General features: G+C 40.5%; 3 protein-coding genes across 10 annotated transcripts in view; 2 read left to right on the forward strand and 1 right to left on the reverse strand.

The window, feature by feature from the left end:
• The first annotated feature begins 43,508 nt into the window (after positions 1-43,508).
• GRIA3 (glutamate ionotropic receptor AMPA type subunit 3) lies at positions 43,509-187,694 on the forward strand. 3 transcript variants are annotated; one of them, XR_007777610.1, is made up of 16 exons: positions 43,509-43,852; positions 44,706-44,864; positions 77,482-77,721; positions 107,029-107,216; positions 123,457-123,510; positions 124,979-125,140; positions 128,954-129,121; positions 131,987-132,091; positions 133,361-133,468; positions 134,638-134,844; positions 144,383-144,759; positions 151,668-151,866; positions 165,905-166,152; positions 166,706-166,820; positions 182,214-182,328; positions 184,482-184,621. XR_007777610.1 is itself a non-coding variant. In XM_009090359.4 (16 exons), exons 1-15 carry the CDS (start codon positions 43,762-43,764, stop codon positions 184,725-184,727), a joined length of 2,667 nt encoding a protein of 888 aa, XP_009088607.1. In that variant the 5' UTR covers positions 43,509-43,761; the 3' UTR covers positions 184,728-184,729; positions 185,340-187,694. The 3 variants fall into 3 exon arrangements, 2 of the variants coding, with proteins under 2 accessions (XP_009088607.1, XP_050830431.1); XM_009090359.4 differs by lacking the exon at positions 182,214-182,328 and adding an exon at positions 185,340-187,694 and having other exon boundaries at positions 184,482-184,729; XM_050974474.1 differs by lacking the exon at positions 166,706-166,820 and adding an exon at positions 185,340-187,694 and having other exon boundaries at positions 184,482-184,729.
• A 7,043-nt stretch (positions 187,695-194,737) lies between these two features.
• Positions 194,738-242,860, reverse strand: THOC2 (THO complex subunit 2). 3 transcript variants are annotated; one of them, XM_050974552.1, is made up of 39 exons: positions 242,666-242,856; positions 236,802-236,857; positions 235,528-235,619; positions 234,445-234,496; positions 232,330-232,400; positions 231,537-231,658; positions 230,645-230,778; positions 229,385-229,551; positions 228,628-228,720; positions 226,216-226,371; positions 223,511-223,683; positions 223,174-223,369; positions 220,695-220,736; positions 219,544-219,674; positions 219,356-219,457; positions 218,060-218,144; positions 216,963-217,056; positions 216,442-216,522; positions 216,075-216,171; positions 214,246-214,363; positions 213,565-213,744; positions 212,789-212,953; positions 211,856-212,131; positions 211,272-211,413; positions 208,785-208,942; positions 207,819-207,947; positions 207,236-207,367; positions 206,971-207,155; positions 206,058-206,242; positions 205,662-205,764; positions 204,858-205,294; positions 203,916-203,974; positions 202,376-202,411; positions 199,149-199,286; positions 198,733-198,802; positions 198,497-198,654; positions 197,823-197,899; positions 197,675-197,722; positions 194,738-195,594 (listed from the first exon to the last, which is right to left on the reverse strand). In XM_050974552.1, exons 1-38 carry the CDS (start codon positions 242,725-242,727, stop codon positions 197,695-197,697), a joined length of 4,782 nt encoding a protein of 1,593 aa, XP_050830509.1. In that variant the 5' UTR covers positions 242,728-242,856; the 3' UTR covers positions 194,738-195,594; positions 197,675-197,694. The 3 variants fall into 3 exon arrangements, with proteins under 3 accessions (XP_050830509.1, XP_050830508.1, XP_050830510.1); XM_050974551.1 differs by having other exon boundaries at positions 205,662-205,767; XM_050974553.1 differs by lacking the exons at positions 194,738-195,594; positions 197,675-197,722; positions 197,823-197,899; ... (2 more) ...; positions 199,149-199,286; positions 202,376-202,411 and having other exon boundaries at positions 203,780-203,974; positions 205,662-205,767; positions 242,666-242,860.
• Positions 242,861-249,685: 6,825 nt separating this feature from the next.
• XIAP (X-linked inhibitor of apoptosis) overlaps positions 249,686-253,706 on the forward strand; it is a 17,213-nt gene continuing 13,192 nt past the window's right edge. The window contains exons 1-2 of one of the 4 annotated variants that reach the window (XM_018914349.3): positions 249,686-249,816; positions 251,824-251,947. The gene's annotated coding sequence lies outside the window, so the exon portion shown is untranslated. Of the gene's footprint in view, positions 249,817-250,139; positions 250,246-250,512; positions 250,572-251,823; positions 251,948-253,706 lie in introns of those variants that run through there. The other 3 variants (XM_009090358.4, XM_018914352.3, XM_050974554.1) reach the window with 3 other exon arrangements.

Genomic DNA, 253,706 nt, shown 5'->3' on the forward strand with positions numbered 1-253,706 from the left:
AGTGCTATTACTGTCTCACTTATGGTCACTGCTGGAACCTAGATGAGTATTACATGAATATTTGACAAACCAGAGTATGGACTCTGCAATTGTTTTTTGCCAGTGTCTCTTGAAGAAAGTATTATTTTGATGAAACTTTAAACCAAAACTCTTGGCTGGGAAATTATAAATTACCTGTTCAGAGCTCACCTGTAAGCTGAATAATACAAGAATCTCCTTGCTCTTAGATTTCTTGTCTCTTAGTAAAATCTCTGAACAAATATCAGTTAATCTAAATGAAATTTGGTAATTTGGGGTAGTGCATGAGGTGCTAAAATACAGAAGAGATGGGTATGTGTGCCTATGACCACAGCTCAAGCTTGCTTCAATTTATTTCCAAATGTACTCTAATTTTCTAGTCTTATTATAGATAGAATTACAGATTTTTAACATTTCTGATATTGAGTCTGGCTATCTAATTTTCTTTGATGCATTTTCAAAATATATACTCTTCTTATTGCAGCCAGAAATACTGCTTTACTTTGTACTCAAGAAAGTAATTTAGGTTTTCTCTTCTATTCCTGTGTATATACATAGTAAATTTTTAAAATATGATTATACTGCACTTAAAATCTCCTTCTGGATACTTGGGATAGGATTTAAGCAGGAGCTAATAAAATTATTGGAAATCACTTGGGCATGAATTCATGCACACTCCAGTTTGTCCTCTTAAGAGCCTCTCTGTCTTCACTGGAATTTCAGGCATATTACTGAGTCTGTAGGTTTGGACAAATTATCTCTCTTTTTCAGAACTCTCCAATTACTGAATGAGCATCAGCACTATAACATTGCATAACCTCTGTGCTTTATTACTGGCCTTTCTTAAAAGCTAAGAAAATAGGAAATTTCAGCAAAATTATCAAATATCCTCCTCAACTCTAAAACATACTTCTGAAAAAGTAATTTTGATTAACTATTTTGATCCAATTCTTCATTTTAGTACAGTTATAACTTTCAGGTATTTAGTAGCTTAATAATGAGAGAATGAAAAAGAGGTCAGCAGCTGAACCTAGGTCAGCTTCATAACAACAAAAGTTTCTTCTCTTTCCTACTTCAACTAGAGAACATATTCTCAGATCTGTGGCATTTAGTTCTTTCATTATTGCAGTTTAAGTGTGATTACATGTTTTACACACCTGTGAAGTCATCTTATTTCTAGTTTTAAGAGTTCTTTTATATCAGCCTGTGAATTGAGAAATCTCTCCTTTATCCTATGTTCTCTTTCTCTTTTCCAAACCTAACTACTTGCAGGTATAATTGGAAGACCTCTCCACCTTTCTGCTCCTCTGGAAGAAATTTAGAGTAGGAATAAATCTGTCAAAACTCCCATTGGATGAAATAATAAATTTGCTCATTTACTTTTTGATTCTGTGCTCAGAATATATAGAGCAGAGACTCTACTGCATAATATCTTCTCTGGAGACAGGCCATTGTAATTATATTAGCAATACTATTCCATTGTAGTTGAGCTCATGCATACAAATAAAAAAATAATTTAGGTAAATTTCTCATATTTTTTCTTTTTTTTTAAAGAGGCATTAGGCTACAACCCTCTAAATGAGTTTTTCTCAAACATAAATATAAAGCTCTGAAGTGTGAATTGGGCCTTAGTCTTGCAAGACTCCATTATCCCATGATCACTTGACACTTGTACTGCAAGTGGTGTTGTTTTGAAAAGGTTTTGTTGTCTGTTGGATTATAATTGCAGGGCTTCCACAAAAAGGTAATTTGGAAGGATTTTTAAACGAAAGCAAATATGCAAAGTTTGTGTGATCCCTGTGTTTTCCTTTCTGTTTCCCATGCACAGTAAGCTGGGAACAGGATGGCTCTCTGTAGAGAGTAGCAAACGGGGCTTGTGAGAAGGATCACAGATGTCTTTTCCTCAAGAGGAGAGAGGGTGCCAGGCATCAGCTGGCATGTATGTTGAGACCATCTGGGATGTGAACAGGGCCCCGGGTGGATCCCACATCCTTGACACAAAGACGAAGAGGGAAGGTCAGTCACTAGGAGTATAAGGAAGTCTGTACACAGAAGGAGCATGAGGAACTAAGTGCTTCCTCCTCCCTTGCTCAAAGGAGGTTCAACAAGAAGCACAGACTCTTCCCTGTGCCCCACAACAATCCTCAGATTTGAGGGCAAACTCACTAAACATGCAGATTTTCTAACACCTGGAGAAACAGGCTGAAGAAGGAAAGAATTTCCATCTTTCGCTGTAGCACAGAAAATGCTGTCTTGGTATGTGTGAACCATATGTATAGTTCTGGGGTAGGAGGCAAGTAATTTTCCTTCTACAGACAAAAACGGGAACCCCCCTGCCTGACTGGTGTATTTGTCACGGGGGGAGATCAAACTGCAGCTGCAGAAAGGGCTGGCAAATGTGAGCAGTCAAGAGCAGAGATGACTGAGATCCACTCTTGTTGCCCACAAGTGCAAAGTGGTTACATGGCTGCTGCTGAACTGCTGTTGGTTCTGCTCAGGTGCCTTTTCCAGAGTTAATGCAAAGTGAGAGGATCAGGTCATGTCTGCTGTGCATCCCAGGAGGCCCCGATGCAGGTGCAGGGCTCTGGGCTGGCTGCAGCAGCAGCACAGCTCTTCCCCTGGCCCAGGGCTCTAGTGGGAGAGCTGACAAGGCTGGGCATGCACAGGGGGCTCACCAGCTGGTGCAGCTCTGTTCGTTAATATGGCAAAAGGTGAACTGAAGCATGTAGTTCACTGCTTTCCACATCTTTGCAAATACTGTTGGGCCAGTGCACAGTAAAAACACAGAGGGAAATCTGACAGAAACAACCAGCTATTCTCTTCGTCAAGTGAAAAAAGGAGGATTCTCTTTAAAAGTGTCAGTTTTGCTGAACTACAGAGTTTGCCTGAAGTGCAAGCAGCGAGGAGAAGCCAGTAATGAACTGGGACATGGTTTTATTCAGCCTACTGACTTCAGAAGCCAGGGCTCAAATCAATGAAATCAATAGAAGCCCTTTCTTTGACTGCAATGTTCTTCACTGTGGAACTCCAGTGATATTTGAAGTATGTCTGTATTATTGAGACACTTTTCATTTGCTGTGCACATTTACTGGACATGTGATCTCCTTGTTAGCCTAAATAAGCTTATAATGCTCCTTTGAAAGAAGGAAAGAAAGCAAAAATAGAGAAAGATCAAAGGCCAGCAAACTAGCAACTTTACCTCTTATAGGGGATGAGCAATAAAGTACAAAGTGATCTGCAAAGAGTTAGTCAACACAGGCATTGAAATTTTACCATTATAATGGAAATATCTTATTTGCAAGTAGAAAGAAGACTTATTTTGCTGTAATTCCAAATATCTTAGTAATGACCCAAAACAAATCACAGCTACGCCAGACAGGGAATTTTCAATGGTATCACTGAAGAAAACAAACAGTAGTTCACATGCATTATTGCCCTTGGAAGTCTAAGTGCATTATTACCCACAATAGTTCTCCTAGTAGCCACCAAACTCTTATTTGGTAGAGGAAGCAAAGAAATCAAACAACACATTAGATCCAGAATGGACAGAGAGGTCCCCCAGAACACAAACTGGAATTCAAAATGCACCGATTTTAATTCTAATGGCAATCATTTCAACAGGTATTTCTAAGGCATGTAGCAGTAGGGCCATTTTCAGCAAGACTTATCACCCTCCACCACATCTTTATCTTCCTTTTCACATATATCCAGCACTGTTTTGAAGATGGTGCACTGTTTAGAAGATAGTGTACTGTATTGATTTTCCTTCTTAGTTACCTCAATGCTTAATAATAAAAAGAAACAGAAAATAATTACATCTGCTATGATATTAAAAACACTTCACACTCTGCTCTGTTTTAGTCCCAGAATTTCTGTTCTTTTCTTTAGAGTGACCCCAGCTCATTATGTGGGAGCCAAGGCAAGAGGGAGCTTTTATTAAGCTTTTTATCTGAAACTATTCATTTTGATTTAAGAGCATCTTTTTGTAACACAAAATTCATTAGGACTTTTCTGTGTTCTGAGACAGGTATGGGAGTCTGAAAAAGTGTCTTGCTGCAATAATTCTATTTCATGTGCTCTGTATGTGCAAATGAAGTCAGACTAGTAATGAAAGAAGTAAAGAGGAGAATTAACTGAAATATCCATAGATTACTCAAAGAGAATATGGATATTAATCTACCCAGCTGAACATTCTGAAAGCCAGCCTGAGACAACAAAGCTGTTGTATCAGAGTGTTGCAAATAAGCTGAAGAACATTTTCTGCAGAGACTGCAGCTGGATGGATCAACACTTTACAAATGTCATGGCTGGTGGAAGATGTCCCTCGTCTTCACCTCACTGGCCTCTCTCAGTGCTCTGAAATGCAGAAGCAATGTGATGATGGGAAAGTAAAGAGTGCTGTGCACCTGATTCAGCAGGACTTGCTTCTTTGAGTGGTAAATAAAAGCTAATCCAGTTTGTGCAAGTGCATCAAAGAGATGTAAGTGCTACAACCAAACAGATGCAAAGTGCCCCCCTCCACAGACACCCAAGAACTAATGTGCCACCTAATGAGGTCAGACACTGCAAGGCCAAGAGAAACCTCTGTGCTCTTATTATCTAGAGTGTTACACATCTAGGAACTTACTCTTCTTTGAACTGGAGTTCTAAGAAAAACATCTACTTTTGATTTTCAAATTATCATTGATAGAATTCTTCTCAACCTGGATTAAATTGTTGCAAGATCTCCTGCTGTTAAAACTGTGAATCCTATTTTTAGCCTGAATGTATCAGGCATTCATATCTAACCACTGAGCCTTTGTTAATGCTTTGTTTGCAGACTGAAGATACCATAGCAGAGTGGTTCTCTCTGCATTGATCCTTATATGCAGTTGCCTCCTTTCTCCTTCATCTTTTCATCAGTAAACTGAACAGAATAAGCCTTTTAAGCATTCCTGCATCTCTCCATAATCAAGCAAAAGCATTTTTAATTGTGCTTTTCCAGTATAGGCCTTACCAGTAGCAAATAAAGAAATAATATTTCCTCCTAATCCCTATTTCCATATCTGTATATTCAAAGACTAATCCATTTGGTCTCAGCATGACACTGTGATGGCTATCTACCAGGATCAGACAGCTTTTTTACAGAGCTTCCATGTCAGTCATTTATCTTGTAAATATGGTGTGACTGTATATGTCTTGACTTCTGTTTGCACTATATTGTTTGTGCTCCTATAGACATCCTAGGATGTGATCCAGTGCACTCAGATAAATAATCTATGTAGGCTATACATATCAGGAATTTTTTCCACTTCATTTTTAATCACCATTAGAATATGTTCAATTTTTGTTAGGTTTTAACAGTTCAAAAATGCTGCCTTAATTCCTGAAGTTATTCCACAGAGGGTAATTGCTAAGGAGTCACAGTTTTCAGAGTTAACAGTCAAGGGACAAGACTCACAGGAAAGGAGAAGAGAAACCATGAGGAAACTGCCTTGATAATCACAGACAGTTTATCTAATTTAAATATATTGTGTCACATTGACCTTAAAAAGTCATGGCACCTTATCTCCTAGCTGGTTCTCCTCAAACCACTGTGCTGGTAGTGAGCACCCTGAGCTGATAGTGAGCACCCTGAGCTCCTCAATTGCCAGGCTCTGAAATCAACAAGTGATCAGGCAAGGCTCAAGGCTGAATGCATATCTTTCACTGTACATAAAGAAGTTTTAATATATAATAAGTGATCTCTGCTTTATGATTTTGTTTTTCTTTTGATTTCAATAAACAATTCATGGTGTGAAGTGATCACCTGCATCAGTGTGCAGCTCCTTGGTCCACTGCATAAAAAAGACTGCAGAAAAGATTTTTCTCTTTAGTTATAGAGTGTAGAAGTTTTACTGTGATCCATAACAGCTCTCCTGACACATCATCTATTCTCCCAATTAATGTTATTTTGCCTCCTAGTCATTCTCCTGTAAAGGTTGCTTGCTGGCAAATCCTCTTCATGTGGACTTTTAAACTTGCAGCCAAAGTCATTCCTACACAAATATCTGATTTCAAGGATTCATGTGTTTGCTAAGCTTTCACTGGCATTATGCAAAGATCATAACATTATCCTGGATAATCTGATGAGGAACACATTTGATATAGCCCAAAAAATGAAGAAAAATATTGTGTGGTGTATTTATCACTTGTAGAAGTTTTCTGACCATAAATGTTCTTGTCTGTCAACACTTCATGAGGTTAGTTGCTAGAATAGAAAGGCAGCTGGGCCAAGGACATAATGTGGAAACAGGAAATCAAAATAAGACATAGAAGATGAGGTTTCCCCATTGCACTGGTCCTGTGCAAGGTCATGTTAAGTATCTTCTTTCACCTGGTTGGCTTTAAAAGCCCTGCTTGGCACGAAACAGTTAAATAAGCTTTATGTTAAACAGGAATGTGTGTACAGGGGGTAGGAACAGGCTTTTATATGGCAGCATGTGATTTAGGGATTTTTAAGGCTGCAGTGTCAGAGACTCTTAAATCATAACAGAGCTTTATGTTAAATTTCATAGGGCTGAGTTCTGTGCTTCTGGGTAGTTTTTCTTAATTGTGCTTCTTAAAATGTACTTTAGAGTAACACATCTCTGACTTTGATTTATGGGTATAGATCTTACTTCTGCTCATAAATAAGAGACTGTGCATCATCCCTTCAGCTGCCTGACCCATGAGATACCTGTAAAGGTGCACTGTCCCAGCCAGGCCTTAGCTCATTCCCTGAAGGTCATTACCAGTTCTCTCAGTCTGCCTGGTTTGGGGGTTTTGTCTGATCTCTTGTCATTCTGATTATGCAGTAAATTAGCTTTCCATGAGGAGGCCCTCAGCACTTTTTGTGGTCAGCTTTTCAGGTGTTCTGCCTCAGGCCTGACCCTAACTAACAGTCAACAAAATATGTACCAACCTGAATTTTAACCTTCTGCCTAGATTTACATCCTCCTGAGGCTCCATTTAAAGTTCACCTTCTCCTTGTTGTTACCAAAAGAGCTCAAACTACAAGCCAGCCTTCATAAATTTGGCATATAAAGCCTCATGAACATCAGTCTTGACACCTTCCTTCAGCTCAGATGAAAACCAAGCACTATTCTCATTTGCTCTGGTAAAATAGGAGAGATCTTTTGAATTCCTTTCCTGTAGAATTTATTCTTTTAGTATGTTACTGCAAGTAGTCTCTAGTGGTTTCTCTTTTTTCACTGAGTGGAGTGAATCTTGCCTGATGTGTCATTTTTCTTAAATACTCAGAACTCCAACAGAAGTTTCATAATAGAATATGTGCTCACTAGGACATTTTGTGAAACCTCTAGACTTTCTTTGGGAAACCTTCTTCATTAAATATGCCACAGATGCAAGTTTTCTAAGCAACATTTGGCTAGTAAATGTTATATTTTTACCAATACAGGAGAACTACATCTAGTTGTCCCTTCTTAAGCCTCTGTTGCTCAGAAGTTTAACAAATTAAGCAAAGAAGCTGCTACTAACTAACTCACTTGTTAGTTAGTTAGTTAGTTTGTTTGTTCATTTGTTTTAGAAGACAATTTGTTTTCTCTGAGATGTTTACATGTTATAGCATTTTATTGCTCCTGGTCATGCATGCACACATCCATGGTAGGCCACTCTGAAGTGCTGCTGCTCCCAGTTTGATTGGAGAGGTGAGGCACAAGGACAAAAAGGCAGCTCTGAGCAGCAGGCAAATGCAGAGATGCTGCTCGATCTGATGGTACAGCAGAAGGAGGAGCTGCACAGGCTCAGGTGCAAGAGGCAGGACTGAAACTCTGCCCTTCAGAGCCAGCAGGCTCAGCAGCAGCTCTGGATTTCTGCAGGTCATTGAGTCACCAAATACAGGTGTGCTGAGTGGGATTCCTCTCAGGTTGCACAGAAGCAAATCCAGGGCTCCTGTGATAACAGTGACCACAAGACCATCCTTTCTCCTGGTTTTTATCTGCTGGGTGTGCAGTTCTTGCTGCAGGGACTAAGTGCTCTAAAGCTTTGCAAGCTTGTAGCTGGCAGGGAAATAGAGATACCAACCCTGCAAAATGTACCAGAGAGGAGTGGAAGAAAGGATATCACTTACACAACACTGCTGTAACCATCAGCCTATACTGTTTCAAAAATATATTATTCTTTAGTCTGTGTCTATTTATAGTTTTAGCTGCAGAATATGTAAATTCTTGGCTTTTATTTTCAAAGATCCATATTCTTCAGTTCTAGTAAATGTCTTTGAAATATTTCCCTTAAATGAAAACTTACATATAAATATTCAATGAGTTCTGCTGACCAGAATAGATGTGCTCATTTATCCTTCAGGCAGACATTTTGGAGAGTCAGGAACAGTTATGCTTACATGGGGTTTGGTGCAGGAAGTACCTTTTAGTGTCAAGCTTTTCTTTTGCTGTGAGCTCAGTATCCACTCCACACGTGTGATGCTGATGCAAAATAACAGATATGAATCCTATCATATACACTTCAATCTTTTTTCATTCCTTTCACCATGCTGAAGAGATCATCCCTGTTCATGGCAGAGGGGTTGGACTAGAAAACTTTTAGAGGTCCTTTCCAACCCAAACTATTCTATGATTCTATAATTTCTCCCTCCTTTCAGCCCCCTCTCATGTTTCTCAACTTGGTTTCACATTTCCACAGCCCCTGGGGTTTTTTTGCTTTGCTCACAGGCTGTGTTTTCTAGGCTTGTTTTAGCATCTCTTTTTTGAGCAGATTGGCCAAGGCCTGTAAGGAAGTTAGTGCCAAGAATCCAGGACATAATATTATTTGATAAAGGATTCAGCACAGCTGTAGTTAATAAGAACTGGAGATTTAGGAAGCCTGTTTATCTTGCTTTTATTGAATGATAAATGTATGGTAATATGCAAAAGAGCAGTTAATAGCATGTGTAATGCCAGGAAAAGACAGACTAAAAAGGGACCAAGTCAGATTTATCTCAAACCAAACCTGTAAAACAGCAGTGGATGGTAGATCTTTACAGAATACAGCATAAAATTAAATAAACCAGGTTACAGGCATTTCTGTATTCAGCTCCTGTAGCTGCAATCCTTGTTTAGTTCCACCATTTTTTTCCTGAATTTCTCCATAAATACTGTTATCCTAGATAAAATTTGTTTTAATCAGAATTAGTTCCATTACTAAGGGGATTCTGACCCCTGTTCTATCTCAGTTCATACAACATAGCCCTTTCATGCATATTAACACAGGCTGGCAAAATTGCCTTCCAACATGACCAGGTTTTGCCTGTAGCTTGCCTGGGTATGAAGTATAACAGAGCAAATATCTTCCATGTTATTGAAAAGACCTTACATATCTGTGATCAATTCAGCTTTTACAAGAGCTTACTACATTTAGTATTTGCACAGGTACCCTGAAATTGCTTAACTGTAATGAGCAATGAATATCAATTATGTGATTACTAATGAAAATGTAATCTAGCCTAAGCACAATTTATTTCTGTTGAAATCTGACCTCTCAAAATGTAAATTGACTTGGCTCTGTTTTAATGGAAAGACTTTTTTTTAACGTTAATATTTTAACAAGCCATGTCAATTTGATATAACAGGGTGTCCAGCTGCAAAAGCTTTCTCTTTCATTTGCAGATGCATACATCTTGGAAAGTTAATACACTATATGTAATGAGAAATCCCTCCACAGTGATTTAAAGCACAGAAAACTGTTTGTACCCAAAGGCCTCATCTTAAAAGATGTGTACATACTGATCCTAATACCCCAGGTACACTCTGTAAGTCAAAAGGCTTGATCCTTCAAGCTTCTGACGAATTACTTCATCTGATGTCCTTATCAAGATCCCTCTAAAGGAGGGCAGCCTTTCCTCTGAGGTATTGCAAAGACCCCTGCCAAGAGAGAGGACCAGGAGCAGGGGAACATCTGAGTCAGTGCCTGTGGAACTGAGGTATTGGTGCTATAAATCCCCCTTCCAGACATGACAAGGATTGGAGCTGCCCTTCCTGTTGATTTGCCTGGTCTGTTTGCATGGTCCTCAAGAGCTCAAAATATGTGAAATAGGTGACAATGAAGAGGTTTGTTCATTTGTCTCAACTGCCAGTGGATGAATTACATTTCAGTAGTGCCGTTGTACCAAAATATCTGAGAAGACTTGGGGCTATTTCTGAGATTAGAACTGAATTTTAAAATGTGCTTGCCACACTGAGCTTAGTGGAAAATGTTTTCCCTGGAAAGTTTCATTTCCTATCAAGCCATTATGAGAGAAGCAAAGGAAATGAGACATTACAGGAATTGCCAATCACTGCTCATCTTTTACAGGTGATAGTTCCAGCATTTCAGCTGAACAGGGCAAACCTGGTTCAAATCTCTTGAAAGGGGCTTGGCTCCAAAGTCTGGATAAATGTTCTGATCTCCCAGTTCTGAAGTCTCTCTCAGTTATCTCTTCCAGGTCAGTGAGCAGTGGATAGAGCTCCTTCTGCAGAGGAAGGCTGAGGATGCTGCTCTGGCTCAGCAAACACAGCCCAGTTCAGGACAGCCTAGGACAGTGGCCAGGCAGCAGTGCCCCCCAGGTTCCCAGAGCCCCAGTGCCTTGTGCTAGCCACTGGACCACTGAAGGACTACTAGCTAGCTGTAAATCTACCATTTGCATCTTCCAACTTCAGATCATTTGTTGCATGCTAATTAAATTTGAGGATTTTGATCAGCAGCAATAGCCAGCAGTTCAGCAATGGATGGGAATTCAGTGGTACCTGTTTCAGAATGTTTGTTCATTTTTGTGCTTGACTTTAACTGATTACCTCACTTTGAAGGGAGCTCTGAAAATAAGTGCAGTTAATAAATACCAGTATTAAGCTCCATAGTTGTTTGTTTTGAAATCCATTGTTTTAAATCAGAATTTTGATGCTCAGACATGCTACAAAGTAGGATCATTGTAAATTTTAACACAGCATTCTTTTATTGCAGCAAACAGCCATAAATTTCCAGAGGTTAGTAGATGTTTTTACTTGAAGGTTCTTTATTATTGATTTAAAAGCTGTTAGTCAGAAGGCTCGGTGACATCAAGCTTTTGTTGTTTTATTTTTTTACAGTGAGGAAAGCTGGTCAGGATTCTGAGTCTTCACACACTGGTAATATGCATAATATTATGTGCAGCCTTTTAATAATACAGCAAAAGGATATGCAAATATACCAATTTCATTTACAGAGTTGAAATCTACTTCAACAATTCTTGTGAGATAAGAAGAGATAAACTATATATACTCATTTGCATCAAAAGCCTATTGACAGCCAGATTTTAGGAATAATTCTGGTGCTTCCTTTGTCCTAAAGTGCAAGCTGGAATTTCTATTTTCTCATAGAAACAGGATATTCAAGTGAAAATGGGCTATTATATACTGGATACTTTCTAGACAAGTCAGCCTGCACTGATGTCTAGCTAGACATCTATCATGCATCTTCTTCAAGAGCCTAGAGAAAATACTTTCCTTACTAGCCATTATCCAGGTAGTCCTTCTCCTACATCTATCAGCCAGTTTGGAAGTAGCAGTCAATGTCATATACTGGAGATTATAACCTATGTATTTAAAATAAGCAATTTAACTGAGTGTTCTTCATGAAGGTGATCCCAAATAATGACTGAAGTGCAATTTGTACTGAGGTAAGCTGCCCCAATATAGTGAGATGCTCCTTCAAAAATCTTTGACTCCTTCAAGATGATCCCCTCAAAAGTACATTCTTATAAAGCAGATGTGTTATGTAAATCTCAAGAAACTGTAACAAAGATATTTGGCACAAAATGGACAATAAACAACTCTCTGATGCACATATTAAATGACCTCAACTGTTAGCATTCAAAAGGCTTTTAGCAGTAAAAAGAACAGAGTATTAGTCCTTTTCTGAGTAGCTTAAGGTTGTTCAGGGACACAAAGGGTATTTTTGTTGTAAGTGATTCAGCCTAACTTTGCCAGTCTAGAGATAACCAGAAAATGTATAGGACACTTTTAGCCAATTTCCTGGAATTGATCTGATTATTCTCCAGGGTGTAAGTGTACCACCACTCTCATGAGTAGATGTCAGCTTTGCAAGCTGGTGTAACAGCCCTGGTGTGATTAGTCTGTTCAAGGTGGTCTGGGGATGTCAGCACAGCAGAGATTCAGAGGGGCCACTTGCATTGCTGTGGTGGGGACTGTGAATCCCAGGTCTCCACTGGGTTGGAGATCAAAGGAGAGGCAGTGCTTGCTTGTCTTGTCAGCTCTGATGCAGCCAAGGTGCACAGGCTCTCTCAGACAGACAAATCTCTCTAGGCAATAAGAAGGCTTGATTTAGTCTTGTGGGGGTTTTTTATTGCAAGCAGAGCGTTCTTCATTAACTCTGATCTGCTATTTTCGAAAGCAAAAAATATTTCTAATGTTAAAAATCTGCTAGAAACTGCCTGTACATATTCATGATCAAGGACTAGCAGAGGCTAAACCACCTATCATTAGTTTCTTTAGGTGTCATAATGGTACAATTTCCTTAGGTAACCAGTCAAAAAATTCCTAATGTCATCGGTCTTTACCATCCAACCACACAGCTGGCCATGCACTGTATGATACAAATGGCTCTGGCTGGGCTCTTTGTCTGGGGAAGGATCCTGAAAGTGACATTTGCTAGATATTTCCTTGTAAATGTAAGAGAAAGCGGGAGGGGGGAAACAGTAGATTGCAATGCCTTTGTAGGTACTGTCATTTTCATTCTGAAAAAAAAAAAACAGTGACTGATTTAAGGGGAAGCCATGAAGTTTAGCAGATTCTGCCTAGGTTTATTGCTGAAGCTGCATAAAATATTTAAAAGTACTGTAAGAGGCCTAGAGTAAAGTACCTCTAATGCAGCTGTTCAAATCTCAGTTTATGAAGAATTAACACCTGGTAAAACTGTCAAAAGAGAGGGGGCAATTAATAGCAGATAGAAACATAAGATTTTTTCTTGACCTAGTTCTGACTGAAATCTTTAATTCCCATCCTATTAAAGATAAACGGTAGAACAACAGGAGCACAGAGAAGAGTGAGTTATCTGGACTTGATCCTGTAGTTAAAATAACATGAGGAAGATGTTCAAATTAGTGCCTCAGCTTTCTGTATTCATCCTGAGACAAAAATGAGCATATAAAATAGTATTTGCTGAAGATCCTGACTGACTGAGAGTCACAGTGAATTATTTGATGAACTGGCTTCCTTTCTCATAGCAAGGATCCTTCCTTTGAAGCCTTTAAAACTCAGTATGCTCTGAATAATGCGAGAACCCTGACACATGTTGCTGTAACAATTAAAACTACAATTATTTTGTGTGCCGTCACTACAAATTAGCACTTTCTTTAGAAGAATACAGAGGGAGCATTGGCCTTGCCAGTGCCTGTCTTAGATCAACCTTAACATAAATGGCAATGGATCTAGTTGGTCCTGAACTGAAGCAGTTGCAACACGTGTCTGTGATTGACCACTATGTCAGCAAAATACCATGAGTGGGCTGCTGGGAAAAAATGCTTTCTTAAACTCGTTCAAAGAAATGATCCAGAGCTCAGATCATTGCCTGCTTTTAATGCTTAGTATCTGTTCCAGGGTTATCTAATGCCAAATGTTGGGTTATCACGTTCACATTTCATCCTTTACAAAGCAAGACTCATTCCTAGACACCATTAAACAAAAAAGCTTCTGGGAAAACTCCATGATGGATCAAAATGTGGGTTTTCTTTTCACTCTTCTACCTCCCCACATTGGCAGTGATCCTTCAACTGATTTCAGGGAGGGATAGCTTCAAATAAATATATCCTCTATATATAAACATCTTATTATATGCACATTTTAAATGAATATTCCCTGCAGGTCTTACTTGAGAATTGACAATGCACCAATTTGGGCTATATTTAAGCAATAATGACGGATGGAAAGGCTGTTTCTTTTCAGCTAAATGTGCCAATACTCAGCTTATCTGGTAATTAACTGCTGGGAAAGGCCTCCCTGTCAGTCATTGCTGCTTAAATAAGTATTAGATAGGGGGGAGGGGAGGAAAGCTTGTCATTAATCACCAGGAAATTTCAGACAGCCGCTGTTTTGCTGTAATAGAACATGCAAGTATTAAGAAAAATCACCAACAGTTACCTTTCAAGGTATTATAATTATACATAGGCCTGCAAGTTGTCTTAGGTATGGCTCATTTATATAAAGCATTTAGACATCAGCCCAATAACTGGTAAGAAAATAGGACTATAAAAAATTTTTAATTTGCAGTACACTTTCTGTTGCACTTGATTGCTTTCAGTGTGCTTTCAAGTGAAAAAACAACAGCATTTGCTTAGGGACAGCCATGCATCAACTTTCAGAGACTGGAAAGAGCCAAAGTCATCAGCTTCAGGTGCAGGCAATCAAGAGACTGTTCAAGGATGATCCCTTGGTATTTCTGTATAGTATTGTGCTTCATTGCATTATAAATATGAAGTATAATAAATAAGAAATATGGTCATAATTACAAATTAATAAAAACAAATATACATTTCATATTTTATAAACACATCTTTCTTAAAAGTAAAGCAAAATTTAATTTCTATCAATGACTGTCACTTTTATAAATATGTCAAAATATAACAACAAATAAATTTAACCTACCACATAAACAAAATATGGTGAAATATCTTATATTTCCACATAGGCAAAAGAAAGCTCAATTCATAACTGTCTGGTAGTACTTTAGCTCCAACTTGCTCAGAAGCAATTGCATGGAACCCTTCTCATGTCTACAACCCATGCTCTCCTACTGGGCTGTTAAGATAGAGCTCAACTTTCTCCAGCCCCGAGATGCCCTGTAGAGATTCTTCTGAGAGCACTGTGCTAACCCACATGTTGTCCTGTCCCTGAATTATTTTGGTCCTACTGTGAAACTGATATGAGCCACTGCCAACTGATCTCAAGTGAAGCATCCCTAAACACTCTTCTACACTCAGTCAAGTGTCCCTTCACCTGAGATTAAAAGGGACATTGACTCCATCTGGTGCTCTGTGTACACGTGCCTGTCTCAGGAAGGGGTAAAACTGACCCTCATCTTTGCACCAGGAAGCACAGACAGGAGGTGGCTGCTGTGCCTGGGGGATTTTGGGCTCTGCCTGGCACATATTAGAGACTTGCATGCAGGTTCCAATACCTTCACATGAGGAACTGACAGTCACACAAAGGCTTTTCTCCATCTCAGCAAAAGGGTGGCTCAAGTCCTTCCCCTTTATAGCAGAAATATTCAGTACAATGAACCTTCACAGCAATACATTCCAGGATGAACAGTCAGCTAGTATAGTTTCCCATGGATGTTATAAATATTACCAGCTTTAAATGCTGGTACCCCTATGGACTGAAATCCTCACCTTACTGAAAAAGGTGGGAGCTTTGCCAGTCACTACACTGTGATCAAGATTTCACACTCTGTACCTAAAAATGTAGAATACCACCATGTATGATGCGTTCAACCCCCCACCCCACCTATTTGCTCTACCTTTGGCAGTTATTCTGAATAAAAAACGTCAAGATCATTTTTGCACTGCTTGCTTTTCTGAAATTTCAGTGGAGTTACATGTATTGATGGCATTCAGATGAGAGTAGCTGCTTCTAGGTATACTGCCAAATACATCTAGTTTGAATCTTAAGATTTCAGGACAAGAGATCTAATAAGGCTAATCAGAGAGTATAATAGCATAGCAGGCTGCCCTGGGGCAAGTAACAGCTAATGAAGCCCCAGGATTGATATGTTAGCCCAGACACAAAGCATAGTTGATCATATGATACAGATACATTCACCTCTGCAGCAGAGTTGATGAGCTTGCCTATTTTGCAGCATTTGTACACAGCACATCACAGAGCTCCCTACAGAGCAAATCAGCCCGGGTGTAACACTGTGTAATACCCACAGCAAGATTGGGCCTGGCTGGAAGGAACACCCTAGCACAGAAACAGGAACAGGAGAACACTTCATAGAAACCCATGTCACATAGAGGAGAAGATGGGATCAGTGACTCAGAACTTTGTTTTCCAGCACTAAAGACTGAACCTAAGTCAAGTAAAACAAAAGAGTACATTTGTTTATAGGACACATGAATTGGAAGGCATGAATTTTTTCTAGTAACCACAAATTGTAATTTAGGCTTAACAAGAAAGGAGAGAATGGAACATTTTAATTGAGGTATTTCATATATTACTTAGTATTTCATGTGATTTTTAAAATAACTTTAGACACTTTGAGATTTATGCATATTAATATACATCATGCTTCACCCTGGTTTCTATGCTCTGTGGGTGGAAATGCAGAGCCTTGTTGGGCACTGCCAGCAGCTCCAGAGGGGATCTGCTCCACTGGTAGTGCTGCTGTCTCTGTTTCAGCTGCTCCATTACCTCTCTTGCCTCTGCTTCTGCACCTGGTGGCCCCTAACATGAAAGTTTTTGCTTTCTTTGTGAGTTCAGCAAGGGAGTAAATTAGAGAGGCAGCCATCAGCCCAACTCTCCTCACTAGGCAGCACCTCTAACAGCTCAAGACTGGGTGTATCTCTTTGGGATGTTATTATTTCTGAAGTAGCTTCAAATTGCCTGAGAATGTCACAATAAGCAAATGAAAGACAAATGAACTCAATTAAAGATAAAGGGGGAAGGAGGAGCTGGATTTTCAAAGCTGCTTGTATGATTTAGAGCTGTAACTCCTGTCATAACTCCCAATTCACTGAGAATTGACTGCCTAAATCTTTCAAGCTCTTTTGAAACCACCACCCAATAATTTTTCCCTGGGCAGATATCACTAGCTATTGCTTTTCCCCAGTGAGATAACTGTATCATAAATAACATTCAGCAAAATAACTCCATAATACACAGGTTTTATACACTTTTAATACACTTTCACAAGGGTAAAATACTGTCTGTATAAAAAGTTAAAGTGGTTTAGTTCTGCCATGGATTAATACATATTTAAACTGTAAAATATCGATTCCTTGCCAAATCTCATCTGGGGTAGTGCTTTCCAAGTCTTTCTTCCATTTCACTTTGGTTTAAAGGATCAAAGAAGTTCCACTGCCCAATAAGCCAATCTTAGATTAAAAATGAAATGCATCTAAAGGCTAAAAATTGTGTTATGTTTGAGGTAGGTAAAAGCCGTAATAATGCATTCACTTCACTGAAATGAAACCCAAGCCCCACCTTTGTGTCTTGCAAAGTTAATTTTTCAGTGCACATGAACATGAGATGCTGAAGTGTTTTGGAACTCAAATTAATCCTTATGTTACCAATAGAAGCAAGAAAGTTGATATTCCCTCAGTAACCACATTCTGTGATCTGTCAATAGGCCAGTAATCCACCCAAGGTGTCCCATTTTACATTGCCATTATAAGCATTTTAAAATCAAAACTTGATGTGGTACTAAGTTAAATGCCTTGAAGAATTCTGTACCCTACATCAAGAGAGCAGCCATTGTCAACCAGGCACATACTTCTGCCAAAATAACAGGATATGCCTTCTAGGAATGCTGACTGGCTCTCCTCGTGTTTTTAGGTTCAGGTGCTTTGCTGACATAGTCCTGAATGAACTGTTTATTATTTCAGTCAGAAATGTCAGACTAACCCATCTGTTATTCTCATCTTTCTCATACATCGAGATCATGTTGGCAATCACCAGCTGTTGGATAACATCTCAGATTGTCAAAGTGTATAAACATTAGTATTTTAACTTGTGACCTCAGTCAACTTTAAGGCTCCTGGGCCGGAGCTATACATGAAGGTTAGCCTGAAAACATTTTTGGTTTCAATATTTAAAAGATGCTTTGCAACATCTTAGTTTGTTTCATTTAATAAACTTTCCTGAATACTTTTGCCTTTCACATATATTTTGTGAGATATTGCTGTCTTACTCAAGACTAGAGGATGTATTTTGAGTCCTTCCTTAAGAAATCCTGTAATCCTGTACATTGTTTGCATTTCTCATTGGGATAAATTAATTTCAGTGAATTGGAAGCATAAATATGAGAAGCATTTGATCAAGATTTCATTGCATTTCCAGAACAAATAGTACCCAGTTAGAAAAGGACATGGTTTATCCATGAGCAGTCTCCAGTTTATAGATGGATATACACAGGGCTTTAATCTGATATCAAACACAGTAGTGAGGCACTGGCACAGGTTGCCAAAGAACCTGTGGATGCCCCATTCATGGAAGTGTTCAAGGCCAGATTGGATGGGGCTTGGGGCAACTTGGTCTAGTGGAAGGTGTCCCTGCCATGGAGTCACTGTAATTGGATGATCTGTCAGATCCCTTCCAACCCAAACCATTCTAAGATTCCATTAACCTTTGCCACAGATGGGTTACATTATCCATTTTAGTATCTGATCTTCCTTATATCTAAATATATTTTAACAAGGCCAAGTTTTCATTTGTACCAACAAAAAACGTCTTACCAGCTCTCTGTTCTTATCTTCTCTGCAGGAAAAATATGAATGTACATAAATATATATATACAACAAAAACTAAATCAACAAAGGGAAGAGGGAGAGTGTTGCATTGGCCAAAGCAGATTGTGGAATTCCAGGGATGATTAGAAATTTTAGAAAGAGAAAATAATCAAAATTCAATCTCACATTAGGACACATTTGCAGAATAGTCCAATACCTCTGGCCATAAGGCAAAGCAGGTGTTTTGAGGATGTAAGAATGTTCTCATGTTCTCAGAGTGGATGCAGATTTCTCATGTGTCATCATTATTGCTTGTCACACTTAGCACAAGACTAAGGGAGAAAGCAGCAGGATCAGAAATAAGAATTTTCCAGTTTGAGCATAATAGTTGCCAAATGATACTGTAAGATTTACATGTGTACAATGACAAACCAAATACGTCTGCTCAGTCATGAGAAAAGAATATTAGAAAGCTTGATATATTGTTGTTATTACAAAATACAGAGTGGAAATACATCTGAAAGTAATTTTTTCCCATTTCATTATAGCTTACAATATGCACGCTCAATAGTAGCCATTAGCTCTGTAAACTATGACATAATGACTTCCTACCTAATCCTAAACAGTGCCATTATAAGCAATTTTAGCATATTTTATTAGATCAGTGAAAATTTTATTCTCTGAAAGACTGTAAGAGAATGAAGTGCTTTATGAAAAACACCACAGAGTACCATGTGTAGCCTGGAGCTAATCCGCCACCAGTGAGATTCCCTGGCTTTAATCAATGCCCTCAGTTCAGAAGCCAAGTGCTTCTCCTCTGTGTGTAGGTGGCTAGCTCATACACAGCAGTCAAGAATGCCTCTCTGGTGACACTGGCAGACCTGTTGTCAAAGTTCATGGTCTCCAGGAACCTCAAAACAGAGAGGTTCTTCTGCTGCTGAGTATTTTCAAGCCGATTAACTTGATAGCTCCCACTGAGTAAACTGCTACTTGCTGGTGAGTATTTCCCTGTCCAGTACCTCAATCATAGGAAGGAAGAAAGAAAGTGCTATGGAGAGCTTAAGTCTTTTCCATTTGAAGACTCAAGACACTAGGAGTTCCATCTTCCTAGATTGAAGGTGAATGCTATGTAACAAGAAGGAAGATGATGTGTTAATGGCTGATTGAGGGGCTGTAGTGGGCGTGTGCTGCTCTAAGACACCTGCAGGGCTTCTCTGAGCATGGGATCCCATGGTGTGGGAAACCTGGAGCTTCTGCACTTGGCTGGCTCTTCTCTATTCCTTGTCACAGCCTTCGAGTGGAAAGAGTCTGGGACAAGACTGGTGTGTGAGCCTGTGAAGCAGTAACCAGACATGTCAGCTGATGTGTCTCCAGGTATAATAAATCACAGGCTTGATTGTGGCAACCCATATACAGTGATTTTCAAGCTTTTTTAATATAGAGGCCCTAAACACTTTCCAAAGGAAAGGTAAGGTAAAATTAAGGCTTGTGGGTTTTTTTCCCTTAGTTACTTTTCTTGGATCCCTTACAGGAAATGACCCTCTGGGGCTCACAGACCGTAGACTAAAAACTGCTGCTGTAAACACAATAATCAAGCAGTGACACTAATATTATTTATAGGCTGTCGTTCACTTCATGTTTGTTTTGACTGTCTGGACTGCAAGCTTTTCAGGGCAGGAACTGCCATTTTCCATCTATAGTGCCCAACAGAGCAAGAACTTGATTTCAGGTGACAATACTGAAAGCCAACAATGAACAACAATAATGAATGAACACAATGATTGTTCCCTAGTGTCAGGAAAGATTCTTCCATGGAAACCAGCAAGCCAAAGACCTGAGTACTGTGAGGCAGAGGAGATGAAAGAAGTTTTACTTCCCACTACTGAATCTATCATTTACTTATTTTTGCAACTATTTTGTTGATGTTGGGGGTATTGGGTATTTCTTCCTATAGCTATTGTACTTGCAAAAACGTGCAGTTAAAGTGTATAAAACATTGTAACATGCTTGCTGTCTTACAAGTGGCTGTCCAAACACTGACACAAATATTGTACCCATGCTGCTCATTCTAGAAAAGTGACATTTTAAAAGATGAGGCCAAATGTGTTTACAGATATATTTCTGAGTTTATTCAAGCTGAAAGGTACTTCTCATCTTTTGAAATGTCAGACTGCTGCTCCAAGAAAAATGAGTACAAGAGATAGGGCCACTGTTGCACAGCTCCATTTTTAAATGAGCAATATCTGGTTGAAGATCCCAGGATTCATACAGTTCAGAGTTTTGCTGTGATGTATTGCCTGCACTGGCAAAAAGGAGTTGAGTGCACTGATTATTTGCTTCCATTGAGTGCCCACAGCAATCCCCAAATTCTAGTATCCTTTACCACCCTTATATCTGTTTAAATATCTGTGATATCACCTGAGGGGCTGTACTTTCTAAATGAGAGATTTAATAAGCTGCAGGGCACAGGTTCACTAAAGAGCTGCTCTGCAGATAGGAAAGAGAGGCACAAGGGGAGGACAATGAAGTGAAAAGTCTTACTGTGAATCTGCAGTGAGCTGGTTCTCTGTGTGTTTTGGGAGCAGGTGGGGAATGGCAGGACTGAGAATATCAGAAAAATCATGATCTATGACTCCTGGTTCAACTCCCACTACCTATACCTCTCCTAAAACTTATCTTGACCTGCTCTCTATTTTAGAGCCCTCTACTAAAATTAATGTGTAGTACCAGCCCTAATACCATACTGTTCCATATATATGTACCTTCCTACATATGCTGGCTGGAGATAATTTTGTGTAAAGCATATCTTAAGGGTATGGAATGTGCAATTTTCTTTTCATCATAGGTGAACTCAATACGTAATTTTGAGTATTTACCTCAAAATTGCTTGGATAAAAAGAATACAGCACACCAGGAAATCAAAGAGAGCAGAACATTATAAATCGTTAATAAATCATTTGACTGTTACAAAACCCTATTTTTGTTCCTCTGGTAGTATTGGAATTGTGTTAAGAGCTTGCTGCAAGATAGTAATGTGTATTTGCTACTGCTGTTGGAACCTCAATTAAATCCCAGTGCCAAATTGCCCAGTCTACTCTTAGCAGAGGAACCACTTTGACCCAGCTCTCTGCTAGAGCAAGATGACTTGTTTAGTTTAATATTGTTCAGTGTAAAATTAAAGGTTAGATTATCTGTAGCAGCTGCAAGGTTTAAGTGTGGCAAAAGCACTGTAAAGGATCAGGTCAGCCAGCTTCCATTATAGAAGTAAAAGATGAAGCAGCTTGGAAAATTTGCCTGCAATTCTTCGATGTTTATCTTTTAGGATTCTCTTTCCCACAGTGAAAGTGTGTTGTTGATGCTTATTACAAACCTCTCTGCTTGGCACAAACTGGTTTATTTTCACTGCCTTTTCATACAATTTCATCACAATCTCTCTTCTTTTTTTCCCATATGATACCTTTCTATGAGAACAAATATTGACAGATATTTTCTGCTTGTACAGAGAATAGACATATAATAATAATTAGATGGCTTTTAAGTAAAACTAATACTATTACTTCAGAGGAGGCAAGCATACACATGGAATTTGTCCTAAGGAATCTATTCCATGGGGAATTTTACCAGATAAGATTTGTGTAAACAGTATGTAAATAATATCTGGCTATAAATAATAACAATCCCTAAATAGCACTTAGGGAAAAAAAAATCACAAGATCAGTCCAAATCAAGGAGAGTAAGATCTATAAGAAATCCATGATCACGTCCAGTACGTATAGGACAAGGAACTCAGCTTTCTATCACTCTGCTCTCATGGTACATCTCAATGAAGACTGAATTTTTCCAGCATCTTCTACATATCTGTCCTCAGATGTCTTCCTTCTGGAGACACCCATGAAACATGCTGGAAAGTTCAGCTGTGTGTAACATGGTGCTTTAAAGGGATGCTAGAGAAAGCAAACCCATTGTTCCCTCTCTGCCTTGACTTTGTAAAGCCATACAGAGAGAGAGGGTGAAGGCTGTTACAGAGGCAGGTGGTGTTGCCTCGTAGTCCAATAATTTTCTGTCCAAAGCAGCAAACAATATTCTCTTTAATGAACAATTTAAGTGACAGTGTGGTGCCCAGTACTTCTGAAAAGGCTCCAGACTCTGGTATGTGACCTACCACAAAGCCAGGCAGGAAAGTTCAAGCCTTCCAGCCACCTTCCAGGTAATACAGCCAGGTGTTTAACTGGTTCAGATGATGCTTACTAATGGGTACTTGTGGTCTCATGTTGAGATAGTTGTAACAAATACTAAATATGAAAAATTTATTTTAATTAAGGACAGCATATAAAGAAGGGAGTTAAAGTGCAGAGATCTCAGTGCAGTATCAATGTCTAATAAGATTTTTCTAGTGCATTTTTTGTTAACAGAAACTGTTAGAGTTTCATGTAAGTTGGAATAAGTTTGCTAAGTGCAATAAGTCTGATATCAGATAGGATTTGGACAAACACTCCCCTACACACAACCTCTCTGGGGAAGTCAGTGTCACACATTTATAAAGCTGTGTGTGGTAGATTGAGTCTATATTTGCTGCTGCAGCAAACATTTACACCTAATGATGACAAGTGTATCCTCTTTATGCCACAAACAATTGATTTTGAAGCAAAGATAAGAGAATTATATATTATGTATTTCATCTGTAAAATTAATTAACTCCTTTGATTTAGCTGAGAAAGGTGATGTTTTCTGAAGTTCAGCTTTACTGAAAATTGACCTTTCCATCTACAAACGTACCATTTAATTTACAACAGAAACAAAGCCTTCGAAATTATATTTACTCAGTAACTTTAATAAAGGTCAACCCTTTTCAGAAACAATTGTAAATGTGGCATTTAGCTTTCATATTTTGGAAAGTGTTACTTGAATCTACACATCCAAATAGAACATTGCCTTTGGATTAAAAACAGCTAAATAAATAAGAACAAAGAAATTTTAGAAAATTGTCTAGATCTCAGGTGTTCTAATTAGCCTTTAGCCTTTAGTCATGGTTTGAAGGACAAGTGTTTGCCAGCAAAGGCAGGAACCTCCCTTGGAATGGAAAATGTGAATCCCTTCCCTCTGAATTATTATAACTTTGAAATTTCGAGGCTTTCAGGCAAAGGAATGGGGAAAGGAGCAGCATTTCTTCCCTGGGCTGTGTGTGTGCATCCCCACCGTGCCCCCCGTGTGCCCGTGTGTGCCCCTGCCGAGAGCCGAGCGCGGGCCAGCCCCAGCTCCCCCCGCTGCAGCTCCGGGCACGGCCGGCAGGGGCGCTGCTGGCTCCCGGCCGGCGGGGGGGCAGAGAAAACAAAACTAAACAAAACAAAATGTAACAGAAACTGTGCAGCCTTAGCGGGAGCTTCAGGGTTGGGCGGACAAGGAGTGCAGGGTTAAAGTGTAGTGAAAAACCCAAAGCAGCAGCAGAAAACAGCAAGGCTAGGCAAAGGCAGCCGGGCTTCTGCAGGAGGCTGCCGCACACAGCTGGGAGATGTGCCCTCCAGGAAGGGGGAGAGGGTCTTGGTTGCATTCCCAGTGAGCTCAGGTGTTGGAAAGGTCCCAGTTCAACAACTGCCCTTGTGAGGATGAGGACTCCTCTGGCGCAGCAACAGTCCAGCACCAAGAACCACACCTCTCCACTCCCATCCCAAGAGCCAGAGAGAGAGGAGCCAAGGCCAGCCCTTCAGCCACCAGCCAGCCGAAATCTCAGTTTTTCTGCCTTTCCTAAGAGAAAACTCCCCAGGTAACAGGGTAGCCAGCAGTACCCTCCCTCCCACCTCTGCCACTTCTTTTGTCTCTTAAGTACCATCATTCTCATCTCTTAGGCAACTAATGAGACAAAATTCCCTGAGAGAAAGAAAAAAACCCAGGAAAAATCCTAACCTCCAACACCTTTATACTTCTACAGGACTGTATTCTTGAGTCTTCTGTGACTAAGGTCAACTAATGTTCAATACCTTCAGTACACAGACTAAGAATGAATATAATATGGTTTAAAAGGTTCACCAAGTTCAGCAGGAAATAGAACAGGTTTTTTCTTTGACCTTTAAGAAGGAAACTTGGAAAATTCATTGAAGAAAAGCCTATTCATCTGAGATACACAGGCCCCAGCAAAGCAATTTAGTGTATGGTTGATCTCAAGTGTGAGTAGCCCCACTGCAGTCTGTGGGTCCATCCTATACCTGAAGGCAGCATTAGTTATTGATTATGTGTGTTGTGGTTAAGCCCTGGGGTGTCAAGCTGGAGCACAGCCCTGCTGTGTAATGAACTAAAAAACAATCAAACAACAACAACAAACTCCAAAACAAAACCAAAACAAAATATCCACAACAAAACAAAAAAACCCCAACCAAACAACCAAACAAAAGCACCAAAACACACACACACACACAAAACCACAAATCCTTAATAAAAAAAACCCCAATGCAAGAGATTATGCTAAAAGGCTGAAATTTTCAGGGTGGGTTCATTGTTCATTAAGACCTGTCTAAAATCAAAGTATCTAATTGCCTGGTGTCCAGGTATGGAAAGTGGCATCCAGGTATGGAAAATACCATCCAGACAGAATTTCCTTGTTCTTTCTGTCTCAACTGTATAACTGGAAGGACTGACAATTTTAAATCCGACAATTCTCAAATAGAAACTATAACAAGTGGAGGCCATGTGCATGAGAACACCTTGGAGTTTTCACAATCTAAAGAGGAAATAACCAAACAAGAGAGATAAGAAGGGATTTAAATCGTTTTTATTTTTTCATTCCTGATTTTTCTCTGAAAGAACATTCTTTCTTAAGGCTAGAGCCAGATAGAAAGCTTTCTGCCATCTCACATGATGCTGTAATAGGAGAAAGGTTTGGAAGTCTCTGACTTTCTGAAGAAAACCCCATCTCTTACAAGGAATTTATTATGTGTTTCAATGTGTGGATCCCATAAGCAACTGCAGAACCCTTCCAACAGCTTCAGTGAAGAAAGGATTTACATAAATCCAATAAAAAAGCTTACATTTGTCATCATATGATAACATTGCAAACTAGCATGTGGAAAATGCAGCCTAATAGAATTAACCAGAGAATTGGATGGCTCAGGACATTTCAGTCAGATTAATACTAATCTTACAATGATTTATAGTATGAGAAAACTTTCTCTACAAAATAAACAGACTGGAGTCAGTTAAAAAATGTCATAATTGTTGACTTCAACAATTATTACACCTGGAATGTATTAAAATTGTCTTTGCAAGAGCCCTCTTCTATAGTTTTTAACTATTAGTCCTATTGCCTTTAAGATCCTAAATTAGTTGTGAATGAATCCAAAATTACTGTTTCTTTGATCTTCTTCAGAATTGAATGCTAGTTCTGTGTTTTGTGGACTGAGCGCTGTGGGCTAAAATTTAAGTTTGAGAGCTGCTGAAGCAATAAATTGTTTTGCAGTGGCAGCATAAAAAAGCATCTAAAACAAACTCAGTGTACAACATACAGCAGGGCTAAGCCAGAAATATCTTTCTAGATGCAGAAACTGCTCTGGACTGCTGAAGCTCCTTGTGGGTTCAGCAATAGATAAATTCAAAAAGCTTCTTTTCTGTAAAACATTTGACCAAAGATGAATCAGCTTCCAGCATTATTCATTCAAGAGAATCATCATAGTCTTCAACCTTGACATCAGCATCTGACCTAAACCTCTGTATCCCTGAATCTCTTGAAACATCTCCATTCAGAAGCATTTAAGCCCTGCAAGTCCAATGCATTACCTTGTGTAAGTGGCACTGACATAACTCTTCACCCCACTACACTGAGCAATCCTGAGGAATGAAACACATGAGCGGAAAGGATCCCACTTCAAAGAACTTGGCAAATAAAGCAGCTAAAATTAATATAAGTAAAAATATTATTATGTCCATTGTAACAAAATGAAACACAGCTAGACTGCTTCGGGAGAATTTCTAGCAGCTTTTCACAGGAAGGCCAATTGCATTTTGTCACAAGTATGAGCACCTTCACCAGGCTGCCAGGCAGCTGCTCAGATCTTGGAGGCACACTCTCAGTGTAGGTGGACAATCCAGAGCCATGACAGATGCAAAAGAACAACTCCTGTTTCCTGGTGCATGATGCCTCATCCCACAGAAAGAGGAAGGGATGCACATTCATCTTTCCCTTTGCTTCTGGAGAGTAAGAACAGCTTGGTGTTCTTGCAGCAAAGTGAAAGTTCCATGCTTTCCGTGTTTTGAATTTTCTATTCTTAATTAAGGTTACATTCTTGGAATTCAGTTGGTCCCTAGAATATTCGTGAGCCTTCACCAGCTGCAGCAGACAGTCTCACCACATTAATTGTGTTAGATATGGTAAGACCTCCAGGACAGAGCAGAAATAAGGTCCTGTTTTGTTGGCTCCTTGAAAACAGAGCTACATAAGTGTGTGGACAAGACAAACTGGAAGAAAGTAAAGACACAACACACAAAGTAAAGAATGCCAGTGCAAAACCAGACAGGTTATAAGTTTTGTTTTGTTTAGCTTTGGGCTGGGGAAAAGGGACAAGCTATGAAAAAAATTACCTCAGAACCCTTAAGGTTGGAAAAGACCTCCGAGGCCGTTGAGTCCAACCTTTGAAACCATCATGTCAAGTAAGTACTAAACAATCCCTGAATAACCAAGGGTCCTTTATTTCAGCTGCTCTATACCTGCTTTATTTACCTGAATTTTCCAGAGAACTCTCTCACAGATTTGATAAAAGCTACACACAAAGAAAGAGTATTTGTTGCGCCTTATCCCACCCTAACTCTGTATGGTTTTGCACAAATGATTTAGGTGTCTTGGTTTGAACTGAAATACTGCAAATATTACTGTACTAATTCCAGTTTTATTGTCTCAGTACTACTAAAAACTGTTATCACTTCAGCCATAAAAGGCGTTTGATTCTGTATGAATTAACAGCTCCAATAATGAAAAGGACTTGTTGGAAGTAGTTGACAGGTTTTTTTACTGTAGAGGAGATTAGTAACATTTTGGCTACATGAATTATTTATCTCACTACCAAAAGAATCTGAATTCATCGTGAAATGGACCTGAAAATATGGGTTAAAAATACAAGTCCCCTTGATCTTTCTCATGCTCACAGTAATGCTTGCTTCACCTTCATAAACTGACTGTATTCTCTCAATTCTTTCAGGGCCCTTTGCAGCATTGCCACTAAAGCTTCAATCTCACTCAACACAGTAATTAATCTCAAAGCTTGCTAGAGAACTCTTTGCAATGTATTTTAAGTGACACTTCTGTCTTGTCATTTAGACAGTAATAAAATGGCAGTGGCTGGCACAAAACTAGAAGGACCAGACAATATATATTGGATCAGACAATATATACATATATAATATTACTATAATGCTAGCAATAAGGCAAAACAATTTGTTCCAGTCAAGTTTTGAAAGTCCTTTAGTATATCCTTTCCCTCTTCCAGAACAAATTCCCTTCTCGGCTCAAAAGAGGAAATGTTGATGTTTGAAAGTCTCATTGCTTTGAAGATGAAATATGGTTTAGTTTAAACATCAGAAGAAAATAAAAAGAAATACGTGCATGTGGACTATAGGTTAATAAAAATAAATGTTAAGTCAATAGATGTGATTATCTAAAAGAAATATTAATAATTGCTACTGTCTTACTTTGAGTCTGAAAACAGCTTTCACTGTTAACGAATACAATTTGGTGCAATTTACTATGTTAAGATAACATATTTAGCAATATGCACAGCCATGAACTAAATAGTAAAAGCAATCTGCAAGTGAATACTAAAAAGGTTCTTGTACTAATGAAGAAATCTCCTTAACATAAAATTTCAAGAGACAAATATATCCACTGTCAAGCACCAGCTGTTCTAGAATTTTGTGTTTATCTTATAGAGGCTGTAGGTATTAAAAACGTGCCCTTCACCCTTTCAGACTGGGCATAAATATTTCAGTAAAGAGAATTCTGAACATACTTATTCTGTATTTTGAAAAAAGGGTATGAAAAATCCTGTATGTGTTTGTGTAAATACACTCAAACACTGCAACAGTATTTGTTGCTTGTAATGGTATTTTTGAATGGGATTGGTCTTTGAAAACTTAGTCACAAGGGACTGCAGCTACTGCACTTGCAAATGTTAATGCTTCTGGCTGCCGTTCCAACCTTCCAGCAGCCTGCCAAAGGGTGATTGGGAAGCAGTTGGCTTGCTGCACTATCTAGCTCTGATCACATTCCCTCATATTCTCCTTCCTCCTTCTCTCCCTCCTTGGTTGACACAATTTTCCACTAGCAGTTTAGAAATTGAAGAGAAAATATAACAAGTTTCCATTTATTTCTTAATATTCAGAAGTCCCACTGATACTTCAGTAGGAGGTTTGCATATGAAAGGATGACAAGGTTGGGTTGTAACCAAAATTCATATTTGAAAAATGGCAAAATACTCTCTAAGCTTTAGAGAGTATTAGAATGCAGCAACCCCAGGTTTCTGTTCACCTGCTACTGTAATCCAGGCAACCAGACAGCATAAAGTTATGCAAAATAGACCAAAAGTGTCCTATTAAAACCACAGTCTTGCTTAAAAGGTATTTATTTCCACATTCCTTCAAAAGAAATAAGCAATAAAGACACCATCCTACCTAAGAAAAGCATGCAAAAGGCAACAAAAACCTGTAGCCAGTTATTGATATCTCAGATGCCCTATTTTGGTGCTCAAGTATTTTGTATCCCATTTGTGGTTTCTATGCTGCCTCACACTCCTTGTTAACATTTGATTAAGACATCACAGAGTGACTTGAAGGTGATATGGCAGCTGCCTCCAGGCAATTTAAATCAAAAAAATTGAGGTGTGATTGTGCCCACACACATATGGACTGTATTGACTTACACAGAACTGTCCTCTGAGACTGGTGACAGAAAGCCAATGAGTCTGGGGCATCATCTGTGCCCTGAGAGATGCTGCTGTGACTAAAGATTCTGCTGCCTTGTTTGGAGCAGTCTATTAACTCTCGCATAAACTGCCTGCACACACTTCTCTATTTTAAATGCGCTTCATTCTTTCATGGTTTTGTGAGCCTCTGTTTGATGACAAAGTAGCTCTTCGCTTGTCAAAGGCTGAATGCCACTTCTGTACAGCGCTGGAGCTTTTTGTGCCTAGCTATCAGTGCATGCCAGTGTTCAACAGCAAAGTGATGAATTCATAAAATGTGCTAGCTGCTCAGCATTAAACATTCTGCACCACTAGGATGTGATAATCATACTGACTTTTGAGAAAATGTTTTGGGGTTTGGGATTACAAATAGTCTTTGTGTCTCGGAGTTGATGCTCTAACCCTTACTAGTAAGAGGAGACTTCTGCAGTATCCCCTCTATGCCCCCCACATCCCCCTCCACTAAAGAGTGTCCTTGCTGATGTGCTCAACTTTCATCTAGAAGGGCTAGAGAAGGATTCCTTTCCCTTTTTACAGATGCCAGCAACAGAATAAATGTTCTTTCCCTCAAGACTGTTTTTGGAAAACAAGGTATCACAAGCATTTCATCAGACGAGCATTCTCACTGAAAGTATTTGCACAGCTGTTTTCTAAGTGTTTGCAAAGTGTTTGCAAACCATTCAGGTACGGATCAGGAACAATGATGCATGATGGAGGTGACCAGTAACACTTCAAAAACTCGGAGAGCCGAGACTTTATTCATTCCATATCTAAGGAAGATGAACAGCTCTCCTGCCTTTAATTCCTCTGGAGGGTTTTTCACATGAATATGTATATGCAGGCCCTGTTGTTCTCTTTATAGATTAAGTTTTGGAAAACTGAAAGAGGTTCTTATTAATGCTGAAGCTAGAAGGTGAAAGCACAGCCATTGACTATATGTGGTTACAAAGTATATATTTTTCTACACGTAGGCATTAACTTACTTACATCTCTGAATATAGTGCTAAACAGTTGCTCTTAGCAGTTTCTCACGTTTATTTGAGCACCTCGTTGAAGTGATGGACTCCTGGAGGCAGAGCATTTTATGTCAGAGAAATGAGAAGAGCTGCCCTGAGTATACAGCACACAAAATTCTCTAATCTAGACCAGCTTACATATAGGCTCCTGCATCTGTATTTCACACAAAGTCACCAAGCTTCTGAGACTTACAGAGCTTCTGCTGCTTTCACTGATTTATATTGTTTTCAGGTACCTAAATTAGAAACTTGATTTCAGGAGGTATTATTCACAGTTTAAATGTAATGCAAAATGCAGCTATTCTGCGCAGATATAGTGACTGCTTTAAAACCGTGTTCAGGTGTAGAGTCAGTTGCTTAACTGGGGAATCAGAGGTTGTTTGTCATCTCTCTATTTCAGTTTCTTTACATCAGTCAGCCACCCCTGGCTGTGCAAACACAAAACTGCTAAGCCTTTCTTTAAAAAAAGTGTATCACATAATGTGTTCTTTTAGTGTTTGAGCCTGTGCCCATTGAGGTCAATGACAAAGCTTCTATTGACATCATGATACAGAATCAGGCCCCAAGGCTCAAAGAATTGGTGCATTGTTAATCTCTTGGTGCTAGTGGGCAAAAGGGCTTGTAGATGCATATCCCACTGCCAATAAAGGAATGCCAGGCAGTCAGAATTTCTTGCACCCAAAGAATACATACTTCATATCCATATAGGTTTTTAGAAGTCTAAATGAAGTACAGACCCTCTCTAGGCTCCCAAAGCTAATTTCTTTACCTTTGGATTCAAGCATCATTAACGAACAACCCAAATTTTGCTGAATTAATCAGACCAAACATAAATCTAGAATATTTTTGTATGGAAGAGAGGTAGTCTGTTTGTTCTATTATCTCCTCTGTCATCGATCCTGTACAGTACATTTTACAGGGTAAAGTTTTGAAACGATTAACTGCCCTGTTCCCCCATAGTACTTCACACATTTGATCGATTTCTAGTCATTTCATTCAGCCCTGACCTTGCTGTGTTACAGTCATTTCTATGGTTCCAAATCCAGTTAATCTGTGCTCAGTGTCTGAATTTACAGCTGAACAACCAAAATATTTAAATATTAACTAACCTTTGCTTCTTTCTAAATTCTTTTTGGCTTCCTAAATTGTTATGGTATGATCTCACTACTTTTCATGTGAACTGTAGGGACATATCCTGAGGCCTGTAATTCTTTCTTTGCAAAAACTCTACTGAAGATGGAAGTGCACTCCCAAAATCTGCAAGGCTATTAACTCAATCTCCCATTTTTTTCAGGAAGCAGACTATTTAGAGAATACCTATTGATGTCTTTGAAACACTGAAAAGCATTAAGCAAGGGGGATATGGATTGGCAAGGATGTAGCCAGTTTTCTAATAATCTGAATCTAAAGATAAGGAATATTATTATGTTTATGTGAAACACCTTTCCTTTTAATGCTGCTCCTGGAATAAAAGAGATGCTTTTGAGACCAAACTACTTTGATCAATCAATTTTTGATTTAAAGTAGAAATTTTAGCATCACAGAATGGTTTGGGCTGGAAGGGACATTAAAGATCACCCACTTCCAACCCACCTACCATGGGCAGGAATAGCTTCCACTAGACCAACTTGCACAGGGCCCCATCCAACCTGGCTTTGGACACTTCCAGGGATGGGACAGCCACAGCTTCTCTGGGCAATCTGTCCCAGGGCCTCACCACACCCACAAGAAAGAATTTTTTCCTAACATCTAATCTGGATCTACCTCCTTTCATTCCTCCTTTACCCATCATCACAAGCCATTGTAAAAAGTTCCTCTCCAGCTCTCTTGTACTCTACCAAGCAGAATCCCAAAGAGGCCAACTCTGCTCTGCTGAAGTCCAGGGGAGTGAGCTTTCTGTGTGCCCTCCTTGCTGCCCTAAGGATCTAGAACTCCACCACATCATGGTCACTTCATGTCCCTCCACTTAGCTGATGGAATCATGGGCTCTACTGAATAGAAGGAAAAGCCATTGAGCTGAAATACACACTAAGCCCCACGTGAGCAGTACTGCCCTGAGTGGAAAATGTATTCCTTTCACACAGCCTCTTACCAGCACTGCTCACATTTTTAAGAATCAGTTTTGCTGCTTTTGTGACAAAAATAGGCTTTCATTTCTCTCTTGCTTCTGTTTCAGAATAAGCTTTGTTTTTCAGAAAGAGCCAACACAGCTTCCACATGCACATCAGATTCTTATCAGCAACTTCAACAGGACTGTAAGTTTCAGAAGTTGCAGTGTGTTACTCTTGATAAACCTCACTGACAAGTTCCAGGCTGCAAGGATGTCACTGGGGGTGCAATTAGAAGGCAGTGGTATCACACAGGAACCATTGAAGGCCTTGTTTGGCCTTTAAAGGCTGTACTTGCTCGTGACAAGGGAGAGAATATGACTTGACTCTCTCAGGGCCCCAGACAAGCTGGCAGAACTAAGAGCTTGAAAGTGCATTTTTAATCTTAAAAGGAATATGTTTGCTACAAGTAATCAAGAGATACATAGGATTCCACAATTCTGTTTTCACAAAGCTGCTGTGAAATATTTATTTCTGGGTCAGTTGGAAGTACTCAACCTTCTGAATTAGAAATATATTTCCTTTGTGGGGAATGTACACACACATGTACTGCATTGTTTTTTTACATGTGATGATCATGGCCTAATCAAAATAAAATTAGAATAGTATTTCCTCTTTTTTGTGTTTGACATGTAATGACTTGGAGTCCAGGCTGATGTCAGTGATGGTTTCTAATTCACTGTACAGGGGACCAGAACTTTATCTCAAGCTTCCTTTATATTACTTACTTTATATAAATTTTTATAGACTTATCAATCAGATCTAGCCTGATGACCTTGAGACAGTCTCTGCACTTTGAAAAATGCTGTTGCTACTAAGAGCTGCCATTCAGCTTCCTGTTGGCTTGAGTAGTCTAAGTGATCCTGTATGTTCCAAAAACCTCACTAATTCAGCAAAAGTCTTTTGATGAACACGAACTAAATTGAGAGGATAGATCTTCCCTGATGAACCAATTTTGGAAATTTTAGTTATGTTTTGTCATCAAAATGAGTGCTGCTGACGGATGTGAGAAGTGCTGTCAGCTGATCTTTGTGGTTTTAGCTTACAGCTACAGTTCTAACAAAATTATTTTCATGTATCTATTTTAGAAGATCATTATCACCTTATTTGAAACATAACATAATCAAGGCATATGTGAGCGCAAAGTTATGGGGACCAATGACTATTTGTAAATATGAGAGCTATAGGAATAATCTGTTATGAAAAACTGGCATCTATATTCCATCCTGAAATATGCAGAAATTTGTTGACTTTTGGTTCATTATTGTGCAAAGTATGGAAAATGTATTCACTGAGAACAAGTTAAACAGCTGGATTCTGGTCTTGATTTAAGTACCAATCTCAGCACTTACTAACTTCCCAATGTCATCTCCAATGTGAAATACCTCTTTTAGCCTGTGCAAAGCTCATGCTGCAGTCAAGGAGGCTGTGGCCTGAACTAAAACAGCAGAACATGATCACACTCACACAGCACTGTGCCTATGTGGACATGTCCATCATGGCCCAGTGTTTCCTTGGATTGACAGTAGTTCTGCAGGGATGTTTCTCAGGCTGCTAATTGTCAGTAACTGGAGTTTCTTTAAGCATTGACTCATGGACTGTTCTAGAACAATTTCTGCCTTTTCGGAATTGTTTTCATCCTCTGAATTACAGTGTCATCCCTGAGTCTCTTTTTCTGAGTTAGGCAGGTTCTTCTCCCCAGAAATTGTATGTGAACTGCCCTGTTAGAGAAACACCACTGCCACTGACTGCTGGCTGAACAGGAGTTGAGACAACTCCTGGCACTCTGAGCCATATTTCACACCTACCTATTGTTGTATTTACAACAATGCAGCTGGCTGATGTGACATCTCTCAGCATTCTTCTGCAGAGGGACAGAGCATGTGGGACAAAGGTCATCTACTGAGCAGAGGTATATATGCTGGCAGGTGGCTTCTAGCTGGAGCCAAGTGGGAGATAAATGATTCAGAAACTACAGGGCCCAGGAGATGCAAATCTTGAAAAAACCCCTAGTCATTATGGTTCAATTCACAAAGAATTATAATAATGTCCTGTTTCTTCCTTACTTAGCAGAGATACTTGTTTTTCATGATCTCAACACATTAGTAAATCCATAACAAAGAATATTTATCCTCCCAGCTGAATCCATAATCCAATCAGATGTGTACAGCAAACACATGACTTCATGTGTGCCTTGAAGCAAAACTCCCCCGCTGAAAACTTTTGGAGTGCTGCTCTACTTCGAAGTTGAATTCAGCTGCAAGAGCAAAGACAGGTTCAAGGTTCATGTATATTTAGGCATAAGGGTTGTGTGAAATTGATGCAATGGGGTAGACCTAAAGCTATGAATGAGCTTGCACTGAGAACATACCCTTTGGTGCTGCTGTCATTGGATTCCACCTTTGACAGCAGAATTTTTTTCCCTAAAGAATAACAGAAACAAATGCTTTCCAAAAGATTTCCAGTATGTCACATTTCATATCTACTTAATACTTCAAAACCTTATAACAGGACTCCAGAAATTTACAGCAGCAAAGGGATCTATTTAGCGATGCCTTTCCAGTAATCTGTGTTTTTTGGGGTTTTTTCCTTCAACAGCATAATTATGTTAGAAATAAGGAAAGCAACTGTGTATTCATGGTCCAATTTAATAGGCCCCAGAACTTTGCTAAAGCACTGCAGTGGATCAGTTGGAGTTAATTATTATACAAGATTACACTGCAAATAACAACAGTATGTCAAAGTAATGCATAATGTCTGCTTTGCAACACATAAGAGAGAAATTTCAAATTTAAATCTAAAATTATGTCTTTGCATTTCCTCACCTCACTACATAACACTTAAAGTATTAGAGCCCCAAAGAAACCTTGAGTAAGACTGGCCACTTCTTAGCTAACCCTTATGTGATAACTGCCTACAGCTGATTAACAAGAAGATCTTAAGGACAACCCTGAAATGTCTTGCTTTGGGGAATTAATTAACTGGTTGATCACTGTGAAAGGAATTGTGGAGGTGGATGCTGCTCCAAGTCAGTGTCATAACTTAGGTGCAGGAGGCAGAGCTGTTGTTTCTGAAAAGGAGCGATTTTTATATAAACAGGTTTCAAGGTAGAGCTACAAGGTGACCTCTCTGCCCCTTCCTTCTTCCAAAAAAAAAAAAAAATCCATGCTCTTGTTTTTTATACTTTCTAATGTATAATGAAGAATAGTTTATGAATTATTTTAAACATAAAAATTCTAGTCCTTACTTTCCTGCTGTTCCCAAGCCTCCCTTGTATCTCAACACTATGGATATATAGGAACAAAATGGGCTATTAGCTTTATTCAAAGACCATTGAAGTCAATAGAATGCTGCTTAATGAGTGTAATGGTTTTTAGATTAAACTCTAGGTTTCTGCATCACAAGTACCAAGGAAATAGCATCTGACTCATGGAAAGGAAGGACTTGACTTGATTTGCATTCATTGTTTTGTATTTGCTAAAAGACATAAATTATTATCTGAGATTGAGCATCTGTTATGGTTTGATGTTCTAAACAGTTCTAAACAGTTCTCTGTAGCACCAGAGCCTCCATTAGCAAGGGGAACAATCACATTTGATATCCCTAATATTTAGAATGCAATATAACAGGTACAACAGTATTTTGAAGCAAGAATTTTTTTTTTAATTTTTTAGTCTTTAAACAGGGTTCTTCATGGGGTACATATGTAAGTAAGCTAAATAGTGAAAACAAATGTTAAATTGAAGATTTGGGAATTATTTTTAAGTGAAAGGAACTAAAGCCTAAACTTTTAGCTCATGGAAGTTAAATCTGATACATAGATTACTCAAGGGTGTTCAGCCCTGATCAGAATTTTTGTGCCATGAAAAATATATTTACTCTATTTACACTGCAGAAAAGTTGAACAGATACCATTTGCCCTACTCCACAGCAGTATTTATTTCATTGATCAAAGGTGCTTTACACTGGATTAGGATTTGATCCAGTATATTTTGAAAAGCAAGAGAAAGAACTGTGGGACTGTGAACACCAAACAGATGGGTGCCCCTTCCTTGACTTTGCCTGAGCCACTTACACTGTGAAATCTGCTTTCAAACTTACTGAAATCAATGGTTGTATAAACAACAGAGCTTCACCATCAAAAGTAGGGTGCTTTAGCAGCATCATGAGTTAGACTAAGTTCCTAAAAATAGACATTCAGTGATACCTTCACGTTAGTGTTTGAGTGCTTAGCTGTTATTGAGTGTTTATGAGGACCCAGGAGAACTCAAAAGAGGGCTCTAGCAGTTCACATGTTCAAGAGAAATTCTGGGTTAAACTGCTACTAAAACAACATCTAACAGATGAAAATAAATAAATATCTCTTTTCCTGTAAATCAGGTCTTTAGGCTCCTTGGGACTTTTCTGGTCTACTTCTGAAAAGTCCACAAAAGGTAATTGAGGAGAGTAAATCCACTGCCAGTCAACTTCGGTTTGCTATATAAGGAGCACTGCATATCTTCTGGAAAATGCTTAAGACTCTTCAAACTATATAAGGTGAGAATTTCTATTACAAAACCCTTCTGCAACTGTGGGGGTTTCTTTGCTTCTTATGCCTTCTGTTGTGCTGAAAGAGCAATCAAACAGGCAGTCAGTTTTATGCTGTAATTATCAAGACCCAGAACAATTGCTACAAGGTGTGACTTACAAAACCAAACAACTTTTAATTAGGGATGGAAGTTTCATAAAGCATGAGAACACTTCTGTTAACATTGGCTATATTGTTAATATCAGAACTATTCAAATAATAAGCTACTGGGTTTCTGAGTGGCTTAGGGTTTCTGAAGGATTAGCTTTTCTCCCAAACACTGCAGATTATTAGAATCATGTTGTTGTTCACAAAAACCTAAGTGTAAAACTGTAGCCATCTTGTACTGTCAGTTCACCCCACTGAAATCAATGAAACAAATCATGCTGGATGAAATTCAGTTCTGTGCAGATGGACAACATAAGTCCTTCACAATGTGACAAAGTATGATTTTGTTGGGGGTTAGGTTTCTTGCCTTTTGTTCCTTTTTACTCCTTGAATTTCTTCCCATAAGTTGCTAGGAAGCACGAATTACTTGTACCTAAGAAAGAAAAGAAATGACCAAGCTCAGGAGAGGAGGGTATCTGGTCACACTTCTCTTCTCTGGGAGTTCCTCTCTGAGGGGAGAGATACGAAACTGGGAGAATTAGGCAGGTAAAGGAGGGGGGCTGGGGCAGCTGTTAGCTCTCTTTTCCTTACCCTGTAAATTCCCTGTATTGACTCTCATCCTTGGTGGTTTTCTTCCATTTCTTACCCTGTTAGATCTCAAGCTGTTGGAATTGCATGGTAGGCAGGTCTCCAAGTAAGAGGGATAAAAAGGTCTTAAATTACCAGAGCCACCCATTCTTACCATACATGCTGTATGGACCTCTTTCTTCTAAGTAAATGGTTTCTTTTCATAGCAGTTACATAAGAAAATCTTTTCACATTCAAAGTAGTATTTCTTGGGCAGTGACAAAGTAAGGGAGAGACCAATATCCCACAAACACTATGTTCCCCAGGACTAAAGAAAACAAAGTTCATTTTCTGTCTAATTTTCTTACCATATTAACTTAATAATACCTTATTTATATTAATTAAATGAATTCTAAATAAAAAGATAATTGATTCCATACCCTAGTTCTGCAAAGGCTCACACCAAAAGTAAAACGGATTCTTTGAAATTAGAAGAGAACTGAATGTCAGTTTTTTGCACAACTCTGAAAATTTTATAACTACCTGCTGGCTTAGGGGAGGATAGGAATATCTGTCTGATCAAGTGGATGAGAAAAATCAGAAGTTCTTAAACCTCTAGTGAAAATTTTAATTTTTTTTGTCTAAGTATCTATGTCTAAGACTCTATGTGCTGTTTTCCAAGACGTTTTAATTAGAAGACACTTCTGCAGATTTGAACTGAGATGTGGTAAATTATGGTAATATACAAATGCACACAGGTAGGAAAACAGAATTTTGATTGTCAAACAGTCAAATGAAGTGATTATTCACTACTTGGATCTAAACTAGATTCTCTTTGAGAAGAATATATTTCTGTAATTATGTACAAAAATTAAATATCCAGTGGTCAGATGTTTCACAATTGATATGGGTATGAATTGAAGATAATGCCCAAGATTTCTTGAAAACTGTATTCATAGGTATAAAATAAAAAGAGAGTATCCACTTTATTAATATTATATAAGGGATACAACCACATTTTTATTTGATTTACTGCTTCCTGATGTAATAAATATAGATGAGCCCAGCAAAGTACAGGTTTAAGTAAGGATTGCAGGGCTGTGTTATGGCAGCAGTGCCTAGTGTACAGTTAATCGAAAGCAGAAGGTAATATAAATTGTTTCTGACATTATGGCGCTATAATAACACTACATTTCCAGCACAGCTCTGTAGCTCTTAGAATTAGAAGTATGTATCCTAAAGATACCACAAACCCAAGAAATATGAAGATATTTGTCCATAGTGACTGCTTCCACGTTTGTGTCTTAGTTGTGCAATTGTAATTGATATGTTATTACTGTTACAGTCTGTGTACACTTCTGATAAAAGTTGCTGGACTAATTTGCTTCAGCTACCTAAAGTTGAAATAGAGTCCAGTAATGGAGAAATTACTTTTATTTATGAACAAGTTTCCTCTTTGACCCTCTTCCTATGCAAATCTTGATCATCCTTCCATGTTCTTATGATCATATTCTTATGTGCCAGACCCAATTATTCTGCCAGGATGTATTTGGTACAATCTTAACTCCAATGATAGGGGTAATAAACCTACTACACATCTCTGTGGTTTTAGGATTTCACCTGTTAACTGCTCTTTGGAGAAACGAATAACAACAAATCAATGATTCAAGTAGTCTCTGAACCTGTCTCTAAAACTAACCAGCAAAAAGTAACTTTCAGAGAACTCCAGACATACTGTAAACTCTCATCATGACTAAGAGGAGTAAGTCTTTCTTGAGGCAGCAAGGAACAGCTTTTTACAATGAATTCTGAATATTAATCCCTACAGTGTTTTACTAGATAGTCTAATGCATTTGCTCTGCCACTTCACATAAAATTTCCAACTTTTAAAACAATTATTTTGGCAAGAATATTGTGTAGAAGACAACTTTATAGATTAGCTGTAAACCGCACAGCAGAATATTTGTTAAACTGTCTCTCATCTGCAGCTTTCTAATTTCATTTTATGTCTCTGTTATTGCCTGGTAATGAAAGGTAAACAGGAGAGCTTCAATAGTTTGTTCTATGGCCACTCATAATCAAATCTTAACTAGATGTCCTTTTGACCTGTTTTCCAAAATGAAGACGTAAGGTCTGTACTCATTTTCCCTTTTGATACTGTACTTTCCCCTTGACTCCTTCTATCTGTAGTTTCATCTTGTCCCTGAATCCCTTCTCATCTTTGCCTCTGTCTCTCCCCACTATTACTCTATCTGTTAACTGTCTACTGTAGAATTAATCAGTTTAGCTAATCAAAATGCTGACATTGACATAAAGACTGGTTAGTTGTGTGTCCTTTGCTTTTATGAAGAAATAACTGGTTTAAGACAAGCAAACAAAAAAGGTGTAAGACACATTTGATAATACATTTATTAGCAATTATGACACCATTTGGTTCTCACCGGGAGAAACACAATATTTGTTAGAATCTCTCTGCCTGAGCTTCTCTCTTGCAATTAGAAATAGGAATGACAAAAGTGATAAAGTCTGCTTAGTGCAGTTAGGGTGAAGCTTCAGCAACAGAATCCTGGAGAGTCTGCCATGACTTTATGCTAACACTACGGGTTTAGCCTAGTAACATCAGAAAGCACAGTGAGAACGCTGTGTCCCAAATTCCACAGCATTTTTCTAATTCACTATTAGACATTACAATGAAAACACATTAGCTAATTATAAATCATTACCTTCTCCTTCTCAGGTAGATACTCTGAATCCCCAGTGTCCCAGAACACTATAAATCATCTAAACATGAAGCTTGATTATCCTCTAAAATCTTGGTTGTATTTAGTAAGGGAAGGTTTGGGAAAGCTTCTGGTATGGCCTCAGTTACCACAGAACTCATTAATTCAAGTCACTGAGCATCCCTAGCAAAGTATATAAAATATTTCCATGCCATTGATATCCACATAAAGGCAAGTAATCTACCATTTTGTCTCAGGACACACTGGGTTCACTGTAAGAAAGATAAACTGGGATGAGGTCTCTGGGTTTCTCCAAAATCCATATGGAATGGCCGTTGTGCCATTTGTACCTGCTAATCATGCCATAAGGCTAACTGCATAAGCAAAAAAGCAAACTGCACATTCCAAATGCTAATGAGAATAATAACAACAACATGTGAGGGGCTTCAGAAGGTAGAATGTGGGTGATAATGGAAATTTGTCTCTCAGCACAGATAGATTTTGGATCACCACAAGACTGTCCATTTGTAGATTAGACTGTGAAGCACCATTTTATTGGAGACAAGGTACCCACCCTGCTGGCAGTGTGTGAAACTGACACATGCCACATTCACTCATGGCTGTTTTATCTCCTCCCTTGTTCTAACATCTATAATGTTATACATAATTTCTTTCAATAATTTTTCCAGTGCACTATCAGCTGTCAGTGTGGCAGGTGGCCATCAGCCTGCAATCCTTAGCTGCAGAGATGGAGAGAACTTTGCAAGAGCAAGTGAACAGGAAGAAAGTAGGGTTAGCAAAGCACACCAAAAAAAAGAGGACAGCAGGACTTTGTAGAGAATACATTAGAAATAGGCTGGAGGTGTGTAGAATAAGAAAAGGTAAGTAGTTTGGAACAAGACAGAGAAATAATTTGCTAAGAGGAACATGCTTCTGACAACTGACCTTAAAGTCTAAACTTCCTGTACCTCTCTGTAGCTTTCAGATCTGCTGTCCTTACCAAAAGACATTTGTGAGCAGAGAGCGCTACAGCAAAGCCAGGCTGCTGCTCAAGATCCTAATTCTGGGTCTGAAACTTCCTGGTTAGGTGAGTTGGGCCAGTGGCTCCCCCTGATTTTTAAATTTTTATATATTTTATATAAAAGGAGAATATAATCATGCCTCATGGGGATGGTTACAGGAATTGATAGGTAATATCTATAAGGACTTTGAACTTGAGGAGTGCTACAAATATAATCATGGACCTTATACCCCACCTGTCCATACAGAAAACCATTTTTTTCAAAAGAGAGATAAAGTGACAACTGCTATCTCAATCTAAATAGGGAGCATTACCATCCACCCTGCAGCCTGATCCCTACTCTGTCTGAACTGGAACAGTCTCCATCTTCTGGGAATGATTCTCATAAAGGAACACAACATGAACCAACCAAAGCATGCACCTTGGAGTGAGCAGGTGTCACACATGTCACTAAAAGCATGTGTTATACTCCTGCATCATGACTGTGGTGCCCTGCTCTTCACTTCTACCTCTAGCTTCCTTCAAAACTAATGGTTTGAATCTCTGATGTTGTTCATCAGCATTTGTGCAGTAATCTGCAGCAATGTTCAATCTTACACCTTGACTACTTACATCATGCTCCAGCCAGTGGCACTGGTTGATTATTTTACAAATGCAAAGCCAACTGCATTTAATATTATCCCTAACTGAACTGAACATCAACCCAAATAATCCCACAGTCTAAGACTAAGAAAAAAAAAAAGAAGCAGAGCACAAGGCACCAAGGTAAAGTGACCTGCTGAAATCTGAGGAAAAGCAAATATTAAGGGAAGAACAGTCTTTGCTAGGCCTATGAGATGGACAACTCCACCTAGTATTGCTTTTATGTCTCCATTTTGTACAGTTTTGTGAGCCCTAAAGCAGCAAAAAGATCACTGTAGGATCCATACAGCGAAGTGTCAAGGAGGTGCGTGAAAGACCACAGAGAAACTGACTCAGGCAGACACAGCAGCTCCCTGTGGATATGAGGGGTGTCTCAGGGCTTGTGTTCAAGACACACGGGATGTCTGCCACCCATCCCCTTGCTCCCCTGCGACCACTAGGTTGGCCCTGCCGTGTGCGCTTGCTGGGGCAGCTCATCAGCTGACACAAATGTTATGTCTTTTTCCAGCATCAAGGATGAAACGAGGAGACTTTATTTCAGTTCCTTCCTTTAGAGGAGGTTGGGAAGGACCTAACATTCCCTCGTGTGGGATTCAACTCTTCTTGTCTTTCTTCACAGCACTGTGGGCGGATGATGCTTCCCTGCTGATGCGCTGGCACTGGAGGAGGGATGGGGAGAACTCGGGCGCAGGGCCGGCAGCCCCTTCGGGAGACGCACGGTCCCTCGGCATCCCTTGCTGTGGCCCCTTGCAGCCCTCCCTCGGTAGTCCCTGCGCTCACGTCTCTCCCCAGCCCGTTCCCCTCAGGAGGGGCCCAGCGGAACCCGCCTGCCCCGGCCATCGCCAGGCCTGACGCCCCCGGCCCCGAGCCGCCTCTGCTGCCTCCCGGCCCGCAAGTTCTGGGGCGCCCGCACCGCCCACCGGGCACTGGCACCGGGCACGGGCAGGACGCGGCCACCTCGCCACCACCCCCGGCCTCCTTGGCCGGCCCCGGCTCGGCTCGGCTCGGCTCCCTGCCCCTCCTTCCTTTCCCCGCTCCCTCCCCCGCCCGCCCACAGGCGCACGCACCGCACTCTCTCTCACATACACACACACATATCGAGCCGATGCAGCTTTAAAGGGGCAGCTGCAGGCCGGGGGCCGCCCCACGTGAGGCCGGTGCGCTCCCGCCGACCGCAGCCCCGAGCGCTGAGCCGCGGCCGGAGCCGCCGGGGCTGGGCGGGCGGGCCGAGCCGAGCCGAGCGGAGCGGAGCGGAGCGGCTGCCAGCCCGCCTCACGCCAAGTTTGATCGATAACCCCCTCCCGGCCCGGGCGGAGCAGCCTCGGCGGCTCCGCTACCCACCATCTTTGGGGGAAGTCCCTGCGTTGGGGGGGGGGGGGGAGCTGCTGGCGACGGGGGAGAAAGGCAATCTCGCAGCCAATGAGCCCTGCTAGACTGGGGTGAAGACGAGAGCAGAGGGATTTGGGGAAGGAAAGAATAAAAAAAAGAGACGAAAGGAGGGGGACCATCCTCCCCACCACCTCCGCCAGCATCGCCACCACCGTTGACACCGCTCCGAGTCTCCAGTTGCGCCCATGCCTGTGCCGCCAGTTTCGGTTTAGGGGCTGAACCGCAGGGGCTGAAGAAAATGGGGCAGAGCGCGACCCGGACCCTCCTGCTGCTGCTGGCGGGGCTGCTGGGGGAGGCTCTGGCGGGGTTCCCCAACACCATCAGTATAGGTAAGCGCCCGCCGCGGCACCGCGACCCGCGCCTTCCCCGCCAGCCGGGGGGAAGTTGTGAGGAGGGGAGCGGGGGGCGAGCCCGGGCGCAGCGGGGAAGGAGCCAGCCCTGCTCCGCTTCGTTCCCCTGTTTGGGGGGCGAGAGGCAGCGGCGGTGCCCGGGCTGCGCCGACGGGCGGCTGCGAGCGGCGCCGGGCTGCCCGCACCCCTCCGAGCGGCGGGGATCGGGTCCGCGCTCTGCGGAACCGTGCCCTGGAGCAGCGCATCCCGTGGAGCACAAAATGTGAGAGAGTCGTGGCGTGAATCTGTAGCGACGTGCCCGAAAGCCGGGACCGAGCGAGCCGGGAGGCTCAGGGCAGCGAGTGCAGTGGGGGCTGTTCCCTGCCGTCCCTCGGAGCATCATTTCCCTCGGCCGCGCTATCGCTCCACCAGACCGTGAAACCGCACGTTTGCCACGCCGCACGCCGCCGTGTCCCCGCACATAACTACAGTGCCGATATTTCGGGAGTCTGGACAAGATTTAGGTGCCACGGTTCCCCAAGTTAGACTTTTAAATCTCTGCGTGGGCATCCGTTTAGAAGTGGCCTGGTTTTCAAGGTGCACCTGCAGCTCCAAGCGACTCTCATTGCTCAGGGGGCACCTGGATGTGGTTTGTGGCTTTAAAAGCCCAACTTTGGACTTGGAATATGTATTTCATATAGGTGCTCTGTCAGAGTTAAGGGCTCACGTTCAGGCTGCTCCTGCTCCTGCAGTGTGCAGCAAGCAAATATAACTTATTGCCATTGTTTCTCCTCAGAACTAATTCTGAAATACCTTTTTCCTTTTTTCCCTTTTTTTTTTTCTCCTCACCTAGGTGGACTTTTCATGAGGAACACTGTTCAGGAGCACAGTGCATTTCGATTTGCTGTGCAGCTATACAACACAAACCAAAATACCACAGAAAAGCCCTTCCATTTGAACTATCACGTAGATCACTTGGACTCTTCCAACAGTTTTTCAGTGACTAATGCTTGTAAGTAAATACCTGGTTTTAAAAAATATATTAATTTGTTATCTATCCTGCGTTCGGTTCCTTCCTGGTAGCCTAGAGTTCTTGGTCATACAATATAGTGCAACAAATGTGTGTAGTGACTGGAGGTTTAATAGATTTGCAGCATTATATGGAATACCTTGGGAAAAGTTCTCTTACCACCTCCTTCCCTTAGTTTTGTGTTTCAGGAAAACAACCATGTTGTTGATATAGCAGTGCTGTGTAGCTGCAATCAGTGAATTGCTGCTGAAGTAAGATCCCTTTTCATTTGAGGCTACAACCTAGCTGTGTGAAAAGGCATAATTTGCAAATAATATACTATGTAGGGAAAAACCAGAAACCACTGTTTAGAAGTGACCTTAAGAGGGAGAAGGCTAGAGGGGCTTACTTGCCTCATCTGCCTTGAAATACTGAGTTGTTTTCTTACAGTGAGAGTCCTGTGAAAAGCTGAGGAGACTGTAAACTGACACATAGTGTTGGAGCTGAGGGGAGAGAAAATGGAATCAGAACACTTGGCATTAGGAGAAATAGCTCTGCACAAGCAGTGCACACATACAATTTGAGCTTTTATTAACAGAAGATGCAAAATAGAACTTTGAGTATTGCTAATGTAGTGTTAAGATGCAAAATCTCTTTCAGAGAGACTTGTGCGTGTTCTGCATTTTAAAAAGCATTCCTTTTCCAATAGTAGTTCCTGGATGTTTGTTTTACTGCTGTATCCAAATTTGATTCTATACCAGTTTCATTGTAAATTATTGAAAATGAAAGGAGACCTCTTCCAAGGTAACTAATGCACTTTGCAATGTGGAGATACATGTCTGCACATGATCTAATGGACTGCTGAATGCAATGTACTAACTTCATATTATGAACGGGTTACTCGTCACAGTTTGCAGGTTTATACTCACAGTGTAAAATGGTCAAAGAGGAAGCATTGTACTGAAATAATGAAGTACTGGAGTTCAGAAAAATAGTATTTTTTGCTTTAAAACCATTATGTGTTTTGAATAACTTATTTATTTTTTTATTTGCAGGAGATAGAATAGTTCTTACATTCCTGTCCCACTGTATATTCTGAGAAAGTTGATGGTTAAAAAATATACAGTATGGAAATATTTGGACAAATTTTGGATTGATATTCTAACATATCCCCCATGTGACTGCTTCTTGGTAGTGCAGTGTTACACTCTCCAAAGGACTTTGAAGTCGAACCTTTAAAACTTTTTCAGGGGGGTTAATTATGTAATGTACAATAAAAATACTTGGTAAAGTGGGAAAAAAATGGTACATAAAATCGTGTCTCTACTTTGCATCTTATTTTACTAATCCTATCCAATTTCAACAGCTCTTACAACAAACATCAGACTATTAATCCTTAATCAGTGTAATCCCTTCAAGAGGCTGCATCTCAAGCACAGTTTCCTAAATATCAATTATATGGATTTAAACTAAATACATTGAACTGCTTGGGTGATTAATTATTAATTGTTTTTTTAAAGTTGTTACTGGCTCTTCTCCCACCAACAGAAGTGATCCACACACTTGTTTAGGGCAGTCAGTATATTTAGTCAGTGTTCTACTCATCTTCTGACATCTAATGATTTTTGTCAATGCTTATTAAAAGCTGTGGCAATTTTGGTAAAGTGGGATGGTTTTCTGTAGTGCAGGCCTGCTTGTTCCAACGCCCATATTACCAGTGTAGTAAAATTAGGAAAACTTAAATCTCTGGAGAAACTGTAGACCAAAGAAGATGTACCTACAGTAACCTATTTAAAAGCAGAAGATGTGAAAAAAGAAACAGACGAAAGAAAATGAAAAGGTGACCTTGTCTGTACTGTGTCAGCCATCTCATAATACTGTTGATAAGAAAAGAAAACGGTGAGTCCAAGTCACCAGTCAGCAGCTCAAAATACAAAAAACCCCATCAGAACAGTTATTCTTTTGAATCTGGTACCAATTATCTTTGAAAGTCAGAACACTTATGTGTATCAATGCATTAGGATGAATTAATAGCTCCTCACACTACCTGACCAAAATTCCAGCCTTTACCCATATCCTCATTTTCTATGGGAGTGGCAGATAATTTCAGTATGCTGCCATATCCACGAAGGAATTCTTTCCACAACATTTTTACCTCTCTTGGAGATAAGCATACATTGTCTCCAGTGCTGTCACACAGCCGTTTGATCAATATTTGCAATTGGCAGGGTTCCACAGGAGAGAAACCTGCAGTGACTCTGCCCCCACTGGGGAGGGAGGCTGAGGCTGACTTTGTGGTGGGATAGGTACAGGAGCTGAGAGGAAATAAGAAAAGAGCATGTGTAGCCTAAGCCTAGTGCCTGTACTAGTCAGTATCCATAACATAATACTTTTCATTCTCTTTTGCATTGATTTGTATGATAATGACTGTAGTAAGTGTTCCTGTGTGCAGGGATTGAGGGGGCTCAGCTCAGAAAGACTTAGGTTCTTACTGTGCAGCTGCACATCCCGTTTGATGCAATCTGGTGCATTCCAGAGGAGAAAAAAAACCTCTTCTGAAGTATTCTCATGAGCCTGAGAAAAATAGCCCACCTCTGCTACGGCAGATTTGGCAATATCCCAACCTGGGAACAAACTTGTTTAGAAGCAGAAGAAAATTCCTGTCCTATGCCCCTCCCTCTCATTGCTTTTTCAGTTAAATGATGCATAATCTGATTTATGTACGTGTATTCCCTGCTTCACTGCTAGCGCCAAGCCTCTCTCTGTATATTTAATTTACACACATTCATACAGTATTTATCTACTCTGTATTTATCTGCCCACTTATTTATTTAGCTGTATGATATCTTAACAGAGAACAAATGCAAACACAGATGAAAATTCCAGTGTATTTAAAGGTGAATTGAAGTTTATCAGTTTGCTCTAGGGAAATTATAACATTTCTTAAAATATGCAGCTTTTTGCTATCAGTAGAAACAGAAAGCAAGCTGACTTGACCTATGAATTTATAAAATCAAAATCAGGTTATATTTTCTTTAAAAATGCTCATGTAGTGAGTGAGCTAGCTTTTTCAGAATAATATGAATATGACAACTCAAATATATAAATTTGTCACTGAAGCAATATCTCCTATGCATTTCTCATAATCTGATGAAGGATGTTGGTGTTAATGTTGAATTGTGTGTATAGTTCTGTGGATTACATTCCCTAGAAATAGCCCACGTCTGTCATTCTGCTCTGCACTTGTAGTGCACTATACTAACACTGCTCCAGCCTCTGCAGTGTCAGCTCATTAGCACACAGATCTCATATTCCCTCTCTGCACTGTCATTGCAAAAAATTGCTGTTGTACACCTTTACAGCCAACAAATGTGCACTTGCCTTATGTACAATTTTCAAGAAATATTTAGAAAAGTAAACTAAACCTTATGTATAGTCTCTTTTGAATTTCTCAAAGCATTTTTAATGAAAAGCTTAGTTTTCATTAAAATCTGTTGATCATGTAATGACAGTGGTGGGATGTGTGCAGATGAAAAGGGGCTGTGATTGTAGAATCTAATTAATCTACAGATAGATTCCATCTCTCAGCTAAATCTAACCTATCAGCTGCAAATTCTTGTCCCATTAATTTTTCTGAGATTTTTTTCTTATGTATCTTCTAAATCCAGAAAGCTTTTTGTATTTTACCAAACATAGGTGTGTAGTGATTTGTTTTGATTTTTTTATGAGCATTCATTTTTTCAAGAGACAAAAAAAAAGAGGGAAGATGCAAAGACACGCTAACCTTAGGTTGCTAAAATCCTGTAGGTGGTTGTATCGGCACTTTCTTGAAGGGGTCTGATTTCAGACTTATAAAAATTTACTTTAGCATCCTTGCAGTCCTTGTGTTTAATCCTCAAAATTCAACTTGGAAGATTTTAATGGGAAAAGTGCATATTCATTGTTGTGAGGGTGTTGCAGAAAATGATACCTCCGGACTAGTAGCAGGCAGTTTTTGCAGTTTAACCGAGTGCTCCCTGTCCCACGGCCCAGCTGGGGGGTGTGTGAGCTCACACGCACCCTCACTTGCACTCGCACGCACGTGCACAGGCCCACGTTTTCTTAGGTGCTGTTCAGCATTTCTTTGTGCCACTGGGCAGATAATTTGCTTCCCTTGCATCTGTGTGCTCTTTGGCCAGCTGGCAAAGGACACTGATGCTGCAAGTGGTCAGCTCCCTTCTGCCAAAAGCATAAGCATGTGTTGCTGAAAGCATTGCCAAGTTTGGGCCGGGTGCTGCTGGTTCTGCGGGAGCAGCGGGCACAGGGGAGATGCCTGAACTCTCCCCATATGGAATATACTCTGTTTTCTCCAGTGTTCTGTGGGAAAACACCTGGAAATGTGCTTTCTGCACAGCTCTACTCATTATAGACCACTGAAAATGCCTTTCATGCTGCAAAATGCACTCAAGTATTGTGTGTAACTGCTGTATGACCAAGAAAAGCAGCTGGCTTGTGTTTAGGGGTCAAAGCTTTTGCATTATTTGGTCTAGGTTGAAATGTGAAAGGTGTGTTCCAACTAATGTTTGTTTCCACTTCATGGTAAAGCAGATGATTTGTCATTAAACTTAATGTGAACTTACTGTTAGCAGAAGGAACCATACCACTTTCAAACTATGTTCTATTATTTCCTAAATTAATTTCAGAATAAGCTTACTCCCCTCTGCTGTGTACATTACATTGATGTACTGTTCAGATGCTAGGGTTCCATTATGTGGATGGACACTTTTTTGAGAAACTCTGAGTTCACCAAATGAATAAAGAGTAAAGCATGGTAAAGACTGCCATTTACTTGTTTAGTTTTGGAAGGATTTTGTGCAGATGCAGATATGAATTTGTTCAGTTTTCCTATATAGCACTGGGCCTGGAGGACCCATGGGGGTATTAGGGCAGGTTGGAGAGCTACTGATTAACTACCCCTTCCCATGAAATGTGTAACAGCTGGAGTTTATCTCTGGGAGGAAATGGAGGTGCCATGATGGGAAACTAGCCTGTGACAGAAGCTTTTAACAACCACAGAAAAAGCCCCACAGTTTTGTTGAAGGCTGATTCGGGATCTTGTCCAAGAGCTGCAGAAAACAGTGGATTTCTTTCCTCTGGGTTCACTGTGTTCAGTGTCTGGGAGGTGGGAGGCCATCCTACTGCCAGTGTAGGACTGTTATGCAAGAAGGTGTGAAATGAGAGCTGATGTATTTTCAGTGTTTCTTTATTGTCACAAACCATCGATTGAACATTTTCCATTTAAAGTACGTACTTTGTCATTACCAGTTTTAGAATGCTAATTTTGATTTAGTTCGGCATCCTTAAAATGTTTTAGACTATGTTATTTTTGAACCATCAACAGTGTGTTTTCATCATTCATTTCAAACCAAGCTAACCCATATAAATGAAATCCTGTCCTCATTTATTGTGAGAAAGGTGTTATGTGAATTGGTTTTGGGCATTTAAGTTACAATCTGGGAGCAGTACTTTCTACGCTGCTGGAGAGCAGAGATCACTGGAAGGCCATCACTCCTTTTCTAAGGAAACTCATAAGGCAGCCTAAAAGCTCTGTACCTGTTGTCAGGAGGTTTGCTATGTGAAGGCTTGTACTTCCACTGGAACAACGTGGTGATCTAAAGCCAAAAATTATAAATGATTGATGTAGATAAAACACTTTCTGTGAAGCTGTGATGATCACAGCAGTGAAGCAATTTCCAAATTTCACCCATGGAGATTCTTTTCTTCTAAATATGTATGCATTAAATTTCCTGTCAGAGCCAGAGGCTTCCCTCTGTTGTATCACCTGCTTTATATTATTGTTGATCTTCAGAGTATCAGATGCCTTTTAAACTTCAAATTTGAAATCATCTTGGAGTCTTCATGTGCAGCCATCTGATGGAGACTCCAGGGTAGACACTCCTGCTCTGCTGCTTGTAGCCATTGCAGCTGGGCACTAATAACTACCACACAGCCTCACAGTGCACACTCTGGCTTGGCTCTGTTGGGAAGTTTGGAGATACTTGTATATCAGCAGATATGGAATGCAGAGTTCATTTTATTAGTGCACAGCAATGTGTGAAATATTCAAAGGCAGTGAGTACCTTTTCAGTTGGTCTCACAAAGATGTGTTAGTGGTGATCCTATTGTATATGCACAGAGCAAGAGAGAAACAGGTGATAGGGTTTCTGTGTAAAGAGCAAGAGTGAATGTGGGAAGGAGTTATGTCAGTGAATCCACTGAGCAATCATTCCTGCATATCCTTGCCATTGTGTCTGAGGCTCTGGATCTGTTTTATCATCTTAACTGTTTCTAAAATAGCGAATGGCAATGTGCAGCCCTGACACAAACACCACACAGGAGGCACAGAAGCCCTTAATGCGTGAGGATCAATCTGCAGAGACACAGTGCTGTGGTTAACTTGCCCAGGCACTTGTAGAAAGGATGAATTGCTTTCCTGGAATAGATAATAGTGCAGGTGAGCACTCTTCTGCTGGAATGGAGTGACCCGTCTGGTCACTTGTCTGTAATTATTTTGCTAGACTGATTGGATGTTTCAGATCTGATGAAAGTTTTTTTGCTTGGTTTGTTTCAAGTGCAATTTACATGTTTGCTTTCAGTCCACTTATGACTTAAGTGATTTGCTTTGAATGCTTGGTCCTGCCCTTGTGTTGGGCTGATATTTCCTGGAGCTTATTCAAATGTAATGTTTCAAATTCTGGTCAAAAACTTAAAAAATATGTAGGGCTGTATGGGTGCTTCAATAGCTTGAGAGTTTTTTAGCAAAAGAACTGGCTTTAAAATTATATTCAGCTATCCTGAGAGTTTTTGAAGGACTGTCTTTGAAATTATATGCAGCTGTCTGGGTAAGAGATAGCTAGTGTCTGATGGTGTATAGTCTGTGCACAGTCACTCATTTTGTGCATACATTATTTTCACACATCTTTCTCCTGGGCTGATGTGTGGAATTGTGCTTGCTCATTTCACCATGGCTAGTTTTGTCACATGCAAACATCAAGCATTTGGGCCTATCCTATCTGGTAAAGGGACTGAACCTGAGAAATGGTGGAATCCTCTGGTGGCTCATAGCATGATTTGTAGTAATTTGGATTGTCCTTTAATAGCACAGTTTTGCTCTCTCTCATACAAGAATAGTAAAATTTACCTCTGTCTCAGAGGTACTGCAAGGCTGTTTCCAGTAAAACCCTGGAGAGCTTAGGCTAACAGCATCTTCTTCAATTTATTGATCACTTCTTCCACTTCCTAAAAAAGACAAACCCAAAAACAAAAAACAACCAACAAAATGAAAAAAAAAAAAAAAGAAGAAAAAAAATCCTCACCAAAATCCAGCCTACTTTTGATCCTGTTGAAAATGAATTGAAATTGGCAATTACAAATTTGCTGTCCTCGCTGTAAGAAGATGTTCATTCCCACTGATGGACCTGGGAGAACATGTGTCACAGCCGTACAGCAAGCCAATCTATCACTTGGCTAAGGAGGAGTTTTCAGCTCTTTACCTGAAATAAGAAAAGCTGTTGGAGAGAAAAAATATTTGATACTGGAAAATTTTTTGTCTGCTATGCCCTTTGGGTCTTTATAATAGGTCTGGTCCATACTACTGCAGCACAGCAAATGCCCACTTCTTGCCTACCTGACCCCACACTCTGACTGTTTATTTGAGTGATGGGAGAGAGACCTGTCTTTACCAGAAGTGCTGCTGTCTGTTGATTCTCCCAGTGAGGAGTGCTGTAATCAGTATCTCACAGCTGCTAGCTTTTCCAAGAGATGTGCAGCAGTGCATTTCAGGGGTGGCTGCCTCCCATTTCTTTGCTCATTTCCATTTCAGAGATCTTAGTCTGATATGGGTGCTGCAGCCCACTTAGCGAACATGGATCAGGTTGTGTGGATCACAGGGTTGCTGCATCATGATACACATCCTGATTTGTCTTTGTACTCTGCTGTGCATGCTAAATTCCCTAAAACTTGGTGGTGGTTGTCACTGCTGTAATTTGTGGTTTTCTGCTGAGGGGGTCCTGCAAGGGGGAAGATGGCCTGGGGTGAAGTAGTAATGGGAAAGTTTTTTCAGGTGATGAACTTTTTGTAGTCTTTCTACAGGAGAGCATGGTGAAACACTGTTTTTTACCAGTTACAGAGGTTTTGTCTTCTTAGACTTTACCTCCTCTGTCACCAAGTTTGAATTCTAATGAATTCTGCTGGTCAGAAAACTCAAGTTCATGCGTTCTTTTTTTTCCCAGCAGTTAGATGAGAGCTAATTAGTGTCTATTGATTTGCAAAGGACTGACCCCAACTCTAACCCTGGATTGACTCAAACCTGTTTGGGGGATTCTAAATTATCTAGCAAGTTTAATGTACTCACCCATCTTTCTCTGAAGTGTTTGTGCAGTAGTCAAGTAGCATCTCCAGGGTGGCTTCACCACTGTTGAGGAATATGTGAAAAGCACTTGAACCAAAGGAAGTGCTGAATGAGCAAACATTCTGCATAATACCTACTATCCAACTCTGAATTTCTTTTTTAAAACATTGCTTTTTGTGCCTATTTGCTTATGACTTCTTGATGAATAGAAAATGGGCTAAAGAGAAAAAAGGTACATGTTCATAATGTGCCAGCTAATCCTATTTCTTTCCTATTTCAGCCATGTCAGCAGAGTGATTCTCATGACTAATGATAGTTTTTATATATTTATATTGAATGCCTCGGCCAGCTCAGACCTACTTCCTCTATAGAACCATTATCCCACTGTTCTATGCATCCCAGAAACTAATTGTATATCCCAGAATATCATGATTGAAATGATGGGAGCTATGTGACTTGCTAATCTTTCATTTCAGATGTAGTTCCAAAAAGGTTTTAAAGATTTAGATTGGGATCAACTAGAAAATGTGAGAATGAAAAATAAAAGCTTTTTAAAATAGTTTCAGACCTAAAAAATATTACTCAGTTTCAGTTCAAGTCAAATGTTTTGTTTTGGAAGTGATGATTTCTGTTTTGTGCAATTTTTTTCCTGGTTGAAACAATTTGGTAAAGCACATCCAAGTTAGCAAAATGTTTCTGCAGGCATGAATCTGCCTTTTTCAGTGTAAAAGCACCTGTTCTCTCCAATTTTTATAACAACATATAGAATACAGATGTGAATATAAAATTGTGTGTGATTTGGAAGAAATCCTGATTTTTTCAGGGTAAATTGTTCAAACTGCTTGTGATGGATTTCATGGATAGACGACTTTTGTCAGTCAAAGTATGTATAGCATGTCTTTCCACCCCATCTACAGGCAATTTACTTTATTACCTGGAGAGGCACTGAGATAAGCCCAAAATTTATCAAAATGAGACCAGTTAACCCTCCTGAACTTTTCCACTACTCCAGTTTGGCAGTCCAGGTGCAGAAGCTGCTCTAAAGCATGGATCAGTGTAGCTTTCTACATGCAGTAGTAAATGTTGTGAAGGTTTCTACAACTGCAGTGTCCTTTTACAAAGGTGTGTGTTGATATGTGTCAGGTGTGCTTTACTGACAGTTTTTTTTTTTGTTCTATATAACACAGAAAGAAATTGCAAATGGTGATACTTAGTAGTGCATATCTGCAGTGGCCGCTGGGATCTAGTGTTCAGTGCTTTATTGTTCTACCCTCAAAAAAAGAAGAAAAAAAAAAGCCTCTGAATCCCATTAGAATAGATAGGGGCAGTCAGTGTGGGCACACAGTTTGTGCTACTTGGGAGTGGGGCTGAGCCCCATCCCCAGTGGGCACAGCTGTGAGCAGCAGGTGAGCAGCATTGATACAAGGAGCCATGGAGTGCCCAGGGGCACTGACCGACCCCCAAAGGGAACAGAGGGCACACGGGTGCAGGGCATCAACAGTGAGGGGCACACGGGTGCAGGGCATCAACAGGAGGGGTGTAAAAGGCTGGGCTAAAGAACAAGAAGGGCAGATGCTTGCACCCTTCTGAAGTGAGCTGGTGTTGCGCTGTATGGGCAGGTGCCTGAAGCCTTCTGAGGAGGTAAGGTGTTACTCTGGGTGAGTGCTTAAAGCCTTCTGAAATTGTGTGGTGACACTCTGTGTGTTGTGGCCATCTCAACTGTGACATATGTTGTGACAGTCAAGATAGATGATGGGGGTCTTCCTCTGATGTGATTTACACCAGGGTAGGTTTGGAGTAGTTCTGTGAAATCAGTAAATTCTAAAAGCAGAATGGTCCCTCCTGGGGTTTTCCTGGATCTAAGTAGGGACTGTGGGTCCAGGACAGCCAATGGATTCTTCAGGGGAGACCCTGAACATCTTAATAGCACACCCTCTCTCCAGGGCTGTGCAGGTTGGCCAGACTCTTGACTTTAGCAATTAACTGAATACACCCTTGTGTTGCATTGCATGTTATTTTCTTCTGGAACTTTGGGAAATTTAGCAAAATGATCACGTCCAGCAGTAGTAAGTGTCCCTTTATAAATGATGCTGGGTATCTCAGAAGCATCTGTAATAGACTCTGTAGAGCAGAATCTGCCAAGGAAAGATTTCGTTTTTCAGTTGAAACAAAATAGTGTAAATCAAATAGTCTCCAGTGGAAAGTGCTGACCCTACTTTTAGCAGAAGTCACTTATACCATATCCACTTTCAGATTTGCTTTTTTCCCCCCCCTTTCCCAACTACAGCTATGTATTTTGTAGCTGTGAGGCTACTACTTTTCTCTGCATCAGTTTATGTATTTTGCAATTCTTTTATGAATAGAGGCTGTGTGACATTAAAGACCATAGACTCTTCGGTGAATTTTAACTCCTTGTGTCTCTTAGGTGCTTGCATGAATAGTGATAGTCTTGACTGAAAAACATTGCACATTTTTCTGAGTCATTCTATAGATAATTCAAGAACATGTCTCTGGTAGAATGGGGTCTTTTGACAGAAGCATAAAGCTAGCATTTTAATTTATTTTCATGTGTAAAAACACGCTGTAGTTTTTCATAAATGGGGAACCAATTGTGGGTAGTGATGCTAACTCCTGCATCCTGGTCAGGTTCCAGCTTGGATCAGTATCAACATAAATCAGTTATTCTCCTGAAAGCTTTATTTAGATAAATTATCTGCACTTCCTGTCTCAAATTCTTATTGTGTTGTTCTGCAGTGCTAGCCCCTGCTTCACAGAAGATGCATTTGAGATTTGAGGCAATCTCTGCATACGCTGGAGGATACAATTTGATATTAAAGTATATTTTCCTTGCGGGCTTTTCTGCAGAGATTCTGTGCTTCCTCGGTACTGTCTGGAGATTCTCTGTGTTAATAAGAATTGTTTAGTTAATTGATTCCAGAATCTGCTGCACTGCAATAGTCTGCCTTAGTCAGGATCTCCACATGAATTTTAAAATGGCATCTTTCTGGACAAAATTCTACTTTCTACTATGTTGTCTCCAAAACTGATTATTTCAGTTTATTTCTTGTATATGCTGGGTTGATTTCAGTTTACAGCAAAATTCTCTATAGGGGGATTAAAATCAAAATTAATTGTGTTTTCAAGAAGCCTGGGTAAAATTGTGTATGAGATATGAATCATTTCAGTTTCTCAGAGATTCAGCTCTGTAACTGAATGTGCATGGAGTACACTTGAAAAACTATCTGAAAACTCCAAAAACAGGAGACCTTCTGCAAAATGGGTGTGAGAAGGGCAAAAGTAGCATGACCGTCTCCCCTGCTATCCTGGCTGCCTCATTCCTGGATGAAAGCAGCTGTAGAAGTGTAGAGCATTAAGATCAAACCTCCTGGATAATCAGGACTGTGACTTTGTTCTGCGTGACAGAGAAGGGCCTGTGGTTCCTGCTGCTGCTGCCTTTTCCACTGAGCCTGCCAGCAAAAGGATCAATTAGTGCCAGCTGCAGGAGTGCAGCTCCCTTACAAAGGCCTGTGTCCACTTAGAACTGTTCATTTAAGCTCTCATTATGAACTTCAGGTTAATAACAGTGCATGCTGCTACCTCATCATCTACCTGGAACTGAGAGGCTATTTTACCAGTTTAGCCATCTTCCTACCTAGTTCAGGTGCTTATTGCAACTGAGTCCAACTTTAAATCTCCAGGAGAAGTGGATCATGTTGTGCTGTGATAATTACAGTTACAGTGTGTACAGATTTATTGGCAATATAGAATAAAAAGTAGTAACTTAAAAATATTGATGATCAAAGACGTGCAGCTTGATAAATTCACCCATTCTTAAAAGCTGGCTTTTCTTTATTGTTAAAGTAAAATTGTCTGCAGGCATTCATAAAATCAGGGCTTTCATTTTAAAACAGCCACAACCTGCTTAATTTCTCAGAGGTGTAGAGGTTGTGGGGGTTCCCCTGTTTGTCCACTGGTGAGTGTTCCCTTTTCAGAGAAGCTGGTGCCATTAATCCTTTTGCTGTTGGTGGTTATGCTGAAAACATCCCACTGCAATGCTGCCTTAGTGTGGCTGGGCATGCTGATTGTCAGTAAACTAGCAATAAGCTTGTAAATTGGATAATGCTACAAGTTGAAGATTATTTTAATTGCCAGGATATAAATTTTCTGAGCAACTGGTTTTAAGGCTGAAAAGTGATTTTTGGATGTCGATGGAACAATGTGACTTTTGAAGCTTGGTGCAGCAGCAGTTTGATTACCTGGGTAATTAAACAGATCAACACACACAGATGTGCTGTTACTTCCTGCTCAGCCTGTGTTCAGAGGGCTTGGGCACTTCTGCAGAGCTCATCTGATGGATTTTCTTTGGAGCATTACACTCCATGCCAAGGAGCTGGGGTGATGGCCTTGGCTCCCATTTATGGTTCCTGCAGAAAAGAATTGCTGCAGTCTAGTGGTGTATTGAGCTCTCTGCAGTGGTGGCTCATGGCACCACAAATCCTGCCTGGAAGCCAAGGAGTGCCAACCTCTAGGTTCTTGGGAGAACTGGTCTTTCTTTTTTCCCTAGAGCACACACCAGGCGTCTTGTAATTCTTACAGTGAAATAGGGTTGAAAACCTGTAAGAATTCCTGGTGGTTAGAAGATTTTCCTGCAGGAGCAGGAGATACGTGCCTCAGCCCAGGGCTGGTGACCCACCAGTGTACAGGGTCACATGCTAGGCAGCAGTGGTGTTGCAGTACCTTGCCCACAGCCCTGCAAGGCTGCCAGGGAGGGACTCACTGAAACCACAGCAACTGTATCTTTTTCACCTCAGGGCTTTGGAAGCTTTCTTTGGGATCTGTACTCCACAGAGACGAGGTTTTTCCCTTTAGTCAGCTGTCTTTATTCCTTTTTCTATGTTCTCTGTTCTTGCTTTGCTTTTATAGATAGGAGCATAATTTAAAAATAAATTTTAAAAAGAGCTATTTCACTTTCCAGAGACAGTGAACAGGACTGTGAATGGCGCCTTCTGTTCCCCGTCTGCCTGGGTTCACCTCGAGCCCATCAGCCTTGGCATTAGTCTCACTCACATGGAGCTGTTGGGTTTGTTTTCCTCTCAATAACTCTTTTGAGAGTGGGCAAGTTTCACACTGAAGTAGTTAAAAACCCAAACTTGGTCACATTTCCTTGAAAGTGACATTAGTGTAAGTCACCACCCAGGCTGGGTTTGCTCAGATCACTGGAGCTTTCTATGAATCCCGTGTGACTTTTGAGGTGTTTACCAGTCCTTGAGATCGTGTGAGTTTCCTGCAAAGCTGGAACTGCTGAAGCACTGGAGGGATCCTGGAGCTTTCAGCGGGGCCTGTATGTAAATACAGTAACTGTGTGAATGAAAAACCAACAGTAAAATTCATCAGCATTTCTTTAGTTTCTTGAAGGCTACCATGCCTTCTGCACTGATATGAACTTCTGCAGCTCCCAGTGATGAACCCCCTGAAACAAATGACTGAGATTAGTATTATTTATAGATAACCACAGAGATCATTCATCCTTCTCAAGCTGTTTATTTTTGGGCAGCCCAGTGAAACTGATGAAATTGCCAGTTGTCTGAAATGCTGCTGCCGGTTGTTTGAATGAACGGTATTGATTATAGTTACAGGACTATTCATCTCATACTGGCACGCATACAATACATGGATTATAAAAATGTTGTCTCTGTTGACAGCTGGATTATGAAATGATACACTGAATTATATGTCCTTGCAGGCAGTGTCTGCATTGACTTTTCTTACCCTAATTCAAAAGTATTAAAAGTTACTTGAAGGAAGACAGAATGGAGCATTAGACTCTGAAAATATTTTTTTTGTACCTTTTGTCAGCAATAACGAGTTGACAAGTTTATGTTGAAATGAGGTGACAGCAAAACTCCAATGAGTATGAACTGGTTTATAGAATCTTCTGCTGTGGAGGTGAAGAACATTTGTTTTATTAAATGAATAAAGGACTTGGAAGTTGCAGATAGAAAAGAGACTATTTAAGTGTACTCTATTACCACAGTTTTGTTATAAAAAACAAGAGAGATGAGCCCTGTTTGCAAGGCATACAGTAATAGTCTAGTGGCTTCAGAGCAAATATCTTCATCTTTTTCTTTTTTTTTTTGTTTAAAAAAAATGCATTGATGCAGTGATTGTTTGTCTACAGTTACCTCAAAAGTTTTCCTTTCTTCATTCTGTCTCTTACTTAATGGTGTCTATCCCAGTTGCCTGGGTCGTTCCATCACGAGGTCTTTTGCCATGGGATTCACTGGAGACAAGGTCAGCAGATGGCCTGTTGGCTGTGGAACAAGCTGTTCTTCTAACTTGAATGAGTTAATACCCCAAAAGTTGAAATAAAAGTCCCTCTCATGTTTTAGAGAATGTGCTCTCTCATTGATACATTGTAGTATATTTGAAGGATTGATATTTTGAAAAAGTATGATCATTAAATAAAGATTAGATGGATTTTTAAGTACTGTGCTTGAACATTTCCATTGTCTTACTCTGTAGCCATGAGTGACTGAAAAGATTTAGGATTTTACATTTAACTGCTCAGAGCTTTTCAGAGCATTTTTATTTTAGTTTTACTCGTGCTTACTTGTTTATATCTGAAATAACACCACTGCCTCCAGCTGCTGTCCTGAGAGCAGACTTTCCCTATGTTTGCCTGAACTAGTTGGTACAATGAGCACAACTTCAGTAGTACACAGCAGTGACAGAAGTAACTGCAGCATGCTAGGGTGCATTTTAAAATGTGTTTGTAATTGTAGCCCATTGTTAAATAATTGCATTTAAAGTTTCATTAAATACCTAAGTCCAAGTCACTCCAGCTGGAGGTGATTGACTTAGCATGCCTCATGAAAGTAGGTCTATGTCACTATGGTTCTTAAAATTGTATTTAGCAGCTCTTTTTGGCAGTACAGGTTTACAGATTTGCTATGAACTTGTGTGTTGTTTGGTTACCAAAGGATCATGTTCTTCCACAGCTTGCATTACTTGTGATAGCTTTCAAGTGGAATATTTTTACCATAATCCCAGGTTTTTCACAGCATGATCTACCAATTTCCTGAATAGGATTTTTTTCCTCTTGTTCTTTCTTTTCCTTCATTGTCTGAGATTTTTTTTAATCTGTAAAATTTGTGATGAGAAACTAATCTTGCTCTTCATTTGAGTGTCTCTTGTCATTGGTTTTTCAGATCCTAGCAAGCCACTTATTCTTTCTGCTTCCTTCTGCTTGCCTTTCCTTTGTTTCAGTCTCTGCAGTGAAGCTGTTCTAATACCACCACTTTATTGATGATGTTTTATTCTTGAATTCTTTCTCCAAAAGAACAAACTCCTCTTATGAGATGGGATATGCTCAATCTCTATACAAGTGGATGAGTTAGCAGAATAAATATCCTATGGGTTCCTGGGAGAATAGACACCCCCATGCCCATGCTGTCAGCAGAGAGAGATGGATTCTGTTGATAATTTGTGTGGTGCAGTGATACAGTAGCAAGGATAAAACACTAGCGACTGCACTTGGCAAAATTTAGTGGTCTCTTCAGCTGTGAATGGGTCTGCTTAATTGTTCCCCTGCTGAAACCATGCATCAGAGCAGCACAAGCTGAGCACTTGCGATGGCTGAACTTGCTCCTGCTGCTCATGAACCAGACAGACTGTAAATGCAAACAGTAGGTGCTCCCCTTACCTCTAATTAAAGCACGGATGTGGTTTTGACTGTTCAGCTGCAGTGTCAAGTTACTCACAAAGCCAGCTTGGGAGGTGATAAGCAGGTATTTTTACTAGATACCTTTGCCTTTCTGGCTTCCTTCGGCGGAAAGGACAGCCTGAGGGTGAAGAAATGTACAGTGATGAATCTCTCCTTTTTTTTTTTTCTTTTTTAATTATGGAAAACTGTGACATTTCTACAGTTCACTTTAGTGTAAGGAGGAAAATGTCTTGTGAATCCTAAGAAAAGGTGTCCCTCCCTAAGCAGAATTGTCTCATTCTTCTGTGGAGCTGCAATATGACTTCTTCTGTCCTATTTGCTTAAAGATTCAAGATCAGTTGTGGTAATAATGATTACCTGTGATGGCTATCTGAGTTCTTGAGAAAAAAAAATGGCAGAGGAAGAAAGAAGAAAGGGTGATAATGTTGCTTGTGTAGGCCTTATAGCTAAACCACCTTATTTAGTATTCTTCAGTGTTCTGTGCTCTTGTCCATAAGGGCATTAACACCTTGTTGGGGAGTTTGGATGTTGAAACTGAACACCCTAATGTCCAAACTTGCCTTTCAACAGTCTGCTCAGCTGTATAAAACACTGTGTGGATATCTAATTCAGGCCCCAGCTTTGTTCTATGTCAGTAGCAACATCTATTGCAAGAGGCAATCTCTGTAATCTCTGTTAGATGTCAGTTGGGGTGAGTTGTGTTGTCTTTCAAGAGAATGAGAACGTGTGGGCTTGTTTAAGTTAAATAACTGGTTATTTTTCAGATCTAGTTAATCACAAGCCCAAGTTCTTTGCCTGAACCCTCCTTCCAGAGTCATCCATTCAGGTAGCCTTTTCTAATCTTGAGCAGAAATGACATTTTTAAACTCTGATTATGCTGTTTTAGAGGAAGAACCCTTCCTCTTGTGTTTGGCAATTCTTATTTTTAATAACTCTTGGGTTTTGTTTATATTTTTCATTTGATTCAAACTTGGTTTTATTCTTTTTCCCTGCAGTTGTGTCATGGACTAAATGCACGTCTTCTGCTCGTACAAACAATATCTGCTGATATCAAGGACATAGGTTTTAAAATTATGTGTACAGCAGCATCTTTGTGTAATTGTACTGTGATCAGTGCTGTTTCTTAATAAGCAACACCATATTATTGCTCCATTCCTGGGGAGAGTCTCACAAAGATGAGTTAAGTTTTCCAGAGTGAGATTAATTTCTCACTTGCTCCCCCCTAGTCTCCCAAAACTGGTATTCAGAAATAAATCTTTTAGGAGAAGAATTTAATTATCTTGCATTTCCCACATTGTTGCCTCTAATTAGCTGACTGTGCTGTGGATTCCAGCCCTCACTTGGGGAAGTTTGAATGGACACTGTAGATAAAAGAGTTTTAGAAAGAGACTTCAGAATGTGGTTTGTCAGGAGGCTATAGCTCTGTAGAGCATGATTAGTTTCACTTATTGGCTTGACCCAGCACATTTATTCTGCTTAGCTGAAGTAATGAAAATCCTAGATACTGAATTTATTTACATTTTTTTGAACCATCCTTCTGGTAATAGCAAATATTTTTATTGTGACATTTCCATGGTTTGTTTTATTTGCAGTGGCACTCTCCCTCTTATGTTTTTATTCAATGTTAATTGTGTGATAGCAGGGTATATTTTATTTGAGAATGGGTTTGGGGGTTGGGAGAGAGGAAGAACAGGACCAAGGAAGTGAAGGGTGTCTGCAGTTTGGAAAAGGATGTGGAGCCAAGAGTTAAATTGCACTTCTTTCTAAGATGTGAAATGGCTTGAAAATCCTTCTAGGGGACAACCTTGGTGTTTTTGCTGTCTAGAAAGGTTTTTAATTACTGTATCATGGGTAGATTTCAAGGAAGGGGAAGAACAGAAATGAAATCATTTAGAACTAGTGTTTAGCCCATATATTCATGGCTACTAAATTATCCTGTTACTGTCAATCTCTCTTTCTATTCCTATAGTAACTCAACAAAGTAAGATGAAAGATTCAGTGTACTTCTGTTTTGATTCCCCCAGAGTGAAGAGGAGGCTCCCAGCAGATGGCTACCACTGAATCCTTGTGTGGCCCAATAATTTAGATGGAATGAAATATTACTATTAAACATAGATTAAAACAATAAAATCCCAAAGGTTCTGTGCTTAAAGAGAAAGGGTAAATTTATGAATTCTGTATACTATGTGTAAAGTTATTTCCTGCTGTCCTTTCTCTTAGCACCCACATGACAGTCAACCAGAAGGGAAAAAACATTTTTTTTTCTCTCATTTTTGTAAGTGGCAGCATTTGCTGACTTGTTACATGATTACATTTCTCTGTTTTAGTCCCATCACTTTGTCTTCTTTTTATTTATACAATAACAAGAAAAGATAATTGTATGAAAAAGTGTACTGCTAAATCCATTCAAAATTTTGAGCAGTCCATGATTTTTCAACCCATGGAGTTCATAATTTAGTTTCTTTGATATGGTTTCTGTAGGTCTCAGGACTTCTTGAAATACTGGAATATACTGACAGTGCTTAACTGAAACTGGTGATAGCCTGTGTATGCATTTCTGGCAATGTTTTTGTAGACTTTTCTTGATTTACTGAAAAACCATAAAGGTCAGTAACTTGCTGTATGTCCATATGGTAACTTCAGGGTTCAGAACCATGATCCTAACCAGAAGGGGTGTTACAAGTGTATTATTCTAATGAGAAAGATTAGAAACAAATCAGAATATTTTTAAATGTGTCACATTTACTTAAAGCAGATTCAACAGTGAGTTTAGCCCCAGAGGGAAAGGATAGCATAATAGAGGGACTTGAATGCCTACTTTTCTTTTATAGGTGATATCTGTAGAACAGGAGGTAAGAAATATTGTCTGGGCTTCTTTGGGAAGCTTGGAGAAGCTGATGAATTCATCAATCCCTTTTATGCAGCTCTTCTGGAGGATTTAAATCTTCCTGTCTTCAACTTATTAAATTATTATGAGAAAGTCATTCTATTGTTATCAAATTCATTTTTCTTATGCAAGTTTCTGTGCTATTTTTGTTATAGAAAGGTATTGTCTCACTGATAACATTGCCAGTGGGAAGGAGGGCTTGGACTTGCTCATGCAAATGGAAAATACACGGAGAAAATTGGAGTTCAAAGAAGTCTTCTCTGCCTATAGCTGGCATTTCTTAGAAAATTAGGTCTCTTAAGCCTCCTATTATGGTCTGGAGAGACACTTCACTTAGTCCATTAATCCACCTGGAAAGCTTTACTACCTGAGTTCAACAAATAAATCTATTCAAGGCCTACAAAATTTTCAAGTCCAAAAATAGTCTGTTGATGGGACACTTTGAAAAGCTTGACTCTGTCAGGGAGTTGGTTTGAGAATCAGAATTGGAAAATTCAGTAGTAGCAGCCCAACATCAGCTCCTACAATGCATCAGTTTAATCAAATATAAGGGCACATTACCATAGCCCTTACAGCTGTCTGCTGCTTAGGCAGTGTAGGATTACATGAGATGCATTTGTGTGTGATGCAGAGAAAGGTTCCAAACCAGGAAACCTCTCTTTGTGATGAGCTGCTTTTTTGCTGAATGATGTGAATGCTTCTCTGGACTATTACACAGGTTCTAACAAGAGACAAATATTTTTAATTTACTTTGAAATTGGCAGTGGAATTTTCAGGTTAAAATTCAGAATCATTAATCTGTAAAAACTGGAGAATATTGTGTTACTTTATAAGAAATTAGTAAAGCAGGAATTTAATAAGTTTTTATTTGGTAGAACATGGGTATATTTAAATTAAAGTAAGCATTATTTACAGTCTCTAACTGTAGTCACGTATCAGTTCCTATTCTATTGTGCATAGCAAGCTGATTTTTTTAAAAGCTTTTTTGACAGGCAGCTGAAAAATTAATCGAGTTCATTGAGTTCATGAAATGGTTCCTCCCATGGCTGTGTCTGCTGTGAGTAAGGGCTGCCCTGCTCCTGAGCCTGGTCATGTCACCCAGGGCTGGCAGTGACTCTCTCCAGTCTCATCTCTCACTAAGGCTCTCCCTGTCCTTAGCAGGTTTTGTTCCATGGTTGACCTCCCAGAACAGGTGCTGCTGCAAGCAAGGGATAAGCAGCAGTGGGGGCAGGCCTTCAGGGTGATGATGGTCTTCTGGATAGAGCTCATCCTGCAGCTCACTGCAGAGCTTGAGGAATGGTACAGCCCTGTGGGAAATTGCCTTAGGCAGAGAAATTTATTGCCATCTGTCATCCAAAGTGCTGCAGTTGAGCTGTTTGGTAAATTGGATGTCAGACCTACTGTCCTAAAGATACACACTGCCCTTTTGAGACTGTTTCCCCCAACTCTGTGCTGATTTGGGTGTTGCACAGTTGTATTTTAGACACTGGTGAGACTAATCTTCCTTGGCTGAAAAAATATCCCCTAAACGGGAGAATTCCTCATGGTTTATCAAAGACTGATTGAGAGCTGAAGTGTCTAACTGAAGGAAGGATCCACAGTCCTTTGTTCTTTAGAAATGCATACTTACTTTCTTCCATAAGGATTAGCATTCTTATTCCCAAAACCAGAAAAGGCTTGGGTAGTGTTGCAGCAACGTTGTTGCTTTGGGCTTCTCCCCTGCTTTATTTTTCCTCTCCCTTCTAAGCTTACTCAGTTTTGCAGGATGCTTGGAATTTATTGGGGTATACAAGCAGAGTCCCTATCAGATTTAGGGATTCTTGTAAAATGCCAAAGAGCATTTTTTGATACTTCTAATCGAGTATCAGAATATTTTCAGAAGAAAGCTTATGTTTACATTTCCTCCCTACTGTAAATATGGTTAGCACTGGCAATAACGTAATCCAGATTTTTTTTTTAAGTATCTGTGGTTCTACATTCATTTGTATTCATGCTGATGAGACCACAAACATGGAAAGATCACAGGAGGATTCTCTGACCTGCATGATGTTTGCAAATAAGAGTTTCTAACTCTTAGGAATGAAAGTTACAGGAATCTTCTCATTTTCTGTCAACTCTGCTAATAAGGGAGAGGAAAGGAGGGGGGCTGTACTTTGAAGGCATGAATTTGCAAGTGTTTTACTGCTAGGAGAGATTTTACTAAATATTAGTAGAGACCAAGGAAGTGTGGAAGTGTAATGGTGTAAATCAGACAAAAATCATCTGACAACCCCTCATACAGCTCAACTGTGATGCCTCGTGGAAGGGGCCCACCAGAGTGAGCACCATGGTAATTTGACCCTCAGCTCTGATTTAGTGTTGTGAGCTTCAGTCTGTCTGTCCATCAAAACATGGAAGCATGTTCTTAAATTTTCCCACAGAGCTTTGGGATGTAGAACATTAAGTAAAACCCTGTGTGCATGTAGAGCAGGGTGAACTCAGCTGTAGTTCTTCAGGTGTGTGTTCTAGAGAAAGTCAAGTGGTGCCCCACACTGCAACTGTCTCATGATACACCCAGCGTTCTGGGGAGGACTTCCAGGATCTCTTGGTCCTAGAACCAAAGGGCTGCTAATCTGGCCTTGATATGAGGCAGTTAGCTCTTGTTGGTCAAGGGAAGATGTGGGAAGAGCCCCACTTCTCTGTAAGCATCACTCATACCTCTGCTGACCACAGTCTCATGCTGCTGCTAATCATTAATGAGATTATTCTCTGCATATGAATGTAGCAGCATCTTGTGGAGCACAAAAAATGCATGGTGCACCATGTTAACATTTCTCTATGCAGGTGGCTGAGAACAGACATTAAACCAGTATTTAAATTGTGCCCAAACCCCTTGAGATTTACAAATAATTCCAAACTAGGTCTGTCTCTCTTGGCCTCCTCTTCCCCCTCTGAAAGGGCAGCAATCACTTAAGAATTAACATGTAGCAATGTGATTTTTCTTTCACAATCAGGCTTTTGCTGTACCATTTCCATCAATTTTGGCTTCCACATTATTCAGCTGTGCACCAGACAACTCTTTTGTTATGTGCCAATTAACCCAGCTTGATAAATAGTGATTATGCATAATTCATAAAGAATAATATTCTTGTTGTTTCCTGTAAATAAGGCACTGGCTTAGCTGAGGGTACTGGTCTGTGAAATACTGTCAGATGTGATCATGAAGGTCCAGGAGGCTGATAGCAAGAAGAACTCTGAGGGCTAAGGCAGATAGAAATAATATCAACAAAAATAGATGGGAGGATGTTTTGCAAGGGCAGTTGGGATTCTGTAGTTTGCACTTTCAGTGTGAATAAATCTTTCAGTTCTAGTCCAGCTTTCACTGAATTCCATGTGAAGTTCTCCTGTGGTACTGGTGGGTGCTTTATTGGACCCATAAGGAGCACCTTCAAATAATTCCCTGGCTTCTGAAGCCAGTTTTCACAGACATCCTGCTTCTGCATTAATGGATCTGAAGCCTCTCAGACTGATAGCTGACAGCAGTGGAACACAAGGGTGAGAGCTGCATAGCCCCATGAACTTTGAGTAGAACAGGGGAGGAGCTCTAGAAATATGAAATCCAGTCCTCTGGTCCAAGATGTACTTACAGTGACAGTGCTTGCTGGAATACCATTGCAGAGCCTCCAGGAAAGTGTGAGGAGCTGTTGCTTTGGGTAAGCTGGACTGTCTGTCAGCCAGCACTGTGCTCTGCAAACATAGAGCCAACTGGAAACCCTCCAGAGCTGGAGGCTGCTTGCACAGCTGCTGTTTTGGCATTTGCATCCCCTTTCTCCTTGAACGACCTTAATCATGACCTTCACCTCCTGGTGAATTTTACCCAGCTCCGTGCTTCAGGTGTGTTGGCCACTTTACCTCTTCTCTCATCCTCTGTAATCTATCCCCACAGGCCTATAAATGGCACCACCTCAGCAGACTCAGCTCATCTTTCATCACACTGCCAGAGCCTTGTTTTGATTTATTGCCTCTCACCACAGTGGCCCAGAATGAAGTCAACTTCTGAAATCACTTAGGAAAGGATCTGCTGAACAAGCATACATTTAATAAATGCCTCTGCCTTTTTACTTCCTCCACACTGAGATGTTCCAGGGATATAAGAAATCCCTTCAGAGTACTGGGGTGCTGGAGATGGCAGCTGCTGATTCACGGCTCTGAGGCACAGCATTGCCTTCAGCTGCTGCTCCTTGATTCAGCCCTACGTTCTGCCTAATATCCTCAGCTACAAAATGCTGCCCTTTTCTGATGGGTATGATTTATTTTTTTCTTCATACCACAAAGCTCTTGCTTTCCTTTAGCCTTTTGTTTAAAGTATTAAGATAATCTCTGAAGAAGGTAACAATAGTGAAGTGGGTACTCCCTAGTCTACCACATCTTGTCAAGTTCTTCTTAAAGACACTTTTTTGAGCATGTCTTTTTGTTCCAAGGCAGAGTGCTTAATGGCCTGTGGAACTCTTATTACTTTGAATATATTTACAGAAACATTTGTGTAACTGTGTTTATTAGAATATGCTTGTTATTAGAATATATTGCCTGCCTGTAAATAAATGGCTACAAAATTTTCTAGTGTGTTAAAAGTGGACAATTTTTCAAAGAACAGAGGTTTTCATATTTTCCTCCCACCAACATTTTTAGAACAATTGCTTTGGAAAATAAGAGGTACAGTTACAATCCAAAGTGATCAGAGCAAGCAAGCATGACACCATATTAAATTAAAAGCATTTCAAATGGTGCAACAGATGGAAACAAGTTATTTCACTTGAGTGAGTGTTACATATTTGTGTTGCGTGCACGCTGTCCGTGTTTCTGCAGAGATTAGTCACGAAGCAGGAGCTGGATATTGGATGTGAGGAACACAAATGATTGTTGTTTGCTGTGAATATATTTAGACTCTCCTGCAGAAAGCTTTGACAGGTTCTCTGGCTCCCTCACACAGGTGTTAGCTCAACTCCCATGGTTCATGGAGAGAGGAGTGTGTGGTTATGTGTATAGGATTGGCTAAGGCTTTCATGAAGGTCAGAGCTCAGTGAACTGCTTTACATCCACTCATTAAATCCCTAACACTCTCTGAACCTGAGGGAGACCTGTGCCATAAATCTTAAGCATCCAGGCTGGTGGAGCTGCAATCAGGAGCAGAGTGTTGGCATTGCACATTCTGCTGCTGTTGGCAAGGCATTGATTATCCTGGAGGAGCTGAGCAGAAACATCTCTTCAGCAGGGTATGAAAGGCAGATACCAATGCCTTTCCTTTTCTCTCCAGCAGTGACTTTAACTGTCTACTAAGAGAAGCCTCTTGTGCTTCTCCTGCAAACACTACTTTGGTGTCAAGATCACCATAGTCAGAAAGCAGAAGAGGTCACAAATAACATAAAAGCATTCCACAACATTCACATTTGACTTCTACAGCAGTGTTACAAAGTCTTCTTTCTAAAAGCTCTTTGTTTTAAACTGTGTGGTATGTTTTAATAAATCCTTTAATAAAATAAATCCTTCTTGTCAGAAGCTTGTAGGGATGGTGGGATCAAGATGAAAAATGTTAACAGTAGATTGTGAATGACCAGGATGGGTTTAAGAATAGAAAGCTTGGCTGTGTCTGTAGTGCCTGGTCTGGGAGCTTGAACTCCATCTTGTACAGGCACAAGCAGGATAATGTAGTATTCTGATCAGCACATACCTAAGTATAGTCCTTAAGTACCTAACATGTTCTTTAAATCATCTTTCAAAAATACCAGTTGATTTTTGTGGCATATATAGATATCCTTTCTCCCTTTTAATCCATTTTAAACTTAAACCCCTATTTTATTTCTTTCAAACTCCAATGGTTTATACTTCAGAATGAGTCATGATTATCTGACTCACAGCCTTTCAAATGTTCTAATAGTACTCATAATCAATGGTATATTAAAAAAATCAGTATGTAACAGGGATTCTAGGTAAATAAAATCCTTTCATATTGTGGTCCTGAGAAGAGGCTGATGCTTCCTGGCAACTGGCTGGACTGACTCCTGGGTTTCTTCCACCATCAGAAATGTATCATAATTACAGAGATTCTGAATAGCCAGTGATTTTTCTTCTTTTTTTTTTTTTTTAATGAAAACCATGCATTATAATTTGTTAGGTTTGTGGGACAAAACTCATTTTGTGCTTGAGTTTTAACAATATTTTACAGAAAAAACAAAGATATTTGGTGGAGGTTTTTTTAGCTTTGTGGTCAGTAACCTGAACACAGAGTTAGTTCAGACTCTACACCATCTTAAGTTTGGAAGTAGCTTGGGAGCTAAATGGAAGTGAGTAGAAAATAACAGTACAATAGCACTGACTTTCTGTCTGTTCCCAGCTGCTCAGGATACCTGCAGTACCTTCTCAGACTAGAGCAGTTTTCAGAAAGTTAACCTTGATTTTACTGAGAAAGCTGTGCTTATGTTCAGCCTGTTTTACATTTTGGTACTAAAGGTTGCCCTTTTTTATTTTTTTTCACATATTAAACATATTAGGTAGGTTTTTTTTAATACCAAAATACTTTAATTTGCATATATATCAAATGGGCAGTTTGGGCCAGAGGGGTTTTATTCTTTTATTTTTATTTACTTTTATTTGACTGAAGCTGTGCTAATGGCCAAATACCCCCATTGTGGCATGTGTAAGGCTTGGGGCTGCTGGTGTTCCCACTTGCACTGTTACAGCCCAAGTGGCTTCTGTTTGTCATTGCCAGCTGGCATTTTTCATACACTCATAAAATTCACACAAACATTTCAGTTTGAAGAGAAGATCCTGCACACAACAAATTCATGCGCATTGTTAGGATTTTATTTGACCACAGTCATATATATAAAAGCCAGAATGTGTAAAGTTTAATGAGTCAAGTATGTCATAAGCAATTGGGCACACTGAAAGAAACCAAGATTGTGGTGATGGGTGTGTACAGCACTCAGTACCAAGGAACTGTAATTATGATTGGGATTCTAAAGTCATCTTGAAAAGCAGATAAGAAATAAAACCTTCTTTAACAGTGTGTGATGGAGTTAGGAAATGGTGACTGAAGTAATCTTGAACAGAATCTTGACCAGAGAGTCTTCAAGGATGCTTGGATCTGAACATGTGTTTGGAATTGCTTTTCAGTAAATGGTTTGTAAAATATGAATGGATTAATCCTCATGCCTTTCATTTGCTATTTAATAATATTCCCTCCTGCTGCCAGAACATGCTGCTTTTATTTTATTTGCTCTCCTAAAATGAAATGCAAACTGAAGTGTGTATATTTGAAGAAGACATTAGGTAGAACAAAGCAAACCAAGTAGTTCTTTGTAAAAAGAACTAGATAAAACATTGCAATTTCATCATTGAGAAAACTGATGCCGTAAGTGAAGTAACAGGAGTAAATGATGGTTTTGTTTAGTGTTTTGCTGTGAGGTTTTGGGTTGAGGTTTTTTTGTTTTCAGGGAATATTTGTTTGTTTGTGAGGGCATACCTTTTTCTAGGTAGGATGAGAAGTTATGTTTTAGCCAGTATCTCAGGAAGGTTCGTGTCCAATTTCAAGTTGTAGCTTCCTTGGTTCCCTCCTGTCCCCAGGAATTTTCACTGTTAACTGTTCCAAGAATAGCTGCTTTCAGAAATGAATCTCTCCTCACCTGAATTTTAAACAATATTTTCTCCATGACAGAATTCAGTCTTAATTAAAATGAAAAAGATGGTTTTATTGGTTATAGGTAAATGCAGTTCACTTAATTTTACATTTTTAATATGATGGGCTTGTCTTTAAAGGAAGTTCTCAAGTCTGATTGCCTGGAGCCCCCTGAAAGTAGCTCATTCTGCATTCAGGGGCACTGCTGTGCTGATCTCCTCAGGGCTCAAGGTAGAGAGAGTTGTTGCTTTTCATCCTGTGTATTAAAATGAAAGCAAAAGAAAGTAATAGAGGCATTGTCTGTCTCTCTAAGAGGAAGGCTGTATTCTTACTGTAAGAGGTAATGTTAATGGTAGCCTTTGCTTTATTACAACAAGAAGGTCAGGATGGAGCCCTAGAAAATGGCAACTGCTCTGAGTTAGGCTGCACATTATTCCATTGTAAAGTAGTCCCATTAGTCTGTTGGCTGAAGCTGGCAGTGAGAGTTGTCTGGAATCCAATACAATTGGCAAAAGGAAGTGGAGGGAATAAAATTATTTCACAGCTGAGGGAAACACAGAACACTAAGGAAGCAGTTTGAGCAGCATGCTGTAATCTCAGCTGAGCCAGAGCTCCTATGGTGCCTTCCCTCCCAAGAGCTGGGGGAGTACCACTGAAACAGGTTGACAGTGCCCTGTGACACAGGGTGACCTTGTCACACCTACTTTATAAGAAATTGGTATGGACAAAGGGGAAATTACTTGCTCATAAAAAGAGTAATGAAGGAGGAATAGTGTCTGAGGTATTGAAACCTCCAAACCCTGACTCCAAAACTGCCAGGCTGTTGCATCTGGGGCTGAAGTGCACTGGATACCACACCTGGGAGAATCCTGCTGACTTTTACAATTCAGTCATTAATGATATCACCCAGTGGAAAAGCATGTATTATGTTCCACCAGTAACATACCTCTTTTGTTAGCTTTATGCATCTTCTATTTAAACAAACAAAATCCAAACCTACTTGTATATGTTCCTAGTAACGCTTCAGTTGTTTATAGTAAGAACTGGAAGGGAAAAAAAAAGGTGTCAGAAGTTTTGACTTTAGCTTCTAGGCAGTAGACAGTAGAAATGTCAGGTCTTATACAACCTTGTTGTGTCAGGAATACTCACAGTCACTAAAGCATGGAAAAACTAAATACCATTAGAAAGCAAAAATAAATTTTGAAAATACATAAAACATCTAATAATTTGTGTGAAGTGGGGTGTCTTTTGAGATTCTGGCCTGCAGCCTTCCTGGGATCTGAGTGCAAAAAAAACCAAACTTATCTGGTTAAACTTAGCAAGTTTCAGTGGTGGGCCTGATTTGGCTGGAGGGAGGATGGAAATGCAAGTAAAACAGACGTCTGGGTTCACTGGGTTCCACTGATGCTCAGGATGGCTCAGCTGCTATTCAGTGTCAAAACTAAGATTTCTATTTATTTGGCTTCAGTCGTTGCACTTTGGTTGGTTGATTTTGGGGTTTGTGTTTTTTAGGATTTGGTTTTGGTTTTTTTGCTTGGTTGGTTTAGTTTGTGGGTTTTTTTTTGGTTTGGGGGTTTTTTGGTGTGGTGTTGGTGGCTTTTTGGATTTTTTAAATTTTTTTTTTAAGTAAATTCTGCTTACTGCTGTTATCACTCTGCCTCTGAGCATTTTCCTTCCTTGGCAGGAAACACCAGTCTGTCATGACCTGAAAGTTTCTTATCTTCTTTTGACATGCTTGAGAATTCACAGATTTCTGTCATACCATCACTTTCTCTCCTGGACACAATGGCATGTGGCAGCTCACTTTGAGAATAAGTCCAATGTTAAATCTCCATTAATAAATACTCACCTTGCACCTAATGCCAAAATAATGGCTTATCATGATCTCCCATTGGAAAACTGCTGCTCAGGATCCCTCTCCCTTGTTTGTAGACATTGAAAGTTTTTCAGATCAGGTTATAAAGCAATTTGATTATGTGCTGTCCTTGGAAACAGATGTGCATCCACATAATTAAGAGAAGTTTCATAGCTCAGCAAAAAAACTGTTTTTTCTTGAAGAATGAGGTTGAACTAGGGCTTGTCTAAATAATCTCTTTAACAGCCAAAGTATATGTTTGACCATGTGTATTTTTCAAATAGGGAAAAACCCCCAATAAATCAAGTGTGATTAATTAAGGAAAAATACCAAAATTCTTACTCAAACATGAAGGTTGTTCTGATTGTCAGTAGAAAGTAGCTTGTAAAAAGAGCTTAAGGCTAAGGCTTAGTTACTCTTTTTAAATTTTTTTTTGTGGCTCAGTGATGTTAGAATAATAGTGTAATTAAAATGAATGTAATTACACATTTGTTTTTTGGAAAACAAGTGAAAATACGACTTTGGTTCATGGATATTCTATAGGTTTGTCTGATTACAGAGGAGATTAGGTCACAAACTGTATGGAAGACCTAATGCTACAAAATTTCAACAAAACTGTGAGTTTAAAAAATGCAAATGAACATTGAGGACAAGATAATTGGCCTTTTAGCTTTTCCTTATAAAAACAAAGTTTTATTTGCCTTTTAAATAGGCTGGTAAAACTAAATTGGCATCCTACAGTGCATGCAGAATAGATAGGAATAATATGCTAATAGTAGATGACAGTCTGTCAAAGGGTTAATCTTTAAAATCTGCTGTGAATACAAACCTGAACCAGGAGAAATAAGAGTGGGCAGGCAGTTGCATTTGTTAGAATTTATTTTTGGTGATCCTCCAAAATCAGGAGGAAAAATAATTGCAAATACTGTGAGGACCAAATCAGAGCTCTCCCCTCCATGCAAGCAGCAGCTTCATGTTGGCTCTGAGGTGTTATCTGGAGAACATCCTGCTTAGTCAGGTTGTTCACAGACTGGTTTACTCTCAGATTATTCATTAATGGATGATGGGCACTTTGCATAAATGAGCACAATCTGCTGTGAAAATAAAGTTTAACTCAGCTGAGTCACAGTTCAGAAGTATTCGTTAGTCTTACACCTTATAAGAAATAATGGCTGAATCCAGGACTCTTTGAAATGCTCTTGGTTTGTAGGATCAGGAGATCTTTGGGAGTGTTTATTTACATTGCAAGAAGGGATGATTCCTGAAATACTTGGTTTTCTCTGCAATACAGAATCTACATAAAAACTATGCCATTAATATATACGTGAAAGAAGCTTGATCTGTGAGGTACAGGCTCAGTGTATGTGAGGACACTTTCTCCATTAATCCCACTTCACTGATTATTCCTATGGAATTAGAGAGTTTACACACCATTTCAATGATTTGTGGACTGCCAGACTTTCTAATGTAATTTTTGTTTTTCCCTTTTTTCCATCTGTAAGTTAATGCTTTTTATTTGTTACTTCAGCAGATAATTTTTTATGGTAGATTTTCTGCTTTATATCCTGCTGGTATGTAGTTTAACAAAATGCCTTTTTAAACAGTGTATTTAATTCCTCAGTCATGCCTCTGGGAATAAATTCTTACTGTATTATAACTTCTTTTATATCTTTTCTTTTCTGTGGTTGATAACCTCTGCAAACTTTCCTTTCAGAAATTACCACCCCCTTTCTATGTCTCACCAGCTGCTATTTGCTGCTGGTCATGTCCTGTTACAGCAGCTTAAATACTTAAAGAAATTCCCTAACAATGTTTCTAGTTATTGCATCTAGAGCTTCAGGAAGAAAATCAAATTTTCACAGCTGACTGCTGATTTTAGATGTTCTTCATGATGCTGTTTCAATGAGCTGATATTGTGGAGAGTCCTTTTTAAAATTACTCTTCCAGTTTTTAGTGATCCTGAATGGTAGCATTTATGGTGGATGATGTGGTGGTATTTCAGAAGTAGAAATACTGTGCATTTCTGTGTAGAAGTCATGTCCTCCTTATTGGTAATTGCTTGGTTTTTTACAAAGCTAAATATGCAGTGTTTTTGCAGAAGTGTTCAATGGATGTCTTGGTTTAGAGACAAGTTTGAGGAGAAAAAGCCCTGAAATGAATGTTTCCTCTAAAGAGAAGGGAGTTTGCCAATGAGAGCAATGAATACCAATGGGTGAAAGTGAAATAAACCCACACTGCCTTTTAACCAAAAGAAGGGTGCACACAAGGCACAGAAAAGGATTGAATAAATACTGGAAATTGAAATTTCAAAACCTTAATCCCCACTCCTGCCAGGCCTGTGGCCAGGGGGCAGAGATGGCAGCTGTCCCTTTGTTTCAGGGAAGGAGAGGCACAGGAGCTCACGCAGCTGCTCGGGCAGAATAGATGGGAACCTCTCTGGTGTTGGTCCCCTCCTCACAGCAGGCAAAGCTGCTGGGTTTTGGTGCCCTTTCCTCTGCTGGCTTGGTCTCTCCTTGGCCTGAACTGTCTGGCACAACTCTCACAGGCTCCCAAGAGTGGAGGGGGGGAAAGAAAGGAAAAAATCCAAGCCAAAACAGTTCAAGGGGAAAAAAAAACACACAAAAAAAACCAAAAACAAAACCAAAAAAACCCCCATACACACAACCAAAAAACCTCAAGGATCTCTGCTGGAGTCCAGAGAAAAAGGTGGGAAAATAAAAAAAAAAAGCTTCTTGCCTAAGCAAGCAAAACTAATCCAACAAAGGAGTAGTGTAACGTCCTGGTCCATGGTGCACGGAGCACACCCTGTGAAGAGAATTCCAACAGAGCCTCCACCTGGTGCTCCCAGGCTCCAGCCCCACCCTCTGGTTCATATTAAATCTACAGCAGCCATTCCTGGGCATAAAGCAGAGGATTAGGGAATAGAGTATTACCATAAAATCACCCCAAGACAATGGGGCTGGTTGTAAATTGTTGTTAAATCCAATTCTGGACAATTGAAATTGGTAATGAATGAATATTTTTTTCTGGGAAATCTCTTTTCATTACAAATGGGCCTTGCTCATCCCTGTTCAGCAGTGGTATGATTAGAAGTGCTGCTGTGCTGTATTGTAGTGCAGTTGTAGAGTCTTTTCATAATCCAGAGCCCCAGCACCTCACAGATCAGGCTCCCTCTCTATCTGTGACGCAGACTCCCTCCATGGAAAGAACCCAGGGTCACAAGAACTTTGTGCCTTTCCTACAGAACTGAACAACAAAGAAATTCTTTTTCCTGCAATGACCATAAAGCTGGCCATGTTTACAAATTGAAATACTTTCTTTTTTCTCTAAAATGGTAATTGCTCAATCTCTATAAAGGATGGGAAATAATGAAGTCTTTTCCCAGATAAGTACATTTTGAAAAAAAACCATCTTTGTCTGCATTTTGATTTTTTTTCTGATACAAGATAAGTTCATCAGGACAGCAGAATAGGTAATGAATAAGAGCCTTCAGCTTAAGGGATATCAGCTTTAGTCCCATGAAGCAATAGGTGTGCCTCATTTGTGTTGTCATATAGTAAGTCACAGACTTTATTACTCTGAAAGATTTTAACACTCTGTTAAGAAGCCACCATAATTCCTTACTGAAGAAGACCACACAGAGATTTCAGAGTTGTAGACTATAAATGAATAAAACATCCAGATTTCTTTGAATCAGATCTGAATCAATTTTGGATACCAGGAAAAAATATCCCTTAACATTCTGACTTTAAGGCAGTACTGACATTTGTCATGTAGCTCTTCACAGAGCTCTCACAGTGCTACTCAAGGAAGGAAAGTTTTTTTCCAGACAGGTTTATTTTTAAAGAATAAAGAGAGATTACTGGGTCGTAGCAACACAGGACAAAACATAACCAAAAATAAATGTGTTCAGGTCAGTTTAAGTGCTACAAATTTGGTACAATTGATTGCTACACTGAAATTAGTATATATTATCTCATTAATTCACTCCATCTGCTGCATCATACAGAATAATTTCAGGAATGGTTGGAAGGCTTACCTCCAATATACTTTGAAAGCTTCATTGTATTCATTATATATCAGATTTTAACACCCTTGTCTGTCTGTCTTAGTCTGTTCACAGTTTTCCAGAGGAGTTTATGCCATCTTTGGATTCTATGACCAGATGTCCATGAACACCCTGACGTCGTTCTGCGGCGCCCTCCACACGTCCTTCATCACCCCGAGCTTCCCGACGGATGCAGATGTGCAGTTCGTCATCCAGATGCGGCCAGCCTTGAAAGGAGCCATCCTGAGTCTCTTGACTTACTATAAGTGGGAAAAGTTTGTGTACCTCTATGACACAGAGCGGGGTAAGCACTATCATTTTGACTGATTTTCTGTTTCACAGCTTGCTCTGGGTACTGCCAGCATCACGATGTGCAGCCCAGTTTTCTTTGGGATGTAAGTAGAACTTTCTGAGGGTCCTAGAAAATGAGTTTGTTCTGAAGGAGCTAAAATGAATGGATAAATGGCAAGGAGGCATCTTCATGTTACTGATAACGTTTAAGGAGATTGTCTGAGAATGGTGTTAGCAGAGTAAGTATTGAGTTGACATGCCTGGTTTCCACAGAACTGCAGACTCCACACTTGCCAGGGCGTTTCAGTCCTTGCTAAATAAATAAGGTCAACACTATGAAAAAGGCTGATAAGCAGGACCTTCCACTGTGCGTGACATTGCAAATCCCACACCACTTTACATAAATGCACATTTCTCCTGTCACTGGACAAAGGCAATCCATGCTAAGATACACTCTGGAGATGTCTGAGCATTAATAATGGTCTAAGCATATATTGCGTAATATCTCTGCTACAGTCCAGAGAAAAAGGTGGGGAAAGAAAAAGCAGAAGCTTCTCGCCTAAGCAAGCAAATGCTAATCCAGCAACAGGAGCAATGTAACTCAGTGGTGCTGGGCTGGAGAAAAGATGCTCTGGAGATGGCTCACATTCCAGAGATAAATTGAGATACATGCCAAGAATGACCAGAGTTATGTTTAACTAAGTGGAAACATATTAAAACCAGTGTGTTCACACTTAAGCCAATTGCTAACTACTCGTAAGCAGGAAATGCAGGGAAAAAATCTGTCAAAAAAATCTGAAAAATCTGTCAAAAAGAGATCTAGACATAGAAATAATTTTCTGTGAGAAATCTTTCAGCTGCCACCTGCACAGAATGTATTGAATTTGCTGAATTTCTTCTGTTACGGACTTCACCTGGGTAGCATTTTTTATATCAAATAGATGTGCCACTGCCCTTCTTACCAGGTTTATGATTTTCGACTTCAAGAAATTTTTCAGATCAAAGGGATCTCAGTAGAGACAAAGAAGCTTAGATTCTGTTCCTGGCTCCCATGACAATATTTCCTTAGGCTACTGCATATTGTTAAGGATCAAGTCTTCAGTAGCTGTGCTTTTCAAGCTGAAGAATAGTAGCATCACCCAACTAAGAACCCAACTGAAACCTAAAAAATCATGTAAAAAGTAAAGTCATGTAAAAATCATTGAAAAAGTAATTTTTAGTCTAATTTAAGTGAATGCCAAGCATTTCAAATTTTCTGAGTGATTTGGAGGTGTTAACTATTTCTAACATTGAAAAACCCTAGCTGTGAGATTGAGTAGGAAAATATGGAGAAGTTAAGAATACCATTACTTCCAAAATCTTGTAAAATCCTTACCCATAAATCTCTTTCTCTGGCATAGTCCACTTTTAAATGAAAGCTCATGTGAAAAAGCAGTTTGTCTGAGTAAGAAAGGCTTGTTTGATGTGGCCAAATACAATGAACTTACAGTGTGCAATGAAGTAAAATGCCATTAGTTCTTCCAGGACTGATGAAACTTACCATGATTAAGGCTAAGAAAGTTTGCTGTGGACAGAGTTTCACCAGTCATTCAAGAAATTTGGCACTTTAGACTGGAAAAATCATCCAAAACAAAGTTTCACTAGAACTTGTCTAGATGACATAACTGTCATCTAAGTGAGATAATAATGGGAGTCAGGATGAGGGGAGACTTGCAACCTCAAACTTGCATTTATTTGCAGTTCTCAGTGTGTACAATCTTTAGGCACAGTCTGAGCTTGCTGTCATGGCTAATCCCTTTGGAACACTCTAGTCATAATCTTACAGTGACTAACCAAAATCCTGTTGTGAACCTCCAGCATCTCACAAAGATGATGTCTTATTGTTAATTTCAGTTGATAAACTTATTCTTCCATGAAGAAACATAAATTTAGGAGAAATACCAAATCACATTTCTCTTCTAGTACCACCAGGAAAAACCCAAAACATGCTTTGCAGAGAGCACTGATGCCTTGGGAAATGGCTGCTAAGGGAAGAAGGGACATTAAGGGGCTTGTAGAAGAAACAATCATATGCTCACTCCATGCCACATGCTTTTAGTTCATGTGAAAGGGAAAGGCAGGGATGATTTCTCTTTGTGTGAACTCACATCACTAAGTTGACGCTGTTGGTTGCTGTGATGTGTGCACAATATCTGATTAATTGTATGGTGCTAACTGCCTCAGTGGGCTTCTCTGCAGTAGGACTAGGGCTAATTAAGATTATGTCAGGATGGGATGAGGTGAGGTTATGTACAGAAAGCTATTAAGAATTTAGGTAGCACTTTTCAGGAAAGCCACCTTTTGTATCTCATGCTGAGGATTATGTTTCATCAAAACCCTCAGGTTTACTTTGTCTTCAGCTCTGTCTCTTCTGTTGGTTTACTTTAAATCAGATGTTGTTCCACTGAGTTCAGTGAACTGAAGTAACATGGGTGTGAATGTGTGCAGAGGGAAACTTGTGGCTTTCATAATCATCTTATTGTTGCTTGAACGTGGGAAATACTTCTTAAGTATAAAAATGATATGGTGAGCTGTAATACTGAAGCTTTTGTTTATTTAAATTTTTATAATGTTAAGTAACATTTTGGTTTATTTTTGCCAGAGAAACACAGTTTTGTACAGATTGTTTGCTTTCCATCTGTCAGTGTAACACGGATGTTTTTCCCTAAGTTATTTTGATTTGTCATACCTACTGTGCACAAAGACACTTATTTCTGCCAGGCAGATCATTTAAACAAAACCACACCAAGTGATTTCTGTGATTTGCATCAAGTCTTCATCTTCAGGTCAGAGGAGTCATTACAAGTCAGGAAAGTGGCCAACTGTACAGGACAGCTGTGTCTTTAGCATTTTGCACAGTGCCTTCCTGCTCAATGGCAGCTCAGTCTAGACAGGGGTATAGAGACAGCCCAGGTTTCTTGTGGCATTGTAACCAAGCCCCTCACTAAATCTGAAGTCATTCTGTCATTTGGTTTTTATTTAGTCTATCAGTAGATACCTAGCAAGACCTAAAGTCAAGGAAAAAAAGCCTTAATTAAAAAAAGCCTTAATAAATATGGTTATTGTTGGGTAATTTTTTTTTCCTTGGCTAGCAGTAGCTAGATGAAGGCTGAGGCAAGGAAGTGTTAATATAATGCCCTGGGTTATTTGGCTAAGGAGAGCTGAAAATGTCTGCTTTAAAAGCAATTACATCTTTAATCCTTACTGCTAGAAAAAGACAAACATTTGACTTGAATGTAATGGATAGGTAAGGAAATAGAAGGCCTCAAAATATAGGTTCAGAAAATATGGCCAGTCCTATTTCTTCTAAATATAAAACCTCCTGGTACTCTGTTGCATGAAGAAATGCCAGGTGAGAAGAGTGGGGAGGAAAAAAAAGGTACAACTGAAAGCTTTTCAATGATCATGTGTAAGACATCAAATTGCCTTAAAATGGGTTCAGTACAAGGCAATGAGGTCTGATTCCCTGCTTCTGCTGAAGACAAAGAACAACTCTGTTGAGTTCTGCTTTTACAAAATGAGGTTAGTTATCTATTGCTATCAAAGGACAAGACACTTCTGTACTGCTTTCCCTGGAGAATGGGAGATTGGAGCTGATAAAAGAAGTGGTATGTAGAACCAGGCTCATTATAGCTTCCACAGAATTAAATTGATGGATTTATATTTTTTTTTAATTAAGAGTTTCATTGAAAGCTACTCATATGTAGAATGTAACTTTTTTTTTTCCCAAAACATGGGGTAGGATTAATTTTTGTGGAATCTAAAAGAACTGTGCTTTAGTACTTGGTAGATTCCTGGAGATTTTAGCGTGTTGGGTTCTGGTGGACCAACTCTCCCCTGAAAACAGCAATGAAGAATGTAAACTGAGAGAGTGACTGACTCCTGTTTTATAAGCACCTTCCATCAGCAGAGAGGTGCAAAAGAACTCCTCCTTCCTCATAGCTCATTTCTTAGACTCTGTGTTATCTTTCTGCATGTGAGAAAGTTTTATTTTATTAGAAAGATCATTCTTCAATGAAGGAAAAATAAAAATAATGGTAGTAGCTACATCAGCATTAGTAAACCCTGAATTCAGCACCTGCTGTTCAGTCAAATGTCAAAAGAATTGATAGCTTAGCTGTTCATTAGCATGTTTATTCTTCAGAGCAGGGGAGTTATCCCACTAGCTGAAAAACTTCTCTTAATCCCTTACATAAAGAAAAAAGAAATTAACGCCAGCTTCCATTTTTCTCAGAATTAAACATGGTCTTGGTCCATTTTAAAATTATAATTCTTGTTTGGTAGTATGTCTATACCTGCTTAATTCTTCTCATTTGTGCCTGTGAGGTTGATGCATTGAATTTTGCTTACACTTTGAAAAGTATGAAAGGTTCTAAAATTTTGACATTTTCTTCTGTAGGTATCCGTGTCTGATGAAGAATAAAGCAAAGCTTTATTTTTTTCCACATACAAAGCTTGTTTGGGAGCCTGTAAAATAAAAGTGACCTATAAAAAAGTGACCACAAAAGGGAGGGTTACTACAAACTTTGATTCTTCTGAGTTTTTTGGCTCTTTGCAGGAGTGTTTTGGGCAGCAGTCCAGGATCATGGCACTGACATGGAGACAGTATCAATTGCTGGCATTTAGGTAGCTGTGTAGATAAGCTGTCTCATTCTCCTTTCCCACTTTACATGGTGTGGAGTCCAATCTTGTCAAGACCTCCCATGTCACAGGACCAGGTTTCACAGGTCTCTACATTTTAAGACTTATGTGCCCCAGTAACTGCCATGCAGAAATTTTCTTCTAGGTCAAAAACAACTTGCAGCATGGCCACAAAATGTGGCACCTTTTGCATGGCTTTGCTTGAAAGGATGTGGTGTAGTCTCAGGTTTCCATGCTCTGCTACAAGAGAGAACACACACAGTGTAAAGATCCTTGTGATAGAATATCCATAATTTAGATTTAAAGAACAATCATACTCACTGTAACTACATGCAATAGGAAAATGATCTGTTTCTTTCACCATCAGTCTTTTGGGCATGAGTGATTTTACCATCTTCTAATACCTAGAATTCATATTTGTATAGGGTTTAAAGTCATAGATACTGCTTAGAGATGTTTGTATAAAATATAAGTCATTTAACCTCACAAGGAGGCAAACCTTGACATACTTATTTAGGGCATATTGTTTCATTGCTTTCAACAGTATAATGTATCAACCAAAGCTCTGTTCAGGAAACAAGCCAGGACTTTACTTGAAATATTTCAGGATTACTTGACTGTTTGATTTTACTGCCTAAATATGTTCAGGAATAATCTGAGTCTGAACAGTTAAATCTAGCTTTTGATGACCACTTTCCATTTAGTTCTGAAGTCTCTGAAGTCTCATACCAACTCCTTTTATCTTGGTCTCTGTGGTACACAGATAGAGAAGAAAGCCCTTTCACAGATCCTTGCCCAAACAAACATTGAGACCCTGTGTGGGAGAATGGATGTTGGCTGGGTTTTGGGTGGACTGAGAGCCTTAAGCATTTTCTCCTGATCTTTCCCATTAGCTGCTATTTGTTTAGCTTACCCCTGGTAATCACTTAAATCGTTTTACTAGCTTAGGAACAAAAGGAATGGATCAGCTTTGAAAGTCATCCAGCATGAGATGTGTCATGCTGGCAAGATGCAGCTTAAGACCAACAGCTCAGGGTTCATGGGGGTATTCTGGATGGCAGCTTTGTGCCTCTTTACAACAGTTGTGTACACACAGTGGGCTCAGTTTGGTGTGGAGATGCCTGGGCCCCATGCCTGAGCATCCCTTGAAGCTGTTGGAACACACTGTCAGCAGTGTTTTCCAACAAGAGGAGTAACTGCACATGTACAATATATTTGTGTCTTGCTCCATGGAGCCTTGGAGAATAAGGAAGTGTGTCAGCCCATTCATAAAGAAAAGGGTATTACAGTATCCTGGTATCCACATTCACACTGGGTGTGAGTCCTGTTGTGTTTGAGAAAGTGCCAGAATCTGTCTTGACCTTATGTGAAAGCAGGTCATAAACCTGAGGCAGGACATTCTGGATACAGAGTAGGAATGGGCAGGTTCAGGATAAATGATGTCTGGAAGTCTAAAGCAGTAGGTGTCCGTCTTTTTGCTCCTAATAAAAACAACCAGAACCCTCAGGATCATGAACTGAGTCCATGAATATCTTCTGTATTTTACAGGAAAACCAGCAGCATTGCTACTTACCAATGTCCTGCAGAGATAAGTCTGCAAATTATTGTATTTATAAACTGAGCTGGGTAAATGCATGTCTTTAAATATTTATCTTTTCATAAATATGCATGTTTTTATCAACTTTTGGAAGAGCCGTAACATTTGATTTTTTTCATTGTGTGCACAACTAATTTAAGTGGCAGATGCTTTTGTTCTCAGTTGATTTTATGGCTGGAACAGCAAGGCTTAAATGGTCAGAATCTTGCTTTTCCAGATTTCCTGAAAAAAAAGCCAAAGTTTCAACAGTTTCCAAGTGGAGGTAGAGTGGGGAGGGGCTGAAAAGATACATGAGAAGCATTGTTGGCCCTTTTGCTATGAGGCAAAGGCAAGGACTTGACAAAAAGCCAAGCCTTAGAGGTGATGAACAGGCTTTGCTTGGAACCAGAAGAGACAAGGTGGAATTTGTGGATCGTGGGAAGGAGAGAGGACTTTTTAGACTAGAAAGGAAGTCTGTTGAAAAGAAAACCTGTATGCAAAAGACTGAGGGTAAATTTGTATCAAATCCATTTATTTAGTCCGTCTCACCCAACAGATCTAGGAGCGCCTGAAAGTTATTTTCTTGTGTTCATTATTTTGCAGCTGTATGTGAAGCTCAGCTTTAAAAGCTGAAAGTCTTTGGTGTCTTTAGCTTAGGGACTCTCCAAGAAAGGCAGGCTGGCTTCACCTGGGGACTTGGGCTGATTCTATCCATAGAAGTAAACTGTCTTGCTGACTTAAAATCTCCATAAGGCAGCCAGTACTCTCAGTGGGACTGAAGAAAGCAGCACTATTTAATACAAAGTCAAGATGAAGCCATTTTCAAGTGTGTACCAAAAAGAGATGTATAACATTGCATTAGTGTGTGAACTTGCCTACTTCAGTGGAGTAGAATGTTCTGGTTATCACAAGTTTTCCAAAGGAAGGACATTTTGACACCTTGCCCCTTAGTGCATTTAAGGTGGCAGTTATTTAGCATGTTAGTATTCTTTCAAGTTTGCAAATGTCATCACCTTTCTCTTGATCTTGACTGTGTGTTTGCTCTTCCTGTGCATCTTTCTTCACCTGCAAATTGGTCTTTCTTAGCCTGAGTGACAACTGCTGCTGGTGGCCCATAGTATTTATGGAAGAAGGATTGTTTCTTATTCACAACAAGGGAACAGGTTCCCAGCGTACACTGGGAGAGACTACACACCTCTTTGAGCTTGGTGAGATGGTAAGATGGTTTTCAGCCCAGGCAAATGAGCCATTCACCGGGTGAAGAGCTTCTGGGGAGTAGTGAGCACAGGCTGTTGTAGCTTAATAGAATGACTGTAATAGTTGGAAGTAGTAGAAAACACCAAACACAAAGGAGATTTCTCCAGTGCTTGAGAAATATATGAGTAAAATGGAGTATCTCAATGAGTTAGTGAATCAAAGCTTCTCCTTCCACAGAGTGGCCTCAGATGCTCCAAAACAGCTTCTCACATGAGCAATGATATGCACGTTCTTTTCTCACTGCTAAAAGAGAGACTTCATATGCAGTTTGAATTTCTTTTGATACAGAACTATACCATGCTGGGTGAATGGTGTGTAAGAATTTAGCTTTGTTAAAGCCTTTGTGCTTTTGAAGGCAGTTTTCATTTGATGATCTCAAAGAGCAATGAGAGAATGTTGTATGCAAGGGGTTCCAGTCCCATTTTTCAGATAGAAGATTTTATGCACTGATCAGCAGGTTAACAACCCAGTCTTCATCTGCTTGCATGTATGGAAATACCTTTGGGTTGAAAGCACTGTGAGCTTTGACTTGAGATGTGCAGAATGTTGTGCAGGAAGTCAGTGGCCATGGTTGCTAATGAAAAGCAGATTTCATGATGCTGCACAAGAATTCCCTTAAATTTTACCATTAATTTCCCTTTTCACCTAGAAAAATACTTGAACCTTTTGAAGAAAGTCATAATAGATTACTTAGAAGCTTTGTATTTAAGGTAATTATTTAAAGATGTTTGCCATGGAGTTTATATGAACAAATCCATTGGCTATGTCTTCAGTACTTTCCTTCATCTTTGACATTTGGCCAATTTAGATGTAGGCTCTTCCTTCAGGCTTCAGAGAATTTACCAAACTAGTTTGACCACATGCCTTTTTTTTTCCAGAAAATATCAGCTGTTTTACTAAGCATAAAAATTACTTGAGTGCTTTGTTGAAGGAGAATAAATGTGAATGCATTTGTGACAAATCCACTCAGCTAGCAGGTAAAATGACCTCATCTTGTATTTAGGTTAAGGAGTTTTTAAAGGTTTTTTTCCTCCTGCAGAGATAGATTTTTTTTTTTTTTCCACTCCCCTTGCAATTCAGAGTAGGACAGCACTGTGAGCCTGTATTTCAGGAGGTATATAAGATATGGTAGTACAGTGGGATGAAAAATAGTTCCATAAAGTGATTAAGTATTAATCTCTAAAGAAAAAAAGTTAAAATTTCCTGACATGAATTTTATACTCAATAACAAGTAATTATTCATTTCTTCAACTCAAGATGCATAGCTTTTCCTGACCACCTCTTTTGCTTTGATTCATGATGCAAAGAATCATTGGGAGGGAAAGGTGACCTGAGGTTTTATTCCTCCTCAGCCTGAGCTCATCGTGTTCACAGGCTGTTGCTTTGCACTTATAAGTATTTCTGACTTACCTTGGTTGTCAGCAGCCCAAGGAAACAAATCAGCAGTCAATGATTTGCACAGCTTAGCAGCATTATTCAGGGCCCCTCTTCAGTTTGTTAAACTGAGCAGAGTTGTCATCTCTTTCAGCAGCAAAGTATCCCTGTTAATGCTGAAGTGTTTCTCCTTCAGTACTAAGGGCCAGGTTCCCCACGCACCATCCACGGTGCAGGTGAGCCCTGAGTGTGGATTTGCACATGGAGTACATCTGTCCCATCTGTCCATCTGTGCTCCTTCCAGGTGCATGGGATAGAGCCTGAGTAAGGTGCTTTTGCCAAGGTCATAGCTTAGTGAGCCCACCAGTGTGGGCTGGTGGGACACACCTGAGAGTGAAGTATTTCATAAGGCAGAGCTGTGGCTGCTGGAACACAGCTGGAGTCTGTCCTGTGCCCCAGCACAGTGACTGATGCTGGAGCTGTGAGTGCTTGGGAGGCTCTGAGCATCCCAGAGCTGGCATGTACCAGCAGCAGTCTGCACAGGTTAGCACAGACAAGAAGTGGTTGGTGAGGTTTCTTAGGAGCTTCTGAGGTGTTGTTTGATCAGGAGATATTTTTGTCAATGCTGATAGTAATAATTACATGCAGTGAGTTGTCAGGGCTGTGCATATATTAGGTGTAAGAGGGCTGCTCCTATTTCCATAAAGTGCTAATATCTTTATAATATTTCTTCTGTTGTTTATGAAGTTATGAGTTATTTCTCCATTCTCTATTCATGTTCAGAAGAGCAGTAATTCATTTTTGGTAACTCACATTTTGATTATCTGTCCAACTGTACTTGAGAATGGGTTATAAAGGAGCAGGACCCCTCTGCCCAGTGCATTGAACCCTCCTGCCCAGGGCCTAATACACATCCAAATTGCTTTGTTCAGTTGTGGCATTTTTTAATCAGCACTTATGTGTTGTGAGCGTTTAACTGGGGCTTCTTTCCCCTTTGCAAAGTGAAAGAGACTTCTGGCTATTCTGTCTTAGCCTAATGAAAGGCTGTTCAGTGAAAAGCCCTCTTGCTCCTTTCCTGTTCTTCTGGCACAGTGTACAAAGCAGACTAAACAGTGGCTCTGAGCTGTTCTTTGGCTGTCTAGATCTCATAGTCATAGTTAAGAGGACTTTTCCAGAGAAGAAAATGCATGACAATGGTCATTAAATATTTTCTGAGGGTGCCTTAGAATATTTTAGACACTCTGAAGCCATATAATAAGTATGGCAAATAATGCAGACATCTTCAAGTGTCTTTTTTTATCAAAAAGTGTTTCATGCTGGCTACTCTGAGAACATAATACTGTAATTTCTGTAGCTATTTATGGCTTTGCACATTCATACTAGGATCCCCTTGGTGATATAAAAATAATGATGTAGTCTCAGAATTAACATGGGAAAGGATTTGTTGAAACCCCTGGGTCCCTTCAATTGGAGTGGAGTATATAATATAGAAGTATGTGTGGTTCTAATGGATGAATGCATCAAATAAACTAAAATGTTGGATGGAGGTGTGATATAAACAATATCTTTCCTCTGTTGAATGTAATTTTCAGTTACATTATGTCCTGCTGAGCCACCTAAAATATTTCAAAGAATCCATAATTGTCGCTCATTTTTACAAAATGCCAGAGTCACATACTACATTGACCTCAGTCTATGTGCATTCATTCATCAAAAATTTAATTTGATGAGTTTAAGTCAGAACTGCAGTATGAAATCCTTTCAGTGCAATTTATTTGTTTTGCCAACATTATAAATACATAGCTTTATCATAGACTGGATTCTGTCATGATCTGCTGCTACGACTGAAGATACTGTAAATGTGTTTCTAGATCAAAGAGTGCTATTTGCTGCAATCTTAGTTCTTACTGGCTTTTTTCCCCCTGCTTAAAAAAGGAGATATGATTTCAGGAGCCAATATTAGTCTACAGTTTGTGTAGTTTAGCACATCTTTTATTAGCAAGATAAGGCTTTCTTCTTCTTCAAGGGGAAAGAAAAAGAAAACAATGAACAAAAATAAGGATATGAAAAATAAGGAAGCCAGTCTCCTGGCATTGTTTGGCTCAGCAAGATCAAGCCTTTCAGCTGACTACACCAGTGTCAGTAATTGCTCTGTAGATAGAATTGTCTATTGCTCAGTAGGGCTGGCATTATTGATCAGCTGGGTTAGTCCATGAACTGACAGTGATAATCTCAAATTAGATCAAGTTTTTATTAAAGGAATAAAATCAAATTATGCCTGACTGTAGACAAATAATAATGAGTTACATAAACACATAATTATTGCAGTACCATTTTTGCAGAGATTTCTTGAAAGTAAAACACCCTGGGTTTTTTTCCTGCCATTTGTTACACGGTTCCCTGGGCAGGCCTGTGGATTTTTAATGGCTTTGTAACGGTTGCCACAAGGAGGTGGAGAGGTGGGGGTGGGAGTGGAGAGCTTCTCTTTGAAAGGGGAGGTGTTTGAGGGGGAATACAAGATGCATAAGTTATTGCAGCCTCAAGGCAGCAGTAATTTATGCACTGACAGTTTGAGTTTCATGCTATGCTATTTTAAAAAGCCTTACAATGAACTGTCTCTGTTACACAAGTGTCTGTGGTACTTTAAGAGATGTTCCACATCATGGAGACAGTTTGAAGAAAAACTTTTGGAACACATTCATTACAATGTTGTAGTCCTGTTTCAGTAAGAAAAAAAGAGTCATAAGATTTTCCACAACTTAACATGGGTTTGGGTGCCCTGAAATATTTTGCAGGGTTGTCTCACTGCTTATTTGTCTGGTTTTAGATGTGTTGATGTAAGTGAAAATTGTCTGCATCTATAGCATTTTAGTGTAGTTATTATTGTAGTCATGCTCCCTGGAACCACTTTGCTACACTTTTCAAAGAAAACAAAAAAATGGATGTGAATGGCAGGTATTTAATAGTGACCCATTTGGTTTTCATGTTTTCCTTATGCTGCAAATCAGAGGAGAGTATAACTGCACATAGCACATGACCAAGCAATGTTTCCCTTTTGATGTGACCATATAGTAATGTCAATGTTTTAAAGCACCATTTCCTTATGGGAAAGTATTCAGCTTGGTTGTTTGATTATGAATTTTCAATTATATTGTAGTAATTTTCATTATTTTAGTAAATTATCATGAAACTACACATGTGAAAGCATAAATATAAACAGTCACTTCAAAATTTGGAGGGGTATAGAACTACACTGAGCTTTCATTAATAATATAACATACTGGGTGTAAGCAGCTGTAGACCATTACAATTTAGATTCAATTTATGTAATCTCTGGGTTGACCTTCTTCAAAAACTGGCCACAGTAGGCAATGTAAGCACATCATTGTTTGTCTCATAGTGAATTTTAGATGCCAGCTGCATCCTCATAAGATTTTATTGGGTCTCCTATGAAAATTATGGATAAAAAGATAACGTGAGCAATGATGTTATTTGTTCTTAAGCTTTCAGCCTATTCATATTGCATAGCTATCTTCTTGCTTTATGGGATATTAATTTGCATTTTTCTGCAGATAGTGATTCTTTGACTTTAGTGACCTCCCTCTGACTCAAAAGCTGGGTTGTGTCAAAATGTTTTTAACATTAAAACTTTTACTGCAGGGAATTCAGACTGCTACTGGATGTAACCAAGTTAGCTGAGTTGTGTAGAAATCAGCATATGCCTCAGAGCATAGCAAAAGCCATTCATTGCATTTCTTTGAAGTGAAGCTATGCAGACTTGCACAGGTGAAGATTTGACCTAATGTATTTAAAAATAATTTCTTTACGTGTCCATTTCAAACAACAGAGTTGTAACACAGAGATAAGAACTTGTACAAAACCATTCTTATAAAAGATTTTAAAGTCTGCCATTTTTTGATATTCAAATGTGCTCTTTTTTCTAAATCCCAGATAGGTAATCTTTCGTACTCCACATGAATAATGGATGCCATTTAAAATGTTTGCTTAAGAACAATGAGTTCATTGTATCAATAATGAGAAGTTCTGCTGTGGACCACTTTGTAATGTTTTGATTGTCGTGATTTATACCACTCTTGAGGTCAGATGGTAGAACTTCACTTAATTACTGTATTTAACCTGCAGTCATTACTGAAGGTGGGGAGGGAATTCATTTTAGCTTGGTTCTGCAATGTCTGTCACAACGGGGATACTTGAGAACTACTTTAAACAAATAATTGCAGATTATTACAGTGGAGTGGAGGGAGATGGGGAGGCTTCAGTGGACATTTTGCTAGAAAATTGAGAATTAGCTTCAGTTTTATTACTTGAGGTATGTTTATGGGAGTTACAGTAAGGAGAATCACGGCCTCAATTGTCACACAGAGACCAGAGTCTAGGAGCAATAAAAGGGGAAATTGCTGTGTCACAAGGGAAACTGGTTTTCTGTAAACTAATAAAAATGATGTTATAATGATTTCTCTGTGATCCCTCAGGGATTTTTAGGGACATATATGTTAAAGAAACCTGAAAGCTATTGTATTTCCCTGGTTTTAGGTTTTCTTAATGGCTGTCCTATACAGAACATTCCTTGGTGCAGTGTCTTCTTCGCAAGTAACTCTTCACAGTCTTTTCTCATTTCCTTTCCAGGAATTTATGATTTATTCTGTGATAACATAGCACTAGGCTCTTCAACATAAGTAAAAACTGTATATTTTCTTTCCTGCCTGACAGAATTAAAGTTTAGAAAGAATAACTTAAAGTCAAGTGGAACCTGAGAAGGAGTGGGAAATGTTGAGTGAAACAGAAATTGCAAAATTCATTTTGGACCAAGCTGAAAAATGTCAGTTTTTCTGCAAGACATCTGGTCCATGCTATTTCAAGCCTAACTTTCAGTTTAATCTTTGTTCAGTTTTGAAAGTAAGCGTCATTAACTTTCATTTCAAAAAATATTTTCTTTCCTTTTCTTCAGCCTGAGTTATAATTTCAGTTTGGCCTGCATTAATTTATCATTGTGGTGCCTTTCACTCCTAAAGGTCTGTTCTTCCAATGAATGTAATGTCATTTGAAAAAAAAGTCACCGGCTTTGTTACTGAATTAAAGAAGCTATAATTGCTAATTGAAGCTTTTCACAAACAGTGAGTGAAGTTATAACCCCACATATGTATGCAGGGTATCAAAAATTTGAGTGTGGCCACTGACCACATTTACAGAAGGAAACGAGACAACAAAGAACATGCTGCTTTTATTGCTGAAGAGAAATTTATCAGGACTTTAGTAATATCCCCATATTATTCAAATACATTATCATATTATTTTGTCCAAGAATAAAACTTTACTGAGACTAGAATTACTTGCATACCTGCCTGTAGTTGTTATCATCCACACTTGGTTTTATTGTATTAATGACTATTTAAAAATAAGTTAAGACATTATAAACATATTTACAATATGTTCCTGTATTAAAATTTGTCAGAAGCAAATCAGGTATTCAGTTATGATTTTTATTTCATTAAATTATGGAATTATTGCCCTTCTGCATTATATAAAATTATTTGAAATTAGTTTATCATTTATGTATATTTATTAACATATCCTAAATAAAAAGCATGAAATTATCCTCAGGGTGTTTTGCTACCACAAATATAGCAAACTTTGGTTACAGTTGTTTAGGTGCAGAGCAAACTTTTTCCATTTTATTTTCTGTTCACTGTCATCCCTTGTTCCCATAACATTTCCATGCTGTTTTAATAGTGATGATCATGCATTATCTTTATAGATGTCTTAAATGTTGTTTTATTGGTGTGAATGAGAGATGCTTTCCCTTTGCCCCAAGTGTTAGTTTGTATTTTTGTTAGGAATTATCACTAACTTGCCAGAACCATGTCTATTTGTAAGGCCTACTGGAGAGGCACGGGTGCTGGGTTGTAGGTTCTAGCCAGACAAAAGAACCACCAGACAGTGAGCGGTCACATTTGTTTGCTGTCGTATTTCTTGCCTGTTCCTTTCCAGACAAGCAGCCTAAGTTATGTTACTTTTTCTTGCCTCATACAGACGGTGAATGGTACTTGTGGTACCATAGGAGTCAAATGAAGCCACGGTACAAAGTTGCATCCTCTAGTGTGGGAGTGTTTTTGCAGATGGAGTAGATCACCTAGACAAAATGGAGTGTTAAGACTCTTATCTGTAGTCCTGGTGGCATGTATTGTTCATTCTCACACTAGCCCTTACAAATACCAGGATGAAAATCCTATTAAAACTGAGACCTTTTCCATCATCATATTCAGTTTTCAAAGCAAAAACCCTAGGCAACAGGAAAGAGTCTCCAAAATCCATTAAGCTACATAACAAAAAATTGCCCTGCTAGGAAAGCAAGCTTGTTTTATTTCTTGTGGGGAATGGAGGCGTTGATGTCTCTACCATCAGCTGTGGCTCTGATCATAAAGGACCACTGCACACTAATATGTTCTAGCAGCCAGTTCTACCACAGTGTTATACAAAGGCCCCTTCCAGGCCTCTAGTCTTTTTAGAGAACTCAAACCACAAGGTAATCCACTTTTCTTCTGAAATTAATAGAAATATGTAGTTTAAAAGGCAAGTCTGTGTACATTGGGGTCATGTTTTCTAATGGTGCCTGGAAGAGAGTTTATGCATGAACTGTGCTTGTTTCACTAATTGGATTGTTGCACTCAGCTGCTGTGAGTTGCTTTGACAATACCCAGTGGAGCCTCTGCATTTTGTGAGCGAGGGTACAATCATGGTGCATCAGTTTCACCACAACTGTAGCTGTTTTAAAACCATCACATTTGGTGGCCACTCAATAAAGGTCATTCTGTTTGTGACAGAACAAGCCAGCCAGAAAAGAATTACATGGCTTCTGGCCAAAAAAAAAAAAAAGTGCACCAGAGAAATATTTTATCTTTAAAGATGTCTCCCTTTCTATTATTTTTTTTCCTTGGGATTTTATCCAAAGAAATGAAGTGTATTATTCATGTGGCTTTTGGGAGAAAGAGTATTTGAAATAGCCTTTTAGCAATGCATCACTGAGGTCAATATGTGTATGTCAGATACAGGTGTTGCAGTTTTATTTACTAGGCAGTGTATAGGGATGCAGTCTGATCCATCAAAGTAAGAAGCTGGCTTCCACCACATTGCACCTGAGTGTGGAACAGCTGCTTTAATGCAGTCTGAGTGTTGCTACATCAGTCTTCATCTCCCACCTTTCTTTGTGCTGGTAATGTTATTCTGGAACACTTAGGAGAAAAGGCACAATTTTGGTCTTCACATGCCAAGTGAAAATTTAAGTCATTCTTTCAAAGACAGCTGCTGGTGCAGAACCTCCCTGAGTATTTCAAAGCAATCCCACGGCACTGGAGTGTTAAAGTGGGTCCAGGAGTGTTTGAAGGTCATGCTCAGTGTTGTTGCTCTGAGAAACTCTGTGAAGGACACAGGAACTGAAGCTTCAGTAGGGAGTGAAATCTTTCTCAATTTGTCAAAAATCTATTTTATTTAAGAGGAAAATCATTGAAGAAAATACAAATAATAGGAAGACCTTTCCTGTGCCACACCAGATGTGCAGCTCCATTCAGAATTCCTAGAGGACTCAGTGGGGGGTATGTCCAGTGTATTAGCCTTTTCCATACTGCTTGAATATCATGTCAGTTGACCATGAATTCATCTCTGCAACTTTCTAAAATGTGATAATTTGGATTCAAATTTACACTTTCTCCCTTCTTTGGCCATTATAGTTTATATATTTTAAATTTCGAATGGCAAAGGGTCTTTCCCGTCATTCGGGTTTAGATGCTTAGATCTAAACTGAGTATTTTTGTAAACTCCTTCTGGAATAATGCACACCAATCTCTTTGGAAATCTGGCTGGAACAATTGCAAATGATCTCTGAATTCCCACAAAAATTCCACGTGGCTTTAGCTGAAGCATATTTAGGCTAATATTAGTTGTCAGTGTTTTAAAACTCCTGGCAGGGAATGGGCAAGATCTAGAACATGCACGATTTAGCTCTCTTCCTGCTTCACTCCCAAGGTGTTATAGTTCCAGGGTGTAAGAGGGAGAATAAAATACTACTATATGTGGAAAATGAGGTGGGAGTATGATGTGGAAGGCTGAGGAATTAGAAAGTCAAGTTATTTCTCTTGTGCTGTTCAGGATAGATAATGTGACAAATCCACTCATCTCCAAGTCCTGAGTACAGAGAGCATTTGGGAGTGTGCTTATGATGGGCTGAAGGCCTGAAGTGGTTTATGCAAGAGTACCTGGACCACTGATGTAACAAAATCAATGGGGGTGTAGAAGGGATGTGCTTCACTGCATGCCTGTAGGACCATGGTCTCAGCCCTTTGTGTTTCACAATGCCTTTATTTTGAATCATCCCTCAGTCCCACATCATCCACAGTGCCAGAGGTAAATCACAACGGGGAAGTAAATGGAGTGGAAGCCATGAAGTGTAGCAGAGGAGGACAACAGTGCTATTTCTGAAAGACAGGAGTGAAGACAACAAGGCTTCTGTTACAGGAGAGACAAAAGGGATATCCAAAGAAGGAGGACAGAGGTGCAAAGTGTAGACTTATTAAAACAGGGACAAAAATTTTGCTGCATTAAAAAGAATAAAAAGAAAAGGAATCAATGAAGTGATGGCTGTGCTCCAAACAGTGAGCAAGAATATCTGGCACCGGGAGCCAAGACCTTAGTGGGAGCTGTTAAACAGCAGTACAGCTGGAATGAGATTCTAGACCTCTTTTACACTATTTTACATAGCACAGTCATAAACCAGTCTTTAAAGAATATACTTTATAAATGTTTGTGCTTTTATTGCCCTTTTTTTTTCAGAAACAACAGTAACAGAACTTTTTGCTGTAAAAAGAAAGATGTTGCCTTGATATTTCACTGCAGGGAGAGTGTTGAGTACAATCAGGAGGGACCAGCTCCCTGGAGTTAGCACAGGCATCATATTTTGAGCCTAGAACATCTGTACATTAATAATTAGTAAGGTTAGATGGAAATTTCTTATTGAAGTCAACTCCATTTGCTTGCAGGCGTGACCGACCTGATTTTAACTTGTATTTCATACCTGCACAGAGATAACTACAGTGGCAGGAAGTGTTAAAGAAATCTTTCTTTGTTTACTTGGGGGTAAAAAACAGAAGTAGGCAAGAAGTGTCATCCTATTGCAGGAGGGCAGTGATGGAATCAGAGCCCTTTGGTTTACAGTATTGATTTGCACAAAACACAACATTTCCACTCTTCATACCAGGAACCTCCATTGTTCTGTGAAATCTTGCTTTGCTTGAATGACTACAGTTAATGCTCAACTGGGAGATCAGAAGAACTCTCAGTGCTTGGGCCTCTAGCTGTGTGTGCAGTTACTGTATATTTTCTCCTTCAGACTAGTTAATGCTAAAGTTCTTGCATATTTTAGTTTGCTAACTATTGTAGTTTGCTAAACATGCAATCAGATTTGTGAGGCTTTCTATTCATGGAAGAGTAGTCATGCATCAGTATAATATCAAAGCAAATGGAATAAAAGAGTTCTTTTGTTTCACTGAATATCAGATTGAATATTCAAATAATATATAAGTATTTTAAATAATAATAAACATTTGGCAGCATAATTGTGTGTAAAGCCCAACATAACTGGAGTACTGAGCCTGTTTGGTCTCAAGGATGTGTTTGCTATAGCTGCCTAATTTTGCAAAGCAATTCTGAGAAAACACTGAGAACAATTTAGTTTGAACCTATGAAAACAGGGAGTACGTGGTTTACATGCAGCCCCTTCCTTGTAATAGTTAATCTACTGCTTTGCAGTAGATTGGAGTGGAATTTTCTATCTTCCTTTTCTTCTTCATGCTAACAATTGATAGTCTGTCTCAGATATATGGGCATCCTATTTAGTCAGACAGTCCTTATCAGTGCACTTGTTGAACATGTTACAGTGAAATAACTAATTAACAGCATAATCTGTAGAGAATTCTGTGCCACTTTTTAAGCAGGCCACAGAGTACATATCTGAGATGCAGATACCCTATTTTGGTAAGTGATTTCCAAAGGCACACAGGACAGGTCTTTCAGAGGTATTTAGGCTTTCAACACACCGAGAATGACATTGTGAAAAGCACGTCAATGAGAACTATGTGTGGCTGTCATTGAAGGCAGTGGAATCCAGGTACCTCACCTGCTGAGGTTCTTCAGAATTTGCATCTTAATTGCCTTTGAAAACCTGCTCCCACCATCCTACCCAAGTTGCTTTTGGGCATGAAAGACAGATATCTGTGAAAATGTTGCCTCTACTGTACTGTGAAGTGAGTCCATTCCTGAGAGAGTCATAGGCAAAAGTATTTGTTGTTTCAAATTCTCTGGTTATTGCCATTTCTAGATCATTTAACAGAATCTTTACAATTTACCAAGTACACATGCAAGAACAAGATTTTTATTCTATATTTATTTATAATATAAAACTGAGACACAGTTTTACATGTTCAGTGATTTTACTGCAGCATCATGCATAGATATGAGTCTGTAGTTCAGCAGCAGTTAACAAAGATCTAGAGGACATAAAATTCATGAAGAATGCATGACCTTTTGCTGATACCACTCTATCATGGTGATCCATCAGTGTACACTTCCATTATGCTAATTTTTGGACAAATTTTGAGGGCATATGCGTGCCTGTCAAAAGGTTCTTTATATGCAGAACCAAGTTTTGCCCAAGGTAAGGTAAGGTTGAAATTCTGCTGAAGTTGTCTCTGAAGTCATATATGTCACCTGAGTCCACTTTCCCTGTGAAGCCTGTCATACTGGTATTTCTAATTGTCAGTTATTAGAGCACTAAATTAGAAAAATTCCACCTATGCCTAAGCAACATTACCTTTTTTTTTTTCTTATTTTTTAAAGTATCTTGTGCTGTAGAAAAGTCTGGATCTGAAGCCCAGACCTTGCTGATTTGTGGGGCCAACTCCAAGAATGCCTCTCTGCTTCCTTCCCCAACTGAGCACATGGAAACTTGGAGAGATGAAGCCAGAGCTAAATGCTTGAATCTATCCCTGTCTCTGTTTGGTGGATCCTTATGCTGAAATGCTTGCACGTTTCTATATAATACAGCCTAATGTTTTATGTGAGCTGCCCTCCTGGGCTAAACTGGGAGCAGCATGTGCCACAACTGCCCAGAGATCTGACGCTCCTGGGGTATCTTCCCCCATCTGAGCTTATTGTCTCCAACCCCTGTATTTAGAATGTGCAAAATAACACATTGCAGCCAAAAGATATTCTGTGTGTTAGGAGAGAAGGAATATCTGATGCTAAATGTCTTGATTTTTGGTGCAATGAAAAAGACTTCCACTAGCCAAATGGTGCTGCGAGGTTGGATAATAAAAGCAAGGCATTGTTTCCCCTTTCATCTCTTCCTTGAGTAGCAGGTGAAGCCAAAGGGATTTCCTGACTGGGAGGCAGTGGGAAGTCTCTGATCTGCAGGTTACATGAGCCTGTTGTGTGTCACCAGCCTGCAGAATACACCAGGTTATTTTTGAGACACAGAGCATTGTGCTGCAAGGAGGGGAGTTAGGTCACTGATAGAGAGCACTGAGCCAGTCCAGCCTGGTTCTGCCGCCTCAGCTGGGTGAAATGTTCTGGAAGGTAACTTGTTACCCCCAAGCTTTGTGCTGGGTCAGGTGTTGCCTATTGGTGCCATGTGAATTCTCCTGTAACTTTGTAAATTGTCATCCTGTGGCATCACTACAGGAGGAATCAGTATAAAGCAGGTCAGATCATACATTCAGTGCTCTGCTCAATGCAGGTGAACTATATTTGTACGTTCAAGCTCAATTCAGACCAAACCTGTATTACCAAGTAGTTAGCCAGTATACAGACTGGTTTAGAATTATTGTGAGGCCTTGTAATTAACAAACACATCATTGTTATGAAGAGAAACATACTGAAAAAATATAGGAAATAGTGATATATAAAAGGTCCATATTGCCAGCTATTAGCAAAAACAAGGCAGAAATACCAGTTGAGTGACAAAAATGAAACACATATGCAGACTGTGAATATGGATCCATAAATTATCATTTATATTACCATAAAATCTCATTTAAATTTCAGAATACTTTTAAGCTCAGTAGTCACCCTTTGATTGCTTTTTTTTTTGCTTTTTTTTTTGTGTTCAGAATAAATAAAAGGAAATTAACTTATGGGTTGAGATATGAAACACATTCCAGCTGCAAGGGCAATTAAAAGGCTGGCTACTAAAGGGTGAGATGTTGATGAGGAGAGACTTTGAAAGGCTGATAGCATCTGTTAATGAAAATTCTCAGAGGCATAAGATCTGTTTGCTCAGGTAGTTTGGAAACTGAAAGTGTAGATAAAGGTTAGGAAGTGGAATAAATATTTTTCTAACATGATTGACTGAAGGTCAGATAGAATAATTTTGCTATGTCTGAGGATAATTCAGCTAGCATTATTTTTTTTCCAAGACATTTATCTGAGGTGAATCCAGAGGTTCTTTTGTGATGAATATGTATTTCAATTCATAGTCTGATTACCATAATCTCCTGTGATTGTTTCTTCAAAGGAACAATATTTAGCACTTTTTAGACTCAGCAGTTCCAAACAAGTTACTAGAAGGCAGACAGCAATAATGCACACTTATGCTAAGAACCCTAATGTATCATGATAAAGAGTTAACTTGTATTACCAATGTTTTCAAGCTTACAGCATACTTTGAAATTATGTTTTTCTCTCTTTGAATATATGAAGCCAAGTTTTAGGTATTTTCAAAATCCTATGCTGTTGATAATCAAGTTTCCTTTTTTCAGAACATTTACTGCCTTTAACAGAATAAAGGCAGTGATTCTCCCTTTTAGCTAAAAAAGTTATTTAATTTTTAAAAGAATTAATTTTTATTTCCTTTCTCAGATGGCATTTCCACACAATACTTTCCTTTTTAACTCTATTTGTAATTGTATCACAATTATGCAACTTTACCTGGAATTATAAATAATGGTTTACATCAGTATCCCACCTCACTGGCAGCCTGTAGCTATTCAGCTTGCTCTAGTAAATAAGAGAAAAATGTATTCTGAAATGCCACATGGATGGAACATGGCTTTTCTTGGAGTGTAAAGACAGGTTGTCTTTTCTAGACTGATAATTGTTAACTCTGTGGTTCCTAATTAGAATTGTTCTTTTTCTGAGATAAATATGCAAACAAAATTAGGTCTCTACTTTTAACATGCAGTAAATCAGTCTCATTGGCTGAGTGTTAATCAACACATTGGGATTTTTGTTCTGGTTTTGTTTTTCAATTGCAGGTAGAGGTTGTGAGTGATACCTGATGATGATGCTTTACACAACTTTGTTCTTTTGTATGTTTTCTTCCATTTATTTCCATGCATGTTTCAAACACAGAAAATTTACATGGCATCTCTCTCTCTCCTGACTAGAGAGAGAATATAAGAGACTGTCATCCAAATGTGCCTGAAGTTAAGGACAGATGAATTCCACTTAGGCCTCGTTATGGTCAGCTCACTGTGTCTGATGGCAGGAGGATTATGGCTGAGATACTTTCTATCCATGGTGATTAGATCTGGTTTTTTCAGTAACCTATTCACAGGGGTAATGCAAAAAAACCAACAAAAAACCCCCCTCTCTGGTGGGTCTGAAGGAAAGAGTTGGTAATATCTGTGTATCTTGGTTTCTTCTAGTTTTACCCTAAGAAACTTCTGATGTGATGATATTCAAATGCTTTTCAGCTGAAGGCTGGTCTGTTGCAAGGAGCAAGAGTTCTTGCTTGCTCCATGCAAGAGGCAGTGAGGCTGTAAAACCATGGTTGTGACCTTGAAGAGATCGAAGGTGAAGAACACAAGGGAAAGCTGCATTTGTCAGGGCTGTGATATTGTATTAAAGTTATGGTGTTAGCTTCCTGATACCAGTAGGATGCAGGAGACTCAGCTAATGGTTTATTCTGGTTTTGCTGATGGCACTTGGATTCTCCTTGCTGGAGAATTCAGGGCACTCAGGGAAATTGGTGTCAGTGATAAATACCATAGGAATTTCACTCCTTAGATTTGTATCTCACTGCATCTGTAACAGCACTATGCTTACTGCCTAGTTTTAGGGTTTGGGCTGGACAGACAAAGCCCTGGACTCTGTAGAGCTTCCCTGGTGAAGTATCTGTACTTAGCCATTTCAATTAATTTTTTTTTTTTTTTTTTTTTTTTTTGTTATTCAGCTATTCTAAAGCTTGGAAGTTAATTGCTTTTAATGCTAATGTAGTTTTACAGTTTTGCGATTTGCATGTAAAAAGTTTTCACTTTGGAAGAGCTCTCCACTACTCCTAGACCCATGTCTGCCACATCTCAGCACTGTCTGGTGACAGAGTGCCCCCACAACTCTGGTAGCATCAGTGTCAGCAGTTTCATCAGCATCAGTGCAGAGGATACCCTACTGCCCATATCACTGCATAACACAGTGCTCTTCACCTTCTGTCATTTCTCAAAACTCATTATTCCTTTTTCTGATTTTCAGTGCTAATTGTTTATCTGTTATGTTTTCATCAAGTGGAATCTACTCTGATTTTGATGTGATTCCATCTTTTCTGTTCTGTTACCAATCTGTATCGAGAAGCTGTTCACTCAATTATTATTCCTATGAAAGTTATTTAATTTAAGATTTACATAGCAAAGCTAAAACTAGAACACAGCTCTTTTTGATAAACTTTGGATCATATCCTTGTACTGAGGTATCCCTATCTGTCCTGCACCAGCAGATTTGCCCACAACATTGTGAAAGTCATATGAATAAGTCCCCCTGTGGAAGTGACAGCATTGCTTACGACATCTTTTTGTCTTGTCCTTGGTTATTGAACTCTTTGATCCCTTACTACATTGCTCTCATTTTACACTGGCACAGCTTCATTCAAAAACAGTGTAGTTGCACTGACCTAAAACTTGAGTAAAATGAGAGGCAAGTTAGATGCAAGGTTGTTATGAAAGAATAGATCAAGGTGAAGTGGATTCAGAGAGAACCATTTAGGGGGAAAAACAGGTATTTTACTTGCATTCAGCAGCTCTGAATTTCTGCAGTTTTAGCTGTATCCTATCCCTAACAAACATGAACCAGATGGTTCCTGTAAATTCTCCTTTAGAGCCAGGCAAGTTCACATTCACTCAACCAAGCTGTCATAGCTATTTGTGTATATTTCTCTGTTTATGGATGACAGGTTGCAGTACTGTAGAGTATGTACAGAGTAAGCTAGGGGTTTACAGAACAGAAAAAGCAGAAATTAAAAAAAATCATTACAATGTGTTTGCTACTTGGTCTACAAGGTTGTCTGCTGCCAGAGTAGTGGAGTGTAACACTTTACATGTTGGTTACCAGCTGGAAGTGATCAGGTCAAAACCAGATGGGTTGCACTGACTCTATTTTATTTAATAATTTGAACATGTGTGAGACTGAAGGAACATTCCAGGGTCATCATTTGAATTGCTTCCTGGTGCCTCGTTTAGTAGCTTGTTCCTTGCTGCTTCTCCTACTGATGAAGTTGTTAAGCAGACCTGGATTAAGCAAAGCATACTTGCCCCACCAACATGTTGGGATTTTGGATGATGGGGAATTTTGAGGTTGGCTAGTTGTTTTTGAACTCGTCCTAACATGGTGATCTGTTAGCTTTCAAATTAGTGTTAGGTTCAGTGCCAAACACACAGAATATCCAAGTATATCTCAACTTACCAACCTCTGGTACACTTGAAGTGTAAGCTGGTGTCCTAGCAATTGTGTTTGTCATGGGGGATCACTTGCCTGGATGGCCTCTTTTTTGGTGAGTTCCTTGTGCCCTTGACAAACACAGCTCAGACTTAAATCCCTGAAGTTCCCTCATGGGCCAGGAGCGTAGATCTCGGTACGGTGTCCCAGATCCATAGCTCAAAGCACAGGTATTCAGATCAGAGCTGATGTTCATTCATGTGGCACAAGCATGCTGGGTGTCAGGAAAATCCACCCCTCATGGATTGCTGCTATTCAGCAAGGCAAGGGCAAGTGCTCTTGCATTTCTGTAGGAGGCTAAAGGTCCAAGGTCTTAGCAAGAATGTTCAGAAAAGGGATTTACATAAGTGGTAACTTTTTGCAGTAAGCACTTCGGTGCCAGCCACAAGGGCTCATGTGATACTACAGATGTTCCAGTGTGATCATTTAGTCATGTCACATTAATGATTGCAGTTATTTAAACAAGAGTAAGTTCAGTGATGTAGCACATGGAATTTCATATGGCTGAGCAAACTGCTGACATGAATTTTGCCTATGTGAATGTGGGAGAAGTTTTGTGAGCTTTCAGAGATGCAAAAGAGTGAAACTTCCTCTTCGCTTGTGTTATTAGAGTCAGTGGAGAGAGGTTTTTATCAAAGGAATAACCAAAAGAGGCACAAACTTTACTTCCCTGGCAGAAGTAGCAAGGTGCTGGCTGAGTTTGTTTCTTAGTCCAGCTTCATTCCATCTGCATTGTTCGAAGTACAGAGATAGCATTGCAACAAAAAATATTTTCACTGCTTTACAAGAAATTTATTTGGAATGCTTTCCTTCTTTGTAAGCTTCAGTCTGCAAAACTCAAAATACTTGCTTCAGCTCACTGGGAGGCAAGGTGGGCATTTGTTTGGTTTTAGTTTTATTTCTATGTTTACCTTCAGCCCAATCATTTTGAAGGCTGTTTAAATGAGAGCTAGCTAGTTGAATTTATCAATATTTTTAAAATAAGGCAGACAATGGCATATTTGAATGTTAAGGCCAGGATCATCTAAGCTTTTAGTGCTGCTGATGAAATTGACCTGTGAGATTGCACTCAAAGATGACAGGAGTGACCTGGCAAGTATGGCCACAGCCCTCAAGTGACCGGACTATTCTTAAATCTGTAATGCCAGCTTGTTAATAACACAGTGCAGAGAAGGGATGTGCTGCCTTCAGATGAACTGACCTCAGAAACAGTGCTTCCAGAAAAATGCCTGCCTTTCATCCTACTATTTTTCATGTCCAAGGTATGACTAAAAAAAAGAGGTTGAAAGATCAGATCGGGGACTAAATAATTTTTTCTTGTGGTCTGCATTGGTGTTAATGACTACAGAATGAGCAGCCACTGAATTTTGGTGATGATGTTATGTCCCAGTTTCAAGATAATCTCAAGTTTTTCTTGCCTTAACTAATATTTTTTGGCTGTCTTGACAGAAGTAGTATAAACTGACAACAGTATTGATGAAATCCCTTCCTGCACAACTTCTCCACAGACCTGTGGTGAATTATCAGTTCTTGAGTGTTTTGGAGTAAATGTGGTGCACACCAGACAAAGACTTCAGACCAGAGATAGTTGCTATGGCTGGCTGTTGCTTTCTCCTTTAGGGGGAACGAGATGAGAGTTACCTGTAAGAGTTCAGCACCTCCAGGGTGCAGAGGGGTGAGCATTTATGTGTGTCCTGAGGGCAGGGTGTGGGCAAGCACCAAGTGCAGGCCTGGTCACTGCAGTGCACATAACACAGGAAATCATTTCCCCCCTCTATTACCCAGGCAGTGCTCCCAAAATGACACAGCTGGCATGGTTATGCTAGAAAGAAAAGTTTACATTGCAAGATAAAATGGTCCTTTTAGTTAAACAATCACACTGCTTATGTAACAGCTCTTTTAATGGTAAAGTACAGCTGGAGCCTGGAACATGTTGTTTACAGAAATACCAGGTAAGGGTAATGATGGGAAATGTGGTAAATGGTGCTGGAGGCATTAGACATGAGGAGAGACCTGAGACTGGAACAGTGAGGATGCAGGTGCCACTGTCCTGTGAGAGCAGGAGGTTTGAACCAAGCTTTAGTAAACCAGAATGGGCTCTACAAAGGTCACCAGAGGACTGACTGGTCTAATGAGCTGCTGCAGGAAGGGCAAATGGTTCTTCTCAAAGCAAGGATGGGAGAGGGCCCAAGAGAGAGGAGCTGGCACAGCACAGACGGTGCCCATAGGGAGGATTTCAAGAACTGGCAGGGGTAGAGGGGACTATGATGGTGAATATTTGATGTGACAAGGAGAAAGAGGAGGCAGAGAAGCCAGAAATTACAAAGCTCTGGAACTTTTTGGTTTTAGTTTACTGTAATTGTATTTTCATGCATAGGAGAAAGAGCAAGATTACTCAGCAGCCTTTCTTGAAATGGTAACCACTGACTAATACACATGCATACAAAAATACACATATACTCACACCCACACAAACATGCAATTGCACAAAATTAGGAAAATTGCCCAACTTTCTTCTGAGATAGACAAGGTTTGACAAAGCAAATTCTGACTCAGTGTTAGCTGAAACTGGGATGCAATGGCATCTTCACTCCAGCATATTCATTTTCCTTCTTTCCTTGAGATAGTTCACGAGCTTTGTATGTGTCATTAGCAAAAAACAGAGCTACAGATATGTTTCAAGTGTCATTTTTTCATAATATTTTGAACTAATTTGTTCAATTTGGAGTAAAAAAACCTGGACTTACGGACTGTTGTTTACAGCAAGCTCAGGGATCATACTTAGATGTTATATGAATGATGAAACAAAGTTGCAAATATTTATTACTGACTGGAATAATGTATTTTCAAAAGCACATCTTTGTACACAGAGCATTTGTAAATCCCCATTAGCAGTATTTGTTTCCACATAAAAATTCCTCATTTGCAGCCAACTAAGTATCTTAGGCTTAGATCTTCCTGCTACATGTAATGCAATCACAATGCTGTCACAGACATCACAACCATTTTTGTAAAATATGATGTTAAGGAAGATTGAGTTCATTGTGCTATACATATGTAAATGCCTCTCTTTCAGTAGTCTCAGAGGAAAGAAGATGCCAGAAAGAATTCTCAACCAGTGTACATATTAATTGTCACCACCTTTCATGGGATAGTAAAGTGCATTAGTACAAAGAAAAGCATTAAGAATCAAGGAGGCTGCACAGGGAAAGTGAGGGCATTTGAGTGAGGCCTAAGGAAGTCACACGGTAAATTATGATAATCTAATTGTAATCCAGAAAATCATTCTTCCCTTGTTTCTGTCTGTAATGAGGTAATGGTGCAGCTTTTCTGGTTCACACAGCCACTACAAATTTACAGCAGGCTGTGGAAGATCAGGCTGCAGCACAAGTTCTTTGTTATTGTGGTACCTCTGCAGGGATGTCTGAGTTCACAATAGCTATGGGTGTAATTTGCAGCAGTGAACATAGTGTTCCTCTGTAGCTCAAACTCCTTTCAGTTTCAGAGACCTGGTTATCACAGAGCACGATTAAGTGGTTGTTGATCCTGTATGTTTATGTGGTTGTATGTAAGCTTTTCAAATCTGGCTGTGGATAAGAAATCCACAGTATGACTAAATAATTGGACTGAGAGTTTTGCAAATATATTATCTGGACAGAAACATCACTCATATGGACATGCTTCGGTACAATAGAACTCTACTGAAAACCACTAGGTGTGCTTGAAGTAGATGACTTCTGTCTCTGATTGGCATCTGCTCAGAATTGAAACAATTAGAACTATGCACAAAGTTAAATTTTCTGAATGAAAACAGCTTCCCAGCTACATACTAAAATAAAGGGATGCAAATCAGTATCTGGTGATTTCTACATAGGCATGACTTGACAGAGATTCTGTCTTTAGTTCCACCACTTTTCACTTAGGGACTTGATTTGGGTTCTGCCTTTTGCCGAGGCACGGCTGTTCACAAGAAATTGAGCTGCTGCTTGCCTCTGTAATTTCCCACTGTGTGGTCCTTGGTCGTTCTGTGCTGCTTCTCTCCTGCATAGAGGATGTTAACTGAGTTGGTATTACCTTAATGAACACATTGAAAGTGTGGGTAATGCTGCTAGACTCCATATTTAAAAACATTTTTTGAAATCAGAGTGAGTGTCAGTACAGTACTCTCCCGTGGTTGTGGCTCCAGTGACCGGTGCAATGACTTAATTGACATTCTTGTGCAGTGCTTGGATCCCTGCCAGTTAATGACCCATTGCTGCAGTCTGCACAGGCAAATCACCCCTTTTGTCCTGCTCCTCAGGCTGATGGACCTCTGCCCAAATAATGGCTGCAGACTCCTATTCTCAGCTGGCACAGACCCCAGCATGACCATAAACATCCCTGAAAGGATCATAATCTGGTATGTTGGACAGATTCTGATAGGCCTAGCAGTGATATACAGCCAAGACGTTCTGATGAAGTTGGTGACTTTGCCAGTGGCATAGCTGAAAGGAGAAACTGGTCCCTACACTGTTGTTTTCTCAAGCAGTGAAGCACTTGCAGGCTCTCAGCTAGTCTCTGTCCCTTTAGATGATGCAAGTTTTTGTGAACCCTTTGTCAAACATTCAAAACAGCTTTTATTTTTGTTCTGCTTTAATGGTTGTATTGTCTCTTCCCCCACAGGATTTTCCATTCTTCAGGCAATTATGGAAGCAGCAGTACAGAACAACTGGCAAGTGACAGCCAGATCTGTAGGAAGCATAAAAGATGTTCAAGAGTTCAGAAGAATTATAGAGGAGATGGACAGACGGCAAGAAAAAAGATACTTAATTGACTGTGAAGTAGACAGAATCAACACCATCTTGGAACAGGTATCTGCTTTCAGAAATTGTGATCTTTCTGTGACAGACATCATCACTATTTCCAGAATTGCTTATTTCTAGAGATTATTAAGTATCCTCTGAGATGTGAGTCCCAACAACTGGCCAGTTACCTAGTAAAATTAAAATGTCACACTGATGCTCATAATTGGTGGCAGCACTTACACGTAACCTACCAGGAAACATCATTGTGTTATTTTTTCCCAAATGTTAATAATGAATAATTTTTAGGTAGATAAAGAGCCTAGAACCTCAGCTGCCAGAGTAATATCTCTGGAATCAAAATCACTTGTAAGGATGTAAAACTGGTGCAGTTTTTTAAGTGGAACGTGAAACAAGAAATAAAAAGCCAGTGAAGTATCACAAAATCATAAAGAATTCCCAGAAGGAAATCCTGCTAATGAAAAATTCAGCTGCTAGACCAGACAATTCATTAGTACATTTTGATACATAAAGTCCTCCCCTCTGCACAGCTGGGGCTGTTGACAGGCTTAAATTGTGGGTGATGCAGTCTAAGCACCTTGTGGGGCAAAATGCATTTGGAGTGACTGTTTTGCTCTTGCATGGCTTTCCCAGTGATTGCTTTGCCCCAGAGTAATGGCCATACTCTCTGGCCATCCCAGGGTATTGCCCACTCTGCCTGTGTCAGGGGCTGTGCTCTGCAATATGCTTGAAGAGGTTTAGTAAGAAATACAAACTGTCAGAAGCAGACACAGGACAGTTCCCTGCTGCCTGGGCTCACAGTAAAGCTGGTGCTGGTGTGGTACCAAATCTGTGCTGCTTGGTTAGTCACAGGCATGTAGGAATTCTCTTGCTTTAAGACTGAAAAACCTTCTGATTACTGCCACTTCATAAATTTAACTGTGGCTTCATAGGATGGAATAGATCAATAACATTTAAATTTCATGAAGCATTAGCATATCTCTTGGAAATGTTGTATTGTAAACTACCAACTGACCTCACTGCCATAAATACTGGGAAACATGAAAAATATATTCACTGTGTTCCTTCTCAAAATATTCAGTTCCTGTCAGGCCTTGAGGTGTATCACAGAGGGTCAGTCTGTGGGCACTGACTGCCAGGTGCCCACAGCTGCTACTTACAGAGCAAGGAAAGAGGTGCTCAAGAGAGCAGGGCACAAGCTGTGCTGGCCCCTAACTCTGACAACTGCTGTGGTTGTGGTGCTAATACACAGCATTGCATTTTATGCTGTATTTTTAGGCAATATGGTGTGTGCTGTCTTTACTGAAATTCATACTGAAAAGTGTAAGAAACTTCTCATTTGTTTTTCTTTCGGTTGCTCGTGTTCTTGGAAAAGATGCAAAACACCATACCTACCCACAGCCCACTCTTTTGAAAATGCTGCAGGAGAGCACTCCTGAGCCAAGCTTAAAGAGCTCTGTGGGCCCCCTCTCAGCTGAGAAGCAAGCCTTTTGTTTGATCTGACTTCATTTACATTTTTCTCATTTTTTCTTCTATTGTCCAAGTAAGAGAAAAATAAGTCAAACCACTTCAGTGCCTACAAGGAAAGCTATATACCAAGCAAACCATGTAGCAAAAAAACCTGGTGACTCTTTTTTCTGCTACTGTTCTAAATTCAACTCTAGTGAAGTCTCAGTTTTGTTAAGTGTATGATTTGGTCTTCTGTCAGTGTTATTGGCATCTGTTAAGTAAAAATTTGCTGCTGGGGCCTCCAGGTTTCCCCAAACTCTACAGTACATGCTCGTACCCCTGATGCTAAAAATATTTTTTGTCAACAATTTCCAGAGGTTTTTTAATTGGATACTGAAAAGCAGTGACTTAAATTTCTGCAGGGAAAGTCAGTAATGGTGGATGGACCCTAGGCTGATAGTTGAACAGTTATTGTTTGTAGGCTTTTCCTTCCATCTCCTCTGCTTACCCTGTTATCTTCTCATAAAGTAGTTAAAAGTTTCCACAAACATGTGTTGTATTAAATCCATCTATCCAGTTTGCTCAAGGGAATGGAGAGTTGCCTTTTTTCAGCCAAGTGTGTTTGCTGATAGCATAATATTGCGGGGAGAGATAAGTCTGGATTTGCATATTTCAAATCTAGCGTTTTATTGCAGTTTAAAAAGTCAGTTCAGTGCTATGTGTGGAGTTTAGGAAGGCTGCTCAGCTGAGAAGCAGTAACATCTGAGCCTGGTACCACTTGCTGATGCACCTTTGCAGATGGTTTTTTTTTTTCCCAGTGAGAACAAAAGGAAGCCAAGACACCCTACCTGTCTGAGCTGCTGTGTCAGAGCACTGATGGACAGACAAACTGTGTGCCTCAGAGGGCTGGTACAGGCTGCCTCTACCCAGCTGCCTCTCCATCCCTCCCTTTTTTGTCCTCCTAGGAGCAAAGCTCCAAAGGTCAACCCTCCCTTTAGCTTCTGGGAGTGCTGCCTCCCTCCAGAGAGGGGGTTTGTGTGGTTGCTGTGTGGCACCTGCTATTTCACTCTGAGTCAGCAGCAGCACTTGCCAGTGACCCTGGATTTCAGAGGCTTAAATAGAACTTATTCAAGAAGAAAAGTCATAGCAGAAATAAACAGACTGTAAACCACTAAACAGTCTACACACGCACTGAGTTTGCTATCAGACTTTTGGGCTCTTGGCCAGCCCATTCAGCAAGCTTGTCAGTGCTCTGCTCCAGGAGCCATGTATCATGGCTTTGTGTTAGTGCTTGGATTCAGTGAGAGTGACCTCTTTTCCTGTATCAGGCTGGTCAGTGTGTGCACTTCTCTTCCTTTGATCCTTTTTGCAACCAGTTCAGACCAGGGTATGCATCTCTCCCAAAAATTCAGGCTCATCCAAAGACAATTACACATCTGGGGATTTTCTTCTGAGACTTCAGGTCATTCTGGAATATTCTGTACCTTCCTCCAGTGAGTCAATGACCTTGAGTATTCTGTGTGCCTTTAGCATATGGCACATGTGTGTATGTCCCTACATTTCCAAGACCTGTCATATGAAGTATTTCTCTTCTCAGGGCTGTCTGTACCTGATCTTCCCAGCTGTGAATAAAGGTCAGGGAAAGAGGCACCTCAGCTCCTACTCTGCCTGAGTAACCTCTTTTTGTGCCAAATTTCATCCTGTAGGCTGATTTGTTTTCATTCCCCATTCAGAAGATTTTGTGATGGGCCTTATATTTTGTCCTGGAGGTAGATACCCTGCCCAAATTTCTTCAGCTGTAGAATAGAGGGAAGCAGAGAAATCAGTAGTTATTCTGTAAGTTGCCATCTGTTTGTTCACCTGCCCTGTAGTTCTATAACCACTGAGCATGTGGATCTGTATCCCCCTTGCACAACAAAACTATATCCAATTCAATCATCTACTGGCCTCTCAGGCATACAGATAGCAACACTTATATCATGCAAAATTCATAAGCTCCCCACACTTCTTGTTCCTTGATGCTAAAATATTCCGTATTTCTTCACAGATAGATATAAAATTTTGTTCTCATAAACAGAAGAACATTTTCTTTTGAGAGCTAACAGTAAGCCTTAGCCTGTTCAACCATGTATTTAGAGACATGTTTTTGAGTTCAGAAATATGTTTTTCTTATTCCCAGAATAATAAGCTGTATTTCAGACCAGAGTGGCTTTATGTCCACTTAGAAGAAAATCTCCTGAGGGCAAATGAGGAGGAAGAAACTCCATTCAGAATCAAAATGGTGAAACTTTATAAAAGACCTATTTATCCCAGAGACTGCATGCTTTTATTGAAAGGATGCTATCTCCAAACTTAGTCATGAAGGTTAGGCTCCAAGGCAGTGTCTGTATTAAGTGAAGGCATCTCACAAAGCAAAAGTAATATTACAGTAGAGAATGCAGTCCCCAAAGTTTTACAATGACAGCCAGACTGTCAAAGACAACTGAAAGTGAATCCTCTCTAGGATTAAGAGGGGTAATCTGATTGACTGAACTCTGTCCTGTGCTCCCACTGACTATGACGACCTTCGAGTCTGAAATTCTGAGATTAGGATGGAGGTGGGCAGGTTTGCAGTACGGCCCCAGCTGCATCTCCCTGCAGAGCTGCTCAGATCTCAGAGTGAGCTCACTGCACAGCAGCTTTCACATTTAGGGTATCATAAGAATTAACACAGAACTGCAGTATTGTGTTGATGAACAGTCATTAAAAATAACAATAGTGAAAACAGTAATTGAAAAAAGTCAAGACCACTGTCATGTAAACTTCCTGGTTTATGTGTTCCATTATAAACAGATGGTCTGGTGGGGGTTTGCCTGTGTTCTCCACAGCAATCTAAAATACAATTGCCTACAAATCCAGAGGGCCCCTTGAAGCAGAGCCATGAGTAGCTTCAGCCTCTGCTTTGCTTTTAAAGCCCAGCAATGCCATGTCCTCTGAAGGCACTGCACTGCTCGGAGCAGACCCTCCAGAGCAGTGTGCCTGTCACCTTCTCCAGGGCTCAGGGCCACAGCTGTGTCACAGCCTGATTTTATCCTCTGTCTGGAGCTGTGTGAAGCAGTAGGGTTCAGCTAAGGCACCAAGAGAGTATCTGCTTTGTAGACTGTTGTGTAACATCACACTGAAACTGGTACAGGTCATTTTTACATTTCCAATGAACTAGAAACTTAAAATTTAGGACATTTCTTCATTAGATACCCATGAGTATTGTTGAAACCAGGTTGTAAAGGAGAATGAAAGGTCACTTCTTTCCCTTCACACCCAGCAAGTTTCAGCAGCTCCCAAGTCTGTGCGGGAATATGGGGAGGAAAGGGGAATTACTTAGGTCAGGCACCCTCAGGAGGTGGCCAGCAGAAGAGTAAGAATGGGGATAAGTCAAAAGTGACAGCTCTATCTGCCTTAAAGGGCCTGCTCCTGTCAGCAGAAACTCATAAAGGGCAGGAGATGAATTGCTAAAGCAGAGGGAGTAATGTCTTGGGTTAATTGCCCCACATACAGCACATTTCACACATACCTGAGGAAAGAATCTCTAGCTTGTAAAAAGGAATGTCTCTCCAAAGCCATCATCCAGATTTCATAAAACAAACCAGGTTCTAAATGACAGGAATTTATCAGAGCATTATTAGTCATCCTGCAGAATGATTGAAGTAATGGCACACAAAGTTTAAAAATGTTCAAAAGACATTAAAGCAGTTTTAAATGTATCTGATCAGTAGTAATAATAATTAATCCAGAAACATCTCACTGTGAATGTGGAAGCTTTTGTATGTAGAAGATTGCTGCCAAGCAACTATTGTTTCTTGTGCCAGTGGTGTATGAACCTGAAGTCACCATTAGTTTTTATTTTTCTGTGATTGTAGCAGCTGCTCATTTTATGTTTGATGATAATTTATGCACACACTGATGCACACACATGCATCTGCTTTTAATACTTTGCATATTTTTACCACAATATTTGTAGTATTCTGTTATGCTGTTACAGTCATGCTTACATGGTAACCTCTGCATTGCCATTAAATGTACAGAGAACCAAAATCTTTGTTTAGTTATGCTGTTGCAAGTACAGAGTCAACCGTTATCCTGAGGATGATATTTAAATTGATAACCCTGTGCTCATACAGAGATTGTATTTGCTTTGAACTTCAGTTAATAGGTAGCTGTAAAAGCTCAATTTGTTGCATAGCTCACCTTTCTGTGCAGCTTTTCAGGGCACAGAAATGGTGCATGTGTTTGCCCTGAGCCCTCTGAGGGTCCCACTCACTGTTGAGCCTGTGTCCACACTGTCTGAGCTGCTCATGTTGTTCCCCTTGTTACCCTGAGGGCCATTGGCCCTCACCTTTCCCAGCTTTGGGAGCAGATGGACTCATGGATGATTCTTGTGCCATACCTGAACTGGAGGAGGGGATTTGGTCTTTAATTAGTTCTGCAGATAGTTTTCAAAAACAGCATTCACAAGAAGTGTTTTAAAGACACGGAGTATTTGAGGAAAAGGGAGAGCTGGCTATAATTTGTTCAACATATGATTCCCTGAGATTTTTCTTTCCCTATTTGTCCATCTCTCCATCTCTAATAGCTTTGGGAATCTTTGTCACCTCTTCTAAGCTCCTGACTGATTTTGAAAACCCTCGCTCAGTCATCTCCTCCAGGTTTTAAAAATCAGTTTGTATATTTGTTGCTTTGTTTCAGTCCTGGCATTTAAATGTGGTTCTTTCTCCTTATACTAAAGGATGAGCCCTTTCATCTTAGCAGACATTACCTTAATTTCTGCATCTGTCTCTCAAATAGTTTAATGCTTGAAACTCTGCTTCTAACCAAAGCCTTTCCTTAATTAGTTTCCAAGGCAACCAACCATCCTGGCGACAATTCAGATGAACCAACTGCAGGGAGAGGAAGGAAACACACTATCAAAATGAATAGTAATAGCACAGTACCACTGTGCAAACGGGCCTTGTACATCACCAGAGACAGCACGATAGTTCTGGTGTCTCATCAGTTCATTTACAAGGAAAGAAGTAAAAGAAAAGCTGCACAAGAGTGTGAGTCTTTTGTTCAGAGCTCACTAAGCTGGGATCAATGGCGTCAGTGTGAGATGGATCACGTATCTGGGGGAGGAGGAGAACCACTGGGGCTTTCCAGGGCCCCTCGTGGACCAAGGTGTTCCCAAGTGCACCTCATAGAGAACAGTTGCAGTGCAGTTTAGAGAGCAAGATTTTCAGAATGGGGGCCACCCCCCTGGGCTTTCTGAGCCCAGGTGCTGGTGGTGCACTGTGGACCACCCTGAGATTTCATAGCTAGTCTTGTGGGGAGACATCCCCAGTAGTGAGGTCCAGAGGTGTGATCCAGAGCTGTGCTGTGTTTGCTGCAGGCTTCAGATGGGTTTGGGTCAGGCATTCTATGGCAAAGTACATCCCAGTCCATTCTCTCACTGCTGTAATTATACATTCATATGGGATTCCTGTCTCTTATCCTCTCATACCTGTGCAATTCCGCCTGCCTCTGGGGAGCAGATTGAAGACCTCAGGGGGAACTTGGACTATTTTTATATAGAATCAGGCCCTATCAATCAACCCAACTCAAATACAAACTTACCCCACAAAATCCAACCAGTGAGCTGGAAAGCAGTGTAATAATTTTAGAGAAAGCTAATGTTCCATGGCTTAAAAAAAGCCCATGTTACTAAATTAAATTTGTTCGTGTCACACCATAGGCAAGCATGTGGAGGTATAATGGTGCATGTATTATTGGAAGCTCTGTCTTCCAAAATGTGTAATAAATAAAATTATCAACTATATACATAGACACTTAAAAAATACCTTAAGTATCTTCTATCCGGGGAAAATGCATGTAGAGAATCAGAAAAGAAAAATATTGCTGTATCTCTGTTACCTCACATGAGTAAAACAGGAGGCCCTGCTGCATAAAAATCTAGTAAAATAAATTAACTCTTCATAATCTTTTTCAGTTCATGGTTTATGCACCAAGTTATATGGGACTATTGCAGAGTGCTGCTTATAGTGAGGCAGAATAAACCTTTCAGACTCTTTGAAAGCATTGAAAAAAGCAAATTGAGTGCAATTCCAGTCACAGTAAAATGCTATTTGTAATAAAAAAATAAGAAAAAGTAACCTTGTCTTTCCTAGAGGAGATTGCACTATTTTTTCTAAATTTTTTAGGGCATTTGAAAAGGAAAGGAAATGCTTAAAAAGGAAAAAAAAAAAAAAAAAAAAAAAAAGAATGGCTACTATTCAGTATTTTTGGTCTGCTTGAAAGCAGTGCTCTGCAGTACAGAACCCCTTCCAAAAAATTCCCGTGTGAGCACTGGGACTGAATTACTGCGACACTTCTGGGTTATATCCAAATAATAGTTTGAAGTGATCCTGACATGCAGTAATAGTTTATATAAGCAGAATTCTTTTTCCAAGGACTCTTGTCCAATCCCAGGGAATAACACTGGGATTTTACTCTGATGTGCTGATGGGAAGTACGGAGAAAATGGGAAATTTGTGTGTTTTTACAATGAAAACTCTGTGACTCAGTTTACCTAATTTCTTCCCCCAGTGAATATAGATCCGTTTATATTTTGAGCAGCCAAGACTGAAGAAGTTTATGCTGTGGGATATGAAAAGAAGAAATGAGCATTGTTTATGTGTGTCTGTGATTGCAAGGGTGTGCTCTGAAGGGTGTTGGAGTTACAGTTTCATGGAACTGAAAGCCAAAAGGGACAGTTGGATGTCTCCTGTGCCACAGAGTTTGGGCACATGGTCCAAAGGGCACTGAAGAGCTGCCTGTTAGTGATGTGGATACACCATCAAACTGTGGGACAGTCCTGAAGCTCTCCTGGCTTCTACAGAAGGTTTGAGCAATTGAGAATAAATGTAATATTGCTGTTATTAGCAATCTTTGTGAAAGTGACTTCAGAAGTTGTGGTATTTAGGGAGGCACGCTAAGCTAGAAGTCAGCTTTGGTAGTGGTGGTTTTGATCTACCAGATATGGACTTGTAGGTCTGCAAGAGCTGTTGAGGAGCCAGGAGGCAGCAAGAGGAAAGAGGGGGCATGGGAAGCTGGAAATGGGGATGTTGGGACCATGTTACACGGACTGGAGCTGGCTGCACTGTAGATTGAAGGAAATGTAACTACAAATGTTGCTAGGAAAGCAACTTATCTGTGATTTCTCTGAGATCTAAAGCCTCCATGGGAAATTTTAGGTGAAATTTAAATTTCAGAAGAACTCAGGATTTTACAGAGACTTGAAAAAGTACTGGAACTTCCTTGAATGTTAAATCATCTTTCATGATCATTTCTCAAAGGAGGATATTTCTCAAAAAATATACCAGAACAGCATAGACAATTTAAATATTATCTCCTTAAAATTACCTGTGTGTGAAAACCACTGCTGCAGAGTAACACATGTAATAACTCATTTGCTTGTCGTAAATACAGCTGCAAAAACTCCTCCAGAACACAACTGGATTTTTAGTTCATCATCCTTACTTAGGGATCTAAAGAATTGACTGTTTAAAAACGTCTATGACACATCCTTCAAAGAAGCTGTCTGGGAACAAGTGCCTTTTTGTGAAGGTGTCTTGGCAAAATAAGGGGGAAAGGTCTCAGCAATTTTGAGTATCCTTTTCATTTGGCACAAAGAATTTTAGTTTTGGTTGTAACAGCCCCTTGTATCTGATCATGTTTTTAGTGAACTAGCTTCAAGTGAAGAAAGGTAGTTTAAGTTTTGATTATTTTTGACATCAAGGTCTTTATACTGAAGGCTGTGAATTGTAAAGAGAGATGAAGTCCTGAGAGATATAACATTGGTTTTGTCTGCATGAACAAAGAAGAAATTTTGATAGAAAGTTTATTTCATGAATTTTATTCTGTTTAAAGAGTAAATAATTGTGATTATGAATGGCAGTTACCAGAGATCATAAAACTCTTCATCCAGTGTTGGATGCTCTGATCCAGTGTTTTGCAGTCAAATGTGTCCTTTAACAATGATTCTGCCAACAGATTAATTAATCTGACAATATTGCTAAATCATATCAAGGAAAATTAGTTTAAGAAAATTTTTTCAGGGCACAGAAGATTTTGTCAGCACAGTGAAAGAAATTAGAGGAAAGCCCTCAGAACCAAAGTTGCAGTTCGTAATTTTTTTTCTGAAATAATTTCTGATGTAACCTTTTATGCACAAATTAAATGTGTATTCCACTACACAGCCTTCAATCAGCAAATGTCAGATTAGTTATGGGAAAAGAAGTTGTAGCCATATGGAGGGAGAATGGAGCACAACACAGCTTTCAGATGTTGCATTTCATTACCCTCCAAGGACTAACATGTACAACCATCATCTCTCTGGAGATGGCCTAAAAGCAGAATTTCATTCTTGATGTGACTATCATGAAAAGAGAGGCAAGGCAAGGAAGGACACAAGAAGGGGGCCAGAGGGGGAAAACCTAATGAAGTGCTTCAGAGGCATCAATTCCCTGCTTCCTCCAAGCACATTTTTGTCCTCTCCTTCCAGGAGATTCCGGTTCTCTAGGAGAGGATCTCCCGTGAGAGATTCGCTGCGGAACAGCCAAAAGCTGTTTGAAGAATGTTTTATATGCCCAAACAAATGATCTTGATATTGTGCTGTAGAGAAAAGTGAGGATTTGGTTATAAAATGTAGGCACAAATGTATAAGGGGGCAGTAGCATGGAAATAAAATTCTTAGGTCCATGTACTGCACAAAACCACAAAGTACATCAGTTGGGACTCTGTGGATTTGTGACATTCTCTAAAGGGCAGGAAGGCTCTGAAATGGTGGATGAATTAATCTCAAATATATATTCAGTTATTTTTATCTGCAACAAATGATATGTGTGTGGAATCTTCATCTTAATATTTAACACATTCTTCATTTAATATTTAACTCAAATTTAATATAGTACTCATTCTTCATATAAATGAAATCATTGTTTACTGCATATTTTACAGCATCACTATCCCTGGTGGCCAGATTCCTGTCCCATTAATACCAAGTGAGGAGATAAATTGCCTTCCCTGGGTTTGCACTACAGTTACAGTCACAAGGTTTTGACCCTTTGTGTGAGGGAAGCAGCTCCTGCAGAATGTGGAAATGGTTTTCTCTCTGCAGAATTAAAGGCAGGACAGGCATCACTTGACCACCAGTAGCTGGGATGTATCTTTTGTCACCATGAGATTGTGGTTCCTGTGGAACCTCATATATCCACACTGGTGGTGTTGGTGTAATAGAAAGAGTCAAAATCGTAACACCAAAAAAAGCCCTTTTTTATAAATATACTGAGAGGAGATTGAACCTTGTCTAGTGTTTATAATCCTCAAAGGGAATATGGTCTTCCTTCAGAGGCTTGTGTGTAAATTGAAAAACAGGTGAGTGGCCTCTGCCTGCTTTCAGTAAAATTGAGCTACTGGGGTTACAAGGGATCTTATTTTTACTGTGATATCTGGTTACATGAGGAAAGTCCTGTTCCCACAGAAGAAGTTGTTTTTTTTTTTTTTTTGTTCTCCTGTTTTTCCTAGTCCTGTCTGGAAAGTTTGTGTGACAAGGAGTGACCTGTGCAGAGCAAACCCAGGGAGGAATGGTGATGTACTGCTGTGCATTGCTCTCATGGTAACGCTCCAGGAGGTGACTCCTGCATTGCTCTTTGCAGTGCACTGAGGCAGAGAACTGCAGTGCCATGGCTGCAGACCCCACAGGCAGCTCCCCCAGTGCAGGAAGGATCCACAGGAGTGGGCAGGAGGCCAGGGAGAGGACTCTGCAGTGCTTCAGAAGTTCCTCCTGTTGCTGAGGGGTAGGAGCAGAGCTGAGGTGCAGTACTTGCAAATGGCACTCAAGAGAGGTTAAACATCTTGCTAACATCCTGACAACGTCTTGGGCCTTGCCTTCAGTTTCTATTAAACTAATTGGATGGTCACCCTGATACTCTGTTCCTCTCCTTTCTTCATTTTGTCCTGAAGACAAATCAGCTGGTAGCCCTGGTTCATTAGGGTGCTGCATCACCAGGCACAGCTTTTCAGTCATTCAATCCAATGTAGGTCAGAGCTGCTCAGGTCTGAGATAAGCTTCAAGTAACTCCATCCTCAGAACAGAAATGCTTTCAATAGGGCTAGGAGATAGGAAACACCTGACCTGCTAGCCAGGTGAGAAGACAGTGTGCTCCACAACAATTTAGGCTTGCCAGACAGTTGTTGCCATGCTTGATATCCCTCAGTTCCCATGAAGTGCAATCAACACCGAGAGCTTATCCTGAAGACGCTGTTAAAATTTTTTTATCCCTGAGTCCATTTATCAGTTTTGCTTGTTTGCTGTGGGAAAGAAAGGGTTGTGTGATCACTTCTGACATTTGCTGGCTGCTTTGAAGGCAAAGGTGTCATAATTATATTTCTATAGAGAGGTGTAAAGGCTCGTTACTGTCTAACTAAGGGTAGTTAAGTTCTCTTGTCCTCAGAAATGTGCATGTACACTTGGAAAAACAGTAGACTCTTTTTTAAGTGTAGGCTTTTTGTAACAATAGAACCCAAATTAATGGACAAATAACCTCAACAAAAACGACAAAACACTTTTGAACTCTGATCTTATGGGAAATTTCATTTTGCTTACTACTGTCTTACTAAAACATAGGAAAGAAGAGCTCTAGAGTTAAACTGCCTCATTGTTCCCAGAAATGGTCAAAATGGAAAGACACATTACAGCAGGTCAGATATCTGCCTGTCATTCCATTAAAGTGGCATATTTCTGCCACTTGTCAATTGAAAAGGACAGTAAAAATTTTCAGACCTTCTTTGTGGCAATACTGCCTGTCAGCATCAGTATTTTATGTTATGGAAAGATCTAATAGACTCATAAAATATTGTGGGTTTGAGCTGTAGATGAGGTAATCTGTACTTTTGTGATCTATTTTTTTTATTTCTTTTCTCATTTGTAAATAAAGGATGATAAGTCCTTTAGTCTGACATCTTGGTCAGACTAAACTGACCAGATGGCAGTGGATTCAAGTCTAGGAAAGAAATGTTCCTTACAGGTATTAATTGGGCATGGGAGTTTTCCTTTCAGTGCTGCCAAAGTCATGATAGCTCCTTCTCTCAGTAAAAGTGCAAGCATATCCTCTTAGCTTGTATTTTTCAATGCCTTTTTGAAATTAAAGCCCACAGAGGCAGGAAGGTGGATTTAAAAATTACTGAACTGCTGGGCTTAGAGGGTTGTGATCAGCAACACAGAGGCCAGCTGGAGGTTAGTTACTGTTTGAGATACCCTGAGGGTACTGGGGCTAATCCTGTTTAACCTCTCTCTGAGGGAGATGAAGGTTGTGGGATGGAGTGCAGTCTCAGCAAGTTTGCAGATGATACCAAATAAGGAGGAGTGATTCACCAAGTAGTTGTGCTACCATACATTGACAGTGAGTGAAGTGAGCAGAATGGAACCTCATGAAGTTCAGCAAAGGGAAGTGCAAAGCCCTGCACCTGAAAAAGAATAACCCCATGCATCAGTACAGACCAGGCAGAGGCTTCCTGGCTGGAAAGCAGCTCTGCAGAGAAGGATCTTGGGGTCCTGGCAGTCGAGCTGACCACAAGCCAGCCCTGTACTGTCACAGCAAAGAAGGCCAACAGCATCCTGAGCTACACTGGATTAGCATGGTCAGCAGGTCACTAGGGGTGACCCTTCCTTTTTACTCTGCAGTGATGAGGCTGCATTTGAAGAGCTCACCAGTGCAGGAAAGACATGGGTGTCCTCATGAGAGATTTGTCATTATTGCTCTAGAAATACCACAGTGGTTCATTCCAACTTAATATTAGCCAGTTAATAGCTTTAGTGCTGTCTTCCAAAACTTCAGGAAAAATCTGAAAAGGCAAAAAATTTGTGGTTGCCTATTTGTTATAATGATGACTGATCAGTGGAAACAAAATTGTCTTTATGCTTGCATTCAGAAAATAACTCCCCTAGGCAGAAGGAAAAGTAAAACTGCCAATGGTGATTTAATTTGCCAGTCGGGTGTATAGGTCTGTACTTCAAGCAAGCCTGCTGCTCACCAGCAGATTTTACTTTTATTTTGAAAGCAAATACATTTTATTTATGTTCCCTCTAGATGTTCTCTTAATTAATTGGATTATCCAAAGAGTTAATTAAAAATACAAATTTTATTTGATTCTATATAAAGCCTGACATTATGATCTTTTTATCTACAAAGTAAGAATTATGTGGGATCACAAATCTGAATTATTCATTATGGTTTCCAGCTATTTTTTTCTCTTCTCCTTTGTTCAGTGTAAAATCTTATAAGCTTTTCTTTCAGTCAAGGTGAAAGCAATATTAAGTCTTGGAAGTCAAACTTATGAAAGACATGTAGCTCTGTGAAATCCTTGCCCTGTAATCCTGGCTTTCTATTCACCACCACTATTCAATATCCCACTTTCTGTATAAGCTTCACAATATATCAGCAGTTGATGAGATTTATTTGTTATACTCCTGTTATGCTGTTATACTTCTGTTTTCCCTCTTCATGAAAAAGCTTTATGCACCACTTGGCTCCCCTGGGAGTAACACATGTCTGTGATTGTTTCTGCTGGGCTCGCTAATCCAGCAGCTCCCTTCAACATGCTGGATAGTTGGTGCAGGGTGGAAAGTGAGGGAGGAGAGTTGTACTTGTTAAAATTTAGGACAGCTGTGTGGTGTGTTGTGAATTTTAAACACATTGTTAAGATCCAGTTCAGTAGTTATGAGCCAATGTGGTGGATTGTATGAATAGAAATGCTGTCAGGTCACTCCTGAAAGATGCTTTATGAATTGCAGCTTGACTGTAGCATGTTGGACCTCTCAAAGGTTTAATAAGCAGAGTCATTTTGAAGACATGACAACAGATGAGATGAAACTTGAGTCTGATCTATGCTAATGAGTCCTACATTTCCTATTTGCAGTGTCGCTCCTGAGGCCTGTAGCAGTTCCATGTATGCTTTTCCTCCAGCCTCTGACTTCATCTGTGGCAATATTTTTCTCTTAAATAAACACTTTTCTGAAGAGAAACGTAAAAGCTTTCTTATTTCTTGTTAAGGTTAAAACCACAATTGTTCTTAAATAAGTTTTTTGTCTCTAACCTGCCTTTAAGGTGAAATTAAAATGTACAGAGAATTCAGTATGCAAATAGCATGCACACCAGATGATCTGAAGGAAGCCTGCACATTTCCACAGAAAACAAATGTGAGTGTAGGAAAGCAGATGCTTTCTACCAACAGAGTGTACATACGGTTCTCAAGAGGACCTCAACAACAGTTTATTTTCAGGCTGCTGGAAGTATGCAAATTCCTACAGAATTAAAAGTGAATTTAAAGGAAATGGCATCTATTAAGGACAATACTACCCAAAGAGGCAATTGGGAACTTAATAATTTAATCAAGAACTTGAGCAGGCTCAGCAGTATATCTAAAGTCAGTGACTCAAATGTCATCTGTTTTTAGCAAAGATGTTAAATGATTATGTTTTCTTTTAAAGTGTGGTGTTTGGAGTGTGTCTCTCTGATCATGGAGTAACTTTGTATGGTTATGTATAGATTTTCAGATGGTTCATCAAAAGACATCATCTGTTTCCTTGAGCTGCTTGTAGGACATATACCACAATAATACTTGTGTTATTGCCAGCATTATGTTTGCTGGTTTTAACCCAGCAATCCTGGCTAGAATGGATTATGTCCTGACATGCATGCAATCACCACAATGATAAATTAAATTCTTACTGGTGGATGTTGTTCCACCAGTACATTTGATGGCTGTGGGACTGGATGGATGTTTCTGAGGTTATAATCTGAAGGCAAGGGCACAAGTGGCATTGCTGGTGAGCCTGCTGCCCACTGTGTAGACACAGGAGGTTCTGTAATTTTTGTTTTCCTTCCTTATGCAAAAGCTCAGGATTCCAAGAGTGGGGGAAGCACACAGCATGGCAGAGTTCAGGCTTGCCAGACAGTGCTGCCTCCACTGTTCCCCATTACCCTCAGAGAATCCAGCTGCTGAGTACATCCTGCTGCCCTTTTGTCCCTTAGCAGTTCCATTTAATGACTGTTTGTACAGAGTGATGCCCTGGTGAGGTCAGCCAGGGCAGGAGATGTTGCTTAGTGGGATGTGCAACATAACATTTAGTGGCAATTTTGGCAAAACATTGTAAGGTCAGATGTATCCATTTAGAAGCACCAGAAATGACAGGTTTTCAGGCCTTTTGGAACCTGTCAAAAGGTAGTGAAGGTCACTGCTTATAACTTTGGGAATTTAACTTTAGACATTCATACATGAAGAGGCTTGGCTGGGGTTCTTGTAGGGGAACTCCCTGTACAACTTGGAGCCTGCCCAGCCCTGCTGTGCTGGGACAGGTTAATAAACACAGTGAGAGGCTGGGCTGTGTCCTGCACCTCTCCTGCACTCCACAAACAAGGAACAAAGTCAACAGGAGTTTACTTTGGGTAGATACAGTGTTAGCTCATTTCAGAGCAGAAATACTTGAACTGATAACTAAAATTAACCTGGTCAGCAGGGAGGACACTGACCACAAGAGTGAATTTGCCAGGTAAGGTCATCTCTGCAAAGTCTTCCCAGCCTTGTGAGTTGCTCTTTGTTGTACTCTGCCCATGTGTTTGAAAAACACAAAGGACTGCATCTTGTCTGTAACACCACAGATCTGCAATACTTGTGCTGCCCACAGATTGAACATGGAAGATTATCAAAATGTTCATTCTCTGTCATTTTTCCACTAGTTAAGAATCATCTTCTTACAACCTAACAATCTGTAATATTTTTCTCCACACAGGTTGTAATCCTTGGCAAACATTCTAGAGGCTATCACTACATGTTAGCAAACCTGGTAAGAACTTTTCTTCATGGAAAGTATAGCTGCATTTTAGAGGGTAAAATATTCTGTTCAGGTTGTGGAAATTTTAATCAGGAAGTGGAAATGCTTGGATGAGTACTTGGATTTTGAGAAATTGCTTTAGTAAATACTATAACTGGTATGTCGTCTCTACTCAGTTTCTTTTGTCAGAAAATATCATGTCCTCTACTAATTTTAAAGCAATAATTTAACTATATATTTTCCAGTAATTTCTATCCTCATAAATTAAATGATTCTCTCATCATAAATTGTGACGGTAATTTTCTATAAACATATTTTGAATTTGAGCACTCTAGGACAAATAATTGTAGCATGTTTCTGTATAAGTGGTAAAAAGCTGCAAATTAGAACAAATCTATCAAGTAAACCACCAAGGCTGTTTAGCATTTCTTTTGAATTTCAGGGTGTAGGGTTGTGCCTATGTATGTGCTGACCTATCTGGAAGAGGCTGTACATTTCTATCTGTATCAGAGCTTCTTCTGGAGAGTAGGATTGACTTTCAGGGGTGTTTGTGATGCTTTTGAAACACCATCTATTTAAATTCCTCACAAAAAGTCTTGTATTGTAATTAATCCTGCAGGAAGACTCATTTTTATGTTCTGTGCCTATTGTGAGTAGAAAAATGTGAGTTTTTCCAAAACTCTCACTTTCTAGTTGGCAATCCTAATTACTCAAAGATTCTCTGTATCCATGTTTTGATGTGATTAAAGCAGAAAAGACAAATTTTAAAATATCCTTATTTAGTATAAGTACTGTATGACTTTAAGATGCATCATTTTGCATTATAAGAAGCAGACATGATCTCACTGATTAGCTCGTGCATAGAAATACAGGGGTTCTTATTCTGGGTTGCCTTTTAGTATGTGTAACCATTGACATTCAAATAAACATGACTGCAATCAAGTCATACTAATCAAAAAGACTCCAATTTACTGCCTCAGGTATAAATAACAACAGAGTGGGAGAGAATCATCCCTTTCTGCTTGCACGTGTCATGCTGAGAGATGCTGTGATGGAGAACTGCCTGGCAAGAGATGGAGTGGTTTTCTTTCCCAGCCCTGAACCTTTGTGTTCACTTTGCTGTACAATGGGGATTTGAGGTCCTTGACCAGTTTTCACCATGATCAGGGCAAAAGAGGAAATGGTACTTCAAGTTTCCCTGCCGTTTTCTTTCTGACTGGCAAATATTACCTACCACATTGCCACAAACCAAAAGGAAGTTTTCTGTTGCAACAAACAAGAAGATGTTTTAAATTCTATTCTATGTCACTATCAAAATCCTAATTGTGATAGTATTTGTCTCCTTGGTAGAATATTTTCAGCTAACAAGAGGGACCTTAGGCAGTGTCCTTTATGCTGCACTTGTAGCAGGTAAAACTGAGCCAGAGAAAAGTGGCTTTGGATGACAATGATTCCTTTTTTCCTACATGTGTCCTCCCAGGGTTTCACAGACATTGTTCTGGAGAGAGTAATGCATGGAGGTGCCAACATTACTGGATTCCAGATTGTTAATAATGAAAATCCAATGGTTCAACAGTTTCTGCAGCGCTGGATGAGGCTTGATGAAAGGGAATTCCCTGAAGCCAAAAACTCACCATTAAAGGTATTTACTGTAACTTATCAGTGATGGACATGATATGCTTTTAACAATTCTTTGGGAGTTTGTAACCTCACATATGTGCATGAGTATGATGCAGATCCCCAATGAGAATATGTGACAACATTCTCTGTCCTTCCAGAAGAAGGAGGCAGAGGCTGTTACACCAAGTGCACGCCATGGTGGGAGCTCCTCAGAAGCAAATCCTGTCACCGTGCAGTGGATATAAAAACTTCTAATGTGAACCCCTTGAGTTAGTCTTGGGCTGGATATGGGGGCTAGTCAGGTTAGGTTTTAGATGCAAAATGTGCATTACTAATCCATTTTAAGGGTAATAGAGAATTTCACATGCAAAATGAAGTAGTTCTGGATTCACTAAGGAGCTGCTGCTGCCTCCTAGTTACTGCTGGCAGTTACCCCCATAAACTAACTCTCTGTTTTGCACCACTGTCCTTTACTTAAACAATCTGGCTATTAAAACTGAAACCAAGAAAATTTTTCAAAAATATTTTGGGTGAAAGTCTCAGGTTCACCAAAACTGTCACAGATTAGATGAAGTAAATGCACCTGTTATTAGGAAACTTACAACCTGGTTCTATCTTAATCAGTTTTTTTTCTGCCTCAGCATCTCTTTCATAGAGGGGGATGCTATTCACTGTCCTGTGAAGGAGTGCATCAGGGAAACTCTGTCCAGGCACAGAAGTCATAAAATCTTCTAGGAGCACTGCATATTAGTCATGTTCCTTCTTTCTCCTCTTCTTTTGGTGAGATCTGTTCTTTTCCATTGCTATCCATAGGTGAGTGAAACCTGGGTATGGTAGTATACAAACTGATTTCTCAGGGCAGCCAAACTAAAAACCACTGCCCTGCCAAGGCAGTTCATGACTTTCGTGTTTGATTTGGCAAGGACACGTGCAAATTGATGGAACAGATTTGGAATTCAAAATTACTTTGATAAACTGGAGTAATGTTTCAGTATGACTAAGACTAAGTTCAGGAAAGCATTAGAATACTAGATAGGGAGGAAAAATCTACTCCAGTTCCATGCATGGGGGGCAGCAGGGTAGGCAGTAGCCCTGGGTTGGGCTACAGACAGAAAAGGAGCTGCTTCTGAGGGTCTGCTCCTTCTGGCAGTGCCATTCATTATGGTGCCATTTGGAGAGATGGCACCAGAGATTTCCATCCCTGACAACATGTCATTTCTGTGAGGGAGGAAAATTTTCTTAATCCCACGCCTTTCTGGCATTTCAGAGAAGCAGAGAAAGGCAAAGAGAGGCCCACAAAAAACAGATTAGTGTATTGTTGCCTGTGGATTAGGACTTAGTCCTGCTTTCTAAAGCTTTCTAGCAGTGATGCAGAAGTGAAGATAAGTATCATAATAATCTTAAAAGCTCTGAAATATACAAAGTTAACCTGAGATGATTTTATTCCACTAGAAAGCAACTTACGTTGAGGAAAAAATTATTCTCTCTCCTTAAAAACGAATCTTAAGTATATGGTAGAAACACAAAGATTACATTACCTTTCCACAAATGTGCAGCTCATCATAGAAATGTGCACAGTATTTGTCAATCAGACAAAAAGCATACTTAAGAATTGATGTACAATATTTTTGATTAGGAAATAAAATTGCCTAGAGATTAAAGTCCTGATGTTTAATTTATTCTGTATTTTATCAGTCTTTCCCTTCTTTCTCTCTTTTTTCTCTTTGCATGCTCATGCATTTATAAGTAGAATTCAAATAAAGTAGAAAATTAGATAGCTCTCTTGGCATGCCTTGGAAGGCACTGCATTAAGGTTACTGACAATTGAGGCAGTCTGCTGAAAAAATTATCAATGTGTAAGTTTTATGTAGTGCTAGATTGGACAGCTATTACAAGACTTTTTTTTAATACAGGAACAAATACATTAAAATTACTGTCTAGTTCTGTATTATTGTGTGGATTGTGATGTATATAACCTTTGTTAACTTTCTAAAAGAGGAGAGTGATTATTGCAAAGCATCACAGGGAGAGGTAAAGGTGGGCAGGATCAGAGGAGTGCCTGTGCTGTACAGTCAGAGCAGGAACCACCACCCACTCCCAGTGAGTTTGAGCTGCTGTCCTTTAAAGCTCAGTGAAATGTCTGCTCTGTCACCTTCTTCTCAGCCCTACCTTTGCACTCCTTTTTAAGACACAATTCTCTTGATGTGCACATGCAGACACACCTTGTTCTGTTCAGAGTTCCTGTGGCTTGGTATCAAACTGAAGAACTTACAGTAAGATAATACTGAGTTTTAAGAAATGCAGAACCTCCAATTCTGCTATTCTGCCCTACGGATAAAATTAGTTTCTGAATGTAATTACTCTTGTCCACAAAGAGCTGAACAAGCAGCTGAAACTTGGATTTCTGCCTTTCTAACTCACACATGGGCAGCAGGTCTTGTGGCCTGAACTCCAGCACAAGGTTCCTTAGGAGGCAGGATCTCTATGGGACCACAGACAGCCAAAAGAAGGGCAGGTGCACCTTCCATTCTTCATTTCTTCCTTTGTTCTCTTACAAATGATGTGGAGGTATTGAGCTTCACTTACAAGGGACTTGAAATCTGCTCTTACAGACTGGGCACGTTCAATTGCTCCCAGTAGGTCCATGCTGAAAGGTTCTCCTCTGCACAGACCCTGGAATTACAGGTGTGCTGGAATGCCAGTAGAACCCAGAGATGTCATAAACGACGCCCAGGCCACTCTAGGAGGGAAGAACTTTCAGACAACAGATACATGTGGAAAAAATACCACAAAAAAAACCCTCTTTGATGGCATTTTCTAAGTGATACTAAATTTATAGCACTGGGGGGTGTCACCAGATAACATGCAACCAGCAGTGAATGAAGTTGACAGGAACAGGAATACATAAGTTAAGTTGTCTGAGGATTTTGTTCCAGAGCTGCTGCTCCTCAGAGCTTGCCACCCTCTGCAGATTTATCATGGATTAAGGGAAGGCAGATGGTGAATTACCAAGGTGATGTAATGCCTAAAGTGTATTTTGTGATTACTTGCTTGTGTAGCTGTTTTCTAAGAAAAGTAATCTTATCTATTCCTTGCCACAGATGCTACCTAATCAGGACTGTGATCCAAACAGAAATGATTTATGTTAACTTCAAGTCAAAGCTCTCTTGGCAATCTTGTTAAAAACAAAAAAAATACCTAATGCAAAAACTCAAAAATGAGCTTTCCTTTGGTATCAGTATGGTCCAGCATGGAATTGCAGACATTTGTAGAAAGCTCATCTAGATGAGCAAGTTTCCAATTAAATTGAAATTTTATGCAACTGTGAACTGGTATTGTTATTTTGCTGCTATATGCTATACAGAATGAAAATATTTTTAATTTGTTACTTGAAATAGGTGGAATTGTTACAAAGCACCAGCTGAAGGACAGAGAGGAAGCAAAGGGTCCACAGTTGATAAGAGCTCTTGGGGTCAAATTTGGTTTTCAAAGTGCAATTTATCTCTCTAGCTTTCTGGAGACAGGAATACCTCTGATTTTTTCCAGCCCCTGTAGTGATATAAACTATTTTAAAGAAAGTTCAAATCCACTTACTGATAAAAAGAAACTCCCTATATATCAGTGTGAATTTGGCTCACTGGATAATTTTTGGTCCCTGGAACTCTTGTTTGATGTAGCCTTGCACCTCATCTCTGAACAGTGACAGCAGATCAGTCACCAGCCCTGAACAGCAAGCATGACTCTTCTCTTCTAACAAAGAGGAGAGCTTGATGTGATACCTGGGGCAATTGTGAAATTGCAGGTTGTTGCTGTATGTTCTTTGTGTCAATTGCAGTACACATCTGCACTGACCCACGACGCAGTCCTGGTGATAGCAGAGGCTTTCCGGTACCTCCGCAGGCAGCGTGTGGATGTCTCCAGGAGAGGCAGTGCTGGAGACTGCCTGGCCAACCCTGCAGTGCCATGGAGCCAAGGAATTGATATTGAAAGAGCACTGAAAATGGTAAGGGCACTGATAACAGCTAAAGAGCAACAGCAACAAGTGTGTAGTGCTTGTGTCCTGCTCCATGAGCACAGAGCTTCTGTACTCACACAAACAGCTGCAGCTCCTCAGGGGAAAGAAAGTAAAGAAAAGTTAATGATGAACTTTAAAGGATGGATAAAATAAATTCAGTAAAAGGCAATGTGTAGCATACCAGCTCTCGAAATTTTGGCCAAATTCCCTGTGGTGCTGATGCAGCAGCTGCCTGATTGTCCCCACCAGAGCACCTACAATCCCCCAGCTCCCCAGGAGAGTGAGCATGAGCCATTTTGCAATCAAACACATATGAGGGTTTCTAAAATCAGGGTGAGCCTGCAAATCTGACTAACAGAACTAGACTGGATTTTTGGTACATGTGTTGTAATTCTTGCAGGGATAGATGTGTTTATGAACTTAAATGCATGTGTGCAGTTTTAAAAATTTGCCAGTAAAAATTCAACTCAGATTGGTCTAAAAAAGTGGAGAAATTGTTGTTTTTCATATTAGTACTGATAGATCTCAGCACCAGCCTGAGCCTAGGAAGAGTTTAGCCTTTAACCAGTTCAGATTTCTGGCATAACTTTACACTCAGTCAGATTACCTTCTGCAGGGCCACATTTTTATCCTTAACACTATTCATGGCATGGGATCCTACCTCACTTATGTCTCTAATATTGTTGGTTTTTAAGTGTTTTTAGTCTGCTATTTGTGTTAAAGCAAGTGACTACAGGAAAAGTTGGATAATGTTTTTGTAGATACAAAAGACAAGATTGCTGCTTTTAATCTGTCTCAAGTAACTCCAACAAACCTGTTAGCATTGATCAGATTAATGCAGACATTGAACTGGAGTGAGTGAGATCACAATTATGCCTGTGTTAGATGTAAACAAATCCTAGGTCAGTCTTCATACACTTAGCTTAATTACTGCTTTTTCTTAGCTACCAAATTGGGAGGATTATATCAGAATATTATAATGAGTTGTGGATGGTTATAATCAGATTCTATCACTCTTAAAACTGAGATGGTTCGGTCTCACATAAAAAGAGCCAGAGCTATTCGTAGTCATGTGAACAAGGTTTCCACACACCTCAAACGAGAGCTACCCAAGATCATCCCACATGGCCTTCCAGTACCCATCCTGTCCATCACCTTCTCTCTTTCTATTCAGACAATGATCTTGAATCTTTGCCTAGGAAAAAAACCCCACAATAATTTAATAATTTTTCCTCTCTACTCCATAGCATCAACTCAGATAAGAATGCTTTTTCCAGGATATCCTTGAAATATCTATCCTGTGCCAGCAGAAAGTCCAGTGCCTCACTATAGTCATCTTGCTGGCAAGATAGTTAGGCATTACTTGAAACTTCTTCCCAACAGCCTTGAAAACTGTGCATATCTTTGTTTCTGAAGCTGGTTCTAACACATCTGGTCAGTGGCAGACAGTTCACCTGGGCACTTAGAAATAGTCACTCTGCAATTGCCTCCACATGCTGCCACCAAAAGTGTTTGAGTCCTGGCAAGCCTTCCTGCCTCAGTGCAGCCAGGTGTTGCAAAGTGCTGAGTTTTCCCACCAAAGAGAAACAAATTTAATTTGAAGCCAAAAGGTTTCCAGTGCACAAATCTCGTGCCTCAGTGGGCATCAGGATGGAGCCAGTGTAACAAGCTCTGTGAGACACCCAGTCACTGCTGTGCTAAGGTAGCCAGACAGCTTCCAGTAAATGCCAGAGGCAGGCACAGCAGCTCACATCTGGAAGTTGACATTATGTGTCAACTACCCTACAAATACATTTGCTCAGTCCACAGTTGATAGGAGCTCTTGGGGTCAAATCTGGTTTTCAAAGTGCAATTTATCTCTCTAACTTTCTGGAGACAGGAATACCTCTGATTTTTCCAGCCCCTGTAGTGATACAAACTATTTTAAAGAAGGTTCAAATCCACTTACTGATAAAAAAATCTCCCTGTATGGCAGTGTGAATTTGGCTCACTGGATAATTTTTGGTCCCTGGAATTTTTGTTTGATGTAGCCTTGCACCTCATTCTAAACAGTGACCAGCAGATCAGTCACCAGCCCTGAACAGTTTGACTTTGACTAGTCTAGCTCCTCTTCCTGTAACTTCTACAGTTTCTGCTAAATATTAAAGCTAATTTTCTCCTACTGAAGTTTGAGACTGTTACCTTTTCTGCCTGAGATGACAACTTGTCAGTGTTGATAAGTGATAAAGGAAAATGCCTCATCCTTTCATAGAGGGAAATAAGAAAGGCTTTTTTTTGAGACAAAGTACTTTATACTTCCCCTTCAGATGATTCATGTGAGTAGGTAATGATAATGACTTACCGTCTGTACACCCATCCATCCTGCCTGAGACCAAAACCCCATAAGCAGGAGAGACAATTGTCTGTGCTCATTCAGAGAAGACATTCGTTCTTTTCTCCTACACTGGGACTGATCTTAAAATAAAGCACTTCCCAGAATGAACAATGAGGTGCCCTTCTGATCTGTACTGCAGATCACTCTGTGCCATATTGTGAGGGGTTTAGCTGCACTAATTGTTGCTTGTGCTTCGCTGATGCTTCATTCTGTACCAGTGAACCCAGCATGACCAAGCATGGCAGGATCAGTCTTTCTTACATTTAACATACCTGCAGGGCTAATTTCATTTAAATGCAGCTCACTCTGAGTCACCAGCTGAGTGCTAACAAATATTTACAGCTGGAACTCAGAGAATGGGGACTGGGGTTGTTTTGAACAGTACAATTGGCTGTGTCAGAAGCAGTACAAGTCTCTTACACAAATAAAAAAATAAAGTGAATCTTTTATTAAAATGCTTTTCTGTTTATTCCCTCAAGGTGCAAGTTCAAGGAATGACAGGGAACATCCAGTTTGACACCTATGGGAGGAGAACAAATTACACAATTGATGTGTATGAAATGAAAGCTGCTGGGTCACGGAAGGTGAGTTTCAAGACATGGATCCAGATTTCACGCCATCTCAAATATTTATTCCAACAAACCAATGAAATTCAAAAATACCAGAGATGCAGTTTAATAACAGGGTCCTGAGGAATGCCCCCTTCATGCTGTCTTCCCTATCCCAGGAACCTTGTTGCATTCAGTTCCTGGATTAAACCACTCACCCTGCTGAACATCACTGGTTTCCATGTCAACTTCAAGCACAAGTTTTTCCCTTAAAACCCTTCGTTTTAACTGCCAAGCACAATACCTGCTGTCATGGTCCTGTGCTTAGTCCTATCTTCTAAATTCCTCTCCATCTTTCCCTCCTTCTCCATATTGGGCTTTAGAGCCACAGTGAAGCTGGAATCGGTGAAACCTTCTTAAATTAACAGAAATTAAGTTTGGTTTTATTTAGAATTTCATAAGAATTCTCTTGTCTCCTTAATAAAGGATAGATCCTAAGTGGGATAGTTGCCTAGACTGGTGTTACAAAAGAAGTTTAAGGCAGATGTCCAAAACTATTAGGTAGACAGGGTCACAAAAGTACTGAGAGAAAAGTGTGTGTAGGTGAGTCTCTTAAATCCCCTGATTTCACCTGAACATAGGTTCTTAACCTGCTTGATCACCTCTGAGACTCCTTAAACAATTCTGCACATTTGATGACCAAGTCCCTCTAAACATGGCCCAGCCACTGAGGGGGGGTGCAGAGAACAGTGTTACTTCTGTGTTGTGCAGAAATACAAAAGCCATTGTGATAGCTCAGTGATGCAGCCAAAGGTCAGCACCAGGCAGCTGATAAAGTCACCTCGTGCTCACAGAGGGCTTTGAGTCCCACACTGGAGATAATGCAGCTGCAGTGATGTCTGTGCATCTAAAGCCAGCTCAGGTCTGCAGGGGCTGTATTGGATAAAAATCACAATTCAGAGAATTTTACTCAGAATGCTGGGCCGTTTCTTTTCTTTTCTGTAGTATGTTCTTGTGCTGTGGATATATGGGAATTTATTCCACAGGCACCATACTGATGTGAATTGAGATAGGGAGAATTTAATATGTATTTTCACTTAGACTTGGCTTGTGCTGAATTGCTCTTGGTCTTGAGAACATTATTTCTTTAAGGAAATGGATGTAAAGCTAATGTAGTCCCTTAATGACAAAACCAGTGAATGAGAAATGTCACAAAACCTGAGGTTTTGACAGTTGCTCTCACAAGTTCAGGTACCAGAGTCCTTGTAAAGGTATGTAATGAGGTAACAATCTCCATTTTTATAGGCTGGTTATTGGAATGAATATGAAAGATATGTGCCAGCATTAGATCAGCTGCCCTCTAATGACACTTCATCTGTGGAGAACAGAACTATAGTAGTCACTACCATCTTGGTAAGTTTTATGTTCTCAGTGTGTTTGTGTTTAGGAAACAAGGCACGTGACTCCTGAGGTGTGTTAGACACCTTCTCAGGAGGCAGATGTTGAACACTGTGTGAATTCAAGTGACTGGAAAGTTCAGTATCTTCCAGAGATGTTCTGAGGGCTTGACCCTGCTGACTTATGTCTGTATCAGTAAGTCTGCTCACAGGAGGAGCTCACTGAGCTCACCATTGAGCTTTGCTGCTTCCCAGACACTTGAACTCAATTAAGTGTCTCATGTAAGTGAAGTTATTGTGCATGCCTGTAAATGAGCACAGAGATTGATTGGCGTTTGTGCTGTAGAGTCAAATCTTGCCCCCCTCACTCAGGTACAGCTGCTGTAAACTCAACCCCTGGGGACTGAGTAAGGGTGGCACAAAGAAGCCTGTAGAGAACTGGAACTGCTCTAGCACTGGGTGAAAAGCAGCCTTTTCCTGTGCAATCCCAAAGGAGCAAAGCTCTTCCTGTGTGTCACGAGCAGCAGCACCTGTGTCAGTCCCAACACCCCTACAGATCTGCTCTGTACAGCATTCATTGGGACTTCTGTGCTTTTTACAGTTCTACTAAGCATGAGTTAATTTTATGCTGTTTCCTGAAGCATTGTATTTTATACTCCTATGGATTTAGTGAGCTATAATCAGCATTTCAACTAGAATTTTCAAGAAGGCTAAGGGAATTCAGTGACAAAAAATACTGCTGAGGATTTCAACCTAGCTTCCCTTAGGCTTCTTTGAAAATATCTCCTTCAAAGCCCCATTCTTGGCCACTGGGGCCTTAGGAAATTGTGGCGATGGTACAGGTGTTGGATATGTCAGTCTTTAAATGCTAAAATTTGAATTATTGCTACAATGATGCTACTTGACTGTCTAATCAGGCCTAATTCTGCAAGCAGATGTGCAACTGTGCTAAAAAGTCCTGTTGTCTTCAATGGCTCCTTACCAGGAATACAGTCAATAGTGTGTGTGGCTGTAGGATCAGCCCAGGAGTTTTATGCTGCAGAAGTCTGTCTAATTTCTGTACCAAAGCAGGAAATATTGTAAATATTTGCCAGTAATATAAAGGATAATAACAGCTCTCATTTTGTGTGGTTTACAGCTGTATTTTACATTCATAGACTTTTGATCTTTACTTTTGTTTCAAAGGAATCACCATATGTAATGTATAAGAAAAACCATGAACAACTAGAAGGGAATGAGAGATATGAAGGATATTGTGTAGACTTAGCTTCTGAAATAGCAAAACATGTTGGAATAAAATACAAACTGTCAATTGTTGGAGATGGGAAATATGGAGCTAGGGACCCTGAGACTAAGATATGGAATGGCATGGTGGGTGAACTGGTCTATGGGGTAAGTTTCTCTTAACCTTCATTTTAATGTTCTTTATTAAAAAATATGCTCAAAGTTAATAAACTGCAAAATAAAGATCATCTGTTTGAATACTACCTTTAAAATTCTAGATATTTCTTTGAATTGCCATTTTTATAGTCTGCTTTTCTAATTGTTTCATTGCAGGAAAATGTCACTTTTTTACTGCTGTTCTCCAAATCAGAGTCCACAAAAAGTTGATAAGTAGCATTGGGCAAACTTCAAATTCTTGTTTACAGCAGAATTTCCAGTTTGCTCTTTCTATGCTTCTTCTTCATTTGTCAGATCTTCCTTTTCTGTATCAGTCTCTTAAGTGCTGGGGGGTGTCCCTCTCGTTAAAGGTCTGCTCTGGGATGCTGAGCCTTGCTGGGTCACTGATCTTGGTTTGTGTTTGACCAGACCCATTTAAGTCCATGGTTACTTTTCAGGGTGAGAAGCAATGCAGGTGTGAAATCACCCACATGTTTTTTTCTCTTTAAACCCTGGGTTTGGCTTCAAAAATCAACTGTCAGACAGGAAAAAAAAAAGGCTAATTCACTGCATTCTTCTTTCTACTTCTATATTGGGTGTACATCGCTTTGTTTAGTAAGAACAAAAACAGTCCGGAACTGCCATTTTAGAACCCTCTTTGAAAATGAGAATTTTGGAATACTGTTAAACCAGATGGAAGGGGGAGAAAATTGGCTTTGCAGAAAAGACTTCTCGAGCTGATATTTCATCTTTTTTTTCCTCAAATGCTAATGAGATGATTTGTGATTCCGCCCAAATCTTTTTTGCAGTTTATTTTTAACAAGCTTCCCTTTATTAAACTATCTGAGCAGAAATGTATATTTCAATTGCATCCTTTTGTTCTGTGGCTGGGTGTAATTTCTGAAAGTCACCTCAAAATTTCCTTGGGATAATGCATCATCATTCTTGCAAAATGTTTGTTGAGATGATTCTTTTCCAATGAATCAGTCTTTTTTAAGTAATTGCTAGCTTTTCACAAGTTTTCTTACTCTGGAGCAGTCAGTCCTGATGCCTTATTATGTAATTGGTAGCCTGTTCAACTTGAAAATGTTTTCTAGAAATAACAATGGTTTTGTTGTATTGTGCAGTGGCAGGGAGGGAAATCTACTGATTACAGAAAGTAAACAGGGTTCTGGACCCTTGGATTACTTCTTTGCTTCCCTGCTGCTTTGGGGTTTGCCATTATGCAAATCCTCTGAACTCCACGTGCCTCAGCTGTGCAATTTGGGAAACAAGTTCACTTTCTTGGAGAGCACAAGTCCATTGAGATCCTCTGAAGCAAAGGTTTAGTTTAGTTCCAAGCAAATTACATAGCGCTGGAAACCTGTACCCTCAGTTGCTCTGTGTGTGGTTCAAGAAATATCAGGAGTATCAGCTGTAATTGGGTTCTTTTGATGCACTTGCAAGTGACAAGCAATGAAACTTGTTCATTCACTTACAAAATAACCATACCATGTGCAAAAAGCATGGCAAAAGGGAACCTGGAATTGCTGCTAACAGTCAGAGCACAGGGGCTGTGTACACTAAGGGAGGAAAGGTGTGGTGTGGGCTACAGCTTTTGTGTCTGGAGCCCAGTGAGATTAGTCTGTGCAGCTGCCATACAAGAACCACCTGCATGAAGGGCCTCAAAAATGCTCTGAGGGCTGGAGCACCTGTCCTGTGAGGAAAGACTTACGAGTTGAGGCTCTTCAGCCTGATGAAGGCTCCAGAGAGACCTTAGAGCACCTTCCAATACCTGAAGGCACTAAAAGATAAATGGAGAGGGATGTTTCAGAGGGTCATGTAGTGATAAGACAAGGAGGAATGGCTTTAAATTGAAAGAAGGCAGATTCAGATTAGATATTAGGAAGAAATTCTTCATTGTGAGAGTGCTGAGGACCTGGCCCAGGTTGCCCACAGAGGCAGTGGATGCCCCCTCCCTGGAAACATTGAAGGTCAGGTTGGATAGGGCTCTAAACACACTGATCTAGTGGAAGATGTCCCTTCTTACTGCAGAGAGGTTGAACTAGATGTTCTTTAAATGTCCTTTCTAACCCAGACCAGTGAGTGATAAGCAGGTTGCCTGCAGCTGCATTTTCCACAGCCTCTTGGGACCAGCCTAGCTCAAGAGAGCTCTGCCCCCTTAGCATCAAACTTAGCCCTAATCATACTTGTGACCTTTCCACACCAGCAAAACCAGCCCTGCAGGCACCACAGACTATTCCTTAACCCCAAAACCACCCACCACTCTCCTTTTCCCCTGCAAAAAGGTCAGTTCCTTTGTATTCTGAGCACAGTTTTCATCTGTGTTTTCTCGTTAATGAAAAATTGAGGAATGTTTCCGTCCCTGACCCCCAACAGTTCCTGTTCTCATGCTGTGAGCTCTGTTTCTGAGGCCTCTCCACTGCAATGCTCAATTATTCAAAGGTCAGATGTGTCCTGTGAGGTTTGAGTGCAGACCCAAGTTAATGCTTCCAGCCCTGTGCTGCTGAGCCAGCTCCCCAAACTGCCCAGCTGAACTGAGCTTGCAGCTGCATGGAAGCCCACCTGGCTTTCTGGGAGCAGGGAAAACAGCGAGTGCAAACCCCAGCAGCCCTCCAGACCTTTTCCCAGCTCTATTTGCAAACATTGTGAAATACCCTTGGCCTCTTTCTCCATCCCTTGAGAGGGGGCTGTGTACCACACTCACAAGGATGTGCTCTAAGCCCTTTGAAGATGAGAAGTACTCCAGAAGTGCTAATTATTTGGCGCAAGTGCCTCATTTACGTGCTAACTTTCCTTTATCTCTCACGGGCTTAGAACTCTATTAGGGAACTAAAACTATGTTAAGTAATGCCCCTGTGAATCTTGTCAGCAAAATTACTCAAATCTGGCTCCTCTGGATTCCATTTTGGGAAGACAAGAGGCAGATTAGATTTTAAGTGCCTTTGTTAGCATCTGTGGAAGATAGACTTGGTAGGATGAAAGGGGCCTGATTGGTTTTGGTACCAGTTATCCAGCAGCTCAGCTGAGCTGTGGCAGAAACACAATCCTTTAGATTGCATTTGTCTCAAGTGATAAGCAGTGACTAGTCATTTATCAAATACTGCATATTCCTGACCCAGCAGCCTCCTTGCCACCACCTGGTGCTGCTGGGGCATCTCAGCCATTTTTTTTGAATACTGAACTCTTTTTTGCATAGCCTCATGCATGCAACTCTTCTAAAATTGCTCTTAGGACAATCATAGGAAATGAAGGGCTTGTCATTTTAATGTTAAAACCCTAATGAACTGTATTTAATGTTTGGATTGGGCCAGTTCACTGTTACTATTGCTCTCCATTCCTCTGGAATGCAGCACAGAGTCAGGGGAGAAAGGGCAGCCTCCAGACACTGCATTGGAGAGGAGGGGCCCCAGTCTGCCCTGAGCTGATCCCAAAGCACCAGGGGTGCTGTGTCACCCTGCTGCAGCTCTGGAGGGTGGCACAGCCCTGACTCCAGTGAAGGACTCACTGGAGGTCGGCATTAGCAGGCTGACTGTTGCAGTCCCTAGAGTTACACATTGACATTTACACACTAAAATGCTTCCCATTAGAAATTCTCCCTCCCCTGTCTCATTTCACATCAGGTCTGGTTGGAGGGTATAAAAGTCTGCTGTACTGTAGGGTCCCTGAAGTCAAGGACAGTCTCAGCTGTGCCCTTGGGCCTCGTGGCTTTGCAAGGGGCTGTGCCCATGCACTTGGTTACAGAGGGATGGCAGCCCTGGAGGCAGGGAATTCTGCCTGAGCAGATATTCCCAAACTCCTTTGCTTCAGGCAGGAGAACCCAGCAGGCTTGCTGGAGAGGGAATAACAGAGCTTTGAGGTTTGTTAGCAATTTTTAAATGTTAGTGATAGAAGGAGTAATTATAATTTTAATACTAATTATTAATCATAATGAAATTTGATATAAAAGGAAATGTATTTGATTTTTCATAAATCAAAAAGTGTCAGTTCAGGCTGAAAAAAACCCCTTAATTTTGTTCCTTCACTCCAGTGGTGTCCAAATAAATCTCTTCATCCTACCAGATACCCATTCAAGCACTGTTATTTTTTTAAACTAAGAGAAATTTCCAAAGAATAATGGAAATTTTCAACAGAATAAAAATAGAAAATGGGTAAAGCTTTTTTCCTGGAGGTTTCAGAAGGGAAGTAACTAAATCATTCTTAGTCCAGGAGACTGAATTGCTATTTAAATCTAACCAGCAGAGCAATCCAGCAGGGCAAGTGCTGTCCTGCAGTGACCCAGGGGCTGAGGACGTGCCCTTGGCTGGGGCTGAGGAGCAGCAGCAGCTCCCTGTGCTCGGGGCTTTGTACCCACCAGCTGCTGAGCACTAGACAGTCGTCTTTTCTCTTCTTTGGGGTCAGCCTCTTTCTGTAGGCTTTTATTTCTCCTTCTCCTTTTAAAGCAGGCTGCTGTTCTTCCTTCCCTGTTCAGCCAGGGGAAGCCATCCCTCCCCGGGCCTGGTGCTTTTCTCAGCGCTGAGGCTAATTGACAGTAGTTTTAACACAGATCTTAATTGTAACTACAAATGCTTTGGGAATGAAAAGAGCAGCCAGACCTTACAGCCTTTAAAACTCTGCTCAGGTTGAAACAAGCCTCTATAAAAACCTCTCAATATGTAAAATAGCACAAAGGAATGAAGCAGGGATGTAAGGGACAGGCAGTCCCCGGAACAGAGCAGCCTCCGCAGTCTGTCAGAGAGGGAGCGCCGACACATCTCCCTGCCTTGAGCAGACCAACCCACCCCGTGTGGGGCTGGCCTCTCTGCCTGTGCCAGCAGCATGCAGCAGTACTAAAGATGGCACCTACAGCCTTTGAATCATAGCAGAGAGGCAGACTAATTTGATCCCTGCTTTTCCTTAAATATCCCACGTGCTCTGAGTCTGTGGCAGAGCCTGACTGTGCCATGAGTGGGTGAAGCTTGTCCTTTGCCCCTCACTCCTGGTTTCTGCAGGAGGGAAGCCCAGGAACAGGTCCCCAAAGGCAGCTGTGTGATGCTGCTGCCCTGCAGCTCAGACAGACCCTTGCCCTGTACCCGTGGACAGATGTGGGGTCCCTGGCCAGGCTGAGCTGTGGTGGGGGACCGGAGCACAGCCCTGGCACAGAGCCACGCTGCCATGGTCCTGGGCTTTGGCTGACCTGAGTCCAAGCACAGGCAGAGGAAGCACACATATGTCCACAGCCCCAAAAGCAGATGTACCCTTTATGTCTCCATCTGTGAATGGCAGGAGTGTGTCAGAATGAGCTGTGGGCATCCACAGAAATCACAAATGGACTTATCTTTGACAAACTGTGGCAGACAGGGCCAACTACCATTTTAACACCTTAGTACCTTTTTACACTGCTCAGCAAGGGCACATTAAGACTTCAATGCAGCATGGTGCTAGTCAGGTATGACCTGCTGGCTTTAAATAAGTGTGAGCTAATGTGTTAAAACCACGTTGCCCCCATGACCTGGCCTCTCAAAACACCCTGAATATCCTTGGGGATATTGGACTGCCTTTACAAAGGTAGCTCTTACCAGCTGATACCACAGGTGATGTGTTGCTCTGTCTGATGCTCTTTTCTGCTACCTGGAAACCTCAGACTGCACTGAGAAGTGTTAAAACATGCTCAGAGACAGTCACCATTGCAACACAGTCCCTTCAGGTGCCCCTGTGTACCTGCATTCAGCACTTTTGGGGTGCACAGAGGTTTGGCTGCCAATGGAAGTCAGTCAGTGTCCCTCTGCTACAGTCTGCACAGAGCTGGATGCTGCTTGGCTTCCCATCCCACAAAGTGACTGCAGTCCAGACCCACTTCTTGAAAGGTGACCCTTGAGCAAAGGAGGTGTTCAGCTCCACAAGCAGGAGTGACCCAAAGCCTCTGCAGGCAGGAGCACAGCCCAGATCTCATTGTCTCTAGTGCACAGCTGTGGATTTGGGAGAGTCATCAGTAGGTCTGTAAGCAGAAGAATCCCATTCCTCCTTTTGGATTACAGAGGTGGAACATCTTATCATTTTTCATTCTCCATGTAGAAGGATATTTCCATTTGCTATTTTTTTTCTCCCTCCCCTTAAGAGTCTGGAGGTTTGCAGCTCCCTGGGGTCATCTTTGAGCAGAGTGGGCAGCGCCTCTGTGCTGCCTGTCCTCTCTTAATCCATCCCTCCCACAGTGGTAGGCAAAGACAGAACAAGCCTCAGAGGAATCCATGACATTTCTTGCCCGGCTCAAATGCACTGAAGATGATGTTTGAAACACCATTAGTCATGAGTGATTAGCAAAGCTCAGTTGTTGAGGTTCTTAAACCCCTCTCCAGTTCTCTACGAAGAAGGGCATGTTTGTGGTTGTGTTCTTTTTAATCGAGCTCAATTTGTATGGGTTCTGCTTATCTGCAGCCATAACAGGGAGGGAAATTCTCAACAGTGCTGCAGTTATTAATGATCCTTTAGGGTGCTTAGAGCTCTCCACAAGCTCTCCATTTCAAATACTGTATCTCTAAATAAATAAGCAAAGAGAGAACTGGTTTTTTACCTCTCTAGTGCAGCTAATATTCAGGGAAGTGGTGAGCAGCCAGGTCTGGGTGTTGGATTGTAGCTGTTCCACTCTCAGTGCCCTGGTTTCCCAAGACCCTGTGTGGTTCCCTCTGCAGAAGCCACTTGCTGCCATGTTCACTAAGGGATAAGTGAACATGGCAGCAAGTGAATGCCTTTGGTAGGGATGGTAGGAAAGCAGGAAGACTGAGATGTATCAGAAAATTAGTATTTGTATCCCATTTAATATTATAAGGCAGTTTTAAATTATTTACAAAGAAATCTGCCCTGTATGATGTGTACATGGTAACAATCAGGGCTTTAACGAGTGATTTGTCTGTGCTTCAGCATCAGCTTCATCCCCCCACAGGAACATCCTGCATGAACTCAGCTGGGCATGAAGGAGATACAGACCTTATTGCATGCTGCATCAGCACTTAGGAAGAGTTCCACCATGCCTACTTTAGCAACTAAAATATTACTTTTGGAGAATTAAAATTCTCCAAGTCCATGAAAATGCTCCAGAAACCAAATGCTCTTACAGCTGAAGCACCTTTCCCTCCCTTGATGGGGTGTTCCAAGGCTGGCAGTCCATGTGCAGAAGTGCCTGGCAGGAAGGCACCTGCCTCCCACCTAAGCTTCACTTCACATGGAGCCATTGCTGTCTCCACAGGGGTCCTGATCCATTAAGCTTGCTCTAATAAGGATTAATTTGTAAGTACCTCATTAGTTCAACAGGAAGTACAGTGGCATGGTCAAAGTGCTTAGTCTTCCAGCTGGCTGTGGACTCTGACTACATTTAAAACTGATATTCTGTGTGAATCTCACCCTGACTGCAGACATCTGGTATTTAACAGGAGCTCAACAAGCAGCAGCTATAAGAGAAACATGTTTTTGGGGAATTCCTCTGTGAACAAGTTCCAACATCTTACAAAGATGTTACCTCACTCTACCCATATCCTCCCCTCCAGTCTCTCCATTACTTAGGTGATGAACACATTCATCTGCAAAGCCAGGAAACATCCAGGCATCCAAAGGCATTTTCAGTTTTTATATTCAAGCCACGTTCTGCTAGATTTTTGCAGTAAGTGACCACAAATCAGCTGAGGTTTTCTCCTTGAGGAAAGGGCTACTCAAGGGGAAAAGCAGTGTCCCAGTACACATGACTGTCAAAAGGGTCTGAGCAGGGCTGTCAGAGGGGGCACCCAGGGCCATGATTTCCGAGTGGCTTCCTTACATGCACAGGCATGGTTTTATCAGATCATTCCAAGCAGTGAACTTGTGCACGTACCTTGTAGCTGCACATGCTGGTATGAAGTGTCAGGAGATATTCTTGGGTGGCTGGAGCAAACCCTGGGGTTGTGTGTGCAAATGGGTGTCCTGCAGAGAGAGGCAGCTGTGGGGAGGGCCAGCCCTCATCTGACAAGGCTGTCACTGGCCTTGGTCTGCAAACCCAGAGCAGTGCTCCAGGATGGCTCACGCTGCTGCTGAGCACCAGCAGGCACCAAGCCCATGGTGCTCTGATCAGCTCTATGAGAAGCCTTTGCCATTTCTGCTTATCATATGTAATACCCAAGCCAATAGCTAGGAGGAGGAGCAGACCAGATATTAATGACAGTCACGTCCATCACCAGCAGATGTACGTCAAGGCATATTCAATTATTTTATGGCACAGATTTTAATCGTGTCTTACTAACATTTCCCATTGACTTTTATTCAAACTTCCACTTAATCAGGCTTTATTTTTCCTCCAGAAAGAGATGCCTGTTTACTAGTAGGAAGAAAAAAATCTGATTTAAAAGGTGCACAGTGGTTTAGGTACTGACAAGTCAAGCTTTCCCTAAGAACCATTTTTTCTTTCTGAAATTCTTAATTACTAATAAAAGATCTTCTTTAAAAATATCAATAACATGAATATTTAGAGTCTTTAAAATAGTGTATGTAGGTATGTAGGCTCTCATAACAGTCTTCAAATGAAAAGGGCTCTTTTTTTAGCATTCCATTCCAGTCTCATACAAATACACCTGCTTGAGTACTTGGCTGGATCAAGGCTAGGATATCTAAATAGCATGACTTGAATCTTTGTGGCATAGAAATACAGGTACAGTTAAATATGTTGAAAATCTATTCTGGAATGTTATTTTTAATCAGGAGACTGAGTAATTTGTTTTTACATGCCTGCCAACCCATGGAATGCAGCACGGCTGTATAGATTGAAGAGAAGGGTGTTCATTCACCAGCACACAGGTGAATGCTGGATGATGTGATAGATGCCACTGTGCTTCCAGGTGTCACAGCCCCAGAGCACAGTCTGTTACAGGCCTGTAGAGCCAAGGGCTCTAAGACAGGAGGGCAGACATGACACTGCATTCTCCTCAGATTATCCAGGCTATTTACTCCTCAGGGATTCAGAAATCTGTGTTAACAGTTCTTCAATGACCACAGAAAGGGTGTGTCTGGTTCCTGTCCCTTTGTGTCCCTTACTGCAGTGGAGTTTTAAAGTAGCATGCAAGTAGTAGCACCCAAGTGCAGCTGAAATTCAGTGGTGGATTACTTCTCATGGGTTCCTTTTAAAGATCTTGAACTAATCAGTAAGAGAACTTGCTGAAAGAATGGAAAAGAAAAAATTAAAACATAGCAAACAGAATTTGTCCAAAGTCTTCAAGACAAATGGGTGGTTACAGACCATTACTAGAAAATGACATTGTGTTGGTTGCCATCTCGCTGTCCAATTTGTGTAGTGTTTATTCATCCATTTTAACTTAATAGAAATATCTGCTGCTGTCATGAGCCCCTTGCACAGATTTGATTGTAATTTTACTTGTTAATAATTTTCTGTTAATATCATGTAATCTTTAAAGAGAGACTGCAAGGTAGCCTGCAAAGAATTTATTTCCACTCACTCTTGTAATTTATCATCTGATTCATTAGCCTGAGACTCTAGATTGTGATTCTGTTGTGTCTGACTTGTAACTAACTTGGGTTTGTTTTCCCTTTTCAGAGAGCAGATATAGCTGTTGCCCCCCTCACCATAACACTGGTGCGAGAAGAAGTCATAGACTTTTCCAAACCCTTTATGAGCCTGGGCATCTCCATCATGATCAAGAAGCCTCAGAAATCTAAACCAGGCGTGTTCTCTTTCCTGGATCCTTTGGCTTATGAAATTTGGATGTGTATAGTCTTTGCTTACATTGGCGTCAGCGTAGTTCTTTTCCTAGTCAGCAGATTCAGCCCCTATGAGTGGCACTTGGAAGACAACACTGAAGAACCACGTGACCCTCAGAATCCTCCTGACCCTCCAAATGAGTTTGGAATATTTAACAGCCTTTGGTTTTCCCTGGGTGCCTTTATGCAGCAAGGATGCGATATTTCTCCAAGGTTTGTTCCATATCACTCCATCACCTTTTTGCATTTTATGGTCATTTTCTGATACCATGGTGCATATATGTTACTTTCTCAAATTTCTTTTTAATTCTAAATTTTTTATTTTGACATTTCCATTCAATATTCAGCATCCTCATCAAGCCACCATGCTTGCTAACATTTGCCTCCAGTGTAAGTAGCATTGCTTATAATGCCATTTATGCATTTCTGCCAAACTTATATTCACCATGCTGAGGCTGTAAAATGCATAGGGTTTTCTGTTTTCAGCAATGCTTGGAGGGCTACCGTGTTTTTGCTGCATATCTCATTTTACGGTCATCTCCTTGGTGCATATGACACATTCTGCTTTGCAAAATAATTTCTTTTTAAAAGTCACATGCAACAGCACTTTAAAGCATCTCCACTCCCATCAAGGCTCCTGCTAGTCTTTTTACTTTCTTTTGAGCCCAGTTTCTCCAGTTTTGTTCTATTTGAACCATCCTTTCATCCTTCTGCTTGCCACCATTTTGCACATGTTCATGTCTCCGGATGTACTGTGCTGCTGTCCTCTGTGTGTATTGTTATTTCAGTCCAGTCTAATCTGCTGTCCCTCTGTTCATAGTCAATATGGTCTAATAAGCATTGCCAGTTTCCATAAAGATTTTTATTCATGAAGATGTTCTTTCTGGATAAGACTGTAGTAAAGTATGATTTATATTAGTACCAATTTTAACAGAGAGCATTGCTATTCACCATTGTAGAATTGTATTTCTTTTTGTAGAAGTATTTTAAAAACCAGATTAAAATAGTGAAGCTCCTTCTAATTGAACAGTGCATACCACAGATTTATTTTTTAATAACATTTTTCATGTTTCTGCATTTACACTGGTAAAATACTTTGGTGATATGCTTGTTATAAGCAGTAAAATTATCTAGTTTCTTAGTGATGGAGCAATAATTCTTTTTTGTATGACAATAATTTAATAACCAGTTTCCAGCTATTTTATTTATTCAGAACACCTGCTGAGACAAACAGAATGCAGTTTTCCATTTTACAAAATTGCTATTTAGAGGAAGAGAGAGATCTGTTCCCTAAATACTGACATTCAAAATGCACCTTGTTGATCTCCAGGCTGCCTTTTTCAATACCTGAATCATTGAAAAGGTGCCAGGTTTTCCTGGTCCATATAGCATTGCAAGTCTTGAGTTACCGCACTAATCAAGTGACAAAATTTCTATGAAGTTTCTTGGGAAGGACCATGATTTTGTCTGTTAGAGTGCAATAATCATCCTATAAATTTGTGTTTGTTAGTGTCTCCAGTTCCTGGTGTCTGGGTGTGCTGCTCCCTGTGCACTGACAGCTGTTGGCCTCCTCCCCCTGTTTGCACTCCCTGTTTCTGCTTTTTGCCTCAAACCTGCACTGACACTTTGCCCCAGTGCTTGCTGTTAACGGGGATGAGCAGTGATAACATTTAAATTGCTGTTGACCATGTGTGTGCCAATATAAAGGACCGGGAAATAAGCACTGGGACATCACATGGAAAGCTGCAGGCATTTCTGCTAGGGCTGGTTATTGACAGTTAAATAAAAGTGCATAGGATTTCTGGGAAGCTCTCATGTGACTCTTTGGCATGGTCAGCCATTTACCTTATATAATAAGTGGAATGCACTGGATTTTTTCAATACAACCACAATAAGTGCCTTGGAAATACCTACAAAAAAAAAAAAAAAAAAAAGGAGAGAGACAGCAGTATTTCTATTTATTTCATCTGTCGATCAGAAGCTATTAGCTCAGTATTAATATATGGCCCTCATTTGAAGATGTTGTCCAGTTATTTTGTTGCCTTCCATGATAATATTCCAGGCAGTTATATGCATTGTTACAGGAAAAAAAGAGAAATTTAATACTTTGGTTTAAATTCCAGAAACACTGTTCCTTTGACTGATATGTTAATTTAGGTTGATTAAAATGTCAAATTTCTTTTCCGTAGAAGGGACTATTCCCAAATATTCCATTCTTAATCTGTATCTTTGTAAGGTTACACCATTCACAGTACATTGACTATGTGAATGTTTCATACTATTTTATTGCCACTAAAAGGGGCTTCATTCTTCCATTGTGAATTTTGTCTGAATAAATTTCTTATATGAGAGCGCACAGCACTCGTAGAGAGATGCCGACAAGCAGTCTGGAGAGATCACTTTTGTACTTGCTGATAAAGGCTCTTTCAGCTGCCTTTGTGTGGAACAGCTGTGACATCTAATGACTAGTTAGATCTATCCTTGGTGAGTATGCTGTGTGGATATTCCAGAGGATATATCCCTATACTCTCCTCTCTGTATTTAATAGGAGTCGTCTAAACAGAATCAGAGAGCAGCCAAAGGCTGGGGGCTAGTGCATCCCTTGATGTAATCAACATTTATTTCAGCAGTTTTGTTCTGCTATCAAAGGCTGCTGAGTTTTTTGCATGGTGAGCTAAAGCATTGAAAATTCACTTTTGAGGCATCAAAAGTAGATTATTAAACATGCTTTTATGTGAGATGCATACAGCAAATGGAACCAGGAAAAAACACAGTCAAATTTGTAACACTGTTCTGAGGAAAAGTATCTTTGAAATCTCTATGAGACCGTGTATTTTCATTGTGCTCTTTATTCATGTAGAACAAAGAGGCTCGATTAATTAATTGCTGATGGAAAAAGACAGAGGGGTTATCAAAAACTATCTCAAGGTTGGTCACTTAGAGAGTGTATTTCTAGGTCCCTGCTTTCACAGCAGAAGACTCAAGAGACTCCTATTAAAGGCCATGGGAATGTCTTTGTGGGATTTTCACAGTAGCAATGAGAGGGTAACCTGACATTCCTGAAACTCCCACTGCCATTCCTGTGCTGGAGCATCTCAGGCCAGTGCTTCAGATGCTGTGTGTGCCAGCTGTGTCCCCGAGGCCGAGGCTGGCTGGGCGTGCGAGCACAGGGCTGGGCCCGGAGCTTGGGGGCACCCGCTGAGCTGTGCTCAGGTATCCAGGGGCTCCACACTAGGACAGGTGTTCAGGGTTATTTGTCAGCATAGCAGCCATCTTATATCGATCCAAAGAGCCCAAATAAAAAGGGGCTCTTTGGATAGATAGTGAGAAGAAGTGTGAGAAGATAGTTATGTATCTGTAATATAGTGGATAGTGTGAGAAGCTTGTTATGTATCTGTAATATAGCAAATCAAATATTTTTTATGGCCTTGAGCAGAAACAAAATGCAAGCTATTTTCATAAGTGAAGTTTTGTTTGAATGTATTATATGTATTGTTCTCCTGGAAACTGAATGTGAATTTGAATGTTTATTTGTTTTTTTCTCTTGTTACTAATTTGCTCTCATTTGACTCCATGCTTCCTTTTAAATTTCCTCTCAAGGTATGCGCTCTTCCTGTGTACTTGTTTTTGAAATCACCATCTGACTTTGTTTTGACAGTTGAGTTATAATCCTGTTGTTCCAGATCTGTGTTGCTCCTCTCATTTGTTAGCACTTTAATTCACTTTAAAATAATGCCATACAAATTGAGGTGATTTGGAAAACTATATTAAGCTAAAGCATTAAATGATTGTTTTTAATTATATTATTGCGCATGTGGACAGGTATGGCTTTCATCAGAAACAGTGGTGCTGGTATTAAAAGCTTGATTGGGTTTTCTATAATTATTATCTAAGTAATGGAAAACATTTCTGTGGTTCACAGTATAACCCAAACAGCACTCTCTGATTACCAACCCAGAGTACCTGTACTAACCCTTTTTCTCCCTCTACACCAGCCCCTGCAGTGGGTATAAGGAGTCTTCATTTGAGCAGATGGACGGGGGAAAACTGGGTTCTTTGGTCAAGGAGTCTGCCAGGCCATGCTTGTCTGTGTTCTTGATCTTCATCTCTCTGTCTGTCTTTCCTTCAGTGTCAACTTTGTGGTTTATTTGATTTTATTTTGCCTCATCCTGTGACACCAAGTGACAACTATGCCAGCCCAGACTGCTCCATAGTAGCTGCTGTTTAATCCTTCTTTCTGTGCTCCTTGGAAGACTCTGGGAGAAACAACTCTAGTGACATCCAGTTGTCTTTGAAGTGACCTCAATTCTGAGAACAGCCCTGGTCCCCATCTAGCAAGACCCCTCTCTTGCACATAGGACCCTCGGGGAAATGCCTTTTTCATCAAGGGATCCCCCCCGTTCCCATCTTCTCCTGCCTCTCAGGTGGTCTTTGTGCTGTATCTGTCTGACTTGGTTCATGCAGGTGGCCAGATCTCTGGGGTGAGGTATTTTTACCTTTCTCAGTGTGTAGGATGCTGTCTGAACATGCAGCCTGGCACAACCCTTTTATTGTTGCAGCAATGGGAGCTTGAGGTATCCCTGGTTTGGAAAACGCTTATCTTCTGCACATCTCCATCCTAGCAACCCATCTGTCCTACCAACAGAAGGGGCAGCTACCAATGCAAGTAAGAGATTTCCTATGGGAAACTGTAGGGAAAATGAACACATACTATTTTATTCCCAATGCTTCCACTGCATTTATCAGAACACCCTGAAATGTCTTTTTTTCCTCGCCCTATTTCAAGACCTACCTTAAAGCAAGAGGGCCGTGGGAATGTAGAAACTCCAGACAGAGCTTGTCCTGCAGTAGGGAAGTAGATGTTTCATCTGCTGGACCTGCTAGCCAACCCCTCCTCCATCTGTCTCTGAAATTGTCCACATGAGTGCAGTGAGGAGAAGTTCAACTCCAGGTCTTGTCTGAAGATGGAAAGTGTGTAGTGAAGAAAGGAGCTAAAGGAGGATGAATTTCACCTGACACAGCCATCTGAAAGCAAGAGGCTGTGGTTTTAGTGAGGCATCTTTGTTCTCTCCAAAGTTATGAGACAGATGGACAACTTCAGATTTATCCCACACTACAGCAAGTGAGATAAATCTCTTTCTGAGGGTGTCAGGCTTCTCTTTTTCTCTGCTGGCTCCAAAGGAAGCCTTATGTGACAAGTTCAGCAGGCGCTGATTTGTAGTTGGAGAAAATTGTGTCAGCCCAAGTAAGAGAGTATCAAGCTTTACCAAATAGCTAAAGCCAAAACCCTACCTGTTAAGGAAGCTGGCCAAAAAGGCTTGCAGCCCTCCCTGAAATCCCACTCACATGATACCTACAGAGAAAGTAGAGTTAGGTAGATAGATTCCTTGACTGAAGGCATTATTCTGTATTTATATTGCTGCAAATTCCCTTTGCAGCAGCTCAGTAGCCTTGTGTTAGTGAGCACAATGGCTCCACAGCCCAAGCTGAAACTTGGAAGTCCCTTACCCTCTTGGGAGGCCATCAAGACAGGCAGGGAGGCCTCCTCCACTTGTGGATGATCTGGTGGATGTGGATCTGAGGAACCAGCCTTCATCTGCCCTCTCAGTGGGAGCTGCTGCTTCAGCTCCTTGGGCAGAAGAGAGTGCAGAATAGTGGTGCTTCACCTTTCTCCACATTCCTCTCACATATTCCTGATTGAGCTCTCTGTTTTTATTGTGTTGGTGATTTTTTTCTTTGTCATGACCTTTAGTGTTGGATGGATATATTATTTTTTTTTTCTTGATGAATAATTTAATGGCATTTTTTTTAATGGCTCAGGCAGTCTCAGGCTCTGGCCAAGACTGGGCAGTTTACCAGCAACCCCCCCTGTGTAGGTGGGGTGGGGGCACATCATGAGACTTTTGGTTTTTGCCTATCTCCATCTGTTGGTAGGACAACTTGTACCCACTGTCTGGGGATGGCATGAGGGGCTTGAAGGAAACAAATAAACAGGTAAGAGTTTCTGCTTCTTTTCTTTACACAAACTGAGGACTACAGCACCCAGGTTCCACAGATGTGTCCAAGATTGATTCTTCCTCCATTGGTATCAGTAGAGCTAAGGGAAAACATGAAATAGCTTTGTCTCAGCAGTTGAAATGATTCTTGGTCAACATGCTGTATTTGAAGAACAAGCAATGTACATGGCAGTGAAATTCCCCACCCAGCTGAGTGATGTGTCACTGCCATCCTTCAGCCCAGATCAAATACTTTGAGGCTGATGTTCAGAGCTGTAAAACATCAAGAGCTCTTGCTGACAAGATCCAGACCTTCTGACCATTAGGCATTTTTTAATTACGTGCTTGCAAATAGGCTTTTTCTTAAATCCTTATGGAATCCCTTTTAAAAAACAAAAACCAAAGACTGCAATTAAAGACTGAACACATGTTTTTTTCTATTTCCTTCTCTGTTGCTCTGGTGCTTGTAAAGCAGGGATATGCTTGACTTGGAACAGTGCAACATGCAAATTTTAATTAACATAAAACATAAACCAAACCAGCCTCTCTTCCCACTTCCATATGCAGATTCAGTTTGTAATTCCTGCTAGGTTGTGATGAGAGAAGGATACTGGATCATTTTTGGTATATTCTTTTGCATGTTTACTCATATTCCTTTTTGCAGTTTGCTGTATGTTACATTTTGGGAGTGAATGCAGTAAAAGGTGCATTAGTGTCCTCTAGGCTGAGCAAAGGGACATGATGCTGGCATATCCCATCATGTTCAGCACAGGGAAAAGCTGGGCACACAGAGACAGCAAAAATCTTCTGGGAAAAGCCTTCTCCAACAAAGGATTTGTGGAAGTCAGGAGAGCTTGTTTGTCTCCTCAAATGAATTATCTCTTAATTTACTGTTCTTGTTTTCACTGAAAGACTACTAGAAGAGTTGCACTAGGTAAGACCAGGTGTGACCTGATTTTTCACTCCTGAGGGAGGGTATCAGGAGCTAGCTCACAGTCCACCTGTTCACAGATACCTGGAAGGTCTGGACAAAAGGGTTGTGCATGTGAATTTCTCTTCAGTGAAGAAAGAAAAAAAATCAAGTGTTGTCTACAAAGCAATTTAATGATGTGTGTTTTTCCATAGATCTCTCTCAGGGCGAATTGTTGGAGGAGTCTGGTGGTTCTTCACTCTCATCATTATCTCTTCCTACACTGCTAATCTCGCTGCCTTCCTTACGGTGGAAAGGATGGTTTCACCCATTGAGAGTGCAGAGGACCTGGCTAAACAAACTGAAATAGCCTATGGCACTTTGGATTCAGGCTCAACCAAAGAATTCTTTAGAGTAAGTCTAAGTCTCCTTTAAGTGCCTAGTTTATGGGTTTCAGTTGTTTGATTTCATGCAGCTGTAATAGCCATCCTATGCTTTGTGCAATCAGGACAGGCCTGAGTGCAGATTTTAATATCAAAAGGAATTTTATCAAAAATGGGTAGGTTTGCTTAACCTGGAACATCTCAAGATGGAAAACCCGACCTCTGCTGACACAGGAAGGGTTTTGTAACACCAGTTTCAGAGCCTTGGTCTGATGAGCAATAATGCAGTGGTTGGCACAATATTTAGCAGAGAAAACTCTTGCAAGGAGAGATGCTCTTGACCTACTTGCTGTGCGTGCCCAGCTGGCAGCCAGTAATGCCATCCGACATCGGTGGTCACTTGCCAGAATGGAGGGGGATGGGAGGCCCATGTGCTGCTCATTCCTGGTAGAGCATTGATTGCTGCCATTGTTGTGTCTTCATTGCTCACCAGCACCTGGCTGAGGCTGTATCTGACAGTCAGGTAAAAATTTTGTTCCCCAGAACTCTGGTTGTTTTTCACCTTGGTTAGGGAGATGCAAGGTTTGAACATTTGGGGGTAGGGACAGGTGAACACTTTTATTTAAGATCATCCTTCCTTTCTCCTCTTGCCAAGCCACAGGCTGAACTGCAGACAGTTTGGTGAGAGGCATTAGGAACTCTAAATATGATCTCAGTCCACTTTTATGTCTCTGAAAACGTCATCCTGAAAAGATCTTATTTCTTTCCAAAGGTGAACTGGAATGCTCAGGCCTTTCAGGGAGCTCTTGGTTCTCTCTCAGCAGTGCCAATCAGATGCCATTCAAACCAACATTTTTTTTTTTTTGTATAGAAGAATGGTCAGTGCTGCTGGACTAATTACTGCCTGTCATGCATACTGGCCATGTGCAAGCAGGAGAGAGGAGGGAGACAAAAACCCCTTGCTGCTGTAGGCTGATGAAATACTGAGGGCCCCCGGGAGAAATACACAGGGCTCCTTGAATTTACTTAAAATTTCAATACATGAAATTTTAAGTAAATTCAATACAGAGATCTGATGTAAACCTGAAAGGGAATGCAAAGGTATTTTATGAGGCTTTTGCACTCTGTCTGTAATGTCTTTATATTAAAAGAGATACTCAGTGGTTCTTAATTAACTGTGGTAGGAGGTACCTTACAGCAGCTTCTGTTTGTGTTAAAATCCTGTGAGAATAAACACTGACCTTGTAAGGGTGACATTAGTGTATAAAAATTTTTATTCTGCTTAATTATCAACCCAAAGCAGTATTATATCTACAACAAAAATGAGTTGAGTGAACCTGTCAAAAGAGGTAGCACAGCTTGTTCAGAAATATTGGTGCTGTTTATAGTCACTATACTGATCTTAGGGGGAAAAATGCCTTCTTTTGACTATCTTGTTACAGTTCATATAGAAAGAGGAATTGTATGGGGATGTTCCTTCATTTCCTTTATAGTTTGACACAACAAGCAAACCCCTTCTCACAGAGAGATCAAAGGAATGAGTGTTTCGTGTGAAAGGATACAAAGTCTGCTAAATTTATGAATGCTTTGTTGTGCTGCTGATAATCTTGAGATGAGCTGTGTCGCTCTGCTGGTGCTGGGAAAAGCAGGGCTGTAAATGAGCTGATCTGTCAGGAGCTGCCAGCTCCATCAGGCCAGGACAGGAGTTGAATGGGGATGGACTAGAGCAGAGCCCCAGCAGCGTGGAGCAAGGCTGTATGGGCCAAGTGGGAAGAAGAATGAGCCCTAAGTGTGCTTCACTCTCTTTGGCATTCTCAAGGCACACAACATAATTTCAGTTGCATTAACTTTTGCAGAATAATTAATTTGAATAGAGTGATGCATCCATGAATGTGTTGTAATTAGAGTCTTCTTCAGTTGATTTGAAAAGGGCAAAAGCTTTGCCTTAGAACAAATGCCTATGTTCACATAAATACTTCCTTGTACAGTCTTTATTAGTTACTTAATAAGACAGTAAATGTGGCTGAAACTTTAAATAACTTAGAGGACTCTTGCTTTCTGAGGTCCTGCAGCACAGACTGCACCTCTCTGTGTTTTAGGGTACTTGTTCTCCCTTGGCATCTCTTTCCACTCTGCTGCCAAAGGCAGCAGTGGAAGTGACAGTGCTCTGAGTTGGAAAAAGCCATGAGTTCTCTTGAGTACAGGGTGATGCTTATCTCCTCTGTAAGGGAAATATCCTCCACCTGTTTTCCCCCAGCATTTTGCTAGTTTAAACAACAGTTAGCTGAGTGATAATTTACTCAGTGAGAAGGGAGTAACTTGGTTTTATAGATGGGCCATGGCTTCACTCAGGAAGTTCAGGACAGTCTCTCCAAGATCCCATTAAGAAGACTGTGTGGGTAGATCTCTTTCTAGAGCTGTAAGGCTAAAATGTTCCTCAAAGATACTAGTCAGATCCTGGTCTTAATCACTGCTGGTCAGTGGAAGGTGCCAGATCTACAGTAGAAAGGAAAAATTGCCTCCTGATACATCATAAAGGGATAACATATAAGTGAGCTTCAGATTCCCACCATCTTGTCTGCATGTGCTAGAAGGAGTTCCTCCAGGCCATGGCTCCCTTCTGCCAGCCCCAGTTCAGACAGCATCACTACTGAAGGGTTTTTTTACAGTGTGAATACCTGAAACTGGACTGATACCAGCCTCTCAATTCAGATGAACAGATGGTAATGACTTTGAGCCACTTCAGACCTGGGCAGACTCCAGCTCATGACCTATTTTCCAGTCTTGGCAGTTTCTCTAAACGTGGCAGTGCCTCCTGGGCAGAGGCTGTCCCAGCTATGGGGGTTAAGCTGGATACACCACTGCTGCCTGAGGCTTGCACAGTGGCTGCTTTGGTGTGGCACTGCTCTCACAGTCCCAACACTGCTCTCACAGTTCCAGCACTGCTCTCACAGTTCCAGCACTGCTCTCACAATTCCAGCCAGAGCTGGTATTTTATAACAGTTTCACAGCAGACACTGTTTACACTCCTCACTTGTTGGTGATTCTCTGCATAATGGCATTTGTCCTCCCAGTATATCTCAGATTCAGAGGAACCTTCCTGTATTCTCATGGTTGTTTCTTGTTTCTGCTCAGAAACATCTTACATTTTGCACTAATTAGCTGATAAAGGCGTTTAAATGGCAATCAATAGATTACATCAATTCCCTTTTGGCTTTCAAAGGGCACTCATCCATATTGAAAAGAAAGAACCTCTCCTGAGATATTTATTAACACATGGACTCAGATTAAGGAGTCCAAAATTCCTCTTTCTCTTTCTTGAAGGTTGGTGAAGGCCTGTATGTTTCAAAGTTTCAAATCCCTAAGCTACTTTTAAAGGTCTATCTGTTAGAATTAACATCTTCTAATACATTCAATTAAAGTTTCAGCATATCTGAGCAGCTTATCAAATCAATATAATGCCATTTAATCCAAATTTAGCACTGAGCCTAAGTATAATACCACACTCTAATACTTCACCTCCAATATGCATATATTCAAAAGGCATGACCTTTACAATCAATTAGTGATTCTTGTCTAAACTTGGCTGTATTTCAACTTCAGCAGGAAGTGTTTGTAGACATTTAGAAATATAAATTGCCCTTGAATTTATGGTTTCTTTTAACTGATAGCAGATATCTCTGTTAAGAGGCTTCTGCAAAATACCTTGACAAGTGTATGCTTGATCATTGACAAACACAGCTAACCTGCTAGTACACTTCACTAAGAACTTATGTAGTTAATCACTGTTCACAAAATTAAGGAGAAAATAAGATCTGCAATGAATGTTACTTTATTGTAGAAATTTTTCTATGTGTACTTCTCAGCACAAGTTTAAGGATGTCCCCAACCAAACAACTCAGCTACCGAGTGTCTCTCCCGTGCCTCGAGTAGAATGACTTGCCCTGAAGTCAGTTCCTGATTTTTCCTCCAGGAAATGTCATAAATTGCCAGATCTGTTTGGAATTTCAGTAGAAAGACCGAAGGTCCTTTGGGCATGATGGTTGTTCCAGCTCTTACAGTTGGTTTTCCTCAAAAAGTGATTCTTTGCAAACCAAGTTCAGATGTGAATCCTTCTTGGACTTTGTCTATACACAAAATACATATAAACCCACAGTTTTTAAGACACAGGAAGTCATGCTAAGTATGGCCCCTTAAGATGTTTCCCATTTTGAAACTATTCTGAAATCAGAATAGTTCAGCAGGGACAGATAGAAAAGCCTGAGTTGTGCTGGCAAGAGGCTTTGCATTTCTGGTTGCCCATACTGAGGAGAGGTGCATGCAAACAGCTCTCAGAAAAAGCAGTAAGTGGGAAGGATATTGGTGAGGTATCTCTTGAAAAGAAACTTAAGAACCAAATTGTCAAGCTGGTAAACTAAAGGTAACATAGAAAACAATTCATTGGAAAGCAAATAAAAAAACACTAAAGGCAGATTAACACCCAAACACAAAATGATCATTTATCTGAAAGAACAGTGAAAGAACAAACTCCAAAATATTCTTGAAATTAAAAGAAAACATTCATTTAACCCATCAAAAGGATTTAGAAACACCTTCAGCTAAAAGCCCATGGGGTGAGTCAGACCTCCCCTCCTGTTCTGCAGAGCCTTGTGCTGGGCTGTGTGAGGAGGGGCTGTGGTGGCACCAGTGGGTCCCTCTTGCCTCAAAACAGCCAAGTGCCAGCCCCCCAGCTGGCAGCATGCAGAGAGGGTTCCCCATTCAGGTGCCTCTGACAGTGGCAGGTGAGGCCAGTGCCAGTCAGGGATCCAAGGAGGAGCCCAGCTCCATGCCAGAGCCTCAGGAGAGTGAGGAATTATGTCCGTAACGCGTTCGGAAGCCCCAGTGTGCTACACCCGTTATGAGTTCAAGAGCTCAGTGCTTTCCTCTGATGTGATAAGCTTGTGTGAAGATGAGAGGGAAATAAATTCCACAAGCAAGCAGTTTAGGTAAGGAGAAGCCTTGGATTATACACCCCTAGCTGCCATGTGATTTTTATGCATTCTGTGCAATCAAACGATATTGAGATCGTCATTAGAGGCTATTAAAAACACCACTGTGAACTCTGTGCACGCAGCACTAAGGGTTTCATCTGTAGTTAAACTCTTTGATTTTTAATTTCAAAATTTATTTTGCTAGTGAAGATGAAGGACTTCTTTTTAGCACTGCAGTCATACAAATGCTTTGCTTTTGCCTTAGGATAAAACTATGATTAGCAGTTTGGAGGTTTCTGTGCACTTGACATCAAGCTAAACAACACAGTCATCATAACAAATTCCTGACAAAAATATTGAAGTGTGATTTTATTTATGAACATTAAAGAATAGAACATCACAGAAAAGTGGTAGCTTAAAAGATGAGTTTTATAGATCTGAGATATTCAATGTGGCAGTGGTTAATCATAAAAACTACTGTAGTTTAACTGTTTGTAAACACAGAAGGTGTGAAAATTTTATTCTCCTATATATTTTTTCTCTCTTCCCCTGTTTTATATAGGTGGGAGATGTACAAATATTAAAAGGTGACTGTATGCATGCAGAGAGATCAGAGCCTCTCCATGGCATGGATGATAGATGGTCTGCTGGTGGGGTTCATTTAATCTCTTGAACCTCCTTTCTGCCACACGGCCAACAGGCAGTTTTAAAGGCAACAGGAAATCAAATGTGACATAATTGCAAAAGAAATGGTTTCCCATGAAGTGATCTAATGTCTTTAGGCCTATAGATTGGAAAGGAAAATGTATCCTTACAGGAACTAAAATTAACAGCTCATCTATCATCTACTTCTTGGAAAGGAAGCATTTGAATGGAGCTGGGCTGAGCATTTGAATGGTTCAGATGGCTGAACCATTTTACTAATTTCAGCAGGCAAGCCAGGATTTAGCAAAGCTTTCAGTCAACACTTAGTAACAAATATTTGAATAAATCTCTCCATTACCTTCAATAACAGATGGCATTTGTCTATAGCTCTTGTGTTTCTGGTTTAGGCTTTCCAGCTCACCTCTGTCTCCATACCACACAGCAGTCACCTTCTGTAAGAGCAGGGCTGTGGGTTCTGGGGACCAGGTAGTGAGAGGGGCTGCAGCCCATGGGATTCTGCAGCTGGACACAGAGGGACTGCAGCTCATGGGATTCTGGACACAGAGGGACTGCAGCTCGTGGGAAGCTGGACACAGAGGGGCTGCAGCTCATGGGAAGGTGGACAAAGGAGCTGCAGCCTGTGGGAAGCCAGACACAGCAGCTCACAGTGGGTTAACACTGTAACTGTGTCTGTACCACAGAGGCAAAGCAGAGAGTGCCTGGGGGGAAAATCACTTGCTGTTTGAATGCTCTACTTTTTGGAGAGAAGCTCTATGATAATGATAATGACATTGCCCAAGACAGCGAAGACCCTGGTTTTTCAAGTCTCTACTACTTTATGTAATGCTGCTGTGTCACATTAGTACATGCTTATTAGAGATTCATTTAAAATACATGGGTGCTGATAAATGACTCACAGCACTGCTACTGTTACTTTTGCATAATTAGGAAATACATGAAGGTTTAGAAACTCTAATGATGTGAATATGAAACATCCTCTCTTGCAGTCTGCTGGGATTTCTCCATCATTGCCTGTATATTGGCCTTTTCTGTCTGGAGCTGGAAACTCATTAGACCTGACAGTGTTCAGATCATGTGCTGGAAATGCCGTTCTCTGTTAATTTATTACGGGCCAAATCCAGAGCAGGGCTGGTTGTGCTGCTCAGTTGCCCAGACAAGACAACTCTGCTGAATATGTCACTGCTGGAAAGATGCCCCTTAGCCTGAAGGCTGACGTAAGCCTCCCTCCAGCCAGCTCGAATGTGTGCTGCTCCTGCTCCCAGGCAGACAGACAGACAGACAGGCTTCCCCAGCACAGCTGTCCAGATCCCTGGAATGTGCCACCCAGCCCCTGTCACCCCCAGCACTGCTTCCCCAGGGTGAGCACTGCCTGGCTCTGGCCCTGAGTCACAGAGGATTTACAAAGGCAGCTTGTCTCTGGAAAAGACTTTCATTTTAATTTCCCAATCAGCATTGCAACAAGGAGGAGTAAAGGCAGCAATAAAGTGAGGAGACAAATATAGTCTGAAGTTCAGTGTTGTGCCAGGAAAGGGCATCTTAAAATCTTGATTTACATTCTGCTGCTCAGACTGTTACTGACATGTCAGCAACGTCTGGCTGCAGCCGGAGTGACTCTGCTTGTCTGTGCGAGCAGAGCTCACTGCAGAAGAGATGCCTGTTAAAAAGCAGCTACAGCACATCACCCCCCTGCTGCCAAAGGTCACACTTTGAAAAGGACCATGATACACAGGGAGAAAGTCTCAAAACACACCTCCTGAAATATTGTAGTATTTCTGTAAGACACTTGCTTTTGTAATCAGGCTGCTGTCTGTGTCAGGTGTGGAAAAACTAGGGATGCTGAAGCCTGCAGGGGCTTTATTAAGCTGCTTCTCCAGCTGTTTGGGTGGGCAGCACTGCTGTGGACTGTCCTTCCCTACCATCTCCACCAGTCTCCTGCTGGACTCCCCATCCCTCAGCCCCATGCAGGGGTAGTCTGCAGCTTGACATAGAGGATTCTAGAGAAAAGCAGCAGCCAGGGGTTTGCAGGCTTGGTGCTTCTGCTCTCTGGGCTTTGTTTGCCCCAACTGGGAAAGAAAAATGCCATTTCCAAAGCCTAAGTTATCATTTGAGCAATAAACCAACATCACAATGTATCCCATCATATGCTTGGCTGTAAAATATTATTAGTCACCAGGCCACCCTTTCTTTTACATGTGTGCATGCACTCTCAAAGACTTGTGTGTTCCTACAAACATACATGTGCATGTTTCAATCTGGCTTTTCTGTGGCATCCCACAAATTCATAAACTGTGGGTAGAGATTGGTGGACTTGGGGTTTGGCTTTGCTGGAAGAGAATTGCCCTGACCTACTTTCTTCTGCCGAGAATGTAATAAAAGCAAGAGGTTCATGTAATGATGGGATTGATTTTTCTGTCCATATAGGTAAGTAAATTGCTGGCATCACAAGTTATCTGTGGCTAAAAGCTGTGACATTGATCTATTAGACTCTGGCCTATGACCTTCAGTAAATGGCATCTCTGCTTTCATGTCCTCACTGGGGAAGGGGGACTAATGGTGCCCTCTGGCCTTCATGAGACCTATTTTTACCTTCTCAGTAAAGAGCTTGGAAATCTCAGGCAGAGGGACCTTACTAATATTATTTATCATGTTCTTATGTAGCATCATCATTAGGCTGGCCTCCATGTGCTCTGGGGCTGAGATTAGGCTGAGGGCTCCCACCAGTGTCCCTCACTCCCCCCCAGAGGCAGCTCTGCCAGGGATGACTCAACATCAGGCATGGAGGGAGAGGAAAGGCACCAAATCAAAGCCATATCCAAACAGCAAACACAGTGGTGCCACTCCACTGCAATTTGCCATAGCAGAAGTTCAGTTAAGCAACTGCCTAAACCCCGTGGATATCAGTGGGGCCCAAGCCAGGCAGCAGCAGCAGCACCAAGGCAGTCTCTTGGCAGTTTTTTCATGCCTGTTTAGTAGCTTGCTTTTAAATGGTTCATAAGCTCCTGGACTCATTAGCTGCTGCAGAAGAGCTAATTGCACACGTGAAGGAAAAGCAATGAGTGATGATAATGAAGCTGTGGTTCACACTTAACTGCCCAAGTTCATTCCAGTGAGGTGTGCCTCCATACAAAGTGAGGTGTGATCTGTATAAAGGCAGCGTGTATTATTCACATTAAATACCGATTTTAGTATGGACTGTTGTGTTTTGTATCAGCAACATCTGTCTGACTTAAGGGCTGTAAATCTCCCTTGTTAAGGAGCTATAGTGTGGTCACAGGGCCCATGCAGCAGAGGAAAGTGGGAAGTCTGCTGCTTTAGGACCTTTACTGATGTCTCTGCCTACCTTTATGTGTGTGCTGCAGTTAGAATGCTCCACTTGTTTTTTTATTTTGCTACACTTTGTTTATCACTCTTAGTTTTGAAGGCAGAGGTAAAAAAATTAACATCAGTATAATCTGAAATTTCTTGAAGTATAAAACAGAGTTATACAGTTATACAGTTATAAAATATATAACTGGATTTTTAAAATAGTGTTTATTTGATTATATGCAGCTCATGACTGGATGATCAACAACTCTCACCTATAGGAGAACAATTTGAGTTTGACTGCTGGGAAATCACTTCCTGGTCCCTGTCATAAGAAATGAAGGACCATTTTAGTCATTTTTAATAAAATATCCCAACAGGGCGCAGAAGGAGACATTTAGAAGAAGACCTTCAGATTGTGGAGGAGGTGGTAGGGAGAGTTAAATGTTCTAAAATAGGTAAAGGGCATTTCTGTAACATACTTTAACTAGAAAGGAGAAGCATTGCTTCCTTCAGATACTGCAGCTTCACCCCTACTCACTAGTGGAGGAGGTGACACAATGTCACTTTTAGCAGAAGTGTGAGACAGATGTCTGCAGAGGGGGAAGGGAATTCAGTCGTTGGGAGAAGGCTTCATATTTTAGAGCTAAATTTAACCAATGTCAAGGAATTGTCCAAGGTATGCTGGGGTCTGCTAGGTATCTCTAGGTTATTTGGAATGTGCAGAAGTTAAACCAAGGCACCAGGTCTAGCTCAGCTGGAGCCACATTTGTGGTTGCTGGATTGAAGAAATAGCTGGAACTGGGAGGCAAACTTGCCTCCTTCCCATGCCTGTGTCACTCCCCCAGCCCTGACTGGCCATGCTTTTGGATGCTTCCACACACTCTGGCTGACTTTTCATTTCACTGCTGGAGTCAACCACACAGCAAACTAGGAGAATTAGAATGAATGACAGTGTTAAAATTGTGGACTGATGGAATTGGCATCTCCTTTTCAAATGAGTGCATTGCTACCCAGAAGAATTGTGTATTTAGGTGCTGATTAGTAACGGGCCAAGTGAAGTGAGTCCTTGGCACGAGAGCTGCTGGCTCTGTTGACATGGAAGGGAGCAGCCTGCACCCTTGGCTGGGGTGTTTGTGGCTGATATTTCTGCATAAACATATTCAAATTAAAAAAAAAAAAAAAGAGCCAGCATTATTGACAAAGCAAAGGCCAGTTCTATTTATATCTGCAGTAAGGCTGCGATAATGAAGACGCTTTAATGTGTCTCAGGGCCTAGATGAAACACTGAAAATGTTGCTTTTAAGAAAAAAATTATAATAATATCCCCTTGAAATCCTGAGGAAATGTGTGGGGGGGACTTCTGGAGAGCAATATCAAAGAAATAGGAGTTGCAGAGCATAGGGAGTTACTACAGTTATGGGCTTTGAATTGGCTTAAATCTTTGCTTTTAAGTTTTTTTTTCCTAAGGATCTCTTTAAAAGTAACACTTTATTGACAGGGAGAATGTTTTACTGCCACTGAACTCTAGCAAGAGTGCAGATCTGTCAGACCTTGCCTTACTTAGGAGTGTAAATCCTTTCTCTGTGGTTGCTTCTGCTGTCTGGCCCCTTTTATGGGTGTCAGACTCCTAGGGGGGCTGGGAGAGGCAGTGTGAATGTCTGCAGAGGGGGACAGATGGGTAAGAATGTTCTCTCAACACAGAATTTGGAGCTTTATAGTTAGGAAAGACATTTTTCTTTTCTGAAAGTCTTTTAGGGGCTTCTGAGGTGGTTGGGTTTAGGTGAGGCAATTGGAAAATTGGAAAAAAATATTTACTAAAAATACCATCTGTCATTTCATCCTGTTGCATCTTTGACCAGCTCTAATCAACTGATTGTTTCATGGCAGTGAGCAGGTTTAAAACATGGGTCTAGGAGCAGAAAACTGTCCATTTCTCCAAGAAGCCTCATCACAGGTTATTACTTTTACCTTATTAGGAATCTGGGTGAATGGGTGCAAAAATCAGCACTAACCAAGCAGGACTCAGTGGCCAGAGCCCATCACATCCCTGGTCCTTTCTCTCAGGACCCCTGAGATCCTCAGCCAGACTGTGCTCCAAAACCAATACATGCCTGATGCATTTTAGGTTAACCTTTCCCAGTCAACACATGCTTTGTTCATTCTAGCTTGATTTTTTGTCTACTTGTACTAAATCCAATTGCTATTCTTATTTAGTTAATTTGATAATAAGACGTTATGAAAATCCCACTTGTCAGAAGAAGAGGCGGGCAAAGACCATATAGAAGTGGGAACTGATTTTTAACTACATCATCTGGAAGAGTTAAATGAAGGCAACAGACTATAAAGCCTAAGTTATTTGTTGAAGTTGAAAAGAGATCACGTTTTCAGTTGTAGAATTTGGTTTTCTGAAGCATGAATGATGATATTCACCCTTTGCCCTTGGAGCAGGGAACATGCTTTGTGGACCATGTGCAGCCCTGTGCACTTGGCTCTCACCAGATAACTGTGATTATTAACAATGCACAGATGTACTGGCCACTGCTTTCAGGTAGTCAGGCCAGGTGGAAAGAGTAGGAAAGAACTTATGACAGACAGGTATTCAAATGTGAGCTAAAAGATTGAAAGGAAAATAAATTCTGGTTTATCTGGGTAATTAAAGGCACACTCTGCAGAGGAAAACACTCAAAAGCATATGTAGTGCATGCACAATCTGGAAGGCACATGACTTCAGCTTGCTGAGAGCTATAAAGAGTAAGGATGGTTTTCTACCTTCCTTTTGTCCCTTGGGTGCCTGTTTGAAAATATGAATGGCCGGGTGTATTGTATTATTTGTATTATTAATATAAATAATATTTGTATTATTTATGTTGAAAGAAGATGAAGGCTGTAAGGCAGAGAACCTTGAAACTAAGACATGGCAGGATTGCCACTGCTCCTGCAGTCTCTGTGTTGGCCATCTGGGCTGTTTTGTGTTCCCTTTGTGCCCAAGAGAGCTGCACAAGAAGGGCTGGCAGGGTGGCCACGGGCAGTGCCTGGGACGCTGCCTGCACTGCCACCTGCATAGGTGCACAGCTGTCCCAGCTGCTCTGCTGCCCACAGGGCACAGGGAGACACCGCTTCTGGTATCCCTGGAATCCCCACAGCCCCTCTGGCAGGTTCCTGGGAGCCATGCAGTGCCCTGGGCAGCTCCCAGCAGGGCAGGAGATGAGGAAATGCCCACATCCATGACGTGGGTTGTTGGAAAAGCGGGAGCACCAAGTCAGTGTGCTCGCAGAGGGCACCTCGAGCAGGCAGTGATGATCAGGGTGTGGCTATCAGGGTGTTCTGGCTGCCAGCCCATGGGAGCCTGGCCCTGAGCACCAGTGAGATTCCCTCCTTGGGCAGGATCCATGGTCCTGCAGTCAGCTGAGGCTTAGCACTCCCTGCAGGGGCTGAGCTGCCACACTCCCTACTCAAATTCAGAGCCACCATCCTCATCTCAGGCTATTCAGTGTTTGTTATTGCAGGGGAAAGTCAGGAAAATCCAGATTCCTTCTTTCAGCTGTGTTAAGGACCATTCCAGACCCCAGTTACATCCCTCTTTGTCCTGATGCTGGGCAAACAAAGCTGTACAGCTCCTCTTCAGCTAGGAGATGCTCTCTCTGACTTGTTTTTCACCCACCCACGACCCAGCCAGCCCCTCTTGATTGTTGTCTCTCTGATTTCCTGTTGTCAGATGGGCTGATCTTAATTGGTTTGCATTTTCAGTTGTTTTTCAGTTCATCAGGAAGGATAAAATAAAATCCTGCCCTCCATGCTCCTCTCTATCCACCGTAGCAGCACCAGCTGAGCATGTTAATCTGAGGAGCAGTGCAGGCAGGGCTTACTCCCTGTGAAGTGTTTGGAGGCTGGTTGTTAAGCATTACATTATTCAAAATGCATTAAATTGTCCTGGGTGAGGAGGAAGCATGTCTCGATCATCAAGCTGATGGACATTAGCAGTCTTCCACCACAAGTTTGCTAAATTTGAACTAGATTTAGCTACTGCCTGCTTCATTCCTATTCTGCAAGGAAAGCTGTGGACAGGGAACTGGCAAGGAATATGAGGCATAAATTTGAGGTACCCACAACTTGGACTGAAAGCCTTATATAAATCTTTGGGATTTCTAGACTTTGGAGAAATGCAGTTGGCATTACTGCCTTCTGTTGACCAAGCAGGAAAGTTTAACCGGTAGTCCAGGATACAAATTCTTGACAGTCTGGAGGTGGCTTTGAAATCTGAGGGTGGCTTAAATGTTACTGGTGGGGAAGAGCGAGAAGGGGAAGTAACACATTCCTCACCATTTCAAGGTTTACAAAGCTTGTATGCTGAGCTAGAGGGTGTAAGGGTTTGCTCAGCCTCAGAACAGGAAAATCAGGAAAAAATATAGATGGGTGACAGGCAGTTAACCAGTGATTTTTTTTTCAGCTTACTGATAATATTTGTAATTGCTGTCTTTTAGGAAAATGGGAAACCAAATTTTGAATATTTGATTATTGATTCATAAAAGATTTTGTAATTGCTATTTATATCCCTTGTCTGAGCATCTCTATTGGCAGCCACTAGAATGTCCTGGTCTCCTGTATCATAGACCTGCCATTGCCACTGTGAAAAACACACCCCTGCCTTGCTGAAAACTTGTAATAAGCAACTGCCAGCCCTTCCTAGCAGCAGTTAGTGTAAAAAAAAAACAATGCTGAGGATTTGTGTGGAGAGGAGAGGCTCCTTTGGCATCTGTTGGCCAAGATGGATGAGCTGGGATTTCCCATCCTCCCTCTGGCTCGGTAGCAGAGTAGCACACGGGCGGATAAACCCAGCACAGAACAGGAGCTAAGGCTGGGATGGGCACACACCGTTGCTCATTTTGAGGCTAACAGTTACTCAGCAATCAGTAAATAAATGTCTGAGATTTGCTTCTCCCTCCCCAAACATTTTGTCGTTTGGTCTTTGTTCAGGGGGCAATGTATCTCTCTCTGAGCTACCCTGACTTTTTTGATCTGTTAGCCCTAATCAGTTACCGGGTATCATTATACCTCCAAGCCAGCTAAGCCCAAGGAGCTCAGTCTTGCCAAGATGACTCTTCATTTCCCTCCTTTCTTCTCTCCCAGAGGTCAAAAATAGCTGTCTATGAGAAAATGTGGTCATACATGAAGTCGGCCGAGCCCTCGGTGTTCACCAAGACGACGGCGGACGGGGTGGCCAGGGTGAGGAAGTCCAAGGGCAAGTTTGCCTTCCTGCTGGAGTCCACGATGAACGAGTACATCGAGCAGCGCAAGCCCTGCGACACCATGAAAGTTGGAGGCAACCTGGATTCCAAGGGCTATGGTGTAGCAACCCCCAAAGGCTCAGCATTAAGGTGGGTGGAATAATATAACAATATCCATGTTGTTATAGTATTCCACCTACCCTGATGTATTGTGTTGTCATTTTCTTTCTTGTGGATTTTGAGGTAACTTAAAAGTTTAAAATCTTCAATATTCCATGGAGTTAAATAAGACGGTAAATTATGGTTTCATTTCTTTAATGCATCCATTTTTTGTGTTCTCTTCGTGTTGTCCTCTCTGATTGTTTGTTGCTGTTTTAATTTTACAGTTCAATGGCTTTTTCAATTTAAATGGTAAAAGCCAAGTTAACCTGCCATATGTGACGAATGTTAACTGCATGATGTGGTGTTGTTACTTTTTTTCTCAAAGACGATTTCCCCATCCCGCACACTTCAGTTTTGAGCAAATGTTATCCTCCATGCCACCTTCCAATATTTAACCCTGTATTTGCTGTACAGACATTTTGATAGCTCCACGTTCTGTGAAATTTTAGCCAATTTGTCCTCTTGTGCTCCTTTTTTTATACGTTACGATTTCCTAAGCATTTGTGCATTTTTCTTACAAGTTATGTTTTATCGTTTCAAGAAATGCTGTTAACCTGGCAGTATTAAAACTGAATGAGCAAGGCCTCTTGGACAAATTGAAAAACAAATGGTGGTACGACAAAGGAGAGTGCGGCAGCGGGGGAGGTGACTCCAAGGTCAGCCTCAATGTCACCACAATCGGGTACCTTAGCAAAGAGTAATCGGCAAGGCTGTTATTTTGCTTCTCGAGAAAAAAAACTCAAAAAGAAAGCAGATGAAAATTGTTTCACTAATTGTGGTGGGGAAAAAACCTCTATTTTCTTGTTCAGTAGCTCTTTCAAAGAAACAGTCTTATTTAATATCAGCGGGTTTGTTTGAGCTCGGAAACCTTATTTGACTAACAGATAGAAAGTCTAGTGTTGGCGGGACATGCGCAGAGTAAATCAGTGAGGTAACTGTACAAGAAGCCAATGATCACCTCTGGTCACTGTCCCAACCTGTGAGAGCAACGCTTTATGAGACTTTTTTTGCCAGGACCAGCTGTGCCAGAACAGTCCTGGGGGTGAAAGAGCACCTGCTTCCTTTGGCCTTTTGGGAAGGTTTTGGAAGTGTTGCCTGGAGTATTCAAATGTCACCTTTTGTACAGCACTGATCAGTCTTCTGCACACTCCTGTGCAGGAGACCTGTGTCTCTGTTTGACATGCCTTTGATACAGATGTGGACTCAAATCTGGCTCCAGTGGCAGCCGTGGCTGCCTTATTACTGCCTTCTGCTGAGCTGAGGCTTCCCCCAGCCTTCCAGGCAGCCTGTACTGCACCTTCACAAAGTTGCTTCAGCGAGCTCATGTATTGCAAATGTTAACTAGCGTGCTTTCCTCTTGCCAACTTTGCCCGTAGGACTGGCAGTCCTTTCCTGCAGTCTTCAACCCAGCAAGGGTAGGCTTTAGCTAGAGTTGGCTGGGTGTTGTTGGTCACTGTGGTGCAGGAATTACCAAGAAAATTAATTCAAATGACATTGTTATACTGAAAAGTACTGAAATTCATTTTTACAGTGACACTCTCCTACATCTAGTAAAACCAGATCTTTAGGGAGCAGTAACTCTTAATCTCTCCAATAAAAATGCTTCAGATTTGGTCCAAAATCAATAATAACAGTAAACTGCAGTTTCGGACAATTACTGCAAATTACTGCTACAATCTATTCATAAGAGTTGCATACAGTTGGCTATATAGGAAATTGCTCAGCTCGTCATGTCTACTGCTAGTAAAAGCCATTGTGTAATATTAGAGGAAGGAAAAGCTCTTGAATTTGGATTGATTCAGTAGCTGGAGGTCTGCAGTGCTCAGCAGCAGCCTGGAGATGAGCAGAAGCTTTTTTATGCTTTTTAGCTCTGCTGCTCATCCTTCACAGAACATTTTTATATGTCGTATTTGCCAGTATATTAAATGTTTAATATCCTCCTGGGCTCCAGCACCTCATTGTCTAATGCTGCCTCCCTGAAAAAAAACCCTTCATACAAACCAGCTTCAATGAACTTCATAGCTTCAAGTTCATTTAATTAAACCCAGCCAATAACACTTACAGCCCTAAGGAAACTAAAGAGGGCTTTTTAAATGGTCACAATTATGGTAGGGCCATCCTTCTAATTTTGCATATGCTGGATGATGTTTTACAAAGAACAGTGCTGTCTATTTGGCAGGCCCTTGGCCTGGCAGCATTGAGGGAGTGGAGTCTGGGGTGCTGTGGAAACATGGGTTGGTACCCAGAGAAGAGGGAAGGAGAGCAAACACAATAATGTGTGTTTTGCTGGTGTAGTCCCAAGTGATGTCTGTGTGCAGTTTGTTGTAACACGCTTGTGAAGGATTTGTTTGAGCTATAGTCATCAGCTCTTGGGGCACAGCTCAGCTGGCAAAATCCCCAGAGAAGAGACCATGGGATGTAGAAGACCTCCCACAGAAGACTAAGCTAAGGGAGATGGGGAAGGGGTTAGTGACTGTTTCTAGAGGTGTGGTGAATCAAAGGGCTTTTTTTGTTACCAAGTGGCTTTTCCTTTGAGGTAGTTCTGTAGGCCCTGAGCCCTGCAGACTGCAGTGTGGCTCCGTTGCAGCAGACAGGCAGAGCCTTCCCAGCACACCCCCATCACTGGCCAGGCCCTGCCCCAGCCCAGCAGGAGCCCCACTGCCCTCTCAGGAAAGATGTGTTCTGGTGCTGCCCCTTGCGCACAGCAGCTCCAAGAGTCTTGCTGGCCTCTCTCTCCTCACTGTCCTCCCACCAAAAGTTGCCCCCATCATCTCATCCCATCTCTCCAGTTAATTGTTTATATGAGCACCGCTTCATTTGTAGGTCATTCAGAGGAGTCGCTGCAAAACTGTTATTTTTTTCCCTTTTACCTTAAAGGAGGTGGCAGCTGGGGGAATCAGGATGGGATGGTGAAGGTGCCTGAGGCAGAGATCCAGAACTTGCCGTCTCATCTCAGCCATTGCTCACTCGGGGCAGCTCTCTCTACTGGCTGAGCTGACAGGCTCCTCTCTCAGCTTCCCCAGTAGAGACCCGGGCTTGGGAAGTCGCTGCCCCGAGTCGGCAATCAGCCACCTCCTGCCTCTGACAGTGGGCTGTGTAATGGGTTGTATGTGAGTCATGGCAGACTGGTGGTGCCGGTTTCTTAAGCTGAGTTCCTCTGTGACTGATACTGTAGCTCTTGCTGAAAGCCAGAGGTGAGTATGAGCCTGTTTGCCGGTGCCCATCGCTGTACTGCAAAGGACCCGGCCGCCCTCCCCTGCTCCTCCTCGCTGCGGTGTCGCACGCGCTGTGCCTGTGCTCGGAGAGGAATCCTTCTGAGCTGGGAGTTCGTCTCTGGGTACCGTATCTCACCGCCTCTGGAAAATTAAACAGGGACTTCCATTTTCACAAGGATTTTGAGTCTTGCAGCGGGAAAAAGAAAAGGTATTCAATTGGCTTTCTGCAGGCTTTGAATCTTCTGGTTTATACAGAGCGTAAGGTGAGGCCTGTGGGCATTCCGTGCTCCTGGGGTTCACTCATAATTCAAGACTAAAGAGATTGTGCCATATTAATGAGTTTGTTTTAAAGGCCTCAGCTGACATGTGTCTTGTTTTCAGTGCTACCAGTCTGTGCCAGTGCTGGTGTGGAGCAGAGGGTGCCAGTGTTGGTACTGCCCTGGCAAAGAGAATGACCCAATTTCAGTAGTGGTCTTTATTTAACAAGTCTGAAGAGAAATATGCTCCATCCATACATAATTTCTCTGGGATGCATGTCAATACATGTGGGCTGACTTGGCTGATGTAGACGTTCTGGTACGTGCATCAAAACTCATTCACTTAGCTCTCCTAAATGAGCTTGAATTTAGTTTCATGGCAAAATTATCTTCTCTTCAAATGCTCTTATACATGCAAGCTGAGTTCTCAATCATGAGAGAATACAAAATAGCAGTTGTAAAAAAAACATATTCCAGGAAATATATTCCAGTGTATTACAAGTTTGGAAACTAATTATTTTGTTTATTATACAGTCCTATAATCTTGGAGCTGAGTTATGGCTGAATAGGGATTTAACAAGAATTAGACAAAAGGGGATGCAGATGGCGGTCACAGCCTGAGTGACTTAAGTGAAACTAATTATTCAGTTGCATAGGAACAATTTCGTGCTAAGATAAATTTCCATAGTTCTGCTGTTGATAAATTTCATGTATTCTTATACCTTCATGGTAACATTTAATGACAACCAGCATGGAAGGAGAATGTTTGAATGCAGCTTCTCATCAACTTTACCTGCCAAGACTCCCTGCTATTTGACTTAATTTCTTTAATATATTCTTTTTTAGGCTGATACCTCTTTTGGACTACATCAGAGAAATGGCATGCAGTGTAATTTATTTCATTTTCCAATTGTTTCTTTTTAATCATAGAATTACTTTTCCAGTGTGCTTGTTGAGTTCTGCCCTCAGAGCTGTGCTCCATGCAATATCCCATTCCCAACACCTTCAGAGCTGTGAGTGTGGCCATTAGCAGATGGGATCTGTTCCCCCGTGTCTGTGTGCTGTTTTGGTTTGATACATTTTCAGCACAGCCGTTAGCATTTGCAGCATAATTTTTTAAGTGGCATATTTTTAGAAGAAATCTGTTATGCTTTATTTTAGATGATACCTAAAGAGGACCATTGCCAAACACGTCGTGCATAAAAAAGAACATTTGGGGAAATGGCTATCTTCAAAAGATGCAGCACGATTTATTTGAGCCATTTGTTTGAAATTATGTCCATCAGCATGAATTTCCTTGTCATCCATACCATAGGTCTGTGTTATGAGCTGGAAAAAGATAAAATGGCTGATCAGAGCCAGTGACAGTAACACAGAGCTAATTCATGCTCAGAGCTGGGAAAGTAATATGAAATTACTGTATTGTGCAAATTAGTGACAAAGCAAAATAATGCTTTGAAAGGAAGACACCAGAATATTGGTTTAATTGACAGCTATTACTTTATAGCATATTAGGAAATAATACTGTGTATGTTTTGTGGCAGTGATGAAGTCTTAATGCTCTAGGAGTTCATTGGAGCATCTCAGAGCGCTGCCAAGAAGGGCAGAGAGCCTGCTCTGGTTTGCAGAAACAGCAGTGCTGTTGTGCAGATTGTTGAGGGTGTTTTCCTGGAAATGGAACTGGAAGAAGTGGCACAGTAATTTGGGAAGAGCAGATTGCCTACGCTGGGAAGAGTTGGTGGAGTCAGAACCAGTGGCGTCCAAGAATTTGGAACTGTTTAGTTTTGCCAGTATAACCTTCATGGAGATCTGGCTTTGCTGCCTTGCCAAAGCCAACTCAAGACCTGAGTGTGCAAGGAGACCTGTTTGTGCAGCATTAATTGTGGCAGACCTGAGGCTCCTGCCTGGACTCCATGTCCTGCCTTTATGGCCACAAGAAATCTTAATGACTTGTTAATTGTGCACTCCTTTTGATAATATCTGTGGTGCTTAACAGTTCATTTCCATAGATTGCTTACATGAGTCATTTATCCTGGACTGTAAGTATCAGTATGGGAAAAGTCAAGGCGGAAGGCTTTGTGGTCCTGGAAAAGGAAAAAAGGAAAACCAGCAGCTGCAAGTGGAGCTCCCAGCAGCAGGAGCAGGGCCCTTCCTTTGTGTGTCTCCCTGGGGGTCTGGGCTTGGTTGTTTCTCTTTAATAGTAGCTGCTGTCATTTAACATACAAAGCAAAAAGTAAATGCCTTTCTTCCTCTTCAAAGTGACTCTAGCGTTTCAGCATTCTGCTCACGTGGACACAGGCGCTGGTGCTGCTCTGTGGATTTCTCTGTGCTGCTGGCACTGTAACCATGGGCTGAATGCCTCTAGCTTTTGTACACAACATAACTGTTCCTCAAATGTCTTTGGACTAGCCTTTGGACTAAGCAGCACCCACCTGCAGCCTGCTGAGGAGCCAAGAGCAGGAGTCACAGAAGAAGCCGTTTCAAGAGGAAAATAAAGATGGGGGGAAATGGATGTGCCTAGAGACAAGAGAAAGAGAAGGTGAGGGGATAGCCAGCATGCAAGGTAAGTTGAGTCTCTTGCTCGTACCATACAGGTTAGAAAGGACCCAAGCAGTGGCAGGAAAGGTCCATGCTGCTCTTTCAGATGTTGTAGGTTTGAGTGCAATGTTGGGCTCCTGCCCTCCTTTGCTCTTCTTCCACTCTCTCATCCGTACCTTGAGTATCGGGCACTGCTGTGAACGAGCTGCAGTGACTTGTTACAGCTTGTATTTCCTAATCCAATCAGCCTGTATTATTGCATTAGCACTTGGCACTTCTCTTAAATTATGATCCTGTTAGTACAGAGTTTAATTTGTTTGAGCTACATTTGTGAAACATGGAAATATTCTTTCATAGGGACACTGCTGCTGCCAAACACAGGCTGCCGACTCTGCAGAGAGCAGAAGAACTTGCAGCCTCTGCTGGTAACACATCTGGCTCTGTAGAGGTGTGCACAGAGTGTCTGTAGATGATGGAATGACATCATGTGCTCAAACACCCAAATTTAAAATGTATACCTGGTGACCAAAGGAAAAACGCTTCACATTCCACCAGGATAAACTGAGTGCTCCAACCTGTAATGGCAGGTTACTCCTGCCCAGTAATGGAGACTATAACAAAGTTCTGTTATGGACAACTATTGCAGCTGCTGAGTGCTCAGCAGGAGCTAAATCCATCTCCTGGCAGCCAGGGAGCTGCAGCCCCAGGATGCTCCTCACCATCACTCAGGGCCCTGGGGTCTTGAGCAAAGGGAACTGCTGCTGGTTCTGCTGTTGAGGAAAAACAGCATCCTCTGCCAGGGGATTTATTGCTCTGCCTCCAAGCACTACCCCAGCCATCGACATGCACCATATTTCTTAGGTGGCTGGGGGATATATAGGGCTTGAGGTGCTGAGTTTTAAATTTTCTAATTGTGCAAGCTCTTTGTCTTTCCAAACTGGATGACTTTCCCTTTTATCCCTTCCTCTGCCCACCCATAAAGCATTTCAATCCCTCAAATGTTGACTCTTGGAAATGTGCTGTAACACAGGGTAGGGGGAAAGTAGTGTGGGTCTGAAATGGTAGCAAAGAACAACCAAGAGCTCATGATTTAAAAAAGAAATGCCTGGTGCTTTTTGCATTTTTTCATTGAATATTGAATGTTCAGTGTGGAATACCAAAGATCACTTCTTTTTGTGAGACAGAAGGTTGGAAGTAATGATTGACAAGAAAGAACAGGGGTTGACCATGTGGGTTTTTGTCTTTATTTTCAGGGCTATTCACTCCTGCTTGAGGTACCAGGCAACTGTAGTCTTTAAACAAACATAGTGAGTTTGGATAAGGAGCCCATTTCCAAACAAAATCTTCCCCATCCCTCAGTGCGGGTGTGTCACAAAACATGAAGCCATGGCACAGAGACATTGCTAAACTGGTAAATTGCAACAGGCAGCTAGCTGCATGATCTGATCTGAGCAAGGCCAGAGCCCTAGGACATGCACTCACCCTCAGGTTTTGTATCTATTCAGAAGTTATTTCAGTAACAAGATCTGACAAAAAGTCCATTCAATAGTTACAGATCAGGCTGGGATTTATACAGCTTGGGGGAATAAAGTGCCTTATTTGATTTAGATGGGTCTTTAACCTCGAGCGATGCCCTCTAGAGAGTAGTGCTGGATTTGGTGTGTCTTCCTAGATTGTTTCTATCTTTATATTTTAATGATACCAAGATGGTTGTTAGTGATATTTTTTCTGGTATCCTGTCAAATTAAGCAGAGAGCCTGGACTTGATTTCTGCCTTTGTCAGTCCCTGCACAGCCCTGTGCCTGTGCAGGCTGGCTCAGGGATGCAGCAGTGGCCACTTGCCTTCTGGCCCACTCAGCTCCAGTCAACAGCACTGGAGGCTGCATTCAGCATCACCTCCTCTCCTCCTGCCAGCAGGGCAGGGAAGGCTGGTGGTTCTGTGTGGCTTGGCTGGAAGCAGTGCCAGGCAGTGGTGCCATTGTTGGGGTCACACTGAGGGTAGCTCAGCTGGTCAGAGCAGGGTGCTGATAAGACCAAGATTGTGGGCTCAATCCCTTTATGTGCCTTTCATTTAAGAGCTGGACTCACTGGTCCTTGTGGGTGCCTTCCAGCTCAGAATGTTTTGTTATTCTGTAATCTCTGTGCTCTTCAGGTATTTGCCTCTCAGAGCATGTCCTACATGTTTACAGCAAACTGCCCTCTGTGCTTTCCCTGAAGTTAGGGAGATTTGCCAGTGACATCAGCAGGAACAATTAATTCAGTGTTTTCAGTAGTTTTGTCCAAGAGGATTTTAGGAAGCATTTTGGATTTAGAAAATGCTTACTTGTTCGCATCTTATTCTTCTTGCCTTTCTTTGACGCTGTGAGGTGGATTTTAGAAACCCAAGCGTTTAACATATGAGCTCTTTGATGTTATTATGGTTTTGGTTGGGTTGTGCTGATGTCAGCAATCCCAGGGATGTTCATTAGGAACAGCTCTGGTCATAAGAAACAAAGGAAGCCATTTCTTGCTGTAAAAGTGAGAGTGCTCCAAATATGTCAGATTCCTAAACTAAAAGGATTAGGCAAAACCAACAGGGATTATTTAATTATAAAACAAGTTTATTAATATTTAATGATAAACAAGTAAAAAAACACTTTATAATGTACTAACCAAGACCTCGTACCACCATGGACTCTAACCTCCTCCAAGTCACTGAGATTTGGACAGGAGGGTAACGAGCCCTTTGCAGAGGCCAAGCCCTTGGTCTGACCATGGGGCTTGGCCAGGGCAACACTCTGATGCAGAGGGAGAATGTCACCTTTCATTAGGAAGGACAAATTTGGACTCTTAGGAAGGAAAGATTTGCCAGAAGCCTCCTGTGGCTTTCTGTTGCTCTGATGTCACAAATCATCAATAAATGTGACCTAGCCAGATACTAGACCAGGTTTACAGCTGTTCTATGCCATGCAGTGTGACACAGGCAGAGCCTGGGGGTGTCTTTGGCATTGCAATTTCACCTTCTCCTGTGCACCCAAAGGGCCAGTACCGAGTGCAGGGAATCACAAACAGCTTTGCTGTAAGTGCTGCATCCCAGGTGATGTGAGCCTGCATTTCTGTGACACTTCTCCAAACAGAGGAATTGGTTGTCTGCTGTTTTACTGCTGGGAAAGATGAACAAGGGCCTGTTGGCAACCCACAGGATTGTGCATTGTGGTAGCTGAAGTGTTAAGTACACAGGGAGGTCTGCTAGCCAAGGACAGTTCTGGTGACCATATTTGCTGTATGTTTGGACCAAGCATCCATCTGCTTTTGTGAGAAGGATCCCCACTGCCACTGGCCTTAAATTGCTTAGCTTCACCTCTAAATGAACTCTGTGTGGCTGGGTGAGATGGCACACATCTCTCCACAGTGCTGCTGGGGACCTGGATGTCCTGGCCAAGTAGCCCTGCAGAAGCCTGTGGAGCTCTCCTGGGCAGGGGCCGCTCATGAGCAGTGAAGCTGCAGTGGTTGGAGTTCTTGCCCAGTGTTTGACATCTCCTGAGCCAGCCGGGCATCCCTCCCTGGCTGAAGTGCTGATCAGGTCTGCTGCACCTTGTGCTCTGCCATCCTGAGCCGCAGCCCCAGGCACACAAGAAGAGAGGATGTTTTCAAGGCCAGAGAGGAGCTCTCAATGCTGAATGTTATTCTGGTCTTCCTTCAAGTTCATGGGTGATTTCTTTAACCTCTACCCCTAAAAAAGCTATGTTTGGACTCTCAAGACGCTGCAAGCAACACTGTTGTGAATATGCCATACTGTACACCTGATACTCTACAGAAAATCAGGAACCAGCTGATGGTAGTGAAGGAGCACTTGCAGTTGTAAAACCCGGGTAGTGAGAGGTGCCAGGGCAGCCCATGCACTGCCCTCCCCATCCTGTGCCACCCCAAGGAAGCACTTTAACTGGTGCTTTGAAGAGCCTTTAACTGGTGCTTGTTGCACCTTTACTTTGCAGCTTGGTTTTCTGAAAGAGTGTATCTAAAAATTCTAAATGAATTCTGAGCAATGGTTCATCTGGTTTGAAAGGAACAGTGTGCCGTCTGCCGAGTTCATTCACTCTCCTTGGCAGTGATTGGGTTTGGGTATAACATTTATATTACATCCATTAGAGCATGGAATGGGATGTGAATTATCCAAAGCTGTTCCAATCATCACTTAAATCTTTTCTAGATTGCAAGTAATAAACATAACTACAGTGTTGCTGAGACTTCATGCAACTCAAACACCAGCTAGAGCTGAAAAAAGTCTGCAGATTATTGGGTGAGATGTTCAAGTCCTAAAGTGACTTCTGTTCCCAGTTCTCACCTCTAGTGGTCATTGACTCCTTGTATCACCTGCTGTGACTTTGAGGACCAACCCAAACACTGACTGCAAAGGCACTGGCATCTTTCCTGGAAAACGGCCCTTTCCTGGCAGGATCGCAATGTTCTTTTCATAAATTAACAGCGCTTTTCCAAGAAACTGCTCGGATTCTTCACTGCAGTCCAAGTTCCTTCAGGAAGGGGTCCTGTTTACAGCACCAGCACACAAACATGATGGCCAGTAACTGGAACCCACCTGCCAAAAGGAGCAGCCTGGACAGCCTTTGCAGTCATATGAGACTGAAGCCTGCTGGACATGTGTCTTAAGCTGGTAGAAGCTAGTGATGGCAGTAGTTGGAGCATCTAGTTTGGGATTATCTTCTTTAAATAGGTGCAGGTGAAATCATGACAATTAACCTAAAAAGCCATTAATCACACCACTAAAAACTTGTTATGATTTATAATTTGAGAGGGTCAGAAATTCTACCTCCCCGGTTTCAGGACTAATAAAGATCTACTTCTTTAACAATTAATTTACTTGTCTTCTACTTCAAGATTGTTCTGGCCAGAAAGAATGGAAAGAAATATTGTAACACCACCAGTTTTCTTAGTGCAGTTAACATTTACTGCAACTAACCTGGAACTGGGACTTTGGTAGGAGGAGGCAAGGCAAGAAATCCCTCAGACAGGTAAGGCTGTCTCAAAGAGAATAGGAGAGAGTGGATGGCCTCTGAGTTATTGTGTTCTCTCTTTTTTATATTAGTTGCATTAACAGATGGGTAATAATGAAATATAAATGTAATAAATGCTTTGCAAAGAGCACATAACAGCTTCTTCTTCTGAGAAAGAGCATCTGCATGGTGAACATACTCAGCCTGGAAAAAATGCCATGTTTGCTACAGGATCAACCTGTATGACAAAGTGCTGTAGCACCTCCTGAATTTGAGAAGAGGTGGCCCAAGTTCTTAAAGTGAACCTGAAGCTTTGGGGATGCAGCTCAGGGATGAGATTTTAATGAGTTTGTTTTTCAAAAATCAGTTCATTCCATCAGTATCCTCCCTTCCTGTGGGGCCACCAGCAGCAAAGGGTGCAGAGGGCTTCTGGGTCTGGTGTCCTGCACCCAGACAGGCTGAAGTGCAGCAGGGAGGAGGCCCCAGGGCCACACAGCAAAAGGAAAAGGAGGTCCCCTTTGGGATGGTGTCATATTAAATCTGGAAGAAGACTGGCACAGCTTGTTTTCTAGCAGTAGCTGATGGCTGAAGAGGGGAAGGTTATGCTGCCAGCACCTGAATGGACTCTCCTAACAGGGTGGCAGAGAAACAAAACATCTGAAACACCAATAAAACCCACTTCTGTCAAGGTATAAAATCATGTTTGTGTCAGTCTCTGTAAAGCCTGTAAAACAGGTGGGCACTGGTCTTACAGTCATGCTGCTCTTAAAAGGAACAACCATTGCAGATGGCTTAATTCCCCTCTAAGGGCAGTACTATCCCTTATGAGGCTCCTGGTATTGTTTCTCTAAACTCAAGTCTTCCAGTTATTTGTAGAAAAAAAATCTCAGCAAGGTTTGGTAAAGCTGCCCAAGAGAATCAACCTCACAGGTTTAAGCCTGGATGATTCAGATCATACTGGATGAAAAGCAAAAGCAAGGAAACAACAAAATCCTTCAGTTATGGGAAGGAAGAAAAACACTGCAAGTTTCTGGACAAGAATACCATCCTGTGGAATCCAAAATGCTGACATCCTGATCCAAATGGCCTCATCTCATTTTCTTGGCATACAACCCACAGCAAGAGAACACAAGCTCTCAAACCTCTGAACATTTTACTTCTATCAAAGCAACCAAGCTAACAAGAGAGGTCTGGAAATCACACAGGGGAGATGAAATATAATCCCATCATAAATTGAAGCAGGAAAAACAGTGGAAGCCACCTAGGAAAGGGCTGAGGACTTCATAGGATATCCCATACAGCCCAACAACAAGAGCTTAATAAAAAAAAATTAAAAAAAAAAAAACCCAAACAACTGTAAAGCACAAAAGTATCCCAAGAAAACTACAAGGAAATTGAAATCCTTTGAGACAGAGCCCCAGAAAATGAGGACATGATCCTCGGAAGTGGACAGTGAGAGAAGGAGGTGACTGGTGATGCAGCTTTCCCATGGGACCCAGACAAATCATTTAGTGTCTTCATTCCTCTGCCTCTAAGGTAATTCTAAATATCCCCCCTCAGTCAAGCAGTCCCAGGACAAACTATGACAAATCCCCTTCCTGGACCCAGCAGCCATCACTCCTGGAAGAACTGTGCAATTCCTCCTACAACAACCATCAGAACACTTTGCAGCTTGGTAGCCTTGGACTGGCTGGCACAGGCAGGGTGCTGGCACTGCCCAAGGGACACTGTTGGCACCAGCTGGGTGTGACCTGAGGGGTGACACAGAAGATCTGTGTTCCGTGAGCACTGCTGAGCACTCAGTGAAAAATGCCAAGATCCAGACATGGCTCTCTGCACTTCCATCAGAATCTCAGCCAAAGCCATGACTGACTCTGACTGTTAAATTGAACCAGGCTAGACAGCTACTCAGAGATGAGCAATGGGAAGTGTATCAGCAACCAGGCTCCCTTGCCAATATATCTACTTAGCTTGGGAATTTGGGATTTGAGGAGTCCATCCTGCACCTGCTCATACTGCATTCCTGAAGTGCTGGCCCGGGAGTTGCAGAGGCATCATGCCTTCTCCCACTATAAGGTTTCTCAAATCCTTCTGCAAAGGAAACAGCTCATGCATTGGGCAATTTTGGGATTTATTTCCTGGAAGCAGGCAAAACTGTTCCTTAGGACTTTGATGAAACCAAATCACCTCTTTCCTACCCAGGCTGCGGGAATGTGGTACCTCACCTGGCAAACAGGACTGTGACAAATGATAATGAAAACCCCAGTTTAGGCAAATTCCCATCTGTTTAGTTAAGATAATTTTAGTTTACTACTTTTCCTTTTTTTTTTTTGGCAGTTGTGTGTGCACAATTAGCTGCAGTCTTGGCTTTAAAAAAATAAAACACCCTAATTAGCATATTAAGCCTCCTCGTTTCCCAATACTGTATAATGTTGTGAAAGCTAATCTATAATGTATTGGATGTTATGCAAATTCTCAGTACTCCGTATGGGGTTTACAAAGGCATGCAAATTAAAAATAGTGTTTGGAATAGGACTGGGGGGAAGGGAAAATTTGCACAATAAAATATGCAGGTAGGATGAAAGGTGTTTATAACCTTCTTCCTATTGTTTGTGTATCCTCAGCTGCACAATGCTTTTCAAAGCTGAGAGATGTATTGCATAAAATCTCTCCAAATTGGATAGTTTTAAATGAAATTTAAAATGAGAGTACTGTTCTCAGAGCAATAATTCACCCTGCTCTCTGCTGGGACTTCTGTAAGGGGAAGGTAAAGGCACTGAGCTTTCACTGGCTGGCATTGCAGGCACGCACTGCTGCTCATAGTGTGTTCGTCCTGGGGTCACCAGGGGTCTGGACACAGCCCAGCTGCCCAGGAGGGCCCATGGTGGTGGCTTGGCCAGGACCTGGCTGCTCCCCATCGCTGTAACCGAGTGGGGCAGGAGCGTTCCCTGCATCCCCGAGGTGCTGGCAGGGTCTCGGGGCATGCTTTGATCCCGTTAAGGTTTTACCGCCTACCTGTAGGAGGATGCAGGCGGAGCTGCAGCACAGCTGGCTTTTTAGGATGCCGCTGGCTCCTGGCGGAGGAGCTCTGTCTGCTGCCAGTGCCGGGCCAGCAAACACGGTCTGTCTCATGTGGCTTGTCACTGCCACCCGTTGGCCGTGTCCAGCTGAGTGTGTACAGCCAGATCTGATTGATACTTAATTAGATTACAGCTGCTGCCTAAAAATAGCCATTTTATAAAAATAAAGTCTTGGCTGGTGTCAAACTGAGCCCTGTGCAGGCCAGGAGTGAGTGGTGCTGCCTCTGCCTGGGCAGCTGGGCAGCTCTGCAGGCTGACAGTGCTGGCAGTGCTGCCACTGGGACCAGCAGTTGTCCCCACCTTGATGGCTTCCCCCTGCTCTTGCCTCCCTGCTGGCCTGGGTGACACTACACAGGGTCATGTTGGAGCAGCCATGGAGCATTCAGCTCAGGAGCTCTTGAATATGATCATTTTTCTCATGATACTCCATGAGCTTCCTGGGCTTGGCTGCCACCCTCCTGCCAAAGGACACAGAGCATCTCTGAGAGCAGCTCTTCCCAGCATCAGACACCAACAGGCTCACAGCCATCCCAAAAGCAGCTTCTTGGCAGATGAGGGAACAGGGCTTTTCTTTACCTGCTACTTCTTCCAGCATCTTGCCCTGCCCCAGGCATGGCAGGGCTCAGCCATTCCTGTTGCTTAGAGTTGTGAGCCCTCCCAGTCTAGGGATGTTTCCCTAAATGCCAGTGTGCTATTTAACTTATATTTAAGGTGTTTTGTGTAGGTCTTGCTGCTCTTTCTCCTGAGTCTCTTCTGCTCTGCAGAGAGTCAGACACTTAGGACAGGGGTGGGAGAAAGGCAGAGAGCAGCAAGAGCCAGACATGAGGCTGGCACTGGGGCAGACGTGGGCATCTCCTGCATCTCCTCTGCTGACAGCAGGCCTGAATGGACCCATAGCAGGCTGTGCACTTGTCTGCCTGGTGCCATCCTGTGCAAAGAGGCACAGCTTTGCTGGGGAGAACTCAGCCCTGTATGGCGGTGGAGCAGGGATAAGAGCTGTTCAAGCAGGAGCAGGAACTCAAGATGTCCCTTACACAGGGAGCCTGTCTCATGGAAACAGGCAGGAAAAAAAACCCCAAGACTTCACACAAGGAGGAAGTGGAAATGACAAAACCTAACCAAGAGCTCCTCAGGTGCTGCTTTCCCACATGGAAGGGCCAGATGAGCTCTGCCCCCCTGGGCTGTGGGCTCTTGGCAGCACGAGTCAGCAACTCCGTTTATCCTGCCAACATTTCCCACCCTGGGCACTTTCAGTTGGCATTTCCATATTCATCAGTTTGCTTCACAGAGGTCTGCATTTGCTTATTTTCTGCTGCAGTTCCCTGGACTGGGGGAGTTGGAGATGCAGCATTTCAGGGAGTGCAGCTGAGCACGGTGCCTCTGAGCGCAGCCCCTGCAGCACCAGCCACGGGAACTGGAGAAGCCAGCGCGGGGGAAGTGGCTGTGATGGCCACAAAGTCCTGTGACAGCCACAAAATCCTGTGACAGCCACAAAATCCCCCTCCAGGGATCCAGCCTGGGGGTTTTTGCTTTGCAGATGTGCACAGAGACCCTCCAGGCGCGGGGGTTGGGGGCTACAAGTGTTGTTCCACTGTGGGCAGCCACAGTGGCCGGTGTGGGGGCTTCTGTCTGTCAGTGCAATAGGGGGGCCCTGCTGGATCAAACCCACCCAGATGTGTAAAGCTACTGCAAGTGCCTGTGGCACACCAAAGTGGGAGATTGGCCTTGCTTTGTTTCTACTGCCTTCATTTAACAGTGAGTGCCGATTACTCAAAGCGATATGGGCAGGACCTGGTAATGTAGAGATGCTCTAGCGTAACTTAAGGGGATGATCCAGTTGCCTGCAGTGTAAATACTTTGTGGCCAGGAACCCTGCTTTATCGCTTTGTATAGTTTTAAAGTAGTTTAAAGATTGAATAACATAAAATAACATAATATAATGTTATTTATGTTATTTCCCACGTGAAGAACTCCTGTAAACCTTGCAGTATTGAAACTCAGTGAACAAGGCATCTTAGACAAGCTGAAAAACAAATGGTGGTACGATAAGGGTGAATGTGGAGCCAAGGACTCCGGAAGTAAGGTCAGTCGCTGAAGGTCTTTTTGTACTGATTAGCAATCACATTTTGACCCACTGTTTGTTTATACCAAGAATGACTTTCAAAAATTGCTATTTACATTTTGAAGGTTGAAAGAAAAGAATAGCAAAAAATAAGTAAGTCTCAGAACATGACAGCATTTTTCTTATGTGCAGTAGCAGACTGTAGTTGTAAGTATATTTCACTGTGTGAGTATTTTGCTAGTAACATGCTGAGAGAAGTCCCCAAAGCCTCCCAAGCTGGTGTCTTCATTTAAATGTGCAAGTTTCAGCACAGTCACTGTCTATTATTCAGGCCAGCATATTTTCTTATTTTTATTAAAAAGCCCATTTTTGTTTCAAAATTATTGCTTAGGTTCTCTACATGTCAGTTTGGGAAACGGTCACATGCTTGCTAAGGGCACAAATTTTCAGGACAGACGGCTGATAAGGAAAAAACCTTTCCTGCCCTATTTGCCAATTCATTTTAAAATTGGTTGGATTTTTAAAAAAATCTAGAAATACTAATGGTGAATCATTACTTAAATATTGTATTTTCTTTTTTATACTGCTTTGAACCATTTTGCTGCTGTACTGTCCTGTTGTCCACCAGCTGTGCTGTGAGGCTGTCCATCTTCATGCAGGACCACTGTAGACCCCAGGGCAGTCCCACCCTTGAGGTGGATTGGCCCAGTAGCTGCACACCTAAACTGTAGTAGAATATTTATTTACACCATTCAATTAAAAGGAGGAGGGTTTTTTTTTTTTATGCTTATAGACCCATTGGGGAGAAAAACTCTGTAAAACTGCTGGGCTTGTTGGAGTGAAGGACATTTTCAAAGGCACCAAGAGGAGGAGGAATCCAGATCCAGCTGAAATCGGTCGCAGTTGAGTGCCTAACTCCCTTGGTGCCTTTGGAAGTGCTCTCTGTAATCATTCAAACAGAAAACTATAATTTCAGAGCACCCTTTCAGTGTTGGAGGACAATTTCAAGTTCCAGCAAAGCCAATAATAAAATTTCATTGATTTCAGTAGGACTGGAAGTTGTTCAGAGCACAGCCCAGTAGCTGTTGTGTCATATAAATTTGGGATCATGGGATATCTGAACACACGGCAGCTGCCAAAGGGAGCTGTGATCAAATAGAGGTATAAATGATTAAGATCTTTAGTGTAAATGACAGGTTGTTTGCTACAACCACATGTATCCAAACTGTCTGAGAAACAGACACTTACAAGGTAAATCATATTTTACTCTTTCTATATGCAAATTTAGCTCTCCCTAGAGAGAATTGTTAACCGAGCTCTGTCAGCAGCACCTTCTCTGGGCACAGACAAATTTCTTTGGCACCTGCCTGTCCCCCCCGGCCAGTGTGGTGTGGCAGCCCAGCCAGCTGTGCCAGCCAGGAGCTGTCCCTGCCCACAGACACCCACCCATGCAGCAGCAGAAGGGTTGCAGCTCTATTTAATCCCATTCCAGAACCTTGTTTTAAAAAATGCAAGCGTCTCCCCTATCTGACATGTATTGAAGGAAGATAAACCCTGACCAATGATTTTTGTGTTACATTGTCTGATTTCATTCAATAACTCACTCTCCAGAAGGGGCTAGTTTAGCTCAGGGCTCTGCTACTTGACCTCTAAGTAACTGACCATCTTTCTAGGGTGGTTTTTTTTTTTCCTGACTGTTGAAAAAAGGTAGTTAAGTTCAGCAGCATCTCAAGAATTTTACCTACATTGACCAAACCCAAGCGTGTAGTGGTTTGGCTTTTTCTTTTTCTAGTTTTGTCATGGCCTTCTGTAAATCCTGCTGTTTTATGCAGCCACCAGCACAACTTTCCCCCAGCCTTTGCTACCAGGGATGCTCAGCCATAGGCAACCTTGCTCTGGGGCACCAAAGGCCTGGGGAAGTCAGTGGCCAAAATAACCTCATTGCCTTGGAGTCAGCCAGGGTTTCACCCACCGCAGGGTGGAGGGCAGAGCGGTCACTGCTGTGCAGCCCCGGGCTGCGGGGATGGGGGGACAGCCCTGGTCCGTGGGCCAGACACTGAGCACCATGAGTGTAGCTCTTCCAGCTAGGCCCAATGCAATAGCCTGTTGTCTGTCTGTCTGTCTGTCTGCTGCTCTCTCCCAGCAGAGCTAACAGCGTGGCTGGTTTCTCTTAGGACAAGACGAGCGCTCTGAGCCTGAGCAATGTTGCTGGCGTGTTCTATATCCTTGTGGGAGGCCTGGGGCTGGCCATGATGGTGGCACTGATCGAGTTCTGCTACAAGTCTCGGGCCGAGTCCAAGCGCATGAAGCTCACCAAGAACACGCAGAACTTCAAACCCGCTCCTGCCACCAACACCCAGAATTATGCTACCTACAGGGAAGGCTACAACGTGTACGGCACAGAAAGTGTGAAAATCTAGGGGTACGCTGCGTCCGGGAGCGACCTCTGCGTGCTCTTCTCTGCCCTTTGTTTAGCGTTCTGTGCTGTTCTGTTGTGTGCACCAGGGAGCTGCTGCAAGAGGCTTTTGAAACACCATCTTGTGGCAGTTTTTAAGTATGAGTCATTTAAATTTCTTCCCTGATCAGAAGTAGGATCAGAGGGGTATAATTCTGTTTTATACACAGAGGCAGCTGGCTACATGCTGAAGTGAGTAACTCCTCTCTCCAGCATCGTGCTAGGTCAAATGAAAGTATTTTGGTAATTGCTTTTAAAATCACTATAATCAGAATTCTCATCTCTCTTGTCACCAATCTCTTCCTCTTTGTTTTGTAAGCTATAATCCGATCAGGTAAGTGCTTTTAGGAAGTTTCAAAAAAAAACTTGCAATACAACACAACCTTCTACACTGATTTCTAAATGTTTCTACACCTTCTTCATGATTTTTAAAGCAGGACAAGTAGAGCTGAATTGCTGACAAATGATTCTGAAAAGGCCTTGTTAGCCCTTGCCCACAATCTGTGCCTCTCCATGGGCTGAGCTCCCCTGCCCCTCGCTGCCAGGCAGTGATGAAATCTCTCTGGTTTTATTTTAGATCTTCACCCTGATAGCATGCAAGACAAAAAGCAGCAGAGAATGTGGCTACTTCATGGATTTGGACCATCTGAGCCAGTTGTACTCTCTCCGAGGTGTCAGGCATGACACGCATTGATGATGGTGCAATGTACTTTTAATAGGAAAAACTGGTATTTTTTCCTTCAGTGCCTTATGGAAGACTCTGAGACTCACAACAATGCAAACCATCACTGAAATATTCTTGCTTTGCTTCAAAGAAGTAAAAGAAAAAGAAGAGAGGAAAAGAAAAGAAAAAAAGAAACAAATGAAAGGGAAAAAGAAAAGGACTGGTAACAAGATATTGGTATGTGAAAAAAAAAAAATTCTTGTAAAAAAAGATCAGTGCAACAAAAGCCATTCTTTGATACCACTGCACAGTAACTGAACTCGTGTCCTGAAAGCAGCTGCAGCTGGTTTCATCAGCCACCCCAATCGTATCAAATTATGAAACTCCTCCTGACACAAAGCCTCAGAAATCTGCTGCGTGCAAACGCGGACTGGCCTGCCACTGCTTGTATGAGCTGATGTCAAGATGTTTCAGTATTTACTTACAGTGGTGTCATTTTATTTTTTTTCTGAGCCACTTTAACCTCTCCAGCTAATTTGAGCAATTCTGTATAGCAGCAAAAGGAGGGAAAGAATCCGTGCATTCAAACCAATTAAGGTCAATGACTGTGAATCTGTAAATCCAAAAGAAAGTAATTTGTGGAACTGCATGTCTTGCTTCCAGATCAGTAAATTAATTTCTTGACAAGGTAGCTACAGTGCGGGAAGAAAATGTTGCATTCCTTTTTTTTTGTTCTATCATCAGGCATACCTACAGGTGCTTTATTAAAATGACATTGGGTGGCTTTTAAAATTAAAAAAAAAAGGAAAAGCTACTTGCTGTTTAAGTTCAGACCATATATCTCTTTTCTTGCTGTGCATTTGCATTTTAATTCACTGTTTAATATCAAGCAATGAAGCAAGAGAAAGGCAGGTTAGTTTTCCCCAGGCCTGCTTCTGCTTCTCCCCAGTTCTCTCCCACCTAGCACCGTGCTCAGCTAATGCTCCTCAGTAATGGTCCTTGTGAAACAGAAGCCAGGGAAGAGAACAGTAACTCCAGTTTAGCTGCAGTTCCAGAGTAATAGTAAGCGATCTAACATGACTCCTGCTAGCACTGTTATATTATATCAGCTCCTGCCAGCTCTTGTTTCATGCCTGGTGAGAGGATGCTCCTGTCCCTGCCTCTCTGTGAGGAGGACGCCACGCTCCAGGAGGAGCTCACTGTTACTCACATCCAACATCTTAGACAGCAGCATTTCAGCCTCAAACCTCTGCCTGGAAACTACTGAACTTCATCTCTAAAAATAAAAATAAAAATTAAAAAAAAAAAAGAAAAAGAAAAAAAAAACCCACAAAACTTTAAACATATTGTCAATCACTTGGGAAATGTTCAATGGAATATCTGCTTACTAATTACCTCTAATCGACAATATGTATTTTCCGTAGTTTATGATAGAGTTTTATTTCATCAATAACATACAGTGAAAAAGAAACTCATTTAAACCAGTCTGACCCTTAGGCATTTAGTTTGCTGATGATAGATTTGAACTTTTAATAGGATTTAAAAACAAACAAAAACCAAAAAAAAAAATTATAAAAAGAAAAGTCTTGTTAAAAATATGTATTTCCAACAAAATGTAATATAAAATCATTTTAAAAGCTCATAGGAGAATAATTTATTGTTCAAGTTTTTAACGAGATATTGACAAAAAATTGTTTTGTTTTAATTTTCTTTTCATGAAACTCTGATTTTTTTCAACTTTGAACACGATCACGTCCCCAGCAAGGGTGAGCTAAAGCTGTGCAGTTATGAGTTGTATTTAAAACAAACGTTTTTCTTAAAAGCTGTATAAAATATGTATGTTTATCAGATCAATTTTTAAGAGTGGAGGCTTCACACCAGTGAAGGGAGTTTGGTAAATGGTTCGATATTTTTTAAACTTGCATGTAAATCTAAAATGTGTTGAGTGCTTACCAATTCTGGCTACCAACTTCAAGCTATCAGAAGTTTGGCAGTAGTCTCATGATAATTTGTTTTGGTATATTTTTTAAAATTTGTTTTGCTTCAGGGGCTTAGGGGATTCTCTCCTTTTTCTTTTTTTTTCTCCTCTTTTTTGTTTTTTTTGTAATTTAAGTTCCTATTTTTGGTCGTTGAAACTGCACTTGAGTGAGCAGAAAAATTGCCAAGCAAACTAATGGCTGTAAAAGCATAAACTGCATGTGTGGACATCAATTACTGAGCCTCATTTTGATGAGGTGTTGTACAAAGAGTTTTAATACATTTTGTAAATAAAACTGTAAAGAAAAAAAAATTAAAGAGCTTGCTTCTCTTTTCTTCAGAGGATAAAGAGCCCCTCCCTACTGCACTCCCTTTGGCCAGTCTGGGATGCTCCTCCGATGTTCACCACAGAACTTGGAAAGGTTTGTGTTGGAAGGATCACCCAGTCCCAACAGCCCCACCATGGGCAGGAACATCTTTCTCTAGACCAGAGAAAGCCTCAAAAGCCTTTCCAGCCTGGCCAGCTTAGGGCCCCCCACACTGGTTTGGTACCCTGCAAACCAACCAATTCTTTATTTTCTTGGTGATGGAAACTGGTTGATCCTGCAAGATGCAAGGAGCACCCTGTGAGGAGCAGAGGAGAAGCCTCAGGGCTGCACCCAGAGTGGGAGATGCTCTGCCCTGTCACTGCAGTGGGCAGAAGTGTGGGTAAATAAATTCCTTAAATATCCACTCCACAGATGTATTTTCCTGCAACTCCTAGTTTTTCAGCAATGCTTCTTTGAGGAAAAAAACCTTTCACCCAGCATTGCAGCTAATCCCAGCTCTAATTTATTGAGTTTACTTCACTCACAGTGTAGTTTTTCCAAGTCACCACAAACTATGAACTGTGGGAAGTAATCCTGGTGTACCCAAATCCCACCCCAGCACCTCTCTGGGGCTACCCCTGGCCACAGCACCCACATGGTCCCCACAGGAGCCAGCTCCCATGGGCTCCTTCCAGGGACCACTGAGGGGGACACTGCTGCTCGCCCCCAGGGCCTCTGGGGCTGAGCTGGAGCAGCACCAGGCTTCTCTTGGATGACTGGGGATGAAAAGATCACCTCTGAAAAATAAAAAAATCCCCCAGTGGAGGTCTTGGGCAGTAACGCCAAAGAAAGGGGAAAAATAAACTGGCAGCCACTGGTGCCTTTCCCAGCTCAGCACCTGGTGCCTGGCAGTGAGTCCCAACCTTGGGGCTGCCTGAGCCCAGCTCAATCCCGGTGGAGCTGCCCCTGGAGCTCATTGGGCATGAGTGCAGAGGGGGGAGACACGTGCTGAGCCCACCCTGGGTCTTCAGCTGAGGCTTCAGCAACTGCAGGTAAGATCAGGAAAAAGCAAGGACTAAATCAGAGCAATAAACAACAATCATTCAACCCAAAATCACCCTACAAGGATGGGGGTGTCAGGTTGTCCTGGGCGAAAGCAGGGTGCTGTGGGACCACACTTCCCACAGGGCACAGGGAGGCCCCTCTGAATGAGCCTATTTATGTGTGACATGCCCACACCATGAACACAGGGAGGCATGGAAAAAATATTGTTCTGTCCTTCAGCTTTCATTTCATGCTTAACATCCAGGCCAACATGAGCAGACTGCATTTTTCTAGAGAGCTGTCTTGACCCACTCCCTGCTGCCTGACAGCCACACACAGCCCTGCACCAGCCACAGGGGTGAGTTGTGCTGCCTTCCCCCAGAGCTGCCAAAATGTGTCTGCGAGCAGGGCTCTGTGTGCCCACTGAGCCCAGGCAAAGGCCAGAGCCAGGCTGGTGCCAGCCCTGCCCTGAGGGAGCAGTCACTGCCCCCCTGCCCTACCAGGGGCTCACCAGGTGCTGCACAGAGGGTGTTAAGGTTTTTAATAAAGATGTGTCAGGTGAAACAGGGCAGTTAGGGCTGTGGCAAGTGGCACAGCTGCACCCAATGAGCTGGGAGAGCCTGGCCAGCTGGGATGGGGTGGGGGATGGCCTCACATGGGTCTGTGGCCACACAGTGAGAGGCAGGAGATGCTCTAGTCTGGAGCCTCCCTGGACCACGAGGGCAGTGCACTTTGGGCCAAAACCTGGCTGTGACACAGACTGCAGCAATGGCAGCAGAGCTGCATGGGCTCCAACACACCCCAGCATGACCTTGTGTCTAGACTTCTGCAGGTGGGGAATAATAATATAAGGACAAATTCAGACTAACGTATCAAATTGCAAAAGCCATCAGTGGCAGCAGAAGGACCTCAACAGTGCTCAGGTTTGAGCCTAAAAATCAAAACCAATAGCAGCTCTTTCCCATGGCACACCACACCTAACAAAATAAAATAAATACTGTATCATTGTGGCATAATTTTTCCTTCAAAGGTTTTGTGCAACATTTAGTTTTTCAAAAACAATTGTTCTTTACGGTTATTAAAATAATATTATGTCATGGATATTGCAATTAAATTACAAAGTGTCTTTGGTGCCCATATTCATCATTTCAGTCTGGAAAATGGGCTCTATTTTGCAGGCAGCAATACATAAACAAGATCTAGATAATGATAGCTCTATTCAATTAACCTAAAGGATTTAAGTACAGAGATAATATTTGCATGGATATTATAAATTTCATAGTAGTATTTACCAAGAATATAATACATCTGAAACTGGAATCAGGGAGCACAGTGTCCCCAGGAGCAGCAGCACCCTGTTCCTGCAGTGCAGGAAGGGCCCAGGCTGGCATTACACCATGGGGCAGCACGTGCAGGGCCAGGGCAGCCCCTGCTGCATCTGTCCCAGCCCAGGAGCCCCAGGCTGTAGCCCCAGCACCACGACTGGGACACTCCTCTCATGTGTGCCCTGTGAGCAGCAGGTTTGGCCAAAATCTGCCCATCAACATGCCAGCCCTGCTCTGACTATGTGCTTGGGCTTTCTTGACTTTATTTCATCAGTTACCAACAGAGAAATGGCTCAGAGTGGTTTGTAATATGGCACCATCACTGCACCAGCACCAACAGAAATGGTTTCCAGCTTCCCCTGGGTGCAGGCACAGGCAGCAGCCGCCCCACCAGGCAAGGAGCAGCACCCAGAGAGGAGTGTGAGCACAGGAGCTGGCACACACACCTTCCAGCCAGTGCAGCAGTAAAACCTCTGCCCTTCCCTGGTGCAGCTGGGAAAGCTCACTGGGAGCTCCTGCAGAGCTGCTTTACAGGACAGCACAGCACTGGCTGACTGAAGGGCTGGATGGTGGGGCCTCCATGGACTGACACCAAGGGCAGGATAACAAAACCTTGGTGCACACACCAAGTGTTTATTTATTGCTGTTTCTGTCACTGAAGTGTTATAGCCTTTAATTATTTATGCCATCATGGTATTTTGAGAATGACATGACATCTTACAGCAGAGCAAGAGGACAAGATCCTGCTCTGCAGCAATTTCCCACTGGTGAGAAAGCTGTTGGTACCTCCAAGCAAACAGGCAGAGCTGAGACCTCAGGGTGAACCCAGAGCTGATTTGTAGCAGCAGATCAGAGCCAGGGTGTGTGGTGGCACCTGGCCTTCCCCAGCAGACAGTTATGGGGGATTATACCATCATCTGTTTTTTGTGCTTTCAGGGTTTTATTACTTCATCCTAATTTCAGGCAGGGAGCAGTTGAAGGCAGCAGTAGAAAACATGGTAAATCCAAAGAGAAATGGCTCTGAGGAAGGGCTGGGAAACCTGGCAGTGATTACTGACCTGCCCTCTCAGGGCTCAGGAATGGGACTGGGCTGGTGACTGGACCACAAAGGGTTAACAGAGGTGCAGGCACGCACCCCAGCCCTCACGGCAAGGAGAAGGTAAAGCACTTAAAAAATATACAACACAAACGAAAGCCACGATGCCGGTAATGGCTGGTGCTTTAGATAATGTTTAGCACATAAATAAAGTAATTGACCAATTAATGAGCATGTGGCAGATGCTTGATATGCTGAAACAAGCAGGGAAGGGTGTGATGTAACACCAGAAACTGATTAAAGGAATACAGGAGCAGATCCTGGGAGAGCAGGGCCTGGCCCTGGGCCAGCTGATGTGGGCAGGATTGGGGACAGGGCCACAAGAGCGGAGAGAGGAGACAAGAGCTTGGTGCCTGCTGCAGGGCCAGAGGGGGGCATGAAGGGCAGTGTGGGAACGGGATAACTGTGGGATAACTTATGTTCACTTACAGCCCAGTAAACCACCCTGGGCAGCATCACAAGAACCATGGCCAGCAGGTCCAGGCAGATTATTGCACTTTCTCTACTCTGCTCTTCTAAGATCCCACCTGGAGCAGTGTCCTGCTTTGGAGGCCACAGCACAGGGACATGGACCTGGTGGAATGAGTCCAGAGGGGCCACAAAGAAACTCAGAGGGCTGGAGCCCCTCTCCTCTGGAAACAGCCCCAGGGCTGGGACTGCTCAGCCCTCAGAAGAGAAGGCTCTGGTGGGACCTCAGAGCACCTTCCAGTACCCAAAGGGGCTACAAGAGAGCTGCAGAGGGACCTTTTGAAAGTCATGGAGTGATAGGACAAGGGGCAGCGGCTTTAAACTGGAAGAGGGTAGGTTTAGATTGGATATGTGGGGAAAATTCTTTCTCGTGAAGGTGCTGAGGCACTGGCACAGGCTGCCCAGAGAAGCTGCGGCTGCCCCATCCCTGGAAGCAACCCTAGCACGACAGAGGGCTGGAACGTGGTGATCTTCACGGTCCCATGGAAGGCAGAGCGCTCTGCAGCTCCGGAACGCCGGGAAGCCGCGGATTGGGGAAGGGAGGGCGGCTGTGCCTGCCGTGCTCGGCGCAACACTGACATGCAGCGGCCGGCACGGCGGGAGCGAGCCCCAGCAGCCACTGCCCCTGCTCGCCGCTGAAGCCGGCTTTTAATATCGTTCCAAGCCTTTCGATAAATATTGCATTTGATTTCCAAATATGGCCTGAGCGGTCTAATTGCCCAAAAAATCCTCCAAAATTAATGTAAGAGCCGTGGTTTGATCTGAGGCAAATAAATATAAATGGTGTTTATTTAATATTCCCCTGACCTTTAAACAAGGGACGTTTGCCAGTGTTGAGGGAAAACACCTTATTATGAAATTGCTGAAGCTGTGACCTATCACAGATGCTGCAGATTATACAGAGCAATTAGAACATCACATTAGGGCTTAATTAATGGGTTCTGGGTACCAGGTTTTCCCGCAGGACCAGGGACCAGGATCAGGGTGGGGCTGCTTGCCCACCTTCCCAGCTCTGTCTGCTCTTCCCCACAATCCTCTCAAATCATAAAAGCATTTAGGTTGGGAAAGACACCATTGAGTTCAAACCTTAACCCAGCTGTTATGATCACCAGTAACACCCAGCCCTAAGTGCCACACTCACACCTCTTTTGAACACTTCCAGCCAATTCCAATGTCTTTTAGGGCAGAAGCTCTCCCTAGTATCCAATCTAAACCTCCCTTGGAGCAACTTGAGGCTGTTTCCTCTTGTTCTGTTGCTGGTTGCCTGGGAGAGTAGACTGACCCCAGCTGGCAACAACCTCCTTCCAGGGAGAGGTAGAAAGTGAGTAGGTCGCCCACAAGCCTCATTTTCTCCAGGCTGAACATCCCAGCTCCCTCTGCTGTTTCTCCTCGGACTCCTGCTCCAGACCCTTCCCCAGCTCTGTTGCCATTCTCTGGACAGGCTGCAGCACCTCAGTGTTCTTCCTGCCAGGAGTGACCCAGAGCTGGACACAGGATTTGAGGTGTGGCCTCACCAGCACAGGATGGTCACTGGCTCTGTTGGCCACGCTATTTGATGAAATCCAGGATGTCCTTGGCCTTCTCAGGCACCTGTGCCCCCTCTCAGGAAACCAGGACATGTCAAAGCACATCCAAGTTATCCCAGCCACAGCACAAAGTTTAATCCTCCCCTTTTAACAGCTGCAGGTCGCTGGGGGTGTGGCTGCACTGGCCAGACCCATGACAGGGTCACTGTCACATCCCACACCCCTTCTCCTCTCCCCAGTGCTTCAGGGATGTGCAAACCCTGCACTGCTCCTGCCGTGCCCGGCAGCACAGCTGGGCACAAAGCTCCTGCCAGGACAGGCACACACTTCCTCCAAGCTGAATTCTGAATCACTGTTCCGGTTTCCCTGGCAGTGTCTGGGATCACAGGTGGGTCTTCGGCGATCACACGGTTTGAGGGACCCCCACGGTGACCTCCTTCGCCCTGAGCTCGGGAAGGCCGGCGGCTGCAGCCCCGCCCAAAGCCCCACCTCATTCACACCGCAGTAAAGCCCAGGGACTGCAGTGACTTTGATAGAAGTGTTTAATTTCAGACTGCCCCAATCAGGTAATTAAAAGGACCTGAGTACTTAGCTTCATTACTCTTCTTTTAAGTAATTCTTTCTCACCTCTAATTAGCTGGATAACTCTTACCCAATTCTCTTCCCAATTTGTCTGTGTCCTTCTTCCACTGCAGGGCCAGGATTTGCAATCTTCTATGTTGTCTTAGATAACTCGAGTTCTATCATCATCATAGTACGAGGATTTCATATTATCTGAGCTTCATACCTTCTTGATGTTGCTCACAGGCAGCTCCTCTACACCCTGACTGTTCCAGGTCCTCGCAGTAATCTGACTCTCCTCACTCCTCTTTCCTTACTCTTATCTAGCACTAGTTCTTATTGATTACAGGTGTGGCCTGTTAAGATCAGGCCCACCTCCAATCTTCAGCAACTGAAACAGCTGCAACTTATTGGGGGACAAGATCACCCTCTACACTTCTATGATTCACTCAGTAATCACAACAAAGATAATCAGGAGAGTTTTACTGACCAAGTCTATAAGCACTATAGTTTCTTACTATTCAGTATTTCACATACACACATCAAGAGAACATGCTTCTGTTCCAAATCCCAAATTACTGAAAGCATACAGCACCAGGGATGCTCAACTTTTGATCAAAATTCCCTTTATACTGTATTAAAATCTCACCAACACCCCAACAAACCAAAACACCAAAACACTTACAAGACAAGCCCCTGCGTTTAATAGTACTAACACTTGATACAAAACTGAGATTTTAATGGCATTTGGACCAGGGACAAATGGCTCAAAAGAAAGGTGTAAACTTGGCTGAATGCAGGAAGGCAAACCTGGAGCTCCTGGAAACCACTGGAGAAGGGCAGCACATCTGTCACTTCACAGCAGGCACCACACTCCACAACCAGCCCTTTGCACCTAAAAAAGGGCAGGGACAGAGGGACAGAAACCATCCCTGCCATGATTCCAACTAACATCCAATTTTCATAACAATCCAGAGAAGTAATAAAGTGACCACACAGAGAATGATTTACGACCCATTGAGAAAACTATTGTTTATTTAGAAAAAAGGTTACACTGGTAGAATTTAGCAGATAAAAAAATTCTTTTTTTTTTTTTTTTAAAAATGTCATTGTGAAATTTTCAGACTAAAGTTCAGCAATACAAAGCTCCTGTAGCTGTAACTGAAACTTAATTTATTTCAGTTTTGAAGAGAGCATTTCCAATCAATCTAAAAACAACATGACAAACAAAAGGTGTGACAAGGGACAACTGAGCACAGGTTTAGATTGGGATGGGACAGATTTCATTTTTTTTTTAAACAAGTCAACGTTATACACAATATACAAATATTCCCTAAGCATTGCATGAAAACAGTGCTCCCACTTAACTTTGTTTTTTTTAGTTACTGATATTAAAAACAGGCCAAGTAATAAATAAAAACTGAGTTTAAATGAGGTAAATCCAAAAAGGTTCAATAACTGTTTATTTGTGGTTTTCAAACATCTAAAAGAATGCAATTTCAAATTGAAAGAATTACTACACTCAGGCAGTATTTTCGACAAACTAAAGTGGAACTATGTACACATGAAACCTCATTTGCACTATGGCAACTGTTTGTTTGCAGCACATTGTGCTAAAATATGGAATAGGTAACACTTTCAGCCAGGTACTGAAAATAAATGTATAAGAAACTAAGCAACAAGTTAAAAATACAGTAATGTACAACTTAACAATTAAGTCCTTAGCATGGGGAAATAAAGCAGAGAACTGAATAATTTAAGGAGATGCAGATGGGTCCTCTTCATTCACAATTTTCTGTGCAATCTATACTCTGGAAAATACATTTCTGGTCACAGCTGGATATCTTCCCATTTCAATGTCACCTGCAACAAAGGTGTACATAATTAGAAATAGATGTGCAAATGAACACTGATCTCACATCTTCACATCTTATTCCATTCACAACTCAAAGAGTGAGGGGGGAAATTATTTTTATCATTCCCTAACTCTAGCTCATTCCACAGCAAGAACTACATTACTGTGAACACTGCCCTGTAAGTAGTGAAACGCTAATTTAAACATACAAATAGCAAACAAGTAGTCACTTGTGAGGGTAGAAACTAAAGAAGTGCAACCCCCTCAAAATCTTACTGTCTCTAAATTAGGGAAGAAATAAATGCAGCCAATCAGACACTGTACATGAGGGAGAACAATATCAAAGATTTAACAGGAGCACAGGATGAGATTCCACAACTGTGCTGCTATACAAAGCACTTTTTCATACTTCACTATGCACACAGTGGGGTGCTGTCAGTGTTCCAGGCCAGAAGCTCCAGCCCATTACACAGCTGGATGTGAATTCCACAGTACAACTGACATTTACCTGAGCATTTGTTATTTACACTCAGCAGAACATAGTTGTGCTTTTTTAACTAATGACTTTATATCTTAAATCCTCACTCTAAATTAAATTGCTAATCAAAACAATACTTCATATTTTATTATTAAAGAAGCTGTAAGTGCTTAGTAGTGAACTTCATTTACCAAGACTGCCTTTTTCCTTCTGTTGCAAAGTAGCATTTAAAAGAATAGGGAAAAGCTGGGATTCTTCTACAGTGATCAGAAAGTAACAGCTATGAAGGACAAAGAGCCAAGAAAATTCTAGCAAATTCTTTCCAGAGAATGCTCATAGTTTTCAGTTTAGAAAATATTCACAGAAGTATCTTTCATTATTTCAAGAAGATAAAAAGAAATAGTAGTAAGAAGCAATAACCTGAACTCCCATCTTTTTACCACCAAAGGGCACCTGGTATCAGCACAAGCTGTGTTACCCAAACCCCTGAATGAGCCTTGACACCAAATGGAACACAAGATCCTCTTTCAAATGAGCCCCCTTTGCTCTGAGGTCACAATCCAGGAGTGGAGACTTTTCTCAGACATTCAAATTTTTTTTTCCTTTAAGTGCCTTATGTATAAAGATTAATAGCAGTCTGTGACTAAAGTCAGATAGATCAAGTGAACTAATTTAAGTTCACTGGGACACTTTCCTTCCCATATAACTGAAAACAAAACACTTCAAAACTCTTAAAATGGCTCAATGTAGAGGAGAAAAAAACCCTGCCCTATTACCCATAAAACAAAATTTAAGTGTCCACATAGCTCCACAGGTCTGAAGAAAGCCCCAACCATTCAGAGCCCATCAACTACAAAGAACAATTAATTCTTCCAGAAGACCCAATCTGAATAAGGGTTACTCAAAATACTCTAAAGCTTCTTTTCTTTCTTTAGATAGTCCATGTTTCCATGCCAAAGTTTTCCTTTGTCTTGTTCCTCAGATCAGATAAAAGATTATGCAGAGACAATGAGCTGACCAACTGCACCATGTAGCATTGTGGTTTAAAAGCTACTGCTTTTGTTGAAGTAAGATGAAGATACAAAACTTGAGTTTGCTACATATTAGGCAAGATTTTCCTATGTAACACATAGACTATCAAGGCTGATGACCAGCAGAATTACTTAAATCCACCTCTGCTTTTGTATGGCAACTTTTCTTGGAAAAAGCAACCAAGATGCAACTCCACCAACCACTGCTGACACACGCCATCCTCCACCTCTTCTTTTCCCCCCCCAAAAAAAATCTGAGCATCTATATCGTCTCTGTGATGATGACAGGGAAATATTTTTCTCCTCAAGACACAATAAAAAATTTAAATACTAATAATATTTTAAAAATATGAATAATACTATTTTTAAAACCCAACCCAAAAACCCCCAAACATGAAACACCATCAAAAAAAACCCAACCAAACAAACAAAAACCCTACAAAACAACCAAAAACCCCCCCAAAACACCATCCAACCACCCTGGGTGATTTTAGGCTGTTTTGTCTATATAACCATTACCAGTCAACAGGGCCCATGGGAGATACCAAATCAAAGAAATTAAGTAACAAACATTTTTACCTTTCCTGAAAGAATCTTCATTATCTATGCTTGTCTGAAGATTTATGAGTAAATTCATTGTTAAGGAAAAAAATATATATTTTGCTATATATAATAAAAGGAAGCTCATCTGCAGAAATTTTCTGATATGTCAATGTTAAAAGGATATTGTTTCTTTTCTTCTTTCCCCCCAGTACTGTCCCGCTTTTCTTTCTTCTCTGTTTTTTCTTTATCATGTCTTGATTCCTTTAAAAATACACATATGGGAAATAGCTTATTATGGTTCTCATTGTACAGGACATTTAAGAAGACTGTAACATTTAACATTATAACTGGACACAGCAAAAAAAACCATCACTCCAAATGACAGTACTCAGCTTCTGTGATTTCTGAGATTATTTTATCTTTCTCATCCAGTTCCCTGGTTAGTGCCAACAGCAGAGCTGCAAGTTTGGTGAATATAAATATAACTGCAACATACCTGCTTTCACCAAAAGAAGCTGTGCTGACACATGCATGTGGAAATCTGAATTACAGGCTAGTTTATATGTAAGTTAAGAGCAGTCTGCAAATATTTTAGATTACTCAGAACCTGTAAGTTCTGAATTTTCCTAGCTACTGCCAAAATGAACTAGTCCTCCAAACTATCTTGCTCCTGGCAGGAGTGACTGCTGAGATATTTCAAGCCACAAGATACCAGAAGTTTCAGAAGCATTTTCTTACACATTCACAGCATATCTTTTAAATTTAGGCTATAAAGCAGCAGTAAATTTTAGGAAAAAATATCAGCTTGTTCTGTCAGCAACAACAACAAATAAACAAGAGGTGAAGAGGTTATTTTACCTTTTTGCTACCAGAGGAGCTCTTCTCCATCTTTTCTGCCTTGATTGAATCACCCTTCTCTTTTCCTGAAGATTTTGATTTGTTTTTCTCCTTCTCTTTTTCATTTAAGCGAGGGGAATCAGAAGGACTTTCACTTTTGCTATGTTTTGAAGAACCAGCTAAAAGCAGAACAGAAAGTTGTAATTCACAGCAAGTAAAAGCCTGACAAACACTCAGACAAAAAGTAAAATACATACTTGTGCCATTTTCCTCTTTGCGTCGTTTGGTTGAATCCTGTGGTACCTCTCGGTCACTGTTTGAATGATCCTGGCACCAAATACAATTATGCAGATGTTAGCAGACTAAAACATACTCCTGAAGCATCACCTGCTTGTATTCTTATTTTGGAGAACTGATTTTTGAATACTTAGAATGTAACTCAGGTGTTACATCTCGTGTGAAGTTTCTGGAGATCGGTTTGGAGGGAGCAGAGGTTTGAAAACATTACTGCAAACCAACCCTTGAAAGAGTAACAGCACAAAAGAGCCACCTCTGATTGAGATCACTTTGCTCAAATGGGCTGTACAGCCAATTACACTGCAAGGGCTTGGAACAGAAAGCTTTCCAAGGACATACCAACTGTCTAAACTAGTTTGTTAAAAATGTCACCAACCCTTTTTCGATCCTTCCTGTCCTTTTCATCTTTCTTCTCTCTCTCTCTGGATCTTTCCCTTGACTTGTCCAAATCTTTCTTCTCCACTTCTCTCTCCTTACTCTTGGACAGTGTTGGAGTAGTGTGGTTTATGTAGTGCTGTTAAATTAAGGCAACATCACCAAATATTAATAGGTATTCCTAGACATGTAAATAAAAAGAAGTTTTATTCTAACATATCAGACCTAGCTCAAATATTAAACATAAATACTTTATTAACAAAACAAAGACTGATTGAAGACATGTCCAAACTCGTCACCTATAATTTAACCTACAGCTTATTTACTCAATTTACACAATTCAATATTATTTCCTCTTAACTGAAACATTTATATTAAATACACACAACACTGTTCACCAGGACTGTTGGATGCAAGAACACAAATCAGACACAGGGCTACAGGAACAGGATATGATATTTCTGGACTAAGTTAACACCTGCAGTCTTGCCCACAAGGAATGAATGGAATCAGCTGCTGAAACAAGCTATAATTCATTTTTAAAGAATAATCTTTATCAAAGCATTTACAACAATACTTTGAATAATGTCTTTAATCTAATTTCTAACCTTCAAATGAGAAAAACAGCTAAACATAGAAAATAATTGTTAGTTTCTCTAATATGTTCTGGATTGTTATTCCACTATCTCTTCTAACAAATTCTGGTAAACTCCATAAAACAGGCAGCACATCTGTTATATAAATAAGGATACATTACAGTAATTATATCTGTCCTTTTAAAAACAATTATATAGTTAGATCTAAAAAATATTAGGAGCACATTTTAAATTAAAACCACTTCCTTTGGTATTTAAGTTACACCAGCACACAGATTTAAAGCAGTACACTTCGTTCTTGCCCCAGTTCCATAAGTTTGGGGACAAAAATATCTTTACTAAAATGTGCTCTGTATTTCTTTTTAGAGAGACACCTTACTTTGAAGGACACTAACAAAAGAGGGAAATGGAAGATTAGTTTAAAATAATCAAGATAACACTTGAACCAAACCAATTAGTGTTTCAACTTTGAAAATTAAAGTAATCCCGTCCTTCTCCAGTTTCAGTAAATGTTTAACTTACCAAAACCTGACATTAGCGATTCTATGTTAAAAGTCACACTGACAAAATTTAAATCTCTTTCCCTTTATTTCACTGGAATTTTATTCTCCTACAACAGACTGAACCTTCAATACTTCTTGCACTAGGTATTTCTTTTTGCTTTTTGCTCACTTCTCTTTTCTTATTCCATTTCCTACAATGCCATTCCACAAGTAAATTTATTCCTGCTCTCTTCTTTGCTGACAATGACATGCAAATATGTTTTCTCTAAACAGCCCCATTCAGTTGTCTCCTAGAGCTGCTTTCCACAGAAGAAAAAAGCAACCTCAAGGCTCTGCTTTCTCCTATTCCAGTTCTTGTGGTCTCATGGCTGTTCACGAGAGATCTCACTGCTCCTCTACCATTCCAATGCAGAATTTTGGAAAACTACATCCACCCTGCCCCACCTCCTTTACCAGAAAGACTTTATCAACTTGCTTCTAGAAATGCTGCCAGCTGATGACACATCAAATTTTGGGTGCTTTGGTGTGGTTTGTAACTTGGACAAATGCCAAAGCAAGAAAAAAAAACAACAAACCCTAACTCAAATCTGGCACCATTTATTTTATAACCTGCAGTGTAAACCAGTATTTCCATTGTCTAGCTTTAGAAACGGTGCCAAGTCAGGAATAAAGTCTGTAAGCAGACAACAGCACTAGACTTTTAACTTTTAGTGGAAACTGAACTGATAAATCTTACAGGCATCTGAACATCCCATCCCTTCCCCAAATAAGTACATGGAAGTAAAGAACATTTAACTTGTCTTACACCATGTACAGGGAACACTGCCATGACCTGCTTTAAGTCTGTTAGAACAGCACTGAAGAGTGAAGATTATTAGTTCATTAAGTGAGAAAAATTAGAAAGGAACATTTAGAAAAGGAAGGAACGGGTTGGACAGCCCCCCAGTTCCCCAAACACTTAAAGAATAAATCCATTAAAAGGTCACACAACTGCAATACACTTCCAGCTAAGTCTACACAAACACATTACAGTTAATTCTAAAACATAACTTTTTAAATTAACTAGAAAAATAAAGCTGTTTGCTGTTAATTTCATCACAAACAGTTCCACTGCCTGCTTAATTAAATCAACGTGCTAATAAGTAAAATAAATACTTTTAAATAAAACTTTAGCTTAAGGAATGAAAACACAAGCAAAATTTCAATTAACCAACTGAATCTTGACTCATGCAGTACGGAAGGGAAAAGTGAGGTTTTACAGATTCCCATATACCACCCTTCAGGCAGAGGCAAGCAAGACAAATACTATACTTTTCTCATTAAAAAAAAAATACATAAACAAGATATGTTGATGACTTATAAAAGTGTCTAGATTTGATCTACAGACAATGTCAGATACAGATGGTATTGGAAAGGTTCAATTAAAAACAATAAGTCCGCCTGCAGTGTCCATTAAAGGATCACAGCTATTTTGATTTAAAATGTATAAAGTGTTCTGAACACTTTGCATAAAGATAACTACAACTAAAACAACAGTGTAAATACAGAACATAGAAATCCACAACACATTAAATTAAGTGTATGTAAGTAATCCTAGGTAAACCCAAAAAAGTATCCAAAAAGTCCAAATGGTCAGCATTTTCCCAGGGATAAACCTTTGTGCAATTTAGTTACACACTGGTTCAGATTATGTAACCAAAGACTTTAACAGCAACTTTAGAAGATTTGTCACATCCCCTGATGTATCAGCAGGTGTGCAGTGGCTGTGCTGTTACTGACCACAGTTACAAAGTGCTTGAGTTCTAAAAAGAGCAACAAAATAGTTATAGAATCTAACCCAGAACACTGTGCTCAGTTTTGGTCCCTGCTATACAAGAAGGATGTGGACAGGCTGGAGATGGTGCAGAGAAGGGTCACAAAGGCTAATCCAAGGCTTGGGAAACCTGACATGAGAGGGAAGGCAGGGTGAACAGTGTTTGCTCAGCCATGACAAGGTTAGCACCATGTCCCAGTATTTACTGGAATGGAATTTGAATTTCTGATGGGAGTTTGCCACAAGATCAAAAGTTAATTTCTCTCTGCAACAAAACATGAAAATAAAACTTGGCTGGTTTCTAAAAGATTCAAACCTTTGCTGAAGATTCCTTGAGTTCGTTGAGGTTGTCCTGTAGAAAATGAACGGAGATGACACGTGAGCTGGAATAGTTTTCAGAAACCAGAGGGACTTTGGGAAGCATGGCCGTGCCCTTGAAACAAAAAACAGCTACTCCTTCTGGAATAAATCTTATGTTAATACCATACTTTGAATAAAGCTAGAAACTGAAATACTTTTTAAAAAGAAATTGGGGGTGTGGGGGGGAAGACAGTCATTATCTATTTGCTAGACTTTGCTATTAAATAAACTACAAAATAAATCTACATCTAATTCTTCCTAAAAGAGTGAAAACACACTCTCCTGGCTAGACAAAAATATAAAGAAAAAGTAGTCAACTCTAAATACAGCTGAACAAGAGGTGAAACAGGTTTAAAATACTTGTAAACCTGTATCTTCTCCACTTTCAGTTAAATGTGGTAGAAGTCACACTAGAATGACCTTACACTGCTATTTATAAAAAATGTCATCATTGAGTAGTTATCACTGTCACCTGTTTCCTCAAAACTAGTAAAAGCTATTTGAATTCTCCAAAATTAAGTTAAATAGTTCAAGTAAATCTTACATAGATAAAGATGTACTTTGAAAAAAAAAGGAAAAAGAGAAGAGCTTGTTCTAAAGTTGGTAAGATGGTGAAGTTTAAAGACCCATATAATCCATCACAGTGCTCTCGATGAAGTATTGGTAACTTACAGTTTTAAATGTTCAACGTACTGCAAATTCAAAGATTCCATGAACATAGATGGTTTAGAAATAATATAAATATGGAGCAAGGAATGGCTACCCTGAGTCTTCAAGTAGGCTACGCCCATGGTTTTGTGCTGCGCTTGAGTGCTTGGGGTTTCTCTTTGCTGGGTAGGAGGCTTGGTGGCCACATCTGGTTTTATCGTAACGCAGGGCTCAACATGGTGGGAACCCATTGGAAATAAACAAACCTCGAAGGGAAGGTACAACAGAAGCTGCATGCGCACTGAATATACACAACTACAGGAGAACTGATCACCAAGGAGACTTTAAAATGGAACTCCTTTCAAGACTCCTCCTTAGAAGGCACAAATCGGTATGATGCTCATCAAGAAGCCTGATGAATTCAGAGGTATCGTACATCCCGTATCATCCAGGAAATCTTCAGTGCTATAGATTCTTCAAAGAAGTGCAGAAAAATATGCTCCACTCTGTTGCAAAGACTCATTTGCTTGTAGCTACCATTGCACTCCAAAAAAACTGACTGCTTAAAGCAATGAGGCACTTCTGTGTAAAAATTCTCTTGAAATTTCCAAACACTATTTTACAAAATTTGTGCTAGGTCCTTGAAGCATTATTTTGGTTAATTAAAAAATATTTTAATAGAAAAAAAGACAGTCCGCCAATAAAGAAAAGGAATGCATTTTCTAATGCAACATAAAACCTCCAGTGGTTCCAGTGTATACTCGGCACAAAACTTGAAGGAAGTCGAATACTGGCATCCCAAACTCGTGAGCCTAACATGGGTGCTGCCTTCCTCAGGCTATACTAACCTTTACTGTTGAGGAATGTGACGGAGAAGAATGTGTATCAACTTTGCGGCGTTTTTGTTCTGAGGAAAAAACAGAACAATGGCATTATTAAAACAGTTCAAAGAGTTTGAGAATCAAAGAATATAACTTTCTGAAGTACCAACACTATCATACATAGATTTCTAACCACTATGTGAATTTTGTTTTCCTTAAGCTATCTAGAGTTAGCAGCATACCTTGACCATCTTTACAAAAGTTTGCAGCAAAAGTAATGTGAACAAACAGCTGCAAAATTATGCTAACTCCAAACTTCCATTTTATAGAAGTCAGCATCTGAATTTCAGAATTTCTATGAAGACCCTGAACAGGTGAACCCTATGAAAAGAATTACAGTCCTCCCTTATGGAGTTTGCCTTAAGCAGAACAAATATAAAACTCAACATCAGCCTTAAATAATAGCTTAAGGATTTGGTCACCCTTAATATAAGAAGGGACTGATAAAGCTTTCTGCATCCTTCTTGAGGATGCAAATGTCTGTATCTTTCACTTTCACTGTTTACTTCAAATTCAAAGGTTGCCATGAAGGTCTTAAACTACACACGAGGTAGTGTGTAGTTTAAGACCTTCATGGCATTACACTTTTGCAAAACTTGCACAGTCAAAGTTATACTAACACATTTTTAAAAAAAGAACATTTAGAGTTACATTAAAAAAATGGTAGGCTGTGTGAGAACAAGTATTCACTGGAGATGTGCGAAGTTCACACATCCCCATAAGTTTGCCTTTTGGAGATACTCTGACCACCTCTTTAGATACTGACTGTATTGAAAAGCCAGTGCCAAAATCTGACTTATTCTGTAGCAATTCTCTCTCAGCTTCTCTAGCATTTTTTGACATTCAGTGATTTTTAGGTGACACATTCTATTTTTCTAGACAAGAACAGAAACTAGTATTTAAACCTACCCCTTTCAGATTCTGATGTTTCTGATCGGGGAACAGGTGACTTCAAGGACCCAGCTACTGGCACCTTTTCTCCTCCTTTAGCATTTTCCTTGGATTTCATTTCCTTTGCTAGATCTCTTTCTCTGGACGGCTCCTTTTCTCTCTCCTTTTCTGCAGTTGACTTTGACTCAATGATGGTAACAACCGTCTTGGACTTTTCTTCTTTTGAAGCTTTTTCTTCTTTCTTCACCTTTTCCTTCTCTTTGTCAGATTTTGGCGTTTTCTCCTTGATCTCTCTTGCTTTCTCCTCTTTGTTTGCCCGTTCTTCCTTCGGTTTATCTTTCCCATCTTTCCCAAGTGCCTTCATCTCTGGAGTGGCAGCTGGAGTCTTGTCTTTTTTTTCTTTATCTTTTTCCTTCCCGCTTTTTTCTTTATCATCTTTCTCTTTAATAATTTTGCTGCATTAAAAATAAAATGGCCAATTAGCATGGATACAAAACACAGCTCTAGCTTTATCACAGAAGTTTTACTTCTGAATGTTTGACGGAATTTCCTGGAGCAGACACTGTAAGATTTCAGATTTGCTGTTTCTGTATCAGAACAGCAACAAGGAAATGTTCTCATTTATCTTTTGTAGCTAAAATGAAATGCATTTATCAGTAAAACTGTATTTTGAAAGAAATAATGTCATTTTTTAAACTTTAAAGGAATGGGTACTATTTACACAGAACCCAGAAGTAAAATTAAAAGGCAGGTGATTTCCAAGTGTATTTCTGTGGCTTGGAAGGAAGAAAACAGAGAATGTGTAAGAATAGTTTTTCTCACCTATTAGATGCACTGTTTCCATTGCTTGTTGTCACCTTCGGTGTAGCGTTGACAGTTTTATTAATAACTTTCACCACACCCTGAGACTTCTCCTTTAGTTTATCTGCTTAAAAAAAGAAAGAACAGCTCTATTTCAACAAGTTAATTTATAACCCACTAATTAAAATACAACAAGTAGATGAGCATATTCATATCAGGTCATGTGTAGTTAACAGCTAAAACAGGCAGCAGATCCTCTCTCCCAAAACCAAGCAAAAATAAAGAACAGGCACTGATCCTATTTAGCATTACTTTTTTTTTTTTTTTTAGCTTAATGAGGCAAATTTTGAGAGAAGCCTGTAATGTCAGAAAAATTCTACTAAAAAATAAACATATAATAATCATAGGTGTGTTTACCAGTCTCCTCAGTAGTGCCCTCTTCCAGTCTAACTGTATTTATTGTGACAGACGTAGGCATCCCAGCACCACCTGGCCCATTTTGTACTGTTGCAGGTACAGCATTCCTGGCAGGTGGGTCTTTGTGGTGAAATTCATTTTCAGGTATCATGAAAGGCTTCCTACTTTTCAACTGTCCAGAATAGCTGCAAGTCGCACAGATTGTTAAATATGCACAAACATAAAGCAAAACATGGGTTGAATCTTAAATGTGGATCTAATCTAACAGTTCATCTGTTATTTATTTCACAGTTTTTCCTAACTGATACGCAGTTTCTTCCCCCTATATTGATGAGCTCAAAAGAAAAACAAACAAACCCACTAGACACAGAAGCAGTCCTACCTCCACACCCTCTTCCTCACCACCACACACACACACACACACACCCCTGGCCAAACACACAGAACAAGCTGACTGCTGACAAAACTTCAAATGGTTTGGGCAACCTGAACTGCCCCTCAGGCATACGAGGATGATTCCACATTCACCACAGAAGATGTAACATATAACTAAGCACTTTAGAATCACATGCACTTTCAATATCTAAACAGTCTTGCAGCAACAGCCCTTGGCTTTCTTCCTGTTACTATCCCTCCTATCTCCTTGCTGCTATATTATTTCTCTAAAATTAAGCTATGCTCTTGTGAGTAGAAATCTTTACTATTAAGGGTTTTACTAGAGTCTTGTAAAGGAAATTAGTGATCATCCAGCACAAAATGAATGTTTTCATTCACACTGCCAGCACCGAGATGCAGGAAAGCGAAATCTTCTGTGATAAGGTAAAAATCAAATGTTAGGACTGTAACAGTTCCGAGTCTTTAGATGCCTTTCATGATCCACTTTTAACCACTTTCTTAAATAAGTTGTTGTTACCCCATAGCCAATGCATATAGATCAGGTCTCTTCTCTTTCTCTTCCTGACATATCTTGTGTACTCTTCTTTCCAAGGCTTGACCCAGATTCAGCACTTTTGGATACCATGGAAGGATTTTGGTCAGCACAATCAGGATGTTTCTGATATGTGTATATTCACCTGTTTCCAGACAGTGCACAGAAGCCTAAAACATAAATTAAATCTAATTAAGTTGGGTTTTTTTTAAAGCATTCAAAAAACAAAGTTTCTGGCATCTCTATTTACCTTAGTTAATTTATAGTGCCATTTGTGTACCACGTGTCTAAAATTCTCATAATCCAATTGATCAGCCTTATTTCCACCATCAAATCCAGTTGCTCGTAATATAGTTAGGAAGCCTGGATAGTTGCCACATTCCTACATGCACATCAACAAACAGGAAAAAATTAGTTTTTGGGAAACAAACCCAGTAATTCTAAATTCTAAACTCTAAAGAATGAGACACAATCACACTTTGCAAGACTCAATTTTTTTAAGCTAATTTATGTTGAAATTTTAGTTGTGGGTGAGAGAAAAGATTATTCATAATTTAACTAGTTGGTGCAAGGAGTATTGAGAGAGTTTCCATATGCTCCCTAAATTATCTTCAAGGTAAGCTATATGAAAAACAGAAAGGGAAGGGTTTTTTAGCAAATATATTTTTCAACACCAGACAAAATTACTTCTACCAAAACTACATGAATCAGAAAAAGCCAATCACACTGTTTTTAAATCTAAGAGTTCCACTAAATCCATTTTTACTGGGTTGATTACACAAATGGTTAGTATACAGTCTAATGAGCAAACTCATTTTATTAATTTCCTATACCTTTTCATATATGACTCTGTCACTGTGCCACCTGGTCACAGTCTCCAGCATACAGCATAAAAACCTGCCATATCTACTGGCTTCATTTTCTGTGCAACTTGCAACTGTATATATAATATCAGAGAAAACCTGTGAATAGAGCAAGAAAACATTACTATGACCTTACTGAATTACAAAAGAAAAAAAACCCAACAAAAATTATAAATTTCTCTTATCTAAACCACCATTAAGCTGCTTTTCAAATACAACAGAGACTGCTTATAAAATTTTGTTTGTTTCCGAAGTGCTGGTCCCTCACACTTAGCCCAGAATCCAAGCATACAGCTGCTGTTGACACACTGATAGTTCAAGTGTCTTCAGTGACATAACTGTTTTTATTTTCAAATTAATAATGATTTGAGCTGATATAAGTAAACATCCAGCTAAGCTGATGTAAAAAATATTGTTGTTTTTTTTTCCTGGCCCACACAGGTCCATCGTCTAGACAGGGTTACTTGAGTAAAAATGCTCTTTTGGACACATGAAATCAGAGCAGGTGCCGTGACACTAACAAGCCCACTGCCTGTAGCACCATTTGCCAGGGTCAGAAGGGTCCCAAGAATGTTGCTGGTGGGGGTAAGAAAATTGGTTCCACAGAGAAGACCACACACAGCTAAAATGGAAGGATGAGAGCAGGCCATAGAAATACAGATTACTTAAAGGTTACAAAACCTGAAAACGACTCCCATGACAGCTAATGACTTTGCTCTGAAACTCCAGACTCATTAGGGTAAAATACCAACAATATTTCTTGAAAATAAACCACTGAAGCCTTAAGAAAGCTTTGATCAAAAGATCTGAAGCACAAAAGTGAACTTCTGATTGTCACAGGATCTTGTTTACCTCTTTTGGGAGGCAGGGGGGACACTAGTTTGGGATGTTTGTAGTGATAATGATGAAATTACACACACAATTGTAGCTACTTACTCGGTCATAGCAGAGAAGTGTGGAGAAATTGGGTGTTTTCTGCTGATGCACCAGTTCAACAAAGTGAGCACAGTAAACTGCATCAATTGCCGAAAAAATGCAGCGAGGAAATATACACAACTGTAAAAATTTGGTGATGGTCTCATTTTTGGTAGATTCTTCAATAAACAAAAGTTGAGAGGGGAAAAAGGAAAAGAAAAATAAAGTAAATTAATGGTTCATCATTCAACTACTCTCTTCCCAAGAAGTTCAGTATGACAGATCCATATTCTGGTGTTTGATTTCACACACATCTTTGGCATTGATCAGAAAAAGTCAATACAAGTGCAACTGTTTGAGGATGGGGATAGAACAGCAGGGTGGATGTAGCAAACATTGATTTCTTATTGGCAAAATTCTTCTTTCACACAATGGGGCTAAAAACAGGTTATGGGAAAGCTTCAGTTAACTTCTCCACCTGCTCAAATTGTGCACAGCAGCAAAGCAAACACCACCTGCTATTTCCCTAGAACACCTTCTTTCATCTTTCTACATGGGGCTGACTTTTAGTTTGCTTTCCTTCAGAACTGAAGAACATGCTGTCTCTACAGAATCCATTAGTAATAATATTTCCAATTAATCAAATACATAGAGGAATTTAAAGAAGAACAGCCTTCAATAAACCACCACCCCAATACACACACATTTTGTGGAAGTTTCATTCTACCACTGAGTAAAGACTACACTGTATCAAGTTCAAGAGTTACCTGTTTCTGTTTGACCAACCACAGGTTGGCAAACTCAAAGCCTAACACATACCCCCAACTGGTCCCTTGGCAACAAGGAGCATAAAACAAGCTGAGAGGAATGTACAGCATGAAAGCAAGGTCAGAGGAAAGTACAGAACCAAAGACTACAAGTGAATGCCTTCAAAGGAAGAAGAGTCATGATCCTCACAAGGGCCATTGGTGGTTTTGTGCAGTCATAATACCCAGGGTTTACTTGCTTCAATTTTGCGATGCTCGTGGAATAAAGCTTGCTCAAGAAAGGACTGTCACAACTTTATGTTAACTTTGTTTCATTTTAATATCTACCCCTCTATAACAAACATTTGATGCCTAAAAAAAAAAATCCACCAAGGGAATCACAGTTCATAGTACATTCAAGTGTGTGTTGCTTCAGAAGTGTACAAACAAAGCAAGTGAACAGCCAGTCAGAAGAGGTAATCTCCAATTGCTAAAGCTACCAGGTTACTTTGTCAAAAATTAACCTATTCTCAAGGGTACAAACACTGTACCAAAAGTTTGTAGACAAGAAGCCAGTCTTCAAAAAATAAATTGAATATCAATAATTTTAAAAATAGTGATAAACCCCACTAGTACAGTGGATGTGCTATTCTAGTTCCTCATGTAGTGCAATTAAAGATTATTTATTTTAATGAGCAAACTGCTGAAATAGTAAGTTTGCCTCTGGATACAATGCTGGGAAACTTCCTTCAGCTGAAGCCCAAGCACAAGAGCCACCAACAAGCTATTCCCAGTATCCCACAAAGAGTTACATGTACATCTATGTAAATTATTTTCCACACACTTTTGGGCGCTTCTTTAAGTAGACAAATTTACCAAGTCACCTCTAGATCAAGTTTTAATCCGGCAGTAAATTTCAACCAGTAATTTCTTGTAGTTCATTTGCTACAGTACATTAAATACTTATAGGGAACAGTGTTTCTTCATTAAACCAGTTGGATGGATCTTACATGAGTTGGACAACAAAACTCTTTTCCACTGGATTATGCTAGGCTTCTTGGGACAGACGAACTACTACTTCCAGTTACAAACTCAAAGTTCATCCAGAGAAGAAAACTGACCAGAGAAAAACATTTCAGATTAACCATACCAGCAGAGTTCACAAGCAACATGAAACATTACAGATGTTTTGTAGGAGAAAAGACTTGATTCTTCTTGCTGCATATGTGCTCTATGAAACATGTGCATGCTGTTTCACTGCATGGGGCTGTTAGGCTGGCAGAACACTTGTCATTAGAACAGGGTTCATGCCACCACCCAAACCCTGATATATTGCTCCTAATCAGAGGTCTCAAACAAAGTTAAGTTAACCCAAATGAATCATTGAGACTTCACATGCCTATTTTTTGTCCTGTAGCAATTATACTAATTTAGCAGCATTCTAACTGCAGTTAGCAAGTACAAGCCAGCTTGCAATTACAAGTTTCCACTGAGCTGGTCAATCTCTAACTTATTTTCTAAATTAGGGCAAAATTTAAAAGGTCTTGACATCACAAGAAACAATAAGTTCTCTATGAAAACCAACTATTCAGCATTTGCAAAGACACATTACATTCTAATTAAAATTATACCTTGCTACAACAGACCTCAATGTAGAAAAAATCAATTTTTCAAATAAACATTAAGAGTATTAGTGCAAGGAAGTCCTGGAGACAGTGACAACTACAAAAACATCCACAGCATTTCCCTTTAAGACACTTACTTGCCAGAAGCCAGTTATCTTTCTCTAGTTTCAGTCTCTGTAGAACCCTCTGCACATGCTCCAACTGCTTCTTCTCCTCTTCAAGGAGTTTGTCCTGCAGAGCTGTGCAACGTTCTTTTTCTTTTTTCTTTTTATTTGGAGGCTGTAAAATGTCAGCATAACTCATTTAGTATTATACCTAAACTTGCTATAGACAGAGCAATAAGTTCCTGGTAACACTAAAGAATACTTGAAAAACTTCTCACTCAAAAAAGTTCTGCTCTAATAATCAACAGATTTTTTATGAACATTGGCTATAGTTAAGACAAGAGTGAACAGACAAACCACAGATACAGATGTCTGAAAAAGATACTGCTTTCTGAAACTGATTTTCCAGTATTTTTCACTTAGTGGAATCACTATAACTTTTAACATGGGAATTATGAAGGAAAGTCAATCCAAATTATGTTAATGTGGCAATCAGTATGGATGAACCAGGTGATAAAACTTCCCAGGTCTAAACAAGCTTAATATAGTACTTTATGAAAAGAAACTCTTTCAAGGCTAGAAAGTTTAAATTCGACAACAAAATTATATCAACATACCATTTCCTGATTGTCATCTATGGCTTTCATCTGGACTTTAAGTTTATTGACTTCTCTGTCATAGCTGCTGTGTGGCACAGCAAGGTCATACATTGTTAAAGACCAGAATGTAGCATAAAACTGAGGGCTGATGTCATCCCAGACTTTAGGGAGGTGCAGAGAAATCACAGCTTCGTGAACAGGAGCCATCACCAACTCACATGATGTAATGTATTTGTGAACTTTGTGCTGCTGTTTATTTCCCTTCTCAGCTTTTTTTAGTTCATCATACTTTGACTGTGGATAAAAAATAAATAAAAAACTGTAATCTATATATACAAAAATTAAACTAATAATATTTCACTTTTCTCTAAAATTTTTCTATACAACATTTACTTGTGAAATGTCAGTACATAAAGCACTGAAGAACCTCATACAGAACTTTAGTCTTCATCCTCATTGGATGGATTTATCTTTCTTCACTGATGATGCTACCTGTTATAGTAACACATTATGCTACACCAAGTAAAAACTGCTCTCCATATTGAACTTTTTAGAGGCAGGAACAAATTCATTTCTGACACTTCCTCAGATAGCACACCATTTGGCAGCTGCAACACTCCTCCACAGCAAAAATCCATCTAAAACACCTGCAGAAGAACACACCTCTGAGGGAAGAGGGAGGGAGAGAATTCCTACTGATAATCCAAGACATCCAAAGAAGTGACTTCATCAGCTATCACTCCTGTCAGTTGTCAAAGTTGACACATGGGCCATATTTCCTAAGAAGATTAAGGACAACCTGTTCCAGCCCACAGCTTCTATTCCTAACTCTACTAATAAAACTTGGCAAGTTTTATTTAGCCAACAAACTTTATCTGGAACCTACCACATGTACTGGTAACAGGTACCAGAGCAGCACTACAAGCAGACAAATGGAAGAGTTGTACTCACTGAAATGTGGTGTGCATACATGGGTCTTGAGAGGAAAAATGCAGCATCATGAGGTGTGTGAAACTCATTACAGAGAACATCAATGGAAGGCACTCGCTTAATGTAATCCTCTGTGCTTAGATTGGATGCTAAAAACCCACCAAATTGTACAAGGGTATCATGGCACTACAAAGTAAAAAATACAAAGAAGTTAGCAAACATTATTATTATGTTCAACAATTAAGTTAGGGAGAGCTTCAAAGCTTGCCTTTTTTTCCTTTTTGTTTCTTGTTAAAAATGCTAACACCAAATAGTACAGCAAAAAATTTCTCATCGGGGAAGAACAATAAAATAAAAACCCCCACCTAGAAAAGCCAGCAGAACTCATGAGCATTCTATTCTACCAGAATGGAATGCAATTAGTTCCTACTGCCTAAGGCAGCAACAGAACGATTTTTGAAAAAAAGGAAGTTTCACTACCAAAGTAAGATTAGAAAAACACAATAGACACTTAAAAGAAGAATTTAACTTTTAATAAGAATTTAATGTTATGACAAAGGATGCTTTGCTCTTTTACTCAGAGGTCACTCGTCACTATAATATACTTTTAATACTCCTATATATTTTAATACAGCAACCATGCAATTAGTTTTAAAAATCCTATGTATTTGTACTCATTATACTAGATTTTCATATATAATTTTGTAACTTATGTGCTGAATCCTCACATATTGTGCTGATACAGTAGAAGTTAACAGAAAGAAGGGGATCTCACAAATACAGGTGTTTTCACTTGCCTGATCATACAGCTTTCCCACTAGCTTCAAATGCTTTTCCCCTCCTTCTTGAAAGACGACACCATTTCTCTGTTGAGCCATAAGCAGGCACAGTGGGAGGGCAAGATCATGGTCCAATAACGCATCTTTTAATCTCTGAGATGATTTCTTTGTATTCCTGATTTGGCCAAAGTATCCACCCTGCACAGGACAGAAAAAGTTACCCAAGCTGGAAATCAGTACATCACAAATGGAATCTGTTTGAGCTGACTGCAGAAATACTGATGAATTAACAGCAATAGAGTTTCCTGTCCAGCAGTAAAACTCTCTGGATCCTCTACTGCCATGTATGTGTAGAAGAATCAAAAACTAACCAGTCTTGCCTGCTTTAATAAGTTTTTGCTACTCCCCCTGAGCAGGGCTGAGCCAGCAGGACTGCAGCACATCCAAGCTCAGGGGCTGCTGGAATACACAGGTCTGACATGTAACACTCTCCTGAATATGAGATGATGTGATGCACAAGAACTAAGTTCACATCTACACTGCCTTGGCTGCCTGTCTCAAGGCCTGTAAGCTCAGAAGAGGGGCCAACTCTGATAAAGCACACACCTTTCTCAGCTATGCTGCAAGAGTTCTTGAACTAGGGTCTTTAGAACCACCAACAAAAAGCAATAGCTATTTTTAAATTTAACACAAACACACCTCAGCTTTCAGTTGTTCTCCACCAGTCATGGCTTCCAACTGCTCCATGGTCATTTCTTCAGTAATTTCTATCCCTGCCATTTTCTGCACTACCTCTTTTAAAATAAGCAAATCAAAGCTGCAATGAAAACAGAAAAATGGAGTAAAAACAAGACAATTTGTTTAAGAACCAGAAGCTATGACATTTAATATATACTACAAAGCAGCACCACAATGCATGTTAAACAACATTTTCATTCCTTTTTTCAAGAAGAAACTGGTATGTCAAGCACAAGGATTTATTGCAAGTAAAAAGCTAGTACTTAAAAGCAATGCACTTATTCAACAGTTGGATTTGAAGATGGTAGTGAATGTGGTGCTGTTAAGTATCAGCAGATTAATCAAAGTTTATTGATCCCTTTCGTTGCTTTCCATGTTTCAAACTCTACCTATACAGTTATTTCATTACTATTTTACATTTTGTTAAGGGTTTCTAGGATAGTACAAAGCCTTAGAAATGTACTGGCAAAGTTAGTCTGGAGAGGTCACGTGGAAACATGGAAAACATCCCATTTTTACTTGAAACACAGAATATCTAAAACACTCCAATAATCATCCTGCCCAGAGACAAGGTTTTACTTCCTGCTCTGAATTCCATAAGGACAATGGCTTTTACTCAACTGAAGCATAGTTAATTGTATCCCAATCACACAAAGCAGCAATGTTTTCCAGTTAACTTCTGAAATTTGTGTGATTAACTTATAAAATCATTTACCCATCCCTTCCAAAACTAAGTTTCATCTTTAAATAATTCATGTGGCTTATACTTTTGTTTGCTGTTCCAACCATAAGTATGTTTTCTGTCTAGGAACTGCGCAGTATCAACATAAGCTCAAATACCTGAATATTGCAGTACTATGAAAATGGCCATACCAGTAAATCCATTTTATTTTTGTAATCTCAAGTACTATGCTGACTTTTTTTCCCCCAAAATACTTACAGATGTGATTTTGAGGAAAGACAGTAAACATTACTTACCCTTCCTCTGTAGCTCAATGTAATTGCCATCATCAGAACAAAATGTAGGGACAGAGGAGCATATGAGACTGAATGTCTACATTGCAGGGAAGGGGAAAATACTACATTTCTCAACATAACTACCCTAAAATAACATGCTGTGCTATCACCATTGGTAAGGTGCCTTTCAGTGACCATATGGGGATTCCTAATAGAAAAAAGTTGATACTCACCTATGTGATAAAATTAAATAAGTAAATGAAACAATAATACTAAGTAATGACAATGGAAGGACAAAAGGAAAAGTCTAATTGGATACTTTGTTTTGAGTTATGATTGACATTGACACACGAATAAGCAATTCAACTAACACCAAATAAACTGGATAAAGTATTTAAATAATATTGAAATAAGAGCCATCCCTGCAGAGAAGACATTATGAGCAAAGAAAACAAACTATAACAGTCACACTGCTTTATATAATGGATACTTTTTTTTTTTTTTTAATGTACAATAACATGTATGATGAAATAACACACTGGAAAGTTTTTTTCCCCTATCTGGTTAGCTGTTAAGAAAACTATTAAAATAAGTTAAAGATGAAAAATCAGTGCTTCAAGAATGTCACAGCTATACAATTAGAGGAAAAGCAATGTACTAAGGAGTGTATCATTCTATTTCTGCTATTGAACCTTCCCAGTGTTCTGAATGGAGTCTGCCACTACTAGAGCAAAAACTACATCAAGTGCCTGTGTATCAGCAAACACCTAAATAACACTTCATATAAACAGAGTATAAGGATCCATTATAAGGATCCATTGTGCAATACTTGCCTTTTGCCAGCTTTCAGCTGGTTGGCTACATACTGCAGGAGGCCTGCGAGTTCAATTGGGTATTTTCGAAAAACGGCACCACAAAAGCTTGCCAGACCTAAAGCAAAGAAAAACAGCTATGACTGCACCTGTTTATTAAACAAACATTAACAAACTGCTTATGGCATCTTAGCAATACATGCATTTCTGGAATACAAAAGGGAAAAAAAATTCCTATTGATTTAACTTGACAGGTCTCCATTTTGCTTAAAGTATTAGCCAGTAGGTACAAGTGAAATATTGATCATAATGATCAATGGTTGAATAGATCATGGGGGAGGTGAAATATTTTAAACATTATTGTAATAAATAAAACAAGAATACTAACTCTGCAGCCAGCTTGAGATTGTAGTGTCATCATGCTTCATTCTCTCCTTCTCAGGGTTTGCCAATGCTTCAATGATACAATCTTTAGTGAAGTTAAAGAGAGTATTTTTCCTCAACTTACAAACACAAAAGTTACAGGGACTTGTTTTTCTGGCTTTTGTTATATATGAACACAATATATTAAGTACAGCAATCACTAATGTAACAATGGTTTGAAAAAAAAAATAAAACCATGAAATAGTAACCTAAAAGCAGTATTTACCTCACTATTTACAAGATCACTACGCCTTCAAGACTGAAAGTAGTAAAAACAAAGAGTGCTTTTCATAGTGTGAAAGAATAATAGAGAGGGTTCCATAATCCACTACAAGTGCAAAGGTACTTGTAAACTTCACTAAGATTTCCAGCAAAAAGCAGCAAAGAGAAAACAGAGGCAATATTTACTCACAGATAACACACTTAATCTGGCTAACAACTGCAGCTTTATCGATCAGTGATGCACTCATTTAAATCAAAGGATACATGCCAAGACATCATAGTTCAGGGAAGTGAGGTATTTCAGCGAATCAACAACCGGAGTTATCAAGTTATCATATTTTTGTATTTGTGATAAAATCTGCAAGTTACAACAAACATTCAGCTGAACAGGGACAGTATTCCTTATCTTTCACTTAATAAAAGCATTTAACAATACTTGTCTTCAAAACCTATAGAAAACATGCTTAAAATTAATTTTTCAAAGGTCCTAAACAACTGTCAAAGAAAATAGGCAATCTCATTAATCTATCTAGTACCTTAAAGATACCAGTGAAACATGTCTCTAACATGTAAAAACAATTCTGTATAATTTCTTTTTTCAATTATCAGCAAATAAAATAACAAAAACATTTTTTCCTAATATTTCTTAAGAATCCTAAACCTTAGCAGCAGGATCTCCTGTTGCTACATACAGTAATAAGACTATTTTAAAAAAACCCCAAAACCATGAAGATAGACTACAAGTAAACTGCATTAATCAAGTTCTAGGTTGGTCTCTTTGGAACATGACACTCATGTGTGTATACTGCAGCAGTAATTTCTTCAAGTACAATCTAAAAACTGGTAAATCCATACTCTTAGACCACATTTGTGAATAAGGTGGAGGCTCATCAACACATTTTTACAGAGGGCTCTTCAGCTCTCTGTAGCAACAAGCAATCTTAAAAATCCTTCTCAGTTTCGTAGGTGTATTTCAGACTTCAAAGCTTTAAGTTTTCTTCTAAATGGAAGACTCTGATCTTTCTCCACCCCACTCATAGACAGCTGTCAGAGCAACTTCACCTGAATTCAGATTCTGCATAACCTGATCAGCAATCCCTGTACCTGAGATCCACCTCTGCTATTTTAAATTAAAATTTTTTCTGCAGTTGCTTACTTAAGACATGTTTCCACATTTAATATGTCATTAAGTATTATTAAGTCATATTTAGTATCTTAATATGAGCACCATTAAAAATCTACTATATTTTAAGATTTGCATCAAAAGTAAAATATTATGAAATTAGAACTGCAGGCCCCTTCCTGAACTTCAATTATCTGTTGTCAGGATGAAATAGCATGAAATACATGTAGCTACATACATAATCAAATAAAATTGTAGGATTGCTGTGGCTGAGCTTCCCAATTTGTCTTCCAGAGGGTTTCACATTTTCCTTAGTTAAACGCCTGTAAAAGAGAACATATTTTACAAAAGGCAAGCTAGAAGAATACTAAAAAAGGTCCATTTCAGTGAAGAAACATCTTTGTAAGTCTTTGTAAGACTAAATTCTCACTAGCAAATGTGTTTTTAAGACATCTCAGCACAGAAATGCTAATCCATTGAAAACTGGAAATAGAGAAATCCTCCAAGATGCAGACAGTACAACCAGTCCAGCTGTCCCTCTGTTACTATGGACCATATTCTACCTTCAACTTCCAACATTTTGCTTTCCAAAGTCATCAGTGAAACCTGTAGCACATACACCAAACTACCATGTGATGTTGTTAGTTGCTCCTGGAAATCTAACTTGGCCACAGACCAGTCATTTCTTGCTGCATTCAGTTCACTGAAAAACAGTATCTCTTTCTTTCTGTTACAGTTCCACTGTCAGCATTTCCTACTGACAATCTGAGCTCAGCCTGAAACCTGAAGTTGACAATAATTATACACATAGCTGCTGACCTTCAACAACTGACAGCACTGTGGTTCACCTGCACAACTGAAATCCACTGTACAGGGGAAGGGGGGAAAGGTTTATGGTGTATGCAGTTAGTCAGAAGGGAATCAAAACAGTTGTTCCTAGCTTTCACAGCTCTGAGTGCAAAGTCTTTTATCCAGAAACAATTACTGTCTTGCCTACATGGAAGGGTTCTGATTATACACATTGTAACACAACACCATCTGCTTTTGGCAAATGGAGGACCTAATTCTATGATGGTGACTTCAAATGTGAGGTAAATCTGGAATTGCTGTGAGCCCACTTGAAGGTGAGAATAAATCATTCTGTTCAACTCACTGCCATTCATTCAAATCTACTGAGAACATGACAAGATTCTTGAGACTCTTTGGAGGAGAGTCTCCACACCTAGAGGAACTATGTAGCACTTGTAAATTTCATAAGCAAAGCAATTTATCAAAACCCATACCCATATAAATGGTTTTAAGTCATTTAATGGGACATTTTTCAGAGATTATATACCCTTATTGGTAACAAATTTGTCTTCTTGCTTATTTGATGGTTTTTAACCACAATACATTAAATGATTTAATGAACAAGGACTATTTGGGAAATTACCAAGTCATTAGACAAGCAATGTATTTGTCAATTTTCTCCAGCTGGTGATATGCAAAACACTGTACTACAGTTCATAATTATTTATGGGAATAGACTACTTACTTCATTATATATTTGGCTCGATCTATGGTTTGAGCTTTAACTTTCACAAGCAGTGGGTGACTATTGTATGTTTCATTCTTCCATTGCCCATAGAGACGGTACCTGGAAAAGTTAGACAGGAAAAGGAATTTCAGAACTGATAATTCAGCAGCACATTCCAAAGGATGGAAACAAATCATTCTACTCACCGGTACTGGTATGGAAAGGTTTTGAACATTCCCCATAATTCCTCAGACATGCATGCATTGCAGTCCATCAAGGAAAGAGATGGAAGCAAGACTTGATCAGTAATACTCAACAAACAGCTGAACAGTGTTTCCTGGGATAAAGACAAAACCCAAGGTAAATATCAGGAAGTGCCCCAGAAGCAGTGTAATACATGCAGTGCGCAGATGTACAAACGGAAAATTTGATTAAAAAAAACAAGTACACCACAAGATTAAGAATTTCAGAACAAAAATCTAAATAGGACCTAGAAATATCTCCCACCATAAATCATTCAGTAAATAATTTACGGACTACAGACACTCTCAATATTTTATCTGCCTATATAAGATACTAGAACAAAGCTGCTGAAATGTTCAGCAGGTTGCACTCTTTTGAATCAAACATGCCATTAAAAAATGGATATTGTGTGGACTTGCATGAAGTGCAACACAGGAAAAAATTATTTTTGGCAACTGCTTTCAATGTATTAAGATATTCCTCATTTTTACTTCAATTTTCAAAATTTCAGCAAAAAACCCGAAAGCATTATACACGTCTGCAAGACATATTTCCAATTTCCATGTTTTCCGTACCCTACCACCCTTAACCTTTTTTAAACACTTCTCTTTTCCACTGAGCTATTTTAGAATAACTACAGCAGCAATGAAAAACAACCAAAACAAAACAAAAAACCCAGAAGGGATTTTCTCTGTGATGATTCAGGAAATCAGGATAAATGAGAAAGAGGAACAAGTAACAATGAAAACTGCAGAAACTTCATACTGAAAACCAACTTACTGATTTAAAAAAAACCCTATTGTTTTTGCAAGCTGGATTTCTACTGAACACTTGGATTCATTGTGAACAATCTTGATAATAACTAAAAAAATAATAATTTAATTTGAAAATTCTGAAGTAAATAAATTAAGTAATTTAAGAAAAAAATCACTGTATCAATAAACATCTCTCCTGCTTCCAATCTGTCTTTTCTCTATGCTTTTCCCCACCATGAAGTGTATTTATAGAATAAATAGCTGGAGGATTTGCAGCTCATCCCAAGGAAATAAGAAATAAAATGCACATTTGGTCATCATTACAATCTTGCATAAAAGCACTTTCCTCCAAAACTCACCATTTTCTCTTTATCTTCCTGTTTGCTTCCATCAGACTGAAACTATAACAAAGACAACCATGTTAACTGTAGCACAGTTAAGGTAACAGTTACAGTTTCAGAAAAGAGCTATCTCAGCAAAAGCATAAACCTGAAGGGCCAAGCGTCTCTTAAATGTTTAATTTGCCATATCTGCCAGCATTAAAGTATTTTTAAATAGAAATTCAAATGCATGGATGAAACATATTCCTTACAAATAGAGTGGCTTTGTACAATTTTGTCCAAAAAGAACAGCTAGAGCTACAAGGAAACTTGCTATTACATATGAAATATTGAATTTTCTTACTGGAGAGGAAAAAAATTACCTAAGCATTCACTTTCTACCTAAAAACTCTGAGGACTTCCAATGCAGTTACCAACAGCCATAGATTATTTCCCCCATCTTTCTCTCACAGTAAGACCCTCTCAAGGTTTTAGTCTTCGTTATTAAATTACTTTTTCTCTCTGCTTGCTCCACTCACCATGAAAAGCATATTAAGCTATCACACCAGTAAGTGCACAATTATTTTAAAGGTACACTTTAGCATGAAAGCTGCAGTGCAATGTTAGTAGCCTAACTTTTTAACTACTGTATGGGTTAACTTAGAATCAAATTACCTTCAGTTACAAGTATTTCTACTGCGTGTTAAATGTAATTTCACAACTAGAACATGCTGATGGCAACAATGCATTAAAAATAACTTTCCCTAATTACCTTAACCACTCTGTCACTGACGAATTTCTTCACAGTTCCAACCTAGAGCAAATAGCTAAAATGTTGCTCATTCTTGTCAGAAATACATTAAACTGTCATATAAATATATTTACAGTAAACCTGCACAAGAGATTCCTATAACCATGTAATCTCCATTCCAGTGTACATACCCTGAGAAACAGGGCTTTCTCACAAACCATCAATATTTCAATTACAAAGTAGTCCTAATAGTCTGCTGACAGCAATAAAATGCAGTAATCCCTTAAAATTATAATTTCCAAAGTGACTGCACTGTCAGTGCAAAATAGGTATCACTGAATTGATATCAGTCTTCTAACTGGCCAGCAAGAAATGAGCATGCTATGAAATTGGAGTATTTGCCACTGGGAAATCTTACCATTCTGGATGAGAAGATGCCAAGAAATTATACAGAAATATGGAAGTAGGGAAATAGTTGAAGCTTCCCTGATTTTATTACAAAGACTACATGGAACCCAAAGTTATTGTAGGCCTCTAACCCTATCACAGCATCTTGGAACTTAACAAAAATAAATTCTCTTGACAAAATCTGCTATTTTGAACAAATAGATCTTCAATCCCAAGAATTATCTGTGTTCTTAGCTCTGCCTCATCAGGTACAGCTGGACAGGAAAGACTCCCCTCAGATGCTATTTGTTAGTTGCAGTTGAAATAAAAATATTTTTAAGGAAAAAACGTTATAAAACTGAAAACTTCCCCTCCAGTACCACTTAGATCAATCAACCTCTCCAATTTTCTGTCGTAAGTTAAAATAAAATGCTGGACAACAAAACCCATGGTTTTTAAGTTTTGAGGAGGTGGACTGGTTGTTCATTGATAATAATAGCAATTCAAAAATTATTTATTCCAAAGCTTCTCTGAGCTGCTGTTTAAAAAAAAAAATTAAACCCCCTATTGTTGACTTGAGAATAAACGAGAAACTGCCAGGTAAATAGCAAACTGCCAGAAAAGCAGCAGAAGAACTCATTAGGCTCAATCTGAACTACTGAGTACATTTTAACGGAGTTCAGAACATAAATTCAACTTTCAACCTCCTAAAACAAGTTATGCTGCCAATCCTTCAATAGACACATGGTCAAAAGACAGTAACCCATCTCAAGAGATCAGTTAATTTCTGAAGGTGGCAACTTGAAGTGATTTCCACATCGAACTCATCCTTGGCAGCATCTAAAGATACTGACACAAGATCAGTACCAGAAGCATTTTAACCAAGCAGAAGAGGGGAAAAAAATGCAGTAAAAGGATGCAACATCCTCAGTTTCCCAAGTAACCTAACTTGGGAACTCCAGCTAACTTCCTTAGCTGGAACAGAAAGCTGAAATTATTTGTACTGCACATGTATTAGGTTATCAATCCTTGCTGACTACATTGTTGCTGTAATAATGTCGAATGACTTCCAGACAATACCATATGTCTGTTGGGTTTTTTCATTATAGACACAACATTTTAAAATATGAATGCCATAACAGGAGATTAGACATCACTAAATATCTGTGGTTATAAATTTAAAGTGCTTTAAGTTGTTCATAAAGATGTTTACAGATCATAAAATTGATCAAAAATTAAAATAGGATTCTCCAAGTTTGTCCTTAGTCAAGATCTTCTGTTTCAGCATTTGAATATCACACAATTAGCAAGACAAGCATATTTTGACATCAGAGTAATTGGTATCTTTCACGTTTTGACCAGCCATTGTGTCATACCAACCTCTTTCATAAATGCTTTTCCAAGGCGCACTACTTTTGCAAATAAAATGGGATCATGGGACAGATGAGGACCAAGGTAACAAAGCATGTTGAACACTTCCTTTCTCAATTCCTCAAAGCTCTCTGCTTGTTTTGGTGCTCTCTTGTTTGGCAAAGAGGAAATTGGTGACCCTTTAGCTCCTTTAGGTACACCAACTCTGAAAAATAAAATGTGCACCATTCCACATGAAATAGAAAACTTTAGAAATGTATTTATAATTAGGCTTATCAGTGAATTTCATGCTGTAAAGAAACCGTGTTTCCCCCGTGCAGCAGCAGAATTGTGGCTGCCCCTTTACCTGCGGTACAGGGGCTCAATGGTCACGTGGACGAGCTGGCAAAGCGCGATCGCAATCGGCTTGTGCGAAGTAGAGTAAAAGGGAGGCATCTGATCCATGATACTTTGTGCATGGTGCCAATCACCAATTTTCAATAAGGCTTCCAATAAGCCAAGTTTTTGATTATCAGGAGGCTGCAAGATAATAAAGAAAAAGTGTGTTTATAAAGTTTCCTTAATACTTCTCCTGAAGTAGCTGCAATCCACAGGTAGAGAAAAAAGCCTTGTATATCAACTCTGTAATCAAAACATATGCAAAATAAAACTTAGCTGGACATTTAGACAGTAAGAAAACCTCAAAAGAAGTCATAAACCAATCCATATAGAATTTAACATCTAGATCAAGGAAAAAGTTAAAAATAAAACTGAAATTTATAAAGTTGTCTGATGTATGTGTGATCACGTATTTTTTCAAACTGTCACAATCTATTGCAGCTTATTTCCTTACAGAACATTTTAAGAACAATGCAAGCACTTGAGAATCCTTTATGCTGTGTGTTTTTCTGGGTTTAAAAGCACAAACTTCTCTTGCAAAAGCAGATTAGAATTAAAAAAAAACTAAGCCACACTCAAACCCTTTCTCAATCCTAGCGTGCCTGTACAATAAGTTTCACATTAGCACCTATTCTAGGAAACTTTAGACTTAAATGCAAGTCTACACAGTCTTCCAAAATTCCCTTTGCATAACAGGCATAAGAGGAAACAGGACTCTAAAATTAAATCATGCCTTGAAGCACCTTTTCAGGGTCATAGTATTGATATATTTTATTGTTATAAATGGTAAAATGCACAGCAAAACCAAGTCAGGTATCTATTCATGCTGAACTTATGGAGCTCACACGCTGCTTGACTTTTGAGTAAGTAAGTTCTGACATGAGCTCTCCAAAAGCCAACACAGGTCTGGCACAGAGGGATCAGTCTGGAACTGCTGTCAAACCATTCCTGCTGCCCACACTATGACCTGTCTCGATGTCCTATCACACAGTTACAGCAAATGCATCTTAAAAGGCAAAAGCAGGCAGCACATTTGTCAAGACTAAATTATTCATATTAGAGTCATGAGATAATAATGAATTTTAACCACAAAAATAACCACATTGTGGATCTAAAAAAGAGTCAGGTCAATACTTTAAACACTGCTTTCCTTATGCAGGCATTTATGCCATAATACTGTATCAAAAATAGTACATTAAATGATGTGCTGGATACAATGTGCCTAAACTTAGGCTGACAACACCTTTCACATCTATCTACTCCCCTAACTGCTATGAAGTGCACATCGAAGCACATACAAAAGTACTTTTAACATAGAAACAAGCTTTTTAAGAAACACCATGCATTGCATAACAGTGTGTGCAGTCACAGAAATTGGTTTCTATTAAGTACAGTTCTTAATTTTCCCATCACACAGGCACAGACTTTGTCATTTTAATCCTTCAGAAAAATGCTGCAGTTTCTGCTAAAGCTTAAAATTCCCTAGTTCTTAATTCTAAAGCTTAGTCACGAAAGCTCTTAATTCCTCTGACATTACTTGCAACGCATACATTCCCCATGTCCCATCAAGAGTTTATTTTTCTGTCAGAAGAGGGTGACAAGCACACTTCAGAAAATTCTGGGCAGCCTCCTCTGACAGCAGAGAAGGTGGGCCAAAGCAATGTGGTGTAAGCAAAAGGGAGGGGGTCAGAAATTTCAAGTGAATGAAAGAAATAGGCAGCAGCTGTGGCTGCAGTTGAGAGTCAGAGGGCAGTGACTGAGGGAAGAAAATGGAATTAGTTTTTCAAGGCAGGAAATAAAAATGAAAGGAGAAAGGAAAGTCAGATTAACAGAATCAAGGTAGTGTAGAAGAAGTAGGAATAGGTAGACAAACCAGATTGATAAGGAATACAGAAGGATACAGAAATTCAAGAACAGAAACCACCAAGACTGAGGGATCCCTCTCCCCACTCCAGCATGCAACTAAAAAATGCATATATCAAGCATTTTTCTTTTTTTTTTTTGTTTTAAATAAGGTGTTTAAGAAGTACTTGAGCACTCAAATGAAGATCAAATAACTTTGTTTATAAAAAAAGACTTTGACACACTAAATCAAATTAGACCTAGAGCACCATAAATCTGACTTAGTAGGAACTTAAATCAACAGAATAAATTTACACATATGGAGATACAGGCTTAAAAGAAAGCACAGTGAGCAATTACAGGTAAAAATCCTCAGTTATAAGCTTTTTCTACAATGCTGGATAATTATACCAACTTTCCTAAGCCTGGCAATTCTTTATGTCCCAATTCTTGATTGAGAGAACTAATGTCCTTATTTTTATGAAATCAACTAGGATTATACTATCATGAATCCTAGAAGTGCAGCTGTTAAAGGCTGTGAAGTGTATAAATGCTGGGGCATACTTAGTGGAGCCAATACAACAAAAAGGGAAGGAAGAAATCAATTAGCCATTCATTCAAGAATATTTTATGTACAGAGATACAGAACAAACACCAAACCATGCATTTTTGTACATTCAATATAACAGAAGCGTGGTTGGAAGACTAATACAAGCCATCCAAGAAGCATGTAACTGTTTTTCAAATAAATGTAAGTACATTTTTATAACAATTGTTTTGTTTAATGTAATTCAAAATAATGTTACTAAAAAGAAAGCTACTCAGTCACACCTTTTCAGTTTTCTCCTCCTCTTTTTCCTTTTCTTTCTCCTTTTCCTCAGTCTTTTCAGATGATAAGACGACCATGGTAAGTTTTCTGACAATTTGTTTAGCTTCCACTATCTCTCGCTTGTGCTCCTCAATGATGGCATTATCCCCTGGTAGAAGCTGAAAAACAGAACATTCTATCTCAAAATTAAAGAGACCAACTGGTACTGTGGATCACCTGAGCTTGGAGAAGATCTTTGGCCTTTCTTGTTGCTAATCTGACAGTGTTTCAGGGTACCAGTTTCTTTTCCTTGCTGCCATCATCCCAAACAGGGAGTTACACTAATAGCAAACCATTCTGAAAATCAAGGGCTCATGAGAAAGAATACCACTCTACTTCTTCACAACCATTTGTTGCGAGTCCCCCTTGCCCTCCAACTTATCACCCAGCTATAGCTTTATGGTGACAATTACACACATAATGCATGAAACATTAACACAAGTCAGTGCCTTTAATCCAACTGAATATTCAAAATATTGCTCATCTAAAGGGAAGAAAAATTTAATCACCAAGGAAAACCAGGTAACCTGCTTAGCCACACACTTTCATTACACATTTATTTTAAAGAAGTAACATTTAAAGCTTACCTAAATTTTTATTTATGGGCAATGTGGACTAAACACATATTATATATGTTCTTTAAAAACCATCTTAAATAAAGTACCTAGTATGTAAAAAACCTCAGCACAGTCTTGTAGTTAAGAATAATCAGGGTGAGGAATATAAACCTACCCTCAAGAGATTAAAAAGTCAAGTTTGTGAAACTAAAGAAAAACTCTTTTTCTGACAAAGCCAAAACTTTAATTTAGCTCCTGAAACCAAGATTACACTTTCCCTGCAAGTAAGTAATCAACTTACTGTGGAGTCATGACCTCTTTGATGCACTCATCTTTTCTTCTAATGGTTTTAACAAATGAAGATTTTTATTGGTTTTTCTTTGCCCAAACTGATCATTGAAGGAGGAAAGAATTCCTCCATTTCACAGAAATAAGCTTCACCAAGAAGCAGTTATTGTGGAAATTGAATGGGTAAATTGTATCTTTAGGATGCCATACAGTCTATATAGCTGTGGGTATACACACACTAATTGAGAACAGTTTTCACAGGCTTGGAAGGGCAGGGAGGGCAGAAGTGGGGAGAACATTCTAAATGAGAGTTATAATCCTGGCAGTGCTCTCCTATGGGAGCCACACAAGGAACATCCCTCCAGACTCAACACCTACATGCTAATTATTTGATAGAAACTTTCACAGCAAGTTAAATTAAGCCTGAACGGAAAAGAGATTTTAAAAAATGCACCATCTCAAACATGCAGAGAGATCCTGGAATGAGACTGAGAATCACCACCATGCAGGTGAACAGTGCCAATGACTGCAGGGACCCTCAGGCCTGAGACTGGAATAAAACATGCCCATACCTGCACAAGTCTGAGCTGAGATTGCACAGACAACTGTAACCCCAAGTCGGAGCATGTTTTGTAAGCTTACAAACATTCTCTTAAAAACAAGCTTTATCATCACACATTCCTCACTCCACACCAATTATCTGAGACATGCACTCCTACTCTTGCTCCACCCAACACATTTTCAGCCAAAATACTCCTATGAAGCCAGGGACAGTTATTGGCAACTCAATATTGATGAGATTGTGAATAAGGCTACAAAATGCCAAACAAATTAATGGCAGGACTACATTCCAAACCTTCCACAGATGTAACTATAACTCTTTCCTTGATTTCAGTGGAAGAGTTGAATCTTAAATTTCTTAAGACTATCCATGGATATTGTGAAATTAAAAATTCTTGTATAATGTAAAATTAATTTGATAACTACAACATCCTGTTAACTATTCACCAAACTGGAATGTTGGTTTATAAAAGAATAAGTCTCTGATTATATCTGAACACCTAAGTTCATTTCCTTCCTTCAACCTAACAAATGGTAAGAATTTTTGTAGAGAATGAGAGGTCTATTCAGGAACCTGCAAGCATTTAAAAAAAAAATGACCCTCTATTAAACTAGAACAATGTTTGGAGCTGATTGTCCTAGCACTTTTCTCAAAAACTGATTCTTAAGGAAGGTTACTTAGGCATTTACCTCCAACTTCCTACTCTGCCAGAAGGTAGACAATCTGGAGAATGTTACACAGATAATTCAAATAAAGTTTATCAGCATTTATACTTCAATGTGTGCTTATTTGAATATGTGGCATAAAGAAAGCACTGAGAATTTTAAGAATCACTCAATACTGTACACCTACAGGTATTACACAGAATACCATGAACTTGAAAATTCAGAAATAGGATAAAGTATCTGATTTTCTTTTTTTTAAATGTCCTTAGCTTTGGCATCTAGCAGAGTAGTACTGTCACTTACATGAACATAAAGATCTTCCAAATCTATGAGATTATGTTGCAAAAGGACAGCAGCAACTCTGTATAAGGAGGAAGGGGTCTCACCACTTGGATCCTAAAATGGACAACATCAAAATTTAAGAAAGAAGTAATCAGACCACAGCAGAAGATTATAAAACAGGAACCACTCAATTTCTGTTCAGATGAAAAACATTAACCCACAGTTCTCCTTGTTACCATGTTATTTAACAGCTATTACTTCCAAGTCACTAGACTTTACTGTAATACACATTCAGTATTTTCAGATACAAAACCTTTACCTTCACACCCTATGGTGTGCAATCTTGTATGCAATTCCTAACTATGCATTTAAAAAAAAAACCCTTGAGTATTTTATCAAATATCAACTATGACTCCTGGGGATAAGTCCTGATTATAATGCACAGTCCCTTTGTTCATGCCAGTGCTTACATAACTCTACAAGTTCAAGTGGAAGGTATCAAGATTGTTTTCAGCTCTTTTAAGAGAACGTTAAGCATTCTCCTGTAAAATATGGCAAGAGACTCCCACTCAAATAATGAAATTATTGCTTTTAATACCAGAATGTTACAACTTAAAAACTAATTTCTATGTGTTAAAAAAAAAAACACACAAAAAAATCCTAAATCAACCAAAACAAAAAAGAAACCCAAAGAAAAGACAAAACAAAAAAACCCCACAACTGCAGAAAATCTGTTATTACTGACTGCAGTTCAACCACAATAATGGAAATACATTACCTGATAAAATTTGAATTTGAACCCAAGGATATGGCATAGAGTTTGAGGTTCACACATGTACATGTAAGACTCTATCAGTGGTACAAAGAAATCATCATACTCAGGCCTGCACTCATAGACTTCTAGGATGATATCCAAAACTCTGTTAGGATCAAGATTGAAACATCCTAGTGGAGAAGGAAAGAGCAGAAAAGCTTATTTTCATTCTCATACTGTTTCAGAAACACAAACGCATCAACTTTTACAATTAATTCTTTGCAGTTAAACTTGAACCTGATTTATCAGCAGAAAAATAACCTGGATCATCTATAAATACAGCACTGATCATTCTGCTTTGTCAAATATTGTACTATGCAAAAATACTGAACAGGACTTCCAGCCCAGATTACAGCAAAAGTAGAAATTAACAACTTAAAGAGAACATTTAATAGTTAAAAACCTGACCTCACCAACACCACAGGGCCAGCACAAGGCATGGGTTGCTGCTGCTTCTCTTGTGCTGCCACACATACACACTCAGTCACACAAATCAGCCAGCTAGTAATTATTTTACAACCCAAAAGCTGTTCTGGTTTGAGCTAGACCCTGAACCTCCTGGTGGTCCTGCCCTGTAATTCAGCATTATTACCAGCAGAAGAGAGTAGAGTTTCTTTATCAGAAGGGGAGCAAGCACTTTTTTTATAAAATGGCAGCATAGCCTTTTGCTCATTACTACACTGGCACCATATGAGGCAGGCACTGGTGCAAACATCAATATATTGTAAAGAATTCTTTATTCAAAAAGGAGTGTAAAACAAGGGTAATTGCAGCTATTTACTGTTTTTAACATTCTCCACTTGGGGAGATTCTCATCGTGACTCAACTTAGAAATATGGAAAAATTACTAAAATAACTAGATAAAGGAAGAATATTTACTACTTCTCATTTCTCTTCACAAGGAATCACTCATTCAGTATCTTCAAAAATAAAAGAATGTTCATGCATTGTACTGACACATTCAATAGCAAAAAGCATTACTTTGTTATGCTCCAATCCACCTGACAAGCATATGTTCAAAAGATGTTAAAATCACAGCACGCATATCTAAGGCTACACCATAAATTCAGTATTTAAGTATATCTACACAACATTCCCAAAATACCTTTTTCCACAGAAACGGGAACTTCAAGATACCATAATTCTATCCAAGATTATCTACTTTCTGTAGTCATAAGATCATACAGGAAACCAATACTCATATTCTTTCAATAAATTCCTTACCTATTAAAGATTTGATATTTTCAAGGATTAAATCACTAGTGATATTTCCAGATAAGTCTTGACCCAATTCTGCAATAAGCTTTGCATAACCTTCATTCTCCTCTCTTAGCAAATTAAATTTCTGTTGCTTATAACTGCAAATAAAGAGAAATTAAATACTGTTGTGTAACATGCATCCAGTGAAGTTTACTTATGCTCTTAGCAATTTTTTATAGAAAATGCTAATTTTGAACACATTTTTAAGAACTTGCTATTAACCTGAGCTGTTGCAAAAACTAATAAACACAGTATACACATACCTGTAAGGTAGCACGCACTCTCCAAACAAATCCAGCTCTTATTTCAAATGCAGACAATTAAAAAGATTAAACTTACACTTAACAGGAAAGCTTGTTCTACACACTACTCTGGAGAACTGCTCTGTGGCAGTCCATGCTTAAAAATCTATTCTTGTTTCATGTGATGTTCTTTGACACTGAAACACTGCATGCAGAGACAGAAACCAAACATGTACCAAAAAAACATAACACATGTTGCCCAAATTCAAATAACTATGTTTGCCTAGTTATGAAAACAAAACCTATTCTTAAGTGATGCAAGAGCAATAAATTATTTAGTTATACTTTGTAAATTCACATATCACAAATAAATATTAATCTGTGTATATGGAATCCCTGTAGCAAAAGCCATAGATAACATGAGAAAGATTTTATACTTCTCAAGAGTTTGAAGACTAAGGGCAAACAAAATTCTTTTGTCAATGGCAAGTTAAAGTGCAACAAAACATATTTCCTAAAGAAAACTGAGCACTTGGTAGAAAACAATGTTACCAGACTCATCATCATTGCCCCTCCCCACCCACTCCCCAAACAACCCCTGCCCCAAGACTTACAATAGTTTTGTCTTTATTTTAACAGATTTTTGATTGAACTGTTGAGACTGCTTGATGAGTCCCAATGACTCCAGCGTCTCTGGATCTAAACGCTCCTTTAGGACAGTGTCAGATACAAGATACTAAAAAACCAAAAACACACACCAAATTTGTCAATTACAAAGACCTAGAAACCACACAGTTATTATTTATGCTACATGTGCATTCTGACTACAACAGAAAAAAGTTTGCATTTTGCTTCAAACACAGAAGCAGACAAAGCTGACACACTATTAACTGAAACTGGAATTTTACAGCGGTAGATTTTATATACAAGAGCACCCTGAAGAAACAAGCCCTAGAGTCTAATTGCTGGTGACATCTCATAGCATCCAGGAACATTACTACCAAGAACTGCATATTTACAAAGAGTATTCTTTATTTTTTAAGAAGTATTATTTTCATATGCTGAACTCTCTTACACATCAAGCTTACTCCATGCATTTAGGAATGCTACTTCTGAACACAAGAGGAGGTTACATAAAGAAGTGCAACTCAAGGCATACTTCAGAAGCAAAATTTCTGGTAAACTTGCAGGTGGAAAAATTTAGGTTCTCTCAAAAGTCTTTAAAGAGCTCAAGAGGGAGCTATACTATATTCTTCTATCACAAGACTTTAGAGATTAATTTTTAAATTATTTGGGCATTTGGAAAACACTCTTACAGTCTTTTCTGGAGAAAAAATAAAATCAAGCTTCAGTACTCTTATTTTCCTTGTCAAATTTTGACATGCAATTTTGCCAGATGTAACTTACCAAACAGGCCAATACCAGTTGTGTAAAATGATCCCTCTTATTTTTTTCTTCTAAACAACTTGTTTCAATATCTACAAAAGAAGATGGGGGGGAAAAAAAGCAATTTCTACTTGTGAAATTTTGAGTTTCTTCTTACAGTAACTATTCTGATAAATACTAATGATAACACAAGGCAGAGGAGCTTATTGATAGCATGGCAGTTTCTTGCTACCTCCCACACACTCATCCCCCATGGGGTCCACGTAATATTCTGATGACAATTCTCACACATCCACAAGTCTCATGAAAAGGTATAACAGAAACCAGAGGAATGCTGCAATAATTTTTCTTGCCATTCTCTTTGTTGCAATAATGTTTATGGCAAGCATTAAAGATCAATAGTAAGCACAAAACCAGAAATATAAACCAGTGAAGAGAACTGCATGATCCTGGCCTTAAGGTAATGTTCTCATCTTTTTCCCTGTGGCTTCAGAGAACTACCATTTACTGTCTGACTGCAGTCTCTCACCAGCTATGGTTCTCTATTACCATTAATGTCTTCTATATTGTCAACTACTGAAAGCAATTCACTCCTATGGGAAGACAGGCCATGGAACATTGGCTAGGGAAGCAAACTTTCTAAAGCAGTTTTAAAAAGGCACATCATTACAGGAAGTAAGGAGATGCAAAAGGAGTAGAAAACTCCGTAACAGAATGCAAGACAGGCCTTACAATAAACAAACTAACAAAAAACCCACCACACATACCCACAGAGAAAAGAGACTGAAAACCAGTGATTGTAGCAGGGTAGAAGTAGAGACAACAGGCCAGCCAGATCAGCCTGGACCTTAGCAGCCAAGACTCAGCCAAAAAACAAGCTGCACTAAAAATTTTTTCCAGTATATGTGGATGAGTGGACAAATCAAAATTCTCATATATTGGAACACAGTAGGGAAAAAAATCCTGATAGTAGCAAATACTGATTAGACCAAAAGAGGGGTTAGAAGAAACAAGCAAGAAATTGTCAAATGACCTTTGTCCCAAAGTTTGAAACCCAGCTCCTAAGCCACACTATTCTCTGCTACTAGTGAAAGCATGGCATTTGGCTACACACTAATTTAAAGGAAAGAGGGAAAGGAAAACTAAATAGAAAAAGGCAGACAGATACACTAGTTTCAGTTATTCAAGTAGTTCAAGAAGCAGCTAATTCAAGTCTTTAATGCAGATTAAAAAAGAAAAGGACATCAGTGTAATACTGCATTATGAAAACTAGTTATTACAAAAGGATGGGACAAGTACACAGAATGAAACAGTATGAATAAAAGTCAAAATTTATCATTCAGATGTACAAAACCAAGATGTACATGCAAACCAGATGTACATGCAAACTTAATGAGGTGCCTCTCTTCACAGGCAAGCACAGCACAGAAGATGCCTCACTCCTTCAATACACACAACACACAGGATCTGTGATGAGCAGACCAGCAAAAGAATTTTCTGAAATTTGTTGAAAAAAACCAGACATGGAGCAAGACAAACTGCAGGCAGTTAAAGCTGAAAGACATGAGAGCAACAGCTTTGGATGATATTACAACATAAAAATCCAGAAGTTATCACCAGAATAAGACATGCACACCTTTAAAGCCTGCTGAGCCGGCAGATAGTGACTCAATGCCATTTGCCCTTAGATTTCTGTACAATTAGATCCATTTCACTAACACTGACTGTACAGACAAAAATATTCAAAGAACACATTCTGAGGAGAAAGGATCTACCTACCAGTAACTCAACTTTTATTAAAAATATTTAAGAATGATAACATCACTAAGTCACTGATGCCATTAGCTAACATCCAACATTCTTACAAGCTAGCTCCTTTAACTATTCTTGGCAGATCAACTTCCACTGCCTTTAATAGGCAAACTTCTGGAAACTATAACAGAACAAAGCAGAATGAAAAGACATTAACAAGTGAAGTACAGATACACTGAGGAAGAATTAACACATGCTTTGTAAAGAGAAATCATGCTTTACAGATTTAATGAAATTTCCTGAAGAAGTCAAAACAAGCAGATACATGAAACATTAATTTCTCCACATCTGTTGCAATGCTGAAAGGAAGGGAACCCAACTTACCTAATATACAGAATACATCAGCTAGGATAGAAGGCATGTCTTCTCGGAATTCCTAAGAAACAAGATCCCATTTAATGAACACAGAAAGTCCAATATGCAAGCTTAGAAAATGTTTGCATTATATAAAATAATGCTTCATCATAAAGGTCAGATCAATTAGTAATGCATGTTAATAATTCATATTAATAATGCAGATGTTTAATTACTGACTAATATCTAATGTAAGTGCTGTACTAATTATTGATATGTAGTGAAACCCCATAACCTCGAAATGTAATTTAAGTGTATTTTGTGACCAGGGACAAAACCCCCTCGTTAGTCCCTCCACCTCTTTGGCCCAAGGCTCTTTATTCCTGTGTGAGGAGCAGGAGCCCAGAAAGTGACCTGCACTTTCTCAGGCACCAAACAGATTATGATTTCCTACAGCAACCAAAGATCCAACATTTTTCATGCCACCCCAACAGCAAGGTGCCCTACAGCTAAATTAAGAAATCATTTATAAAAGATTTTTAATGTATTTTCCCTAGTTCACTATCTTAAGAAACTATTAACTAACTATGATATTTGGTAAGCTTGGAAGTTTAGAGGAAACTACTCTCTTATTTTCTTCACTTATTCAAAGCATTTTAAGAAAAATCTTTTTCAAACAAAAAGTAAGTCTAATGCATTATTTCAAGGGCCACCACAGAACTGGACGTCCCAACAATAAAATGGAACATTGTCACACTGTTATAAAAACCAGAAGGTGGCATCACGGATGCGCTGCATGAGCAAGTGACATTTGTTTCTAGCATTTATTAACAACTTATTTATTAAAAACTTCAGTTTTCATGTGCCCATTAAAAGTGACTTAACTTTTAATTTATACTGAAACATCTATTCCTCACCATGAAAAGTAGAGGGAAAAAATGAAACCCTGCCAGTCTATATGTATATTAAGTGTACAGAAATGAAGAATTTGATAAGAATGACTTTTAGACATAGCAAAGAAAAACCTCTTGAATATTTTCCTGCTTGGATGTCATCTGGGCTTTTATAAGAAAGACTTTAGCAAGCATGCAACTGCTACAAATATATACTTACTATGACATCACCAAGAACATTAGAAGCTTGATCATGCTTTAAGTTTCCTCTGACAACGTGGTAAGCAAGCTCATACAAAGCCTGCTGAATATCTGTTGAAAGACAAGAGATGACGAAGGAACATATTAGCTAATCCTTTGTCTGTTAAAGCAATGTTTACAGTAATGCTGCAGACATCAGACAACAGACAAGAAAAGGAGATATACTTCCCTTACCAATAAAGGGGATTACTTTGTTATTGCTAATAGATTAAAATTGATCACCAAAATCTAAGATTTCACACAAGCGTAAAGTGAGCGATGATCCACTTTCTCTGGAGTCCATGGAATAACAGTAAAATGGGAATAAAAATTACCATCCTGCATACAGTAACCTGAGTCTTGATAGGTGGCTTAACAAAGACACCTTTACCTTCTAATTCACATCAACAGCATATTATATACACATATTATACACACCTAGAAAACATTACAGTACTCTCCTAGTCATGTCTCATCACAGATACACTCTCAAAAACAATTTCTCTAGGAGAAAGTAAAATTTAATTGGAAAAAAAATGCTTGATCAGGATTAGTTCTTCAGTTTCCTAAGGAAAGTCTCTTATAACTCAAGAATGCAACCTTAAAAATGCTTGCAATAAGATGAAGCACTAAACAAAGGTATTCCAGTTGAGAAAAACCTTGCAACATAAACATGGTGGTTGTAAAATCAGCTGTAAGAAACCTGTAAGGTTCTTAAATAACACACAAAAATGTTGTGTTATTACTATATGAATAATAACAAAATCCCATGTTTTCACCTTGCACTTTCACCACATGGTTTGTTCAATAAACTATATTCAATAACAAGTTACAAAGATCTTAATGCCTTAAATCATGCAGTCGGTAATATGGTCCACAGTGGGTGAATTAAAACAATTTATTTTTAACACAGACAGGATAATTCCACACTTGCACACCTTAGGGTTTATATATTTAACCTTTACAATAAATCTAGTTTTATGTTGAGTTTGCAAAATGGAATGCCATTTTCTACAGCACAGATCGAACACTGGGCAATGCTGCCATGACCCACTACAAAAAAAAAAACAAACCTGGATGTCTGAAAGCAATCCTTGTAGTGGACGCTTGTATTTGTAGTATTCACCTTTGGCACTCACTAATGGTCACCATACATGAACATTCCAAGCATATACATGCAAAGGTACCATAATCAACTGTTTCCAGGCTTGTTTTCTATTGAATTAAAACCAACAAACAAACCACACAGCTTACCTCTGAAACCCACATCATGATTTTTGTTTTCACTGAGAGCACGACACAGCTGCACACTAAAATAAAACAAATATTTAAAAGCAATCATTAGATATTAGGATACAAATGTTTTGGGGTTCTTTTCTCATTAATACTCTGGCTAGAACAGCTTTAGATTTGGGCAGTTTAAATGGATGATGACATTTGAATTTCTCCAAAGTAAACCCTAATTCAGTGAACTTACAGCAAAGAAACACAAAATTCCCAATAGATCTCATACACATATAAATATTCTTCCTAACATTGTATTTCCTTGAGAAACGTAAGAACATGAGGCAATGTGGAAGCATGGAAGTCCTAGCAATAACCTACTGTCATTATCCAGTGAGGAAATGCTTCTCATAGAATTACTGTAACTATGGTAGTTTTCAAACTCTTGCTTGTAAAAAACTTTTAACATTAAAACATGTGCATGAATTCCTCATGCAATGCTTCACCAAGAGCAAGACAGATTTTTTCTTTATTCTAGTCCCTAAAAAAAATCCACTCTGAGAAGCAAAAACCTGTCATGTTGCATTGTGACTGGCTGCTCCCAGGGCTCCCTCAACCAAACAGCCATATGCAAAAAGTACTCCAAGTACTGCGCAGACTGTGACATGAGATAAATTAATAGTTCTCTGAGTTAGTAAAGAAATGCTTAAAGAGCAGGCTTCTACACTACACTGACTGCTTAGAAATGGACATGCTTCCAAGATATAAAGATCTTCCCTCTTCCCTACCACTACTGTTACCCCAGCAAGAGGTTTCAAAAGCAGTTTCCTATTTAAAAATGAATTTAAGAAAGGTAGTGATTTATCTTTATCATAACAAACACCAGGGAATATTTTAAGAATTTTTGTCACATTTGCACATTTTCAATCAAAAGTTCACTTATTTTTCAAAGTATCCTTCACGTTCAGAAACTGAGGAGGGTATCAGAACTATGTCTCAGTCCTACATAAGATGGCAAGACTACAGTTTGCTGTGGGAGCCATTTTAAGCTGTCTCAAATAAGGCAGTTATGTGCAATTGTTACAGAGGCTCACTATGAAAAATAACAGCAAAAATAGTTCTGTAGCAATCCATTACTCATTCTATTTGCATCCTATATAGATTACCACTTCTCTAGTAAGACTAAACAGCTGTTCCAGCAATCAAAGGATTATAATTAGCAAATACAAGGTATACACACCCTTCAGACAACTGGAAACTAGGGAGTTTCACACATAACAATCAGCAGAAACACAGAACCTCAGCAAAAAGCATAGGTATGGCTAAGATATCTAAAACACTATTGAAGAGAATGCAATATATTTGGAAATAACGAGAATAGAGACAACAAAACAGGGTAATAAGTATTTTATTTTTCATTAGTGGTAAGTAAACATTTTTTTAAAGAATAGACTTTTTCCCCCAGCTGTCCCCAAAGAGTGCATCAATTCAATAAGAATCAATTTTCTTAAATTTTAATTACTTCTTCATAAAGAATGCACCCTATAAGCACTCATTTCTAAATTGTCTATACAAATAACAGTAAAGTGAAACATCAGATGCAAAAAAAAAATTTCTGAGACAGACACTTTGGCCTCTATGTCCTAAGATGGTATCCTCAACCAGGTTACAAGAGCAACAACTCTGCCTGCTTGGACTGATGAGGTCTTTTAGGTACATCTTAAAGCAAAATCAGAGCTTCAAGCCCTTCCCATTCCCTTTCCAGCAGTATCAAAATAGTATTAACAGCACCACGTTACTTTAAGACACAAATCTGTTTGATCAATATAGTAAAAACCGCTAAAATGATATGCAAAACAACATGCTTAATATTTGCAATTAGAACCCCCTGGATTATTAAACTGGAGAAAAAAAAAGAAAGGCAGAAGTATTTCTTTTTACGATTCTATTCTTTTCTAGAGGCATTCTCTCAAAGCAAGACCACCTTTCCTGTAGGTGCTGCCAGGCAGTGCAGCTGCACTGATTTAATGGTTTGTTACTGCAGAAATGGGACACATTCACAAACACTTCCTCCCTTCTCAGCAGCAGTTTTAGCCCTCCCATCAGTTACATCAGTGCAACCGACAAACCTGGCAGAAAACTGGTCAAAACCCAAGTCTTCAGCCACTTCTGCAAGTTGAAGCACTTACCAGGAGGCTACAGAGGCACCCCGGTGACTGAAGACAAGGCAGAAACCCTCCTTTCCAGTAACAACAAGCTGAGAGATTAGTTCATCTAGTCTCAGCTGAGTGCATGAAATTAAAATCAAAACAGCTGCACCTTCACCAGACACAAACTGGTAAGTGTTCATTTGACTTATTACTCTGACCTGGCAGCTCATTGCTGCAAGCTTAGGATGGAGAACTTCTCTGCTCTACTAAAACCTCCATCTCTTCATCTGAAAGTAAAACTGTTGAAAATATTTTTAAAATAACACACAATCACTTTTGAAAAACCAGTTTCAAAATTAAATTTATTTTGGACTATGATGGGATAGATTTGCTGAGAACACAAATTCTGAAGCAGTGTGAACAAGTCTGCATGGCAGAGGCAGCAGTGGAACTGAGACCTCCCAACTCATACACCACGTCCTATAACCTCCATTCCACTCCCACACAGGGATTAAAGCAGTAATTACCACAAAGTGCATGTGCCTGCCAGCATTTAAGTACACGCATAACTTAACTGATGCAGGTAGCTCTTGAGATAAAGTACAATCAACTGCATTTTGCAGTGAGGATGGCACAACTACACCAAACTCTTGATAATTCTCAGCCCCTCACTTGCAAGAGCAACGTTACAGTGTTGGGTTAAAGTAACAAACAAGCTGGAAGTGCCTGAAAGATTGAGTCTCAAAATTTCACATTCACAGAATGTTAAGCTTCTTCAGTTTATCTTGAGGTTTACATTGCATGAACTGCCAGGCAGGTACTTTATTAAAGTCCTCCATCCCCACTAAAGGCTCCTTCATGTGTTGAATCTCTCACAGAACAAGGTAAGTACCAGTTACTATGTGTGTTAGAAATGTCCATGTGGGCTGCAGTCACAGACCAGCATCTTGTTGTGGAAGACACAACAATTTTCCTACAAAGACAGCACACACAAGTAGGTCTACAAGGAGTCCAGACTGAGCAGCATAAATGGTCACCCTCAGACTCCAACTTCATTTGCACACCAGTATCTGCCAGTAGCAAATAAAGGAACATAATTTAGTAAAGTGTACTTAGATAGAGAAGGATCTGAACAAAAAAGTGACATGTAAGATGGCCACATCCTGACCAATGTAGTTTTGGCAGGTACATACTCTTGAAACACCCACATTTATGTATTTTTATTAGACACTATTACAAATAATTAAATTCAAAGCTTGTACAGTTTTGACCAATGTCTCTGAACAATGTCTTAGATGTAAATGGTCACCACTGCATTACTAATTAACATTATGACACTCTTAAGACATACAAAATCCTTACCTTCTGATTTCTGGATAGTACTGTTAAATCATAACAAATTGATCACACAATCAAAAATATAACAACATTCAAAAAAAAAAAAAAAAACCAAAAAACCCAAAACAACACCAAAAAACACCAAAAAACAACAACAACAACAAAAAAAAACCACCTCAGAATAATTATCTTAAGCATCCATTATTAATCCCAGTAGAAACTGAAATACCAAATTAAAACAAACCATTGTCTTCTCTCAATATAGCTTCATATTCCCCCAAAACACAGAAATGTGTTTTCATTTAGGTAACTACTACTGCCAAAATACTATCTCAACTGATCTAGCCAGATCATGTAAGCCAGATCATGCTCCAGCAAGTAAATATTTTTTCCATAAGAACTAATCTCTTCTAGTAATTATGAAGGGGTTTTATCTCCCTAAAATGCCTACCAAAAATTCTAAATTTTTGTAATTCTTCCATTTGGTAGTAATGTCAATTTTGCCATTCTGCAGCATCCTTCCCCTCCCTACTTTTCTAACATCGTTACCATGAGTTATCCTCACTTTGAGCCACAAAGACCAAGAGTGAACTAAGGCCTAGACCTAATTTTTATTCTTGGGCATACTGGTATTAGATAAATAATTCAATAAAAATAAGTAGTGTTATTGCATTTATTCCCTTTTTACTTTAATGCTTAAAAACATTTCATGTGTTTCATTCTGAAATGATAGCATCTTAGCTCTGTTTTCCTCTAGTTAGTAAGGGGATAGGAAGTTTTGGAAAAAGAAACAAAAAGTTAAGCACTGAAGACTCTCCCAATAAAACTGGCTTCCTAATAAGTTCTCTAAATATTGTCTACAGGTATACACCTTAGATTCTAGAAAATAAGTTCATGCATATTTCTCAAATTTATAAAGCTACCACTGCAAAACCTGACAACTGCTATCCAGACACAACTGCATTTCTTTTAAAGCACATGGCCTCATCTGCAAACTGCTCTGTAAGTCATGCCTGAACATCATTTAAGCAGTCTCCCAATGAAGTGCAAGTACCACAAATACAGGAATCTAGCTAAGCATTTTGTTTAATTGGTCCCATGGCAGATGAACACTCTCTTCCCATCCTGTTTAAGAAGTACTGCTCCAAGGGGAGAGAAGAATCCTAGAAGGTTTTATCACGGTCAAAAGCCAAGTAAGTTGCCTCTTACAAAGCTCAGAGTGCTGAGAACCCAATGAACATAGTGCAGTTGCCATTATGTGATCAGCTATGAAATGTCTGCTCTCTTGCAAACTCCACACAGCCTCCCAAGGTGTTCAGTTGCGTATTAACACAATCATGGTTCCAGCATAACTCGAACCAAAAATTACATAGCTATAAAGGGGGGCCCCTTCACTACAAAATGGTGGCTCTGGAAATAACAGTGTTTTGTGCAGGGATTCTCTGCATTCTCTAATCTCCAACCCACTGCCATTTCCCTCATGCACATGGAAGATTCACTGCCAAATCTGCACAACCATTCAGAAAACACGAACAAAAGAAAATAATGAGTGATTATCAAGAAGTGTTTTGCTAAGTAATCCCTGCAACATTCATATTTAAAACTCAAAATTTAAAATTTTGTTGTTACATACAACAAAAAAACAAAAGCACATGGAAGAATTAAAATAAGAGCACATAAAAGCATATAGTTAGTGCAGAGAACACCCCTGTTTAACAGAGAAACATGAAATGACCAAACTGGTGAAACATCCCTTGAAGAGCTGTACTCCTGAAACACAACATTTAGTGAACCTGCCCCATGAAAACGGCTTAAAACAGATACAGGCCCAGAATGGAAAGCTCCGGGCACACCTGGATTAATTTGAGAGGTTGCAACCGAACCCCTCAGCGCACAAAGCTTACTTTGTGGGATAGAACAAGCGTGACTACCTAATCATATTTTGCCTGGGTCAAAGAACACGGGCCAGTCCTATCAAAATCGGTAAAAAAGTGGGAACGGGGGCTGGGGCCTCTGCCAGAAAGGTCAGTACTGTAGAGCCAACGACACAGGAACGCTTCAGGATCCGTATTACCACGAGGGGCGGCTGAAGTCGAGCCCGACCCCCGACATATCTGGCCCCGAGGCTGGAAGGGGGCGCTCGGGGCTCCCGGAAAGCTGGGCCCAGCTACGGCGGCCGTGCGTCGGCGGAGGGCGGCAGCACCCGGCCGAACCGGACGGGAGGGCGGCCCAGGCTCTCATCCCGACGACGGCTTCGACCCTACGCCCAACAGCAAGGACGGAGCCCCGACCGACGTCCTCTCCGCCGCCCCCCAGCCTCCGCGGGCGGGCGAGGCCCGGCCGCCCTCGCCCCCCTCCCGCAGGCCGCAGCGCCCATCCCTCCCCACGGCGAGGCCCCGCACTCACAACTCGCTCTTGCCGCCTTTCTCCCAGTTCTTTATCCACTCGGCCGGGAGCAGCGCCGCCATCTTCCCCGTGCAGCGCCGAAGGCCCGGATGGAGCAGCGGCGGCGCCGGGTCAGAGGGGACGGACGGGCCGCGAGAAACCGCGGGACGCGGCCGCGCCGTGCGGGGAGGCGGCGGGGCGGACTGCGCCTGCGCGCGGGGGCCGCGGGGCGGTGCTATGACCGCGCGTGTGTGTTAGAACAGTGGGGCGGGGCGTGGCGGGGCGGGGCGCCGTGCCTCGCACGCGTGCGCACTGAAGTTCCGGGGGCGTAGGACGCCGTGTGCGCGTGCCTCAGAGGCGTGTAGTGGGGGTGGTGGTGGTGGTGGTGGTGGTGGTGGTGGTGGTGGTGGTGGTGGTGCGAGTGCGCGCGTTAGAGCCGTGTGGTGGTGGTGTGGGTGTGCGTGCGCGCGCCTTAGCACCGTGTTGTAACGCGCGTCCACGTTGGAACTGCGGTGTGCGCGCCAGAAGCGTGGGGCGGGGCGCTCCGCGTGTGGCGTCTGCGTTAGTACAGTGGGGCGCTTGTGCGCGTGTGCGTTGCGGTGGCGGGGTGCTGAGTCGTGCGCGTTGGGCGCCGCCAGGCCTGAGTACGGTGTAGGGGCGAGGTGTCTGCTCGGAGAAATGGAGAGAACGGTATATCGTTTGAATAAATAAGCGGTTAAAAAAGCTTATGTGTAAAACTTACTGTGACACGTCTAAATGGTCGTTCCGATAGAAGCGCTTAGGACAAACAGATGTATGGATGCCGTATTTCGCGTGTCACCCCTCATGCGTGTGACTATTTTATTGTATGTGGCTCCTCTCCATTAAGTTTCCGCAAGTTGTTCTGTGTTCCCTTTAGTTGCTAATTAGGATATTAGGGTTAAAATACTCCATTTTGTCGGGCAGTGCATGTTTTAAGTCTTTTCAGACATTTCTCTTTGCTTTGAAGTCACTCACGTTCTCAGTCTCCTACACGTTTCCTCCTCTACAATAGTGTAAATTGTTTCACAAATACAATGAAACTTCAAAAAACGGGGAAATTGAAATAAAATCTAAAGGTGAGGCCTCAGTACCCCTGTGCCTGTGTCGGTACCAGCACTGCAGTGCTCGCTGCCTTGTGCTCTGTTCTCCGCACTGAAGTGAATCAGCTTGCCAGCCCTTGGTGTCAGAGCTTTCCACTCGCAAAACAGCTCAGATCAGAAAGTCTGGCATTTCAGCAAATCCACAGAACTGCCTGGGAGAGGGAATAGTGTTGTTTCATGTATCATCCTCAGCCAGTTCCCACAAGCTGTACGTTGTGCAGAACGCTGCTGTTCTTGGGCCCCATGAAGAACACCTGCTTCAAGGGGATCCCTTACAGCCCTAAACTCTGCACTAACTCAAGCAGTAAAGGAGGCAGATTCTCTGCTTCTCATAATTACATTTTAAATTAGATACAGACCACATTCCAGGCATACCATGTGCGAGTGATAGAAGATACGCTCAGTTTACAAATGCCTAATCTATTTCTGATAGGTTATTTTGAAAAGAAAAACTCAATAAATATATTTAAAACATATGTGTAGATGGTAAGAGGCACAGAATTGCAGGCCTGAGGAATAACATGAGAGGGTGTTATAAGCAAATGCAATAAGTCTATTTAGAAGATAAGCCTAACAGACACATAAACAGAAAACAAGAATCTAGCAAAATATATTAGGTGCAAGGATGTATGTAAGAATAGCTATGTAAGGTCTGAATGTAAAAATGTGAGATTTTGCCTTCATGATCTAGGGGAAGAGACAGTCATGGAGAAATGCAGTAGAATAAAGCCATCAAGTCATTGCAGGACCAACAGGTTAAATGCCAAGTTTGCTTAAAGAATCTAAACCACTCCTTTCTTGAAGTATATTAGTAATGGACTGGGACAGGCTGGAAATAAAAGACAGTACATGCAATATAGAAATACACGTGACAGAACCAGTTTTAAGATCTACTCTGAGAAGAGTCTGATTCTACGGTATGTCTATGGTGCTATACAAAACATTTAGTGGTAGAATTTATATCAAATATACTCTACTTAATTAATATTAATTATGTGTATGACATATAAGCTCTAAAACATAGAGTGTCATGCATTTTAATGAAGTAATGTAGGCAAAGCAAAATATTTTTAAAATAAGTATGAACCAATTCCTGCTCAGAATAATATATTTTTGACACAGAGGCATCTTTGTTCCAGGCTATAAAATCATATTCACTTTTGACTTATCCTTGCTTTTGTGGTGGACATCTTTATATAGTGAAAAGAGTTTCTCAGTACCACCTGATGTTAGCTGAATTGTGAGGAATTCATAGGTTAAGAAATAAGACTTATATTTTAGTTCTATAACAGCCTTTATAGTTTATTCTTCATCTTTTCATGAGGCTATTGTGTGCTAGAAAAAGCATCCTGGGCATCCTAAGATTTGTATAAACGAGTCAGAGAACCTTGTTAAAAGCCACGACAATTTTGTGTTTCTTTCTGTTATTTCTGCAGGTTGACATTTACCTTTCTAAATAATGGAATAAAATAAAATTTTGAAAAGAAGGAAGAATGATGCCTGCAAAGGCAGGATATGTCACAGCACAGTCTTAAGACCCCTACTGTGCTTCCTGCCTGAATAAAGAAATACTCTGAAGGCTTTGTCCCAGCTGCATTAAAGGAAATGCCTGTGTCACCACTATGGTAACAGCTGGATAGCAGCAGGAAGTTATTTAACTGAACAGTAAATACAAGGTTTTCAAGGGTGTAGTACATTATCCAGCAAATACATAGCTAGAAAAGTATCAGTGGTAATTGGATCTTATAAACTGTATTTTTCTTGGTTTTCTAAATAAATACTACAGACATCCATTGGAAGAGCTGGAAATGTACAAAAAGAAAAGAAATAAAACATCCAACAGCTCATTTCCTCTGTATTAACCGGTTCCATGGAATTCATGTGACATGGCACAACTTTATTATCTGCTCTGAGGGTTAAACAATTGATTGCTTTACTTTTCCTGCACAGACAATTAAGAATGACTTTTTGGAATTATTTTTTATTATTATTATTTGGCACTTGTATCATGTCCATGTAAGAATTAGCCATTCTAAATTCCCCTTTTTTTTAAACAGTAATTGTTTCATGACTGCTCCTGTTCTTTTTCTGTAGACATTTCCTAAATTCTCACACAGAAGAAATAAAGGTACAAAGGAGGCATGATTTCTCATTATTCAGATGATTTCCACTTGGTAAAAGCTGTTTAGGCAAGTAAGAATCCTAAACATTAGCTAATACTGGCTGTTTCCATTCATCTGGACAACTGAAATGAGAAACATTCTTAGACAGTGATTGTCAGGTACATCTTGCAACTTTTTGGTTTTTTCATAGCTAAACTCAGTGTCATTGCATCGTCCTGAACTATAAAATGTCCCAGATGTAATTAAGATCAGTGAATGTGGAGGATCACACCATTATGGAGAGCTTTGCTTGTTTTCAGCTCACAGAAATCAGCATTGTTTCACTCAGAGTTGTTTGCTTTTCTTACCACTTACCAACACAGGCAAGAGCCAGCTGCAGATTTACGTTCCATTTCCAAACCCTACTGGCCTGGATATCTCCTGGTCAAGGCTTTACTCGTGTGTCCTGTGTATGTTCATGAAACCTGCTGGTGAATAATGAAAGGCAGAAAGACTAATTAAACTCTTCTGCACAATGCCTATGGAGAAGGGGCTTTGTTAGAAATGGTGCTGGAAGCAATGCCTGGAGTAATGTGATTGGAGTTTGCAGACTGTTAGGAGTCAATGAAGCTATTTCTGGAAGTCTCGGTTGGGATTCCTCATTCTTGATCCTAGTGTGGAAAGTGGTCTGGGGCACCTTGTCCATTGCTCTCTGTTCTGCTGCTGCATCTCTTTCTGATAGTTTGTGTGAGTTCAAGGTTGGAGGATCCTTAATTAAATACATCTGCCTTTGACTTGTGAAGAGTATATTTATTTAAGTTTCTACAGCAATATAATACATTTAATAAACTTACTCTGCTAAGATTTGGATGGTCATGTTGAGTTGTCCACATACATAAGAACTGTCAGACATCATCAACAGGATGTGGGGATAATTAATGACCAAAGTGATCAGTTAAAGGGACATGTTTGTTAACCACAGCATTCCTCTTTGCTCCTCTCTGTCTCTTTTCTCCTGTCAGAGCATACATATGGAAACATGCAGGAAATAGGCAAGCATTGCCTTGAGCTTGCCATTTTTCTACTTATTATATCAGACTTACATACTACCTGTGTGCCAGAACTAATATTCCAGCATGAAGGAATTATGAGTAGAAAACCATGTATGTAGTTATGTGTCACATGCTTGCTAAGTCCAAAGTCCCAGCTCTAGATAATTATTTCTTGCATTAATCGGTCCAAACAGAACTAAGATAAATCACTAGTTGCATTTTCCTCTTCATTTGGCATTTATCTTAGCTCGTCTGCTCAGTGGATTGTGAAAGAATGTAAACAGTTTGTCTCTGATTTGACATCACCCTGAAGTGAACTTCCAAGTAGTTTCAGCAGCAGCAGCATACTAAGTCATCAAAGGAAGATCCGGTTTTTACATGTTTAGATGCTAACTTTCCCACAGAGAAAAGTTATTATCAAGTTCAATACTGTTGTCATTATTTGATGGCTTTAGTTTTAATGAGAAGGTATTTTATTGCATTGTCTGACAACAGTGGATTTGGGAGTTATAGGAATGTTTGTCCTGCATAAGATTTCATTGCTGAAGTTGAAAAGGCTCATCAGGTTTTTTTCAGCTTTTCCTGTTTCTGTACTGTAATTATGCCTCTATTTTTCTCAAACTTCCCTTCAGACTTTCACTGCCTTCATGAAAATGTAATGAGAATGACGTTTATCACCTGCTTGCAACAAAAAGAAAGAAAGAATGTGCTGTAATAGTGAATGCTGTCGATAAAGAAAAAGAATGTCGTACTGTTTTGGAAGAGAGAATTAGATTTGATTTTCTTTGGACCAGCATAGAAATGCATGGCTTTCCTATCAAATGACTGAATCTCTTCTTCCAATGGTACTGAAAGCACTGGTTATAATTCAAGGGAAAATACAACTTTCAGACATCTGTTACTTATTAGTTATTCAATTTTCTATTGTCATATTCATGAGAAAATGTTCCTTGTCAAGTTGCCATTTTGTGATTTTTCCGTATTTGATTTTCTTCCTTGCTGAGCCTCTGAAATCCCAGATCTGGATTGCATAACTTTTTTCACTCCATTCATTAATTTGGTACTAATGGCCCAATAGATCAGTCAATGAGATGAGTAGGAAATAAATTACATTAATTTCTTAGGGATATGTCAACAAACACAGCTTCCTGTATGAACCTCTGTGACTCTTGACCCAGTGTTGGCTAAACAGTTTGTGTCAAAGAACTGTGTGCTAAGTCCAGTTTATGTTTATCTGACTCAAACAGGTTATAACTGATTGAAATTTTTAGCCCGATTGTGTAAAGAAAATTTCAAAGAGGCTGTACTTTTGGTATGATGTGATTTTTTTCAGTTCTTTTATCTCTTATTTTTTGATGGAAAGGTTTTTGGGAGACAATCTAATCCAAGCTCCTGCAGGAGTGAGAGCTTTTCAATTTAAATTTTTAGTTCTTGATTTAGACATCAAAACCTGAAAGTGAGTCTTTGCAAAACCACTTTGTGACCTCTGAAAACAATCTACTTCATTTGGACAAGTATCAAACCTCAATAGAGCAAGGCCCTTTGTGAAAATCACTGCTAATGAATGTATTAATAATGTGGTATGACAAGGATTTAGGAGATTAAATATTCATTCTCACATTGTAGTGTTAAGGTGCAAACCTATTGTGTGCCAAAGATTCTTAAATAAATAATCTTGGCTTTGGACAGATGTGGAATAAGTTTAGATGGATGTGACTCAGTACTGCAATAGAGCTGTTAATTTCTTATAGGCTCAGCATCACCACTGTGCTGCATCACTAAATATTATGTTCTAGATTGCAGGCCATTTTTTTCTGAAAAAAGAGCAAAACATTTTAATGCTCAGGACCATCTTAGTCTTAGCCATGAGAATGATTAGATAATTTTTGGCTTCAGCTACCAAAGAAAATAGACTGAAGTTTCTGTCTGATTTTGAAAATTCAAGTCTCAAAAAAAATATGATTTAACAGATTTAAATCGCAACAAACTGTAATTCTGCGGGGACAAGAAGTGAGAGCAAGAAGAGCGCTGGGATGAGCATTTTCCAGATGTGAAACCTTCAGGAGAAGATGGTGAGACATGAAGGAGCTGCTGGAAGTGCAGAGGGAGGAGAGGCTAGGCCGGCACGGAGCCGGGAGCGCTGGGAATGTGAGGCACTGAACGGACGGAGAAACGGAAGGAGCGGAGGAGTGGGGCCGAGCGGCCGAGGAAACTGAGCGGGCTGAGAAGCGGAGCAGTGGGGACCGAAGGGGCTGAGCGGGCTGAGAAGCGGAGCAGTGCGGACCGAAGGGGCTGAGCGGGCTGAGAAGCGGAGCAGTGGGGACCGAAGGGGCTGAGCGGGATGAGAAGCGGAGCAGTGGGGACCGAAGGGGCTGAGCGGGATGAGAAGCGGAGCAGTGGGGACCGAAGAGGCTGAGCGGGATGAGAAGCGGAGCAGTGGGGACCGAAGGGGCTGAGCGGGCTGAGAAGCGGAGCAGTGGGGACCGAAGGGGCTGAGCGGGCTGAGAAGCGGAGCAGTGGGGACCGAAGGGGCTGAGCGGGCTGAGAAGCGGAGCAGTGGGGACCGAAGGGGCTGAGCGGGCTGAGAAGCGGAGCAGTGGGGACCGAAGGGGCTGAGCGGGATGAGAAGCGGAGCAGTGGGGACCGAAGGGGCTGAGCGGGATGAGAAGAACGCGGGCCGGTCCTGAGGGGCCGCTCTGCACTTCCTCCCGCGGCCGCCACGCGCCGCCCTCCGCCGGCGGGAGCCCGCCCGCCGCGCCCCCACCGGCCCGCCAGGGGGCGCTGCTCCTTCCCAAGCGCTGAGCCTGCCGGGAGCCGCCATCTTCTGATGACAGCGCTGCCGGGAGCGGCTCCGGTGCCGGGGACCGGACGGGACGGGACGGGATGGGATGCTCCCGGTGAGTGCCCGCGGTAGCGACGGGACCGGGGCGGCGGCGGGACGCGGACGCGGGCCGGGCTCCCCGGCTGACCGCGTTGGGGCTCTCGCTGCTTCGGGGGCTCGGCGGGGATCTCCGCGTGGAGCGGGCGGCTCGGTCCCTCGGTTCTGCCCCCCACGGCGGTGCCGGGGATGCCGAAGGCCGGTGCGGCTGCCGCTGCCCCCGGGCGCTGCCGGAGCCGGCGGGAGGTCCCGGCCGGTGAGGCGTTGCCATGGGGACGGGCGCGCCGCCGCCCGTGGGAGCGGCCGAGCCGGGCCGAGCCGGGCCGAGCCGGGGCTGCCCCGGCGGAGCCCAGACCCTGTCCCTGTGCCCCGGCTGGAACCTTCAATGCTGCTCTTTGCCAAAGTGGATGAAAAATTTTCTGTGCTAATAAGCGCTTCTGTGCTCATGGTGGTTCTTTTGACATATTTGAATATTATCTCTCCTTGCTCACTCTTTAATTATTTTAATTTTTATTAGGCCTATCACTTGCTAGAACTGCTTCTTGTTTATAAAAATGCAGTTTTGTTAGATTACAGTAGTTATTAAGAATTCTATAAGGACAAGTTCACTCCAAGTAATTTTTTTCAGTGGTAATTTAAGTTCAAGCAGTTTTCTTTTGCACAATGTCTTTGATCGCATGCTTATCATATTTCTCTTTAACAGTAAGTGTGTTTCTCCTTCTGTACTATTTGTCTGATGCTTCTGTCTTCCTGCTGAAAGCCCTATAAAAGGGTGTAAGTATGCATTTTGGTTTGGGTAATTTTTGCCCTGTTTTTAATCTGTATCTGCTGCAAAGTACAGATGTGTTTGCAGCACTACTTCCATATCCCCTCACTGCTACAGTCTTACATCGCAGCTTTAATGCAAATACCTCATGTAGCTAACTGGGAGAATTTAGTTTCCTAAATGAACATATAGAAACTGCAAGATCTTATAGTAGACTAATTTTGAAGGAAAAGCAACCAACAGCATGAAAAATCCTCTTTTATGTTTTTTGTCAAATATGTTTTATTTAATCTAATACCTGGACAAACAGGTAGGATACAGATTTACTTAATTACTCATTGTTTATCCTGAAATAAATCACCACATAACAGAGAAGACAACAGTGAAGTATTGTCTCTAAGAAAGCAAGTTTTTGTGTGATGAATTGGCTGGTTAAGCTTTTATCTGGATATTTTTAATTTTCTGAATTGCTTCCTTTTGCTATCTACTTGACTGCTTTGCAGTTTTCTTTGAGGTGCTTTAAAGAATCCCAAGTACTTCCTGTTATGAAAAGCTTGGCACCTACAACATTGGCCAAGAAGGGCAAAGGAATAAATTAATGATCTGCATCTCCTCTGACCTTGCCCTTTGCAGTCAGCAGCAAAAGTGAAAGAATGCTGATGAGGATGGTTGGTTGTGGGTTTTTTTGACTGCTCCCACTGATACAAAACAGACTTGCATTTGTTATCAGAAAAGAAAGGAAATATGTGTTCATATCTCAGTTTTAGAGGTATGAAAATGGATTTAATTTCTGCCAGCATGTACCTGTGATAAGACTTCTCTCTGTTGCTGTCCTCCCAAGGTGGGTGGCACAGCTGCAGGGAGCTGAAAAGTTCCAGAAATCCAGTTTATAATCAAACACAGAATTTCCTAGGAGATAGAAGTCTGGATCATGGGATTTTACTGTCTGCTTTACATTTTTTCTCCTTTTTGCTGCCCTCTAGTTTTTAATTCTGGGATTTTGTTTTGTTGTCTTTGGATGCTAAGGAGTACCCCCAGTTTATGTCCCTTACTAGTTTTAGTAAAACATCTAACAACGTTTCAGAGTTTCCCTGACCTCAGACTCTTTCAGCTTTAGATTATATTTTAATTTGGATTACCTGTCCAAGGGACAGAATTTTAAAATGGTTTTTTTTTTTTGATCATAGCTTTGTGGCTTCACAAACAATGCCGAAGGTTATGTGAAAGAGCTTTCTAACCTCTTTTTTTTTCTACCAACAGGAATGTAAATACTGGAATTTGTTCTAAAGATTGGTGGAAAATAGCAATGAAACCAGTATCAGCTTTGATTAGTCTGTTGCTATGCTTGGTCTGATTGGATACCAAATCCTTAGGGAAAACTGTTGTAAGTACCTTTGTATTCTTTTGTTTAACAGCGTCCAGTCCTTTGCTGCTTTTTATTTTTCATAGCGTGGGGTCTTTTTTACAGAGTTCTAATCCAAGATATTCTGAGCATGATGATTTAAAGTCAAGCTCAAGAAACCACAAGATTTTTAAACATGAAAAGTATAGCTGTGTACGAAGACTGAAAGGCTGTTAAGATGAAGAATGCATTCTGCAGAGGTTGAATTGATTGGCACTCCTATCATATAAAATGTAAAATGAAGCTGCACATGTCTTGCAGATCATTGTCCTTCGCCTTCAATGATTTGGAGAGTTTCTTATAAAATGAAAAGGCAAGCAGAGTATTTTCAACAGAAACAATTTTCATATTTTGTTTTTGGTAAAATATTAGAATTAGTTCCCAAGTCACCCCGATTTCCTGACAAAGTTAAAAATAAAAATAATGGATAATCCAAGAGAGATTTCCAAGTTTCCAAGATGATGAGGGCTGTGTGTGTATAAATACACACACTTTATATATGGATGTATATATGCAGATTCTTCCCATTCTTTAGCAGCGAAGCATTCCTGCTGTGACCCCAGAAGGAATCAGGGTGCTGTTCTCCCTCAGGCTGCAGCTGAGTGTCAGGGTGCTGTTCTCCTCAGGCTGCAGCTGAGTGTCAGGGTGCTGTTCTCCCTCAGGCTGCAGCTGAGTGTCAGGGTGCTGTTCTCAGCTGCAGCTGAGTGTCAGGGTGCTGTTCTCCCTCAGGCTGCAGCTGAGTGTCAGGGTGCTGTTCTCCCTCAGGCTGCAGCTGAGTGTCAGGGTGCTGTTCTCCTCAGGCTGCAGCTGAGTGTCAGGGTGCTGTTCTCCTTCAGGCTGCAGCTCAATGTCCAGCTGCTGTTCTGGCTGCAGCTCAGTGACTCAGGGATGGGTGCCGCAATGGGTGCAGCAATGGGTGCAGCACAGCTGCTGTGGGAGGCAGCACTGGTGGGGCAGGGAACGCCTCACCAGAGGCTGAGGCTGGAGGTGCCAGCCCAGTGCTTCTCCAGCTTTGCCTTAGAATCCAGAAGATTCAGCAGTTCTGCTATGGCATGAATCATGTTGCTGTAGCTGAAATTTCTATTCATAATATCTCCCTATTATTTCTTTCATAATATCTCCCTTTTCATAATATCTATGAAAACATCCTCTTTTCCCATATTTTTATTCAACTAGAAGTTTAAATTATTTCTGGAAGAGAGATGTAGCACTAAAAGCTGAAGCTCAGCTCAACAGGAAATGTGCATCTCAGGGCACTGCAGATTCTAATAGGTATTTTTTACTACTGGCTGTTGTTTTTAATAACCCCTGTTGACTCAGTGGGTTTTTTTTTTTTTGTTTGTTTCTTAGCCACAAGAGCAGTATCTTATTTGGGCTACAGCATGCCAGTTTTTCCTATAGAAGCTGGTATTTACTCCTTCCCTCTCATACATACAGCTGAAGTTCTGATGACACTTAACTTGGAAGTTCTCCAAAAGGATTTTCTTTCTCTGCCCTTAGCAGCCATGAAACCATCTTTTTTTGTTTATTTCTCTATTCCATACCCATATGACTTCTTCATTAAGAAAATCACAGTATGTAAATAGTTCTCAGAATGGTATGTTTCTGTTGGCCTGGTTATGTACATTTTGAAGACAGGAAGAGCATGAAAGTATTTGTGATTCAAGTCAAAAATTAGGAGGGTATAATAGCCCACTATAACCTTGAGCAGCTGACTGACTTCCTGTGATGACAAACCCTG

The sequence above is a fragment of the Serinus canaria genome, chromosome 4A (assembly GCF_022539315.1).
Source record: "Serinus canaria isolate serCan28SL12 chromosome 4A, serCan2020, whole genome shotgun sequence".
Lineage (NCBI taxonomy): Eukaryota > Metazoa > Chordata > Aves > Passeriformes > Fringillidae > Serinus > Serinus canaria.

Bases quoted from the DNA above. Each gene is read 5' to 3' on its own strand.
- GRIA3 (XM_009090359.4), top strand. From the start codon at position 43,762: ATGGGGCAGAGCGCGACCCGGACCCTCCTGCTGCTGCTGGCGGGGCTG. The intron at 43,853-44,705 runs GTAAGCGCCCGC...CTCCTCACCTAG, and splicing joins CCCCAACACCATCAGTATAG to GTGGACTTTTCATGAGGAAC. The intron at 144,760-151,667 runs GTTTGTTCCATA...GTTTTTCCATAG, and splicing joins GGATGCGATATTTCTCCAAG to ATCTCTCTCAGGGCGAATTG.
- THOC2 (XM_050974551.1), bottom strand. From the start codon at position 242,727: ATGGCGGCGCTGCTCCCGGCCGAGTGGATAAAGAACTGGGAGAAAGGC. The intron at 236,858-242,665 runs GTGAGTGCGGGG...GTTTTATTTTAG, and splicing joins AAAGGCGGCAAGAGCGAGTT to TGTGCAGCTGTGTCGTGCTC. The intron at 207,156-207,235 runs GTAAATAGAGAT...TTTATGTTTTAG, and splicing joins GGCACTATAAATTAACTAAG to GCTTCTGTGCACTGTCTGGA.